We start from the raw sequence: 249637 nt of genomic DNA on the forward strand, positions 1-249637 counted from the left end.
CACCATCACCCTGATACCAAAAGCAGACAAAGATACTTAAAAAAAGGAAATTACAGACCAATATCACTGATGAATATAGATTCAAAAATCCTCAACAAAATACTAGCAAACAGAATCCAACAACACAATAAAAGGCTCATACACCATGGTCAAGTGGGATTTATCCCAAGGATGCAAGGATTCTTCAATACATGCAAATCAATTAATGTGATACACCATATTAACAAATTGAAGAATAAAAACCATATTATCATCTAAATAGATGCAGAAAAAGCTTCTGACAAAATTCAACACCGATTTATGATAAAAACTCTCCAAAAAGTGGGCATAGAGGGAACCTACCTGAATATAATAAAAGCCATATACAACAAACCTACAACAAACATCACCCTCAATGGTGAAAAACTGAAAGCATTTCCTCTAAGATCAGGAACAAGACAAGGATGTCCACTCTCACTACTAATATTCAACATAGTTTTGGAAGTCCTAGCCACAGCAATCAGAGAAGAAAAAGAAATAAAAGGAATACAAATTGGAAAAGAAGAAGTAAAACTGTCACTGTTTGCAGATGACATGATACTATATATAGAGAATCCTAAAGATGCCACCAGAAAACTACTAGAGGTAATCAATGAATTTGATAATGTTGCAGGATACAAAATTATTGCACAGAAATCTCTTGCATACCTATACATTAATGATGAAAAATCTGAAAGAGAAATTAGGGAAACACTCCCATTTACCACTGCAACAAAAAGAATAAAATACCTAGGAATAAACCTACCTAGGAAGATAGAAGACCTGTATGTAGAAAACTATAAGACATTGATGAAAGATATTAAATATGATACAAACAGATGGAGAGATATACCATGTTCTTGGATTGGAAGAATCAATATTGTGAAAATGACTATAATACCCAAAGCAATCTACAGATTCAATGCAATCCCTATAAAATTACCAACGACATTTTTTACAGAACTAGAACAAAGAATATTAAAATTTGTATAGAGACACAAAAGACCCCGAATAGCCAAAGCAGTCTTGAGAGAAAAAAAAAACAGATCTGGAGGAATCAGACTCCCTGACTTCAGACTACGCTACAAAGCTACAGTAATCAACACAATATGGTACTGGCACAAAAATAGAAATATAGATGAATGGAAGAGGATAGAAAACCCAGAGATAAACTCACACACCTATGGTCAAATAATCTATGGCAAATGAGGCAAGGATAAACAATGGAGAAAAGACAGTCTCTTCAATAAGTGGTGCTGGGAAAACTGGACAGCTACATGTAAAAGAATGAAATTATTACACTCCCTAACACCATATACAAAAATAAACTCAAAATGGATTAGACACCTAAATGTAAAACTGGACAGTATAAAACTCTTAGAGGAAAACATAGGAAGAACACTCTTTGACATAAATCACAGTAAGAACTTTTTTGACCCACCTCCTAGAATAATGGAAATAAAAACAAAAATAAACAAATGGGACCTAATGAAACTTAAAAGCTTTTGCACAGCAAATGAAACCATAAACAAGACAAAAAGACAACCGTCAGAATGGGAGAAAATATTTGCAAATGAATCAACGGACAAAGGATTAATCTCCAAAATATATAAACAGCTCATGCAGCTCAATATTAAAAAAACAAACAACCCAATTAAAAAATGGGCAGAAGAGCTAAAGAGACATTTCTCTGAAGAAGACATACAGATGGTCAAGAAGCACATGAACACCTGCTCAACATCACTAGTTATTAGAGAAATGCAAATCAAAACTACAATGAGGTATCACCTCACACCAGTTAGAATGGGCGTCATCAGAAAATCTACAAACAACAAATGCTGGAGAGGGTGTGGAGAAAAGGGAACCCTCTTGCACTGTTTTTGGGAATGTAAATTGTTACAGCCACTATGGAGAACAGTATGGAGGTTCCTTAAAAAACTAATAATAGAATTATCATATGACCCAGCAATCCCACTACAGGGCATATACCCTGAGAAAACCATAATTCAAAAAGAGTCATGTACCACAGTGTTCATTGCAGCACTATTTACAATAGCCAGGTCATGGAAGCAACCTAAGTGCCCATCTACAGACCAATGGTTAAAGAAGATGTGGTACAGGAGGAGCTTCAAGATGGCGGAAGAGTAAGACACAGAGATCACATTCCTCCCCACAAATACATCAGAAATACATCTACATGTGGAACAACTCCTACAGAACACCTACTGAACACTGGCAGAAGACCTCCGACCTCCCAAAAGGCAAGAAACTCCCCACGTACCTGGGTAGAGCAAAAGAAAAAAGAAACAATAGAGACAAAGAATAGGGACGGGGCCTGCACGAGTGGGAGGGAGGTGTGAAGGAGGAAAGGTTTCCACACACTAGGAAGCCCCTTCGTGGGCCAAGACTCGGGGGGTGGAGGGGGGAAGCTTCAGAGCCATGGAGGAGAGCACAGCAACAGTGGTGCTGAGGGCAAAGCAGAGAGATTTCCACACAGAGGAGTGGTGCCGACCAGCACTCACCAGCCTGAGATGCTTGTCTGCTCACCTGCCGGGGCAGGCAGGGGCTGGGAGCTGAGGCTCGGGCTTTGGTGGGATCCCAGGGAGAGGACTGGGGTTGGCGGCGTGAACACAGCCTGAAGGGGTTAGTGCACCACAGCTAGCTGGGAGGGAGTCCGGGAAAAAACCTGGAGCTGCCAAAGAGGCAAGAGACTTTTTCTTCCCTGTTTGTTTCCTGGTGTGCAAGGAGAGGGGATTCAGAGCGCCGTTTAAACGAGCTCCAGAGACAGGCGTGAGCCGCGGCTATCTGCGCGGACCCTAGACATGGGCATGAGACTCTTAAGGCTGCTGCTGCTGCCACCAAGAATCCTGTGTGCAAGCACAGGTCACTTTCCACATCTGCCCTCCTGGGAGCCTGTGCAGCCTGCCACTGCCAGGGTCCCGTGATCCAGAGACAACTTCCCTGAGAGAACACATGGTGCGCCTCAGGCTGGTGCAACGTCATGCTGGCCTCAGCCGTCGCAGGCTCGCCCCGCATCCATACCGCTCCCTCCCCCTGGCCTGAGTGATCCAGAGCCCCCGAATCAGCTGCTCCTTTAACTCCGTCCTTTCTGAGTGAAGAACAGATGCCCTCAGGCGACCTACATGCAGAGCCGGGGCCAAATCCAAAGCTGAAACCCAGGAGCTGTGCAAACAAAGAAGAGAAAAGAAAGTCTCTCCCGGCAGCCTCAGGAGCAGCGGATTAAATCTCCACAATCAACTTGATGTACCCTGCATCAGTAGAATACCTGAATAGACAACGAATCATCCCAAATTGAGGAGGTGAACTTTGGGAGCAATGATATATATATATTTTTTCTCTTTTTCTCATTTTGTGAGTGTGTTTGTGTATGCTTCTGTGTGATTTTGTCTGTATAGCTTTGCTTTTACCATTTGTCCTAGAGTTCTGTCTTTTTTTTATTACTTAAAAAATTTTTTTTCCTTAATAATGATTTTTTATTTTTTATTTTAATAACTTTATTTTATTTTATTTTATCTTCTTCTTTCTTTCTTTCTTTCTTTCTTTTCTCCCTTTTATTCTGAGCCGTGTGGAGGACAGGCTCTTGGAGCTCCAGCCAGGCGTCAGGGCTGGGCCACTGAGGTGGGAGAGCCAAGTTCAGGACACTGGTCCACAAAAGACCTCCCAGCTCCACGTAATATCAAATGGTGAAAATCTCCCAGAGATCTCCATCTCAACGCCAAGACCCAGCTCCACTCAATGACCAGCAAGCTACAGTGCTGGACACCCCATGCCAAACAACTAGCAAGACAGGAACACAGCCCCATCCATTAGCAGAGAGGCTGCCTAAAATCATACTAAGGCCACAGACACCCCAAAAACACACCAAAAGATGTGGATCTGCCAACCAGAAAGACAAGATCCAGCCTCAGCCACCAGAACACAGGCACTAGTCCCCTCCACCAGGAAGCTTACACAACCCACTAAACCAAACTTAGCCACTGGGGACAGACACCAAAAACAATGGAACTATGAACCTGAAGCCTGCAAAAAGGAGACCCCATACACAGTAAATTAAACAAAATGAGAAGACAGAGAAACACACAGCAGATGAAGGAACAAGGGAAAAACCAACCAGACATAACAAATGAAGAGGAAATAGTCAGTCTACCTGAAAAAGAATTCAGAATAATGATAGTAAAGATATCCAAAATCTTGGAAATAGAATGGAGAAAATACAAGAAATGTTTAACAAGGACCTAGAAGAACTAAAGAGCAAACAAACAGAGATGAACAATGCAATAAATGAAATTTAAAATTCTCTAGAAGGGAATAATAGCAGAATAACTGAGGCAGAGGAATGGATAAGTGACCTGGAAGGTAAAAGAGTGGAAATAACTACTGCAGAGCAGAATAAAGAAAAAGAATGAAAAGAATTGTGGACAGTCTCAGAGACATCTGGGACAACATTAAACACACCATCACTCGAATTATAGGGGTCCAATAAGAAGAAGAGAAAAAGAAAGAGACTGAGAAAATATTTGAAGAGATTATAATTGAAAATTTCCCTAATATGGGAAAGGAAATAGTGAATCAAGTCCAGGAAGCACAGAGAGTCCCATACAGGATAAATCCAAGGAGAAACACGCCAAGACACATATTAATCAAACTATCAAAAATTTAATACAAAGAACAAATATTAAAAGCAGCAAGGGAAAAACAACAAGTAACACATAAGGGAATCCCCATAAACTTAACAGCTGATCTTCCAGCAGAAACTCTGCAAACCAGAAGGTGGTGGCAAGACATATTTAAAGTGATGAAAGAGAAAAACCTACAAACAAGATTACTCTACCCAGCAAGGATCTCATTCAGTTTTGACAGAGAATGTAAAAGCTTTACAGACAAGCAAAGGCTAAGAGAATTCAGCACCACCAAAACAGCTTTATAACAAATGCTAAAGGAACTTCTCTAGGCAGGAAACACTAGAGAAGGAAATGACCTACAATAATAAACCCAAAACAATTAAGAAAATGGTAATAGGAACATACATATCGATAATTACCTTAAATGTAAATGGATTAAATGCCCCAACCTAAAGACATAGACTGGCTGAATGGATACAAAAACAAGACCATATATATGCTGTCTACAAGACACCCACTTCAGACCTAGGGACATATACAGACTGAACGTGAGGGGATGGAAAAAGATATTCCATGCAAATGGAAATCAAAAGAAAGCTGGAGTAGCAATTCTCGTATCAGACAAAACAAACTTTAAACAAAGACTATTATAAGAGACAAAGAAGAACACTACATAATGATCAAGGGATCAATCCAAGAAGATATAACAATTGTAAATATTTATGCACCCAACATAGGAGCACCTCAATACATAAAGCAAATATTAACAGCCATAAAAGGGGAAAACGACAGTAACACAATCATAGTAGGGGACTTTAACACCCCAGTTTCACCAATGGACAGATCATCCAAAATGAAAATAAATAAGAAAACACAAGCTCTAAATGATACATTAAACAAGACGGACTTAATTGATATTTATAGAACATTCCATCCAAAAACAACAGAATACACATTCTTCTCAAGTGCTCATGGAACATTTTCCAGGATAGATCATATCTTGGGTCACAATTCAAGCCTTGGTAAATTTAAGAAAATTGAAATTGTATCGAGTATCTTTTCCGACCACAACGCTATGAGACTAAATATCAATTAAGGAAAAAATCCGTAAGAAATACAAACACATGGGGGCTAAACAACACACTACTTAATAACCAAGAGAATACTGAAGAAATCAATGAGGAAATCAAAAAATACCTAGAAACAAATGACAATGAAAACACAGTGACCCAAAACCTATGGGATGCAGGAAAAGCAGTTCTAAGAGGGAAGTTTAGAGCTATACAAGCCTACTTTAAGAAACAAGAAACATGTCAAATAAGCGACCTAACCTTACACCTAAAGCAATTAGAGAAACAAGAACAAAAAAACCCCAAAGCTAGCAGAAGGAAAGAAATCATAAAAATCAGATAAGAAATAAATAAAAGAGAAATGAAGGAAACGATAGCAAAGATCAATAAAACTAAAAGCTGGTTCTTTGAGAAGATAAACAAAATTGATAAACCATTAGCCAGACTTATCAAGAAAAAAAGGGAGAAGACTCAAATCAATAGAATTAGAAATGAAAAAGGAGAAGTAACAACTGACACTTCAGAAATACAAAGGATCATGAGAGATTACTACAAGCAACTATATGCCAATAAAATGGACAACCTGGAAGAAATGGACCGATTCTTAGAAATGCACAAACTGCTGAGACTGAACCAGGAAGAAATAGAAAATATGAACAGATCAATCACAAGAACTGAAATTGAAACTGTGATTAAAGATCTTCCAACAAACAAAAGCCCAGGACCAGATGGCTTCACAGGGGAATTGTATCAAACAATTAGAGAAGAGCTAACACCTATCCTTCTCGAACTCTTCCAAAATATAGCAGAGGGAGGAACACTCCCAAACTCATTCCACGAGGCCACCATCACTCTGATACCAAAACTAGGCAAAGATGTCACAAAGAAAGAAAACTACAGGCCAATATCACTGATGAATATAGATGCAAAAGTCCTCAACAAAATACTAGCAAACAGAATCCAACAACACATTAAAAGGATCGTACACTATGATCAAGTGGGGTTTATCCCAGGAATCCAAGGATTCTTCAATATATGCAAATCAATCAACATGATACACCATATTAACAAATTGAAGGAGAAAAACCATATGATCATCTCAATAGATGCAGAGAAAGCTTTCGACAAAATTTAACATCCATTTATGATAAAAACCCTCCAGAAAGTAGGCATAGGAGCAACTTTCCTCAGCATAACAAAGGCCATATATGACAAACCCACTGCCAACATCGTCCTTAATGGTGGAAAATTGAAACCATTTCCACTAAGATCAAGAACAAGACAAGGTTGCCCACTCTCACCACTATTATTCAACATAGTTTTGGAAGTTTTAGCCACAGCAATCAGAGAAGAAAAAGAAATAAAAGGAATCCAAGTTAGAAAAGAAGAAGTAAAGCTGCCACTGTTTGCAGATGACATGATACTATACATAGAGAATCCTAAAGATGCTACCAGAAAACTACTAGAGCTAATCAATGAATTTGGTAAAATAGCAGGATACAAAATTAATGCACAGAAATCTCTTGCATTCCTATACACTAATGACAAAAAATGTGAAAGAGAAATTAAGGAAACGCTCCCATTAACCATTGCAACAAAAAGAATAAAATATCTAGGAATAAACCTACCTAAGGAGACAAAAGACCTGTATGCAGAAAATTATAAGACACTGATGAAAGAAATTAAAGATGATACAAATAGATGGAGAGATATACCATGTTCTTGGATTGGAAGAATCAACATTTTGAAAATGAGTCTACTACCCAAAGCACTCTACAGATTCAATGCAATCCCTATCAAACTACCACTGGCATTTTTCACAGAACTAGAACAAAAAATTTCACAATTTGTATGGAAACACAAAAGACCCCGAATAGCCAAAGCAATCTTGAGAAAGAAAAATGGAGCTGGAGGAATCAGGCTCCCTGACTTCAGACTATACTTCAAAGCTACAGTAATCAAGACAATATGGTACTGGCACAAAAACAGAAATATAGATCAATAGAACAGGATAGAAAACTCAGAGATAAACCCATACACATATGGTCACCTTATCTTTGACAAGGGAGGCAAGAATATACAATGGAGAAAAGACAGCCTCTTCAGTAAGTGATGCTAGGAAAACTGGATATCTACACGTAAAAGAATGAAATTAGAACACTTCCGAATACCATACAAAAGAAATAAACTCAAAATGGATTAAAGACCTAAATGTAAGACCAGACACTATAAAACTCTTAGAGGAAAACATAGGCAGAACACTCTATGACATAAAATCAAACAAGATCCTTTTTGACCCACCTCCTAGAGAAATGGAACTAAAAACTAAAGTAAACAAATGGGACCTAATTAAACTTAAAAGCTTTTACACAGCAAAGGAAACCATAAACAAGACCAAAAGACAACTCTCAGAATGGAAGAAAGATTTGCAAATGAAACAACTGACAAAGGATTAATCTCCAAGATATACAAGCAGCTCATGCAGCTCAATATAAAAAAAACAAACAACACAATCCAATAATGGATGGAAAACCTCAATAGACATTTCTCCAAAGAAGATATACAGATTGCCAACAAACACATGAAAGGATGCTCAATAACACTAATCATTAGAGAAATGCAAATCAAAACCACAATGAGTGATCACCTCACACCAGTCAGAATGGCCATCATCAAAAAGTCTACAAAAAATAAATGCTGGAGAGGGTGTGGAGAAAAGGGAACCCTCTTGCACTGTTGGTGGGAATGTAAATTGATACAGCCACTATGGAGAACAGTGTGGAGGTTCCTTAAAAAACTAAAAATAGAACTACCATACGACCCAGCAATGGCACTACTGGACATATACCCTGAGAAAACCATAATTCAAAAAGAGTCATGTACCACAATTTTCATTGCAGCACTATTTATAACAGCCAGGACATGGAAGCAACCTAAGTGTCCATCAACAGGTGAATGGATAAAGAAGAAGTGGCACATATATACAATGGAATATTACTCAGCCATAAAAAGGAATGAAACTGAGTTATTTGTACTTAAGTGGATGGACCTAGAGACTGTCATACAGAGTGAAGTAAGTCAGAAAGAGAAAAATAAATACCATATGCTAACACATATATATGGAATCTAAAAGAAAAGAAAAAAAAATGATCAGAAGAACCTAGGGGCAAGATGGGAATAAAAACACAGACCTACTAGAGAATGGACTTGAGGATATGGGGAGGGGGAAGGGTAAGCTGGGCAAAGTGAGAGAGTGGCATGGACATGTATACACTACCAAACCTAAAATAGATAGCTAGTGGGAAGCAGCTGCATAGCACAGGGAGATCAGCTCGGTGCTTTGTGACCACCTAGAGGGGTGGGATAGGGAGGGTGGGAGGGAAGGAGATGCAAGAGGAGTTGATATGGGGATACAGGTATATGTATAGTTGATTCACTTTGTTATACAGCAGAAACTAACACACTATTGTAAAGCAATTCTACTCCAATAAAGATGTTTAAAAAAAAAAAGAAGTGTTACATATATACAATGGAATATTAATCAGCCATGAAAAGGAATGAAATTTGGTTATTTGTAGAGACGTGGATGGATCTAGAGACTGTCATACAGAGTGAAGTAAGTCAGAAAGAGAAAATCAAATATCATATATTAATTCATATATGTGGAACCTAGAAAAATGGTACAGATGAACCAGTTTGCAGGGCAGAAATAGAGACACAGATGTAGAGAACAAACGTATGGACACGAAGGGGTGAAAGTGGTGGGGTGGTGGGGGTGGTGGGGTGATGAATTGGGAGATTGGGATTGACATGTATACACTAATATGTATAAAATGGATAACTAATAAGAATCTGCTTCATAAAAAATAAAAAAATTAATTCTCATCAAAAACAACTCAGAATTAGCTATTTTATGTTCATTTTACCAAAAATATATAAAAGAAAGAAAAGGCAAAACAAGAGCTAGAGACTAAAGGCATTTGTCTTGGAAGCAAAGCAATGGTCAACCAGTAAACATCAAGTCAGGGTGCAGGCCCATGTCTGAGCCCTGAGACTTCACTTCGAGTTTTTCCAGAATGGGAGGCTTTGGAGGAAAATTCCCTGGTAAGTAAGTTTATGAAATGACACATAATCCATCCTTTCTGATCCTTTCTCCAAGAGTTAAACTGTTCATCTGCCTGCAGGAAAGAAACCTCTCTACGCATTTGCAGCACAGGGTCCCCACACTTGGTTTCAATCATGAGATTTTATCTTTGCCTCCGACATAATTCACCTCTATAGGATGCTGTCAGCAAACAAACATCAGTGACAAAAAGTGTCTGTCGTTAACCTCGTGTGATGCTGTTCCAGGCCCCGTGCTAGGTTCTTAGATGCACAGAATTTCTCTGCCCACAATTTGCTCATCTCTAAAATGGAGACACCAAGATAAATGTTTTCTTTGTTTCCTTCTGTTCTGACATTCTGAAGAGACTGTACCATCTCCCCTGACATCCCTCTTTTCCTGACACCAAGGATTTTCTGGACAAAGTGTTTGTCTTGCTTGTTGAACAACTTGAAAGTCTAGAGAGAAGATTCCAAGGCACCAGGGGAGGAATCTTTCTCTTTCCCAAACAAGGGGCTCCGGGTTCTCTCCGTGTGTCAGACATGTTCCCATTCAGGGTTCTGGACGGATTCACACGCAGCCCTCGTGGTCCACCTTCAGGAAACCACCAGGGGACTCATGCAGAATCACTTTGGCTTCTGAAGGGACTTGTGTGGTGGTCACGAGTGGAGGAGGTGCAGTGCTGGAGTGGCCACCCCCTTAGGGGTGGCATCCATCCCGGTCTCCTGTGAAGATGCCCCCCAGATTCTGGGCCGGCTGCCCTGAGCAGCTCTCAGAAGGATCCCTTTCAAGGCTCTCAGGTTTCCCCCACAGCCCACACTCTGTTTGCCTTAATTGGAGCAAATGATCTGTGCCTCCCTGGCCTCGGAGACTGATCCACCTGGAAGGCAGGGGGCCCAGGAGGACCAGGAGAAAGAGAGGGATGTCCTTGTCTGCTCAGAACACAGGAAGAACATGCTTCAGATGCTTTTCAGGTGAGACATCAGCGATGATTTCAGTTGCAATGTTTAAATATGTCCTTCGGATTCAAGGTTTGTGGTCAGTTCTGCTCACCTCAAACACAATAAGCCCTAGGAATCCTAAATGGACCTCACAGAGGAACGTAAGAATGGAGGGCCCTATAGGCAGATGTGGGTCAGGGAGTCTGCAGTGCCAGGATCTGTGCCCAGCGCTTCCCTTCACAACAGTCTGGGGAAGACAAAGAAACTTCCCAAAGTCTGCTTTAGCACATGGCAGACACACATTAGGTACTTAATAAATATTTGAAAACGAAAGCATGAGTAAATCAATCAATTACTCAGCTCACTCACTCAATCAATAGAAGCACACTTGAACCTCAGTGCGGAGACGGATGATGAAAGGCGAGAGTGGAAGGTGAGGGGCGACAGCTCTTCCCCCAGGTTTCGACTCACCCAGGTGTTTGGCTGGGAGTCGCGGGACAGCATCACACCTCAGGGGACCTGGATCTGAGAGTCAGCAGTTTGGAGCTGGACCAAACTAGTTAAAACTGATGCCTGGACATGAGAGTGGAGAGATATTGCAAACAGAGCTGACTGTGAAGGCCTGTTTAGGGCTCTGCCCTGAACTGGGGACAGCCTTGCTCAAGGGCTGTCACATGGCCCCCCAGGCAGGCAGCCCATGTGGCGCCTCACTGCGGAAAGGGCAGGGCGTGCCCTGCGATTGGGGAAGGGAGAGAGCAGGATTGCATTGATTATCTTCCATGTGCTTGGTGCTAACATAAAACAAATTATGGTGAAAGGCAGTCCTTGCCTTGTGTAGTCCTGACATACACAAATTCATTCACTGTAATTTAAAAAATACTTGTCCCTTCAGTAACACAATTTTCATTTCAGCTCTATTCACAGTAGATTAAGGATCACAGTATATTAAGTACGAGTAATTGCATGAAGTCCAAACGTGGCTATAGCTCAACAGTCCACAAATCACCACGTAAATACGAGACACACAGCATGATCCATGGCCTCCACATAACTTCCTGGACAGTCTGCCAGTGACCGGCCCCTGTGACTCTGCATCTGGTCCATGAAGGTCAGGAGCTCAGTCTCCCGCAGAGACAGCTGAGCTGCCCGATGTCAGGGCAGCCACACAAAGCAACAAGCCCAGACAGAACTGGTAAACAAGCCTGCAGTCACAGCCATGGTGTAAGAAGAGACCAAACCCACAAAAGGCTGACTTCTGCTGTTCCACTTTCCCACGAGGAGGGTCAGGTAGGTCAGCACAGACACAGGTCATCTCACTGTTGAGAAAACCCCAAACAAGAGGCTCCTACAGTTCTATGGACCCAGGGGCTGAGGGAGAAAGGGGGAAGGTCTAGAAGTGAAAGGGTAGCGAATACTCTGTCAGAAAGTGTCTTCAGGGTTCCCCCTGCTCGTCATCCCCATGAAGAAACCTCAGCAGAGGCTCTGAAGAGGACCTCTACCCAAGGCCTCAGACAAAGGGACCTAGGAGTGAAGATACCTGGGCTAGGAATGCAAATGTGCACAAGAGCATGGCTGCCAGGGAGCTGGAGTCCTTGACTGCAACTCTGCTTAGAGACTGCAGTGCTGGCTGAACCCCAAGTCTGGCACGGGGAGGGCAGCTTCCCCTGTGAGACCTGCCACGTAGAGCTTTTGCAACTGTCTGTGACTGGGCCCGAAAATCATTGGGAAGTTTGGTGGAGCCAAAGTCCTCAATGCACAGACAGAAGTGCATGTAGCTGTGTGGCCTCGTTGTCTTCCATGATAAACTTGCATGCCATTTTACCAAAATTGGTAATCAAGAGATAGAATTGGCCAGTAAAGATGAAAGAGCAGCAAAGAAATGAGAAGTGATAATGCTGGAAGTGAAATTTGAATCAAATGTAAATTAAGTTATGGAAGGTATAGCTCATGGAGAGAACAAGGACACTGTCATTTGAACACCCCAGGTGTGCACCCAGAGGAACTCAGAGAAGGTGACTTGCAGATGTGAATGAAGAACGTGGTTGTGATGGAAAGGATCTCGGTGTCTTGGAGCAAGTGAGGCTGGCAAAGAGGTCCCTTTCCAGGAACTCTCAGAGATATTTCACAACATGGAAACACAAAGGACAGAATGTTGGAAGCTGATCCAGACTTAGAAGGGGGCATGGCCATGTGCTAAGGACAGAAGTGATGCTGTTCCATTTCCTCAGTTATACAATGAGAAGAAGAGGCAAACTCTGTCCCACCTTGTCCTGATGACTTTTTTTCTTCCAGTTTTATTGAGACATAATTGACATACAGCACTGTATAAGTTTGAGTACAATATAATGATTTGATATATATACATTATGAAATGATTATCACAATAAGTTTTGTGAACTAAACTTATGAATGAAACATCATCTCATATAGATACAAAATTAAACAAAGAGAAAACAAATTTTCCTTGTGATGACACGTCTTAGGATTTACTGTCTTCAACGTTCATATATAACATATAGCAGTATTAATTATATTTATCATGTTGTATATTACATCCCTAGTACTTATTTATCTTATAATTGGAAGTTCGTACTTTTGACTATTTTCACCCAATTCTCCCTCTCCCTGCACTCTTGCCTCTGCTAACCACAAATCTAATCTCTTTTTCTAGGAGTTTGTTTGTTTTTTGAAGTATAATTGATCTACAACAGTATGTTAGTTCCTCTTATACAACACAGTGATTCGATACTTCCATATTTCAAACCAATCTCCAGGATAGGTTTAGTTATGATAAGTCACGATACAAAGTTATTACACGATTATTGACTGTATTCCCCACAGCTGGACATTTCATCCCTGTGACTCATTTACTTTGCAACTGGAAGTTTGCACCTCTTACTCTCCCTCACCTATTTCTCTCCTCTCTCCATCTCCCTTCCCTCTGGTATCCACCTGTTTGTTCCCTGTATCTGTAACTTGGTTTTTGTTTTGTTACGTTTGTTTATGTTTTGTTATGTCGGTTTATGTTTGTTATGTTTGCTCATCTGTTTTTCTTAGATTGCACATATAAGGGAAACCATACGGTGTTTGTCTTTCTCTGACTTATTTCACTTAGCTTAACACACTCTAAGTCCATCTATATTGTTGCAAATGGCGAAATTTCATTTTTATTGCTAATAGTCCATGTGCATATATATATGGGTATACATATATATGGTCTTCCTACTCTGCCAAGTTGAGCACCTCCCTTCTTAATAAGTTTTTAACAAAGAAATAGAACCCTTTTCTTCTCAATGCTTCTAATGCTTTAAATTACAGTGTACTAAATAATATCAATTTTACTATTTTTTAATTGTCCTGTACATTTAGAACCAACGACAGAGTTTTTAGTGTTTTAACAAAAATTTTCAGATGCCATGAACAATGGTGATTTTTCCCACACATTATTAATTGCTGTGCTTGGTTCCAGGCTGCCCCATCATTTTTACTTTCCTGTTCTCACCGTGCTCAGGGAGCACTGCCTCGACTATCTAATCTAATCTTCACAGTAAGTCTTAAAGAAGATTGGCTTATTTCTGGTACAAAGATGGAAACTAAAGCTCGGGGTAGTGAAGTAACCTGTCAGAGGTCACAGGGCAACCAAGTGGTAGAGCTTGGGTTTGAACACAAGTCTTGATAACTCCAACATCAGGCTCTCAACAGCATCCCAGGATGGCAGCAGGTGAAACCTTGGCCATGGGCTTCCCTGGGGCTTGACCTTCTCCTGTGCCTGTAAATACACTGTAGAAACTCTAAGAATGACTTAGAGTTTATAGTAATTCTAACATTAACATAGACACACCACTATATATAATATAGATAAACAACAAAGACCTACTATATATGTATAGCACAGGGAACTATATTCAATATCCTGTGATAAACCATAATGGAAAAGAATATGAAAAAGAATGTATATGTATATATAAGTGAGTCACTTTGCTGTACACCAGAAACTAACAACATTGTACATAAACTATACTTAAATAAAAAAATTAAAAATGTTTAAAAAGAATTTCTAACATTTATTCAGCACTTCCTGTGTCTAATGCAGGTGCTGTGTAAGTGCTTTGCAAGTGGTAACTCTTGCAATGTTCATGGTAATCCAAAGAGGGAATTTCTATGGTGTTGTGTTACTTTATTTAAAATATATAAATTATATTGTCTGTCATATATCATATTATACATATATACTATTTTATGTTATATATCTTCTAGGAAGGGAAATGGTGGGACACAGAGTTTAATTTATTCACTGCAGGCCACACAGTGTAACTAGTAGAACAGGGGTTAGACCTCAGGTCCTGGACTCGAAGGCAGTGCGTCCAGCTCCCAGCGAGTTCTATGTCCCCTGCTCACACCCTCTCACACCCAGTCCGGCCCCCTCCTCCCCTCCTTTGCACGAATGGACCTTCAACCTTCCCTTGTTTCTCATGAGTTCACGTGAAACATGACCACTACTCCTGCCCTAGGCTCCCCTCTTGACCATTGCCTAGACTCCACTGCTGGGTCCTGTGCTGCCCCCTGCAGACCTGCCCCCTTCAGTCCCATGACAGGAGTCCTGTCCCCAAGCTCATGCCATTCTACTTGAAGCCAGACATCCCTGCTTGTCCCCAGCCCCCTATGGCTGTGCTTGGTCTGCCGGTTGGAACTCTGTTACCCTCAAGACACTCTCCAGAAACAACATCCCACTTACAAACCAGACACTTGCAACCATGCTGGACCCAGACAACCATGCTGTTTTCCACTTTCAGCCCAATATTTAATAAACTACATGAGATATTCAACACTTTCTTATAAAATAAGCTTGTGTTAGACGATTTTGCCCAACTGTAGGCTAATGTAAGTATTCTAAGCACGTTTAAGGTAGATTAGGCTGAGCTAGGATGTTTGGTAGGTTAGCTATATTAAAGGCATTTTCAACTTACAGTATTTTCAATTTACAATGGGTTTGTCAGACATAACCCCATCGTAAGTCGAGGAAGATCTGTGTATATATATCTACATATATACACCCATATATATGTATACACAAACAATATTAATCTATATTATTTAAATTTTATATACCTGGTATCAAGTCATATATAATCTGGGGGATTTTTCAGTTACTATGATGTTGCAGGATTCACCCTTAGTTTCACATGCTGCTGTCATTTGCTTGTTTGAATGGCAGCAAATATTCCATTGTGGGAATACACAGAGCTGACCAGTCCATTTTCCAGTCAAGGTGCCCTGGATTGTTCCCAAGTTTGCCATCCTGAGCAGGGATGCAATGAACATTCTTGGCTTTCTTCAGTAAATGTTTCTCTCAAGTATGTTCCAACAAGTGAAACTGCAATAGTTACAAAGTGTGTAAATATTTTACTTTAGGAAATAAGGCCCAGCAGTTTCCCAGAGACATTGCACCAAGATTCCATCCAGCAGCAGTGGATGAGAGCCTTGTGGTTCTGCATCTTCTCCAGAGTTGGCATCTGCGGCTTTTCTGTGCCTAGAGAATGGGGGTGCAAAACGGCCTCACCGGGTCCTTATTTTCATCTCCCTCTTCAGTCATGCTGTTAAACATCTCTGTGTGGGTTTACTGCATCACGTTTTCATTTTTTAAGATGTCTGTTCAGGTCTGTGTCTCCTTTCTATCGATCGTCTGCACTGGTAATGAGCCTGTCACAGAGACATTGCCTCTGCGTCTCCCCCTGAAAGAATAGGGCCACTTCCAGGCTCCTAACCCTGTGTGATTGCCCACACTGCCCTGATCTGTGAGGAGCTTTACTCTTTTACGACTTTAGAGCAAGTCATTTTCACATTAAAGGCAACTTCAGGCAGCTGAAGAGAAGGGGAAATTAGAGTCTGACCGAAGAGGTGCCCTGGAATGAGGATATATTTTAGATGTCTGATCAGGGTCTAATGATGACCTCAGAAATCCCCAGGGGGCGTAGAACCTCCAGGTCTGAACCAGTCCAGCTGTCATTCAGGCGAAAGTAGATACAGTAGAGGGGATCCAAGCATCAGAACATAACAAAGAGTCTTGTGGGAATATGTTCCTCTCCTGGATATCTGTCCACTGAACCAGGATAAAGTTAGGAAAGCTCCCCTGGAGGAGGGCCCTCTGTGAGTAGGAGCTTGCGGGCCCAGTGGATGGACATGAGGAATAACAGAAATGTCTGTACAATTGAAAACCATTGAGTCGACACAAAGAAAGGGGGTGGGGATGGGTGTAAGTCCACCTAGGATTTAGAGAGGCACTGGGCTCCCATTTCTATGCCATTGGCAGCAACAGGGTGTACCTAGAGGTGATCATACTGAGTGAAGTAAGCCAGACAGAGAAAGACAAATATCATATGATATCACTTTTATGTGGAATCTAAAATATGACACAAATAAACTTATCTACAAAACAGAAACAGACTTACAGACATAGAGAACAGACTTATGGTTGCCAAGGGGGAGGGACAGAGGGAGAGGGACAAATTAGGAGGCTGGGATTGACATATACACACTGCTATACATAAAATAGATAAACAACAAAGACCTACTGTATAGCACAGGGAACTCTACTTAATACTCTGTAATAACCTATATGGGAAAGAATCTGAAAAAGAATATATATATGTATATGTATAACTGAATCACTTAGCTGTACACCTGAAACTAACACAACATTATTAATTAACTATAATATAAAATAAAAAATTAAAGAAAAACAAAAACAAAAAGTAAAAAAAATAAATAAAGTGAAAGAATCACTTTATAAAACAAAAGGACCCTGGTTTGCTTGACAGTGAAAGGAATTCTGAAATCCATGTGGGGTTCCAGGAGTCATAGGCTACCTATTCCAGGTGGGGCTGGTAGCCTCATTAAAAGGGCAATTGTTGAAATATAGAGCCATTCATCATATTTTCTGATTCATTCAGGACTGACTTAAGAACCACTAAACCTTTGTGCAAGAAGCCTAGTTTTGCAAAACTACAGAAGAGAAAAGGAATTTATTTTAATGAACATTTTTACACTATGTATATTTCAAGCACATGACTTTCTTCAGGGACAGAGTTGCCTAAGACTTAGCAGTAGCTTTCACATTGCCTAATAATATTAACATTAACATGGATTTAGTTTGTAACCATGTAACTCACTGTACTAAACATTTTATATTGATTATCTCATTTAATCTTATTTTAAAAAGTATATAAAGTGGGAACCAGGATTAGCCCCATTTTCCAAAGAAGACACTGAGGTTTAAAAAGTTTAAGAAATTTTCCCAAGGTCACCTGTACAGCAGGTGGAGAAGGAGGATTTTGTGCTGTGTCTCCAAAACTTCTTTTATGGGGGAGGGGAAGGGCTCAGACAGCCTCCTCACAACTCATTTTGTTGTAATATTAACCATCTAAAGACAGTAAGGCCAAGTATAAATTCCTTTAGCTCTCATGAAAATATGGAAAACACCTACAAATAACATACAAACCACAAAACCAATATAATTTAAATAGAATAATAAGTGAACGAGGTAGAGGGCGCGGTTTCACAGCAGTGAATTGCATCCCTGAGTCTGCGGGCCCCACGTCTGTAATGACTCATGTCTCCCACCATTTGCCTCTATATTTGAGCGACTGTGAAACTTCATTAGCACGTGTGCCACGGTGCCATCTGGCCTCCTCTAGATGAAAGCACATCTCTCGTGAGTTAATTCACCCTAGTACTTTCCCATTAGCCAGTGACAGTGAAAGAAACATTCCTTGGCACCAACGCAATTATGAGCACAAACCCATATGTTGGCACTAAAATCTCCCGGCTGTGATCAGGTGTAAGTTAGCAATCTCCCGGAGAAATCTGGACCCAATTTGAAAACTGTTTTATTATGCTCGCCCTCCTCCCACCAAACCCAGTCCTAACCAAAAAGGCAATAATTCCCGCTGTGTGATAAATGCCAAGGCAGAGAAAAATGCAGGGGCTGGGATTTGTACAGGGCACAGACCATCTGCCCTATGAGTATAGAAAAGTTTCCCTAAAGTGTGACTCCTGGGTTAATTCTTGAAGTTGGTATGTAGAGGAAGAGAAGAGTTTTCCAGATGGAAGAAACAACATAAGAAAAGGCCAGGGGATGTGAAGCAGCATACATGTATGCACAAAACAGAATATATATATATATATATATATATATATATATATATATATATATATATATATATATATATATAAAATGCATGAGGGATAAGAGGAGGAACAGTAGGCTGGAGAAAGGGGTACAAGATAGGTTCTGAGTTATCTATCTTTATACGCATCTACAGTACATCTGTATTTGTATCCACATCTTCATCTACATCAACATACACATCCACACCTACACCTACATCTTCACCTCCATCTCATCTCCATTGACATCCCCACTGCCATTTGAATCCCCATCCCCATCCACGTCCCCATCTCCATCCCCATCTCATCTCCATCCACATCCCCATCCCCATCTCATCTCCATCCCCATCCCCATCTCCATCTCATCCCCATCTCATCTCCATCCCCATCTCCATCTCATCCCCATCTCCATCTCCATCTCCATCCCAACCCCTTCCCCATCCTCATCTCATCTCCATCTCCATCCCCATCCCCATCTCATCCCCATCTCCATCTCCATCCCCATCCCCACCCCTTCCCCATCTACATTTCTACAACAGCATCTCCTTGTACATCTATATCTATGTCTACATCCATATTTATATCCCCAACATACCCATGGCCTATGTGATAAAAGAGAGGATAGCAAGACCATGTCCCTAAAGAGCTTCCATTTTCCATTATCTTCTGCACCACCTGTAGAGAGAACACCTGCTGTGTTCGAAATGGAAACATCATGACCTTCGATGAGGCAATCTTCCTCATTAACCTGGACATCCACCTTTGTCATCAGCTTCCTACCTCCTGCCAGGCCAGGGCTGCAGCAAGCAGGGCTCTTTGGGTGACAGGAGCAGCACTTGGAACTCTTATTTCCCAGCACTGGCATTTGCTTGTATTATGCAGCCACAGTTTGCTGGGTCCTTTAAATTACATCCCCACTTCCCCGTGCTCTGATCATTGCAGCTCTCATGGCCACTTTCCTTAAAGAAATAACTCTCATTTTACAATACTGTTTCTTTAATATGGGCATGTTGGCTAATATTCATGTATGCTTACTTGCATAGGGCTTTTTATTTTCATCCAAGAGCCTGTGCCAACACTAAATCGGTGAATTTAGTAAAAGCAGAGAAGGATAAAGAAGAAAATAAACATGACCCATGGACCTCCTGCTCAGATTAGTTCCTTTGCATATTGGAAACATCAAATTCTGAGTTTTACCATTAACATTAAAATATAAACATGTCTATACAACTTTGAATATACTGGAAAATAATTTAATGTCTGTGTGCTATTTCTTCATAACCCTTCATATCATTGTCGGCTATTGCTAGCACACTTCGATCCTTCTTTGATTTATTTATTCATTTATCAAATATCTGTTGAGCACATAGCACCAATCATGGCAAATCACTAAGATGAGCAAGACAAGCACGGCCCCTGTCCTCAAAGAGCTTACAATCAAAGAAGCAGAAGCAGATAATGAACAAGTGAACAAAAGCAGTAAGATCCCCAATTTATACATATTCTACTCAAATTATGTGCAGAGAAAAATATCTCAGTCTTTAAATTTAATTTATAATCCATTGTCCACATAATTTCCTATCTACAAAAGTGTAAGTAAAATATAGAGTACAATAAATTTAACTACCTACCAAGAAACCTAGGCTAATTTACAAAATGGAAACACTTTTCTTAGCTAAATCTTCAATTTTTTAGTTAAAATATCAAAATATCCCATCGCTTAGATTCCTGGTCCTTCAACAGAGCAGTGTTCATTCTTGGAGGGCCTGCCTGAAGTATCCATCCTCAAACTCTCTCCCTGTAGGGTCATCTGAATTCTAACTCCAAGGTTGGCTGGTCCACTGTATTCTCATCATTTCTAGTTGAGCACCTGGGACTTTCCAGGTGCTTTGCCAGACACAGAAATCCAAGGGTATCTGAAGTGATGCCACAGAATCCTTTGTCACCTGCTGCCACAACTACTAATGGACCTTGACTCACAGGGGCAGCAGTTGCCCCCAGAGCAATGGTTCTCAAAGTATGGTCGCCAGACCACCAGCACCAGTGCCACCTGAGATATTGTCAGAAGAGTAAGTTCCTGTGCCCAACCCAGACCCATCAAGTCAGAAACTCTATTTGGGGCATAGCGATCTGTGTTTTAAAGACTTTGGAGCCTGTTCAGGGAGATTCTGATGTACATGAAAGTTTGAGAACCACTGCCCTAAATGTGCAAAGTGCACTCGAACCAAAGTTGGCTAAACTCCTAATAAGACAGTGGAGGAAACAAGGCTTTCAGAAGTGACTTCCATCTTCTTTCCCTCCACCGTCTTGCAAGGCTTGAAGGGGTTGGCTTGGAGGGTCTCCTTGTCTGTACTGCATCCTCCTCTTCCTCCTCTAAGGCAACAAGGCTCATTCCTGCAAGCATGGGTGCAAAGCATCCATTCTTCATTTCTGGAAAGGGCACTGCAACCCACATCCTCCAGCTTTGATTTTTTTTGTTTTGTTTGTTTTGTTTTTATATATTTTTTAAATTTTTATTTTATATTGGAGTATAGTTAACAATGTCAATTGTTAGTTATAGTTAATATAGTTAATTAACAATGTTTAGTATAGTTAATTAAGTATACTTAATTAACAATGTTTCAGGTGTACAGCAAAGCGATTCAGTTATACACATACATGTATCTATTCTTTTTCAAACTCTTCTCCCATTTAGGTTATTACAGAGTATTGAGTGGATTCTTGGTATGATAAAAAGCCCCAAGAAATTCTCCCTCTTTCTCCCTCCTCCTTTTAACATAGCTCTTTGTGGGTATGTCCCCACAAAGCCTGACTTACAAACCTTATTATCTTGATATGGGCTCAAATAAACAAAAAACTCTGACAGTCCAACTGGAGAAACGAGTGTATTGATTGAACAGGTGTGTCTTCTATCTCTCTGAAACATTGTTTTAATGGGTGTGACATCCCCAGGGCCAAAAAAAAAAAAAAAAGGCAGAAGATGAAAATCCATCTGAAAATACTTCTGAAAATAATAGCCCTGTTGAACCAGTACAAAAATCATTATGAATCCTTTCTTTCAAAAAGAATGTATTGAGGACCTTCTCTGTTCAGAAGTTCTAGGCTTGGGGCATTAACAGTGTCACTAGATGTTTTGTAAAAATTGTTATATCATTCAATCTTCAAAACAGTCATTAAAGATAAATCATTACTCTCTTTCCCAGGAGATGAGAAACTACAGGAGCAAAGAGTCTAAGTTGCTTCCCCAAAGGTCTCACCCAGAAAGGGCTGGTTGCCAAGCTGTGCTCCATGAGTTGATGTGAGGGTGAAGGACCTGCTCCACTCCAGTACTGGGCATGGATGTCTCCTCTTCCACTACACTGTCTCTGTGTCTCCCATTTATTTCCTCCATCACAGCATTTTCCCTGCTACTGTCAATGGTCACATTCCTCAATGTGCAACTATGCATGTGTACAGATACACATACACAGACATGCACGCATGTCACTTATTTGTTTCTCTGTCTATCTGGCTACATTCAGTCCAGTACTTGGGAGGCAGAATCATGCCCCACAAAGATGACCACTTCCTAATGTCCAGAACCTGTGAATATATGATGTTACCTGGCAAAGGATGAAGTAAGGTCAGAGATGGAATTAATGTTGCCTATCAGCTGACTTTAGGATGAGGAGATGATCCTGTATTATCCTGGCAGTGCCAATGTAATCTCAAGGATCCTTGAAGTGGGAAGGGGATAGACAGAAGGGTCAGTGTCAGAGTGATGCAGAGTGAGAAGGACTCACCCCGCCATCGCTGGCTTGAAGATAGAGTCAGCCTCTCGAAGCTGGAGAAGTAAGGCTACAAATGCTTCCCTAGAACCCCCAGAAGGAAAGCAGCCCTGTAACGCCTTGATTTTAACCAGGTCAGAGCTATTTCAGACTCCTAACCTCCACAAATACAAGAAAAGACATTTGTGTGTTTTAAGCCACCACATACATGGTAATTTGTGTATACACCTCAGCCTCCAGCCTAGTGCCTGCTGAGGGCTGAGCACACAGGAATGACCAAGTAAGAGCCTCAAACTGTCTTTGCAGAGAGATGCCTTTTCCCTGCTCCCATCCCACAGTGAGCCCTAACTAAAGCTGTCTTCATGCCTCATCTCTAACGTTTCTGTAGCCTCTAGACACGGGCTCTCTGCTTCCAGGTGAGACTTTCCAAAGTTGAGATCTAACATCTTAGCTTCCTGATCAAAGCCCATTAACAGTCACTCACACCCCTCTGCACAGCCTTCTGAGTGACCACAGTGTGGCCCCAACATACGCTACCTTCTCCTCTATAACTTCCCCTTGTGTGCACCCACACCAAACACTAGCCATCGGCCATCGATGTCCTTGAATTCCCACTGGAGCCCTCTGCCTGGACTCTCCTGCCCTCTTCTCCCCATGTTCCAACCCATGTTTGCACTCCTGAAGGGCATCTGAGTCCCCCCAGTCCTCGTTCATGGCCCATTACCACCCCCAGATCAGTAGCTATGAGGTGGAGACACGCATCTTTAATATCTAAAAGTTCCACCCATGAAAGCCAAGTGGGAAACTACTGGTCCAATTATTACCTCTCCATGGACTGTTCTATAAAGACTTCCCAAGCTGGAAAAGACTGTTCTGTAAAAACTTCCCAAGCTGGAAAAAATCTCTCCATTTTAGCAGAACAGGGCCAAGTAGATGTTTGTTCATCTGGCAAATGGTTGAAATGAAACAACTGGTGTGCAGATGGGTCCAAGCATCATAAAGAATCCCTCTCAATGCCCACCCCACCCCCAATAATACTCCATGTTCAGATCCACAGCCCAAGCTGGAATGCTGGGAAGACCGACGATGAGATTTTTATGGTTACAAGGACCATTGCTGAATAGTAAACTCTCTGTGGAAATTATACCGCCACAAATCTGGAAGTAAAATAAATGAAATCAATAGCAAGGCAAGAAGTGAGTAATAGAGCCAGCTCAGAGCTAGAAGCTGGTTTAGCTGTGTCCTCGGAGCATCCTGCCCTGATCTCTGCTGCCTACTTAAAATGCAATAGATACAAAGTGGGCAGCTTACTCAGCATTACTTCTCTCTTCCCTGGGAATCGGGTACGGCCATCTAGTCATTAGCATTGGGATGCAAGCTTCTAGGTTAAAGCTGCAGCTCCGGGAGGGCTGCAGGGAAACCCCCGCTATAATCAGCAGCTTGAATCTTGTTTGTGTTTGTTTGTTCCTGGCTGATGTTCATCCTTTTGCAAATAATCCATTCATTCCTTCATTCAGAAAACATTTACTGAGCATGTCCTCTGTCCTCGTGCCTTGCTCCTTACAAACATTCAAGATGAAGGAGACAGAGCCCCCTGTCATGGAAAACCTATAGAGTAACTGAGGATGACCAGAAGTCCGGGTTTGCCCAGGAATGATGGGTTTTCTAGGTCCTATCAGTGCTGGAACTGAGAAAGTCCTGGACAAACCGGGACACCTGGTCAGGCCCACCTCCCTGTTCCAGTTCTTCAGCAGGTCATGTTGTGGTTTAGGGCACCTGGCAGCCCATTCCCAAAGCCTGAAATCACTTTGGGATGATGTCTGGTAATGTCTGTCCTCACGATCCAGGTCTATATCCTATATTGCCACAGCCACCGGCACTCAGGGACAACGTCTGACTCAGAAAGGCCAATCCATAGAGAGAGCTAAGCCGGCCAGACTGCTGCATCAGGTCAGATGAGCTGAAATCTCCTAGACGTTAAGTCCGGGCAGGTCAACCTGACCACGTGCAAATAGAGGAAAGTGGGCAGGAGGAGGGTTACTGAGGGGCAGATGTGACAGACACCACACAGCCCCTGAACGTTACAAAAGAGGGGGCTTCAGATTCTCAGTTTCCAGTTTTCTGGGAATAGGGAAAAGCAGAGATGAGAAATATCATCATGAAGATCCTGAAAGATAGAAAAAAGGGCCTCAGACCTCAATTTTCCAGTGTCCTGGCTGAACTGAATTTCTTCAATGAGCCAATACACATAAAGGCTTTACAAGAGCACCTGGCAAATCAGTGCACAGTAAATGGCCCCATTATTTGGGGCATCCATGAGATTGTTGTAACGTTGGAAAATAAACACTTTGAGGCCACCCAAGCAAAGACTATGGAAAATTACACAGTACATTGTGTTTCCTCACTGCCTGAAACTTACAGAATTGTGAATGGTAAGCATCTTACTATTTAAACTAGTCACATACTTGTAAAGGTTGTTTTCAGGATCCACTGGTCTCCAACCACATGCCAGTTTCGGTGTTTCACTCCCTTCAATTGTCAATCATATTACTCTGCATAATTAGGTTTGGGGCCAGATCAGAAAAAGTTTCATACTTCACAAGGATGGCTTATTTTTAAGACTGCTCATCTCTTGCTAATAGACGCTCACCCAATGCAGCAGCCTCAGGTCATGAGTTGTAAATTAAGCTTGAGCAACAACAGAAAAGAGTTTAATTCTGACACCCAGACCATAAACCTGACAAGATCCGTTAATCAGTTGGCTAGCCTGACATAGAGCAGAGTTCGATTCAGTACAAAGTACCTCCTGGAAGTCATACTCCAGGAGGGCTCTGGACTCAACATCTTGCACTTGTTAGTGTTTCTTTGAGATGTCAATGTGGACTCGGATATTCCACCATCAAAAATAGGGGATGCGTTATGTTGAAATTATCTTGAAGGACTGGTTTCTCCTAATCCTGGCAGGAAGACTTATACAGAAGCTGGGTGGACAAAGGTCACCAAGGCTCAGCAGACCCACGCCTGGGAGGGACAGTCAGAAATAAGTTCAGACGAGGACCAGAGGGCTGGTGAGAGGAAGGCCCATTCCTCATCTGTCACAGTCTGAAGCAAGGTTGACCTGTAGTTGCTGTGATTGTGATCTGAACAAAGAGGGTCACCCAGTGGGGCAGACTGGGGCTGAATGCCAGCCCACCTTCCCTTACTAAGCTATGCACTCTGGCACCAGCCTGCTTGCTGGATAAGAAGGGGAGACTTTTCTATTTCACTGTATATGTGCAAACTCACTCAAGCAGTCAATCAAAGTTAAAATGGGTTCAAAATTATGACCCACTCTTTGAAAGAAAGCATTTGGGAAGGAAAAGGGAAACAAACCATGACTCTGTATTATAAACTGTAGCATATGTTTATTTTATAAACCTGTGAAAGATTATTTGGAATTTCAGAATTACAGAAAGATATTTCAGAAATTTCTCATTAAACAGTTGCAGAACAAGCAGACACAGGCTCAAGCTCTACCAATTCGATGTGACAGTACTTCCTTCATTGTCTGAGGACACACAGAACAGATGCTTGTAAGGAATCTCAGCCTGAGAAGCACCTATTCCTGTCTCCAGTGCCCAGAAGCCAGCCCATGCCAACGCATGGATGGTCCTCAGCCCAGTGAGAACAAAGGCTATTTTATCAATATCATGAAATTATTTTTCAGTTAGAATGAATGTTCTTTGCTCAAATCATAATGTGAAGATGAGAAGGAGGATGAATTACAAGGATTCATGGACCATAGGAGTGGATTCCCGCCCCAACGAAACTGTGTTTGCATGAATTTTTAAATTCAACGTAACTAGCTATCTTGAAGATTTTCTTCCCTATTTTTGACAATTGGAGACCTTAGGATGCACAGTGGAATTATGTTTTGCATTTTTGGGTAAAATGAGCAGAGCAAGGGCCTGGAGATACACACTGGAACAATTTCCTTGGCAAAATACAGCAGGTGTTGATGGAAAATATTTAAGGGAGAAGGTAGGAGGGCTGCTTGAAATAGTAAATTAGTAAGTTACTTCTGAATTTAAAGAAAACAAAATTGGAGTTAAAGAATAAATAGGCTTCCAATTGGCTATTGCCACTGAAAAAATTAACATTTTTTAAAGCAAACAAACGAACAAAAATCAATCAATAAACAAATAAATACTTGTCAGATATAGAATCATCTCCAAGAAGAATATGAAACAAAGGGTTCAGAGTGATGACTCTTAGGTAGAAAGAAAACATATGAGGAAGAAGAGATAAACCCTTCCTATTTGGGGATGCTAAAATGATTTCTATGAAATAAAAGTGACAGCATATATTGATTTATTATAATTAATTATATTTTGGTAAAATTTAAAAGTTATCAGCCTTATGATTGTGTTTCTACTTTATTTGTTTTGACATTAGTCTTTGAATCCCAAGCCTTGAAACCACTTTATAGATTTATAGGTTGATGCCTTCATCAATTTGACACCAAATATGGTTGGAAAAAAAATAGAATATGAATTAGATAGTGCTCAACTCTTCAAATAGCTTGAGAGAAGGGAACCTAGGACTTAATAAACTGCTTAACAGTCCTGGAACTAAATCTGGTAGCTACATCCTCACTGGTAAAATTCTTATAAGCATTCAGTTGATGTATTCATTCCTTCTGTTAGTGTTTCCAATGTTCCATACATGGGTCCAGATGCTAGACTTATAGGAGGACACAGTCAATTAGAGAAGACAAAAATCCTTACAGAAATAACTACCATATGAAACAGAAACCAGGTCATAAGACAAACCCAGAGAAGGGCCTGCAGAAGGAAGGGAAGGATTTCTCTCTTACTGTCATGTAATCACGTTATTGATATTTTAAGCATTATATGGTATATCCCTCTACCGTAAGGAGCATGCATTATGGACTCACTAGAAAAAGGTGTCCGTTGCTTTCTTTGAAATATCTCTGGAGAAATAAATATTTTACCATGTAGACAAATAGATTCTAATTATCTGCTCTCCCAAGAAACAGTCTCCATTACTTCCAGCAACTCCCTGTTCTCAAAGCTGCTTTGACTAGTAAACCCTGTTTACCCTCAGACACACCCATGAGTGCTTCCTCCTCGGGTAGTCAAGGGAAATCTGAAGACAAGAAAGAATTCCCACCAGCCTGTGTTAAGGTCAGAGTGTTAAAGAACCTTACAATCAATCAGTGGTATGAATCCATACTGATTTAATATTGAATAAAGTTAAAAATTCACATCATCTGCTGTGAACACAAAATTTGTAAAATATTTTCTGGAAAACCGTTTCAAATTATGTTTCAAGACATTAAAATTAAGACACCCTGTGGAGCAATAGTTTCATCTGCTTCTAGCAAAAATGTTCAGCAAATTATCAGAAGTACAGGCAGAGATTTATATAGTCACCACACTTCTGTAAATAAGAGCAAAAAGGGGGAATCTCCAATATAAAATAATGGTTAAATACAGTATAGTAGACCCATAAATTACAGTCACAAAATGTAATTAACTTTATTTTTAAAAGCAAGTAATGATGTAGAGTAATTCATATGATAGAATGTTAAGTGAAAAGCAAGCAGGATGGAGAATTAATATGCTAAATGATTTCAATCTTATAAAAATAAATCGTAACTTTTTATCTCTAAGAAAGGGGAATTTGGTTGGCATTTTTTTCTTTGTAACTTCTACAGTTTCAAAATTGTATACAAGAACCACATAATTCATCCAATGTTAGAGGAATTCTCTCTTTTTGAGTTTTTAGTTTTTGCTTATCCAACCCACACACTTATATACCCAATTTTGTTAGGAGAGAAAGTTTCCTTTTGCCTCTTCAAGGTCAAAGCATGGTCACAGTTACAAGAGGCAAGTGACACTCAATTACCCCAAAATGCTCTTTGTCCAAAGTGTCAGTTTGATGTAAATCTCTGCCCTTTGTGCCCTCCAAGACAATGTGCTTGCTTTAAAATCCATGTTAGGATAAAATTGCTTCTTCTTTTTTTTTTTCTTACAGAAATGGCTTCCAAGCACAGTACAAGTGCTAATAACTTGCCTTGTCTCCAAACAACTGCCAAATTGGCAAGCCCCGAGTTTGCAGCTGTTACAATTCCTATTTGCTTTAGTAATATGTACATTTTATTATGGAAAAGACCATCACCCATAAAGTTAACTCTGGTTTCTATTTACAAATGTGTGCTATTGGAATTACCTGCTCGATGTTTACATTCTCTTGTTATTGGTAGAGTGTGGTTACATCATAATGTGCTCCAGAGAATAGTTTCCATGTATCCAAAGTTTTCAAGCAGTTATACTCATGTAGTGAAGTGCCCGGGTATTGTCTTTCTAATTAGGGAAGAAAACGGTGTCATTGTTGTTTAGGTAAAATTATATCACTGCAGTTATGTTGATGTAAGAGTCAGATGCCCTTGCTTCTAGTCCATAGACCACTCTCTGGTGTGCAAATGAGGAAATTGATCCCAAAAGAACCTACATGATTTCCCCAAGATTATACCTTGCTAGGGTAGCAGAGGGAGGTCTAGTACTTAAATCCTCCTGACCTCTCCAGTTCTTTCATTGTGCTACGTCTCTTTTGAGAAGTTCAGAAGGAGAAAAAAATCAAACCAGAAATGATTTTTTTTTTTTTTTTTAGTAAGGATGTTTTGATAATAGGCAATAGTATTAGCACAGGCCATCGATTGAGGGCATTAGTATTAGAAATGGTAAAATGTATTCACATATAAAAATTGAAAAATAAAGAAATTCTCTGGTCATAAATATGGTGTCTTCATGTAAATAAAATTATAAATATTTCTTTATGTCTGGCTTCTTTCCCTCAATGATACTTGGAGAACAATTCATACTTTATTTACCACTTAATGATTTTCCATTCCATGGACATATCACAGTTCCTTTATCCATTTTACTGTTTAAACGTCATGCTTCTTAATTATATATAATTTTTTGCATTTGTTGCAAAAATTGATCCATTCTCTTATTAGGTAATTCTAGAGGTTTGTTTATTTCTTTACTTACGGATAAATAAAATTTTTTTTCTAGTTTAACTTTCATAAAATATTTTCGTTTGTTTTCTCTGTTTTCATCAGGAGTTCCTTTCTTTCTTAGATGAAGTTACATTAAACTATTTTCTATTTCATTATATTTTCTAAAATTGTTTTGATCCACTATGTTTCCTGATTTTATCTTAATTATCACTGATTAACTTTTCTTCAAGCTAAATTCTACTCTTTAATTGCTTCCAAATCCAATTTATTTAGTTAATTAAGGCCTTCCTTTCAATACATTCTCTTTGTTTCTACCTATTTGTTTGACACATAAAATACCCTCTAGTCAAATTAAGAATAGATAAAAATCACTCTATCACCTTATTTTATCTTCTGAAATATTTTCAAATGAAAGATTTTCATCAAACCCTAAATATTATTCAATTGGTGATTTCAGATGACTGACTAGGCATTAATTATTAAATTTGATGTAAAATGCCACTTCCACATGATATTTTTCACTGAACTGCTCTTAACTCAGCCACTGACTGGCTCACAGAAATTATTTCATGTATGAAATAAGTAGATTGTAAGCTTTAAAAGTGGAATCCGTTGTGTTAACAACAGTAGCTGAATAAGGCTAGTGTTACAACAATGGTAACAGCAGATAAATCTGTTATTTAACATGACAATATCATTTTCACTCAGTTAAGCCAGTATTAATGTCTCTGTTTGCATGACAACACTGCCAGGTGGTCAGCACTTTAGTCCCACTTAACCACAGGAGTGCTCAGAAGTGGAGCCCAGCTCTGCACTCAGGGGAAATGAGATGGTGAGGAACCCCTGGGGGTCTCTGCTCTAGTCTTCCCTTCTTGTGCCCAAACATCCATTTCATTCTTTCTCTCAAACAAAGGGACACTTGCTCTTACCCCAAAGAAAGTGTTGGGTTGGCCGAAAATTTCCTTTGGAGAAACCCAAACGAACTTTTGGCCAACCCAATACTTCAGTTCCTACCTAAATACCAAAACCAGCTGAAATTTCAAAGCATCTGCGTGATACATGGTGTTCACCTTCAGGTGCAGATGGTCTCTTCGTGGGCTGGTGACCTGTCAACAAAGATGGTCATGTGATCGTCACACACACATGCTGTACCAGGAGGGCAGGGAAGGGACAGCCTCTGTCCACCCTCCCTCAGAACCTGGACAAAGAACTCTCACAAGTCCAGAATTTTCCCAGGTCCTGATGGGTTAAGAGGATTTCCCTGATTAGCTCTGATTTTGTTCTGGGGAAGGATCTCCATGGTCCATTATTTTTCACGTCCCATGGCTCCACCAATTTAGAGGTTCCCCCTTTCTTTTACCCTCTAAGGCCACATCTGACTGGTCATTCTAGACTTTGCTTTCTTTCCTGGCTGCCCAGTTTCCATGGTTGACTCATAGTTTGTGAGAATGTAAGTGCCTCATGCTTTTACATTTCTAACAGTTGAAGGCAGATTTGCACAAGCCAGTGAACTCATATTTTACAAAGGACTGACACTTCATGTTACAAAAATCATGCATGGGTAAAAGATACATTCAGAGTCCAAGCTAGATAAATGCAACAGTGTATGTAAAGTTCTTTGCAACTAACTTTAAGAATTCTTGGGAATTCCCTGGTCGCCTAGTGGTTAGGATTCTGAGCTTTCAATGCCGTGGCCCGGGTTCAATCCCTGGTTGGGGAAATGAGACCCAGCAAGCTGCATGGTGTGGCCCTCCCCAAAAAGAAATTACTTCTCACCTGGTTTTTGTAGAGAATCAAAGAAGAAAGTCTGTAATTATAACTGCAGTTAATATCTACAATAAGAATACTCAAAATGCTAGTCCATTTTCCAACTACATACAGGTCTGTGTGAGGTCATATTTCTTTCTTATATACTTCAATCAAAACAATATATTAAAAAAAAAACAAAATATATTGCAACAGATTGAATTTAAAAACAGGTGTGTGAATCCAGCATCGTCCTGTTAGACCTCAAAGAGATTTGCAAACACACAATATAATTTTTCTTTTTTTTTTTTTCTGGATTTTTAGATTTTATTTCTTTTTTTATTGAAGTATAGTTGATTTACAATGTTGTGTTAATTTCTGCTGTACAGCAAAGTGACTCAATTATACATATATATACATTCTTTTCTATATTATTTCCATTATGCTTTATCACAGGATATTGAATATAGTTCCCTGTGCTATACAGTAGAAACACTGTATATCCATTCTATATATAATAGTTTGCATCTACTAACCCCAAATGCCCAATCCCTCCCCCTTTCTCCCCCATCCCCCATTCCCCTTGGCGACCACAGGTCTGTACTCTATGTCCATGAGTCTATTTCTCTTTTGTAGATACATACAAAATACCATTTTTCTAACTATTTTTTGTAATAGAAAATATAGTTATTTTTCATGAGAAATATTATTTATATTAATATGTGGTAGATTTATTATTCTTTTTTACATAAATTAACAAAGATTTTTAAATTTCTCAGTTTAATTTCTTATACAGTAAATATAAATACAAAGAATACACACCAATAAAAGCATTTTTAGGGTCACCAACAAGTTTTCAACGTGTAAAGTGACCCTGAGACCAAAAGTTATAGAACTACTGGTCTAGAAGTCAGCCCAGGAAGAAACAGAGGGGGATTTGGTGAATACATCATGTCCCTGCTACAAACACTACAGAGTCCATCTCTCCATGTAGAATTCTCTGTCATAAAGATCCCAAATACCTGAGGAAAGATAACAGCAATCATCTGTGACATGAGAATAAATCAACCAAAAGTAGCTGATCTGGGCTATTTCATACAGAAAAGACTCATGGGTGGGGATAAAACAATGGAATATGTGAAGCTATGGTGCTTCTCATTATTTTACCTAACAGGGAAACGAACAGTCCATGAAGATACCCATCCAGCAAGGATGGGAGCTTGCTTACATTCATGTTTTCAGATGCTCCTAAATTTAGGTGGTGTGATTTCCATTTTATACCATATTTCCAGACTCAATATTTTCAGTTTGGTCTTTAAATGATTTACAATTTGATAAGATTCAGTCATACGTAGCTACTTATTTTAGAAATATCTTTGAAATGCTAGATTCTTTGTTGTCACAGTGTATACAAAACAAGCCTCAGTAAATTTGAAAGTACAGAAATCATACAAAGTATGTTCTCCAACCACAATGGAACTCAGAAATCAATAACAGGAAATTTGGGAAATTCTCAAACGTTCATACTAAATAACACATCTTAAATAACCAACCAATCAAAAAAAAAAAAAAAAAAGAACAAACGGCAATTAGAAAATGCTTCCTAGACTGAAGTGATAATTCCACACAGGTTGATGAAATGGTGATTGGTTGGCCACACCTGTGTCTCCCCTGGATCAGAAGTTGACCAGCTGTGTGACTGTGTGTCTGCCATTTCCTATCTCATTACTCCAAGTCCTGCTACAAAACCTCAGCTCAGCCATAAGAAGACTCTCTATTAGGTTAGGCGTTGCTCCAAATAATGTCAACCCGGCAGTGGACTCAAAAAATAAATTTGTCTCTAAAATTTCATATGTCTGTAGTCAACCCACGACTATGTTGACCACATATTCTATTCCACTTATAAACGGTATAAATAATATGCAGTTACAACACATTTCTTATCATATCACTTAAAAGAGCAATTTCCACTGCCATTAGAATATTGATATCAAGGTCTCAAACATAATTAGTTAATAAGTTAATGTATGAAGGAAAGGATGCATATCCCAGGAATAATGGACACTTCAGGCAAAAACTGTCAAAATGCGTGTGGGAAAAAGTAATAATATCCTTTACATATATATTTAGAATGAAGCAACTGGAAATTTCCATAGCAAAAAAAAGAAAAAATAAAAGAGTCAAAAGATCTAGAATATATTTCAAAGGTGTAAATGATTCTTACTTTGGTTCATTCAGAATTATTCCCCCCATACACATACAAGGAAGTATTATAGCTTTTATATTCACAGTAGTTACTGAAGTTTTGAAAAGATAATACATTCATGTGATTCAAAATAAAAAGTGAAAGAATAGAGTGAGAAATCTCCCTGGCACTTCTGTTCCCCATCTGCCCAATTACCATCCATCTCACCTCCAACCAGTTAACTACTTTTGTTACTTTTTTGTGTCTCCTTCAGACATACTTTATGACCACATAGGCAAAAATTATAATATTGTCTCATTTTCCAACTTTCTAACACAAGTGGTAGCATGTGACCCAAAGTGGGCTGCGTCTTGGTTTATTCAACTAACTGTATACACCAGAGATATTTCTATTATACTACATACTGGATTCCCTTATTTTTAAAAATTGTTTCATAGTAGTAGTTTATAGACAAAAAAGGGACCGGAATTCACCAACCCATATTAGTGAAAATTTAGAAACTTTTTGCTGTCAAAAATAACATTGCAATGAATTATACAGTACATATGCTATTTTAAAATATGTGAATATATTCATAGGACACACCCTTAAAAGTAGAATTGATAGGCCAAAGGGTATGCATTGATAATTTTGATCAATATTCATAAATTGCTCTCCTGTAGTTTATATTTCCACATTTCCAGTATATGTGATTCCCTGATCCCCTCAGCCTTACTAATAGAGAATATTAACAAATTTTCAATTTGCCCATCTGATAGAGTTGAGGAAACTCAATCACATAATCTGAGGTATCCCTTTATTTAGTAAGAAATCAGTCCCTTATGTGATACAAATTGGAACATTTCTTCAATCATTTGAATTGTGACTATGTTCATTTTATGTTTGTTTGTTTTGACCAAGTATATGTTTTGTGGTTTTGATGACTGTCCCTAAAGTAGTCAACTTGTCAGACTGTTTTTCTATGGGTTTTGGATTTTAAGTTATGGTTAGAAACTTCTTTTCCACTGTTAGGTTATAAATAAATTCCAATTTTCATTAATTACATTTAAATCTTTGACCTACATAGAGTTTTTCCAGCTGTTCACTGGGAGGTGGAGATCCAAATTTTTTCTTTCCAGATGGCTAGCCTCATTTTCTCAATAATATTTATTGCATAGTCCATATTTTCCTCCACTTATTTGAGATACCAACTTTAGTTTATACTAAATATCTGTAAGTATAGGTCTTTTTAACTATATTTCCATTAGTCTACATGATGCTAGTAAAAGAACAGTACCATGCTATTTTAATTAGAAAGGTTCTATAAAAGTGTTTCAAATCTTTTAGGACCAATCTACCTCCATTGATCTATTCCTTCTACTGTTTTTGTTACTGTTCCTTTTTTGACATAACCTTATACATTTTATGTAAGATCAGATACCATAAAACTCCTAGAGGAAAACATAGGCAGAACACTCTTTGACATAAATCGTAGCAATATTTTTTTGGATCTGTCTCCTAAAGTAAAGGAAATAAAAGCAAAAATAAACAAATGGGACCTAATTAAACTTAAAAGCTTTTGCACAACAAAGGAAACCATCAACAAAACGAAAAAACAACCTATTGAATGGGAGAAAATACTTGCAAATGATATGACCTGATGATAACAGGTTAAGAGCCAACATATATAAACAGCTCATATACCTCAACATCAAAAAACAAATTACCCAATTTTAAAATGGGCAGAAGAACTGAATAGACATTTTTTCAAGGAGGAAATGCAAATGGCCAACAGGCACATGAAAAGTTGCTCAACATCACTAATCATCAGGGAAATGCAAATCAAAACCGCAATAAGATATCACCTCACACCTGTCAGAATGGCCATAACAAAATAATCTACAAATAATAGATGCTGGAGAGGGTGTGGAGAAAAGGGAACCCTCCTACACTCTTGGTGGGAATGCAAACTGGTGCAGACACTATGGAGAACAGTATGGAGGTTTCTCAAAAAAATAAAAATAGAGTTACCTTATGACACAGCAATTCCACTCCTGGGTATATATCCAAAAAAAACAAAAACAAAAACACTAATTCGAAGAGATACATGCACCTCAATGTTCATAGCAGCACAATTTACAATTGCCAAGAAAAGGAAGCAACCTAAGTTTCCATCAACAGATGAATGGATAAAGGAGATATATATATATATATATATATATATATATATATATATATATATATATATATATATATATATATACACATGTATACACATGTATATATGTATATACACACACACACACACACATATACAAAATGGAGTACTATTCAGCCACATAGATGGACTTGGAGGGCATTATGCTAAGTGAAATACGTCAGACAGAGAAAGACAAATACAGTATGATATCACTTCTATGTGGAATCTAAAATATACAACAAACTAGTGAATATAACAAAAAAGAAACAAACTCACAGATATAGAGAACAAACTAGTGGTTACCAGTGTGACGAGGGAAGGCAGAAGGGAAGTAGGGGAGTAAGAGGTACAAATTATTAGGTATAAAATAAGCTACAAATATATATTGCACAACATGGGGAATATAGCCAATATTTTATAATAACTATAAATGGAGTATAACCTTTAAAAATTGTGAATCACTATATTGTATACTTGTAACTTATATAATATTGTACAGCAACTATACATCAATTAAAAAATACTAAATAAATAAAATTTACAACAGTAAATGGGTATATAAAAATATAAATAAGCACTCTAATCATTTTTTGTAAGCTTATAGCATTTATAGTTCTGAAGTTAATAAAGCTTAAAAATGCTCTAAGGAAAAAAAAACTTTACTGCTAAAAAATGGTAAGCATCATAGGAGCCTTCAGCAAGTTGTAGTAATAACATCAGAGATCACTGACCACAGATCAACATAACAAATACAATAATAATGAAAAAGTTTAAAATATTGCAAGAATTACCAAAATGTAACACAAAGACATGAAGTGAGCAAATGCTGTTGGAAAAATTATGCCCATAGATTTACTGGACACAGGGATGCAACAAACCTTCAAGTTGTAAAAAATGCAATATCTGTGAAGCACAATAAAGCAAAACACTATAAAAGGAAGTGTGCCTGCATTTATGTGTGAGTTCCAATAACTTCACCATTCTATGCCTCAGTGTTAACCATTTTAGGAAAGGTCTTGCTTGGCATATGGTATAATCTTTCTAGATATAAACTAGAATCTTAATTTTACTTCTTCAAGTTTATCTTTAAATTTTTTTTTCCATCTTACTGTTTTGATTGGCAGATGCCAATTATGCATATGTTGAATCGCCTTTCCTTGTGTTTTATGGTTTTTATTTTCTCTCTCTTTTTCACTTTTAACACATTTTAATTTTTCTTTTATTTTGTTTACTTTTTTCATTTCTTTCCTCTATGTCCCCTACTATGTTTTCCATGGTGTCCATCCTGCCCTTTACTTGTTTTTATTTCTATAATGGTTTTATTATATTTCTCTCAGCTCATGCCTAATTTCCTCCTGTGTCATGCTGTCTCTTCCTTGATTTTTTTGAATTTTTTCTTGTTTTGTGGTCTTCCTCATAGAGGCAACTATTCACTAAGTTTTGGAGTTTATTTTTAATTTAAGCCAGAGTTTTTAATCACAATTTTTATCTTCTCCAGGGCAATATTTCTCCAATGAATGTTCTTTATCTACTAGTAATCTCTGCTACTCTTTTCTTCATTTTTTTCTTACATTCTCCTTACACCAATATTATATTCTATCTATGTCTTCTGTACCTCATCATGTTATATCTCAAATTTCCTGGAATTAGGTTCATATTAGCTGAGGAGGACAGAGAGCTTTTCCAGGCTCTAGTTTTCACAGTACCCAGGGCTCTTCCTGCTACCATCTCTGCTCCTTTGACTGAAGCTGGGCCAGTCTGTTTCTGCTGCTAGATTTTTACACTCAGGTGTGTGATCTTCTCTTTCAACAATGGTGTTTTTAATACCTATTTCTTAGACCTGATGCCACTGATCCCTTCCTTTCTTCATTCCACCCTATTTTTTCTTTTCTCCACTTCTGGTTAGTCTCTTGGAGGTTTTTGGAATCTAGCAATTATATCTATTTTCTGGTTTACTAAAACTTGAGGGTTTTTGCTTCTTTTTTTTTTTTTACTTTTAAATAATTTCTAGGAGAAGAAGAAAAATGCAGACTTTTGTTGCCGTGTTCAAAATAGAACTCCTCTTGAGTAACGTCTTATTAGCTTTTTTTTAAAACAATAAAAATATACACAAATTCTCCACAATTAAATATTTATCAGAAAATAAATTTTAGTTATGAGCTTGAAACTAAGCTATGTACCATAAAATATATTTCATTTGGATGCAAAGCATATACAAAAGGGCAGAGATCTTATATAAGGCCTAGTCTCTTCTAGTCTCTCTGACCTTAGAGATTTGTGTAAACCAAATTTTGCATACCAGGTAAAGAATAGTTAGAACATTTTTTGATATTTACTATTTCAAACTTAATTTGTAGCATGTAAGTCAACTGGAATAGTGTACCCCACAGATACATTTCACTAACACTGGAGTTATACTTTCCTAAAATGTAACAGTAGCCTCAAGACTCATAAAAGAACCTGCCAAACTACCTTTTCTATCTCTTATGCGCATCTATTTTCTGTTTCAGTCTCTTGAGATGGTTGATGACAAAGGAAATTTTCTCCTTTTCTCAGGTCCTTTCAACCCCATGAGACCCTGAGTCAGTGTGGGTGGGAGAGGTCTTCTTTAACAGTACCATCCTCCAGATAGATAGATAGATAGACAGATAGCCACACTGTATCTATATAATATTTTCATGATGAAAAATATCTACTTGGTGAAGTATCTCTGGTGTCACAAAGATGTTGGTCTTTTTTTCCATTGTTACATCTTGTTTCTTCTTTTTTCTCAATAATTTTTACCTTCCTACCCAAAGGTTCACGCTTTGTCTTCTCTTACCATCTTTCTTATACTACTCTTTTATTACAAGTAAATATTGTTCAAAGCTAGACCCTATGAAAAATTCTATGCAGAACTTACCTACAGTGTTGGCCTGGCCTCTGTCCTCTTCTGTGTGCACAACCTGTCACCTATGGTTCTGCTCACATCTCAGGTTAGAGAATCAACGCCCGTGGCTACAAATGACCCACACACCCCACCCTCCAGACGGGCTGGGCCAGGGTGCCAATGACCGCGACAGGAATGGACCCTGCTTGCAAGCTGGGAAAGTCATTTCTTCCTTCTGCAGTTTGGAATCAGGACATGAAACCTAAAGTTAGTCCATTAACCATTTAAATGGAGGCCTTAAATCTAAGTCTGGGGCATCCAGGTTTATGAAGACAAGAAAAAGTGAGAGAGAGATAAAGGGTAAGAGAGAAAGCAGGGAGAAGGGAGAGAGGGATCGGGCTGAAGGATGAAGGCCAGGAGAGAAAGCGCAGGCTCCCAGGGTAATGGAGTGAGAGCAGCATGGTCTGAGCTGTCAGACCTCCACGAGCCCAAGCCTGCTTTTTTGATGCTGGGATCATCGAGTTTGCCAATTATCACTTTAGATTTCCTTTTTTGCTTAACCTGGTTTCACTAAACCTGTTCTTTATGAAACAGTGATTCCATAATTAGATATACATATGCTTTAACACAAGGCAGCATGAAGACATTTGGTGAAAAAGCAGTGATAAAAAGCAACAAAAATATTTGAATTAATAAAATAACAGCAGAGATTCAAATTAAGGGCTAGGAGGAGGAGCGATGCTGGACCCTTTGCAGCCCTGACCTACAGGAAATGACTTGTTTGTGCTGGCTCATTAGGCTTTGAGGAATCCTCTGTGGAGCATATTATGTGGAATAAAATTAGAATAAAATATCACAACCTCCTAAATTTTCAACCCAGCTATGAATATCAGAAAGCTATGCTTCCAAACCTGCTTACACACCAAAAATGTTAATCAGATCCTCGAGATCACTTCAGATGAATTAACCCAGATTCACAGACATGGTATGAAAATGATCCTTTTTCAACCAACTGGGGACCATCTATGAGGGATAAAACCATTATTGTTTAGAGACAATTTTTAAAAAACAGACAGGGTCCAGCACAGACAGTGGGCATAGCAGGAAGGTGAAGTCGGTGATTCCACCTGGAATAGTAGCTCTGCTGGAGGTCAGATCCCAGATACAGGGTGGGTCTCCCAGCCTCAGGCTTTGGTGAAACATGGCATGAGATATTAAATTAGATGAGCTATTAAATCCCAGTCATGGAAGAGAATGAACTGGATTTATGAGGCTTGTCCACCAAGGGCTTATGATCCAACTTTCACGACGGATATCTCCTGTTGTCAAACCAGGGAACCCGGGTGTGTGTATGCACACAGGTGAGCCAGGCACACGCAGGTGCATGCTTCTTCAGATGTGATTTCTGTCCCCTTTACCCATGTTCTCATTCACAAGCTCGGCGCTATTAAACCCATCAGCATTGCTAAGAAGTTTCCAGTCCTGTTTTCTCGCCTAAGTGCAGACTACCTATGAGTTTAGAAAAGTTGATGCAGTACAAGAAGAAATTCGATCATCTTACTCTTTATTCAAACAGAGCTGCAATCATCTGTCTCTGATTGAATATATAAACACATTCAGTTAATTCGCATGTCTTCCTATGGGAGCGGAGGGCTGGGCGTGTGCGTCTGATTTTGTCCACACCCAGGAATGAAAAGGCTTATGTTAATGTTTTTTTCTTTTATTTTGGTGCCTAAATGTTTAGCGTACTAAACAACAGTTGAATGTGGATTCAATATGAGTCATAAAAAAACGTTGATGGAGAGCAGGAAGCATACTTGGCCAGAAAAAACTACATCCAAATTCTCTCTCTGTAACTTGTTTTGCCCTTGGAGCCCTGCAACCAGGATGGGCTCACCCAGCCCACTTCTCCATCTAGAGCAACAGCCCTGGGAGTTAATAGCCCCTGTGCATGTCCCTGTGATTTAATAGATGGTGACAAGTAAAGGATTTGTTTAGAATCTTTGGGCTCACTCTTTGAAATGATAACAATGTACAATACATTTACCATTAAGATAGAGTCTCCTTAACAGCTTCTTTTCAAGTACCAAACATTTTTTCCCTAAAAAAAGAAAAATCTGATTCAAAACCCCAGAATATTGAATAGTGCAAAATGCAAACCAGAGCTGCTGTGGTTAAAGAGGGGAGGGCTCACTGTAAACACTACTTCCCAGTAAACCCAAGATCTCCCTAGAACACTGGCACATGACAAGGAAAATTGAATAAAAGAGCCTTTCCTCCTGGGGATGCAGAGTTAAAGCTCTCGTGCTCTTGGACTGGAAGAATTAACGTCATTAAATCAGCCATATTACCCAAAGCAATCTACAGATGTAATGCAATTTCTACCCAAAATTATTGATACCCTTTAGGTTATGTGGTTTTTAAAATAGCTTCAGTTATTGCCAGACCTGAATTCTTTTTGAATTTTCCTTTTCTTATTCCATCCCTTTCTGTGTCCACAACGATATAACCGTATGCCAGTTCAAACCACACTTACATCACAACGCTGATCTTCAGCTCTACTTATTGACACATTCATACTCTATCTGGTTCTTTCCTGATCAAAAGCCTTGTGAGGGAGGCTTCCCTCTGCCAATAAGCAACTTAATTATCTGCTACGAAATACATCCAATGCCGAGAAGTTGTTCTCTTCCCTTTTCTTCAGTACCTGAGTCACATTTTATAACATAAGCATTTGATACTATTTAGTAAATGTCACGATCAGCAGTTATTCTTCTGGAACAGCTCCCCTGACAGGTGTTTTACTCTCATTGCCGACCATTTGGTTTCTGACTCAAGTTCCCACTGAGGACGGCCTTTCCCAGAGGGCTGAATGACACGTCTGGTGACCTATTCAGTGTTGAACTTGACCATCACCACCAGCCCCAGAGCAGGTCATTTCCTTTCTGTGTATCTATCTACTGCCTTGTGCCTTTGTGAGGTCCAGATGATTTTATCTAATTAAGTAGAATTTCAGTACATCAAATAGAATTGGTATCATTTTGAGGGTCCTGTTGGACTTTTTAACCTTGGCTTCATATTAGAATCACCTGGGGAGAATTTTGAAAATGCTAAAATATCATCCATCTCAGGTAAATTCAATCGGACTGTCTGGAGGCAGGGCCCAGGTGTCAGTTGTTTCCAGCTCTGTTCAGGTGATTCCAACAGCGGCCAAGCCCTGAGAGCTGCCAGGTGCAAGATGGGGCTCCTTGTATCTTCTAGGAGACAAGCGCTCTGAATGTGTCCTGCCGGTTTTTCTACTCCTTCCTCTGAGCGGCACTACCTTGCTTTTCTCTCTAAGCAACACTGTGCTAAACTCACATCTGAGTGCCCTCCGTCTACCATTTTAATCGCGTTCTCCTGTGACAGGGCACCTGGCCTGGAGCCCGGCTCTGCATTTGGAAGCCCCCTGCGGGCAGGAGCTGCCCTTCCCCTCACTCCCCTGTCTCTGCAGTGAACAAGGAGGGAGAGCACTGATTCTGTGGAGGTTGCCCGCCAGGGCTCTGGCTGTCATTTCAAGGGACTCAGAGGAAAGCCCGTTTGCACCTCCAAACCTTGCCATTTTCAACAACACAGCTGGACTAGTCACTCTGATATTTTAATCTCCATCTTCATCCTGAGTGCTTTCTCAGATGGTTCAGGATCTATGCGGCTGGGAGAACGAGCGAGTATAAATCCGCACGGCTTGCTCCATGGCTGAGCTCCCCGGAGCTCCATCTCCGCAGAGGTGCGGAGATGCTGCCTCTGAGGGGAAGCAGTGTGCCTGCCCCAGGCATCCGCAGGCGCCATGCCAAACACCACGTGGAGGACGAAGGATGCTCCGTTTCCGCCCGGAGCCCAGCGCAACTCCTCAGTGGTGATGATAGGAGGGGACAAAGCATCCCTCGCGCAGCCCACGACACCCGCCGCTCCGAGGTCACCAGGAGGCCACCTCAGCTCCCACGGAGAGTGTGAGGCAGGTGCAGAGGCGTGGGTCTGCCCTTGACTCTTGGTATAGCCTCCAGTTAGGTGTAGGATTCAAGAATAAGTAGGTTGATATTCAGATTAACACTAAGAATCATTTTCATTATTTTATTTCTGAGTTCTACCTATTAGTGATGTTTATTTTAGAATTTCCCTTAGCTGAATTTTCTAAACTCTAGTCTGAAGACCTACTGCTTATTGAAAAAGAACAGGAATTAAAATGCATTACTCAAATAAAATGATTGTTTTGTAGTTAGCTTTTGACATTCGTGCACGTTTATTTCATGGGAACGATCTCCAACTTTTCGTTTTAGTTTAATGTCTTGCTTAATTAACCCACATCACAGCTCAGATATTATAACATTCAATATTTTTGAAAACATACTATGGAGCAGGAATGTACTAGGTCTTTACGTTAAATTTCTTAAAAAGCAGGTAAATGGTTCCTACTTTACAAATGAAAAATTAAAACATTCAAATATTGGGGCTTCCCTCGTGGCGCAGTGGTTGAGAATCTGCCTGCTAATGCAGGGGACACGGGTTCGAGCCCTGGTCTGGGAAGATCCCACATGCCGTGGAGCAACTAGGCCCATGAGCCACAACTACTGAGCCTGCGCGTCTGGAGCCTGTGCTCCACAACAAGAGAGGCCACGATAGTGAGAGGCCCGCGCACCGTGATGAAGAGTGGCCCCCGCTTGCCGCAACTAGAGAAAGCCCTCGCACAGAAAACGAAGACCAACACAGCCAAAAATAAATAAATAAATAAATTTAAAAATGATACATTACTAAAAAAAAAAAAAAAAAAACACGCAAATATTTGTACTCACATGCCCAAATTCCCACCTTCATTCTGAATGTTTTGTCTTTTTTTATCTAGTCTAAATCAGGAATCAATTTTTAAAGAGTTATGCATTTAATATCATAAATATTTTAATATTAATATAAACTCTGCTTTCCCAAACTATATTGCATTAATACATCAGTCTCTTCTATTGTATTTTTTTAAATTTCTATTTGTTAATTGAAGAGTACAAGTTTTGGGATCTCATGAACTAGATTTATGTCCTAGGTCTGCCTGACGTAAGAGGAATGAGCAGTGGCTTTGTATTCAGAGATCGGAATTTCAGTCCAGGGCAGCCGCTCCTTAGCTGTATGGTTGGTCTTCCCAGAAGCTCATTTTCCTCATCTGAAAAATGGCAGTTATATTGTCTTCTTCATGAGATTACTGTGAGGACAAAATGATGTAATGCCTATAAATCCTATTGCACTGTGACTGGCACATCATAAATGCTAAATTGGTCATGGTTCCCTTTCTCGCCTCTTAATCATCCATACAAATATTTCAAGTTTATGTAGCTGACCCCCCTGCTATTCAGAGAGTCACCATCCATATGTCTTTGTGTCCCCCTGACTCTCATGTAACTGATCATTTAAGGAGAGGTTGAAGTTTACAGCAGCAAAAACATTTCAATTCTCCCCAATGAGTCAATCCAAATCGATGATTATATGACAAGAACAACAGTACAACAGAAAGGTGTGATGAGGGTTTTTTTCTCCCAGAAAAACGCATTTGAGTTTTAGCCCCTAGAGTGAAGGCTGAGACAGGTAGAAGTTGGCAGAGTGAGTACAGTTTTCCTCCTAAGAATTCCCTTGTTTCCTCTCTCACCAAGAATTTTACAGAACACTTGCTACCAGAATCCTCGGGATGCAGATGACAAGATATCATTTATTTCCAGAATTAAGCCCACATTCAAAATCTTCTATCCCACTGATGTCAGTGTGACAGACAGAGCTCACCCTAGAGTTTCCAGTGCGTTTAATGAAAGGAGAATATAAAATCATGAGTTTTCTACCCATAAAGTATTTGCCAACTTTGCTTTGCATTAGATGTAACACTTGTCCACTGTGTTCATCCTTAGGAGGCCGCTTATATTATCATAACTCAAAAGACAAGCCTGGGTCCATGCAAATGGACACACCAGCTCCCATGTTTACACACGTGTACAAAGTCCAGATCGTCTAGTGGAATCAGACCTCTGAACAGGTCAAGTTCAACATTTGTTTGTTTCTGGTTACAAATTTCCCAGTGTTGTCAATGGAAGAGACAGTCTTGAAAGAATATTTCATCGTAAACCCACCCATTGCTGAGGCATCTTCTACACCTTCCCTTATAGCCAGACATGTAGGCTTCCTGTGAAAGATGACGAAGTGAAAATATAGTAGAAAAAGCAAAAAAGCAGGGAATCAGCCAGATCCAAGCTCAATTCCTGGCTTCATTACTTAATCTTAATGGTCTAAATCAGATTTGAAAATTAATTTTTTTGAGCTTCAGTTTCTTACAAGGGCTAGCAAGACCAGCCCCATGGAATGTTCTTACCTCTTCTGTTTTCCTATCTTGCATGGATCCTGTCTGCTTTAGTGTGACTTATACTCTTGGCCTTTTTCTTGGTTACCTCTCCTCACCATTATTTACCTTAAAATAACCTCTCCTTTTCCTCATCCCAGCCTAACCCAGCATTCCTGTTTCATTAGGATCTTTTCAGTGAGAAGGAACAAAAAGCCCCCTCACATATCCTAGGTCAGGAAGGAGTTTTATCAGCTCAGTGATTGGAAAGTTTGGAGGTTTCTAGGTTTCATGCTCAGTCTTCTTGATACTATTGGTGCAACAGCTATTTCTCTGTGATTTCTTGAGCTCTAGGCTCCTGAATGTGCTGCCTTTGCCCCCTGAAAGATGGCTGTCACTATTACTGGGGCTTCGTTCTTCACATCTGGGGAGACTCTGTGTCTCTTCCCATAGCGATTATAAAATGTCTTCAGCTTCACTACTTGGGGAGCATCTCAAGCTATGAGCCCACCTCCAACCAATCACTGTGTTACCCTGATTGGCCCTACTGAGTCGGAGATGGAGTCTACCAACCTAAGAGCACATGATTGCCACACAAGGAGAGGGGTGGCGTGGATTTGGAGAAGGCAAATAAAACTTCCCCATTCCCTCACCACCACCAAGTCTCCACTTTCTGCAAAGCTTCCCAGCCCTGACCCCTTTGTGCTTATGTTACAACATTCTAACCGAACCTGATCCAAGAAGCTGACTCTAGAAACTTCCATGGGAGAGGCTGCAGCCAGAGAGCAGTACCGTGATGTATCTGCAGGAGAAGGTCATCTACTCGACTGCCAGTAATATGGAAAGCATTTACTAAGATTGTAAAGATCCTTTACAAACCACACACGGGTAGGAAAGTCTTCTGGCTGGTTCCAAAGTAAAGTTCATCTACAACAATAGACTTGCACACTGGTGAGAAGATATTGATTTATGGGAGAGAAAATTAGAGCGGAAAGTCCAATAGCAGAGGAATCGTTAATTAATTGAAGGTTTATTACTCAGTTACTGTAACAAAGAAAAGGTATTCAAAATTCATAGTGTCATGAAACTTACTAATTCTTTATATCAAATTGGTATGTTTTGAAGTAAAAGTCTGTTTATAATATGATTACATTTACATGAAACAAATAAACAAAACCAGTGCATATAGGGGTGGTGAAGACAAAGGAAAACATGAAAATATTAGAAGTGCCCATCTGTGGCACAATAGATATATTTTAATAGAGGAAAGGAGAATCCATATTAGTTTTTAAATTACAGGATATACTATCAACAGATTCCAGAGAGTTTGTCATATGTACAGCCTCTCAAAGTGATGGCTTTATATGAGTAATACATGTTATATTTAGTGAAAAAGAAAAAAACAACCTAACATTAATACTTAAAATATTCAAGATGACACCCATAATATTGGTTCTGTCATGACTTGTTAATACAATATTATTTATCATCTCTCACACTTTTAGACTGTGCTACTCAGTTCTATTAAGCCTCCATCATGTAAATAGTACTGAAGAAAAATTAACAAACAAGATCCATGTATATACATCATAATAAATTTAAACCTTTACAGATAAATACAAATATGTCTCCTTCTTTAAGAAATTTCATTCTTATCAGCCAATAGAACCCTACCTAACAGAAACACCTATTACAGGACACCCTATAATCTTATTTTTTTCTCTGGAAAACCTGGAACCACCAGAATCTCTCTGCCTGAATTCCCAGATGCCTGGTGCTTTAGTTTTATTACAAAGCTTGCCCATTTTAATCTGATTCTTTCTTCATGATACATGGGCCTCTCCTTGCAGGGTGAGTGTGGTTCTTCCATTTTAACTTAATCAGCTGTTTTCAGCATCATCCAGATTGATGTGTTGATTGTGTACTCTTCTTAATAAAAAAAAATTAATCTGCAAAGCAAATATCAAAGGAGCTGGTCTGTTGTCCATGGTGACAGAGGAAGTGGTCTGATGTTCTTACCGAGAGTAACATTTGCGTCCTTATAGTTCTTCCTGGGTAGCCGTGGTTTTACTTCGGTGTGCTTGCTCTCTGGACTTTATGATTTTATCCTCATTCCTAAGACACCCAACATATTCACTCCAGGTGTCATCGAGACAGAGCAGCTGCTACCGTCAATGCTGAAAAGCGACCCCTAAATTTCCCTTTTAGGCCAATGTCCCCACATCCCTTTTTGGGACAACAGATGTAATGTCCACAACAAAAGCAAATATTGCAAAGGGATGCTCAGGTCTATAAGACACACCTCCATCCTGCCTGGTCAGTACAATCCCTTCCTAACAGCTCTGCATCTTCTGATCCCCTCAACCCCCTTCCCCAACCCCCTTCCCATTCCACAGGGCAATGCGGGAAATGCCGGGTAGAACAAGGGAGCACATCCACAGAAGCTTAAAAAAGTAGATCCCATTCTAATTCTGTTCAGGACTCTACTTACCAAGAGGTCCACCCTGTGCTGCATGGAAGAACAGCTGTTACTCTCAGGTTAAGGGAAGATGCAGAAAAAGACAAGTCCTTCTATAAACTAAGCTCAAAGGAATAAACAAAGGAGATGATAGGGTCGTGGTAGAAGCATCAACAGAGCCCTGAGATGAAGCCTCGTCTCTGTATCATTCCTTCCATCAACCCTCCTGCCCTTCATCCAGTGCATGGCAAGTACCAGCCACATGCCATCCATGGAAAGGTGGCCACAACAGGACCTCACAGCCCTACCCCCAGGGGACTTGGAGGACACGATAACACAGACTTATAGAGACCTCATTAGATGCCTGGCATTGCTCTAGATGTTTCCTATATACAGTAAGTCCCCTACATATGAACGAGTTCCATTCTGAGAGTGCGTTAGTAAGTCCAACAAAGTTAGCTTAGACACCAAAATAACACAATCAGCTATATAGTACTGTACTGTCATAGGTTTATAATACTTTTCTCATAAATAATACATAAAAACAAACACAAAAAATAAAGAAAACATTTTTAGTCTTACAGTACAGTACCTTGAAAAGTACAGTAGTACAGTACAACAGCTGGCACACAGGGGCTGGCATCGAGTGAACAGGCAAGAAAAGTTATTGACTGGAGGAGGGAGAGGAGGTGGGAGATGGTAGAGCTGAAGGATCATCAGCAATAGGAGACGGCGGGCAAGCTGCAACTTCACTCACGCCTGATGTTGATGGCACAGGTTCTGGACATGCAAATGCACGTTCACATCTTTGAAAGTTTGCAACTTGAAAGTTCGTATGTAGGGGACTTATTGTATTGATTCTTTTAACACACAACAATACTGTATGGAAGTTACTACCACTGTCCCTATCTTTACAGATGAAGTAACATAGAAACAGAAAGTCAAAATAACTAGGCCCCAAACACAGGGCCAGCAAGTTGCAGAGAAGGATATGTGCACAGGTGGGAATGGCCGGAATCTGTGTCCTGACGCCCCAGCTGCATCCACGGTCCCTGCCATGCTCACCACTCATCCTCTCAATAAAAGACAAGATTACAGCATCTTTAGGGCTGCAAGTCAAGGTAGAGGTCATCTTATCAAAACTCTAGTTGTTTGGGGTGAGGAGACTGGCACCCAGGCAGGGCTACTAAAAAGACCAGGCACTGGGACATGTCCTCATTCGCCACGATGCTTTCCCCACCTTAAAGCCAGTTGAATCGTGGAGGTGCATCACGCTAACTGGACGGCTGCAGCCCACTTTCCCCAGCCTGCATCTGACATGAGACGCACAGTGGGACACTTCTGTATATAGTTTAACTTCAGTTTCTCTCTCAGTTCCCCAACTCCCTATCCGTCTATGTACTTGTGAGCTTACATCTCATTCCAAGTCTTGTGTCTTGACAACAGGCACCTCACCCCAGCAAGGACTTCACAGCATCCAGATCGCCCACAGATAGAGTGATTTTTTTCCCTAGATGTGTCCATCATGGGGGAGTAAGTAGCTGACCTTCTGGAGCATCTAAGAAGACCAGAACAAAACCAAAATAAATAGGTTCATTTGTGCCATATTTTAGATTCCACATATAATGATATCATATGGTATTTGAGACCATATACTCTTAATCATCATTTTATAATGAGGACATGCAGGCAGAGAGGAGAACAAAGCTCCTATTTAAAAGAGCAGAGATAAACGTGTGTCTCTGGCTGGGTCACCACTCACGTCTTCTGATGCACTTCACTTTTCCTTTCTACTGCTCTGTACTTTTGGAGCTGCCCAGCTATACTCAGCGGGTCATTAGTATTGAATATATATACTAGTTTGCATCCACCAACCCCAAATTCCCAATCCATCCCTCTCCCTCCCCTTCTCCCCCTTGGCAACCACAAGCCCAATCTCTGTCTGTGAGTCTGTTTCTGTTTTGTATCAATAGGATGGATTAACAACAAGTTCCTACTGTACAGCACAGGGAACTATATCTAATCTCCTGGAATAAACCATAATGGAAAAGAATGTGAAAATATATATATATACATATATATGTGTAAAGCTGAGTCACATTGTTTTTCAGCAGAGATTGGCACGACATTGTAAATCAACTACACTTCAATAAAAAAAAAAAAAAAAAAAAAGGATATGGTCTCCAGAACAGTGACTATCTCGTACAAGTGCCCAAAAATGGTCACGCTAATTGTTGATGAGTGATTTTTATCCAGTGTTGGACACTTAAGTGTTTTCACTTTGTGAAAATGTATCACTTTTTTAAGCTTTTTTTTAATAACGATTTTTTATTGAAGTATAGTTAATTTACAATGTTTTTAGTTTCAGCTGTACAGCAAAGTGATTCAGTTATATATGTGTGTGTGTGTGTGTATATATACACATATAAATATTCTTTTTCAGATTATTTTCTGAAAATGTATCACTTTTGGTTTGAACACTTTTCTGTGTTCATGGTATACTCATTAAAAATATATGAGATTTGAAATCACACACACCCGAGTCTAAATCGCCAGACGTTCACTCCTACCTTTGGGCAAGTTTCTTAATCTAGCCTGGCTTCCATTTAGAAATACAAATAATCACACCTCCCAGAGTTTTCCTGGGAAAGTAAAAGAGTTCCACACACATAAAGGCATCTGGAACACAACAGCCCCCTTGATCATTCTCATAAGGAAAGAGTCTGTGTCTTTTTTTTTACCTTTTTTGCCAAGTGCCCATCATGGAGCAGCTTAGCCAGTGTTTTGTTTAAAGTACCTATTAAGTGATTAACTAACTCTTCTCAAAGTACCTATTAAGTGATTAACTAACTTTTCTCAAAGCGCCTTTCATTTATGAATGGCAGTTCCCACAATCCTGAATTTGAGGACTTAGAGGTTCTTTCCACAACCCAGTGGCAGAGGAGATTCAGTGGATGGGAGTTTCTTTTCCCACTGAGATTGAGCACAGGCCTGCTGAGCTGGTTAATATAGTCCTTCAAGACCTGGCTCTCCCTGGGCTGTCCCCAGCCAGCAGACATGGCGTGGGGGGAAGCATTTGTAGGATGTAATGGCCTGATTTGCATGGCTAATCACCCTCCCTGACCTGTGCCAGCAGCCTGATGCAAGGCTGAGAGCCAGCAATGCCCGGTGCAGACTCTCTCTCTGCACTGCATTTGCTGAAGTGCTCAGCCAAATCACTTAGAGCCTCCACATCTCAACCCCGCTCTCTCGAGAACAGTGGCCACAGTTTATATTTGTTTACCAATTAGCTGACTTAGTTAATACATTTAAATTGCTTTGTAGATAGGTGATATGGAGTGCAGGGAAGTGTTAATTATTGTGATTTGTGGACACTTCTCAAATCCCTAGTCTTGTATGCAAAAGAGGCAGTAACTACCTCATTTGGTAAAAAGAGAAAGAAATGCTAAGTAGAAATTGTGTCAGCAAGTGCAAATGTTTATATGAAAGAAGAAAGGAAGAATGACAGGACTCTTTGGTGGCAAATTGTCCTTGGGCCGCCAAATTAATCTGTTGCTTGAGGAGTCTAAAATCTAAAAGGGACGAAGTGACTGGCGGGGCTAGTGAGAGACTGGGACAGCCTCAAATCCTCGGAGAGGGCGGGTGGAAATCTCAACAGCTGGCCCTGGGAGGAGGCAAGGTGCCCAGCAGTTATGAAGGCTGCCCTTGGCAGTAATTAATTATCAGATTCAATATACTTGAACTGAATGTGGATTACGAACCACACTCTCTGCGGGTGATTGGTAGGAAGAATGTGACCACGAGAAAGACAAGTACTAATGAGTTACTTTCAACCTTTGAAACATTCAGGATCTAAGAGCAGATCACCTACACATGCAGGTGAATAAAGAGCTACAATAGATATGTGGATAATAGCAATCAGGAGAAGCTTCAGAGAGAAGGTGACATTTGAACAGGGTTCTGGATAGTTAAGTAGGAATTTACCAGGAAGAAATGACAAAGGGGTCCTAGGGGCAATGGGATACACAGGCCATTCTGGCCACTATATCGAGAGTGGACAGACAGGCCCAGGGACGACCAAAGCAGGTAGGAGGTGATCAGGATAATAGGTGACAGGATAGGTGACAATGTAGCCCAGGGGAGCATCTGAGGCCATCTCCCTAGTTCATCATCACCTAGAAAACCAGATTCCGTGCCAAGGACAGATTTCAGGTCTACAAAAGGATCTCTTCCCTCAGTCGCTAAAATTTCCCTTTACAATGAACCCCAAGAATGTACGCCATGACAGTCAGAAGGTGTATAAAATGCCAAGTTTATGCTATTAAGTGTACAAACCTACAGAAGCCAATGGTCTTTATGTAAGGGATATTTCTTTCTGCCATAATCCCTACGGGATCACAATCCCTTCACTCATGTCCTCACCTGCCCACCTGTCACACTCCCAACCCCCCTAACCCTAGGAGTCTGTGCTGGATATTGGTCCACGTGGGCCTCCTGGGAACTGAACCCCCTTCCTATATGGGGGCACTTTTGTTGCTCGCTCTTGGAGGAGGCAGGATCCTCTCTCTGTAGAGGCCACCCCAGGGCCCGTAACCCCTCTCCCACCTGGAGGCAGCCGGGAGGGGGAGGGGAAGAGGGTCACCCTCTGGGCTCTGACAATGTGGTCCTGTGGGGTTGTGGGGACTGGGTGCAGAGCCCAGCATAACCAGAGAGCACGTGCATAGTCACGATCATGGCAGTGGTGGGGCCCCAGCCAGATCCTGCCTGACCTCTCTGTGTTCCAGCCTCAGCCAGGACCACCATGCTTCTCCCAATATGTGTCGTATGGGTTTGCATTTATTTCCTGTTTGAACTTACAAGCAAAATGTTGACTGCACTGAACAAGTCCCACCTCATACGGGAGGAGCATGGGGACACCTGCCCCGTCCAGCACTGCCTGAGGCTCTGCCCGGTGCCCGCTCTGTAGGCACACAAGATTGGGTAGAGTAGGAGGGGGCTGGAAGCTGCCCAGTAATGAATATGTTTCGTCTCTATCCACACCCCACGACCCAAGTAACAGAGGGTAAGAGCAACCGTGTATTTATATCCACTCCCTGTTTGTCTTGTGCTTTACGCAGACCATCTCAGCTAATCTGATTATCTATGTAGGACAGTATTATCCATTTTGACAGAAATAGAAACTGAAACTCAGAAAAGGGAGGTGATTTGAAAACAACAGAGAAACAATACATGTTTTCTTCACTCCCAATCCACATTCTTTCTATCTCACCAAACTACAGTCCACCTGAGAGAGGTAGGTCTGATTATCTGTGCTAAATGTCATTTCACATCTTGTGCAAAGGGGGGACAGCAGAGCAGAGCAGAATTCAGGAAATGGGTGCTTATTTTTATGTTTTACTATGTTAGTAAATGACCCCTATTATCCTGCAGAAATGGAAGCTGTCTTGCTTTTACCCCTCTGGTATCATTCATGAATAAATACACACATACATAATAAATACATACATAAATAAGTACATAAATAAATAGGAGAAAATCTTTACAAATCATAATCTGATAAAGGACATGTGTCCAGAATACATAAATAATTCTTATAATTCGATAATAAAGATTAATAACCCAATTTTAAGATGGACAAAGATTTGAATAGAAATTTCTCCAGTGAAGATATACACATGGGCAATAAGCACCTGAAAAGAGGCTCATTCAAAAAGAGTCATGTACCACAATGTTCATTGCAGCTCTATTTACAATAGCCAGGACATGGAAGCAACCTAAGTGACTATTGATAGATGAATGGATAAAGAAGATGTGGCACATATATACAATGGCATATTACTCAGCCATAAAATGAAATGAAATTGAGTTATTTGTAGTGAGGTGGATGGACCTAGAGACTGTCATACAGAGTGAAGTAAGTCAGAAAGAGAAAAACAAATACTGTATGTTAACACATATATATGGAATGTAAAAAAAAAAAAAATGGTTCTGAAGAACCTAGGGCAGGACAGGAATAAAGATGAAGACATAGAGAATGGACTTGACACAGGGAAGGGGAAGGGTAAGCTGGGATGAAGTAAGAGAGTGGCATGGACATATATACACTACCAAATGTAAAACAGATAGCTAGTGGGAAGCAGCTGCATAGCACAGGGAGATCAGCTCGGTGCTTTGTGACCACCTAGAGGGGTGGGATAGGGGGGATGGGAGGGAGATGTAAGAGGGAGGAGATATGGAGATATATGTAAATGTATAGCTGATTCACTTTGTTATAAAGCAGAAACTAACACGCAATTGTAAAGCAATTATACTCCAATAAAGATTTAAAATAATAAATTTTAAAAAATGATGCTCAACACCATAAGTCATTAGGGAAATTCAACTCAAAAGCACAATAAAATATCTCCCCACATCCACTAGAATGGCTGAAATATAAAAGACAAGAGAATAATAAATGTTGGCAAAGATGCAGAGGAATTAGAACTTTGATACTTTAGTGATGGAAATGTAAGATACATGTGGTAGCATGGATGCTTCTCAAAAACATTATGCCAGAGAACATGAGACAGAGAAAGATAAATATCACATGATATCACTTATATGTTGAATCTAAAAAAATGATACAAATGAACTTATTTACAAAACAGAAACAGACTCACAGACATAGAAGACAAACTTATGGTAACCAAAGGGCATAAGGGGATATAAATTAGGAGTTTAGGATTAACATATAAACACTACTATACATAAAACAGATAAACAACAAAGACCTACTGTATAGCACAGGGAACTATATGCAATATCTTGTAATAACCTGTAAAAGAAAAGAAGCTGAAAAAGAATGTATACAGACGTACAACTGAATCACTGTGCTGTACACCTGAAACTAATATAACTTTGTAAATCAACTATACTTCAACTAGAAGAAAAAGAAAACCATTATGCCAGGTGAAAGAAGCCAGTCTCCAAAAAAACACATATTTATGATTCCATCATATGAAACATCCATAATGGGTGAATCTAAGAGTAGATTAGTGTTTCCTAAGGCTGTGGGTGAAGGAGCTGGGGGCAGTCAGGGGTAGAAATGGGGGTTGACTGATAATAGGTCAAAGGGTTTTTTCATTCCATCTTTTATTTCATTTTAATAATATACAATATAACATGAGGTTCCCAGTTTCAATTGCCATTGGAGTGCCTTTAACAGCAACCTAGACGTACACAAAACCAAAGCTGCAGTTTTTACATTTAAAAAACTTATATCCAACCCATATTTTCAGTGTTCAGAGTTTTTAATCTGAAATTAACATTGCAACTATTATATTGGAATAAATGTGTGCCAGAAATGGAATATTCTCACTAAAAATTATGTGTATTTTCTATTTTATTCACATTTGCAGGTTAATTTTAAATTTATTATTATATTATAATGGGACTCTGGGAAGGCTTACACATTAAAATTTTTTTTAATTTTTTTATAATTTTTTATTTTATATAATTTTAAAGGTTATTTTTCATTTACAGTTATTACAAAATATTGGCTATATTCCCTGTGTTGTACAATACATCCTTGAGCCTGTCTTACACTCAATAGTTTGTACCTCCTCGTCCCCCACCCCTATACTGCCCCTCCCCCCTCTCCACTGGTAGGTCAAAGTTTCTTTGGGGGTTAATGACAATGTTCTAAAATTAGATTGTGGCTGATTTCTGAATAAGTGTACTAAGAAGCATTATACACTTTAAGTGGTGAGCTCTGTGATATGTAAATTATATCTCCGTGAACCTTCGGAAAGAAAGAAAGAAGCAAAGAGAAAGAAAGAAAGAAAGAAAGAAAGAAAGAAAGAAAGAAAGAAAGAAAGAAAGAAAGAAAGAAAGAAAGAAAGAAAGAAAGAAAGAAAGAAAGAAAGAAAGAAAGAAAGAAAGAAAGAAAGAAAGAAAAAGAAAGAGAGAGAGAGAGAGAGAGAGAGAGAAAGAAAGAAAGAAAGAAAGAAAGGAAGGAAGGAAGGAAGGAAGGAAGGAAGGAAGGAAGGAAGGAAGGAAGGAAGGAAGGAAGAAAGAGAAGGAAAGAAAGAAAGAAAGAAGGAAAGAAAGAAAGAGAGAAAGAAAGAAAGAGAAAGAGAGAGAGAAAGAAAGAGAAAGAAAGAAAGAAAGAAAGAAAGAAAGAAAGAAAGAAAGAAAGAAAGAAAGAAAGAAAGAAAGAAAGAAAGAAAGAAAGAAAGAAAGGAAGAAAGAAAGAAAGAAAAAGAAAGAAAGAAAGAAAGAAAAAGAAAGGGAAATGCCGTTTTCAATTGATAATCATACCCTCTGACATATTTTCCTACTCAAATAAACTTACAGAATTGGTTTAACGATTGCCCCTCTCTGTGGCTGAGGAGGCTGAGGCTTCAGCATAGAGGGCAGGTGACCTTCTGAGGGTAACACAGCGAATGAGGGAAGGATCCAAGCTGAAGTGGATAACCCCAGCAGCATCTTACAATGACAGAGAAACAAGTTCTATCACGTGTTTAACCAAACAAATATTCAAATGAAAGGACCCAATATATTTTGGATGCTGTATATTTAACCCCACAATAAATTTGTGCTGTCTCTATTATTTCCATTTTATGGTTAAGAAAACTGAGATGCAGAAAGGATATTTTTAAATTTTACACAGTGAATAAGTATGTTGTCCAAATTCACATTTCTCTGACTTCAAAATGGCAACTCTTTTCTACTATATGCATTATGTTTTGTTCTTTAGTAGTTCAAATCCTTAACACTTCATTTTTTGTTTCAAAGTTATCAAAAACTTATGGAAAGCAAAGTTGTGATGTCCTCATAACTTGTACAAAGAAATAGGCACCAAAGGATTGCAAAAATTGTCAGAATTAAACACAATGTGTAGGAATGATTATGTTTTTGTCTTCTGAATCTAATATTCCTGAAAATGTTTGAATGGTGCAGTATACTTAGAACCAACATTTAATTTGGTTTTTGTTAATTGTTGCAAAATATATTTAATTTTTTTTCTTCTTTAGAAAAGCAATATAATTAATGCACTGATGGTTAAAGAAGAAAAAAAAAAAGACCTTTCCATTCTAGAACAGGTGTTAAATTAACCACAAGAGGACTCTCGTGTTATTTCCCAAATGTAATACAATAAAATTACAAGGAATGCATCACTAAAAAGAGAAAAGCTTTTTAAAATCCTCTTCTCTGGTCTAAATTAATAGCTTCTAGGTTAATTGGTTCCCAGAAGAAAACAAGCTGAATTTGTTTACTCCTACATATGAATAATCATGCCCATCATGTTCCAGGGGAAGGAAACACGCAAGAATGATCAATGTCCCTTGTTCTAAGAAGTAAACAGAAAGCACAGTCAGAACAAGGAGGGAAGGGTTTGAAATGGAACACAGATAATGGAGTTTGCCCCAGGAAGTCTGGGTTTGTAGGCGGAACATTAAGAGGCAATAATCCAGGAGGAGGGTTAAGTTCATTACAAGAAAAACGTGACCCTACTACGTACCAACCAACATTGGATGAAAACTATCTCCCCCCTGCCCCCAGCAGAGAGGTTAAGGTTTCCTTAATTCCAATTCAGTACAGTGAGTTTCATTTGGGGGAAACAGGGAGACAGAAAATGGGGGGATGGGAATAGACAATTCCCAAAATAAAAATGACCTTTATATAGATTTTACACTTCAAAAATAGCAAATTAGCTAATTACATTCAGTAATCACAAATACCATCAGCCAATCTCATTGAGCAGGTTAAACTTACATAACAAATGATTTATGCACGTGTACTATTCATAAAAACCTTATGAGATATTGTGGTCCACATTTTTCAGATGGGAATACCGAGATCAGAGCAGGTATGTGCACTCAAGCTTAAGTGACCTGGTCTGTGCCTACCTTGCAGGGCCATTTGACTCCCAAAGCCATTCTGTTAATCCCTGTGCTTATCACCTTCTCTTGGAGGAGTAGGCAGACAAAAGTCTGAAGAAAATCACTCCAAGCACACAGACGAGCAGGAAAACAAAGTGAACTAACAAGGTGTGCTCAAGGAGATACCAGCCTACAAAAGTCATTGGGGAAAAATCTCCAGGGAACAAGGTGGGAGGTGAAGCAAAAGAATTAGGAGGGACCAGGCCCTGTAAAGTGCAGTAAAGTCTGTAATGGTCAACTCTCGCTGCGTAACAAACAAGCTCAGACTCTCAATGGCATACACATGTAAGCGTTTATTTCTTGCTCACATGTTAGTGGATCAGCTGGGGTAATTCTTGTCCACGTATCTTTCATCCTCCATGCAGGACCAGCAGGCTACCAGACTATGTTCTTTCTGGGGCACCAGCAGATGCTCTGAGAGCCCTCCCAGCTGTGCAGACACAACACAAGTCCCTGCCTGATTCTGGTCAGCTGAGACCCCAGGGGCCCAAACTAGTCACAAGGCACAGCCCAAAGCCGAAGGGGAGGGAAGTGGACTTTGTCTTTATGGGAGGGATACCAGAGTGAAAACGCACAGCGTGTGGATACACTGAGGTGTGAGGAACTGGGGCCAATAAATCAATCGATCGCAGCATTTAAAGGAATTTGACGTCACAAGAAGCTTCTGAGGAACTATGCCAGCATTTACTTGCTAGTTTGAAACAGATTTGTTTTACAGAGAAAAAAAAAACTTTGGAAGAAGAAATCAGTTTGGGGGATGCTTGGTTAAGGGAATAACTTTTTCCCTTTCCTGAAAAATGTGTGGATCTGGAGAGAGAGAGTCTACTCTGTGTGAGAAGGATGGATGGAATACACATGCCTAATTCACTTAGATGGCTTCTGTGATCTGGTACTGAGGGTTTGTCCCATTGGACTCCTGTAAACACATGAGTGTATGCATTTTCCTGTAGTTTTCATAGACACTTGTTCAAAGACAAAGAAGCCCAAAAAGAACTGGGATCAGATTTCAAACCCACTCAAAATTAAGCAACATACTTATATCTTTATAAATGTATTTTTATACCTTTGTTGAATAGACAACTATTTAAGTTACCACGTAATTTTTATTCAGTATGTACATTTCCATTCAATAAGTGTGTGTAGTCCTGTCATTGTGTCTTTAAATTGACATGAATATTTTTACAGCCCTTTCCCAGCTTTACCCACCATTTGAGCACCCTCCTTTTTGTTTGGGCTGTGACAGGTGGCATGCAGGATATTAGTTCCCCGACCAGGGATGGAACCCATGCCCCCTGCAGTGGAAGCATGGAGTCTTAACCACTGGACCGTCAGGGAAGTCCCTGAGCATCCTCCTTTTACCAAAATATGCGTGAACATGCCTGTTTGAAACAGACATTATCTTCGTGTTTTTGGATTTTGAAGTCACATATCTGAGCATTTAACTTTTCTGAGCCTCAGTTTCCTTGTTTTCAAAAGAAAAATACTAATACCTACATTATAAGGAAATTGAGGGTTAACAAAAATGTGTAGCCAGCATCAAGCCTAGCACAAGGCCTTCAGTAAATGGGGAACATGATGATGCTTAGATGGTACCACTCATTTAAAAGTGGACACATGGTTACAACCCATCAAAGGCTTCTCCAGATGAGGATGAGCCATGGCCAGTCCTTTTGAAAATACAAAAATCAGGAGGAAAATTCTTCTGTTGCTTAAGAATCCGTGAGTCAAGGGATAGGTTTGAAAAAACAAGCTACAGCATTTTCCTTTTCTTGCTCAGTTTGAATCCAGGTCTGCACTTTGAAGACTACAAGTTATTATGGCCCGATGGCCTGCAGTAAAGATGGGAGTCTCCATCAAGGGCTGCAAAGACACGTGTCTGGTCCAGTAAAATGAATGTCTTTAATTTCGGGCACTCCTCAGAAATACTGAGATGGATGAAGGATCCACTGAGCATATTGATGTGTGGTCCACGGCATCTCCAACAGGAGGAGCAAGGAGAGCCTGACACGTGGACTTCTCTGTTTCACTCCCTTCTTTTAACAGAGCAAACTAAGAATCTCCCTCCGTAACACCAGCAGTTTAGGTAAACTCTGGGCAGTGGGTTCATATGGTGCTAAAAGTGAGTCCATGGTAGTAATGTGGCCCACATTTGACAAAGTTTCCATCACATGCATTTGCAGGTCGTGTCTACTTTTCCATTCCTTCCAAAAAACAAAAGCATAAAACACCTAATCGCCATGAAACATAAAGAAAAAAGAAACAATGTATTTCAATATTTGGATTTAATCTCTTAAACACAAGAGTCTTAAATTTCTCTCAAGATTTCCATTAAGTGTCTGAGCAAATCTTCTGGTTGTGTCTGGCTGTGTCCTACCCTATGGGAAGGAAATATCTAGGTTTTTTAGTACTTACTTTGGAGAATAAGACTCTATATTTTCTCCAGATTTGTCCTACAAATGTATCGTGGATATAGTTGAATATTTGGGCAGTGCATTCATCATTTTTTGGAGTGGACAAAAGCCAGGATAATTAGAACATTTATTGGATGCCAGCATTTCAAATGAACTTAATAGGCTGTGGCAAAGCCAACGTGATCAAAATTAACAAGGATGAAATTCCCTGCACTAGTTTGGGTAAGGGAGAAGGAACTGTTTTGTTTTGGTTTTTTCCTTGCACCTAGTTGAAAAAACTATAATGTTTCTTGCATCTATCCCTGAATATAGAAACCAAGAAGAGGAATGGGGACGGACATTGCCAGGCAAGGTCCACTGAGGCTGCCCATGAGATGAATCTCTCAGGCTTTAGGAGGTCAAGCCACAGAGGTCTAGTCTCCAGAGAGTCCGTCCAAGAAATGCTCAACCACAAGTCAAGATGCACACCTGGAGTATTTGGCAAAGCAAGGTCAACTTCAAGAGCATCAGTAAACTGTGATGCCAAAGCTAGAGACAGGGACAAAAGTAACGAGAGGAGAGGAATCTCCAATCCAGAGCTTGGGGCAGGTGGCAGGGAACCACGGTTGGTTGAGGGCCAAGCTTGTGAACTCAGCATCCCATGTTTGAGAAGCTCCTACAACGTTGAGCAGAGATGGTAAAGATCATTCTGTGCTGTTGAATGAGTATGAACATTCATTTGAGTACTCTAGAGTCTTTTTGAAAGACACACATTGCAATCTTGCCAAATGTAATCATGAATGTGGCATCACCACGCATATCCTTTTGGAGAAAAGTAAGTCACAGACCCTCCCCACACTCAAGGGTGAAGAGTACCAATGGGCATGAGACCCAGGAGGTGGGCTCATTGGGAGCTATCCCAGAGTCTGTCGGCCACCTGGTCTCCTTACATGGGGGATGAGAAAAGGAAATGCTACCACAGACAGTCAAGCAAAATCCAAAATCGCATGCCACCCTGCCCAATTCTACTCTGTCTCTTCAACTCATTCTAAGAGAGATCTCTCTACTATTAGGACTTAGAATACATTCCATGGGGACTTCCCTGGTGGTGCAGTGGTTAAGAATCCTCCTGCCAATGCAGGGGACACGAGTTCAATCCCTGGTCCAGGAAGATCCCACATGCTGTGGAACAACTAAGCCCATGTGCCACAACTACTGAGCCTGTGCTCTAGAGCCCACACGCCACAACTACTGAAGCCTGCGTGCCTAGAGCCCATGCTCCACAACCACAAGAGAAGCAACTGCAATGAGAAGCCCGTATACTGCAATGAAGAGTAGCCCCCGCTCACCGCAACAAGAGAAAGTCCGCGTGTAGCAACTAAGACCCAACGCAGCCAAATATAAATAAATCGATTAATTAATTAAACAAAAAATACACTCCATGGAGGGTAGTGAGTTACCACCAGAGTTTCCAAGCAGAGACAGGACAGTTAATTGATTTGGATACCTGCTACCTGCTTATACTATGTGAATGTTTGATATCCAGTTTCTAGCACAGAAACTTGGAAAGGACATTAACATGCGTTGTACACCTACTACTTGCCAGACACTATTATGGACGCTTTACATAGGCTTCTTTTTAAATTAAATATTGACACAACTCCATAGTGACTCTATTTTATAGAAAAGAGAAATGCAATTCAGAGAGAAAACAGATCTTTTGCAAGATTCTGTATCTAGAGAATGTCAGGGCTAAGATTTAACAAGAGCAATCACGCTTTTATTTTGCTTCACCTCCCAAAACTACTTGATAACCATTGTACATGAGTAATGATTGTGCGCAATCAGAAGGTGAATTTGATTCAGTTTGGCTTTTTTCTTTGGTGACTAAGCACATTACCCTATGAGTCAGAAAAGAAAACAAATAAGGCAGCAGTTTCTATGGAATTATCTCCTCCCGGTAGCTTGACTGGAGGGGAATGAGAAAAGCAAAAGCTGTAAAAAAACAGCTTTGGAGATAGCCATAAAATATTACACCCCCTAAGTAAAATGGGTGCCTCTTCCTGGCTCCCGACTATTCGGAAGTCAAGAAAATGGTAACTTGGCAGGAGCTGGGAGGTGAAATACGAAAAACAAAAGCTTTCCTCTGTAGCAGGGATGGGAACACAGAAGAATTACCAAACTTCTAGGTTCCTGCAGAACCAACAAAGAATCTCTACTCAACGCTCCAAATCCCAGGCTCCGCTGAAGATAGACGTCAAAACGTCTTGAGAAGTATGGGATGGCTCTGCTGGCTGGAAAGGCTTTGGACATTCCCTAAATCCTCTCTGTGGAGTCCTCAATTTCTGGAAGAGTTGTCAAGAAGAGAAAAACAAAGAAGAAAAAATCTAAAGGAAGACAAGAGTCTCCCTTTAGCCATGTTCATAAAAACCAAAATCGCCAACCATTTGAAAAGGCGAGAGTTTTAAGAAGAGGATGCTCATCGTGACTAAGGAAGCAGAGAGTGCGTGGAAGATGAGATGGGCAGAGGCCAACCTTCAGGAGAGCAGAGTGACAGTGTGTTCCCCCTGAAACCTCCTAAACTCTGGTCTGGAATTATCCACAGCCCTTTGTCTACCCCTTCAGTTGATATGGGTTAGGAGATCTTAGATGTTGGACACTATTCTAGATGCTGATTTCAGACACAGAGCATCATTTTTTCCAGAGACCCAGGACTGGTGGAGAGGGCAGGTCAGCTAGCCAATGATCAAACCTCATGTCCTAAGTACTGTAATAGTGGGGTATTTTCTAGAACAATATGGACGCAGAGGGGGGAGTGTCTGAGTTCCCCACGTATTGGGTCAGGGATTAAAAGAAAGAGTTGTTGTTAGACAAGCAATTAATGCAATAGTATCAGCCTTCTTAGGTTAATTCAATATAAATAAGCACATTAGAGGGGTCAGAATTATGTTTCACATTGAGTATGGAAGTTAGGGGACTTCTCTGAGGCAGATTGCCTAGGCGAGAATCTCAGCTCCAACATTTACTATCTATGTAACCTTTGACAAATTATTTATACTCTCTAAGCCCCAGGTTTTTTTTTTTTAATTTATTTTATTGACATATAGCTGATTTACAATGTTGTTGTTAATTTCTGCTGTACAGGAAAGTGACTCAGTTTTATATATATATATATATATATATATATATATATATATATATATATATATATATATATATATATATATATTCTTTTTCATATTCTTTTACTTTATGGTTTATCACAGGATATTGAGTATAGTTCCCTGTGCTATACAGTAGGACCTTGTTTGCATCTGCTAACCCCAAACTCCCAGTCCATCCCTCCCCACCCCACCTCCTCTTTGGTAACCACAAGTCTGTTCTCTATGTTCTAAGCCCCAGTTTTCTCAACAGTGAAATGAGCATACTGATCTTCCTACCTTATTGTGTTTGTATGAGGATAACTAGAGATATCTGTGGTTAGTATAGTACTTGAAACATAGTATGCCTCATATAAATGTTGGCAATTATTTTCATTATAAATTAGACACAAAGACTAATTTGGATTTGTTTCCCCCATTGAGAATTAATAAGCCTTATAATCTTCTGGAGAGAAACCTCCTTCAAAAGCCAATGGATGAAGATGACACGGACCATCTCTTGAGATGGTAGCAGTGCTGGCCTTTTAACTGCTATCCATGGATCAGTTGCAAAAGATTGAATTATTTTATTTGAATATTCTTGGCATAGGTACATTCTTTCAGGGTATCTATGACAACTGGGCTACAAAATGAAGAAATTGTCCAGTTACTGAGATGAGCCAATAACAGCATTACTATACAGGAAAGGAAACCAGGTCTTTCAAACTATAGTGTTTCTAGTAAGGAAAACAGTCCAACACAAAACATGAGAATCTGGATGGTCCATTTAAGGCATTTAGGCACCACCAACCCTGGGGCTCCAATACCCTGCACTCTTTGTGGTCTAGGAGCAAACCACCGACTTCTCAACAAGGAATGGCCAATTTTCCCAGCTTCTGACTTTGTACTGGGCTCTCTCGTTTGTAATCTGAGCTCACCTCCTCGGTCTTGACGCTGTCCAGCACCTCCCATCACCAGACGGCTCCTCTCCTTTGTGATGCTCCAGACTACCCTTCTTTCTACACGTCTGAGAGAACATCCCATCCCACGTTCAGAACCCCTGGCAGGCAACCTTGTCAAGGGCAAAGCCTTCTCTACATTGCACAGCAAGCAATTCTGTGCGTTTCCATGTGCGTCTGGTCACATAGTCTATGCGACCCGGTGCCAAGTGAAATGGTAGGGTCTCTTACTCACTAGGATGAGAGTGGAGCCCTAAACCAAGCATGGGGACCTTCCAAGAGGGGGTCCTGTGCAACTGCATAGGACACTCACTATTTAGGGTCCAGTACCCAATTCCACTGTTTGGGGGAGCAGGAAGCGTGTCCCCCCCCCCACACGCACAAAACAGCAAGAAATGTTCAACATACAAGCTGGGGGTCCCACAATTCAACTCAGTTCTGACACCATCTGCCTAGAGACAGTATCAGATGCCACAGATAAAGTGCTCAGTCCCACAAAACTGCCCAAAACTTCAGGCAGATGCCCATCACAAGACCAGGTTGTTACCTGTACTTCTGACTAATTGGCTATAAATCAGAGCTTCCCAGGACCCCCTCCTGGAGTTCGATTAATTTTCCAGAGAAGCTCACAGTACTCAGGAGGCTGATTTACTTACTAGATTACCCATGTATTGCAAAGGGTGCTAAAGGATACAACCAGGTGAAGAGATACAAAGGATGACGTCCCAAACAAAGGCGCCTCTGTCCTCGTGGAGTTTGGGGCCCTGCACAGTGGCATGTGGATGTGTTCTTGTTCATCAACCCAGAAGCTCTCTGAACCCTGTCCTTTTTGGGTTTTTATGGAGGCTTCATTATATACATACAATAGATTAAATTATTGTCCATTGGTGATTGAGTCAACCTCCAGTCAGTAAACTCAGCTCAGTCAGTTCTGAACTCTGAAAACAACCTCCTGATGGCACAAGCTTTCCCAAGCTGCCCTCTGTCTCCAGGGTGAAGGGAGCGACAACACATTCCAAGGAAAATGCAATCCCGTGGGTATTTCAGATGAATAACCTGAATATCCGCTGTATACAAAAGTTTTCTTCAAGAATTTAGTGAACACTAGTCAACATCCCTCAAGCTCGGTCAGTTTTAAGATTCTGACAATATTGAGTGGCCAGTGGGCAGGGCTTAAAGGCCAATCCCTGGGCTCAGTGAAGACTCCAAGTGTTATATCATCTCTTGTACACAATATGCCATTTCAGCCAGCCTTCCTTGCTGGGGGTCAGCCACACCACCTTCCTTAAAAAGTCAATAGTCCTACTGAACATTTCTCTTACAAAAAGCTTAAAATGATAAAGTAGAAAGCATCAAAGGTCACCCGATTCCACCTCTTCTTGGGGAAGGAGACTCCCCTCATGGAATTACCTGGTTTTTGCCAGGGGTTACGCTCCTACATCTTTTCCTTCTGAGGCTGAGTGGACCACTCAATCATCTCCTGACCTGGATCTCAGAACGGGACCCTTGGTCAGTACGCACTGCAGAAGAAGTGAGTGCAGACACAGCTCTAGATGGAGCAGCCGAAAGAGACCCTTGAGTTCCTCCTTAAAGAGGGCAATGCCCATAAGGGTGTGGTCAGAAAATGACCTAAATGAGTAGAGACTGATGTGACAAAAACACGACTTAAACTCAAGGCTAGAGGACATATGTTCTAGTCCCACCTATTGCAGGAACAGCAAACATCTGGGAATCATGTTCCCTGACTCCAGCTAAATGATGCCTACACTCTGCACATGAGCCAAGATGCTAGTCTCTGAACGTGATGTCTGTGTTCAGATTGATGAAGGCTATGAAGGCTGACTTCAAATGATGGATGCAGCCACCACATCCCTTCTTGCAAAAAAAAAAAAAAAAATCACATAAAGGTGATTAATGGGCTAGGAGTGTCGGTGAGTGAATTGTAGGAAATAAAATACGTATTCAGCAGTGTTTCTATTCTCCTGCCCAAGGGAGATCTGTGGTCAAGTTGGGTGTGGTTTGGATGCTTAAAACGTCTACTTGTTCTTGGAAAGAAAGTATCCCTGATATCTAAAAGGCTGTGTGGAAGGACCACCCACCACAAAGGGCCTAGAGGCTTGGCATCACAGCTGGACAGAGACCTTAACTTGGGCAGGTGTATCTGTGACATTGCCTGATGGGGTGATATTGGACTTCTCTGAACATTTTCTATTTTCCTCTGCACTTTCTTCTGATAATATTGACAGAGTTCAAAATATTTGCTCAGTTCCATTTTATCTGTTGGGAAATAACTATAGTGTAATATCTTATAGAACCATGGGGACATGAACAAAATTCTAATTGAATTGTGTATTGGTGCGAGAAACTTCTTTTAAAAGATGAACCCTCAAGAACTGATACACACGAGTGAAAATGAAGGCTAGAACAATAACCTCTGTCCCTGGGCAAATGAGAGAGAGAGGGCAGGCAAGACATTCCAATATCAAGTCGGAGAAAGAGTAGTGACCTCATCAGACACTAACCAGTGGGTCAATATCCAAAATATTCAACTGGAAGGAGATTATTCAAGTGTGATGTAGGAAAAACTGAATAATGAGGACACCTGGCCACAACAGACCCAAGAAGGTCTATTCATACGAAGTGAGAGCTACTCAAACAAAATATACGTTTGCATAACTTGAAGAACAAAGGTCAGAATTCCCAGGTGTTAAGGACTGAGCTAGCATCACACAGAAAACCTGGAGATCTGCTACAGAGATGCACATAGGGCAGCCTGTTAGGCAGGAAGGTGCACCAAGAGGAGGCCTTAGAGGGAGGCTACGGTGCACAGCCCATCCATGTAAGACATGAATGTTCACATCAGCAGACCTGGTAGTTCCTGACTTTCATGACATTAACATTCAAAGATTTGATTTACTACTAGCAACCCAGAAAATCCATAATACACCATAACATAGCATAATACTTACTAGAGTCCTTAGAAGGATTAAAAGGAATAATGGATAGAAAGTACTTGAAATGTACCTGAATGACACAGGTGAATGAGCCCAGCAGACCACACAATGTTAGTGTTTTGGTTTGTGGTTTTATTGTTTTATTTTTTTCCTTTCTTATTTTCTTTTTTCTTTTTTTTTACATGAAGGACAGTTAATGCCTATTGCATTCCTCATGAATGGGGAAATCAATTTTCTTTCCCCGCTGCCAGTGAGCAGGGAGGGCCGAGTGTCCACTAGGCTTGTCTTCCACTGGACTGGTACGTGGACAAGGTTTAGCCCATAGCACCGAGACCTCATTACAGACTGAGAGGGGCAGCCAAAGACACACACATGGGGTTGACTGAGATCCACTGAGCTCCAAAAAGAGTGAGGAAGTGTTTCTATAGAACTGAAGAGGTTCAAAGAGTGCATCAGGACTCAGGACAGTCAGTGCAGAGGCTGCCACCCTGGAGGTGGTAACCAGGGGGAGGTACTGGGTCAGCCTCCGCCTCTGAAACAGCAAGAGCACCTACGGGCCTTCCAGGAACAACATTGGACAGGAAGTGGTCAAAGGGGCGTCCTCAGGTGATGATGGCTCCAAGCAGAGCCCCACTGGTGTCCATGCTCTCAGAAATCTCCTAGACATAGCTGACGGACCAGCATGAGATCTGAGCTCATGGAAAGTAGACAGTGAGGGGTTCTATGGAGAAGAAGTCCTGCTCTGGGTAAGGAAGGGATCACAAGGAGCAGAGCTGGCTGAGAACTGCTCAGATGCAGCCATCAGAATGTGGTAGAGTTAGACCATGGAATCTGCTTGGCCACCAAAAAGGGTGAAATGATGCCATTTACAGCAACATAGATGGGCCTAGAGATTCTCATGTTAAGTGAAGTAAGTCAGACAGAGAAAGACAAACATCATATGATATCACTTATATGTGGAACCTAAAAACTGATGGAAAGGAACTTATTTACAAAACAGAACCAGACTCACAGACTTAGAAAATAAACTTAGGGTTACCAAAGGGAATAGTTGGGGGTGGGGGTGAGTAAATTAGGAGTTTGGGATTAACAGATATACACACTACTAAATGTAAAAGAGACAAACAACAAGGACCTACTGAATAGCACGGGGAACTATATTCAAAGGTTTGTAATAACCTATAAAGGAAAAGAATCTGAAAACTAATATATACATAAAAACTGAATCACTTTTCTGCTTTTCTGTACACCTGAAACTAACACAGCATTGTAAATCAACTCTACCACAATTAAAAGAAGGAAAAAAAATAACAAAGATCAATAAAACTAAAAGCTGTTTCTTTGAGGACATAAACAAAATTGATAAACCATTAGCCAGAATCATCAAGAAAAAAAGGGACAAGACTCAAATCAACAGAATTAGAAATGAGAAAGGAGAAGTAACAAGAGATACTGCACAAATACAAATCAGGAGAGATTACTACAAGCACCTCTATGACAATAAAATGGACAACCTGGAGGAAATGGACAAATTCTTAGAAAAGCACAACCTTCAGAAACTGGAAGAAATAGAAAATATAAAGAGACCAATCACAAGCACTGAAATTGAGACTGTGATTAAAAATCTTCCAACAAACAAAGGTCCAGGACCAGATAGCTTCACAGGCGAATTCTATCAAACATTTAGAGAACAGCTAACACCTATCCTTCTCAAACGCCTCCAAAATATAGCAGAGGGGGGAACACTCCCAAACTCATTCTACGAGGCCACCATCACCCTGATACCAGATCCAGATAAAGATGTCACAAAGAAAGAAAACTACAGGCCAATACCACAGATGAACATAGATGCAAAAATCCTCAACAAAATACTAGCAAACAGAATCCAACAGCACATTAAAAGGATCATACACCATGATCAAGTGGGGTTTATTCCAGGAATGCAAGAATTCTTCAATATACGCAAATCAATCAATGTGATACACCATATTAACAAATTGAAGGGGAAAAACCATATGATCATCTCAATAGATGCAGAGAAAACTTTCGACAAAATTCAACACCATTTATGATAAAAACCCTGCAGAAAGTAGGCATAGAGAGAACTTTCCTCAACATAATAAAGGTCATATATGACAAACCCACAGCCAACATCATCCTCAATGGTGAAAAACTGAAACCATTTCCATAAAGATCAGGAAAAAGGCAAGGTTGCCCACTCTCACCACTATTATTCAACATAGTTTTGGAAGTTTTAGCCACAGCAATCAGAGAAGAAAAAGAAATAAAAGGAATCCAAATCAGAAAAGAAGAAGTAAAGCTCTCACTGTTTGCAGATGACATGACACTATACATAGAGAGTCCTAAAGATGCTACCAGAAAACTACTAGAGCTAATCCATGAATTTGGTAAAGTAGCAGGATACAAAATTAATGCACAGAAATCTCTTGCATTCCTATACACTAATGATGAAAAATCTGAATGTGAAATTAAGAAAACATGCCCATTTACCATTACAACAAAAAGAATAAAATACCTAGGAATAAACCTACCTAAGGAGACAAAAGACCTGTATGCAGAAAATTATAAGACACTGATGAAAGAAATTAAAGATGATACAAATAGATGGAGAGATATACCATGTTCCTGGATTGGAAGAATCAACATTGTGAAAATGACTCTACTACCCAAAGCAATCTACAGATTCAATGCAATCCGTATCAAACTACCACTGGCATTTTTCACAGAACTAGAACAAAAAGTTTCACAATTTGTATGGAAACACAAAAGACCCTGAATAGCAGCCAAAGCAATCTTGAGAAGGAAAAATGGAGTTGGAGGAATCAGGCTCCCTGACTTCAGACTATACTACAAAGCTACAGTAATCGGCATGGTACCGGCACAAAACAGAAATATAGATCAATGGAACAGGATAGAAAACCCAGAGATAAACCCTTGACGTATGGTCACCTTATCTTTGATAAAGGAGGCAAGAATATACAATGGAGAAAAGACAGCCTCTTCAATTAGTTGTGCTGGGAAAACTGGACAGCTACATGTAAAAGAATGAAATTAGTACACTCCCTAACACCATACACAAAAATAAACTCAAAATGGATTAAAGACCTAAATGTAAGGCCAGACACTATCAAACTCTTAGAGGAAAACATAGGCAGAACACTCTATGACATAAATCACAGCAAGATCCTTTTTCACCCATCTCCTAGATAAATGGAAATAAAAACAAAAATAAACAAATGGGACCTAATGAAACTTAAAAGCTTTTGCACAGCAAAGGAAACCATAAACAAAACGAAAAGACAAGCCTCAGAATGGGAGAATATATTTGCAAATGAAGCAACTGACAAAGCATTAATCTCCAAAATTTACAAGCAACTCATGCAGTTCAATATCAAAAAAACAAAAACCCAATCCAAAAATGGGCCGAAGACCTAAATAGACATTTCTCCAAAGAAGATATACAGATTGCCAACAAACAAGTGAAAGGATGCGCAACATCATTAATCAGTAGAGAAATGCAAGTCAAAACTACAATGTGATATCATCTTACACCAGTCAGAATGGCCATCAACAAAAAATCTGCAAACAATAAATGCTGGAGAGGGTGTGGAGTAAAAGGAACCCTCATACACTGTTGGTGGCAATGTAAATTGGTACAGTGACTATGGAGAACAGTATGGAGGTTCCTCAAAAAACTAAAACTAGAACTATCGTATGACCCAGCAATCCCACTACTGGGCATATACCCTGAGACAACCATAATTCAAAAAGAGTCATGTACCACAATGCTCATTGCAGCACTATTTACAATAGCCAGGACATGGAAGCAACCTAAGTGTCCATCGACAGATGAATGGATAAAGAAGATGTGGCACACATATACAATGGAATATTACTCAGACATAAAAAGGAAGGAAATTGAGTTATTTGTAGTGAGGTGAATAGACCTAGAGTCTGTCACACAGAGTGAAGTAAGTTAGAAAGAGAAAAACAAATGCCGTATGCTAACACATATATATGGAACCTAAAAAAAAAAAAAAGGTCATGAAGAACCTAAGGGCAAGACAGGAATAAAGATGCAGACCTACTGGAAAATGGACTTGAGCACACAGGGAGGGGGAAGGGTAAGCTGGGAAAAAGTGATAGAGTGGTAGTGTATATATGGACATATATACACTACCAAATGTAAAATAGATAGCTAGTGGGAAGCAGCTGCATAGCACAGGGAGATCAGCTCTGTGCTTTGTAACCAGCTAGAAGGGTGGGATAGGGAGGGTGGGAGGGAGGGAGACGCAAGAGGGAAGAGATATGGGATTATATGTATACATATAACTGATTCACTTCATTATAAAGCAGAAACTAACACACCATTGTAAAGCAATTATAGTCTAATAAAAACGTTAAAAATGTATATATATATATATATATATATATATATATATAAAACCCACAATGAGGTATCACCTCACACTGATCAGAATGGCCATCAACTAAAAATCTACAAGCAATAAATGCTGGAGAGTGTGTGGAGAAAAGGGAAACCTCTTGCACTGTTGCTGGGAATATAAATTGTTACAGCCACTATGGAGTGCAGTATGGAGGTTCCTTAAAAAACTAAAAATAGAACTACCATATGACCCAGCAATCCCACTACTGGGCATATACCCTGAGAAAACTTAATTCCAAGAGAATCATGTACCACAATGTTCATTGCAGCTCTATTTACAATAGCCAGGACATGCAAGCAACCTAAGTGTCCATCAAGAGATGAATGGATAAAGAAGATGTGGCACATATATACAATGGAATATTACTCAGTCATAAAAAGAAACGAAATTGAGTTATTTGTAACGAGGTGGATGGACCTAGAGTCTGTCATACAGAGTGAAGTAAGTCAGAAAATGAAAAACAAATACAGTATGCTAACACATATATATGGAATCTAAGAAAAAAAAAAAAAGTTTCTGAAGAACCTAGAGGCAGTACAGGAGTAAAGACACAGATGTAGAGAATGGACTTGAGGACACAGGGTGGGGGAATGGTAAGCTGAGACAAAGTGAGAGAGTGGCATGGACATATATACACTACCAAATGTAAAATAGATAGCTAGTGGGAAGCAGCTGCATAGCACAGGGACATCAGCTCAGTGCTTTGTGACCACCTAGAGGGGTGGGATAGTGAGGGAGGGAGGGAGACGCAAGAGGGAGGAGATATGGGGATATATGTATATGTATAGCTGATTCACTTTGTTATAAAGCAGAAACTAACACACCATTGTAAAGCAATTATACTCCAATAAAGATGTTTTTTAAAAAAATACCACTATAAACAAAAGAAGAAAGAACAAGCAAAATCAAAACAAACAAACAAACAAAAACTATACTTCAATAAAAAGGAAATAATTTTTTTAAAAAAGTATCACTTGGAAGAGACTAACAGCAGGATGATAGCCTAGAATTGCAATCAGCAAACTTTTGCCTGTAAAGGTCTAGATAATAAATACTTTAGGCTTTGTGGGCCATATAGTCTCTGTTGCAGCTATTCACCTTTGCAGTTGTTGAATACAAAGCGTCAAACAACACATAAACAAATGGGTGCAGCTGTGTTTCAATCAAATTTCACTTTTAAATTCAGGTTGCCAGCTCGATTTGCCTGTAGTTGGCCAATGTGTGTCTTAGCAAAGAGCCTTTACCTTTTTAAACAACATTTTATTTCTTTGTCTTGACAACAATAAAAATGTGTTTATTGTTCAAAATTTAGGCAAAATAGGGAATTCCCTGGATGTCCAGTGGCTAGGACTCGGCGCTTACACTGCGGGGGCCCCGGGTTCAATCCTTGATCGGGAACTAAGATCCCACATGCTGAGTGCGTCTGCCAAAAAAAAAAAAAAAAAAATGTAGGCAAAAGAGAAAATTCATTTAATGTATTCCATCCAGTATTTTTGCCAAACTTTTATACAAAACTTAACTTCAAATGTAGGAAAGATCTTGACTATTGCTTTTTCACTGAAAATTACATCATGTATATAATCTCATAAAAATTCCTCATAAATCTTTGGACCATGATATAATATTCTACCATATGGATATATCAACTTTTATTTAATCATATAAACTGGATAAAAAGTTGCTTTTAATATGTCGCTGTTATAAACAGTTTTGTGATACACAAATTTATTTTTACACATGAATTTATTTACCCACAAACCTTTGACACAAACGTTTCTCTATGTGTCTTATCATTTTCCCATAATCTACTACTTCAAGTAGAAGCTGAGTACAGAACCCAGTCTGTGCTTTGGAGTACGGAAAGGAACCAAAGGAAGTGCTGATTTTCAATACTATCTGGAGCTTGGATTTTAGGACAGAGCAGAGAATAATGAAAGAATTTTTCTCCAGTTAAAAATAGTTATTATTGCTAAATGTGATAATTCTACTACCATGAAAATTTAAACCAAAAAAATTTTTATGACTATGTATGGTGATAGATGTTAACTAGATTTATTGTGGTCATTTCACAATACATACAAATATTGAATCCTTATGTTGTACACCCAGAAACTAATATAATGTTAAATGTCATTTATACCTCAATTAAAAAATAACTATTATTATTATACATGATCATTTTACTACCATAAAAATTTGAACCAAAAAATTGTGGGTGTGGCCATTGCTCAGAAACTATAACAAGGTTAAAGCATTCAATTTCAATAGTTGAGATTTAAACTTGAATATTAAGAAAGAACGCCTGCAGATAGAGCTCAAGAACCAAAAAGCATTCAAAAGAATAGTTATAATGATAATCTACATTTGTATCATGATTTATTCGTTTTAAAATCATTTTCACATACATTATATTATTTGCCTGTAGAATTAGCACTTTCTCCATATGGATATTTTAAGACAATAGATGCATGATCTCAGTTAAGCAAATCAGCTCCCAGACTAGATACTCAAGTGCCAAAGCAAATCCATATGCTATTTGCAGGATCACAAACTGAACTCTAAAATCTCTTTCTAGGAGAGGAATTTGTGGATAGGCATCATCCACTATTTTTTGTTTCCTGCACCTGCTATGCTCATAGAGGGTCTGATTGCTTGTATTTTCTTTTTGATGGCAGGCATTTGGTACTTCTAAAGCAATTAAAAGCAGGCTTGGTAAAAAGGCCAAATTAGTATCTTAATTAAATAAAATTGAACATTTATGTAACACTTTACTATTTGCAAAGATCTAAATAAATGTTAGAACATGAACTATTTAACACTAGATTACTTTTTCATTCTTTAAAAGTAGTTGTTTCCTAATTATTCTTTACCATAAGAATCACTGTCCATTTTACATACTCACGTTCAAAAAATGTTTTTGAAGTACGATTATGCTGAATTGTGTAAAGAAGACCACCTTGTTCAAATTCACAGAAAACCAAAAGATAACTTGTATGATTCAACTCCATTTCAATCAATCCAACAATTACTGCTTGGGTTTTCCATGTGTTGATTATTATCATAAACTGCGATAGCCATTAGATAAATGAAAATAAGGGTCTAAAGAAAAACAATTGTCTTCCAAAATATTGCAGTTGGTTTCAATAGATCAATAGAGGAGAAGAGGGCAGAAATTGTATAGCCTAGAAAAGACTATAAAATTTGCAATAGATTTTTGACTGGGACACAAATTCAAATAAAAGAGAGAAATTAAAATCTACATTGAGAAATGATTTGTTTTTGGTAAAAATCTGATGAGGTCCCCATATCTTGAAAAAAAAAATAGTTTTATAGTATGTAATACACAGCCTATAGCAATGAAAACTTCACAATGTATTCGACAATTTCTCTGAGATCTTATACTATTAGAGTTATCTCTGGCTCTGAACTACTGTTTCCACTGAAATGATTAACCAATCAATTGCCTAGAAATTCTACAAATGTCCTCTCCAACTGTCTTATACTGATAAAAAGAATCTCGGGTTACACGTGGGCACAAAACAAATTTAAGTAGCTGCAAAACCAACTTTACTGAAAACTTCTTAGGAAGGGCAGAAGGGTTTATATCTTATCAACATGAAGAAATTCATGGTCTTATTCTTAAAAGAACTCCTGTAAGGAACAGGTATTGAAAGCTTGGGCAGACCCAGCGTCAGGAGTCTGAATGGTGACTTATGTTTACTGATGGGATATGAATATCACACCCTCAGGTTAAGTGTGGGTAAAAAAAACAATCTGAAAAGCAGAAGGAAGAAACAGGAAACATAGTTGTTTATGGCTAAAGTGTGGATGAAGACTTTTTTTTAAATCTCCCTCACCAAACCTAACCAGAGCTTGTAGACAGAATCTGTGCTACCAGAGTTGCCTGAAAAACCTCAGATGAAGAATTTAATTTAATATAGTCTTGGGTTGGTGGTATTAGAGGCAACTGACAGAAGCAAGTCTCTGAAGGAATATCATTTCAACTCACAGATAAATTTCCAAAAGCATTTTCTAAATAAGAAGAAAGAGAAAAGAAAATCATAGAACATGAAAGGAAATGAGGCACTTTGAACAAAGGCAAACAAACAAAGAAAAATACACAATGAAGATATTAGAATGAGTAGAGACAGACTATAAATTAATATTTGTCCCAAAATGAAAGTGGTACTTTGAAATATAAGCAATGAGCAAGGGATCAGGAAGATTTGGGAAATAAATAAATAAACTTCTCAAAACTGAGAAAAAATTATTAAAATTGGGGATTCATTAGATAGATTAAAGAGAAGATTAGATACAGATAAAAATAAAATTAGTAAACACGAATATAGATTATGAAAAATTATTCAGAATACTGCACAGAGAAAAGAAAAACAAAGTTTTTAAAATATAAAGAAGCGGTTAACATACATAGAAGATTATTAATAAGAATTCAAGGAAGAGATTATAGAAGGATTAAGCAAGAGGCAATATTTGTTAGGAATACAGTTGAGAATTTTTCAGACTGGTTAAAAAACTAATCCTCTGAACCAGAATCACAGTGAATCCTAAAATCAACTACAGAAATAATGATATTTTACTGAAAAAGAAGTGAAAGATTTTTTTCGACCAACAAATACTTTCCACCAACAAATTCTACAGACTATATTTTCAGTAGAGATTAATAATCTAAACTGAAAAGTCAGAGAAACAAGCAAATAGGTTAACTAACTTAATAATTAGTTAGTAACATAATCTACTCTTTAGACCATTAACATTACTGTTAACAAAACAGGATGAAACCAAGATACTGAACAAAAGTAGTATAAAAGTTGGAAAGAAAATAATATAAGTTAAAACACTCAGAGGTCCTGTCTTGTTCATGAAGATCATAAAAAGACTGATTAGGGCTTCCCTGGTGGCGCAGTGGTTAAGAATCCTCCTGCCAATGCAGGGGACACGGGTTCGAGCCCTGGTCCGAGAAGATCCCACATGCCTCAGAGCAACTAGGCCCATGCGCCACAACTACTCAGCCTGCACTCTAGAGCCCATAAGCCACAACTACTGAGCCCACGTGCCACAACTACTGAAGCCCACATGCCTAGAGCCCAACAAGAGAAGCCACCACAATGAGAAGCCCGCGCACTGCAATGAAGAGTCGCCCCTTCTCACTGCAACTAGAGACAGCCCATGTGCAGCAACGAAGACCCAATGCATCCAAAAATAAAAAAATCAATTAATTAATTAATAATTACTTTTAAAAAAATAAATAAAAGGACTGATTAGTATTACATAATCAATCCAAAAAAAAAAAAAGACAAAGATCCAGTCCAAAGGACAAATAGTAGGCACAAAATAAAATGAAGAGAAACAAATTCAAATATATCAAAATTAAAATAAACATAAAAGAATTAGAGTTTATTGATAAATGACAGATTTTCATGCAAGATTAAAAAACCCAGAAAGATTGAAATTCTAATGTGGAGAATGATTGCTAGATATAATAACCAAAGGAAAAGTGATGCTATTATATTAGTAAATGGGAAAATGGTCTTTTGGCAAAGAACATTTCTAGAGACAGAGATTACTACATTCCAACTTAACAGTACAATTCATCAAGAATAATAAAATACTCAATTGTAAATATTTTAGCCTAATATTATAGCCTCAAGTTATATAAAATCAAAAGTAGGCTTAAACAATAAGAGAAAAAGATTGAAAACATAAACTTCACCAAAATTTAAAAATTCTGCTCATCAAAAAATATAATTAAAAAAAGAATAGACAGAGTCAGAGCCTAAGAGAAAATATTAGCTGGAGAAAATATTAGCAAAATATATATTTGTCAAGGACTAGTGAATTTGCTTTATAAAGTAATCTTAAAACTCAATAATAAAAATGAAATTTCCAATAAGAAATGGGCAAAAGCTTTGAGCAGTCATTTCACAAAGAAAAATACATGAATGTCCAATATGCACGTGAAACATTGCTCACCATCACTGGTCATCAAGGAAACAATATTTAAAACTAAAATTATTCATCACTATACCCCTACCACAATTGCTAAAATTTTAATAACTGAAAAGCATCTAATGTTGGCAAGGGTGTAGAACACTAGAATTCTCTTCTATTGCTGACTGGAAGGCAAAATGGTGCAACTCCTCTGAAAACAAGACTGACCCCTGTTTTTATAAAATATACTAAATATTTTATAAAACTAAATATACATCTACCATATGATCCAACAATTCTACTCCTAGGTATGTCCACAAGAATGGATTACACTAGTATGAACTTAATAGCTTTCATTCATAATAACCCCAAAACTAGAAACAGCCCAGGCGTCCATCAATAGAAAAATGAATAAAAAAATGGTGGTACAACTATAGATATACTGGACTCCTGTTCAGAAATAAAAAGGAGGAAACAACAACATGGATAAATCTCAAAATCACTATACTGTGTGAAAAAAAAGTCTTTAAAGAAGATGCTGTAGAGAAATGTCTATTTAGGTCTTCTGGCTATTTTTTGATTGGGTTGTTTGTTTTGATACTATTAAGCCGCATGAGCTGTTCGTAAATTTTGGAGACTAATCTCTTGTCAGTCACATCATTTGCAAATTTTTCTCCCATTCTGTGGGTTGTCTTTTCATTTTATTTATGGTTTCCTTTGCTGTGCAAAACCTTTTGAGTGGGAGGAGGGGTAAGATGGCGGAAGAGTAAAACGCGGAGATCACCTTCCTTCCCACAGATACAGTAGAAATACATCTACACGTGGAACTCCTCCTACAGAACACCCACTGAATGCTGGCAGAAGACGTTAGACCTCCCAAAAGGCAAGAAAATCCCCACGTACTTGTGTAGGGCAAAAGAAAAAATGAATAACAGAGACAAAAGAATAGGGACGGGACCTGCACCAGTGGGAGGGCGCTGTGAAGGAGGAAAGGTTTCCACACACTAGGAAGCCCCTTCGCGGGCGGAGATTGCAGGTGGCGGAGGGGGAAGCTTCGGAGCCACGGAGGAGAGCACAGCCACAGGGGTGCAGAGGGCAAAGTGGAGAGATTCCCGCACGGAGGATCGGTGCCAAGTAGCACTCACCAGCCTGAGAGGCTTGTCTGCTCAGCCGCCGGGGCGGGCGGGGGCTGGGAGCTGAGGCTCGGGTTTTGGTGCTAGTCAGGAGGGAGTCCGGGAAAAAGTCTGCAGCTGCCGAAGAGGCAAGAGACTTTTTCTTGCCTCTTTGTTTCGCGGCGCACAAGGAGAGGGGATTCAGATCGCCGCCTAAATGAACTCCGGAGACGGGCACGAGCTGCGGCTATCAGCGCGGACCCCAGAGGCGGGTGCGAGCTCCGGCTATCAGCGCGGACCCCAGAGACAGGTGCGAGCTGTGGTTATCAGCGCGGACCCCAGAGACGGGCAGGAGACGCTAAGGCTGCTGCTGCCGCCACCAAGAAGCTTGTGTGCGAGCACAGGTCACTCTCCACACCGCCCCTCCCGGGAGCCGGTGCAGCCCGCCACTGCCAGGCTCCTGTGATCTGGGGACAACTTCCCCGGGAGAACGCACGGCGCGCCTCAGGCTGCTGCAAAGTCACGCTGGCCACTGCCGCCGCAGGCTCGCCTGGCACTCCGTACCCCTCCCTCCCACCATCCTGAGTGAGCCAGAGCCCACGAAGCAGCTGCTCCTTTAACCCCATTCTGTCTGGGCGTGGAACAGATGCCCTCAGGAGACCTACATGCAGAGACGGGTCCAAATCCAAAGCTGAACCCTGGGAGCTGTATGAACAAAGAAGAGAAAGGGAAATCTCTCCCAGCAGCCTCAGAAGCAGCGGATTAAAACTCCACAAACAACTTGATGTGCCTGCATCTCTTGAATACCTGAATAGACAACAAATCATCCCAAATTCAGGAGGTGGACTTTGGGAGCAGGATATATTAATTTTTCCCCTTTTCCTTTTTTTGTGAGTGTATATGTGTATGCTTCTGGGTGAGATTTTGTCTGCATAGCTTTGCTTTCACCATTAGTCCTAGCGTTAGGTCCGTCTGTTTCTTTTTTTTCTTTTTTTTTTTTTTTTAACTTAAAAATTTTTTTTTCCTAATAAATGTTTTCTTAATAATTGTTTCCTTATTTTCTATTTATAGAAATTAAAAAAAAATTTTAATAAGTTTTTTCATATTTTTTATTTTAAAAAAATTAAAAAATTTTTTCTTAATAAATTTTTTCTTATTTTTTTTCTAATTTTTTATTATAAAAAATTAATAAATCTATTTTTAAAAATTAAAATATTTTTTTCTTAATAAATTTATTCTTAATAATTTTTTTCTTATTTTTTATTATAATAGCTTTATTTTATTTTATTTTATCCTCTTTCTTTCTTTCTATTTTTTTCTCCCTTTTATTCTGAGCCGTGTGGATGAAAGGCTCTTGGTGCTCCAGCCAGGCATCAGGGCTGTGCCTCTGAGGTGGGAGAGCCAACTTCAGGACACTGGTCCACAAGAGACCTCCCAGCTCCACGTAATACCAAACGGCAAAAATCTCTCAGAGATCTCCATCTCAACATCAAGACCCGGCTTCACTCAACGACCAGCAAGCTACAGTGCTGGACACGCTATGCCAAACAACTAGCAAGACAGGAACACAGCCCCATCCATTAGCAGAGAGGCTGCCTAAAATCATAAGGCCACAGACACCCCAAAACACACCACCAGACGTGGACGTGCCCACCAGAAAGACAAGATCCAGCCTCATCCACCAGAACACAGGTAATAGTCCCCTCCACCAGGAAGCCTACACAACCCACTGAACCAAACTTATCCACTGGGGACAGATACCAAAAACAACAGGAACTACGAACCTGCAGCCTGTGAAAAGGAGACCCCAAACACAGTAAAATAAGCAAAATGAGATGACAGAAAAACACACAGCAGATGAAGGAACAGGGTCAAAACACACCAGACCTAACAAATGAAGAGGAAATAGGCAGTCTACTTGAAAAAGAATTCAGAATAATGATAGTAAAGATGCTCCAAAATCTTGGAAATAGAATAGACAAAATGCAAGAAACGTTTAACAAGGACGTAGAAGAACTAAAGAGGAACCAAGCAACGATGAAAAACACAATAAATGAAATTAAAAATACTCTAGACGGGATCAATAGCAGAATAACTGACGCAGAAGAACGGATAAGTGACCTGGAAGATAAAATAGTGGAAATAACTACTGCAGAGCAGAATAAAGAAAAAAGGATGAAAAGAACTGAGGACAGTCTCAGAGACCTCTGGGACAACATTAAATGCACCAACGGTCGAATTATAGGGGTCCCAGAAGAAGAAGAGAAAAAGAAAGGGACTGAGAAAATATTTGAAGAGATTATAGTTGAAAACTTCCCTAATATGGGAAAGGAAATAGTCAGTCAAGTCCAGGAAGCACAGAGTCGCGTAAAGGATACATCCAAGGAGAAACACACCAAAACACATATTAATCAAACTATCAAAAGTTAAATACAAAAGAAAAAATATTGAAAGCATCAAGGGAGAAGCAACAAATAACATACATGGGAATTCCCATAAGGTTAACAGCTGACCTTTCAGCAGGAACTCTGCAAGACAGAAGGGAGTGGCAGGATATATTTAAAGTGATGAAAGGGAAAAAGCTACAACCAAGATTACTCTTCTCAGCAAGGATCTCATTCAGATTTGATGGAGAAATTAAAACCTTTACATACAAGCAAAAGCTGAGAGAGTTTAGCACCACCAAACCAGCTTTACAACAAATGCTAAAGGAACCTCTCTAGGCAAGAAACACAAGAGGAGGAAAACACCTACAATAACAAACCCAAAATATTTAACAAAATGGGAATAGGAACATACATATCGATAATTACCTTAAATGTAAATGGATTAAATGCTCCCACCAAAAGACACAGACTGGCTCAATGGATACAAAAACAAGACCCATATATATGCTGTCTACAAGAGACCCACTTCAGACCTAGAGACACATACAGACTGAAAGTGAGGGGATGGAAAAAGATATTCCATGCAAATGGAAATCAAAAGAAAGCTGGAGTAGCAATTCTCATATCAGACAAAATAGACTTTAAAATAAAGACTATTACAAGAGACAAAGAAGGACACTATATAATGAATAAGGGATCAACCCAAGAGGAAGATATAACAATTGTAAATATTTATGCACCCAACATAGGAGCACCTCAATACATAAGGCAAATACTAACAGCCATAAAAGGGGAAATCGACAGTAACACAATCATAGTAGGGGACTTTAACACCCCACTTTCACCAATGGACAGATCATCCAAAATGAAAATAAATAAGGAAACACAAGCTTTAAATGATACATTAAACAAGATGGACTTAATTGATGTTTATAGGACATTCCACCCAAAAACAACAGAATACACATTTTTCTCAAGTGCCCATGGAATATTCTCCAGGATAGATCATATCCTGGGTCACAAATCAAGCCTTGGTAAATTTAAGAAAATTGAAATCGTATCAAGTATCTTTTCCGACCACAATTCTATGAGACTAGATATCAATTACAGGAAAAGATCTGTAAAAAATACAAACACATGGAGGCTACACAATACACTACTTAATAACGAAGTGATCACTGAAGAAATCAAAGGAGAAATCAAAAAATACCTAGAAACAAAGGACAATGGAGACACAACGACCCAAACCCTATGGGATGCAGCAAAAGCAGTTCTAAGAGGGAAGTTTATAGCAATACAAGCCTACATCAAGAAACAAGAAACATCTCGAATAAACAACCTAACCTTGCACGTAAAGCAATTAGAGAAAGAAGAGCAAAAAACTCCAAAGCTAGCAGAAGGAAAGAAATCATAAAGATCAAATCAGAAATAAATGAAAAAGAAATGAAGGAAACAATAGCAAAAATCAATGAAACTAAAAGCTGGTTCTTCGAGAAGATAAACAAAATTGATAAACCATTAGCCAGACTCATCAAGAGAAAAAGGGAGAAGACTCAAATCAATAGAATTAGAAATGAAAAAGGAGAAGTAACCACTGACACTGCAGAAATACAAACGATCATGAGAGATTACTACAAGCAACTCTATGCCAATAAAATGGACAACCTGGAAGAAATGGACAGATTATTAGAAATCCACAACCTGCCGAGACTGAACCAGGAAGAAATAGAAAATATGAACAGACCAATCACAAGCACTGAAATTGAAACTGTGATTAAAAATCTTCCAACAAACAAAAGCCCAGGACCAGATGGCTTCACAGGCGAATTCTATCAAACATTTAGAGAAGAGCTAACACCTATCCTTCTCAAACTCTTCCAAAATATAGCAGAGGGAGGAACACTCCCCAACTCATTCTACGAGGCCACCATCACCCTGATACCAAAACAAGGCAAAGATGTCACAAAGAAAGAAAACTACAGGCCAATATCACTGATGAACGTAGATGCAAAAATCCTCAACAAAATACTAGCAAACAGAATCCAACATCACATTAAAAGGATTATACACCATGATCAAGTGGGGTTTATCCCAGGAATGCAAGGATTCTTCAATATACACAAATCAACCAACGTGATACATCATATTAACAAATTGAAGGAGAAAAACCATATGATCATCTCAATAGATGCAGAGAAACCTTTTGACAAAATTCAACACCCATTTATGATAAAAGCCCTGCAGAAAGTAGGCACAGAGGGAACTTTCCTCAACATAATAAAGGCCATATATGACAAACCCACAGCCAACATTGTCCTCAATGGTGAAAAACTGAAACCATTTCCACTGAGATCAGGAACAAGACAAGGTTGCCCACTCTCACCACTATTATTCAACATAGTTTTGGAAGTGTTAGCCACAGCAATCAGAGAAGACAAAGAAATAAAAGGAATCCAAATCAGAAAAGAAGAAATAAAGCTGTCACTATTTGCAGATGACATGATACTATACATAGAGAATCCTAAAGATGCTACCAGAAAACTACTAGAACTAATCAATGAATTTGGTAAAGTGGCAGGATACAAAATTAATGCACAGAAATCTCTTGCATTCCTATACACTAATGATGAAAATTCTGAAAGTGAAATTAAGAAAACACTCCCATTTACCATTGCAACAAATAGAATAAAATATCTAGGAATAAACCTACCTAAGGAGACAAGAGACCTGTATGCAGAAAATTATAGGACACTGATGAAAGAAATTAAAGATGATACAAATAGATGGAGAGATATACCATGTTCTTGGATTGGAAGAATCAACATTGTGAAAATGACTCTACTACCCAAAGCAATCTACAGATTCAATGCAATCCCTATCAAACTACCACTGGCATTTTTCACAGAACTAGAACAAAAAATTTCACAATTTGTATGGAGACACAAAAGACCCCGAATAGCCAAAGCAATCTTGAGAACGAAAAATGGAGCTGGAGGAATCAGGCTCCCTGACTTCAGACTATATTACAAAGCTTCAGTAATCAAGACAGTTTGGTACTGGCAAAAAAACAGAAATATAGATCAATGGAACAGGATAGAAAGCCCAGAGATAAACCCATGCACATATGGTCACCTTATCTTTGATAAAGGAGGCAAGCATATACAGTGGAGAAAAGACAGCCTCTTCAATAAGTGGTGCTGGGAAAATTGGACAGCTACATGTAAAAGTATGAAATTAGAACACTCCCTGACACCATACACAAAAATAAACTCAAAATGGATTAAAGACCTAAGTGTAAGGTCAGACACTATCAAACTCTTAGAGGAAAACATAGGCAGAACACTCTATGACATAAATAACAGCAAGATCCTTTTTTACCCAGCCCCTAGAGAAATGGAAATAAAAACACAAATAAACAAATGGGACCTAATGAAACTTAAAAGCTTTTGCACAGCAAAGGAAACCATAAACAAGACCAAAAGACAACCCTCAGAATGGGAGGAAATATTTGCAAATGAAGCAACTGACAAAGGATTAATCTCCAAGATTTACAAGCAGCTCATGCAGCTCAATAACAAAAAAACAAACAACCCAATCCGAAAACGGGCAGAAGACCTAAATAGACATTTCTCCAAAGAAGATATACAGATTGCCAACAGACACATGAAAGAATGCTCAACATCCTTAATCATTAGAGAAATGCAAATCAAAACTAAAATGAGGTATCACCTCACACTGGTCAGAATGGCCATCATCAAAAAATCTACAAACAATAAATGCTGGAGAGGGTGTGGAGAAAAGGGAACCCTCTTGCACTGTTGGTGGGAATGTAAATTGATACAGCCACTATGGAGAACAGTATGGAGGTTCCTGAAAAAACTACAAATAGAACTACCATATGACCCAGAAATCCCACTACTGGGCATATACCCTGAGAAAACCATAATTCAGAAAGAGTCATGTGGGGCTTCCCTTGTGGCACAGTGGTTGGGAATCTGCCTGCCAACGCAGGGGACACGGGTTTGAGCCCTGGTGTGGGAAGATCCCACATGCCGCGGAGCAACTGGGCCCGTAAGCCACAACTACTGAACCTGTGCGTCTGGAGCCTGTGCTCTGCAACAAGAGAGGCCGCGATAATGAGAGGCCCGCGCATCGCAATGAAGAGTGGCCCCCACTTGCCGCAACTGGAGAAAGCCCTCGCACAGAAACGAAGACCCAACACAGCCAAAAATAAACAAATAAAATAAAGAATTATAAAGTAGCATAATTATAAAAAAAAAAAAAAAAAGTCATGTACTGAAATGTTCATTAGAGCTCTATTTACAATAGCCAGGACATGGAAGCAACCTAAGTGTCATCATTGGATGAATGGATAAAGAAGATGTGGCACATATATACAATGGAATATTACTCAGCTATAAAAAGAAATGAAATGGAGGTATTTGTAATGAGGTGGATGGAGTTAGAGTCTGTCATACAGATAGAAGTAAGTCAGAAAGAGAAAAACAAATACAGTATGCTAACACATATATATGGAATCTAAGGGAAAAAAAAAAAGGTCATGAAGAACCTAGTGGCAAGACGGGAATAAAGACACAGATCTACTGGAGAATGGACTTGAGGATATGGGGAGGGGGAGGGGTGAGATGTGACAGGGTGATAGAGTGTCATGGACATAGATACACTACCAAATGTAAAATAGATAGCTATTGGGAAGCAGCCTCATAGCACAGGGAGATCAGCTCGGTGCTTTGTGACCACCTAGAGGCGGGGGATAGGGAGGGTGGGAGGGAGGGAGATGCAAGAGGGAAGAGGTATGGGAACATATGTATATGTATAACTGATTCACTTTGTTATAAAGCAGAAACTACCACCATTGTAAAGCAATTATACTCCAATAAAGATGTTTAAAAAAAAAAAACCTTTTGAGTTTAATTAGATCCCATTTGTTTATTTTTGTTTTTATTTTCATTACTCTGGGAGACAGATTGAAAAAGATATTGCTGCGATTTATGTCATAGAGTGTTCTGCCTATGTTTTCCTCTAAGAGTTTTATAGTGTCTGGTCTCACATTTAGGTCTTTAACCTATTTTGAGTTTATTTTTGTTTATGGTGTTAAAGAATATTGTAATTTCATTTTTTTATATGTAGCTATCCAGTTTTCCCAGCACCATTTTTTGAAGAGACTATCTTCTCTCTATTGTATATTCTTGCCTCCTTTATCATAGATTAGGTGACCATAGGTGCGTGGGTTTATTTCTGGGCTTTCTATCCTGTTCCCTTCATCTGTATATCTGTTTTGTGTCGGTACCATACTGTTTTGATGACTATACCTTTGTAGTATAGTCTGAAGTCAGGGAACATGGTTTCTACAGCTCCCTTTTTCTTTCTCAAGATTGTTTGGCTATTCGGGGTCTTTTGTGTCTCCATACAAATTTTAAGAATTTTTTGTTCTAGTGCTGTGAAAAATGTCATTGGTTATTTAATAGGGATTGCACTGAATCTGTAGATTGCCTTGGGTAGTATAGTCATTTTGACAATATTGATTCTTTCACTCCAAGAACATGGTGCATCTTTCCATCTGTTTGTGTCATCTTTGATTTCTTTCAACAGTGTCTTATAGCTTTCGGAATACAGGTTTTTTTCTCCTTAGGTAGGTTTATTCCTAGGTATTTTATTCTTTTTTGGTGTGACGGTGAATGGGATTGTTTCTTGAATTTCTCTTACTGAACTTTTGTTGTTAGTGTATAGAAATGCAACAGATTTCTGTGTATTAATTTTGTATCCTGTAATTTTACCAAATTTATTGATGAGCTCTAGTAGTTTTCTGGCAGCGTCTTTAGGATTTTCTACGTATAGTATCATGTCATCTGCAAACAGTGACAGTTTTACTCTTCTTTTCCAGTTTGGATTCCTTTTATTTCTTTTTCTTCTCTTATTGCTGTAGCTAGGGCTTCCAAAACTATGTTGAATAAAAGTGGTGAGAGTCGACATCCTTGTCTTGTTCCTGATCTTAGAGGAAACACTTTCAATTTTTCACCATTGAGAATGATGTTTACTGTGGGTTTGCCATATACGGCCTTTATTATGTTGATGTATGTTCCCTCTATGCCTACTTTCTGGAGAGTTTTTATCATACAGGGGTGTTGAATTTTGTCAAAAGCTTTTTCTGCATCTATTGAGATGATCACATGGTTTTTATTCTTCAATTTGTTGATGTGGTATATCACACTGATTTATTTGCAGCTATTGAAAAATCCTTGCATCCCTGGGATAAATCCCAGAAGACATACACATTGCCAAGAGGCACATGAAAAGATGTTCAACATTGCTAATTATTAGAGAAATGCAAATCAAAACTACAATGAGATATCACCTCACACCAGTCAGAATGTCTATCATCAAAAAATCCACAAACAATAAGTGCTGGAGAGGGTGTAGAGAGAAGGGAACCCTCCTACACTATTGGTGGGAATGTAAATTGGTACAGCCACTCTGGAGAACAGTATGGAGGTCCATTTAAAAAAACTAAAAATAGAACTACCATATGATCCTGCAATCCCACTCCTGGGCATATATCTGGAGAAAAACATGGTCTGAAAGGATACATGCATCCCAATATTCATCGCAGCACTGTTTACAATAGCCAAGACATGGAAGCAACCTAAATGTCCATCAACAGAGGAATGGATAAAGAAGTTGTGGTACATATATACAGTGGAATATTACTCAGTCATAAAAAAGAATGAAATAATTCCATTTGCAGCAACATGGATGGACCTAGAGATTATCATACTAAGTGAAGTAAGTCAGAAAGAGACAAATATCATACCACTTATATGTGGAATCTAAAATATGATACAAATGAAATTATTTATGAGACAGAAATAGACTCACAGACATAGAAAACAAATTTATAGTTACCAAAAGGGAAAGGGGGTGGAGAAAGGATAAATTAGGAGTTGGGATTAGCAGATACAAACTACTATATATAAAATAGATAAACAACAAGGTCCTACTGTATAGCACAGGGAACTCTACTCAATATCCTGTAATAAACCATAATGGAAAAGAATATGAAAAAGAATATATATAACTGAATCCCTTTCCTGTACACCAGAAACTAACCCAACATTGTAATCAACTATACTGCAATAAAGAATAAAAAAAAAAAAAAGGATGCTGTATAATTGCATTTATATAAAGTTCAAAAACAGGAAAAACTAACCTATGGTAGGAAAAAAATCAGAGGAATAGTCGCCTGGGTTAAGCAAGGATTTACTAGGAAGAGATATTAGGGCAAAAGTCATGTCCTACATATCGACAGAGATTTTGGTTGAACAGGTTTGTACAGCCATTGGCACTTACCAAAGATACACTTAAACAAGTAAATTTTATCTCAATTTTTTTTTTAAGGTGTAAACAAATATTGAACTCTTCTCAATGTTATGCATGCTGAAATATTAGAAAGGTAGGAAAGTATACTAAAGTTTACTTTGAAATGCAACAAAAGAAAATGTTGGATTGACAAATGGAGAAAGAAATGGGCAGATATGTGAAAAGCCAAGCACAGTGTAATGTTAATTGTAGTATTTAGGTGGCGGTTTTATAAGACTCCACTGTAAAATGTTTTCTATCTTTCTGTACATTTGAAAATATTTCTACTAAAACTATAGGGTAAGAAGTAGGCTGAACTTCAATAAGAAAAAACAATAAGGATGATCTTCATAAAATATTTTAGTGTACCTACCCTCTCTGTAATTGATAGATCAAGTGCACAAAAATAAACAACATATATGAAACACATAAGACTATAGAAGATTTGAGTAATAAAGATCACCTTGACCTAATGAACAAATCAAACCATAGAAGAATGCTCATTATTTTTCAGTCACCTGAACACATTACAAAGCTTTGAATCAGAGACAGTTTTTTTTCTCAAGAAGATACAATTATGCAGAAATCAATAACAAACAAATAAAAAGTCCATACATTTGAAAATTTTAAAAACTGTATTAAACACTCAGGGTCAAAGAAGAAATACAATTTGAAAATATTTATATTTGCATAATAATGAACATTAATACATACCCAAGGAGCTTTAAAGGAAAATCCACAGTCATAAATGCTTGCATTATAAGTGAAGAAAAAAATGCAAGGACACTAATCACGAATTTTATACTGTTAACGAGTATTGTTACTCAGTGCAGTAAGACAAGAAAAGAGATGAAAAACTATCAAGATTAGAAACAATAAAAACAAAATAGCCTTTATGTACAGATAATATGTTTACTTACAAAAAAATTTGTAAAAGAGTATAGCAAGAATGCTAGATATACAATCAACATACAAGTGTTAACTAACCATAACCACACAGCACCAACATGTTAGAAAAATGTTTTAAAACAGATAAAACTCTTCTACAATTGACTATACATATATCATATCATGCAGAAATTCCATGCTGAGGTATGTATCCAAGCAGAAATATGTACATATATACCCTAAATAATGATTTCAAAAACAATCATTGCAACATTGTTTTTCCTTTGCTCATGCTTCAGCTGCATGACTTGCAGTTTTGTCGTGTTGTCTCTAAAAAACAACTCAATACCTTGTTAGAAACAGAATAGGGCCAGTTTGGGCTGGTTCTGCAGTTACATTGTCAAGGGTAGGGTTAGTGTCAGGGGAGTTGGCTGTTTGGCGACTCAAACAAGGTAGCAGGAGGACTATCCATGTGGTTATGAATCAGTTCTGTTTCTTGACCGTGGTGTTACATAAATCTACTCGTGGGATAGAACGCAGACAACCACACACACTGCACCTGTGTTCGTTCCTGGTTTTGATATTTGACTACAGTTAAGTAAAATGCAACCATTGGAAAAACTGTGTGAAAGGTACATGGAACCTACCTGCACTATATTTACAGCTTCCTATGAATCTAAAATGATTTCAAATAAAAAGTTAGAAAAAGGTTTGTTCCTATACTGACCACATTAAAATTAAGAGCTTCTGTTAAACAAACAGCCATAAAGAATGAAAACTGAAATTTGGTAAAGATATTGCCATGCATGTAATCAACAAAGGACAATGTAAAAAGCATACCAAGAATGTTTACAATTCAGTAACAATTTGAAAGCCAATCTAAGAGAAAATAAGTAAGCTACTTAAACAGCTATTTCTGGGAAGCGAAAACATGAATGACAAATATATAAACGTATACTCATCTTCATTTGAAGTAAATATCATTTAAACCATGATTGAATCATTTATAACCTGTAATGTTTGGGGTGGGGGGCAACAGAACAAAGAGAGCTGATACCCACCGCTGGTATCTGGTACAATCAATTCCGAAAACAATTTGATGTACTTGAGTAAAGTTGAAGATTTGTATATCAAATGATCCAGCATGTTCCTTCCAAATCACATACCTTAGAGAACCTCTGTCACGTGTGCAGCAGAAGCTAAGACGTTGTTCACAGATGATGATACTAAGAAAAAAAAAGTGGAAACAAAATGTCTAAAAACAGGAGAATGAGGATGAGGAATGTTCGTATTTTTATATAACAGAATTGTGTGGAAGACTAAAACTAGAAAACTATGGTTACATTTTGCCACAGTGTATAATCCTCGTGAGAAAAATACTGAATGAAAAAAAAAAAAACTGAATAGTACATGTATGGAAAGTTTCCAACATACTAGAGTAAGTGAAATTTAGATGATTGAGATGAAACCGTAAAGAAAAATGATGAGATACAGTGTCCAGGATGGTGGTTTTCTCACTGGGGTTGGAGGGAAGGTAGAAGATGAAAGTAAGAAGGAAACACAGAGGTTCCCAGGGAGCTGGTTCTCTTCCTGTTGTTGAGGCAGGTGATGAAAATTTGGGTGTTTGGATTACTGTATACTTTACAGCCTTTGGATTTCCTGTGAACCTACTGGATATTGGTAAACAAGAATTTAAGTGAAACAAAGTTAACTTAAGTGGTCATTTGGCCATCTCCCCACTCAAGGGGATGGACGCTTCATCCCATATGTACTTGAAGCTCAGGCCATGTCACTGGCTCCCCACCTCTTTCCCCTTCTGTCTCCCCACTTTAGCTTCTTTTTACCTTATTATGCAAAGTAGTTAACAGCTTTCCCCAGTTCTCAATGGCAAACTCATGTCAAAGCCCACCTGTAGATATTCAAATTCCTCACAGTGTAAACAGGGGCAAATTCAAAACATTCAACGCTGCTGTAGAACAGACACTGATCAATTAGAACGGACTTGGAGATCAATCAGAATGTTAAATGATGGTTATAAAGCAATGTTATAGCCTCTTATACTGAACTAGCTGCATCTCAGCCTTAGTGCAAAGCAGGTCTACTCAACAACGTAGAATATTGACATCCACATACACTCTGTATGTGTGTCATGCAAACACGTAGTTTTGCTGAGTTATGATCATGAATGGTTTGCCCAATTGAGGCTAATTGGAAGCAAATCACTTAGCTCGCAAATGAGTCCAGCCTGACAGCAGACCTGCCGGCCACTGTGTTTTCACCTGTTGCAGTTGAGTGACTTCATGGAGTAAACCCTAACCCTAACCCGCTCTCACCCCCACTCCATCTGTCTGAGACCATACATCTTCCACCATGAAAATCATAACATTATTCAGCATTTACTGCCTTAGTGACCATTTTTGTCACCTCAGCCCACCTCGGTATGTAAACCACCCCAGGACAGTTGTTTTCTCTTTATTCCTACTACCAATCATAGTGACTAGAATAAATGTGAATTACTAATAAACTTTGGATTCTCACTGTTAGAAATGAGAATAAAGTATTTAGTCCCCACAAGCACTTAAAGTATTTAAAGATGATCTGTGTTTGATGTTTTCCTTTTATCTTTTTCTTAACAGGAAAACAATTAAGAGAGAAGGGACATTTTATAGCACTGCTAAAGTGGCAATTGTGTAGACATTGCTCATCTTAGCTTTGGAAGGAAAACAATTTACAGGTCATGTCAGTCCACCTATAAAACGGTGCTTGTCAGATAATATTCTGTGGAAAAATCAGGACATTCATAAAGGAAAAAAAAGTGCGAATTACTTAATAAGAAACTTAAGGTTTCAAACCATAAAACCCTAGTTTTCATTCATTTTGTGATTTAAAAGTTCAGGCAATTAAAGTCTCTAAGTTATCAAAATTGTTGAGACAATTTTTATTATTATATAGTTCATGCCAAGTAGAATATTTTGAAATTATAGAAACGTATAAAAATAATAAATCATGTATAATGAGAATATCTGGGAGTACAGAAGATGTAAAATGTTTATGTACAATTATATATTTTTCCTGATTTCACCTATAGATTTTTATTCTGAAAAAACTTTTTCTCATCACAACATCAGCTAATTGTTCATTTACTTGTTCTAATATATAATTATTTATTTTAAAAATATAACTATTTCCATGTTCATGGATGGGAAGACTCTGTATTATCAAGATGTTAGTTCTTCCCAGCTTGATCTATAGATTCAATGCAGTCCCAATCAAAATCCTAACAAGTTATTTTGTGGATCTTGAAAAAAATGATTCTAACATTTCTATGGAGAGGCAAAAGACACAGAAGAGTGTACACAATATTGAAGGAGAAGAACATTGAAGGAGAAGAACAAAGTTGGAGAACTGACCCTACCTGACTTCCAGACTTACTATAAAGTTACAGTAATCAAGACCGTGTGGTTTTGGCAGAAGAGCAGACAAATAGATCAATGGTAGAGAATAGGAGTCCAGAAATAGACCCACAGAAATATAGTCAGCTAATCTTTGATGAATCAGCAAAGGCAGCACAATGGAGAAAGACAGTCTTTACAACAAATTGTGCTGGAATAACTGATATCCACATGCAAAAACATTAATCTAGACACAGACTTTACCCTCTTCACCAAAAGTAACTCAAAATGGATCACAGACCTAAATATAAAACAAACAAACAAAAGCTATAAAATACTAGAAGATAACACAGGAGAAAACTTACATGACGTGGGGTATGTTAATGACTCTTAGATACAACACCAAAAGCACAGTCTATGAAAGAAATGATTGACAAGCTGGACTTCATTAAAACTTAAGATTTTTGTTCTGTGAAAAACAATTCAAGAGAATGAGAAGACAAATCACAGAGTGGGAGAAAATATTTTCAAAAGACACATCTGATAAAAGACTGTTATCCAAAACATACAAAGAATGTGTAAAATGCAAAAATAAGAAAACAAATCAATTAAAAAATGAGTCAAAGACTTGACAGACACCCTACCAGAGATACGTAGGTGGTAAATAAGCATACGAAAAGATGCTCCACATCATGTCATCAGGGAAATACAAATGAAAAACACAATGAGATACCGCACTGCACACCTATTAGAATAACACCCCCCCAAAAAATCTGGAACACTGACAACACCAAATGCTGATAAGAATGTGGACCAACAGGAACTCTCGTTCACGGATGGTGGGGATGCAAAATGGAGCAGCCAATTTGGAAGACAGTTTGGTGGTTTCTTACAAAGCTAAACACACTCTTACTATGATCCAGCAGTCATACTACTTGGTATTTGCCCAAAGCAGTGGAAAACTTCACACAAAAACCTGCACACAGATGTTTATAGCAGCTTTATTCATAATTGCCAAAACTTGGAAGCAACCAACATGTCCTTCAGTATGTGAGTGGATAAACTATGGTCCATCCAGACAAAGGAATATTATTCAGTGATAAAGGAACAATCAAGCCATGAAGGAACCCTAAATGCATATTACTAAGTGAAAGAATTCAATCTGGGAAGGCTACACACTGTATGATTCCAACTCTATCACATTCTGGAAAAGGCAAAACTATGGAAACAGTAAAAAGATCAGTGATTGCCTAGGGTTGGGGGGAGGGAAGGATGAATAGGTGGAGCACAGAGGAGTTGTAGGGCAGTGAAAATACTGCTTGATACCATAATGATATATTCATGTGATTATTCATTTGTTCAAACCAATAGAATCTACAACATCTAGAGTTAACAGTCATGTAAACTATGGACTCTGGGTGATAATGACATGTCAGTGTAGGTTTATCCCTTTCAACAAATGTACCCTCTGGTGGTGGATGTTGACAGTGAGGGAGGCTGTGTCTGTGTACATGGGAAAGGCTATACGGGAACTCTCTGTCCCTTCCCCTCAATTTTGCTATATACCTAAAACTGCTCGAAAATATAAAGTCTTGATAAAAGGATTTTTAATATATATATAACTATTTCATTTATTAACATTTTATTTCCAACTTTTTATTCTCTCCTTCGTTGATTTATAATTATTCTTTGTTAATATATTAAGGTCTTACGTCTACTAAAACCTATTCTGAAGAACTTCTGTTTCATTGATCATCTAGGATTTCTTCATTGTTATACATGTATATGTTTTGTTGGGGTTTTTTTGTTTGTTTGTTTTATTTCTTTTGGGGGTCTTTCATATGGTCTATCACTAGATACAACAGGCAGGCTGCACAATGTATGTTGTAATAAAGAATAAGACAGGTCACCTCCCATTGTCTTCATTTTCAAAACACACTTTGCAAATCGTGGAGTTGAGGAGGAATTCAGGCAGAGTGCATTCAGCTTCTGGATTTAAATGGAAGATTAAACACAGACGTCCAAATTTGCTCCTTCCAGATACACTTTAAAAATAAATGTTCATTTGAAAAGAGGCATAAACCCACAGAAACGGTGAGAACAGGGAAGGAGATAAGAAGAGGAAATTTCCAAAGCTTCAAAACAGATGGACGGGGTGGGAGCTGACCTAGAAGACCTGAACAAAGTGAATCCCGAGCAGGGAAGCAGCTGGAAGCCGAATGATTGACAGGGCAAACTCCTGAGTGCACACATGACTGATGACTCCAGTCTCTGTATCCAGAGCTGCTGTTGGGATGGGGCTAAATACAGAGGAGTGAAGTGGGCCGTCCCTCCGTCCTCCGCAGAGCCCTGCCTCCCAACAGCTATATATGGGACTGTGTCTGTCACTCATGGCAGATCTCCAGTCCCAATGGAGAACCCCTCAATACCAAACAAGAGTGGGGTCCCTGTTGAGCCGACAGATGCACTGACCCCAGTAGCTCCCCCATCCCAAGGCCAGGTGGGGTCATGATCCCCAAAGGCTCAAGGATGACCAGCATATGACAGCATCAGGGACCTTCACTGCAAAGGACTAGTCACAGCGTGGAGCAGGGGTATGGTGTGTCCACCTGGGCCAGATAGCCTGACAGGCTTGTGGACTCCCTATGCTGGGCAGCAAGACCAGCTTGCTCAAGCCCTTCTTCAGCTGTGTCCCCGAACTTGCTCATCACTCCTGGGGATGAGAGGAGGACCTAGTACAGCCCAGGGTACCACAGCCCAGACCACGAACTGTAGAGTTCCAAGCATCACAGGCAGCATTGCAGCAAACAGGCACAGTACGTGTTGGAAATGTGCAAAGAATGAAGTACACTTACACATTGAAGAAACAGTTATGCTTTGTGAACAACAGGTACCTACATGGAGACCAACCCACCAATATAATAGAATGCAAGAGAGCAACTGTAACAAGCTTCAGCACACAGCGTTGGCTGAGGGCACCACACGATCCCCAGCAATGGACAGCATTCAGAAAGACCCCAGGGAGGTTGCCTGTCTGCCTTGATCCCTAGTTGCCTGGAGTCATCAAGTCGGACCAACGCTGCTGGCTATCTGCAGCACCTGTGCTTTGGCAACAACAGGGTGCAGATGGAGGTACAGGACCCAGTGCCTGGGATGCCCCGGGGGAGAAAGTACATTTCTGTTTGGCAGTCACATGCTCTCATGCTTCAGAAATTGGCAGATGCAATTCAGAGCTCTTTTTTAAAGGGATTTTTTTGAGACCAGATAGTCTTTTACTTCTAAGTATGTCTTTCAGTATTTCTCATGAAAAACTAGGATAAATATATTTCTTGGAGTGCTTTTAGCATTTTCATATCATACGTCCACTTCATTAGCTTACTTATAAAACATGAAGCAAAAATCAAGTTAACCTGCATTTTTAAAGTATTTACCAAAAGTCTATTAGATAATGTAATATGTATGAAACTTGTGAGCTCATGTGTTTTATGAGATTCTGGTCAAGACTGGTGCCAACATACAATTAAGGAGAGTTACAGAGGATTTATAATGGTTACTGACACTGAACATAGATGAATATTTTATTTTAGATTTTAAAGTATTTAGGCATTTATAGAAACACAGTGAGTCACTGGTTACTGGCTAGTGTTCTGTAACATACAAATTCTTTCTTTTCACATGTTAAGCCTTTTTTCTCCTTGCAATGTCATGTAGAACTTCAGTATTTTTCATCAATTTAATATTCAAAACAACATTCTATTTATGGACCTAAAGGTGGATACACTAAGCAAAGCACAGAAATAGTCACGTAATGTACAAATGAATTAACAAATGGAAGAATATATAGGAAAAGTAGCTTCGACAAACAACTCTAGGAACAAAATGACTTCCGGCAAAAATCCCTTCCTGTGAGGAAGCCTCCTGCATTGTTGGTGGGAATGTAACTTGGTGCAGTCACTATGGAGAACAGTATGGAGGTTCCTCAAAAAACTAAAAATAGAGCTATCATATGATCCATCAATCCCACTCCTGGGCATATATCCAGACAAAACTATAATCCAAAAAGATACATGCACCCCAATGTTCATAGCAGCTCTATTTACATTAGCCAAGACATGGAAGCAACCTAAATGTCCACCAACAGAGGAATGGATAAAGAAGATGTAGTACATATATACAATGGAATATTACTCAGCCATAAAAAAGAATAGAATAATTCCATTTGCAGCAACATGGATGGAACTAGAGGTTATCATACTAAGTGAAGTAAGTCAGACAGAGAAAGACAAATACCATATGATATCACTTATATGTGGAATCCAAAATATGACACAAATATATCTATGGAACAGAAACACACTTGCAGACCTAGAGAACAGACTTGCAGTCACCAAGGGGGAGGACGGTTAGGAGAGGGAAGGATTGGGAGTTTGGGATTAGCAGGTGCAAACTATTATATATATAGGAGGGATAAACAACAAGGCCTTACTGTGTAGCACAGGGAACTATGTTCAATATCCTGTGATAAACCATAAGGGAAAAGAATATAAAAAAGAATGTATATATGTGTATTACTAAGGCACTTTGCTGTACAGCAGAAATTAACACAACATTGTAAATCAACTATACTTGAAACAAAATAAATTTTTAAAAAAATCCGTTCCTGTGAGTCTCCGGCCTTGCGTGCAGCTTTGCTGTGTTTGTGTATTTGTTCATTGCACTCGGAAGGGGAAGCACAAGGCCTGCGTGTGTTCAGAGGCCGTGTGTGTTTCCTGCACGTGGTCACTGATCCACCCAGAGCCCCCTTGCCTTTCTTAATGAACCCAAGGAAAGATCTACATCTTCGAGAGTATCCTTAAAATTTATAAAAGATGTTTTATTTAGAATAAAAAGTAACCTTTGGACATTTTTTTAAAAAAAGAGTATTGAGTGACAGCAGGAAGAGAAACAATGCTGTCCTAAGATGCCTTCCACTCTACATGGCTAGGCAGCGGCCAGAAGCCTGGAAATGCCTTAGGGGATTCAAAGCTCACCTGAGAGTACAGGGTACATACTCACCATTAAAGGAGAGTTCAGGGACAGGGCAGGGTCCTGCTGGGGACAGAGCATCCACCCTCCACTCCCCACACCAAGCTCCCCAGTGATGATGGAAGGATGGCCCTCACCCCACGGTGGAAAGGCTCTTCTCTGGCTAATTCAGCGAGCCCAACAGGAAGGACCTAGAGATGAAATGTTAGTGGTTACCCCACAACAGCTCCCCTGAAGATGGGGTCAAAACTAACAAGCGTCACCCATTTCAGAGCCTCTGATCAGCTTTTCAGCCCTCAGACTCTTAATTATGAGACAGCAGCCATGTATTATCACGTATCTGAAGAAAGCTCCTATCAGGGAAAAGAGAGACTTCCTGAAACAATAGGAACAGACATAAAAACAACTTGGAGGCAATAAAGACCATGCAGGGAGGAGAAAACTAAAACACAACAAAAGTTAACATGCTCAGAGGAAAAAAAGAACTATCCCATAAAGGAAGTAAGTAATTATATATAATTAAGAGATATATGTGATAAATATATGGCATCTATCTTGTATACATAATATATATAATTAATCGTATAATCATAGCTAATTGTTAATAAATAAGAACTGTATGCACATCCAATATATGTATGTATTTGACATATATATGGCATACATTTCTGTTGTATGTATTACATTCAGCAAAGAGTAAAGTGTTCATAAAAATTGAAACATGATTGCATGAATATAAAACTGTACAGAATAATCTCCAGGTAGGGTCTGATCAAGACTGCAGAGCAGGAAGACCCTGAGCTCACCCTCTCCCAGGGACACACCAAAACTATAACTACATATATAGTAACTATCTCTGAGAATGACCTGAAGACCCAGGACAGGTTTTCTACAACTAAGGATATAAAGAAAAGGCCACATGGGGATGGGGAAGAGGAGCAGAGATACGGTCCAGTCAGAACCAGCACCCTCAGCACAGTGACTCACAAGTGGGGGGAATATCACCACCACAGAGGCCCCCCTGAGGAACAGGGGTCCAAACCCCACTTCAGGCTCGCTAGTTGGGGCACCTACACCAGGAGAATAAGCCCCGCCATAAGTCTGACTTTGGAAACCAGCCAGGCTTACATCCACACGAGCCTTAGGGCTACAGGAAGCTGACCTCACTCTTGAAGGGCTTCCACATGAACCCCCTCCTTCCGAGTTCCAGAGCAGATGCAGCAGCTTGAAAAGCACCTGGGTCTTAGGAGGAGGAGATACACTGACTAATTTTAAGGAGTGTGCCGGGGGACAGGGATGTCTTGGAACCTTTGGAACTTTCTTGGGGATGGAAGCAAGCACTGGCAAGAACCGCTGTTTTTCTCACTCTCCTTCCACCTTGCTGGCCTGTCTCTGTTGGGTATCATTTCTGTCGCTCTCCATCAAACTAGCTCACCCTATGCACCCTGCTTTGTTGTTCCCCTGAGGACTTGCCCTGCCCATCCCACCCACCCCAGCCTGCCCCTCCGCAACAGCTACTGCCCTCCCCCCACTGGAGCAGGTGCCCCACTAAAGTGCCTCCCACCAGGGGGCCCAGACTCGCCCCCCAGGATGCCCGCAGCAGGCACAGCCCAACCACGACAGGAGCCCACCCGGGGGATAACCCTGGGGCGCCCGGCTTTGGAGACAGGGGGACTGTGCCACTGGACCCAACAGGACACCTTCTACATAAGGCCACCCCTTCAAGACCAGGACATGTAGCTGAAATACCTAATACGAAGAAACAACACAGAAAGACTGGCAAAATGAGGACAAACAACGTTGATTTAAAAAGTGGGCAGGGGACCCAAATAGACATTTTTCCAAAGAAGACATACAGATGGCCAACAGACATATGAAAAGATGCTCAACATCGCTAATCATCAGGGAAATGCAAATCAAAACCACAATGAGATGTCACCTCACACCTGTCAAAATGACTATTATTGAAAAGAAAAGAAATAACAAGTGTTGGCAAGGATGTAGAGAAAAAGGACACTCATTCACTGCTGATGGAAATGTAGATTGCTTCAGCCACTGTGGAAAACAATATGGAGATTCCTCAAAAAATTAAAAATAGAACAACCATATGATCCAGCAGTTCTACTTCTGGGTATTTTTCCGAAGAAAACAAAAACACTAAATCAAAAAGATATACGCACCCCTATGTTCATTGCAGCACTACTTACAATAGTCAAGACGTGGAAGCAAATAGGTATCCACTTAGACAGATAGATGAATGGATAAAGAAATTGTGAGATATATATAGATGATGAAATATTAAATTAGATTTTAATTTAAAAAATAAAATCTCGCTATTTGCAACAACATGGATGGGCCTAGAGGGTATTGTGCTTAAAAAATGATAATCCGAATTGTCCTATCTCTATTACAGAAATTAAATTGACAGTTAATAATCTTCCAGCACAGAAAATGTCAGGAGATGATGTCTTCACTGTTCAATTTTAACACTTAAGAAAGAAATAATACCGAAACTACACAAACTCATCCGGAATACAAAAAGGAGAATACATTTTGTGATGCAAGCCTTACTCTGATACCAAAACCAGGCAAAGATGGTACAAATAAAGAAAACCACAGAATAATATCACTTACGAACATGAATGCATACATCTTTAATAAACCCTCACAAATAAAATCCCACAATATGTAAATATTGTCATATATCATGGCCAAGTGTGTTTTATCCCTAGAATGCAACCTGGTTCAACATTTGAAAGTCAGTCAGTGTCGTTCATCATATATCTTATGTTAAATATTTTTACCACCATAAAATGAAATAATATTTTTCTTTAAATAATGTGACTCTTCAAGAGTAATAGGTCATTTGGAAATTTAGGTCATTTGGGGAAATTTGGGGGGAGACCTACTGCCAGGGTTGCTGGGGTGTGGGGATGAAAGGTCAGGTGAGGTGAAAAGCCTCCACTGGCATCTCCCTGATGGATAAAGGGTCAAGTGATGGGGTACCACACTGCCACCTCCTGCTCTAATTTCCTCATCTGTGAGCCAGGCGTTAGAACAGAGTGGCACTGCTACACGAATGTTCCCCATCATCAGGCTGAAGAAGAATTATAGGAATAAAAAGGATGACAGGAGAAACATGAGCATTTATCTTCTAATTCAGAACTTAAAAGGGCGTAGCAAACAGTGAGGCATTTTACACATTTCAAGGCTGGAAGATGTTTGTACACTCACCCTCTTCTAGTGAAATCAACGAATGGGAACACTGGCCTCCCCAAACGGTCCTTCTGCTGAGGATTCCAAAGCGCCTACTTAACATTTGGAGAAGCACGAACTAAGAGAGTCCTGAATACAGTTCTTAATTAAAACCAAGTATTTATATGTGGCTGCTAAACTGTGATTTCCCACGACTCTAAATAACAGGGGAGAAAAACTGTGTGAAAGTGTCTCTGGTGTCTGACCTGTGGAGCACAAATGGCAAAGGTAGTTCCATCCGCCAAGTCCCCGTAGAAGGAGAAAGGGAAAGTCAGAGACAGCAGTAGAATGAAAGAGAATTCCTGAAAGTAGCTTTCAGGTGAACAACGTTCGGCAGTTACCTGGATATTTTCTGCTTGGAAAATGTAACCCTACTTTATGTCTTCCGCCACCTTTTTTCTATATTGAAAACACATTGGCTCATAAATTGCCAACTTCTCTAGATTTTCAAAGGTCAGAGTTTTCCTTGCTTGCAATGTTAAATATGCTCTGATTGGTATTGGTATTTTTCTTTATATATTGGTGCAGCATGTAAGCAGACTTTACCCTTCCTTTCGGAGCTTTCTTTCAAGTGAGAAAAGTCTGACAGGATTTCTGTTAGGGAAGTCCAGCCACTTCCGTATCTGCGGCTCACCGAGCACCACGTGACAGCAGCTCCTTACACCTTGAAAAACAGGTAATTCCCCCAAATTATGGCATTCCTTTTTTTTTTTTTTTTTTTTACTTTAGCTGTGGCATTTCATTGTTTTCATATTTTTCAATAAATTAAAGTAATATAGTCATTGTAAGAGAATAAGAAATGCAGGTAAACAGACATGGAAAAAAAAGTAACATAGAATTCCATTTTCTAGAAAGAACCAACATTCATGTATTGGTTTATATTCTTCCAGGTGTATATGCTTATACGTGTATAATAATTCTCTGCCTTTACTAATCTACTTTCTCTCTTCGAATGCAAGGCTTTCCATGTAATAAATAAAATAGCTTTATCATTTTAAATAACTACTGCTTTGAGGATCCCATAATTTATTTTTAAATGGCTAGCTTGAGGCTAGAGAAGAAGTTTTATCAATAAAGATGGACTTTTAAGGACATAAAATGGCAAAAGATCTTGGGAGACTGTGTGGGCGAGGACTTTATATTTTAATAAATGAATCAATTTACTAAAAACCATTTGCAGTGAGTCTTCTGAATACATGGCTATCTTCTGTAAAAGAAATAAAGACGAAACAGACCAGGATTCTGATCTCACAGGGCTTACTATGTAATGGGGAAAGAGACAAGTTCCTCCAAGAAACTTTTATTTGACAAGCCACATAACAGGTGAGGAGACCTTTATGGGTGAGTGAGATGGGTGTAGAAATGTGTCATGATTATACAGAGACGTTAGCTATGTCCCATTGGGGGACTGGAAGGAGGTTTTCTGGAAAAGATGGCATTTGATTGAGTGCTTGAAAATGATGACTCTCAGGTCCAAGTCGACTAGAAAAGTTCTCAGTGACGAAAGAACAGCCTATACGGAATGCAGGGCAGGAGAGACAGACCAGAGCCTGGGGGTCCGGGGGCCACACCAGCTCCAGGCTGAGTGGGGAGGAGGGGGTCCAGGGTGGACATGTAGGGCAGACAGTCACCAGATAAGAGCTGGCAGTGAATTCATCAGACGTTCCACAAACAAAACTCCCAACTGCTTAAGACAGATTCACTGGGCAGAATGGAAGAGGAGGAGGAACTTAAGCCCTTTGTGAATGACTTCCTCGTGTCGGGAAAAGATGTGCCTTAAATCACAAAGCTGTACACCCCCTGTTTGAGGGACTATCACTGACTCAGTTTTGTAAACTGAAAAGCATCAAACTTGTCCTCCAATCTATAGATAATAAGTGATGGAAGCCCAAGGAAATTCATGTTCATTAGCTTTCAGAGACTATTTGAGTCCCATCATTACCACCCTGAAAGTGATTTAAATGCAGGCAGTCACCTGAAATGAGCTTTTCAATGAAAGGGAGGCCCGAGTTGATGGAGGAGTCCAGAGGGGACCTAAAGCAAAAGATGAAAAGAGGAAGAAAAGGAAGCAGGAAGACTCAGTCTGGCCGACAGGCTTGCACCACTAATTGATGCTTCTTCTCAACTACACTGTCTGGAAAAGAGGCCTCTTATAAGCCACAAAATACCAGCAGAACCTTTTTCCCCAGTATGTTGACCACACTTCTGAGGGAGACCCAGAGTCTTCAGGGTGCATGGAAGCCTGGGTACCCAGGAAAGAAGGTAACCCTGCTCACATCCATAACTTACATAAGTGCAGACCGATCCGAGGAAGCTGGACTTGGGGAAAATCTGCAGCCGAACCCCAAGCACTTGAGCAGGGAGCATACAGGCCTGTACTGACCATTCCTGGCCTGACCTCGCTGCCTTCCATGGGATCTTTTTGTTCTAGGAAGGAAAAGGCAAAGCTGAAATCCCTGTGTCACCCACAGCCCCAAGAGCTCTGCTGTGAGCCCCCTTCTCTGAAAGAGCTGGGTGTGCAGGGAAGAGTCACTTCAGAAGGCTGGGAGAGATTTGTAGTAGGAGAGGAGAGTGGCTCAGTTCCAGACACTTGGCAGGTGGAGAAATATTTATTCAGTTAATTTGGGACCAAGTGTGGAAATGACTTTGCTCAGTTCCCTGAAGCAGGTGGATTTATGAGACTTGGAAGCTTCCTTGAAATTATATTTGAAGAAAAAATTAGGGGAATATCAAACAGGATTCCCTGGTAATCAAGACTCCTGAAATTTAAGCTCTATTTTCAGTCCGTAGAAGCACCAATTTTTGAAAGCAGGGGCTTCCTTTCACTTCTGTGCCATGGTTCCCCAATGTTCATGATCTGTGGAGAGACTAGTTTTTTTTCAGGTTGGGATTTTCCAAAGCAAAGAATATCCAGGGCCACCTGTCAAATAAAGATATTTATTGATTTTAAGCACCCTATTACAATTGAAATGCTCCATGCATGGGCCAGGGATAAAGCCACAGATACTAACTATGCAGACTATCATATGCCCCCCCACCCAGTTCCTATTTGTCACTGCAGTAAAATTTTTGTGGACAACATTCATCCTCCAATAAAGGGACATCAAAGGCTGTTTCTGAACTATTGAGATGGCCTAGTCCTACCTCTAAGAATTCCAACATCTTCCTCCTCTGGGTCAGTTGTATGGTTTCTTCAGTGATGGATGGCTTCCACTCTAGATTACTCTTGCCCACTTTAGCACAGGATGGACACAGCTCTTCCAACCGAGAGCAAGTTCAGGGGGATGGGAAAGCCAACTGCTGGCCGGACTCAAAACTGCAAAACAGCAAGCAATTAGCTGCTGTGACTGGAACAGGTGGGTATCTGCAAGGGGAAATCAGAGAGATGCTAACCGGGAGGTCTGAGGTTGTCTGTATCATTTGGAGAAGCAAGCAAGAGGTCTAGAGTAACAGAGAAAGACAAATATCATATGATATCACGTATATGTGGAATCTAAAAAAATGATACAAATGATCTTATTTGCAAAACAGAAACAGACTCACAGACATAGAAAGCAAGCTTATGGTTACCAAAAGGCTGGGGGAGGGATAAATTAGGAGGTTGGGATTAGCAGATACACACTACTGTATATAAAATGGATAACCAACAAGGACCTACTGTAGAGCACAGGGGACTATATTCAATATTTTGTAATGACCTATATGGGAAAAGAATTTGAAATTTTATATATATATATATAAAACTGAATTACTTTGCTGTACCCCTGAAACTAACACAACATTGTAAATCAACTCTACTTCAATAAAAAATAGATATAAAAAATACACAAAAACTAACCACCTCCAAATTTAAAAACAAATGAAAATTAAAAAAACAGTTACTAAGACACGAAAGGCAGAGTCATCTTAGGCCTTCAGAATTGCACGTGTGTGTAAACAGGTATGCAGTCAGCGTGTAAAAGTTATCTTGCAGGCTAACAGAAAGCTGTTTCTGTAAACACACGTATAGCTATGGTCACAGGCTGACTGCTAGAGTATGAGACATAGAAATTCTAAAAATATGACACATACACACCCTTCTTCTGTCTATAAAGAGTGAAAGGAATGGGTCAAAGCATGAAGAAGCTTTTCTTGAGTGGTCACATTATTGTTTATTACTTTCCTAGGCATTGTTATAATTCCCCAGATGTCCTTAAATGAGCACGTATTATTTTTTATTAAATGCCCTTCTAATATCAGTAAGAAGAGTGTGTCCTTGCCTGCAAGGAGGTTACAGTATAATAAAAGAAATTTTAGTTCTACAAAACATTTGCTTGGATCCTTTCCCCAGAAGTCAGGATCATAAAGTGACTTCACTAAATGTCAAAAATCTCTACCTACAAAGCTCTGGTCATAGAGAGGAGTAGAATGTTAAAATAGGCATTTATTTTTACCTTTTGACTTGGAAAAAAAGGAGAAGCTGTCATTATCATGTCTTCTTATAGAAACTCTTAACACAAAAAGTCAGCATTATGCAATCAATGGAAATAGGGTTGTCCGCTTCAGCAAATAAAAATGCAGGATTCTCAGTTAAATTTGAGTTTCTGATAAACAGCATACAATATTTTTGATACAAGTATGTCTCATACGGTATTTTATGCATTTATCTACAATCCCAAGTGGAAAGAATCCAGGCTAAGAAGCCTTATTTTTTAGCTCAGACTCTTGCCCTGGCTCTGAGGATCTTGCTCTCAGTTTTCTGGGTTAAATAAGAGGGCTCACCACTGACTGTTCCAATATTCTATATAAAGCTTGCAGGACAAGGAAAAGTTCCTTATGAACTTAGCCTCCCAGAGAGCTGTGATTGACTAAAATAATTTTTTTTCTAAAGTGAGACCTGAGGATCCTGAAAACTTTTGCACATAGCCTTTGAGGTTTTTGTATTTGTTTCAATGATTTTCAGTTAAGTTTCACTCATCAACTAATTTTTAAAATCATATGAGCAAATTTCACTTCAGTTAATATTTAGAAGGATGTGAAAAGATCACTCCTATTATACCAATAAAAAGTCATAGGAAAGTGTTTTAATGAAGCATTGGGGAGTTGTGGATGCAAAGAAATCTAAAAGGACGAGACTCCAGAAGCTCTAGGCCGTCCTAGCAATCAAGGGCTGGGGCATCCTTTCCCAGCAGGAGAAAAGAAGAGGAGAGAAAGAGGAAAGAAATTTGTTTTTTAATGTTGGCCAAATTTTTTTTTCAAACTTGATCAAAAACAGCAATCCAGAGATACAGAAAGCTCTGCAATCTTTAAATAAGGTAAGTATAAATGAAATGACACCAAGGAACAGCATAGTTAAATGGCTTAAAGCCACATATAGAAAATCTTTAGAGAGGCTAAAGACTTCCAAAACTATGTTGAATAAAAGTGGTGAGAGTGGACATCCTTGTCTTTTTCCTGGTCTTAGAGGAAACGCTTTCAGCTTTTCACCGTTGAGTATGATGTTAGCTGTAGGTTTGTCATATATGGACTTTACTATGTTGAGATGTGTTCCCTCTCTGCCTACTTTCTGGAGAGTTTTTTATCATAAATGGGTTTTGAATTTTGTCAAGCTTTTTCTGCATCTACTGAGATGATCATATGGTTTTTATTCTTCAATTTGTTGATGTGGTGTATCACATTGATTGATTTGCGGATATTGAAAAATCCTTGCATCCCTGGGATAAAGCCCACTGGATCATGGTGTATGATCCTTTTAATGTATTGTTGGACTTGGATTGTTAGTATCTGGTTGAGAATGTTTGTGTCTATGTTCATCAGTGATATTGGCCTGTAATTTTCCTTTTTTGTGGTGTCTTTGTCTGGTTTTGGTATCAGAGTGATGGTGGCCTCATAGAATGAGTGTGGGAATTTTCTTCCCTCTGCAATTTTTTGGAACAGTTTCAGAAAGATAGATGTTAGCTCTTCTCTTAGCCATTAAAAAGAATGAAATAATGCTATTTGCAGCAACGTGGATGGACCTAGAGATTGTCATACTGAGTGAAGTAAGTCAGGCAGAGAAAGAGAAATATTGTATGATATTGCTTATATGCAGAATCTAAAAAAAAATGATACAAATGAACTTATTTACAAAACAGAAACAGACTCACAGACCTAGAGAATGAACTTGTGGTTACTAGGGGGGAAGGGTGGGGGTGAGGGATAGTTAGGGAGTTTGGGATTGACATGCACACACTGCTATATTTAAAATGGATAACTAACAAGGACCTACTGTACAGCACAGGGAACACTGCTCAATATTCTGTAATAACCTAATTGGGAAAAGAATTTGAAAAAGAATAGATACATGTATATGTATAACTGAATCACTTTGTTGTACACCTGAAACTAACACAACATTGTTAATCAGCTATGCTCCAATATAAAATAAAAAGGTTAAAAAAAGGAAGAAGCTAAAGAAAAATGCCAGATTAGATACATGGAAACAATGTTCAAAAAATACTAGACTTTGTATTCCAAGCAATGGAAGACCAAAAACAATGAAACAACATCTTTAAAGTTCCAGGGAAAATAAAAATCTATCAGCCTAGAATTCAATATCCAGTGATAAGAAATTTCTAAAATGAAGATGAAATGTTCAGATAAATGAAAGCTGAGAGATTTTATTGCCAGCAGACCTGTACTACAAGACAAGCTAAAGGAAGTTTTTCAAGTTAGAAAGAAACTAAAAAAGGATACCAGATGGAAACTTCTATCTTTAGAAAGAAATGAAGAGCACTAGAAAGAATAAGCATGTGAGCAAATAGAAATATTATTTTGCTTTTTTTCTCATTGAAAAAAAATTTGTGACTGTTCAAAGCAATATATATACATGTTTTTATATATTAATTAATTATATTGGGGTTTATAACATATGGAGAAGTAAAATGTCTAGCAATGGTAGCATGAAGAATAGGATAGGCTGTAAATGGAATTATATTGTTGTAAAGTTCTTATCTTACACATAAAGTACTGTAACATTAATCAAGGTGGACTGGCAAGTTAAGGATACCCATTGTAACCCTTATAGCAATGATGACAAAAGTAACACAAAAATATGTAGCTAATAGCCAATAAAAGAGATATAATGAAATAATGAAAAGCACCTAATGAGCCCACAAGAAGACAACAAAGGAGGAACAAAGGAGTCACAAACATAAGGGATAAATAGAAAACAAATAGATGGTAGACATAAACCTGATTGCGTGAATAACTGCAATAAATGAAAATGCACTAAACTCTTTACATAAAAGGCAGAGATTTTCATTTAAAAGCCCATAAAGAAGGGACACAGATGCTCATGTCTTGGGATGCTCACCTTTATTCTGGTTCCAAGAGATGAATGTTAAATATGAACGTCTGTAGAAAGATTGAAAGAACAGGAAAAGACACACTATACGAATGGTAAGAGCTTAAAAATTGATGTGACTATGTTAATATCAAACAAAAAAGAATTTTAGACAGGAGCATAGCCAGATAGGAGGAGGATCATTTCTTAATTTAGCAATCCTAAATGTGTATGAAAATACATAATAATTTTAACATATAGCAAGCAAAAATGGACAGAACTAAAGGTATTAAAAGCAAATCCACAGTCATAAAGATCTTTTTTTTTTTAGGGTATATTTTTCCTTTAATGTTAAGTTCATAATGACAGAAAAAATAAGTTTATAATAACTGAATAGAAACAAGCATATATAGAGGTGTGTGTGTGTGTGTGTGCATCTTTTTCTTTTTTTTTAAATTTAATATATTTATTTATTATTTCATTTATTTATTTATTTATTTTTTATACAGCAGTTTCTTATTAGTCATCCGTTTTATACACATCAGTGTATACATGTCAATGCCAATCTCCCAATTCATCACATCACCATAAAGAGCTTAATACCTCTCTCTCAGTAAATGATAGAAAATGTAAACAAAAAATCACTAAGAATATAGAAGATATGAATAATATTATCAACCAACTTGACATAAGTGACATTTGTAGAACACTATACTTAATAACTTCAGAATACACAATGTCTTCCATAGCTCTAGGAATATTGACCAAGATAGATCACATATTGGGTCATGAAAAAGGCCCAGTACATTTCAAAAGACTGAAATCCTAAGTATTATGTTTTCTCTGCTATTTAAATTATATTAAATTTCAATTTCAGTAATAATAAAATATCTAGAAATTTTCCAAATATTTGGCAAATTTGTGGCAGATTTTAAACAAGAAATAGATCAAAGGAAAAATAATCTCCAAAAAAATAAGAAAATATTTTGAAATAATGGTAAAACAACAACATATCAACATATATAGGATGTAGATATAGTATTCCTTAAAGTAAAATTAGTAGCTTTAAATGGTTATATTTTAATAGAATAATATAAAATTAATTATCTAAGCTTCCAACATAAAACAGTAGGAAAAGTAATGGAACAAGAAATACCCAATGAAACAGAAAATAAACTACAGAACACATCAATGGAGGCCAACATTTTTTTTAAAAAAAGATTAATGAAATTTCAAGAAAAATAGAAAGAAAACACAAGCTGTAAGGATGAGATTGGAAAGACAGCTACAGATTGAATTGTTCAGGCATTAATAGGATAACAAAGTCATAATATGAACAACATTATGCCAAAATCTGACAACTTAAATAAAATGACCAAATTTCTTGAAAATATCTTACCAAAGTGGCACAAACTAGAAAATCTGAATTGTGATATATTTATTTTAAAAATTGAATTTTTAATTGAAATTCTACTCACAAATGTTGGGTTTGCAACCTCAGGAGCTTCCCAGGTAAGATCTGAAACTGGTCCCCATACTCAGGGTGCAGGGAGAGAATGAAGAAAAAGGCAGAGTCTCCAGATGGGCAGGTGGGAGGTTTAACAAGCAGGGAACTTACATGAGGTTTGTCTTGGGCACCTCAAGATGAGTAGATCTCGGCATCTGCCTGCCAGAATCTTAAAGTTTAAGATTTCAAACCCAGGAGGCCTTACCTGGGTTCAGTCACATGTACCATCCAAGCGGTCTCAACAACACTCTACTCCTCAGGCAGCTTCTATCCTGGGGAAGGCAAGCAGGTCACACCTTCCAAGGACGGTGAGGGGTGAGGAGCCTCCAGTTGCCTGGGTCCAGCTCAAGGGTCAACCAGCAGTCACGTCCTCTCGATGACCACCTCCAAAAACAAGGAAGCCCCCAAGTACAGATGGCTTCACTGGTGAGTTCTAGCAAACATTTAATGAAGAAATAATATGAATCTTAAACTCTTTCAGAAAAGAGAGGATGAGAAAATGCTTCCCAATTTCTTCTGTGAAGCCAGCATTAACTAACAACAAAATGTGATAGAGCTCTTACAAGAAAAATATATATCGACCAATATTTCTGTTGAACATGAACATAAAAGTCATCATTAAATATTAGAAAATTGAATCCAGCATTGTGACCTAGTCGGGTTTCTCCCAGAAATGCAGTATTTGTCCAACATTCAAAAATCAAGCAGTATAATTCACACATTAAGAGAAGATCATGCAATCAGGTTAACAGATGCAGAAAATAGACAAAATTCAACACTTGTTCACCATAAAAACAATCAGCAAAGAAAAAAATAAGAAGAAATTTCTTCAATCTAATAAAGGTAATACACAAATAAACCTACAGCCAACATGATATTTAATCATGTAATTTGAATGCTTTCCATGTGGGATAGGAGACAAGGCTCTGAATCTTTTTTTCCACATTTTGTTGGTGGTCCCTAAAGAATACAGTGGAGCATTAAAAAAAAAACATAATAAAGATTGAAAAATAATTAAAGCTGTCTTTGTTTGAAGCCCATATAAATTTTTGCTTAGAAAATCCTGAGGAATATACAAAATAATTATTAGAATTAATAAGTGAATTTACCCAGGTCAGTATGTAGAAACCAATTGCATTACTATATACTAGCAATAAACAACTGGAAAATAAAATTTTAAAGTATCATTTACAATAACATCTAAAAACAGAAAATATTCCTTCTAGTAAATTTAAGAAAGTATGCGTAGGATTTTTACATTAAAAATTCCACAGAGAAAATAGAGCTAAACATATACAGAGATATACTATGTTCATGGATTAGAAGACTGACTCAATGTTACTAAGTTGTCAGTTTTCCCCAAATGAATCTAAAGACTCAATGCCATCCCAGCAAGCATTTCTGTAGAAATTGACATACTGGTTCAGCTACTCACATGGAAACCCAAAAGACTTACTAAAGCTAGTAAAATTTTTAAAAGGTTGGAAGGACTTACATTAATTGATTTCAAGGCTTACTATAAAGCTATTTAAATAGGGCAGGATAGCTGTTGCCATAATGATGTTTGTATAAATCCATGTAACACAAGAGATCCAAAAAATACACATGGTGGTTGACAGAATTTTGACAATTCTGAAAGAAAAGTTGTCTTAAGAGTGGTGCTGGAAAAACTAGATATCTATGTGAAAAGTAAAGAAATAAATCTTGACCTCTAACCTTGGATAAACCACAAAATTATCTTGACCTGAACATAAAAGCTAAAGCTATAAAGTATCCAGAAGAAAACAAGGAAGAAACTGTGCTCAGCCTCGGAGTAGGCAAAGATATCTTACAAAGCACATACACACACAAAAAAAGAGCACTAATGAATGAAACACAACTTTGATAGGCTATTTATGAAAATTAAAAATTACTGCTCTTCAGGAGACAATTCAAGAAATGAGACTATGAACTTTTAAAACTTTATTTTCATTTCATTGTTAAAAATTGAAAATACAACCTTTTAAAGACTTTTAAAACAATGAAAATGGGAGAAAACATTCAAAATACTTATAGGAATTCTATTGAAAACGTATAAACTCCAGAAATTCAATAAGAGATAGACAACCAATTTTAAAAAGGCCAATTTCAGACAGAGTCTTCAAAACGTAAGATACGCCAAAGCCCATAAAAGCACATGAAAAAGTATCCAACTTAGTTAATAGTTAATAGTCAACGTTGCAAATGCAAGTGAAAACCACACTGAGATTCCACCTCACCCACTAGAGTGGCTAAAATTTTAAAACTTTGATCAAATTTGTTGGTGAGTATGTGGGACAGTGGTAGCACTCATATTGCTGGTAGAAATGTACAATATTTACAACTATTTGGGAAAGTAATTTGGTAATTTCTTTCTCTTTTTCTTTTTTATTCTTTTGTTTTTTGGCCGCACTGTGTGGCATGCAGGATCTTAGTTCCCCGACCAGGGATCGAAGCTGTGCAGCCTGCAATGGAAGTGCGGAGTCTTAACCACTGGACTGCAAGGGAAGTCCCTGGTAATTACTTATAAAGTTATGTACACACTTATCACAGACACAGCAATTCTACTTGGAAAAAAATGGAAACGTGTATCCACAAAAAGACTTGTATAAGAATGCTCATGTCAGCTTTTATTCTAAAAGCCAGCAACAGTCTAAATGTCCGTCTGCAGGCAAGCGAAAAAACAAGCTATGGCAGAGCCATACAAAGGAACATGAGTCAGCAATGAGAATGAGCATCTTCCTGGTCCCCATAACATATATAGGAATCGCAGACACACTGAAAGAAGCCAAGCACAGAAGTCTCTAAGGTGCTGCATGATTCCAGGGAGAGGAAGTCCTTAACCAGCAAAATGAAAGAAGTTTTTGGGGACTGGGGAGTGAGGGGTGGAGTTGGTAGTCAGATAAGGGATTGACTGAAGGTGTTAATAGGGCACTTTCTGAGGTGTAACCATGTGCATCTTGATTGGTGTGTGGTGACTCAGGTATACACATTGGTCAAAGTGTAGCGCAGTATACAAAGTCTATGCAAGTTACTGTTTGTAAGTTGTTCCTCAATAAAGTTGGTGAGAAATGTAATAATCCTGATCTAGACACTCAGGTGACCGCCTCACGGAAGACGGTGACATGATTTAATTCCCACAACTCAGTTACAATCATGAGTACGCTGATACCACACTTGGTACAATTTTAATACTCACAGACTCAGTAAGAAATAGCCGTGAACTTATTATCAAAACAGAAATAGACTCACAGACATAGAAAAAAAAAACTTATGGTTACCAGAGGTGAAAGGGGGGAGGAAGGGATAAATTAGGAGATTGGGATTAACGTACACATTCTACTATGTATAAAATAGGTAAGCACAAGGACCAACTGAATAGCACAGGGAACTATACTCAATATTCTGTGTACATACATATATATATGAAACTGAATCACTTTGCTGTACACCTGAAGCTAACACAACATTGTAAATTAACTATACTTTAATTTAAAAAATGGTTATTAAAAAAAGAATCAGCAGTGCAACTTCATAAATAAATGCTGTAGTTGTGATCAGTAGAGGCCAGTGACCTTAGAGGAAGCCACGCTCATTGAAGCAATTTGAATACAGGAAAATGCTGGAGGATCCAGACCCCATCAGGCAGGAACCCACTCACCATGCTGAGCTCAGAACCTACGTAAATGAGGACACAGCCGCCGACACTGCCCACAGATCTTCAGGGGTGGTCCTCCTCTGTCTCCTCAGACTAATATGGTTCATTGCAGTTCTATTGGGCTCGTAGTTTATTTTTTATCTGATCTGTAAATTTACTTTTATAGGTGCTTAAAAGCTAAAGGCCTAACAGTTTGTAGTGTTTAATATTCGCATACGTTGAAGTAAAATTACAATAAAAAGAATTGAAGTAAACATTGGGGGTCTGGGAGAATATTTCTCCTTTTAAAGGGATCAATACATTATTCAAGGCTGGGAGCTGCTGAGTATTTCTAAATGGTGTTATAATTGGAAGAGACCCAGAAATCTTGATTGAATGCTGGGGCTGCCAGAAAAAAAAATGTAGCAGTGTTGGCAATGGTAACTCTTTGCACAATTCAGAAACAGCTCTGCCTCTGAGCACACAGAGGCGGATTTGCTGGGATGGCATGAAAGGAATTCTTGTGTAGAAAAAGCAGTGGCTTCGTTTCTAAGTGAGAGGGCACTTTTGCGAATGCTGACAAAAGGACTAAAACCATTGACAGTCTAACCATTATGGTGGGATTTTGGTGTCTGCAGATTTATTGGGCACCGCTATTTGAATTATGATATCATTCAATTCCATCAATGAACCATTATATTTGCCAGGGCTTTTGAGTTTGCAAGGGATAGAAAACTCCAATTCAAATAGACTTGGGCAAAAATGATATGCCTTGGCTTTGACCACTGAAGACACCAGTCTCCTTTGAGGCTGTGAGGATCTCACATATATTTTCAGGACTAAATTTGTCATCTCTTTTTGCTTCGACTTTCTTCGGTACTGTCTCCATTTCAGGTAGAGTCTACAACCAGTGATGCCCCTGGTAGGTCCAGCCTTAAGTTTTACAAGACTCCAGTCAATGAGAAAGAGAAAAAAACTTCAATTCTCAGATGATTCAAGCAAAAGTGATAGACCTTACTCTCACAGCCTCAGCAGGACCACGCGACCATCCCTGATGCAACCGTGGCCGAGGGACGGTGACCCCGGCCAGACCTGGTCCCTTGCCCCATCTGACAGCCCTGCCTGAGAAGCAGGTGGTTGAGGATGGTGTAGGGCTTGGTTCTCTAGAGGAAAACGGTCAATGTTTGTTATCAGAAGAAAGAGAACGGATATTGGATGGCAAACATCCAGTAAAATCAGTGTGAGCATAAATAAGTAAACCTCTAATGAATGAAATAATAACAGTATCTTTGGGGCACAAGGGAGAAATATGTTTTGAATGCAGCATAGAAGGTGGGTTTGGAATTGTTTGAAAAAATTTATTCCAAGAATACTTATTAGTGAATTGGTTTCCACCTGGAAGCAAAACAACAGTGGTACCCTGAGAAGACCCACCCTTGGCCACAGAAACATGAAGCTGTGCTCATCACATCTCTGGACGAAATAAACTTTGGCTGGTGAGTTAATTTATGGGAAGATAGAATGAAGATCACAAGAATAATGGACCAAATTGAATAACTTGATGTAAAGAATAAAATGAAGATTGATGATTGTGTACAGAGGACCAACTTACAAGTATATGATGGAGAACCCTTGCCAGTGGAGACCCAAGTAACTCTTCACTGACCAGTGGTGGTGACCAGGTTTTGAATCCCTCAACCCTCAATCAATTCCTCAAAGGATTTCTTTCTTGAATCTTGCAAGAAAGTGAGGGATAACAGGATGAAGAGGGCATGGACAGAGCAGTGGACAAGACTTCTTGGCTCAAGACTACAGAGAAGCTTCATGCTTCCTTATGCCTGGTGCTGGAAGAAAGAAGTTTCTCTCGAGAGCTAGAGATAAAACCTAACTTGCATATTTTTGAGTGAGGAGAAGAAGAGTAAGAGTGAAGAGAGCCTTGCGGAGGGCAGAAGGAAGTCGAGAGACCCCCCAAGTGCACCTGCAGGACTTCAGTGCGTGACCAAGCACAGTGTGGAGGTCAGGGAGGAGCTGGAGATGCAGGCAAGGTGAGATCCTCAAAGATCACGCTGTCTGCATTCTTCCCTAATTCATCTGATAAACGTTTGTCATGGCCCAGCTACATACTGCACAGGCCACAGGAGCTAGGGATACAGGAGTGACTTACGGTAAGGAGGTTGGGGCATGGAAGGTGAGAGGACTCATTAAGCAAGTATATGTAACACTGTCTTACAGATGCTCAGTAGTGTGGATTTGAAAATAAAAGGCTGTTGGCTGTGTGGGCAGTTTGATGGTGTCAGCCTTGTCCTGGTTTTCAGGTCCACATCACCACCCCCACCCAGGGAGGACCATAGACATGGACTCCATGGAAGGCTCTGTGTGCAGCAGGAACGGGAGGAATGGTTAACATGAGATACGTGATGAATGACATTGACTGACATCCTGTCCATCACACGCTTCCCACACTCTCCCTTGGTCCTTGATTCCTCCTGGTTTATGCACAAACCACTGACCATTTCCTTCAAGCTGTATCTCAGATTTATGACTCAGACACCGTCCCCCTAAGTTCTGGATGTCTGGATGGTCCCACGTTTGGGGTCTATGCAGAAGTAGTTTGCGGCAAGGAAGCACTTTTTATGATCATTGTGAGGCACATGGTCATGTCGGAAGCCCAGGGCCTGAGCCCAAGCAGTGTCCCGGGCCAGGTTCTCCTTCCTCTGGTGCTGGCGTTGCTCCAGGAGCTGGTGACATCTGGAGAGCCTGGAGATCCCCCAGAGAACTTCAAAGTGTCCTCGGCATACCAGGGAAGGGTCAAGAGGCCAGTCAGTTTGGGGCCTGGGGGAGAAGCCATCCCAGGAAGATACACTGCCTTACTCTCCAGCAGACATGTGTGCCACCCACGTGTGCTGTGGGTCCTCCTGGAAATACGCTCTGCCCCGTACTCTGCCTTCTGCTGTGCAGTGCCATGGCCCACTTTGGGGGACCTGGGAGCAGAGTACAAACAAAGCTAGGTCTCTGGTTGTGCCACTGCCCAGTCTGGTCCATGACTCCTGGGAAGACCAGGAGCCAGAGATGCAGTCCTTAGAAAACACATCCCATCTCAGAAGTGCTCCAGAGTGGACCCCAGGCTCCCTTTATCAACCAAGGAAAACCCTGCCCGGGGTCAGCATGGCGCCCAGCACCTGCCAGGCTGCCTCCTTTGGAGCTGTCCAAAAGGAGGAGGAAAACGACCTAAATGGTGTCACCCAAGGCTTTTCTCCCTCGCTCGATGCACACAGACCGTCTCCTCCGAGGGCACGGCATGTGCCAGCAGAAGCCCAAAGCCTTGTGCTATCCTTCTTAGGCCAAGCCATGCTGAGGGGCCCGGGTTCCATTAGGACTGTTTTGGAAACTTCTGTATTGGTCCACGTGTATGTGGTCTGGGGGTCTGGGATGTTAATACAGTGAAGGCCTTTATAGTATACTCGAAATGGATCCCTGGACACTTCCTTTCAAGAAACATGCTTTTGCCACTGATTTTAGAAGAATTATCTGTGAGTCATCCATTCGATTATCTGAACAGATGCTGCTGACTCTGGGCAGAACAGCAGGAGGGATGAGTCCCCGAGGTGTGGTGTAATCAGGCAGCCTGTGCAGAGGGCCAGCACGGGAGCGGTAACTCTCCACCCCAGCCGTGGGTCAAAGGCTGATCGGGATGGAGCTGTTGCCTCTGCTGACCAGTAGCCCAATCCAGAGCCGAGCTTTAGTAGCCAGCTTGCTCTGTGCACACCATAAAAAGCCACCTGAGCGCCTCAGGTGGCTTCTCTCACTCATTACGTTGAGTTAGTGGTCCGCCTTCTGCCTGACCACAAAAATCCTGCTGACCCTGATTTCAGGTGCGAGTGGCTTTTATTCCCTCTAACCCGGAAAGATGAAGACTTTACAGATTTTCGTTTTCTCTGGCCCAAGTCCAGAATTCAAGGTAAATGCGGCTTTGCAAAGGTGTGAACTAAATAAAAGCAACCCTTAGGCATTGGGCCCAGACAATCAGGGAACAGCAGGATTTCGTGAGAGGCTCGAGGCTTTGCATTTTCTGCCCCGTCTTTACCTAGAACAGGAGTTTCCACAAGGCTCTCCTTCCCACAGAAGCCGCTCTGCATCCCCTCCCTGTAAGGCTGGCAGCGCTGGTAGCGCCCTCCCCATCCATGGCCAGCCCTGGAGAAGTTCTTCCTGCAGCCACAAGCAGCTCTTCACTCGTGGAGAAAATGCACAGGGCGCTTGGCCCCTAGCATGTGCTTTCCAGTCTCCACCAGGCCCTCTGTTTCGCAGCTGGTTTTTTTTTTCATCCTCCCAACCTCATGCCATATTTTATCCCACAGTCTCTTTTCTACTCTCAAGCCACAAACACCACCTCTGCCCCTTCGATTCCCACAGACAACCCTGTCTCATCCCCCGGGGGCAGGGGGCAGACCCAAGTTTCCTGACATCTCCTCCCACTTTATCCTCTGATGTGCCTCCCTTCCCAGGGCACCTGGTCTGACTTTTTCCTCCAAGGAGTTACCTTCCCTCAGTATTGCAGGTGTCACGCCGTCCCCGGCGGACAGAGACTGAGCCCCAGGGTAGGTTGGTCTGGTCTAAACATGTGACCACAAGGACGTCCCCGGAACTGACAGCTCCGGTCATTCCCATCCCCTCTGCCTCTCTGTGCTCTCAGGAGAGTAGGGCCCAGAATGTGAAGTCACGTGGGATCAGCTGGATTGGGAAGCTGGGGAGAACCTCGTGTCACGTACAGTAAGTCAGGGACAGAGTGCCACCGAGGCAGGGAGCTGTGGTACTGGACCAGAAGCCCTGGAGTTAGAGTCTGAGGTTCCAGGGTCACCTGGCTCCTGCCCTGTGAGCTGGGACCTCAGCCAACTCACAACTTCCTTGAGGTGTGGTTCCCCACTGGCAGAATGGCAAACAATAATGGTGTCCCCAAGACCAGGTGTACTGTGTGAAATAAGTGAGATGCTATGAATGGGCCCAGGACTCTGTGAGGCACAAGCACTGTTCTCCCAGTTTTCCCTCCTTCCCTCTGTCCGATCCTCCCTTCCTTCTCTTCTTCCTTCCTCCCTCCCTCCCTCCCTCTCGGGTCCCATCCTCCCTTCCTTCCTTTTATCTTCTCTCCCTCCCTCCTCATTTGCCTCCTGGGCTGTAAGCACAGGAAGATGAATCAAGCACAGCTCCAGCCCCTTGTCTAATAAGCCACTGTTTTCAGAGGTGGGTGCAGACTCCATGGAGCTAAGACACAGTCCGAGGCTACAAGACCTGAAACAGAGACAGAAACAAGCCTTGGTGAAGAAGAAGGTAAATGAGTTATGCCTCAGGGCACCGAAAAGGTGAGGAAGAGGCAACTCTGAACTTGGCCTGGAACCCACCTGCCCTGCCTGCTGCTCAGGATGGGCCTGGGGCTGAGCACAGACTCGCAGACTCAGGGCTTCTGCTGGTTGGTTTAAGACTAATAAAGCAGATTAAAACAGGGCTGGGGGCAGAAACATGCCATAGTCCCAGAGCACTTTGGGGTTCCTATCCACTTGGAGATTTTTTTCTTCTTCCTTTTAAAGATGAGAAAATGGGGACCCTGAAACAGCAGTTGACTTGTCCGAGGTCACAAAACTGTCCCCTAGTGGAGCCCAGTGAGACCCATGTCACCTTACTCCATGACCAGAGATCTTTCTGCTGCCACCTCTTACTCTGCAGCCTGAGAAGAATGTAGATAAAAGAAAGAAAGGAAGGAAGGAAGAAAGGAAGGAAGGAAGGAAAGAAGAAAGAGAAAGAAAGAGAGAGAGAGAGGGAGCGAGGGATTGTGGGGGGTGGGGAGTGGATCAGATTCCCTAGATACCTGCAAAGTCCCTGCTGCTTCCTTGAATCTCTCAACTAATCAAGGTGGCTTGGGCATTGTTCGCCACTAAGGACAGAAATCCTTCTAAAATTACTTCTCCCCTCATCTCGTCTGACCTACCACACTGTCTCTGAGAGTCACTGCCCAAATGAAGAGGTTGGGACACTGGGGCCCCTCATTCCGTCAGGCGCCTTCCCGGGGGGCCCTACGGTCTCATCCTCAGGGCTCTCCACTGCGCCCACGCGCGCTGGCACAGAGGTTTTCTGATTCAAGGGCCCCGTGATTGAGGTGGGATCGGAAGAGACTTCATGATTCTCTCCTTCGGACCCCCAACCAACTTGTCAGCCAGAAGTAGAATCTTCTGCACATACTATTAGCGTTTTATTCTGATCCATCACATCTACTTGGGGCTATGTCAGTGTAACCTTCTGAGAGGCCTTCTTGTCAAAACAAAAACAAACATGATATGTAATGACTGGAGGGCCAGGTTGCTCTGTCCCACAGGCAAGTGCGACCCGTCGCTTGCCTCGAAGTGACAGGAAGAAAAGGGGGGTAGGGACTGCAAAGGCAGAAGGGCTTAAATCTTTCTGGACATTGAAACCCTCCACCCAGCCCTTTTTTTCATTTTCTTGTTTTTTTGTTTTTGTTTTGGTAGATAAGGAGAAGCTTCTTCTCGCCCAGTCTTTCTGTGGCTGGGAGAGGGCCTTTCTGCAGTTCATTTAAATCTGGTTTGTCCCCTATCAAGAGGTGGGAGAGAACAGGAATTGGTCTCAAAGCACCCACCCCAGCCCAGGGCCTGACCTTGTAGGGGAAAGGTTGTGTGTTTATACATCTGAGCATTTTCAGTGATTCTAAGATGACAGGGTAGGAACCATTGCCTTGGGAATGGACATCCCTAGAATAAAAATCCCATTTTAGGGGTTAATGTGAAGTTTCCTTTTCTCCTTTATCCAAGAAAAGTAGCATGTCCATTGATCAAGATCAAAGAGTAAAAACAAGTCTGAATCACACAGGCCTCTGCTTGACAGTTTAGCGTTCCACCGAAGTTAACCCGAAATGTTTCTATTCGGTGACAGGAGAGTGTGGGCAGGAAAGGGGGGACATAGGGATCGACCGGGGAGAGATGGGTAGAGAGTCAGAAAGCACGCTGAACGGGTTTTTATGAGTTTCTGACTCTTACACGCCTATACCTCCGGGTTTCTGAATGTAAAGAGGAAAAAAAAAAAAAAAAAACCCTCCCACAGGCTGCTAAGCTAACACGGCCTTCGAATTCCATATTGAACACACTTTGGTTCTGGTTTTTCAACAGTCTCAAGACCAAGCCGTCCACGGGGAGGAAAGCCAGAGGGGGCCAATTAGGAAGGAAGAAATTAAAGGGAGGAATAAAGGAAAGGAAAAAGCCCAGATGAAAGGTCCAGCGGAGAGTGAGTGACAAGGCCGGAGGATGGCAGCCGGGGGCGGAGGTGGGGAGGCGGCTGCGCTGCAAACTGACAGGTGGGTCTCGGGCCTGGAAGGGGGCGGGTGGGCGGGAGGCCCTCCAACCCCTGGGCAGCGCCGGCCGCCGCGGCGACGCCTCCCGCACCCGGGCCGCAGAGGAGGGGCGGGGAGCGCGCGGGGCGGGAGGCGGGAGGCGAGAGGCGGGCGCGCGGGCTCCCACTCCGGCCTCGGCGCCACTCGCCCGCCGCGCTCCGGGCGTCTCTTCTGCCTCCGACGCGCCGCGGATACCCCAGCCTCCGGCTGCCTGGTCCGGGGAGCTCCCCGCGCCTGCCGGAGGAGAGGAGCGAGGCCGAGCCGGGGAGGCCCCGGGGCACGATTCGTCGCGGAGACGAGGGGACCAGACCTGAGGATGAGCGGCGGAGGGCGGCCCGGGCGCTGACGCGAGTTGGGGCCACGGCTCCCGGCCGCCGGCGGTGCGATGAGCCTGCCAGCGGAGACGCCCTAGCCGGTGCACGCGCCGGGCGAAGCGCGCAGGTGGGGCTGCGCTCTCCGCGGTGCGCCCCGCGCCGGGCCCCCGCCGGCCGGAGGATGGGCGCCGGCGCCCCGGGGCCGCGCCCGCCGCTGCTGCCCCAGCGCCCGCTGCTAGCCCCGCGTCCGGCCGGCGCCCTGTGCTCATGTACGTAGGCGGGGCGCCCGCCCCCGGGGGGTGAGGGTCCATGTTGGGTGTCCGCGCCCGGGGCGCGCTTCCGCCTCCCTGCTGCTCGGGAGGAGCCCCCCCTAACCCAAGCCCAAGTTTATACATATGGGTGATCGCCCGGGCTGAATTCCGCCGGGCCGGGGATGGGGGTGGGCAGAGGGCACAGACGACCCGAGCCTGCTTGAGGGGGCTGAGGATGAGGGGGAGGAAGCCACCTGGAGGAGCGCTGAATTGGAGGGCGAGGGGAGTTGGAGGGCTTGGTGGAGAGAGGCTGGGGGGCCAGCATCCTGCGGCGTCTAGGGTTCCATCGGCCCCTTTGGGCGGCATAAAGTTTGGGAACCAGAGAGGCTTTCGGAGACAGGCAAAGTGAGGGGGGCTCGCCCCGCCCGGCGCCCGCCATCCCCGGCCTCCTCCACCGCACACCCTAGTGCTGCCGGGCCCCCCTGCTCCACCGCCAAGACCCCTCCTGGGTGAAAGAAATTAGGCGACTGCGGGTTGCGGCCCACGCAGGGGTCTCTGGTCTGCGCCCCGAGTCGCTGAGCGGCTGCCGGGTGGCTGGTGGAGGAGCCAAAGCCTCCGAAAGCCCCGACCCGCAACCGGGAACGGGGGTTGGGCTGGGGGACAGTCACGGACCTTCTGGGCAACCGGGCCTCGGGCGGAAGGGGCGTCTGCGCCCCGCACTGGTGGCGTTTGCAAAGTTGTTAGGATGAGTCACCGGGTCCTGGGAGCTTTCTTACCCCCCTCGCGCCCTTCTTCCCCAGACACCCTCGGGCAAGCGAGGAAGGGTTACCCTCTTATTTTCCTGCACGGCCGTCAGCGACCGCTCCACTGCGGAATTCTCCACTGAGTAGCCTTTAGGGAAGTGTGGCCGGGACCCGGAGAGGGCGCCGGGCTCCGGAGTTCTGTGGCTCCATCCGAGCCTTGCAGGGGGCGCGGGCCCTGCTAGCCGCATCGCCGCTGCTCCGCCACCCGCTAATCACGAAGACACGGGGAACACTGCGGGCCGGTGCTTCTCTGGGACTCGCTTCCGTGTCCGTGTCCACAGTCTGGGATGTGTAGGACCCCGGGCCGCGCCCCGGCGCCGGGCATGCCGCCCCTGCCCTCGGGGTCCGGCGCGTCCATTTCGGGAGCCGCCGGGCCGGGGGCGCGCGGGCCTCGAGACTCAGCTGTGCTGCTTTCTCTCCGCAGGGACGGCGGCTCCAGACTGGCGGCGGCGCGCCCCCGGGCTGTGAATGCGACTCGCCCCTCGACCTCGCTCCCCGCCCGCCCGGCCGCCGGGACGCGGTAGGGGTTGCCGAGCTCCACTGCGATGGCAGTTGGCGCGCTGTCCGGTTCCCTCCTGCTCACCTGCTGCCTGATGGTGGCTCTGTGCAGCCCGAGCATCCCGCTGGAGAAGCTGGCCCGGGCGCCCGAGCGGCCGGGCCAGGAGAAGCGCGAGCACGCGTCTCGGGACGGCCCGGGCCGGGTGAGCGAGCTCGGGCGCCCGGCGAGGGACGAGGGCGGCGGCGGCCGGGACTGGAAGGGCAAGGGCGGCCGCGGGCTGGCCGGCCGGGAGGCGTGGAGCAGGCAGAAACAGGCCTGGGCCGCCCAGGGCGGGGGCGCCGGGGCCGGGGACCTGCAGGGGCGGCCCCGCGGGGACACCCCGCACGAAGAGCCCCCGGCCGCCGCCGCCGCCGCCGCCCAGGACGCGGCGGACCCAGACCCAGAGCCCACGCCCGAGCTGCCGGAGGAGTACGCGTACCCGGACTACCGGGGGAAGGGCTGCGTGGACGAGAGCGGCTTCGTGTACGCGATCGGGGAGAAGTTCGCGCCGGGCCCCTCGGCCTGCCCATGCCTGTGCACCGAGGAGGGGCCGCTGTGCGCGCAGCCCGAGTGCCCGCGGCTGCACCCACGCTGCATCCACGTCGACACGAGCCAGTGCTGCCCGCAGTGCAAGGAGAGGAAGAACTACTGCGAGTTCCGGGGCAAGACCTACCAGACCCTGGAGGAGTTCGTGGTAAGAGGCGAGCGCCCGGGCGACTTTGCCCGTCCCAGGAGAGGGTGTTCCGGCTCTGAGTCCCCACTTTGGAGAAGAGGCGCTCTGTGGTTCTCAGAGGGGGGCGGCGCTGTGGCCGCGTCCCCTCAGCACGACCCCTCTTTTTCAGGGCAGAGGTAATTTTTGCAAGCCGTGTGCTCAGTCCACGTGCATTCGCTCGGTCTTCACGATAAAAGGGTTTCCTTAGAGTGAAGCCCGTGGCCCTAAGGCGAACAGCCCGAGCAAAATCACTGGCTGTACTTTTAACCTTAATTGGCTGCTCCTGAGTTAAAAGTGTTGCTGCTGAAATGCTCGCCCTGTTTTCAAACACAGGGTAATTTACCCTGCTGTTTGGGATGTGTTCTTGAGCTAATAGCTCATTAAGGGAGGCTATTCACATAAATAAGCCGTTTCCCTAGATTATGTGCTGGGTATCAGGCAGATGTTCTAGAAATTAAAAGAAAAAAATGCTTGCTCAATGGATGCCAAAACATTATCGACAGCAAAAACCAGAAGTCCAGGTTATGGTTAAAAATGGTTTTATTTTAGGTGAGTACTGGTAGTAATATTAGTAGCGCTATTTCCTGAATGCCTACTGTATGTTAGGCTCTAGGCTGCATTTTTCACCTGTATTAACTTAGCTAAACCTCAAACCACGCAGTAAAGCAGATTATTATCTACTATCTCCAGATGATAAAGAAGAGGAAACTGAGACACAGAATATTTTTAAAAGGTGTCGAAGGCAACACAGCTGTTGAGAAGCAGATTCATGTGTCAAGCCTGCTTTTACCCCCTACACTCTTATTTGAACCAAAAGCCCAGCCCCACAGGGGCACTGGCGTGGATGGAGATGCCATCCAGCGCTTGTGCTGGCCGGGGTTGAACTCCGCCCAAAAGCCCTGCTTCTTCACTACCGAGCCTGGGAGACAACTGCACAGCTGCTCAGTCATTCCAGTCCCCCATGGTCGGCTCAGTCCAACTGGACTTGGCCAGTTGACTTGGCATGCCAGAGGTTTCCCGGGCAGCAGAGGGCATCCTGGCACCTCCAGCCCCCAAAGCTGAACAAGGAGGCAGGTGCGAAGGAATCCTTCAGGGTGCCCAGACCATACCCTCTGAGATCTGCAAGTTGAGAATGTGCCCAGGATGTGACAGCGTGTAATGAGTTTTAGGAATGAATTCCTGAATGTTGTAGAAATATTAATATAAAAGCCGAGAAGGACAGATCTATAGGTAATGTAGAAAGTGTGGAGATGCTGGGTTTTGGTCAGAAAAGATGAGTTTCCATTCTGGTTTTGCCACTAATCGGCTGCATGATGGGAACAAAGCACATCTCCCCTCTGGCTTTCTTTTTCCTCATCTGTAAGGTAAGGGCCCTACATTCCTTGAGGGTCCTTGGAGTTCTAACAACCTGACACCCAGGGTTTATCTCCAGGCAAACCTGTTTAAGACAGTTCTTGGCTTCAGCCCTTTGGAGAGACAGACAGCTTTGATGAGAACCTACTAGGAACCAGGCCCTGGCCATACTACAGAAGTAAGTCTGGAACCCTTCCCTCAAAATGCTCCTGGAGGACTGGGGAGCTGGGCAGATGCCTCCCCAGATGTTCTGGGGTGCAGCCTGGAAGTGCATAAGTAAAGCTGGCCATGGGAGCTGGTGGAGCCCAGAGGAGGGGCCTTCCATGTTGGCCTGGGACGGGGCTGTAGCCAAACGATTCTCTGGAGTTTTAGATTCATAGGAAAATCTAAGTGTTACAAGATCAAAGACAAGGAATTAGTTTTTAATTAATACTATTTATTGTTTGCACTGTGTGTAGTTCCATAGTCATTTCTTTTTTCTTTTTTTTTTTTTTAGTCATTTCTTGTAAGTGTCCCATGAGGTAGGCTGAGGAATTACTAGCATTTTGATCTCAAAAGCCCAAACGCATCCCAGAGCAGCCATCACAGGTAGAAGGAAGAATTCAAACTTCTGTTCTGGTTATTCATTGCTAAGTGCTGGATGCCATGAAGCTGCCTGTGTGTATGGGGGTGGGGGATCGTTTTTTTAATTTTTTTTATTTTTTAACATCTTTATTGGAGTATAATTGCTTTACAATGGTGTGTTAGTTTCTGCTTTATGACAAAGTGAATCAGCTATACATATACATATATCCCTATATCTCTTCCCTCTTGTGTCTCCCTCCCTCCCACATTCCCTATCCCACCCCTCTAGGGGGTCACAAAGCACCGAGCTGATCTCCCTGTGCTATGCGGGTGCTTCCCACTAGCTATCGGTTTTACATTTGGTAGTGTATATACGTACATGCCTTGTATTGGATTCCTGTTTTCAAAAATTGGTGCATAAGTAGAATGTGTTTCCCACTCTGAGATGGGAGATGATAGCAACTAAAGGGAGATTGGAAAGATTATAATCTCAGTAAGAATTAAAATACCAATAAAGCTATTTTTAGAGTATTAAGCGCATCTTTTATCTTCAAGTGATCCTTTGTTCTTAACTTTCATCCAATCTTTACCAGCTGCTAGGATGACACTGTGCCCAGCTGCTATAAAATTTTCATTATATTCCTGCTCCTGTGATAGGTACAACTGCATAACGATTGCGCTGTATATATCATGCTTGTTCATTCTGTTAGTATCAGGAACACTCGTAGGCATTTCCCTAACTTAGTGTGGCTTTGTGCAAGTTTCATTCCATGAACAAAAGAGGGTGCGGTGCTTTCTGGGAGTGTTGGGAGGATAAGTGTGGAGGGGTATAGGGTCAGCTGTGAGTCCAGGGGTTTGTGGGGCACAACTGCACCTGTAGCTGCTCTGGGTCCTCCAGGCTTCCAGGAGACCCATCAAGACCTGCAGTTTGCACAGCACACAGTACATGGAAGACAGGAAAGGAAAGCATTTTACATCTGAAGCGCTTTGCGCTTCTCTGAAAAAAATGTAATTCAGTGGAGGTTGTGGTGCCATAGGGTCATGTCTGGAACGCTCCTGATCATGGCCAGGTCAGGAGAGGTGAAAGGCAGGCCGGTTCTGGTCCTCTTTCTTTGGGAGGCACGCAGGCGCTTTCTGTTCTCTGCTTTCCGAGAGAGAGTAGGTTACTGAGGGAGGCTGGGAGCTCGTGGTGGGTGCCTGAGAAGGTGGAACCCCGGATCCTTGTGCCTGTGATGCCATTGCACACGTGTTCTGGACGGAGTGTGTCTCTTCCCTGCCCTCTCGTGCTTCTCTGTCCTGGGTATATGTCTGCAGTCCCTGTGCGCGGTGCACAGTGAGGCCAAACAAACCGAAACGTCAGAGTTCAGAGCCGAGAAAGGTTTATTTATCACAGGGCCGTGTCAGGAGAATGGCTGGCTCATGCTCCAAAGACCCCGTGGGTTTCAGGGAAGAAGGTTTTATAGGCAAAACCTGGGGGGCGGGATTCAGGGTGTGTAACCCTCCTTTGATTGGTTGGTGGTGAGGTCACAGGGCGGTGCTCCGGGGATCTGTGCTCAGCCTGAAATCACCATCCTCCACCGGGATGGGGGCCTTAGTTCCTGCAGAAGAGCTCAGGGATATGTATCAGATATCTGTGCCCATCCCTCAGGAGGAACTGGGACCCTCCCACATCCTGCCCTACTGTTTCTTTCTGCATTTCCTCACTCCCCTAATTAGTGACTGTTTGAATCTGCCCTTTGGAACTCAGGGAAGGTCTTGGAGGCAGAAACCTTTTTCCTACAAACAAGAAATAGAAAGCACAGAAAGGCTTGTGTACTTGGGAGGGCCCCACAGGGTCCTGCTGGGTTTCACTCTCTGCCCAGTTCTCTCTGTGCTTCAGTCCTGTCTTTCCCCTTCTCACCAAGGCTCTTTACCCCATTCAAACTCCCATTCCTTACAGCCTGGTTGATCTCAGGCGGATGTCAGCAGAAGACCTTCAGTGAAATACCGTTAAGCTGCTAATAACAATTAGAGTAATACCCTCCTCCCTCCAGGGATGTTTGCAGTTTAATTTGTATATTCAAATAAAAACATAGTTTCTAGTAGAATGTCCTCCACTGCCTCTGAAATTATACCAAGTGTCCTGTTCTTACACCAGCAGGCCTCCAACTTTGAGTAAGGAAGCTGGTCTATTCGTTTATATTTTTTATACATGAATGCTATTTCATGTGCTCTCTTGCTTCCTGGGGCATGCCATTTGTATAACAAAGTACCACAGACCCGGTGGCTTAAACAATAGAAATTTATAGCTTCACAGCCCTGGAGGCTGGAAGTCTGAGATCAAGGTGTGGGCAGGGCTGGTTCCTCCTGAGGCCTCTCTCCTTGGCGTGTAGAGGACCGCCTTCTCCCTGTGTCCTCACATGGTCGTCCCTCTGTGCATGTCTGTGTCCTGATCTCCTCTTCCTATAAGGACACCACTCATATTGGATTAGGGCCAACTCATATGACCTTATTTTACCTTAATTACCTCTGTAAAGACCTTGTCTCTAAATACAGTCACGTTCTGAGGTATTGGGTTTAGGACTGCAACACCTGAGTTTGAGAGGGGACACAATGCAACCTGTAACATAGGGTCAGTGACCAGAGTTGACCTCATAGGCCTGGGTCCAAGGAGGTGTAGGGAATACAGTGGGGCAAGGAAGCATCAGCAAGTATGACTGGAGGAAAGAATTTGTAGAGAAGGCACAGAGTGATGGGTAATACATGGAATGCCTGATAAACATAATTAAGCCGCCCACCCAGATCATGGTGATTTAGTGTCTATTCCATTCTGAGCTCCACTTCAGGAATTACTGTGCTGCTTACTTATGTCAGTGGATCCTTGTGTCATACGTATGAGGGCCTCACTTTTAAATTTTCCCCTGAGAGCTACCATACAGGCCAGCAGCAAGTCAAATTTGAAATTCATTAACTAAAACACAATTCCATTTTGAGCAACAAAAGAACTTGTTCCCCTCCTGGGAATCCTGATTTCTGGGGAACTGTGAAGACAGAAACAGGGTCTGCAAGCTTGTTTCCGTGTTTTGTAGAACCTAACAGAATGCATGCGACTCCCTGAGATACAAGAGAACTGAAATTTCACTTTGCTTTCGGTTGGGATGATATCAGTTCTGTGTGTCCACGTTGGTTACCGTAGCCGATCAGGAGGTCTGATTGGCAATTGTATTAAGTCTTAGAAGAAAAAGAGAAAATGAATTATTGATACGTGCTGCTTGCTGGGCTGTCTTGCAAAGCATGGGGACTGTTGGACAGAAGATTAGTGAACGAGGTAGTCACAGGTGAGATGACCTGGGACCACTGAGTCACAAGCCTCTCCTGGGGCCTCAGCAGCCGACTTGTTGCAAAATCTCCTTTCTCGGAGTTTATTCATGAAAAACAACTTACATGAAATTTGGAATCAAAAGCTCCATCTCAATAGATCTCTACTGCAATTATGAGCAAGTGCCAATAAAGAGAAAGACACAATTCTCCATATTTTTCAGTCTAATATTATTTATATTCTTTTGGCTGATGTTACTTAAACCAAAACAATACCATTATTATTTTCCTTTGCCGAGGAAAATGAACTAAGTTGTGTAAAGTCGATGTTCTTTCCTGTAAGTCAGTTTCATGTGTGTGCTATTGCTACGACTGAGTTTGTTTTGGCTTCTAGGAAGATTTGGCAAATTCTGGACTTCTTTGTTTCTGCCTTTCTGTTTAATGCCATTTAAATGTTAACTTTTTTTTTAAAGAAAGGAGGGTACATATGGTTTCCCTAGACCTTTCAGGTGTGTCCCTGACTCAGGTAGGGGAAACCTAACGTGAATGACTGCTGTTTTACATGTTCCATGCAGTACTTTATTTGCATGTATGAGACAAATGCTATAAAAGTTCCCACAGGACATTTGGTCCTACCCAAAACTTCCATAAAACCTCTGGTCCATAAGATATTCCATCTCTGCCAAAAGGTCCTTGATATTTGCAAGACCATTTTGTCCGGTCCAAAACTTACATAAGATATTTGGTCCATAGCAGAAGGTCTTTGTAGCAACATGGATGGATCTAGAGATGATCATACTAAGTGAGGTAAGCCAGGCAGAGAAAGACAAATATCGTATTATATTGCTTATATGTGGAATCCAAGAAAAAGATACAAATGAACTTTTTACAAAAGAGAAATAGACTCACAGACATAGAAAACAAATTCGTGCTTACCAAAGGGGAAAGCAGGGGGAGAGATAAATTAAGAGTTTGGGATTAACACATACACACCACTATATATAAAATAGATCATCAACAACGACCTACCGTATAGCACAGGGAACTGTATTCAGTATCTTGTAAAAACCTGCAGTGGAAAAGAATCTGAAAAAGTATATATACTAATATAAAATAATACTGAATCACTTTGCTGTACACCAGAAACTAACAGCATTGTAAGTCAACTATATGTAATAAAAAAAGAAGAGAGGTCCTTGATATTTGGTCTTGTCCAAAGCCATTTGGCATGGACTCTTTGGATAGGACCGAATTTCAAGGACCTCTGGGTGTGGACCAAATGTCTTATGGAAGTTTTAGACAAGACCAATATCTGCTAACCTAAACGTTTAGTCTTTTATGTTGGGAAGAAGGAAACCAACATTCATCCATTGCTTATATGTTTTATATGTTTGGGGGGCGGGGTTTACACAGTAGACTGATGAGCTGGTGGTATTTTTTTTTTTAAAGGAGAGAAAACTCAGGTTCAAAACAGTTAAGTAACTTGACTAAAGTCATCAAGCTAGTGATGGGGAAGCCAGGATTTGAATCCTCGTCTGTTGGACACTTCCTTCCAACTCTGCCTCTTTACCTTCCTGATCCCGTGGGGATGGAGGGGCATTTTGCGTGTGGCTGGGAGAATTTCTGGTACCTGGAAAAGGGAAGGCTTATACAGGCCTGGAGTGCCTGGCCCACTTTGTGTCTGGTAAACGCTGAATCAATTTGGGTAAGTGTTTGTTTATGTGGACTTATGTTGTGTTTTGCTCAAGCCATTGAGGACAAAATGAGTATCTGTGGCCTTCAAAGTATAAAATCTTGAGGTGTAAGGAGAAGAAGAGCACTGATCCCAGGAGCTCCCTGAGGGCAAGGAGGGAGGTTCCAGCACGCAGTGGACCGGGTACCAGATCTCGACCGTGGGTAGGACCTCAGAGGTCATCAGGCCCACACGGGGGCAGACTGATGGCCCAACAGCCAGCTCCGGCCCAGGAAGGTGCTCTGCTTGGCTCAAGGCACATCAGATGTTTGTGTGATAGAGCAGACATTTAACAAGTGAGAGGTTCTTACAAATACTCCAATTGCTGGTTTGTTGTGAGAACGGGGTGAGCCCCAGGCAGCAGCCGTCTGCCAGGGCCGAGCTGCTCCTTGAGAAGGGCACTGGCTCCCCAGCTGACCACCTCCTCCCTTGGCGTGACTTACCCGGGGTCCTGCAGCCATGTGGCTTTGTCATGCTCTCTGTTTGCAAGTGGATAAATTTCACCCTAGAAAATGGCTACCTTCTTCAAGATCAGACAAGCTGGAGGCATCAGAGGAGGGAGGGACCCTGGCCATGCTCTCCAGTCCTGTCCTTCAGTTGGGGTGGACAATCAGTTTCTAGAACTTTGAGCACAGAGTCCTTACCTTCTGAAGACGTGAGCTTGTGTTCTGGTTCATCCCTGTGCCCGTGGGCAATACTCAGAGCCTCCTTATTAGCGGGCGGGAAAACGCGGAGAGGGTGCTGCTGTCTCTCTCGTTATGAGAAGGAAATGAGAGAGATGAGAACCTGCAGAGCTCCACACAAACAGCAGAACAAAAGCCTGCTGCTCTTGTGGCCTGGGGAGTTGTGCATCTCAGCGGCAGTCCTGCCCCAGCACGGCGCTTGGTCTCCAGCAAGATGGCCTGTGAATTTCCTCACCGTTAGAGAGTGACTCTAGGGGGCTGTGTGTTTCCAGAAGTATTTCCTTCTCAGATCTGATAAGTCCCAACAGAAAGCTCATGCTTGCATTTATTTATTCAAAAATACTTTTTTGAATAAATATTTGCAGGCATTGGGCTACATCCTGGATATACAGTGACAAACCATCAGGTCCCTCCAATCAAGGGGCAGTGACCCTATAGAGAGTGATGTGCCCAGAGGTTGGTCAGGTGGGGTCGTGGTCTGCAGGGTAGGCAGGTGGAGGCCCCTCACCTAGATCCCAGTGCTATTAATGCTTTGTGTTTAAATGACAGAGGAAGAAGAATCCTGGGGCAGCTTTCTAGGGAAAAGACCAGAGCCTGTTTCAGATAGCGCAGTTGTGAGATTGAGTAAAGGATATGGTTTTCCGCTCAAGTCTGCATCCCCTGTAGCCATCCTTCAAGGCAAGGTTCTGATTATGTAGCCGGAAATCCTTCTTGCTGCTTATCTGTTCCAAGGCTGAGATCCTGCCAGCTGGATCTCACTTCTCCTTCTATTTCTGTCGGGCACTGGGGTGCGTCCAGGACAGAGGGTGCCTTTCGAATGGATGCAGAAAAGGATGATGTCAGACATCTGCCCGTGGCCCTGCGAGCTCTCTGGGAAGCCCTAGGCCCGTGGAAATGCATAGCAATGGAAAATTAAGATTCCGTGTGGCTCTGCGCATTTCCCCTCATGGCAGAAATGATTTTACCTGGGAATATGGAAGACTCATAGGCTGAAAACCCACTGTTTAGAAAACTCATGAAATCCTGGATCGCATCCAATAAAACACATCTTCTCAAAAGCACAGCAGGAATGGCAACAAAATAAGAGAAATTAGTCCATAGAGGTGGATGTATGAAACCAGAGAGGAAAGTCAGTCTTTCAGGGGAGGCTGTCTTAGGGTGTCCACTGATGCCCGGGGCCTGGACCCTTGGTACTCGAGGCCAGGCTGGGCCACGTCACAAGTCCAGGGCCCCATGTAGGGAGAGTCAGATCAGGGTACCTCTCATAAAAGCAGATTCCCCGGAAGAGCCTGTCCTGCGAGAGGGCAGTGTAGACACACCCCCTGGACGGCCTCAGCACTGGGCGGAGCTGGAGGCTTCCCTCTCAGCAGTTGCACCTGCCCTGCTGTGGATGTGGAGCCCCTAGTCATGCTTCCCTAAGTGCTCTGGGTAATCCATGTGGAATATTTTTATTTAAAGTGGTCCCAGGCTGGCAGGGCCCACAGGTATCTGACAAAGAACACTCTCCAGCCACAGAGAATCCCCACAAATAAGGTTCCAAGGAATGAGATGTCAAAATAACAATTACACACAAGAAGAAAGAGCATCAGAAACAAGAGTCAGCCGAGACAAATGCAGTCAGATCAGACCCAGATGTTGGGATACAAATGAGAATATTTTTTTATGCACAGAGAAATAAATGCGGGAATCAAGTGGATGGGTAAACCACATCAGTATATACCAAGTACTTGCCAGCTTTGGAAAGGAATCACGTAGAGCCTGTATAAAGGAATGCTACAGTAATTGGAACTAATCTTCAAGGGGAGGATTTGACAGGATGATAGGTGCAGGTTGTGAGATAATTTAGTGAATCTGGGGGTAGATTTGAAGAAGTTGCCCAGAATGAAACACAGGTGCACGGATGGAACATAGGAAGGAAATGTTTTGGTACATGGAGGATAGAGAAAGAAGGTCTAACATACATCCAATTAGAATTTTGAAAGAAGTAGCAGAGAATGTGGAGAAGATGAAGAGATAGTGCCGGAGACTTTCTAGTTGAAAGACCCCTATTTCCTGATTCAGGAATCCCAGTGAATCTAAAGAAAGATATATGTATGTGTGTGTGTATATATATCACACACACACATATATTAAGTCTATATAAAATATTTATGTATATATACACATATATATGTATATATATATATATATATATATATATATATATATATATGTATGTATATGTATAAAACCACACCTAGTGAGACTGCAGAACACCAGAGAGAAAGGAAACATTTTAAGAGGGACCACAGAGCAAAGACTTTACCTGCAAATAACAGTAACTAGGCTGACCCATGACATCTCGTCAAGAACAGAAAATTTCCGCCAGGATTTTCCTGGCGGTCCAGTGGTTAAGAGTCCGTGCTCCCACTGCAGGGGCCATGGGTTCAATCCCTGGTCAGGGAATTAAGATCCTGCAAACCACATGGCGTGGCCAAGAAAAAAGGAATAAAAAACCCAAAGCTGTAGAAGAACATCTTTAAAGAACAAAGAGAAAATAAGCATTAATTCAATTTATGTACCTGGCAAAACTATCTTTCAGTAATGAGCCTGAAAAAAATATTTTTCAACAAAAATAGAGTGCATACTACCAAAAAACCTTTACTAAAAGAAGTTCCAGATGCAATCTAAAGGTTGAAATCCAGGAAGCAAAACAGGATCCCAGAAGCAGAGGCACAGAGTTAAGAAAGAAGGGATCAAAACCCAGCCTTCACTAACTTGCAGATCAGTAGTTCTCACCTGGGGTCCACATTGTCCCTACGGGGGAGCTTTGGCCACATGTGGAGGCGTTTGTGGTTGTCATAACTGGGGTGGGCAGATGTTACCGACATCTGGTGGGCGGAGGCCAGACAGGCTGCTGGAATCCTACAGGGTACAGAGCAGCCCAACAACCAATATCAAGGGTGCTGGGGCTGAGATCCCCGACTGCTGATTACAAAAGTGGGGGTCTCCAGGGTGGTGACAGCCGAGCTGGTGGTGGAGCTCATGTTCCCGTGCCTTGCAGGGGTTGGTGTGTCCTGCACTGAATTTTGAGCTGTGAAATTTGTCCTTAGACAGGAGATGCCATTAAATACAACTTTTAAATGTTCTTGGAAAAAAATGATCGCTGGGGAGCTGGTGCAGCTTTAGGCCAAATTCTGAAATAGGTGAACATTTTCAAAGGCTCCTTCTGTCGTCCAGGGCTACAGGTCACAGGTGGCACCAAGCTCCAGTAGGCCATGGCCAACTGTTCTGCCCTTCCTGGAAGAAAATTCAGACCACTTCTAAGTGATATGCCCCCTGCTCCTGAAGCAGCTCAGAAATAAATACTAACATACACCGTACCAGACAGGTTGGCCCTTCTGTATCATGTCCTTGCTTTTGTCAAAGGTTGACATGCTACACTCATTTATATCTACCTCCCTGGTCCAACTTTACAAACAATTTCTTACTTACATTTTACTTTTAAAGTTCATACATTTTTTGAAAAAGTATCTCAATATTTTTGTTTCAGAAGGCTTGAAACAAAATATGAAATTAGTTTCAAGCAAGCCATGACTCATATTTATTCATTCCTGTTAAGGTGTCAGGAGCCGTAGCTCTGTCCCCGGTCACGCTCTCTCATTGTTGACAGTTATGTTCTGGGGACACAGGGCCCTTGGCCAATGGACGGCTGTCACCGTGGCAGCTTTCTCCCCTGGGGCCGCAGTGCAGGGAGTCCCCAGCTGGCCAGGATGCTGGCGGTCCCTTCCCACGTGGAGCAGGGCCCCCCTGAGCACCTTCGCCTCAATAGGCTGGTAGTTCAGCCATGTCACACTTGGCAGAAATGTCAGAGAGTGTGGGGTAGGAAAAGAAAGAATTCTGACAAGGCTGCTGCCTTTCCCTGGGCCTGTGAGGAACAGGGGACGCGGGTGGCCTGAGGGATAAACTGTGCTGTGATGTCAACCCCTCAGCTCAGGTCACCTCCTGCAGCAGAGTCCCCTGTGGCCTCCTGTGCCCTCCAGGGAGTCAAAGAGATAAGCTCATCTTGCTCCAGGGTGACAGCACGCAGCGGCCGACACAATTGAGTGGTCAGCTCTCAGGGGTGCATCTGAGCTCAGAGATGGATCCCTTTCTTGTGAGTGAGCCCCGCAGTCTCTTAAACCCCATTAACTGTGGAAAGGGACCTCATTAACTGGAGAAACCGCTGGGCTGGCCTGTTGTAATGTCAGGATGCTTTGGAAGAGGCTCAGCTTCAAGGGGAAGTGCAGGGGCCAAAGGTGTGAGCCGAGGATGCCTGTGCCCCGGTCTCCCGCCCTGGTCCAGCACTTGCTGGGTGATTGGCAGCCGAGGCAGGCTGATGGGAGCCAGGCTCCGACCTCAGATGTGTCCAGGTGGCCACGTCCTAGTTGGTAATGGTGAGCCTTGTTCCTGGAGCTGGTTCAGCTCTCCTCTTGTTAGCACGATTTTGTGTGCCTGACACACAGTGAGACCAAACAAACTGAAACGTCGGAGTTTGGAGCAGAGAAAGGTTTACTGCAGGTCCATGCAAGGAGACTGGTGGCTCATGCCGTAAAAAGCCCCGAGCTCCCCGAAGGGTTTAAGCAAACATTTTTAAAAGCCAAGTGAGGGAGTGGGGTGGGTTGTAGGGTATGTGATCAGCTCGTGCACAATTCTCGGATTAGCTGCTGGTGAGGGAACAGGGCAGGGTCACAGGGGTTCACATGATCAGTCCTTAGGCTCCAGGAGGCCTGGGGCTCTGGGCTTATGGTCATCAAGCAGTTAACATCTTCCATTTGGTGAGGGTTTTAGCATCTGCAAAACAACTCAGGAAATGTGCATCAGATACTGTTATCTGGGTACTTCAGAGAGGCGCCAGAGGCAGAGACATGGGGAGTGGTCTGTCCTGGGGAGTCCCCACTGGGTCCTGCTCAGTTACACTCTGGTCACCTTCACTGCTCCCTGCTTAGCGTTTAAACGTTATTACTGCCATCTCAAATGAAGAATGACAAAAGGGAGCAGCATGGTTTTGTTTTCTTCGTGTGCGAATGTGTGTGTGTGTCTATATTAGGAAGAGATATGCACATGGGTTTCAATGCATTGAGTGTTTTCCCCGTTTGCTGCAGTCCCCACCACTCCCTATTATGCACCTAGTTCGCTGCCTCGTGTTCTTACATGACTGAATCCCTGAAAGAATCTGAATCTGTGATCCCTGAGAGAACCAATCCCCACGTCACACCTCACACCCATCTTTTAAAAGCCTACTCTTGGAAGACAGTTACTTTTAGTCATTTATATGTTAAAGGAAAACCATTTCCTTTTCATTGCTTCTTTCTGCTAAGGATGACTTATCCTTAATCTTTTATACTGATTCTAAAACAAAGGGTTTAGAGCTTCCCATGTTTTAAGAGGAGTTTGGCTTTAACAAAACTGCCCCCAGGGCCTCCCCACCCCCACTTCAGCCCCAGTGTGTAGGTGGTCACGCCCAGTTGGCATCACATCCATCCTATTAAGGTCTTAATTTAGAAATCTGTGAATAGGCAAAGTATCTATTAGGGCTACTCCATCAAAATCTCACCATTGGACTTCCCTGGTGGCACAGTGGTTGAGAGTCCGCCTGCCAATGCAGGGGACGTGGGTTCGAGCCCTGGTCCGGGAAGATCCCACATGCCACAGAGCAACTGAGCCCGAGTGCCACAAGTGCTGAGCCTGCGCTCTAGAGCCCGCAAGCCACAACTACTGAGCCCTCGTGCCTCAGCTACTGAAGATCACCCGCCTGGAGCCCGTGCTCTGCAACGGGAGAAGCCACCACAATGAGAAGCCTGCGCACCGCAACGAAGAGTGGCCCCCGCTCGCCGCAACTAGAGAAAGCCCGCGCGCAGCAACGAAGACCCAACACAGCCAAAAATCAATCAATAAATTAATTAATTAAAAAAAAAAATCTCACCATCACCCATACTCCCAAGTGGGAGGAGAGACTGGGCCCAGGGTCCAGGGTAGCACTCCAAGCCTATCTGTCTGTGGCCCTGGAGTTACTCCGAGCCTTGCTGGCCCTTCCTCCTCCTCTCTGCACGGCTCTGTTTGCAGCAGGCCAGGGCTGGGCGCCAGGGGCGGGTCCACCGTGGGCACACACTTGCCTCCACCACAGAAATGGTGGTGCAGGTGCTGTCTTAGCTCAGGCTGCCAGAGCAAAATGTACGAGACTGGGTGCCTGAAACAACACAAATTTACTTCTCGTTCTGGAGGCTTGAAGTCCAAGATCAAGGTGTCTGCAGGGTCTGGTTCTGCTGAGGACCCGCCTCCTGGCTTGTACACGGCCGCCTTCTCACCATGTCCTCACTTGGTGGGGAGAGGGCCCTCCTCCTCTCCTTACAAGGACACTAATCCCACCCGCCGAAGGCCTCACCCTTGTGACCTTGGCCTCATCTAACCCATATGACCTCCCAAAGGCTCCACCTCCAGAGCCCATTGCATTGGGGGTGAGGGCTTCACCATATGAATTTAGGGGGGGCATTCAGTTTGTAACAGGAGGCCAGCAGGTTTTTGCTGCATGTGATCGGACTGTGTGATCTGTTAGGTCAGCACCCTTCCAGGACATTCCCCAGGTCTTCAGCCCAGAAGAAGCACCCTTCTTCATTTTCATCTGTTTGCCACCAAGTGAAATACACCATGTAAACACTGCCTGCACCTTTCCCCTCATAAGTGAGTTCCTGCATGACCCATATTTATCTGAGGGAATTTTATTCACAAGAGGATCTGAAAGACATTAGTGGGTCCTGCCTCAAGCTAAACTATAAAAGTCAGTCTTTGGTGCCTGAGAAGAAAGCAGTGCCTTGTCGGGTTGTCAGACTGTTGTTCTGTTCATCTGCTGTGTGTGTGTGTGTGTGTGTGTGTGTGTGTGTGTGTGTGGTGGAGTCGTGTTCTTCCTGAGACTGGAAGCTGACAGCTCCTGGGACAGTTCTTAATTAAGTCCCTTTGTGTGCAAATCCGTTCTCTGACAGCCAGTGGAAAGACAAAAAGAACAAAACAAAACCAGAATCTTCTCTGAAGGCGCAGAAAGCAGCAGCTTGCTGTAGCTCCGTGGCCATTGGCTTGTGCTGGAGGCTGGAAGGTGGCCGTGGATCGGGTTCATGTCACTTCGGGGCTGCTATTCCCATGGGAGGGAAGATGGGGGGTGGGGACGGAGGGGCTGGAGCCCTCCCTGCTGGCCCTGATGGACAACGGGAGCTCAGACAGCGGGCGGAGCCTGGGAGACATGGGCTGCTGGGTGGGCGCCTCTGTGTCTGGGCAGGGCCCTGCTGCTTCCCAGGGTGGAGACAGAGCCTTGCTCTAGTTTAAGATATTTCAGGTTGAGGAGACTTGAGTAGGGTTGGGAAAGGATTTAGTCTGAGGTGACTGTTGAAAAGAAAGCTGGGACCTGCATAGCACCTGCCAGGCTTCTTGCAGGGAGTCAGGGGAGGGTGGTCAGAGCAGGCAGGGTGGCCCAGGACATACTCATGAAGATGGTACGTGAGCAGAGCCCAGTGGCCTGACCAGACCCTGCGTTCCGGCCGCTGCCTTGCCTTGCTGTGTGGGTTTCTTGACAATTCACCCGACCCCTGGGTGTGTGTGCACCCCATAAAAAAGCAGAGTTGAAAAGCATTGCTCCTGCGTTTTCTTCCAGCTCCAAAATATCACAGCTCTGGGTTATCAGACGCTAATGAGACCTGTGGGCTAAGTAGAAGGGGATTCCCCTTAAGTGCAACGCACGCACCAGTGTGACTCTGGGCACTTTTGGGAAGACACTAAGCAGCTGGAAGGACACTTTCGCCATCTGGTGACAAAAATGTGACAGTGGCTTTGGGAGGATGCTTGTCATCAGGGCCGAGCCAAGGGCTGCTTTCAGCAAAGGGCGATTTTAGCTCCTGCCTCTTGTTTCTTCTTTTTCTTTTTTTTTTCCTTTCTTTGTTTTTATTAGTTTCAGATATTTGATTTCATCACATTAAATTTTTGTTAAAATAAAATGAACATTATCCTGTTAAAATGTAACGTCAGAAAAATAAAGAGAGGTTATTAAAGAAGTTACCATCCTTTTTGGGGAGAGAAGATATGCTTAAACAGAGTAATTCTCTTTTTTTTGGTTTAAGAAGATTATCTGATGGCAAAACTTTAACTTAGATTGTTGTTTTGGAGGTAAAGAAAAAAATGAAATGATAAAACGATATAGTATCCAAACTCTAAAACACTTACTTTAGATTTTTATTTTGAGAACTATTGAAAAATTACTCCTGGAAAAAAATGTTAAAATTCGTATTTATCTCTGTACATGGCAACTTGTTTCTTAATTGGAAGTTTTCAGAATAATTATACAAGAGGGTCATAATGTGTAAAAAAAACTCAAATGCACAAACACTGAGATCTTGTTCTTTAGTTGTAGAACAATTCTTTTAGTTCTGCTGATGGTGGGAAACGTTATGCTTTCCAGTTTAGATTTCTAAGCCTCTTTGGGGTAGGTTCTCAGCCCCAGGAGGGAACCGTGGAGCCGGCGAGGCCCCTCCTTGTCTCAATGGTGCCCCTCTCCACCTGCTCTATCCTCCCCAGCTGACTTATCCACATTCCAGTCTGATCCCTTTCCTCTCCCTCCCACTCAAAGAGACAGCTTTGCCTTTCAAAGCCGTAATATGCACACAGCTCAGCTGCCATCTGCCATTGCCTGCTTTTCTGTTAGTTTCTCTTTTTATGTGTCAGCTCCCCAGCCAGGCTGGGCACAGAGGTGAGCGACTTGGGTGTGTCTTTGTATCTCTCTTCGAGAATACAGGATTCTGTTCGGTTGTGAGCCTATGGGATTGGTCAGTGGAGGGTGGAGGGCTTGGTGGTGGGGCTGAGAAGCCTGCTCTTCTATCGCTGCCCTGGAACCACGTGTGCCTAATCCCCAGCCTGCAGGGTGGGTGTGTCCACATCGTATATCTTCCACTTTTGGATTTGAAGTTTGTCCACTGGGTAAGTAAGAGAGTATGAGCCCTCAGCTACTCCTTATAAATGTTAGCGATATATAGGAAGCACTGACACACAGAGCAGAATAGTTAGGAAAGATGTAATAGGCAGAGGGTGGTGCGACACCTGCTCCCCACGTGCAGGACTGGATTGCTCCAGAATCTCGAGGTTTTGCTTCCTGATCTCAGGCTGTGCCCTTAGGGACCCTGTTTCTAGCCATGCCCTTTATGCACTTGTCGGATCCCTTCTGTAAAGCCTCTGCTTTCGTGTTTATATCATCCTAGCATCTGTGTCTTCTCTTACATTTGTGGATTAAATGTGTAATCCACATCCTGATCCCTCATAATGGAAAGATTTCTCTTTCTTCCTTTGCCTCGTGTGTGGGTATCTAATCCTCCAGCAGCTCCTTACCGGTGGTGAGCAGCCCTTCCTGAAGCAAAGCTGTAGATTTCATTTTTTATGTTTCTCCTCATGTGCTGTGCAAGTTAATTTCAGCTCTTGTGTCTTTCAGTGGTTTCTTCCTTGACTCAGTCAATATTTATTGAGCCTGTGCAGCGTTTTGCACCAGCTCAGTTGCTATAATCATCCTGAATGTGACAGAGACATGACACGCCCTGGCCCTTGAGTTGCACTGAATCTAGTTGGCAGCTGACTGCAGGCTGGGAGCCGGGCTCTCAGTGACAGGACACAGTGCTCTTGGCCAACACGCCCGGAGGAATTCAAGGGGTCCAGGGTTTATGCAGATTCGAAGGAAGGGGGGAGGATCGAGGAACTGGGAAAGAGGAGGGAGAGGGAAGCCCGGATTTCAGGGTTTCTCTTTGTTTTCATGTTAATCTTAGTTTGTGTCCTTGTAGAATCCAACATTATGGGGGTTAGAAACATAAACGGAACCTCTCTGGTGATGGACAAAATAGAGAAATGGAGAGAAGACTTTATTTTAGGTGGAATGGGTTTAACTGGGAAAGGTCTGGGCTGACACCTCTTAGCTCATAAATTAATCGCATCTATGAAAACATTACAATTCCTTGGGAAGCTGTGCTGGGATTTTCATGCCTCTCATTTGTCTGTTCCTGAGGAGGCATCTGCATTCAGACTGGAATTAGTGGGGTTTCATGGCACCCACGCCAGCAGCCACAGGATGAAGTTCCAGATTGGAAATATAACGGTGGTTGCTCGTCAGAGAGCAGGATTCAGGTGACACGAGGCATCTTTGAGTTCTCACCCAGGCCACTGGCCTTTTCTGGCAGCACAGGACAGAAAGATGTGTTGAAGCTGGATTTAAGAAAAGTATGTTGGCCTTCCCAAGTAGGTGGGCATTCTGCTGGGTGGTGGAAGGTGCAGCTGTGTAGGCAGGATAGAGCAGGAGGAAGTGTCTGGAAATTAGTTTATTTTTTTGTGCATGAATTTTCATAGCAGCTTTATGGGTAACAGCCCCAAACTAGAAACAACCCAAATGTCCATAAACAAGTAAATGGATAAACAAACTGTAACGTGTCTATACAATGGAATATTGTCAAAAAGGAATGACAGGATACAGCACAGACACAACTCAAAATAACTATGCTGAGTGAAAGAAATCAGACAAGAAAGAGTACATGTATGAAATAAGTTTCTGCCTTCCAGAGTGGAAAGACATTTGGGACACAGACAAGAGTGGGATTCAAATTCAACCTGCCTTCTGCTGTATTTCAGAGCCTGGTCCTTCTCATGGTTATGAAATGACACAAGGCAAAGCTCCTTATAGATAGATATCTAACTGCACCCGAGTCCATAAATGTGAAATATATGAGATAAAATACAACTGTTAACAAACAACTCGTATAGAAGCTCCTCCCAAACCACCGCTTACTTCATGTAGATCCTTTACGTATGAGGCCCTGAATGTAAGCAGGATCCATTAGGAAGGCCTCATTCTACACCTGAGAACTGTTTCCCATGTACATTATATTGCTTGTTCCTACTTAGTTGTTTAGAAGCAGGCTCAGTATGTGTTTTACAGTCCTTACTGCCCATGTACATGTGATACAGACATGTATATCATTACTGAGCATTCTGAGGGTCTAACTAGTTATGCAAATACTTTAGCTACCATCAAGTTAAGATCTTTCTTTCACCTCTGCTGTGCACTTTGTATTCACGGCTGCTCCGTGGAAAACATGCTCAGACGTGTCTGTTCTTCATGGTTTTGCTTCAGGTTAGATCCACTTTGCAGCACTGTCGTTCATAAGCCACAGTCACTGGGGTGAGTCCGAAAGCAGAGGGGGCCAGTGAGAGCCCTCAGCATCCGTACCTGGATCCGAGGCTGGTCCAGGCGCTGGCCCTTCGCCAGTCTTCCTAACCCCTCCCCCTCCGTCCCCCAGCCATCACCCATGTTCCCACCTTCCTGGAACTAGCACAAGTGGGTCTCATCAGTCTGGGCTCAGGACTGGGATGAATGAATGAATAGCACAGAGCTCCTCTTTACTCTCCCTCCCAATTCTGCAAGACTGTGCTCTTTTTCTCCAGCACAACGGTTGACTACTCCAGCCCATAGTGGGTACCTTGAGAATGGCTCCTCTTCTTCAAATGCCTGGTGTTCCACTAGGTGCTTCATCTAAGCTCTGTACAAAACTTGATTTGTAACTGGAAGATTGCAGAGGATGGCATTTCTGTCATTAGGCGTGTTATACAAGGTGTAGGTGGCTATTGCTAGCAGGCGGGATTGCAGAAACACACCTTAGAAGCTCATGTTCCTGCTCGCAGATCCAGCAATGCACTGGGCATTCTTACCTTCGGTTTGCACAGAAGGACAAAGAACATGGGTTGACAGGAGGCCTTCTGGTGCTTGAGCTGGTATCTGAGGGCTGTTCGGCTTGGGTGGCGCTCAGACCTGGTGCCTGGAAGCAGAGCAGCATGTGGAATCCAATCAGGGCCTGGGCAGGCCGACCTCCCACCAGGGCCCCAGACGCCGGCGCCGGCTGCCCCATCTGCTACCATGGGGTGTGGGGTGGATCCCAGCCACACGAGTGGGCTGGGGCAGGCAGAGCAGGGCCGGGAGCTGAGGCCGGGGAGGGACACACACACACTCGTGACCCCGACTCTAAGCCTCAGCTCTGATTTTTGAGAAGTAAACAAATCCCCACATAGTTGAAGCAGGATTTCCCAATGTGTAGTGATAGTAAAACCCACAGTTCAATTTTTGATCACGTTGCAGACCTTTCAGAAATTAGCAGTCCCGGCTGCTTGTGTGGTTTGAGCATGGCTCTGTGGTGGGAGAGGGCCATGTTTCAGGCCCAGAGCAGGAAGGAGGGTTTAGTTGGCAGGCCTGCCCAGGAAGCGGGCAGGAGGGGCTCCTCGGGGCCTGTGATGATGCCTTTCTGATTTGAAGTTGCACCTTTGTTGTGCTCCTGAAGCCCTGTCCTGGGGACAGGACAGAAGGGCCCTTCTTGCCTTTCAAATTCCAAACCGAAGTGGGGCTTTTTCCTGCTTCCTGCAGAGCAGGGAGGGGGTGGGAAGGGCCTTGGACTCGAGCCGGAGCCCTGTCTCTGATGAAGGGTCTGCCCACAGCCTTCCAGAACAGGAAGGGCCGTGCCCCTTTCTTGCGGACTGACCTCAGTCATCCCCGGCCCTCTTGCTCCTTCCTGACTATCCAGCCCTCCAGATGCGACTGTCCTCACCTCACCCGGGGCAGGGGCTGCCTCCCCACCGTCTGACCCAGCGGGCGAGTGCCCTCCAGACTGTGTGTCCCGCCCTGGAGGGGGTAGTGAGGAGTCTTACAGTGTTCCAGAAGCAGGGCGTGGTCAGCTCGTGGACATTCTTCTGATTGGCTGCTGGTGAGGTCATCGGGAGTCGGCATCATCAACCTCCTGGTTCCAGTTGGTCTGGGGTCTCCGTGCTGGTGGGCAGCTTGCAGCTAACTTCTCCCACCCGGTGGGGATGTCAGTATCTGCAAAACAGCTCAAAGGACACGGCTCAGAATATTGTCTATAAGCCTTGAGGAGGAACTAAAATAAAGGTCCTTGACTTTGTTTAACGGCTAAAGTATTATTTTGTCTTGCTTGACTGTTTTCCTTTCTTGCTGCATTTTCTCACTTCTCTGATTAAATTTACTCTTTGGCTAAAGTTTTTCTACAGACAAAAGACAGGCTGAGGACATGGGTGAGGGTCTATTCTGGGAAGGACCCATAGGGTCCTGCTCGGTTACATCCTGTGCAACTGTGGGTCTCTGCTTTTAAAATTCCGAATCCTTTTCTTATCCTGCTTGCTGAGTAAACCCACCCTGGACACAAGGATGCTACAGGCTGAAAAGAGAACTGGTAGGAGACAAGGACAGGAGGAGAGCGGGGGCAGAGAGACGCTTGTTAGGGTAGCGAGAGAACCTTCTCGTGCCAGCACTGCCTCTCAAAAACGTGCCTTTACATTGTTGTAAGATTGATTTTAACTTCTAAGGCTACAATGCAGACCAGGTCAAGATTTTGTCCCGGGCCACTCTAAAGTTTTTTTTTTTCAGTGTTTTCTTTCTTTTGTTACTTTCTAAGCGTGAACACACACACACACACACACACACACACACACACCCCTAAGTCGTGACTCCCAGCCAGACAGTGGTCTAGTGCCTTTAAGTACAAATTGAGCGTTTGCTTCATGCAGTAACCAGGCCGCTTGGTGGAGATTGTGGTTGGGGTTTTTGCACGGTATAGACCAAGGGGGCATCGAGAGTGCTGTTTGTGTAGTGATGGTCATGCCACTCGTGTTGTACGCAAAAGTCGAGTGGGGCCTCCCTGCCCAGAAAACTGTTTGGCACCCCCCGTCCCATCCTCACTGTCCTTTAAAGCACGTATTTCCACATCACAGCTTCTGATTGCTGGGTCCACATGTGCTGTTTCTGCTTTGTCATGGGTCAACCCAGATGAAAAACCACTCTGTGGGTGGTTTCCAGGAAGAAAGAAATCATCGCCATCACGACCTGCCTGAGTTACTACAGGAGGATTTGTTGGCAGTGTCTAGCATTGCCAGGAATGGCCATTATGCTTGATTGGAGCCATCCAGAAAGGTAGAATTGGGGCCAGTGGCTGGAAAGTGCATCGAGGCCAGTTGGAGCCTGGAGATGAAGGCCATGGTGACACTGGGTGATGACCCCTGAGAGGCCTTGGACTCGAGCTGGAGCCCTGTCTCTGATGAAAGGTCTGCTCACAGCCGGTGGCCTGATGCCTCTGGGTCTCAGTTTCCACGCCAGAAACTAGGGCGATCATCTTAGTAGGGGTGTTTAGTATTGCCATGAGACTGACATGAGATCACGTTGGGAGGGCTCCCCGCCGGGTCCCCGGCCCTGAGAAGCCCCCCGTTTCTCCTTCCCTTACCCCGCCCTTCCTGCCCTGTTCTGCTGTCTTGTCACAGCAGAGATGCTGGGCGTGGGCCAGGCTGGCTGGGTGGGTGGCCCTGGGCAGAGCTGTGGGAAAGGGGTTCACCTGCAGGATGCCTGGGTGGGCAAGAATTCAGTATGACGCGTTATTTAATTTTTTAAGAAACAAAACCCTTTCTTCAACAGAAAGCTTATAAAGAAGCTCACTGTGTGGGTTGATAAAAATACAGAAAAAAAAACAAACAAAAAAAATACAGAGGCTCAGGTGTGGAGCTGGGAGGGAGTGAGCGTCCCAGGCCCCATCGGTGTGCCCCCCTTCCCCCCGGGGGAGCCTGCTCTACCCCAGCCTCGTCCTCACGCTCTGGGACCCTGGGGCTGTTTAGTGTGTGACTTTCAGGGCCGAGGATGGAGACACCGCCCTGACCGTGGCCTGTGTTGCAGGTGTCGCCGTGCGAGCGGTGCCGCTGCGAGGCCAGCGGGGAAGTGCTGTGCGCGGTGTCCGCGTGTCCACAGACCGAGTGCGTGGACCCCGTGTACGAGCCCGACCAGTGCTGCCCAATCTGCAAAAACGGTAGGTGTACGCGCGTCCGGCCCGCGATCACGCAGGGGTCCCTGCGCGCTTCCCGCCGATGAAGCACGGGATGCAGTGCCGAAGGCACTGCAGGATGCATGTGAGTTTCAGTATTTGCATCCACGCCCTTGCACGCGGGTTCCTGCCCTCTGGGCCCCGGGGACCCGCCGGAGCTGGGCTCCAGGAAGCCCTGCTCTCTCTTATCGGTGTCAGCACAGTGTTTTACACACGTTTAGTTCTTTGGGGGAAAATTCAATTTCCACTCTTGAAGAGAGTCGCTTATTTTAATTTAACTTTGTTTGTTCTTGCAAAGCAGTTTCTCTCTTTCCGAGACAAATCAAACATGACTGTTGGACTCATTTACTTTTCATTACTAAGTGGTTTAAATGTGAAACATCATTGAATATTTTTCATAAGCAACTTCGGCAGGAAGAGAACCCCCTTTTACTCCCAGTGAGAGCCTGGGGGCGATCAAAAGCCTTGTCTGCTTTATGAAAGAAAATGGCAGGATGGCCTTGGTTAGCAAGGGAGGGTGTTTCCTCATCCTAAAGGATCAGTACTTTGTACCTGGGATGCTGCGTGCATCTGGGTATCACTTTAAGAGAGTGTTGAGAAGAGTGGGTTCCCAGGGAGGATGGGATGAAGACCTGCGGCTCAGGATGGTGGTTGGATGAAGCAGTTAAGCGCAGCTTGGAAGAGAGCAGACTCTGGACATGAGAGCACATCTTCAAGTACATGAGGGTCCTGCCTTGGGAGAGGGTTGGGCCGTCTCTGTGTGGCCCCAAGGCCACGGTGCTAGGGCGAAGCCAGGGCAGAGTGTCTCAAAAAGATGAAGGCAACTCCATGGCCTGAGCGTTTCAGAGACAGGAGGGGCTCACCTGTGAGGTTACCAGCTCATCTTCTGTGGGGTTGCTGGACATCAGGCCGTGTGGTGTGGGCTTTGTCAGTGGCTGATGGTTACACCGGGCCACTATTAGTGTCTGCGGCAATTCTGAGATTCTGCAGTCATGCCCACTGTGTGGGCTGTGAGGTTCCACGGATGCCTTTCACCAAGTGCACGCAGATACCCAGATTTCACCACGAGAAATTTTAAAGGTCTTGAAAGGAATCAGTAGAAGAGGACGTGAAGCTTCTGTGGAAACAGGACAGTGGCAGCATCTCCACCGGCGGTGTGGAGTGAAGTAAGCGTGGGGAGGGGGCGCTGGTGCCTGGGGTCGGTGAGGAGGCCACAACTACTGAGGTCCAGGCTGCAGCACGCGGCACGCGGCGGCATGACTGACCACAACGACTGAGGTCCAGGCTGCAGCACGCGGCACGCGGCACGCTGCACGTGGCGGCATGACTGAGCCTTCCCGAGTCAATGATAACTTAGTGAATGGCTTGAATGTAAGTGGCTCAAATAGTTGGCATCTTAAGTATGCAAGATATTGTGTCACTCTTGTCAGTTAGGACAAAAAAACAACAACAACAAAGTTTTGGCCTTAGACAGTCAGGGAATCCTCATTTCTATGTTTACAGAAGATGGAAAGACATGATTTCCATCCTTGAGGATTTTTTCAATCCCCGAAACTTTAGAAAAGTTTCAAACCTACAGAAAAGTTGATAAATAGCACAAAGAACAGAGGTATACCCTTCGCTGTATTTACCTAGTATTCACATTTTGCCGTTTTATTTGCTTTATCTCTTTTGAGCTCTGTCTCTGTCCCCATCTCTCCCTATCTCTGTATATAACCTAACACTGTCAATACATTTGCTTATTTATTCTTTTTCATGATACACACAGGATACCTTCTATTTATACCGCAACCAGCATGAAACCTACAGGTTAAAGTTCAAGATTTTTTTGCAGTTCTTTTTGCCCTTAAGATATATCCCACTTAGGGTATAGAGTTAGAGAACTTAGAAATTATTTGAATTAATTTTTTATCATGTGTGGATATGTTAAAATTTTATAAAGATTTAAAGTCACTTATTTCTGTTTGATTCAGTTTTTAACATTAAGATATAATTTTATTGTTTGAATAATCAAACAATGTTCAAAAGTAAAACCTGTATAAATACGGTATAGTCAGAGATTCACAGAATGTTTTAATGTTGCACTGATGGTTTGGGGAGAGAGATGGTTGTTGCCCTGATAGCAAACTTCTAAATGCTCTGCCATTGCCTTTACACTTTGAGAGACAGCATAGAATGAAATAAGGCAGGATTGGGGGTATTGTATTAAAGATTCTTAGAAGGAGGATAAATATGGTTTTTTAAAACTAGATTAAGAAAGATTACAGGATACAAAAGGATTTGTATTCAAAGGTTTGATCCAATTATATCGAAACAGCAACAACTTTTTATTTTCAGGAATACACCCAGAAATAAATTTAAATGTCTAATCATGTAAGTACTCAAGTTTTGTTATAACGTATTCACTAGATATAATCTGTCTTTCATCTGTCTCTAGCTGTAGGGTATTCTGACCTTGACAGGGCAAATGGTGTTCGGAATTCTTACTGAAAAATTTGCTTGAAAAATGAGAACAGTTTCTCTCAGAAATGAACGTCCTGTAATAATTGGTTGAGATTAGTGAATAATTGACATTAGTGCATCATCCTACTGCTGTGCACAAAAATCAATGTTTTCAATAAGAAAAAGTTATGCATCTGATAGATCACAGATTACAGGACATCAAAAGTGACGCCTTGTAAAATTAAATGCTTGGATAGACTTAGCTTGGATGGAAAGGAAAATCACGATTCAGTTGCAAGCTGCCAAAGTCACTTGCATCAAAGGAACAAAAGTTTGAAATCAAGAATGCCTGGAATATAAATAAATGATCACAAATCACATACAACTTAAAATAGTCACTTTGTTGATTTGTATAGATCAATCTCCCAAGGATTTTCTTTTCTTCAGGACTGGTTTTCGGATTTTTCCTACTGATACAAACAGTGAGTGTTCTATTGACTTTCAGGATTTCAGGTTTTCTCTGGTGCTGGTGTACCTCAGATGAACCTCACGTTCACAGCACACATTCCCTTCAAGCCGGAGATCAGAAGACTTCCATCCTGCATGTGTGCACCTTACCTTACTTTAAACATTCAAAGGAAGGAAACTGACAAATGTAAGACATTGATGTTGAAATACGAGGGCCTTGTTGGGATTAGCGCTGATTCTCCAACGTGGAATACTATACCCGAGGGCGAATATGAACACCAAAAGCACAAAAGCACTGAGTATAGAGATTGTATATCTCCCTGAAGTATTCAGTACTACTTGATGGTAGTTATTTAGAACTTTATTTCCACCAGAAAATGAATATGGCTATTTTTGGGGGAAAATGAAAAATTTTATGAAATTTTTAAGATAAATATGGAGACTTCAAATTATTAGAAGCACTTTCATGGAAAACATGTGAGAAGCACTAAGAATTAGACATGGTTGTTTTTGTTTTTCTCTTGTATATTTGAGACAGTAGGATAAGATCATAATTAAACCACATGTAGTGAGTTGGACAGCACTTAATGATGTGTGTGTGTGTGTGTGTGTGTGTGTGTGTGTGTGTGTGTGATTCATATCAAGATCCTTCTCACAAGGAAAAGCCTACTCCCGTTGTATGGCTTCAACATTACATTTTTACAAAATTTTTACCAAAGAAATAATACCAATCTTGTGGAAACACTTGATCATTATTTAAGATGACATGATCTTGTCCATAAAAAAAATAAAGGAAACTACAAATATCAGAATTAATACTTGATTATACCAAGTTTGTTTTACAAAATCAATTTGTAAAAATCAGCTGTATGTCTAGATACCAGCAACAAACAAATATAAATGAATTAAAAACTACTCTTTCAAATAACATCATACATACCAAATAATTAGAAGTAAATCTAACAAAACTGGACGATTGCCACCCTTAAAAATCTTAAAGCTTTATTGAGAGAAATTAAAGAAATCCTCAGTAAATGGAAGGATAGACAATATTCATGATTGGAAAACTCACTAATGTAAAGATGTCAGCAGCCTCAAATTATTCTATTAAATAAATAAAATCTATGTATTCAGCATAATTCCAGTAAAAAAAAAAATACAATGACTTTTTTTGTGCAAATTACCAAATTGATTTTAAAATCCACATGGAAAGACAAGTTAAAAACTGGCCAGTGAAATACAGAAGAAGAACAACAAAGCTGTAAAATGTATACTGTAAAAGTGATTAACACACTGTGGTACTGTCTCAAAGATCAAAAGACTTGATAAGAAGATGAACAACCCAGTAAAAAATGGAGAGAGGATTTGAACAGACAATTCAGCGAAGAAGGTAAACAAATGGTAAATAAGCACATAAAAATATGCTCAACCTCCTTGGTCCTTAGGGAAATAAAAATTAAAGGCACAGTGAGATACCAGTACACCCCCTCTAGAATGGTTCTAATCAAAAAGATAGACAACATCAGGTGTTGGCACAGATGTGGAGAAACTGGAACCCTCAAGCATTGCTGGTGGGAATGGTCCATGTGCTTTGGAAAACAGTTTGGCATTTTCTTAAAAAGTGAAACAAAAAATTTTATCTGTCCTAGCAATTCCATCCTGGAATTCAATCCCAGGAAACTGAACACATGTCTATGCAAAGGTGTGTAGGTAAATATTCATAGCAGTATTATCCTTCATAGCCAAAAAAAAATAGAAATAACCCAAATGTCCATCAGCTGGTGAATGGATAAACAACGTGATTATATCCACGCAATAGAGATCCACCAATAAAAAGAGATCAGCAAATGATAAATATATGCTACAAAATGCATGAACCTCAAAAACATCCTAAATGAAAGAAGCTAGTTGCAAAGACCACATATTGTATGATTCTACTTATTTGGAATGTCTAGAGAAGGCAAATTTACACAAGGAGAAAGCCCCTCAGTAGTGGCCTAGAGCTAGGATCAGAGAGGGGAATTAATCACAGATGGGAAGGAGGGAATTTACTGAGGTGAGAGAATGTTTATTAACTGGGTTGACTACTAAGATCATTCAATTGTACACTTAGAAGGGGTGAGTTTTATGGTGTTTAAAATATACCTCGATAAAGCTGCTAAAAATATGGGTAGTCTCTTTAAAAGATAGACAAGTGAAATTTTTGTAATTTCCTTTGATTGACTTCTAAGGCCAGCCTTGATTACACATCTTTTCATCTTCCCTGAGAGAGTGCCTTTTCAAACCCTGTACTGGTGCCTTTGATAACTCTGAAATCTTTTCATTAAGCCTGTAGAAGCTGAGGTCCTTCTAAGTATATACCATTATGCACCTTGAAGAGCTAGGATGCCATAGAGGGTTGCAGACACACAAACCCATAGAGGCCCATGGGGTTTTCTAGACTTCCTGTGCTCTGGAGCCCCGTGCATGACACAGACATGCAGCCCACACAAACCCCTCTTCTGTATTCTTCCCTCACGGTGTGGACACGTCTCTGTCCCCTTCAGTGCTGCACTCCCCCGTGTCATTCTAGACTCTCCCTCATGATGACCCAACTTCCCAGGACACGGGGCTGCAGATGCAGGGAGAACGGAGGTCGCTGGGTACATCCAGATCTCATGCAGGTATCGTGCTCTTCTGGGATCCCAGAGCCCAGGAGGCAGGGTTCACCCAGCTCAACTCTGGTAAGCATCACCTCCAGGACTTGTTATAACACAGATTCACTGATGTGCCCCCTCCCCTGAGTTCCTGATCCAGTTGGTCTGGCCTGGAGCCTGAGAATTTGCATTTTTAATATGTGTCTCCCTTGGTATTTCTGGTGCTGCTGGTCTTGGGACCACCCTTGGAGAACCACTGCTTTGAGGTGCTCATTTTCTCACTTTTTTTTGATTTTTCTTCCCAGTCAAGTTTAATAAGAGAAGCACACAGTGAAGCTGTGCAGCTTTAGGCATGAATGAGATCTTTTTGAGATTTTGATGCATTTTTGTTGTTTTTCTAGAGATTTTAGAGTTTATAGAAATATGTAGTATGTAATATTTTAAAAATTGAAATCTCAAGGCAGAGAGAAAATGACTGTTGAATGGCAAGTGAGAAAATGTTAGTACAGATACATGCTCCCATCACCCTGTGTTTCATAACAGCTCATTAAAGACAGTCTGCAGAGTTGACAATAAGTTTTCTAGCAGCCAAAGCAGAAAAGAGAAACTTAATAAATATTACCTACACAGAGAAACGCCCCAGAGGAAATGACTTCCTAATAAGCAGTTTTCCTAAAAAATAATACCTAAATAAAGTTTTTTTCTCATTCCAATTTACAGTCTCTGGAGGTGTAGAATTGTTTATTATTGGCCTTATTTTTTATGTTAAAAAAAAACTAAAATGAAGAGAATTTAAATCTAATCACAGTGATTTTGTAACTTGCTGATATAAGCCATATGGTATACTTTTTCTTGGTTCAGTGTGCTTTTTTTTTTTTTCAATTTTATTGAAGTACAGTTGATTTACGATGTTGTGTTAATTTCTTCTGTACACCAAAGTAACTCAGTTTTATATATATATTCTTTTTTATATTCTTTTCCATTATTGTTTGTTACAGGATATTGAATATAGTTCCCTGTGCTGTACAGTAGGACCTTGTTGTTTATCCATCCTGTATATACTAGATTACATCTGCTAATCCAAAGCTCTCACTCCTTCCCTCTCCCTCCCCCCTCCCCCTTGGCAACCACATGTCTGTTCTTTATGTCTCTGAGTCTGTTTTTGTTTCATAGATATGTTGATTTGTATCGTATTTTAGATTCCACATGTAAGTGATATCATATGCTATGTCTTTCTCTTTCTGACTTACTTCACTTAGTATAATAATTTCTAGGTCCACCCATGTTGCTGCAAATGGCACTCTATATAGATTTTTTTAATGTAAAAGCTTTATTCACCTTCTTGTTAGTGTTTCCCAATGTAGACCAAGAACTTAACTCCAAAGTGCTAGTGGATTTCTTATCCGTGTGTTTACTTACATTTTGGTTTAGTGGGAGTAATGATTCAGATCGTATTCCATGAATTCTCCCAGAGCCCAGTAAGCGTCAATACTTATGCTTTAGAGAAGCACTTGCATGCCCCATGGTGTTCTTCCTCCTTCGTGAACTAAGATCAGCTCTGGGTTTGCTGAGGTCCACGCCAGGCTTAGATGCTGGGTGTCCTGAGTGCAGACAGCTCTCAGCTCTGCTCACTTCTGACAAGTTAGACACGGAGAAGGGTTGGGTCGGGGCTGATCTCTTGATTTCAGGAACTTAATTTGTTTTCATCTCCTCTGGAGATTTTTGAATTAGCAGCTCCTCTTTGCAAATTTGTGTATAGCTTAAAATGACACTTTTGTTTGCAAACATTGTGGCAAAACCTTAATTTTTAAGATAAATAAATCAAGTTAGACACAGACTGCCCTGAACTCGTTGCTACCCAATTATCACAATGAAGTGCTTTCGTGAGTTAGGTGCTCACATGAACCTAGGCAGAAAGTGTATGACCGTGGCTTTATTTGCATGTTTCCTAGAGTCTGGTTGCATTTGGCCGTGGATTTTAGACCAATCTGGGGCTCAGGTCACAGACCAGCCTCCACGAGGCTTGGCCACTTCCAGTTTACATCGTGCCCTTTGAACTTGCTGAGGACCCGCCTGGAGTCCCTTCCCAGTCTCCCCCTTTTTATAAAGACTGGCACTCAAATGTCCTCACCTGGAAAACCTTCTCTGTCCTGTTTCCTACAGGAGGTTAGTTCCCCTGTGGGTCCTTCTCACAACCCAGAACCTGAATCACATGTCTTCTGATGTAATTAAGCATGTTCTTTTGTTAAACTTTTGGCTCTTTTGTTGAACGCTGGGTTCTTTTTTTAGATTTTTATAGAGGAGTCTGTGTGTATGTATGTGTGTGGGTGTGTGCTTATATATTGCTTTTATAAAAGTTAGAGGCACTTATTATATATTTTACATCAAATACAAAGATGAGTCAGGTTCTGGTTCCTGCCCTTATGAGCTCACCATCTAGAGGGGAGGTGGTCTGTAAATAACCTGTCTGCTGCTTTCGTTGGATGATGAGGAAAGTGGTGAGGGAAGCAGAGGAAAAAAACTGAGTAATACTGCAGTAAAACATCACCATGTGTGTGGCCTCTATTTGCTTTTGAATTATTTCATTAGGATAACGTCACGGGAGTGAGATGATTAGGTCAAAGGCTTGGAACATTTTTATCATCCTGATACATATTGCCATGTTGTTTTACAGGAGGTCATGCACAGTGTAAAATCTCTGGTTCTATGATAAAATTGCTAACCTTTCATTAATTTAATTTATAGAAAATTGTGCCCATTGTTTGAATATTAAGCCTGAAAACTCTACAGTATTTCGATGCTATTTTTCCTACAATGTGTTCTACTTCTCTACCTTCTTAACAAAATAACTTTAAAGAGAACTTTCATGGTTCTTGATTACTGAAAATCACTGATGTGAAAACCGGTTATTGGACTGCCCCATTGTACAATGAGGGCTTCAGAGTAAGAATTTGATCAAGTAACCTGATTTCTCCATATCCTTTCTGGAAAATGGACATATTAAATGTAGCTACATCTGTGGATGTTTTGTGACAATTAAGTAACATGCTGGATTTAGAAGAGTTTCATTCATTCAATCAGCAGATATTGATTGATCCTTTGCTGTATGCCAGGAGATAAGATGGCAATGGGAAAGAGCATGGGAGGGGAAGGGGTGATTTCCCCAGAGGGGAGAAGGCTGTGAAGGGGCCAGGGAGGATTGTGGCCCCAGGGGTGGCTGGGCGGTGGAGGGGTGAAGGTCCCCCTGTTTGTGGGCTGGGATAGCCCTGCAGGCCTGGAGGTGGAAGCAGAGCTGGGGCCTGCCAGGCAGGGGCACAAGGATGGAACAGACTAGCTCTTGAATGATCATTATGCCTTGTTAGGGGGTCAGATTTAATCTCGAGGCACCAGAGAAGGGTCTTTAGGATGGAAGAGGCACACTTGTATTTGAACGGAAGAAGTTCTTCTGGTGGTGGGACCCAGAGCCAGCAGATGGGCAGATTGTAGACTCTCTTGGAGGAAAGACCGCAGCTCACAGATGCTCTTTGTCCAGGCTGTGGAGCTGTCAAGTTAGACTAAATTCCTTGAAGAAGCAGCTTGGAAAACCCCGGCTTTGGAGCTAGACAGACGTGACCCTCCAGCTGAACCCGTGTGCCCTGGATGGACTTGCTTATCCCCTTCAGTTTCTTCAACTGCAAATGGACTGATGGTCCCTGGGCGCCTGGCAGGCTTATTGTGAGGATTAAATGCAAGGCGCCTGCTGCCCAGTCACTTCTCAGGACCTTCTTCTCTCTCCCCACTTGGCCTCCTAGGGGCCCCACTTAAAGGTGTGCTTCTTATAAAATAGATAACGAACAAGGACCTACTGTATAGCACAGGGAACTATACTCAATATTTCATAATAACCTATAAGGGAAAAGAATGAAAAAAGTAGATGTGTATGTATGTATAACTGAGTCACTTTGCTGTACACCGGAAACTAACACAACATTGTAAATCAACTATACTTCCATTTAAAAAATGTTTTTTAAATATTTACCAACAAAAAAGTTGTGCTTCTTAAAAATACCCTGAGCATTCCCTGGCGGTCCAGTGGTTAAGACTCTGTGTTCTCATTGCCAAGAGCCTGGGTTCAGTGCCTGATCGGGAAACTAAGATCCCACAAGCCGTGTGGTGTGGCAAAAAAAAAAAAGAAAAAGAAAAAAGAAAAAAATACTACTCATCACCAGATTTTCTTTCATGGAAGCCCTAAATCTGTACCACAAATGCTGTGGCAGCTGGCCCAGTCTCAGCCAGAGGGAGGATCGTGGCTGCAGAAGAGGTCACATTTCCAGCTGTATTTCACAAGCAAGGCCCTTTGTCCTCTAGAAGATCATCCATTCATACTCCTTTGGCATCATTCATCTGTTAAAAGCCACTTGGTCATTAATCCAGTGGTCTCAGACACCTTCAGCCTGTGTCCTCAGCAAAAGGGAAATCAATTTTCACAAGATACAATAAAGCCATTCATCCAAGGCAGGCAGATACCTGCACCCCATCCACAGCTTGATCAATGGTGCCATTACCAGAGGTAACTTGAATTGCATCCAGAACCCTTCCACGGGATGCATTCTGGTAGAAATGAGCTGTCAGTGGCTGACAGCATGAGACAAATGGCCCCGTGGACAGCTCGCCCAATCTCCAGGAGAACAAGGCGATGAATATTCTCGGCCAGGACTTCCAGTGGGTGCGTCCACGGGATGTAAAATACCCTCTTTGTTGATCAGAAGACGCATTCTGCTCTTACACTAACAGCAAAACCCAAACCTCTTATTTGTCTTTCAGGAAGATAAGCTCCAGGTATAAAAGAGCCCATTACCCCAGGAGGTCCCCTTAAACCACCAGTTCTGAAAATTGCATCTCATCTTTTCTCAAACAAATGCCTTCGCTTAAGAGTAGTTACAATTTGGTAATCCTGACAGCTGTGAACTGAATTTATCTTTAATCACACATTCCCTGAGTGCCTATGGAAAGCACGTCAGCCATCACTGAGTAAAGCATTATTATAGGAGAGAAAAACATCACCACTCTTTACTTAGGAGCGCTCACATTAGATAATAAGAATGATAGGCCTCTGAATAGAGTGTCTGTATTTTAACCTGTGTTATAACCTGACTCTCATAACCCTGGATAAAAATGCAGTTGTTTGGGCAACCTTTGGTCACCTGAGGCGGTGAGGTCACAGTGGGTACCAAGGTACACTTTAAACTTCACCTCCTGAGAGCACCAGATGCTGGTACATCTGAATCCAGGTCACCTCTGAAGAGACAGGCTAAAAATGGGTGGACTTTGAAGTAAGGCAGACTTTTCTGACCATTAGAACTCTTCCTCAGCAGTGTTCAGAGGCTGGGGAGCCCAATTCAGAGATAAGTACTTTCCAACTTGGACCAGATGACTTAAAGAACACTTCAGTGCTAAAATCGATTATTCTTTGACACTAATGCATACATTAGTCAGGATGTCCCAGGCATCCTGACTCAGCAATCCACTTTGGGGGCACAGAAAGAACAAGGTTCCTTTCTTTGGTTAATTCAGACGTTTTCTTGTTTTTTCTCATCTTCGTTATGTCACTAAGTCATTCTGTAAATTAACAAGATAAACAGTTAAGACAAGATAAACACTTATTCTTTGAAGAACAATAGAGAGAAGACCGCGTATCACCTTCCTCTAAAGCGCGTGGAGAGAAACATAAAAACCGGGCAGGGAGATCTGAGCCTCCCCAAGGGACCTGGAGCTGGCGGCAGGGTTGCCAGCTCTGGTTCCACCCACCCTCTGCTGCTACCACATCTGGACCTCACTTTCCTTATCTGTAAAAGGGAATAGATAAAATAGGGGAGAATATATAGGAACTTGCCTTTGCAAATTAAAACCTATTATATATCTATCATTTAAAGGAGGGATATGCCTTAGCAAACAAAATACATGTGATTAATATTTATGAAAAGCCTCAAACATTTCCCCCTAAAAACCCCAAATTCATTTATCTCCTATTAATTAGATTTTTGAAGCCCCCTTGCTGCCCCTTGGACAGGCCCAACGCACACACGGCTGCCCAGGTTGCCCACAGGGTCCCCACCTCCCCGCCATGAGCCTTCCTGGGCTGAACCTGCCCAGAGCTGTGACCACACCTCACCTGCTTCTCTGCAGTCGCTCCCTCCACCTGGAAGGCATCAGAAGCCTCTGGAACCAACAACTCTACCTGTTTCCAAGGGCCAGTGCCGATGTCTGTGTCCCGCATTACACGTGCTCCTCACCTTCCTATCACAGGAAGCACTGCGGCCCCCGGACCTTTGTGTTCGCCACCCCCAGGAGTGATTCCGTGTCGGCCAGCTTTTTCCTGTGCAGCCGTGGACGGCCCCAAGGCCAGGGCACAGGACTTGCTCGTTTCATCCTCCATTTTTGGCTGTTTAGAATAAACTGTCAGCTATATTGTTTCTTTATATGTTTCCAAGGTCTTAATCCCTTCTAGATAAGACCAAGTTTCCTGCCTTTACTTTGAGAGACTGACCATACCAAGCTCCCCCAAACCCTGGAAGCAAATTTTGTCATTTCAGCTCTTGTAAATACCTTCCTGACCCTTGACCCCACTGCCTCTTCGGGCTCTGACCCAGTTTTGAGTACCAGGAACATCTCACATCAACCACTTCAAACCCCAGACTACAGGAAACAATGCTCACCGAGGCAGCCTGCTGTTCATTATGTAAAATACAGCATCGGAATAATGAAGATGTGAGACTCTTCCCTCTGGCCCCCTGAGTAATGAAAAGCCTCCAGGAAGGGCTCATTCATTAAGATTTTATAAGCAGGGGTGGGGGGGGAAATAAAAGGATATTTGTTTTAAAGAAAGCTATTTTCATCCAGTCTGGTCTTACTTTAGAGGAAATTTGGAGAGAATGTAAATTTATTTTTAAAAAACAGTAAAAATGAAAGCCAGTGCCTGCAAAAAGTCTTTCACCTGCCAGTAAGATGCTTCACTAGTAACATTTTGTTCACAAATTCTAATCAAATAGACAAGAATGTGATTTTTGTTCTGTGTTCTGATGGCATGTTAATATGTTTAAGTGCCTATACTGGGAATGCAGAGGAAAGCTGAAACTGGCTGTTCTTCCCTGTCATTAAACTTACAGGGGTTTACAGAACCTCACTCAACGGGCAAAAATCCAAAATGTCAAAATCCTTTTTGAAATTACCAAAAAGCGGTGAAAATGGACAATCCTTCCCCAAGGAAGCAGCGCTCTGGCGGGACAGGAGTCCCTGAAAAGGTGATTGGAGAGGGATACACAGCTGAGCTGTGTGCCCCCCGTTCCCCCACCCCGCATAGAAGTCTGAATAATGCTTTACTGTTTAGCAAATAATGATTTCCTTAGCAACGAGCTCAAAAAAAATTTTTTTAAAAAGGAATGAAATTAGGAAGAAAGTGAACATTTAACAGACATTTAGTATTGATTTTCTGTTTCTCAGAGCTATTGAAGATGAGCCCGTAATTTGCACAACTTTGTCTAGTCATTTCTGAGAGCTGTAGTGAATTCACTAAACAGATAGGAATAAACTAGGAAACATCCATCTGTTCAAGAAGTATCAGCTTGTAGTTCATAAGTTGGTGGTCATTTTAAGAAGACTGTCTAAAGACAATGATTTAGGGACTTCCCTGGTGGCACAGTGGTTAAATGGTTAAGAATCCGCCTGCCAATGCAGGGGACACAGGTTTGAGCCCTGGTTCTGGAAGATCCCACATGCCACGGAGCAACTAAGCCCATGCGCCACAACTACTGAGCCTGCGAGAGCCCATGAGTCACAACTACTGAAGCCCATGTGCCTAGAGCCCGTGCTCCACAACAAGAGAAGCCACCGCAATGAGAAGCCTGCGCACTGCAATGAAGAGTAGCCCCCGCTCGCCACAACTAGAGAAAGCCTGTGCGCAGCAACGAAGATCCAATGCAGCCATAAATAAATAAATTTAATTAAAAAAAATAAAGACAATGATTTAACAGGCATGACAGCAGAAAACATGACTTACCTGTCACCATCTGAGCCACGGAGTCTCACTGAGAGCCGCTTACTCTAGATTAACTTTGCTCCTTTTCAATTGCAGGGTTTTGTGTATTTGTACGGAAAGTAAAACATAGCTGTTAGTGTGTTGGCTCCAATAGCAGTAGAAAAACATAGTAAAAACTTAATGTCAGTGTTACATCAGTTTTTCGTGTGCTTTAGATAGAAAATCAATTCAGCTACTTTCGAAAACAAAGTCAGTTGTCTTTTTTTTAAATTCAGTTTCTGGAATGAAAGCAAAGCTTTCGGAAATTGAAATCAATTAAAATCAAAGGCAAAACAACTAATGCTATTGCTAATTTTGTTTTAGGTGCATTTTCAAAATTCGATGTTGAAAGTAAAATTATTTTTGACTGCTACTATGAATACATTTTTAGCAGAGCAAAGCATCATTATAAAAACATGACCTACCTAACTTAAGGAACCAGTAGGGTAGAAATGCATTTGAAATTGACTGGGGTACACATATTATTCATAATTGTGTCCAAACAGACTGATATCCTAGAAATAACTGTAGAAGCTATAATTGTCAAAAGTATTAAATAGTTTTCTAAGCATGTCTTTTTGTGAGTAAAAAAAAAAAAATCTCAGCTTGGCTAGTGCCTCTTTTGCCAGTTGGATTTTTTCTTTAGAAATGGTTGAACCTTGGAAGAACTACAGTGAAGTCAGTCTAAGTGCTTAGCCACATTTTTTGACTTATTTTTGTAGATGAATTCTCTGTATTTTGGCTGCATGTTTCTTTCAAAATCAACTGGAGATCCTTAATCAGTATTAAACAAATAGAAAAAAAAATCTGCTTTTGAAGTTTGAGAAGGTTACCATTGTTGCAACAAAACCTGTGAACCGGATAGTGCGGAGGTGTCTCCAGAACACCTGAGGGAATGACACAGTGGGACCTCCATGTGTGTTTAAAGTTTAATTTTCAAATTTTCTTACTGTGTTTTGGGATCTATCAGTTTGTGGGTAGAATGTTTTGATTGAGCTTATATGTTTAATTGGATCTCTAGATATTTTGTACTGAGAAGGCCCATGATTTTTCCAACATTTGAATTCAGTGACCACTCAAAAAAATCATAGAGATGAATTATTTGGTGCTTTTGTCTTCAAACCTATTTATTAAGGAAAGTTCTTATACAGTGCTATAAAGATAGTACTTGTGAAAATATTTGGCATATCCATGAAAGTAAGTGATTAAAAAGGAGGATGTTTTCCATTTAGCAGATTTTCTCGAAGTTTCCCCAGCATCTCAGCATCTGTAGAGAGAGGCGTTTTCTCCATTAAAAATACACTCTTCAGAGGAGTCAGTTTAATGCACCAATAATTCCAGATGTATAAAACCATAAAATGTGACCTGAAAAAAATGCAGATGATTTAATGAAACATTTAAAATAACAAGACTATTGGGGGAAAAAAAAACTCTCAAAAATGAGATTATATAGTTAAGAAATGGAATGGATTTTATGAAATATACCAAAAGGAAAAAGTTTTCTTGACCCTTTTAGGGTCTGTGGATGGGTCTGAAAAGAAAACCGACAAAGACAGATTATCAGGAGAAAAGCATACAGACTTTATTAAAATTTTACATGTACGTGGGAGCCTTCACGAGAGAATGAAGATCCGAAGAAGCCATCAGAGCAGAAGTCTTTTCTACCTTTAGGCAAATAAACCATAAATTTGTGAAGAGTTGACAAGGAGTTTGGGACTAAGGGTAGGTAAATGATGGCGTAACTAGGAAGATAAGGGCGAGTTTAACAAGTTCGTTTGTACAGATTTTTCTTCATGGTTCAATCAGTTTTGTTTTATCATGTATAAATTATGTAGTGTTTTTACTTTAGTTTTAGTGTTTTTAGCATTTTTAAGTTACATATAACAAAAAGTCCCCTTTTGGCTGTGTGGTTCAATTCTCAGTTATCCCTCCCCAAATCCCCAACCCATACACTCTGTTCCCAAGCAACTGCTGACATGTTTTCTGTCATGATAGTGTTTGTAACTTGCCTTTTATGGAATTTCATACACCTGGAATCAGAGAGATGGGCCTGCGTCTGGCTTCTTTCATCTGCTGTGTTTTTAAGATTCATCGACAATGTTGTCGCATGTAACAGTCACATCCTTTTCTTGTTGGGTAGCATTCCATTGTGTGGACACACCACATTCTATTATATTCCATTGTACGGATATGCCACATCTTACTATATTCCATTGGAGGGGTTCACCACATCTTATTATATTCCTTTGTAGGGATACACCACATCTTATTATATTCCATTGTATGGATAAACCACATTTTTATTGCATTCCATTTATGAGTATACCACAAGTAATCCATTTACTGCCTGATGGACATTTGAGTCGTTTTCAGTTTCTGACAAATATCAGTAGCGCTGCTCTGAGCATTCACATGTAAGCCCTAGTGCAGAAATGAGATATCTTGGGTAGACTCCTAGGAATGGAAACTGCTAAATATGAGTGTGTGTGTATGTTTAACTTTGCCAGAAACTGCCCAGCAGTTTCCCAAAGTGGCTGTTCCATTTTACATTCCCTTTAGGAAGGGTGCTGCAGTTTGTCTCATAATTAAATGATACTGGGTTCTTTGAATAGAAGGCATTTGGATGATGAAAGGCAGAACTCTGTTACTTACAGCTCCAAAGGGGACGCCTCCAGGCTCAGGATGACAGCAACCTGGAACCCTCCAGGGCACCTTGTACGTGGGGCTGGCCTGCAGTTGGCAGGTGGGGCTACTTGAGCTTTCTGGAGATTTTGGGTATTTTGAATAATTCCATGGTCTCTAGTAAAAGGGGGCCATTCCTGGGTGGGAGGTGTCGGGACCTCTGTAGGTGGGGTGTGTGTTTTCTAACTCAGGAGTGTCAGAGCCTGAGAAAGGAAGAAGTTGGGATGGGAGCTTAGTCACTGCCCATGGAGGGCACTTGAGAGATTTCAGCCCTGATTTCAAAACGGGATCAGCACAACACTCGGTGACACATCATAATACACAGTTACTCCACATCCTTGAAAACACTGGGTTTGACAGTGTTTACTTTCAGAAATTCTGCTACTTCTAGTAGACGTAAATTTGCTTTTACCTTATGACTGCTGAACATCTTTTCATGTGGCCGATGACCATTTGCACAGCTTATTTTGTGAAGTGCCTTTTCAAATCTTTGGCTCAATTTTTGTTGAGTTATTTGATCCTTATTATTGACTTGAAGAGGTTAATACAAATTTTTTGATATACAGTGAATATTTTCTCTCAGTCTGTGGGTTACATTTTCACATGTAATATGTGGCATCTTTCAAACAATAGAAGTATTTCATTTTGGTGGCAGCTACTGTATCAATTTTCTTTTTGTGGGTTATATTTTTTTGTATCCTATCGATGGCACATTTGACTAACTCAGGTTACCAAAGTTTCTCTTGTATTGCTTTTAAGAAGTTTTGTGATTTCAGGTCTCAGACTCATTGCCTGTAGTACATACGTTGTGTAGATGGTGAGAGGTGAGGGGTAATGTCTGTTTTTCCCCCAAATTGATATCAAGTTGTCCTGGCACCATTTGTTGAAAAGATTATCTTTTCTCCATTGAATTATTGTGACATTTTTTGTCAAAAATCAGTTCACCATATAAGTTTGGCCTATTTCTGGACCATCTGTTTTGTTCCATTGATCTTCACATTTATCCTTATGCCAGTGTCGGACTCTGGATTACTGTAGAATTATTTAAATCTTGTTTTATAGATTGCTTTGGACTTTGCATTGTCATAAAAATTTTAAATCAGCTTTCAGTTTCTACAAAAAGCCTGTTTGGATTTTGATTGGGATTGCATTGAATTTATAGATCAATATTGGAGAATAGACATCTTAACTAGATTAAGTCTTCCAGTCCATGAACATAGCATCTCTCTCCATGTATTTAGGTCTTCTTTAATTTCTCTCAGTGACGTTTTATAGTTTTGATTGTATAGGTCTTGTACTACTTTTGTTAATTCAATTCTTCATATTATTTTTCCTAATATTAAATAGAAATATTATTACAGTTTAATTTCCAGTTGCTTGCTGCTTCCATATATAAATACATTTTATTTTTGTTTATTAATCATTGTCTTACCACCTTGCTAAATTCACCAACTTTGTGAGATTTTTCAACCTTTATTTCTTCAGTTATTTTTTGTGCTTCTTTTTCTCTCTTCTATCCTTCTTGGACTCCAAGTACACAAGTGAAAACTTCTTAAATTGTCCCACAGGCTTTGAGGGTCTGTTCATTTTTCCTTCACCTTTTTCCTTTCTGTTTTTCACTTACATAATTTCTATTGATATACCTTCAGGTTCACCGACTCTTTCTTCTGCCTTCTCCAATCTGATGTTGAGTTCATCTAGCGAGTTTTTTTTTTTCATTTCAGTTATTGTGCTTTCAGCTCCAGAAATGTTACAGAAGTATTTTTACAGTTCTCACTTCTCAGTTTTGACTTTATATGTTTACCCATTGACTCATTAAGACCACATTTAAAAAAATTATTTCTGCATGTTTTAATACATGTTTTGATGTCTTTGTCTACAAATCTGACATCTAGACCCTATCAGAGCCAGTTTCTACAGCCTTTTTCCTTCAACTTGGGGTAGACGTATTTGTGGTTGTTTCTTTTTATGGCTTCTCATTTTTGTTTAAAAACTATATATAGAGAGAATGGATAAACAACAAGGTCCCACTGTAGAGCAAGGAGAACTACATTCAATATCATGTGATAAACCATAATGGAAAAGAATATGAAAAAGAATGTATATATATATATATATATATATATATATATATATATATATATATATATATATATATGTATAACTGAGTCACTTTGCTGTACAGCAGAAATTAACACATTGTAAATCAAGTATACTTCAATTAAAAAAAAAAACAACTGTACAGTGTAGATAGGATGCTGCAGCTCCTCTGGATCTGTTGTTTGTCTGAGGATCACTGGCGTCCTGCCCCAGTGGGCACTGGCTTTCCCGGACTCACACTGTACTTGTGCATCTCTCCTGCCGGGGCAGGGGCTCTGCCCCAGGCCTTTGTGCCTTGGCTGCTCCTTCCCAAGCCCGATGTCCTGGGGTCTCCCTGTGCTATCAGGAGGCCCCGGACTTGTGCTGTCCCTGCTGGTGCTCAGGCCCAGCCTGTCTGTTCCCTGCTTCAGGTTTCTCTCCCCACTCCCCACTTCTCTGCCCATCACACCTGTGTCCTTGGACACCTCCAGCCAGGAAGGCTTCAGCCTACTTCTGCACGAGCCGCACACGTGTTGGGAGATGCATGCAGCGTATTCACAGACATTATGCGGGGCTCTGTCCTTTGGGATGCACTCCCCTCTCACACACCTCCTTCCGGCCAGCCTGTCGGACTCTCCGCCACAGATGCTTGCTTACTGGTTGGCCAGGAGACAAGTAGACTTTGTGCTCAGCTTTTGCATCTCACCTTTGTGAGGCTCTTTCACTGCAAGGACTTCCCCCCTCAATTTCCAGCTTTCCCTGACTCTGTCCTGGAGGCAGTAACACTGATTTTTCTGTGACTGGAGTAGCAAGTGGGTGTTGGGATCACCATCAGCAAAAAGACACAAACTCGTGATTCTTACCCTTCGTTCTCAGTGTCTGTTCAGAGCAAAGTCTCTCAGGCTTTTGTCTGCTTTTGGTGACTTTCCAGTGCCTTCTAATTGTTATTCTTTTCATCTAGTTTTCATCATTTTCATCTGTAGAGGATTTTTCAACTGTACCACTACCATTACCAAAATCTTCTGCTTTTAGTTTTCAGGATGAAGGTATGAGGATTCTTTAACAAGCTGTACTCTGTACTCTCACAAAATCTTATAGTCAAAAATGAAAATAAATTGCTAAACATCTTAGAACATTTAAACAATTGATCATATACTAGGCCCCAAGTGAATTATTGATGGACTTAAAAAGGTAAAATTTATAGTCAGTGATTTTCAGTTGAGGACTAAACCAGGTGTGATTCTAAGGGTAGGATATGCAGATCAACAAGCCACAGTCTCTGTCTGGGAGTACATGCATGTATGGCCTAGGAAATTCCAATGAAACAAAGAAAAATCCTCCTCTCAGTTATTTTTAGCTTAAAGAAGAAATCATACTGAAATTATACACTGTTTAGAGATGAATGGAAATAAATATTACATGTCAAAACCAGTGATATTTTTTATTATTAATGTTTTTATATACTACGAGACTGGTAGGAAATTTTCAGTAGTTACATTTAAAAGGTCTTTAGTAGATTTCTTAGGCATCTGGATCGACAGACTGAAGTATTTAATTGAGAGTTTGAAAAACATTATCACAAAAGCTGGCTTAAGTTCTTTAATGGAGTCTGGCACTTAATAGGTGTATTATATAAACACACATGTGTGTTTTTTTCAGCAAGTACTATATATTATTGGCCTTATGGTAAATCTATTATTACGTGAATTCAGTATATTTTCTTAGGTAAAATTTTCGTCTTCAGCCACTCAGAAAAAACTAGTTTATCCACAATTATTTTGTGTTTGTCTTGTATTTACTTACATATCAGTGGTATCTTGTCCTTTAACCTTCAAAGGTTTTCATATGTTTATTAAATTTTCAGATATTTTTATTATTTTTTGCTTAGCCTGGTGTTTTCATACTGTGATAACACAATTAGATATCTCAGCTTGCAACTGTATTTTTGAGTAGGGCTTGCATTTTTGTTTGTTTAGATTTTATGTAGCTTTTAATATTCTTGGGTTTTGGTAGTCAATTCTGAAGCTTTTATACTTTTTTATACTTATGCAAATAGAATGAAGCTTTGCCCATTCTAGAACTTTAGAATATGTATTTTGATTTTGTTTTTTTTTATACTCAGCAAAGTTGTTTTGACCAGCTTTAATTTGTTTTGTTCACGTTAAATGCAGCAGTATCTTCTTTTTTGTGGAATAGTCCAGCCCATTTGAGTGTTTTATTAATACTGAACCCATTTTCCCATATGTTCAACATTGTTGCTGGCCTTTGTAGTCTCTTTTTGTTTCTGTATTTATTACTCATTGGAACAGTACCCTCTTTTCTTTGTATGAGACAAGAGGTAATTGTATGTGACTACATGTATTTGCTAGGATTTATGATGTTCAAAGAAGTTGCATTCATTATTTTCTGCCATTCTTACCATCACATCCTATTTTTAAGACTAACCACATTTAGGAGGTCCGTTTTGTACAAGGAACTATCCGTGGTCTCTGCACGTAATGGCCCAGGTACCCCACTGTCCTCTCAGGAGACTTCTGTGGTGGGGACAGGCCCTCTGGACAGCTCCTCACATCTTAGTCCTTCAGTTTTCCATCATGAAATGCAACACTTTCCCCCAAGCTGTTCTGTGAATATGTGTCCAGAATGAACTTTGTTTGCTTCTATGTTCTTTTAGTGAGGCATAATTTAGGTACAATGCAATGCACAGATCTTAATCATCCAGTCTAAGTTTTGATAATTATGTCCATCCACCTAACCATCAGCCTGGAAAATTCCTTCATGTATATTACCTTTTACTTCCCCCACCTCCACTCACCAGAGAAACATATTTTCTGGTTTCTATCTCTATAGATGATTTCTTTGTGTTTCTAGACTTCACATAAGTGAAGAGAAATTTTGTGTCTGGTTTCTTCCACTCAACATAATATTTTTAGATTCCTTCATGGTACTGTGCTTATTTGTATTTCGGCTCCCTTTTCTTGTATCTATTGTGTCTATTGTACAAATATCCTACAATCTGATGGACATCTGGGTTCCTCCCATTTGGGCCGTACTGAGCACATTGCCATGGACATTTCCGTGCCAGTCTTGTCATGGACATGCACCTCCAACATGACTCTTAGGTAAATAACAAGTGGGCCGTGGGTTAGGTTTGTGTTTAAAGTTACAAGAAGAGTTTGCGCCATTTTTCACTTCTCTCAACAGTTTAAGAGAGCCTTGGGGGCTAACCCCTACACCAGCACTTGATCTTGTGACTTTCTAAATGTAGCCCTTCTGGTGGGCAGGTGGTGGTCCCCCCTAGTGTGTCCTGGCCCTGCTGTCACCCAGGTGGGTTCATTCCCCACTGGCTTCTGAAGTTATCAGAGTGGTATATGGACTTTCCCTCTAGCAGGGCTTGGGATTTGAACACAGTTTGAGTTGATATTTTTTTGTTGAGTCTTAAACTTCAGTGGCCAGCTTTCTGAAATGTTGAGTCGCTCTGTGGGTTGCTCCCAGCTGTGGTCCTGGCTCCCTGGCTTTGGGAGTTTCTCTGCTCTGCTGGCCTCTAAGGCCGGTGTTCTCCTGGGGTCTAAGCATCAGCTGGTCCACTCACGATCATTCAAGTTGGTGACCATGTTGACTGCCTTCTCCTCGCCAGTCATTCTGCTGCCATAAAGGCATCTCTTGTCTCGAAGCAGGTTCACCCCTTTCTGGATTTAGTTCATTTGGGTCCTTCTGGGTCCTCAGCTCTCTAAGGATTAGCGTGTTAGACAAACGACAACCACAGCAAACTAGGTTTCATAGTTTCCCTGGTTGCTTCTCCCTAGGGTGGGGATGTTCGAGTCTTGAGACTTTGTATACCCAAACTGAAAGCAGAGCAGCATAGTGATTCCTGTGAATCTCACCCACTGTCCATTGGGTTAGTGTTATTCTCTCTAGTTAAGCTGCTCTCAGACCTCTATTGCTGCTTGTAATGATGTTTTTACAACCTCAGGAGTGTGTTTACAGATTATTCTCGTGTCCTCCAGCGACTGAGACATTTTTCTCCTGCCTTCAAAGGAACAGTCAGCATCATGTGATGCATATTTTCAGAGGGGCCCCCTTTTCTTCTGACTGTGCTCAGCACATTCCTGAAGCTTTCCCCTTTTTCAAAGTCTCCAGGAAGAAACCTGAGGCTTTCTCCTTCTTTTTGTCCTGGCATGTTGTAGGATCTTCAATTTTTCTTTAAAGTTTTAAAAAATATCTTTGCAAGTAGGAGTCCTGGAACAGAAGAGAAGCAGTTTCCTTCAGAGTCCCTCCTCCACGGGGTGCTGGGAGCTCTGTGCTGTGAGGATGCTCTGATTTCTCTGGTCTCTTGATTTCATCCCAGGTGGGGTTTCCTGGATGCGATTTCAAAAGTGTGAGTTCACCTCGTTATTACTGTGATTCATGTCTATTTGGCTGTTGATGGTTTTCCTGGGCTGGTGTTTATCTGACATCACTCTTTCATTATTTCTCCCTCTTCAGTATTTTTCACCTCATGGAAAGTTTGTTAATCCCTGAGTCCCCTGGAATTCGCTGCTTTAGCATGTCCGGTGCAATAGCATATGCTTGTCTGCTTTTTCCAGGGACTAACCATTCTTTTGCTTCGAGAAGCTGCTCCTGGCTCCTGAGTGGAGGGTCCCTGTCCCCTGCTGCCCTCTCTTCTTCTGTTGTCCCATCAAACTTGTTTGTCATGGGTGGTTTTGATTTTTTTAATTTCTTATCGGTCTTTGGGGTCATTCTAATTTATTTTGACGTGGGCGTTCTTTTTGTGAAATCATATCCTGTGCTTTAGGTTGTTGATAGCTTAATTTTTAATGTTTTTTTCAGTGGCCGTCATAAAGAAGATCATTCCATGCTGTAGACAGCAGGATTTAGGGACAATATGACAAACGTTGTATGTCTTTAGTGTAATTATTTAACCTGGAGAAAAGAAGATGTTGAGGTTTCATGGGAGAAATGTAATAACTGAGTACTTATTTCCTGGGAAAGGGACCGGATTTATTTCGCTTAGCTTCCGAGGGCCTGCGTGTGTAGAATAAACAGGTGGCAGATTTTGTCTCAGTGTAAAGAGAAGCTTCTAATAACGGGGGCTGCTCCCCACTGAGGTGGACGCTGCGGAGGCTGTGACCTCCCGCACTGGAGGGGGGTGGGTGATAGCTGGGTGGCCATGCCTTTGTGACAGTGAGGAAGTCCTGAGTAGGGCAAGGACAAATACCATCCTGTTCTTCAACAGGCAACAGACTATCAAAAAATTCCCAACTTAGTAAGGAGACACATTTACTCAGAAGGATTATTGCAAGTGGGGAAAGGAACCATTGCCACAGGCAAGAACACTGTGCCCGTAACACCTGCATGTATGTGTCTTCAGCCTGGCCAAGTAGGTTTGCTGTGATAGAGAGGAGTGATCAAGGTGGAGAGAACTGGGTGTGTGTGTGTGTGTGGTCGGGGGGGGAGATGAAAGGGGGATGATGGATAGAAGGTGAGAGAACATTCTACCTGAGGCCAGCCTCTCCTAGGGGCAGCAGGGTGGGCTGTCTGCTGCTCAGACTGAAAGGTAAAGAATTATCAATCATTGATGCTGAGCTCTTCCATCAGGAATTGAGAGATGGTTTGGGAGTAAGAAAACATTTTCAAGAGATTTCATGTAAAGGCTTCTTTTTGGATTTTATTATCCTTCATTTGTATGAATGTGTGTGTTTTAATAATTTGACCAAAGACCACATAACCATGATTTTTAATTGATCATGGTGTCCTCACAATAAAATATAAATGGTTAGTTCAGCTTATGCACCTAGATTCTTTGTGGCTCTATTCTTAGAATTTTTAGTTAATATGAAAATTATCATTTTATATATTATTTATTTCTGGGTCATTTTCTCACCACCTGAAAATCAAATTAGAAGATGTAATATGATGTTAGGGGCTGGGAGAGAGGTTAACATGAATTTTGTTCTGCTTGATCCCTGGGGATAAAACAGTTCAGCTAATCGTTTATGAGGCATGAATGGGAGGGTCTGGGTCTGACCTTTTCCTGGGTAAACAAGCAGGCATCTGTGTGTTTCATCTCACAGATGAAACGCATGGGGAAGTCACATGGGGAAGAGATGCTTTGCAGCCTGCTGTTTACTAGAACACAAGAGGGTGGGGAGATTTCTTGACCTTCAGATGAAACTCAGCATTGTCGAGTTCCATTGCTTCTTGACAACGAGATGTTCCCAGGGGTCATTTCACTTCTCTCCGTGATTTGCAACGTTCCTGCCAGGCACTCCACCAGGCCCCAGGGTTAAAATTGCAGACACCAAGGAGATCATACTCTACAAGTGTCCTAGGGAGAAAAACTTTTCCAGAATTGCAACTATAGACCATGTATATCTTGAGTTGGAAATGTGCAAAATCCAGGAAACCAGGATGGGCAGAGAGAGGGCTGGAAATCAAAGAAGATAAGACCAGTAATATTTGCTGATGGGTTGAACTGGGGCATTCAAGACAGAGAGGGGTCAACAGAGAGGTGAACTGCAGGTAGTTCGCCCTGAGCAACGAGATGGATGGGATTGATATTTGCTGATTCTAAGAGAGATGTGGGCACAGCAAGGTGGTGGGTGGGGTTGGTTTGGAGTTCAGTTTGGGATGAGTTAAGTTTGATAAGCCTATTAGAAATCCAAGTGGTTTTATCAAGTAGGGAGTTAGATTCTGGAACTCAGAGGAGGGCTTCAGGCCAGAGAGGTGGCTGCGGACATGGCCTTTGGATCATCACATCCAGGGTTCTAGGAGGTTGGCCTGTATGGGGGGCTGGTGTATTGGTGGGGTGAGACCAGCAGTGGTCCCAGGTTGATGGGTAGGATTTGGGAGTGAGGTCGGCTTGCATTTTCCCAATCTTCTCTCCTCCTTGAGCAGGGCTGTTCTGATCCGCTGAATAACATTTTATGGGTTATGTAGGCCTTGGGGCAAACTTCAGGGTTGACTTGATGTAGTTCATTTGTCTGTTCTTCTGTCCTCTATTCATTATCCCCAGAGGCGAATTCATTTCCATGAGGGACTCTGTGGGAATCAAATAGTTCAATTATATGGAGGATGAATCTGGGCACAGAGCTTTCTTCACACATTAAGAAGCCCAGGCTGGAAACGAGATTCAAAGCTCATCAGAGTCAGATTCCAATTACATAAATACATACGCCTGTAACAAGTTAATGAGTAAGTTGATTATTCAACAGATTTGTTAGTCCTACTAAGTGTCTGTAAAATATCCTGAAGAATCGATAGAAAATACAAAGGTTTCTGACAACATGGCAGATGGAACTGAGGTTCATGAAACCCCTCCTACTGGAAATACAAAATGCTGGGTAAATATATATATATATTTATTTATTTTTGTTGTTGTTGTTTTTGAAAAATATAGCTTTGTTTGAAAGAAGAGAAAGTAAGTAAAATCGTCAGGTGCTAGAAATGAAGAGAGATGTAAAAAACCAGAAGCATATCACAGTCAGTGCCACAGTGACTCTGGGAGTTTGGGACTGGCTGGCAGCCCTAAGGATTGACTTGTGATCCCAACAGGAAATTTGGCTGTAGACACTGTGAGTCAGAAGGCCAAGAACATACCCTTTGATTAAAGTTTTCTAACTAGACTGTGTGTGATGGTGAGTGAGGGCAGAGATATTTAAACAGATGACACATGTAAGGAAGGAAAAATAATTTTTCCTCTACCTTTTGTAGTTCTTGCCTGAGACCCCCTATAACAACAGATAGATTAGCAAGAGAAACACAAACAGAAGTTTATTAACTAAAAAGACCAATGATGTTGGAGGGGGTGACCGGTTATGAGGTGAAAGGAAAAGCACAGTAAACAGGGGTAAGGCTGTCATGCAGGTTTAAGTTGGGAGGCTTCTCCTTGGAGGAGAGTTTCTTGTGATTAGCCATCCTTCTTCTCTTCCTGATATGGAGGGGGAGACACCCTCACAAATGGAGATTTCCCTTATAAATGTAAATTTCCTTCACAAAAGGGCAACTTCTGTTTTCTGAGATTCTCCAGTGTTGGCAGCCACTCAAAATAATCAGCCCCCAATAATCCTATTCCCAAGAGGCCTATTCTGCTCCCCTTCACACACGTGGGCCAGGGGTGCAAATGTTCCTGTATGCAAGGGGCGTGGAGCGGATAAAACAGGGTTGGAGACTGTCCTGGAGCAGAATACTAGGCACTGATTAAAAGCAGCAAGACTAATCCTTTTCGGACCACAGCAGTGGGGGAGAGACCAGTGTAGACAAACTCAGCTCCCACTGACACGAGGTGAGGGACCAGAAGAGAGAGCAGAAAGGGGGATGGGGGTTCTGGAGAAATGGAATTTGACAGAAAAGGGGTGAGGGAGAGTTACTTACTGCCTGTGGCTCGGCTCTGGAGCTGGACAGGGCCATTTAGCAGCTTTGCATTTTCTTGAGCAAAAGAATCAGCAAAGACTAAGGGCCTGTGGTGGCCTTAGGGACAGAGGTGCAGGTGGCAGCCAGGCTACCAAGGGTCAGGTCTCAGCACTGCAGTGGGTGGTCCTGTGTGCTGCCTGGGGGGTTCCCAGATCACAGACGAACACTTAGATGTGTGGAATTCTGGCAGAAGGTAGCTCAGACCACGCGACGGCATTTTCACAAGTCAGAATAAAGGAATCCCAGAAACTATAAAACTGCACTGAAGGTGGGATAGCGATTTAAAATAATAATAAACTTACAAGATTGAGCATAAAACAGAGAAAAGACAAGCGATATTTAGAAGGAGAAAAGATCTGAGACCTGGTTACAACTATAATTGAAGTTATAAAAATTTAGAAAAAGAATACAGTAAATAATTTATGCAAAAATATTGAAAACTTAAGTAAAATAAGCATTTTTTGAGAAATATGTATTTCCAAAATTGACCCAAGAAAAAAATAGTAAAAGCCCTAAATAGCAATGTAAACATTAAAGAAATAGAATTGGTGATTTAGTTTTAAAAAATCTGTTCACAAAAAAACAGGTCCCATTTGTTTTACAGGTAGGTTTCATCAAACTTTCCACAAAGAGGTGGACCTTGCGTTTCTTTGAATAAAGATAGGAAATTCTCCCAATTCTTTATGAGGCCAAAAAACCTTGAAAAAAGACAGTATCTGTAACTCAATCTCACTTAAAATCATAAATAAAACAAATACTACATAAAACACCATCCAACCAAATCCATCAATATGAAACAATAACCACATTATGATCAGGTAGATTTTATTCCCTGGTTTAGAAATGTTCAAAATAAGAAAATCAATGAGATATCAATCACATTAACACATTAAATGAGAAAATGTGTGATTGTTTCTAAAGATTCAATAGAAAAATATGACAAAATTCTGCCCCCACTCATGACTAAAAAATAAAAATCATCTTAAATAAGAACAAAAGCAAAGTTTAAATACCTGAATGTAGTATGAAAAAACCCTGTAATTAATGCTGAAACATAAGTATTCTCTTCAAGAAAAAGAAGAGAATAACCATTCTCACCATTTTTTAAAAATTCAACACCTTACTGAGGATTCTAATAAATATAATGAGACAAGTAGTAATCATAAAGGGAATAAGAATTTCAAGGGTAAGGAAGAAGGTTTTATTCACAGAACACAGAATGTAGAAAATCCAAAGAATCTATCAATAAGCCATTACAGATAATAAAGGAGCTCACTAAATTGTTGATACAAAAAAATCATTAGTATTCCTATACACCTGGAACAACTAATCAGAAAATGTAATAAAATAGGCTATTGATTTGTTGATTATCACTGAAAGATATTAGTTAATGGTATTGGCTATCTGTCTTAGAAAGTTATTAATACTTTTTGTTTCTTTATTAACATATTTCTTCCAGTTTGTTATAATGACCATTTTTTGAATCAGAAGAAATTGTTAACCTGAAATAAATAGACTTGGGTTTATTTGGGATCAGTAGAGAATTGCAAGTCAGGGTCTGCAACCCTGGTGAGCCAAGTGCAAGTTCCCACATGGGGAGAAGGATGCTTTTATAGAAGAAAAGGAAGGTGGGTGGGCTTAGTAAACAGAGTCCCGGCCTCTCATTGGCTGAGTTCCTGCCTGGAAAGAGGATGGGTCTGTCTTCTTCCTGTCGGGCTGGGCTGTGGTCTCTGGGTATAAGAGCTCCTCCTGCTGGCCTCCCAGCTCTACTTAATTGGAGTTTCTGTTTATTAATTTTTTACAAAAAAACAAAGCCTCTAAAATAACATCATGACTAAGTTCTTTATACAAGACAATAGAAGGTAAATTAAATTGCTTTGGGAGAAAATGCAACTCTTTGGTTATCCATTCCCGGACATTCAAGGATAACTTGAATATAATCATGAACAGAAGCCAGAGGAAGGGACTTGGTAGGCATTTTGTTTTCATTCTGGGTTTAACCAAAGTCTGGGATGCTGTTTCCAGATTAATCCAGTATGGCATTAAGTCATCAAATTTAATTTAGATAGAATATTTTAGCCAGGTAACTCAAGGAGTATATTTATATCTGAAAAACGAACTGGTAAAAATTTTTGAATTAAAATAAATTAAGAGATAAACGTGTAGGTTGATGGCATTCATGAAAATTTTTACACTTAAAGTAATGTCTTGTCTATGGCTTTACTTCCAACCATATTTAAAATCTATACTTAGGCATGCACAGAATTTATGATATTTTTTCTTGGGGTCAGGAAAAATGTTTCAGAATTTCGATATGCCAAGAAAATAAAAATTATATACAAATGTATATATATATATATTCTGAAAAAGAAACCAAACCATTGTTTAGTTACAGATATACCTATACTGTATACCCTTCTCAGAGAGAAGCCAGGTCAGAAGTTCACACTACCTTTGTTCTGCCTGCGAACAAAATTTCAAAAGACGTAAGAATGAGTGGGCAATTAATTGCTAAAGAATATAGTCACTAATGACTTGAAACTTTAGTCTTTGAAGTTTCAGTTATTTGGTTTGTGACATTAAAAATTGGCTTTACAGATGAAAATATGTGGCAGCTATTGAAGTGAGTTGAGAACCTTAACAAAAATGACCCAGTTCTTTTCAAATATTTTTTTAAACGTATTCCATAGAGATGTGAGGACTTTAAATTAAGAACTGCAACTGTGATATTCAGTGAGGGAATATTTAACCAGAACTCTGTGAAACTCAATGGACCATGCAAATGTTTCTCATTACTGCCTTGTGTAATCAGACTTAATTAAATATCGACATTCTTAGAATAATTGCTGAAAATTGTCTCTATCAAAAAGATAGCTACAAAAAAACTGGTATTAAATGCAAGGACACCAGTAACGACAACTAACCTCAGATATGAGCTTGCCATGCCAGGCGGGAGCATGGGTGTCCCCAGGACACAGGAAGGACCTTTAGGGTCTCCTCTTACTGGCTAAAAATGAAGAGTGATCCTTCACTTGAAGTGTTGCCTTGGAATCCTGAAGGCTGAGTGTGGGAGTGGAGAGAGTTCTGGGTGTGGATCCAGGCCACCCTCAGAATAGGCTACCTGGCCTGGTCCAACCTTGGGGGAATCATTGGCTTTGTGTGTGTTCTTTGGTCAAAGTTGGGAAGCTTACGTGAAAAAGGAGTTTTATCTGCTACACTGCACTTCATTTGAAAAGGTACTTGACAAGGCTCATGCAAGATACAGAATATGAAGAGATTTAAAATTTATAAACTGATGCAATTTTTTTTCCTACATCACTTGGTCTTATTCCCCTTGTTGTGCAGTCCCTGAAAAGGCCCTCACAGTGCACTTGTGTCATGTTGACTGGAGCTGTGAAACACTATAAGAGCAGCTCTTAAGATGGATACTGACACTCTTCCTTTCATTTAACCTTGACATTGTAAGTTGTTACCTATACACAAATGTATGGGGAATGTTTGATATTATTCATTGTCACCGAATGGTATCAGCAGCCCCAATAATTACACAGGAATAGCAATACAAGAAGAAAAAAAAAATCCTGGGGTGATTATCATTATTCAGATGATTCTGTCAGGGTGAGAAAAAGGACAATAAAGACACGCTCAGGAATGAATTTTGCCCTTTGTTTTCCGTCTTGATCATCTAAACTGATGCAATTTGAAAAGGAAGAAAAAACGTAACTCTAATAGCAAAATCAGCACCCCAAATGCTTTCTGAAGGTCATATACAGTTACTGGAGACGGAATACACATTTTGCTTTGCATTTTCTAGTAGCCAAGGGGGAGAAATCTAACCCCTTCCATGATCCATGGTGTTAATAATACAAATAAAACATATTGCTGGAAGAGGAGCATATTTATTTCTTTTTTTGAGGCCCGAGAGCAATTTTCCCATGAGTTTTTATGATATATCATAATAAAAAACATCTTTGAAATCCTTACAGGAAATTCAACCAAAAGGTTTGAATATTTGCTTATCACCTTCTGCGTCCCTGATGGGATGATGCCAGGCACAGCTCAGTGAAAGCAGTTCCAAGAGAAGCTGGCTCCCCAGGGTGGATAAGCAAATCTCAGATGGTTGGGTTAATCCAAGCATTACTTTACAGCATCTGTGGGATGAGCCTGGATGTCCCAAAGGTGCTCTTCCACGCGGGACTCCTGAAGGATCTTGTGTCAAAGACTTATAATCAGATTTACCTATAATCTCTTCTTTAAATAATGTCTTTCTGGCAGATGAGTCCTTGGTTTCACTTCCTAGGAACTGGTTGGACTTTTCAGGGGGTCTGGCCCTTGGCAGAGGTGGGTGAGCCAGGGCAGGATTTGAGCAGACTTCTGTCTCTCCAGGTCTTGTCCGTGGGGAAGCAGATGTTCACAGCTGGCATCCTTCCAGGGGCTGGGGGAGGAGGGACCCTCACCATTGGAGTGGGGAGCATGGGTTCCAGGCCTTCCTCCTGGAAATTGCTCCTCTTGGAGCAGGGGGCAGCAGGGTGTGTGTGAGCAGATTCCTGGGGGAGGGATTAGCCAACATAATCAACATCCTCGTAACGTTAGGATGGTCATGATATTAACTATCATGTATTTTTCAAGATCCAAAAGTTTCCAGGATTTTCTGTGAGCTTTTAACCTATATTATAGCCTTTAAACCTTTTAGTGACTCTATGAAATAAATATAATGTACATTTCACAAATCAAAAAACAAGGCTTAGAGGTGGTGTATAAGGTGCCCAGTGTCACACAACTAGTACGGGTTGCTATGGACTGAATTACTTCCCTTTGAAATGCTTATGTTGAAGCCCTAACCCTTGGTATAACTGCGTTTGGAGATAAGGCTTAAATAGGTCGTATGGGGACCCTAATCCAATAGGGGTCCTTATCAGAAAAGGAAGAGACACCAGCACCCTCTTTGTACCACGTGTGGGCACGGGGAGGAGGTGGCATCTGCAGCCCAGGGCTCCCCCGGTAATGGAATCACCAGCACCTTGACTTCCTATCTCTCAGAACTCTGAGGAATAAATTTCTGTTGTTTAAACCACCCAGTCTGTGATGTATTGTTATGGCAGCTCGAGCTGAGTGAGACAAGATGCAAAGGCCGAATGTGGATTCGGTCTGTGTGTCCCCTGAGGTCTTTCATTCCTGCCAGGATCCCTCTGGGTGATGGTGCTAACTTACCACTGGCAGCGTCCTGTCACCTGCAGGGCTCTGTCCCACATGCTCTCATGCCCTTGGCACTGAGGGGCATGCAGGCTTTTCTTGTTCTGAAATGTCTGGAGTCCCACCCAAATTCTTGTTTGCACTGAGTTGTGTTTCACAGTCTTGTGACTGGGGTGGAGAGAAGCGTGGGACTTACCCCGGAGGAGACCTGGGAAGGATGGCTGCCTTCAGTAAGGGCAGGGCTGGGAGGTGGAAACTCGGCCTGGTTTCCATTCCTGAGGCCAAAGTCCCAGTGCGGCGCCCGGGCCTGGAAGGTCCAGGACTCTGTACGTTGCACCCTGGGAGTCCAACAGTGCAGCTGGGAGCTCCTGTAGTAGCCGGAAACATCCTGAGATGGAAACCACACAGTCCAGACTGGGACCTGAACCCACCATCTTTTAACTGAGATCACACACACCTGGTCTCAGGACTTAATGAAGCTCAGGTTCTTGATGTCTCATTGCAAAAAGAATTTAGTGAGAGGCAAAGTGATAGGTAAGAAGTAGATTTATTTAGAGAGAAACACACTTCACAGACAGAGTGTAGGCCATCTCAGAAGGTGAGAGGCCCCGAAATATGGAGTGATTAGTTTTTATTGGCTAGGTAATTTCATAGGCCAATGAGTGGGAGGATTATTCCAACTATTTTCGAGAAGGGGCAGAGATTTCCAGGAATTGGGCCACTGCCCCCTTTTTAACCTTTTATGGTTGGCCTTGGAACAGTCATGGCACCTGTGGGTGTGCCATTTAGATGCTGATGTATTATAGTGAGCATATAATGAGGCTTAAAGTCTAGTGGAAGTCGAATCTTCTGCGACCTTGGACCTAGTTGGTTCTAACCAGTTTATGTTGTGTCCTCAATGGCTATGTCATTCTCTTAAAGGTTGTGCCCTGCCCCCTTCCCTCCTGTTTCAGACACATATGAACACAACTGAGAATGCAATGTGGCCTTGTTGTGAAAACTAGCATTTGCTGAAATAGCCTAAGATGTTTACACATCATTTTTTTTTTTTTTTTTTTTTTATTGGCCGTGCCGCATGGCTTGCAGGACCTTAGTTCCACAACCAGGGATCAAACCCTGGCCCCCAGCAGTGAAAGCACTGAGTAGTAACCACTGAACCTCCAGGGAATTCCCTACATCATTTTTTTTTTTTTTTTAAGTAAGAGAATCAGCCAAAAGTAATAAGCATAACTGTGAGTTCAAAGTACTGTAGGAGAGCAAAAGTAAAAGATTTCAGAGTAGGGAGAAGAAATTAAACATGTTGGTGAATTTCAGGAAGGATTCTCTGTGTAAATGTGGATGTAAAGTCCTCACTTGAACACAGCTGCAGGGTGTCTTTTCCTTGGAAGCTCACACCCAAGCTCTAGTGTGGCAGTGTGATTGCAGATCTTAGAACGGGTCACAAACTTCCAGAAATGGTTTGGATGTGGAGCTTTTTCCCTCAGACCTTCTAGTAGGAGAGATGGGTTGTGGGACGCAGCTGGGGCCGTGGTGGAGACCGTTTGAGAAAGGCTTGCTTTTCTTCTAATCCTTCATCCTATTTGATGTCCTTGCCCACAAGTCTGAAAATGTGTCAGTTTATGGAGACATATTTCATATAGCCTGTTTTTGTGAGAAATCAGTGTTCACCTCTCAAAGGTTCTGAGTGTGGAGAGCCTGTCTGTGAGGGCTCTTTTCTCAACATTCCTCAGTGATGACCAAACAAATTAAACATTCTGCTTGTTGACAAAAAAAAATAATCAGTCAACCTAAGACATGGAAAATTGTATTCAAGCCAAGTTTTAGGATCACAACCTGGGAACAGCATCTCAGAAAGCTCCAAGAACTGTTCTGCCCATTAGAAGTCAAGGCACAGTTATATAAGTTTTCTTAAGACAGAAGGCTATTGGTTAAATGACGTATTATTGTCAGTTTACACAATCCAGATCTAAAGGTCATGTGACCCCTTATCAGGAAGGAATGTTATCTTATCAAGAAGGATTTTTCTCACTGATGCTGGGAAAATGTTGCTCTTTATGGTTGAGCAGGTATTTCTGCCGATGGGGGAGATTTGGTCCATGCATAATGCAGATACACAATGCACGGTGGGGGGAGGGAGGAGGTCAAAGGGCAGAAAAAATTTTTGTGTTTAAATTTTTCTTGTCTTGCAATAAGACATGACTTTTATTTCACATGCTTCATAGAAAGTGTGCAACTCTCATGAGGAGAACCTTTAAACTCTTTTAAGTGATGCCGTTAGCATTATATTCATGCTCAGTAAATATATGCTAAATTTTAGTGTACAGGCATGAGCAAAAAAAAAAATGGCTGTTGCAACATCATAGTTTATATGAGAATAGATCATTCAGAAAATAAAAAGAAATCTAAAAATATATGACCTGTCCACTTTAACTCACTTAGAATAAAAAATAAAGCAAATTTGCTATAACTGTATTTTTAAGTGCATGCCTGCTAGGTGCGACCATTTAAACTATCTATAAACACTATAGGGGAAACCCCAAGAACTCTAAAAACTTAGAGATCATGTGAGAACAAAATAAGGATTAGGATATTAATGCTGGGGAGGGCCACCCAGTGATCCTGTCACCCAGTGACTGTGAATCTCATTTGTAGGATCCCTCCTGAAATAGATCACCCTATAATCACGTGGTACTGATACCTAAAACTCGGCCTCTGCACACTGGTGCCGAATCAAATCCCAGAGACGGTTTTGGGTGAAGCAGAAAAGAATACCTTGATCGCTTTGCCAGGCAAAAGGGGACACAGTGGTCTAATGGCTCAAAAACTGTGTGACCCAACCCCAGGGGACTTGGTGAGGAGTTTTATAGCAATGGTTTGAGGGCAGGGCTGCTGATAAGGATCAGAGTGTGTGCAGGGCCTGCACTCCTTTAGTCTGGACTCAGGAGATATCCTGTTGAGCTTCTCGGGGGTTATCAAACTGTGATCTTCTCTGGAATGAAGAATGCTAACATCTTCCATTTATGGGGGTTTTAGTTCTGCAGAAGAGCTTAAAGATATTGGTATGTGTGTCCCTTGAGGCAGAAGCAGGACCCCGCCCCAAGGCTGCACTACTGTTTCCTGACTACTCCTCCCTGGTCTCTGCATCCCCTCCCTTCCCTGATTAGCAACTGTTTGAACCTGCCCATTGGAACTCAGGGAAGGTCATGGAGGCTGCGGTCTATTCCCTACAAATGAAAAACAGGGGACACAGAAAGGCTTCCATGCCCAGGAACCCCACAGGGTCCTGCTTGGTTTCAATAGTGGGTGTAAGAAGGTTCTTGTCAGGAAGAGTCTGTACACTTGTATCTAATTGTCATTAATGTTATGGGGGATAAATATGGGGCATGATATAATAAGTTGTGCAAATCCACTGTCAGTGATTCCCATAGAGATGTTGAAATAAAGGAAAATGTTGGAGTGTGAATTTGTCCATGTAGCCTTAAGGCTGTTTCCCTAGAGCTTGGCTAACGTGAAGGCCAGTGTGACCCCACGGAAAAGAGTCATGTTTCCCCTTCTTCCACAGCTTACTAATAGATATCCCATAAGGCTATCCACTGCCTCTTCCTTTAAATTTTCTTACTATAACCATAAGAAGTGGCAAATATGGGAATTCCAATAACATGCCTAGTCATATAAATCCAGATTCAAATTATGGCTTAAACTTCTTTCTCTTATGGATGAGCTGTGTTTCTTAGGGCCTCATAACTCCGGGCACAGGAAGCCATCAGGCTGCAGATCAGAAACATCAGACCCCAGGCTCCACTGAGTGAAGGAGAGACACAGGTCTTGCAATTATTAAGCACACATTTGTGGAGATTCCATTCCTGAGCCAGTTCTTATTCAGGAGATAAAGGGGCCTGTGATGAAGGAGCTTAGTCAGCAGTGGCCCAGCACAAACCCCTAAACCAGAAGAGTTTTCCTCTTTTACTAAAAAAAAAAAAAACACCAACAACCAAAAACCCGAAAATCTAAGGATCAGTCTTCAATGAATTATTTCAACAAATGCAGGAAAGGTTTTTATCCATGATGCCTGCACTTCAGCTACTTTGGTTGCCATCATTTTTTCCACAACCCCCAGAGAAGCAGCAGTGGGTCCTGAGCCTGAGTGGTGGGAGAGGCTCGTGCAATGCTCAGAGGAGGAAAGGTCTTGGAAACATGGCAGGTGTGTCCCCGGGACAGTCTCCTGGTGAGCTCTGGGGCTCACCTAGATCCTCAGGATGGGTATCGCTAAGGAGCAACATGATGTTGGCAAACAAAGGAGTGCTTCTTTTGGAAGCCACCTCAAGTATTTTGGGGAAGAGCCATGACAGGTAAACTCCCAGGGGTGCATCCCTCTTTCAGGACTGTGTCAAGGATGCCTGTAGATCCAAATACACCCTGGGCTGGTTTCAGGGACTCATGAGTGAAATATCTTCATTGATCCATGCCCAAGAGAAATCGTGCACATGTGTACACACACACACACACACACACACACACACACACACACACTATCTCCCTCTCCTTCCTGACTGGATGCTGCCCTGTACCTCTCCTAGTGACAAGGTTCTGCATCTGTGGCCCCAAAAATTCTTCCATAGACAAGGAGGAAGTGGACCCTGTCATTCTGATGTCACTTTTGTACTGGGAGGTGCTCTTGGGTTTCGTTTTGTTTAAATGTCAAGACCTTTTATCAGGAATTGTAATTTGGCTCTAAAGTATCTTGGAAGGTTGGTGTCTTGAGGTTCGGAATTTCTGTTTTTGAAGACTGACTTGTGTTTCGTGGGAATTCCTCTTGGCCCCAAAGATCCTGTGTTGCGTTAGCATCTGACCAGTTTCACACAGATGCAGTGGCCACCTCTCTCTCAGATGTATTCACTCACCATTCTACACCTCATTCTTTTGTAGGTAGACCATTACATGTCAGGGGTTTGTTATCCTACTAGTGTATTGATGGTTATAATCACAAGTCGTATTATGGAAGTTATTGGTGGTATATGGAGATGTAAGTCTACATAGAAATTACAGACTCTAAAAGCTGGGTAGAGGGCTAGAATTCACGTTCTTCATCACCAATGTTTGTAAAGGAGGAAACCAAGGTGCAGACATGGGAGAGGATGGACTTGCCAGGTGAGGTGGCCTCTGGACGCCAGGTTCCTTGACCCCAAACTGGCAAGGCCAGACTTCTCTCCCCTCTTCCACCCTCTCTCTCCATTCAAGGACTTGTATTTGCTGCTATTTCATGGCCTATTAACAAGTATAGATTTATATTCATTAATGGGCGTACAACTGATTGAGTAATGTGGAAGAGAAGTGTCCCAGGGAACAAATTACAGGAAGGTTTTAGAAGCACACCTGGAGTGAGCTGACTCCACTGGAGCAAAGCCCACCATGTCCATGGGCTTCTTACCTGGAGTGGTGAGAACGGGGCCCTAGTGATTTAGCAAGACTTCCCAGATGTAACACTGTAGGGTTCTAAATTGCTTGAAAGGTGGAGAGGTTAGAATGACCGCCCTCAGAGGGCCCTTACTTCATCATCCACAGTGATGTAGAGACGCCTTGCCCTCCCAGCCTGAGTGCCAGGATGCCCTGCACCCTCCACTCTGAGCGCCAGGAGGTGTCTCTTCTTCTGGCCCAAACCCAGAAATCTTCATGGACTTTTCCCCTCGTCCAGTTAGCCCCACGCCTTGCCTTTTCTGTCTCCTCTATGTCTCTGCTCTCTCCTTTCTTCTCCACCTGTCAGGCCCTTATTACTTTGGCCTCCGTCTACTTTTCCCATTCACCAGCCACAGGACTGCTGAGCTATCACCTAAGATGAGACATGACTGCATCCCTGCCCAGTGCCCTGATGCCGGGAAATCTCGGATGGACAGTCTCACGTGGGGGCTTCTCGCTAAAGTCCTTCTGTGCTCTGGCCTCCACCTTGTTGTTCCCCAGGGGGCATTCTGATGCCTGCAGAGCAGCTGGGTTCTCCCTCACCTCTGTCTTTGCACCTGCCCTTCCCTGGGCTTGGAGTGCCTCTCCCTGCCTTCCTCATGTGGCCGTGGCCCTGCAGAACGCCGAACAAGCACTGTCTCCTAGAAAGCCTGGGAGTCGGGACAGACGACTCGATCCTTGGATCCTAATCACGCTGTGTTACTATTACGGACTTAACTTCCTGCACTGAGCTGTGAGCTCCAGACAGACCTTTGTCTTGTATCCAAGGTGCCCAGAGGTGCTGACACAGAAGTCCCCCCAACTGCGTATCTGTCGAATGAACTCATAATTTCACAACATAGGAAGGCGCACATTTCCCCGTCTCGTGTATGGATGCATATGTAAATTTCCCGAGCAGCATTTGACAGGCAGAAAAGTAGGTTTCTTAATCACGCTGACACCTTGGCAGTTTTGCCTGGATGAGGTAAAAATATTATGAAACAAATATCTGATTGTTTTTCTCTGAAGGAATAATTAGCAGTTTGACAGATTGCGTATGTGAATTATTCAGCGTGAGGCTGTGAATTTCCTACACGCAGAATTTAACCCTCTAGCTTGCAGGGAGCAGAAGGTCTGTGTTACAAATCTTGGATGTCTTTGAAAATGTTGGCTTATTATTTGCAAAGTGTTTCAAAAGAACAACAAGCCTTAGAAATGGCTTTGCTATAAGAATAGATGAATTTTAGAAGGGTCACTGCCAGGGGATAAGAGTCTTCTGTGGGACACAATATTAAGAAACTAAAAGAGCATTCTCTAACATAATGACTGATGAGGCTGTAAGTTCCATTTCTGATCGGTTATCAGCTACGTGAGCTCTGACAGGTTATGTTATCTGTCTGCCTCGGTTTTTCCTACTGAACTCGGCATCATGATGTTACCTGTGTTGTAGAATCGTCGTGAGGCTCACGCAGTGAGTGCACGTCTGAGCGCAGACCCGGGCGGTGGTCCGTGAACCCCTGCCCTGGGCTGTCCCTGGTACCTGCGTGAAGAGCACGTGCTTCACAATGCCGGTTTCACGATGATTAGTAATGATGAGACCAACAGATCAGCAGGCGACTGCCGTTCACAAGAGAGCTTGAAGCATCCCATTCCCAGGAGGAGGGGCACTCACGCCGCGGGCGGAGGCACCAGGGTCCGTCAGGGGGCCGAGGGACGAGGAGCTGTGGGCCACAGGCTTGATTCCGGCTCCCCGGGGAGGAACAGGCATGGGACGGGCACTTTGAATCATTTCAGGGCTGGGGGCACAGGGCTGCCCCTAGTTGTCTGGAACCTGGCGCCGGGGGGATTAGGACAGGGGGACAGTGGCCCCACAGGGGAGATGGGGGTAGCGGGGTGGCCTCTGGATGGGTTAGTTTATATATGGAGCGCACTCTCAGGGGAGTTGTTTACTATGTTTAGGAATTAGCCAAGCCTGGGGGGGGGGGGTTGTCCCTCCAGGGTCAAACCTCAGAACACAGGAGATAAAGACAGGCGGGTGGAGCCGGTCCCTCCTACGGGCCTCTTCTGGGACCCGGGTGCCAGCCTGGACCAGCCCCTGGGGAGAAATCCCACAGGCGTCCGTTTGGTGCGCTGGATGCCCTGCCTCACACGTGGGGGCTGGAGGGGCTGGAAAGCGGGACCGGGCCTGCAGTTGTGCATCTTACGTACTCATCAGACCTGCGGCGCGAGCGTCGTGGGGAAGCGGCTGGCACGGCCTGGCCTCCCATCCACGACCGGGACTCGCCCTGGAGAGTCACCGGAGGCCTCGCGCCCCACCTCGGGCCCTCCCCACTCCCCGCAGGCTCCCCTCTCCCGACACCGCCCCTGCATCCCTGGTCCAGGGCATCCCGCACCTGGGTGTGCTCTGTAGGACCCGGGGCGGGTTGGCCATCGCAGGTCGCCCGCCCTGCGGACCTCCTGTCCCCAGTGGCTGTGGGTCACGTGCTGCTGATGGACTTGAAGGGCTTGGCTCTGCCCAGCATGTCAGGGAGATGATTTCATTCCATGTTAAACCAAACCTTTGTTTTTGTTTTAAACTTAGGGGCGGAAGGGCTCAAGCCCAACCCCACGGAGAACCGTATTTAGTGGTTGTTCCTGATTCCGCGGCTTTTTGCTTTTCATCTAATTTTGGAGATGATGGGGGTGTTTGAGGGCGAAGAGCCTGGTCACCTGAAGTCACTGCGGGTTTGGGCCTCGTTCCTCTAGACCTATGTCTAGGGCGGGGCGGTGTGTCTGTCTTAATTAACTTCCTTCAGAGCCTGGGCCGGCACAGGCCTTGGGGACCTGGGCTTGTACCCCACTTGCCCTAAAGAACCCTCCTTTGTCCGGCAAACCCCCAAATTGGGGTCGACCTGGACGGCGGCGCCATCTGGTGGCGGCATCGTTGAACTACAAGCGTAGACAACAGCCTGCAGAGGGTGACCCGCCGGTGACTCCCATGACAGTGATGAAGAAGGTGGGCGCGGGGGCGTCATTCGGCTTCCATAAAATCCTGTGTTACTGCACATCTCTTCTGATCCAACGCCCGTCCCACTTCCTCCCCACACTGAAAACAACAGCAGTAACAAAGGACAGAAGCAAAAGCCACAGGAACTCAGCGTGGGCCAAACGGCGCTGCAGCCTCCACGGGGTCACAAGGCGGAGGAGCAGGCATCACGTCTCTGAGTGGGGACAGTCACCGGGATGGCCATGCTTGTGCCCTGGATCCCTGCAGAATCAGGGAGCAAGCCCAGGGAGGCGGGACCCTCTGCTGGGGGGCGAGGCGTGTTGGGGGGCGCAGGCGCGGCGGAGCGCACCTCCCGCCAGAAGGTGACAGCTGGGTGGGCGGCTGGTCGCCCGCACCCGCGTGGGGACGCCCACCTCGTCCTCCCCAGGGCCCGTGGGGATGCGCTTGAACCGACCTTGGCCTGGGTGGATTCCCGGGGCTGGTCTGCGCTCTGCCTGTTGGGAGAACATTGCGGCCCCAGAACTCAGTCAGCCCTCCGGTGTCCGCGGTTGCAAGGATGCAGTGCGTAAACCGGTGCTAACATTTCCTGATCACGGTAGCACCTGAACCCCATGATGAGGCTAAATGAGAGAATTTATATACAGGGTTTTGGGGGGTGGTTTTCTTGTGGGGGGGGTGGTTTGCCGCGTGTGCAGCATGCAGGATCTTACTTCCCTGACCAGGGATCGAACCCGCGCCCCCTGCAGTGGAAGTGCGGAGTCTTAACCACTGAACTGCCGGGGAAGTCCCTATACAGGGATTTTTTTTTTTTATGTACATTTTTTTTTTCTACTTACCACTTATACTTCTAGCGTGCGACAATCATTGTGCTAAATGCTCTAAGTAGGTCACATTTGTCACAGCGCTGAGTGAGAGAGCTGTTGTCCACACTTACGTGCAGATGAGAAAGCTGAAGCTCAGAAAGGTTAAGTTATTTGTCCAGCGAGTGGCACTAGTGACTGCCCGGCCCAGGGTCGAGGGAGGAAGTATTAGTTATTGTGCTAAGAGATGCGAGGCCAGGTACTGTGTCGTGTCGTGTCTGGGAGAGAGGAGGAATTCTCAGCTTCTGCATTTTAAAATAGAAATGTCTATATACCTCAGTAAAGCTGTGAAAATAGAAATCAGTGAGATCGTGTTGTGAAGAGCTTGCTCACATCAAGTTCTTACTAGAGCAATGAGCATATCTCATGGTTCCTAAAAGACACTGCTTTCTTTTTTGCATGTTACTGTCTTTGAAATTGGGATGTTTCACAGTCAGTGGTTGAAGAAGACCTTGGGTCACAGTTTACTGACAGTCCAGTTTCTTTCTTAGTGATATTTCAGGATCCTTCTCATCATCCCTGACAGCTTAGATTAATTAGATGCTGCATTGCTAGTGGTTGGGTACATTGACTTGACAGGGACCCGGCCAGTGTTTCTGAACGGGAGTTCACCTTTCCCAGGATGGGTTCTGAGGGAGGATGTCCGCTTGACTGGTCCAGGAGTGAAAAAGGATGGGAGTCAAGGGGGGGAGGTGAGGACGGAAGGCCAGTCAGGACGGTGTGAGAGGAGAGAAGGGGGCCTGTGGGCTTTAGGGAGATCCTGTTCGTTTACGTCAGGACAAGATTCATGCTCGGAGCTGGAGGAGAACAGGGCAGTTCTCCCAAACCATTTCTGGGGGCCTTGTGGTAGCAGATGGTGAGCAGCGAATCAGCCAAAACTAGTCCCCTGGGGCCAGCTCAGTCCTTGGCCTCCCACAAGGGGCGGCCTCCCCACTCCGGGCAGGCTGGCTCCCGGCTGGTGCCCAGGGATCTGGTGAGAGTGCCAGAGCTGCGGCAAGAGGAGGCTGATGGTTTTCTCAAGTCAGTGGAGGAACTAAGCCCTGCGGTTTAACCTGGCCTCCGACGTGTGCAGATGTATAGGGCTGACTTTTGTGGCTGGTGCCCCTTCTGTGCCCACAAACGCCCCTTCTCAGAACCTTCTAGATCTTCCTCCCGAGGCCGCTGGGGTGGGGGGGAGCACCGCTGTCATCTCAGGTCAGTCCCCGCCTGGCACGGCTGCTGTCCATGGTCTTGATTTCTTTGGTGAGAGACAAACTGATTATGAACAGACAACTCCCACCACCCACCAGCCCACCCCGGCCCACCAGTAACGCTATCTGGCCTGAATACTGTGACTTGCAGTTTTTTTGACTTGCAGTTTTTTTTTTTTTGTTGTTGTTGTTCTTTTTAGGAACAAAAGGAGAGTTTATTCATTCATTCATACAGTTCATCCAACAAATATTTATTGCAAGCCTCCCACTCTAGACACAGGGGATAGATGGATAAATGATGCAGATGAGTTCCCTGCTCTCCTGGATCTTATATTCAGAGAAGGGTGTTTGCCAGGATGGGAAAGGCAGAAAGGAGATGGGAGATTAATAAACAAGTAAATTGGTGGGAGGGAGGGAGATGCAAGAGGGAAGAGATACGGGGACATATGTATATGTATAACTGACTCACTTTGTTATAAAGCAGAAACTAACACACCATTGTAAAGCAATTATACTCCAATAAAGATGTTAAAAAATAAATAAACAAGTAAATAAGTAACAATGAAGTTATTCAAGTCCTTTACCCATTTTTAAAAATTAAGTTTTTTTGTCTTTTATAGTTGAATTATAGGAGTAATATAGATTTTGGATATTAAGCCATTATCAGATATACAATGTGCAAATATTTTCTCCCATTCTGTGAGTTGTCTTTTCACTGTCTTGATAAAATGTTCTTTGATGCACAAAAGTTTTTAATTTTGACGAAATTCAGCTTATCTAGTTTTTGCTTTTTTTGCTCATGTTTTTGTGTTATATCTAAGAATCCACTGCCAAATTTTGGGTCATGAAGATGTACACCTTTGCTTTCTTCTAAGAATTTTATGGGTTTTGCTGTTATATTTAAGCCAAAGGTCCATTTAGAATTAATTTTTGTATACTGTGTGAGGTAAGGGTCCAACTTCATTCTTTTGCATGTGGTTATCTACTTGTCCCAATGCCGTTTGTTGAAGAGACTATTCTTTGCTATTGAATGGATTTGGCATCCTTGTCAAAAATCAATTAGCCATAGATGTCTGGGTTTATTTTTGTTTTTGTTTTTTTTGGCTGCATTGGGTCTTCATTGCTGCACCCAGGCTTTCTCTAGTTGCGGTGAGTGGGTGCTACTCTTTGTTGTGGTGTGCTGGCTTCTCTTTGCGGTGGCTTCTCTTGTTGTGGAGCACAGGCTCTAGGTGCACGGGCTTCAGTAGTTGTGGCACACGGGCTCAGCAGTTGTGGCTTGCGGGCTCTAGAGCACAGGCTCAGTAGTTGTGGTGCATGGTCTTAGTTGCTCCACAGCATGTGGGATCTTCCTGGACCAGGGCTCAAACCCATGTCCCCTGCATTGGCAGGTGGATTCTTAACCACTGCGCCACCGGGGAAGTCCGTGGGTTTATTTTTGGACTCTCAATTCTGTTCCATTGTTTTTTGTAGTCCACACTGTTTTGACTACTACAGCTTTGTATTAAGTTCTGAAATGGGGAAGTGTGCGTTTCTGACTTTTTTTTTTTTTTTTGAAGATTATTTAGGCTAGCTGGGGCCCCTTGCAATTCCATAGGAATTTAAGGTTTGTCTCTCAACTTCTATTAAAAAAAAAAAAGCTGTTGGAATTTTCATAGGGATTGTGTTGAATCTGTAGGTTCTTTTGGAGAATGTTGCCATCTTAGCAATATTAAGTCTTCTAAGCCATGATCATGGGATTTTTCTCTATTGATTTGTATCCTCTTGAATTTCTTTCAGCAATGTTTTATAGTTTTCAGTGAACAAGTTTTTCATACCTTTGGTTAAATTTATTCCTAGATATTTTATCCTTTTAGATAAATGGAATTGCTAACTTACATTTTTTTCTTGTTCGGATTGTTTGCTGGTGTTTAGAAATACAACTGATTTTTGTGTGTTGATCTTGTGACTTGCAACTTTGCTGAGTTCAATTATTAGCTCTAGTAGCGTTCTTGTGGATTCTTCAGGATTTCCTATGTTATCTGAGAACAGAGATAGGAAAAAAGAAACCCCAGTCTCTGCAGACTGGCTCAGTCTGTGCTGGGGCCCTACTTCAGTCGATAGCTGGGCTTCTGCTGAGCTTAGGGATCAGCCTGCAATGAAAGCTTAGGGTCCTTTCAGGAATTTTCTGAGCATGTATCTTGCCCTGGGCATATGTGTGGTTTTCTAGAACCCCCTTGAGCATGCGCACTTTTGATTGCCTTAACATGCCATGTAAACTCTTCCCAGGCTCCTACTCCCTTGATCTAGGTGGCCTGTTGCCTGTCATGTTTTGATCCAGCAAAGGGGTCATCTGTTGACCCCGGTGGCTGCAGGTTGATTGTCCTTTACAGTGTCTGCTGCTTTTCTGCCCTCGTGGGTTCTGAGCTAGCAGAAGCAGAGACCTTGTGTGTCTCCTTCAGGTAGGCCCAGGCAGCTTCAAACAGACACACACAGTAACGTGCAAATACAATCAGCTCTGCTGCTCCGGGAACCAGGGGCTGAGTTCCCACCCAGGGAAGGTGAGCTGCATTCTTCCACACTGCGGCTGAGGTGGGGAGGGCAAGTTAAGACACCACAGGGCTTTTCTTCCATTTGTACATTGCCTCTTTCTGGCTTCAGTATTCATTGGTTGCTGTAAACCTTTGAAAGTTGTCCACAGTTCCAGCAAAACTGGTTTTGACGGTTCCTGCTTGTTTTCCAATGTTTCTGTGGGGGAATGGACTGTGGAGCTGCCCGCTCTGCCATCTTGCTGACACCACTCTCTATTTATTCTTAAAGGTCTTATTTTTTGTTTTAAACTATTGTAAGTGGGACATGTTTTACGTGGTGTTTTCTACCTGGATTTTTTTTGTGTGTAGAAATGTAATTGATTTTGTAAGACTATGAAGTTCAGGAAGAGGGGACCATGGGTGGTGACTCATGAGTTGGACTCTGAAATCAGATTACCTTGGATCAAATCATGGATTCTCTCCCATCCATTTTGTAATCTTCGATAAGTTACTTAAAAATTTCAACCCACAGTTTTCTCAGCTGAAAAATGGGAATGACATGAGTACTGAGCAATTGGCTTTTGCTGCGTAACCGACCACCACAAAGTTCAGTGGCTCAGGTAAGACTTCTTTTCTGTAGCTCATGACTCTGTGGGTGGCGATGGCAGTGGGGCTTCTCTCCGTGTGTTCTTAAAGGTCTCTCCTTACCTCATGGTCCACAGTAAAAATAGTCCCCTCTTCCTGAACTTCATATTCTTACAAAATCAATGTACAACATCAATTATACTTCTACACACACAAAAGTTTCAGTTAGAAAACATGACCAAAAGCATGTACCTTTTACAATTGTTTACAACAAAAAATAGGACCTCTAAGAATGGTGGTCTCTCGGGAATTCCCTGGTGGTCCAGTGGCTAGGACTCTGCGCTTCCACTGCTGAGGGCCCGGGTTCAATCCCTGGTCTCAGAACTAAGATTCCACATTGCGCAAGCCCCATGGTGTGGCCAAAACAAAAGAATGGGGGCCCTTCCCCATCAGGGAGGCAGGTAGCCCAGGCTTCTTCACATGAGGGGATCCAGGCTCTGCAAAGCAGCAGGAGAAGACAGCCCTCAACCTGCCTGTGCGTCGCTTCCTACTGTCTCATTGTCCAAAGCAAGGCACAGGGTGAGCTGAGAAGCAGATTGGTGGAGACCCTGCAGGGATGCGGTCCGGAGAGGCGTCGGCAGAGCAGGCAGTCCCGGCAGTGGTCCAGCCCCGTCCAGCCACAGCACCAGTGACTTACCCTCCTCCAACACTCAAGCAACAAGCTCCTCCCAGCTCCTCCCAATTCTCATCCAGGACCACACTGGTCTCAGCGCCCAGGAATCCCCTACTGTGGGCAGCATCTCATTGTGTGCTGGGGCACAACGTCCTTGTGACCCTCAGTGCCTTCTGTCCAGCGGAGACCCCACGGGGCACCGCCTGAAGTCCTTCTCATGTCTTCATAAAAGACCTTACAGTCATGCCTTGATTTTATGTTTTTTTCCAAGGCCATTTCTTCCTTTGAGACTCTTCTGCCAGTTGGGGGTATTAGACACGTGAAACTTTTATTTTTCAAGTCCAGAAGGTTCTGGCTTTCCCATTTTTGCTCTAAATTCTGCTTGTAAGCCAAATAGTTCCTTCTTTGGCTCACCTCTTTCCTGTCGGGGGGACCAAGGAGGCAGAGGTACATTTTTTCTCCGAGTCATTGCCAATGTCAGGGGTGCTAGTATTTCCTCATTCGTTAGAAGGAGGGGATAAAATACGAGTCACTACTTCACAAGATGGTCGTAAACACCACCTTGGCAGCTGGGGCTCTGTGCAAAGTGCAGCTCTGCTTTAGGACCTGCTGGCCCCTCTGTTGCTGGATTGGATCTGCATTTGCTTCCTTTCAACTTGGACATCCTGAGGCAGGAACAAGCCTGGGGTGGTTCCAGTGGGCAGGGGCCAGGGAGGCATAGCCCCTTCCCTCTGAGGACAGAGAAATCCAGAAGTCTGTCTGTATCCTCCTCTTGCTAAGAGACCCCAAGTGAGCCTTTAGCCCAGAGCAAGGATCATCCAGAACCGAGACATCATTATTCTTATAACACAGGGGAGACAGATGGCTCATGAAATTTAAATGGCAATACCCAGTGGTCCCGCAAATATCCTGGAGCCATCTCTCTAGGGTCCAATGGATACAGAAGAGCGTGGGAAGAAAGCTTTTTCATTTTAGCAACTTCCTGTGAAGAGATTGAGCCTTTATTTGTCCCACATCCTTTAACAATTCCACAGGGAAATGATATTGACCAAGATATCACTGAAATACATATTTAAAGAATTTTCACTCCTGGAGATCGCTGGGAGGGAAGAATTAGGAGAAAATGAAACAGGCTGAGTTCTCATTAACTTTTTTTTGTGTCAAAATTTGCTGCTCGGCACAGACAGGAGGGGTTGGGGGAGCACAGCCCAGTTTAAGAAAAGTGTCAGGAAAAGATGCACCACACTAAATAAAACACGCCCCATGTACTGACACTTACTACTCATTTGTTAAAAATAAATGAATGTAAAGCACGGGGAACTCCATTCAATATTCTGTGGTAAACCATCATGGAAAAGAATATGAAAAAGAACATACATATATGTATAACCGAATCACTTTGCTGTACAGTAGAAAGTAACACAACATTGAAAATCAACTATACTTCAATAAAATAAATTTCAAAAAATATAAATGAATAGATGGACAGCTAAAGTCTCACAGAGGCCTGGACTGTACCCGAGGGACAGATAGCCCGAGGCACTCGCTTCTCTGAGCTCTGGCTCTTCTGAGCTCTGGGCTGAGGACACAGGAGACTGGTCCTAAGGTACACCTATCAATCAACCATGAACTTGAGGCCATGGGGATCCTCCCAAGCCCCGTGTACAGAAGCAGGAAGATCAGAAGACCTGCCCAAGTGGATTCTGGTGCCTAGTGCCTACACCAGCATGGATTTTATTTGGGGAAAATTCCATCAAAGGGGAGAAGGACTCAGGTAATAATCCATTTCCCTTACAATAACTGTGCTCTTATCTTTTGAGGTGACGTTCATGGATTCTATAGAGCTTAGGGAATGATTAGGTTTAATTAGTAGGAGACTTGTATTCTCTGTTTTAAAGCAGGCACCAGGTTTGATCCTCTTTTGCCAAATTAATTTTGTACACATTTCAAAATATCCATTGGTGGCTTATTTCCTTGATCACACATCAGCTGATGACAATACTTTATTAGTGTTTGTGAGATGACGTGCCTCTAATTCAGGGCCACTATGTCTACTTGTGTCTATAAGTGGATTATGTTTATATTTTATAAAACATCAGAATCACCTAGTAGAGAAAATGCCTACAAATATTGCTGTACGTGGGTGATCATACACCTATGACCAATTTTTCTAAGCATTCACATGCATCATTTAAATAATCTCATGTAGGGAGGTAGAGAAAGGCGTTATATGGAAGGAAGTTTTCTTGTCTTGAATTTATGTAGGGTTTTCAGGAACATAATTTCCAGAAGAATAAGCTACAACTTAGGAAAATGGTAGTTGTTTATCTTTCTGAATGACAAGGAATTTTTGAAAACCCTACAAGTGAGGGATCATTTACTCGTTCGTTCATATTTTTTCTGTGAATATTCATGGAATGCTAGGTGCTTAAATGCTGCAGTAAGTTGTGGGTGTAATCTGGAAGTTTAAGAGGAGAGGCGACATTGACCATAATTCCACGTTATAATTGCTGTAAATTAAACATTTGTGAATAACACAGTGGATGGAGGACTCATGCCACCAAGGGCCTCAGGGAGGCATGGTCGAGGGGTCTGAGAGGCTATGTTCACCTGTCCAGGTGGAGAAGATGGGAGAAAGTATTCCAGATAGATGAAAGATTTTGAAAATTAAGACCTACACTAGGGTAGGAAAATTCCAGATAGGAAAAAAGAATGGTCTCAGATACTATAAAATAGGTGCTACAGGGCTTCCCTGGTGGCGCAGTGGTTGAGAGTCTGCCTGCCAATGCAGGGGACACGGGTTCGAGCCCTGGTCTGGGAAGATCCCACATGCCGCGGAGCAACTGGGCCCGTGAGCCACAATTACTGAGCCTGCGCGTCTGGAGCCTGTGCTCTGCAACGAGAGGCCACGATAGTGAGAGGCCTGCGCACCGCGATGAAGAGTGGCCCCCGCTTGCCGCAACTAGAGAAAGCCCTCGCACAGAAACCAAGACCCAACACAGCCATAAATAAATAAATAAATAAATAAAATTAAAAAAAAAAAAAATAGGTGCTACAATCTCTGTGTCGTGGTTATTTCTAAGTTTTAAATAGCTTAGATTTTTATATCGATCCTTTTGCAAAATTTTAAATCCTTATTTTGATATCTTTTGGTCAAAGGAGTTAAAATAAAAGATAGTCTTTAAAAAGGATACGTTCTTCCCCACAATGGTTAAAATTAAGAAGCCTGCTGATAGAAAGTGATAACAAGGATGTAAAGCAGCTGGAGTGCTCTCTCTCTCTTTTTAAATTCTTTTTAAAATTTAAATATAGTTGATTTACATTGTTATGTTAATTTCTACTGTATAGCAAAGTGATTCAGTTATACATATGTATATCTATTCTTTTTCATATTCTTTTCCATAATAGTTTATCACAGGATATTGAATATAGTTCCCTGTGCTATACAGTAGGACCTTGTTTTTATCCATTCTCTATATAATAGTTTGCATCTGCTAATCCCAAACTCCCAATCCTTCCCTTCCTCCTGTCCCCTCCCCTTTGGCAACCGTGAGTTTGATCTCTGTGTCTGTGAGTCTGCTTCTGGTTCATTTGTGTCATATTTTAGATTCCACATATGAATGATATCATATGATATTTGCCTTTCTGTCTGACTTACTTCACTTAGCAAGATAATCTCTAGGTCCATCTATGTTGCTGCAAATGGCATTATTTTATTCTTTTTAAGGGCTGAGTAATATTCCATTGTATATATATATATATATATATATATATATATATATATATATATATATATATATATACCACTTCTTCTTTATCCATTCATCTGTCAATGGACATTTAGGTTGCTTCCATGTCTCGGCTATTGTAAATAGTACTGCAGTGAATATTGGGGTGCATGTATCTTTTTGGATTAGAGTTTTGTCTGGATATATGCCCAGAAGTGGGATTGCTTGATCATATGGCAGCTTTATTTTTAGCTTTTTGAGGAACCTCCATACTGTTTTCTGTAGTCACTGCACCAATTTACATTCCCACAACGAGTGTAGGAGGGTTGCCTTTTCTGCACACCCTCTCCAGCATTTATTTGTAGACTCTTTGATGATGGCCAGTCTGACTGGTGTGATGTGGTACTTCATTGTAGTTTTGGGTTGCATTTCTCTAGTAATTAGTGATTTGAGCATCTTTTCATGTGCATGTTGGCCATCTGTATGTCTTCTTTGGAGAAGTGTCTATTTAGGTCTTCTGCACATTTTTTGATTGGGTTGTTTTTTGTTGCTGTTGTTAAGCTATATGAGCTGTTTGTATTTATTGGAGATTAAGTCCTTGTCAGTTGTATTATTTGCAAATATTTTCTCCCAGTCCCCGTAGGTTGTGTTTTCGTTTTGTTTATGGTTTCCTTTGCTGTGCAAAAGCTTGTAAGTTTGACTAGGTCCCATTTGTTTATTTTTGCTTTTATTTCTACTGCCTTCAGAGACTGATTAAGAAAACATTGGTATGATTTATGTCAGAGAATGTTTGGCCTATGTTCTTTTCTAGGAGTTTTATGGTGTCATGTCTCCTGTTTAAGTTTTTAATCCATTTTGAGTTTATTTTTGTGTATGGTGTGAGGAAATGTTCTAATTTCATTGATTTACATGTAGGTGTCCAACTTTCCCAACACCACTTGCTGAAGAGACTGTCTTTTCTCTACTGTATATTCTTGCCTCCTTTGTCAAAGATTAGTTGACTGTAGGTGTGTGGGTTTATATCTGGGCTCTCTGTTCTGTTCCACTGATCCATGTGTCTGTTTTTGTGCCAATACCGTACTGTTTTGATTACTGTAGAAAAGCAGCTGGCGCTCTCCTAACCTGATGTGGCAAACTTAACCCCATGCCTCCCCACACACACAGTTCTCCTCCTAGATACACACCCAAGAGAAACAGTGCACATGTCTGCTTTAGTCAGAATAGCCCCAAACTGGAAATAGCCTCGGCACCCATCAAGAGGAGAATGGATTATAAACTATGGCACATTCATACAGCAGAGAACCACTCAGCTATCAAAAGGAATCAACTGCTTCTTATATGCAAGACAGGGGTTGAGTCTCAAAAATAGTATGCTGAATAAAAGAAACCTTAAAAATAGAGTATGTAATCTATGATTCTATTTATTTGAAGTTCAAGAACAAGTTAACTAATGGATGGTGAGAGAATAGAGAATAGTGCCACAGCAGTGAGGAGCATTAGGGAACTTTTTGGGGACATAGAAAACCTTGTATATTATGACCAGGGTGGTAGCTTCACAAGTATGTACATGTGTAAATATTCATGAACCTGTAACATTTGTATATTCTACTGTATAGAAAACTAAAAATTTTAAAAGATGAGTAAATGATAGTGGTGACGGTTACTTAAGTAATAAAGGATAGGACATGTCTTAAGGGTTGAGATTTTCACACCTGCACAGGTGAGCTGAGGCTGCAGCTTCCCTGTGCATCTAGAAGGTCAGAGTAGCTTCCCCTTTCAAAACAAGAGTTGGGAAACCATGACAGTACTATGAGTAAATAACAGAAAATTTCCCCCCATCAATGTAGACTGGTGAAAATGCCTTATGCATAGTAAGTCATGATTGGGTAAGAGTCACCCTCAAGGCAGGAAGTTAGAACCACTTCTTTTCATAATGATCTTTATGGGGGAAACTTAATTCAAGAACCTATCAAAAAACTGATTAATAACAGGTGAACTCCCTAGTGCGAGGGTAAAGTGACCATGAAACTGCTCCAGGATATAAGTTGGGCTTTTTTAGAAGAAAACTCCTCTGGAATATGAGTTTTTATCAAAAATGATAAAACATACTAAAAAAATACAAAGCTGTGAAAAATAAACTACAGAACCAACAAATTGGAGATTTGCCCCTAAGGATGTCAAGAGAATGGAACATTCCAAAATGGACATGAAAAATGTATTTTTAAAATAAAGTGATCAAGAAATACAATATCAATTTATAGCAAGATTTGAGTAGTAGGGACTTCTCTGGTGGCGCAGTGGGTAAGACTCTGCACTCCCAATGCAGGGGGCCCAGGTTCGATTCCTGGTCAGGGAACTAGATCCCGCATGCCTGTCGCAACCAAGAGTTCATATGCCACAACTAAGGAGCCCGCCTGCTGAAACTAAGACCTGGCACAACCAAATAAATAAATAAAAGAGTAGTAAAAATAAAAGTGAGTGGTGGTATCTATTGTTGATATCTTAATGAGACTTCTTACTGCCTTCCGGGTAAATAGGAGAGTGTGGTTGCCTAGAACTGAAATTTCGTACCTTTCAACCCAACAATTCAACCCCTGGGACCACCATGCAGTGAAAACCCCAGCATGTGGAGGTCTGTGCCATGGGTTTATTATTATTATTATTATTATTATTATTATTATTATTATTATGGCATTGCTTGTAATCAGAGAAAATAAGAAATTATGGTGAATGCTCACCTGTAATGGAAAGACTGAAAGAAATATGGTGCATACATTCATGAGCTAATATAGAGTGATTAAAAGAGATGACTTAGTGATAGATGAGTTACTTGGTGGAGTTTCCATGATGTGTTTTTAGGTAGAAAAATAAATGAAAGAAAAGTTGTTTTTCCTGGGCTTCCCTGGTGGCGCGGTGGTTGAGAATCTGCCTGCCAATGCAGGAGACACGGGTTCGAGCCCTGGTCTGGGAAGACCCCACATGCCGCGGAGCGACTGGGCCCGTGAGCCACAACTACTGAGCCTGCGCGTCTGGAGCCTGTGCTCCGCAACAAGAGAGGCCGCGATAGTGAGAGGCCCACACACCGCGATGAAGAGTGGCCCCCACTTGCCGCAGCTAGAGAAAGCCCTCGCACAGAAACGAAGATCCAACACAGCCATAAATAAATTAAAAAAAAAAAAAAGTTGTTTTTCCTAAGAGAGGCATTGCACAAAACAAAACAGAAACCTCTAGGGACTTCCCTGGTGTTCCAGTGGTTAGTGCTTCCACTGCAGGGGGCACGGGTTTGATCCCTGTTCGGAGAAATAAGATCCTGCATGCCGCGCGGCATGGCCAAAAACAAAACAAAAAAACCTCTATATGTTTTTATTCATTTTGTTCCTATATGATGTGAGAATGGACTGTTATGGAAGGAAACACATTAGGATGATACCTTGGTTTATGCAAATACGAGGCAGGGGATTTAGATTAGGTAAGGGGGAAAAAATTGAAACAAATCAATGGTTTCTTCAAAAAAAGTAGAGACCACAGAAAGTAGAATGCATTTTATAATCAGGCTTAAGGGAAATTACACCCCCAAACACACATATATGTGCATATATACATAGACAGAGACAGAGAGAGAGGGGGAAAAGGAGGGAGGAAGGAAGGAGACAAGAAAGAATAAGACAATGTGTAGGAGAAATTAATAAAACTAAACAAAACTAAAACTAATGAAAGAATAACACATGTCTAAAGAACAGCAGACTATGAAACAGAAAAGGTAGTTAAGATATAGAAAGAAGTAAAAAAAAAAAAAGGCTACAGGTGAAATATATGGTCATTGAAAGTAAAACTCCAATTGCCTAGTGACAAGTGCCTCCCTTAGTGAAGGGGGGGGGTGGGTAGAGGCAGGGGGCAACTGATGAAGGAGTTTTGAGAAGAGCTTACAGATGCGAGGTCTTCACTTCACAGGGTCCACCAAGTGTCCGGTTAGGACACCCAGCTGCATCCCAGTGATGCTGCAGCAGGAGAAATTCCTGAAAAGCCCCAGAGAGAAAGTGCAGGTCCCTATAAAACACCAACAATCGAAAGTGACATCATCTTGCCCTCAACAATAATGGACGTGAACAGGCAACACACATTTTAAATTTTTGAAAGTGCGGTGAGGAGAGAATTGTAAACTAAAATTCGTTAGTGATTAAAACTCTCTTTTGAGAATAAGGCTGAAGTGAAGGCATTTTTACATTTATAAGAACCAAGACCGTGTGATCCCCTCAGATTACAGCTGAAAAATGTAGAGAAGATGTACCTCAGCCAGAAAAGCATCTGAAGGAAGAAAAGATTCACAGGAACATCCCAAAAGAAAAAGATTTACAAAATGATGATTTGTAAGAGCCAGGAGTGGGGATATTGCAGTATAGAGACTTCCTGGCTCAGCCCATCCCAACCCGGGGTCCCCGCTGGAACCCAGAGAGCAAAAGGCCCATAAGGGCAGCTGCCAGCGATCTGATCCCTGGTGCTCAGAGAGTCTCATCCTGTATGAAAACACCAATCCCAGGTGGTTTAGGACTCCACATGTGCAAAATAGTCATTCAGTCTATGAGAATCTGTAGCATAAGGGGTGGTGAAATTTTTCTCAATCAAGATAAAAAATATATGTAATATTTTTCTGTAATAAAATACAAAAATTCCATGAAAATAAGGATTTGGTACCCAAAATGAATTAAACCCTAAACTAGTAAGAAGAAATATTTGGGAGAAGGGCAGGAGCAGAAAGGAGATATTGATGACCAGAATTATACGGAACAGTGTTCAACCTGAGTAGTTTTTTGGGAACTGCAAAACAATACAGAAGAAAGCTAATTCTCGTCCATTATTTTGAAGAATGAGACAACTTGGCTTGGGGTGGGGGAACGATGCTGCAGACAGCTGGGGCGAGCGTGCAGCGGAAGAGCTGCTTTGGGAAAACGTTTGGCAGAATATTTTAAAATTGTAAATGTGTATAGCAAGGCAATGTGCAGTGATCGTGCGTTTCTGATTCTGGGTACATAGAGAGAGGCCCTCGTGGATTTTGTACAAGGAGACATGAACAAGTATATTTGTTAAATCATTGTTTTTAACAACACAGAAAATGGAAACAGTCTACGTAGTGGCCATCAGTAGAAGAATGGATAAGTTCATTATGGTCCATTCTTTCATATAATGTACCACTTTACAGAACTTGAATTTATGTCAACGTGGAGAAATGTCAAACATATAACCAAGTAAAACTTTAAAAAGCAAGTTCTGATAGTAATATATATTACAATATGCTTGTTTAAATGTAAAAATCCAACAGATTAAAATCAATGCACTATTGTGATTGGAGTGTGTGTGTGTGTGTGTGTGTGTGTGTATGTAGTTTTGTTGATGGAGCCAGAGCACACACAGAATAGATTGATACAGGTTTTCTCTGGGGAAGGGCAAAGAATGGGATTGGAGTTCGTGGGCAGAAGAGACCCTCACCCTGGGTGTTGTAGCCGAAGTTTGGAAAGAGCAAACTCAAATAACTGCACACACCCACACATACACGTAAAACAATTAGAAGCTGATAGAGTTGCTAGGTCTGGGTGGGAGGATTTAGGGCATTTATGGTATTCTGTTCTCTTTTCTGGGATTTATAAATTCACTGTACACATGGAGCGACCCCACTGGCAGCCCTGGGCCAGGCCACCTTCCTTCTAAGCGACGTGGGATGATGAGAGTGGGCCGTCCTTTTCCAGCCTGACCTCTGCTGAAGATTCCTGCCCTCCACCCACCCCTCTTTGTAGGAGGGAGCCAGATTCCTGGAATTCCCATTTCCTATGGAAATGAGCTTTAAATTGTGCAAAGATGTGGTTGAAATAATTTTATCATTCTAAGGTCGTTTCAGATGGGTAAAATAAGTTTTGGAGACAAGGCTAGAAACTATTTATGATATTGTTTCTATGAAAAGAAAAGTTTTTGATGAACTTAAATAACAGGGAAAGGTATAAGCATTTGGATCCAACCCACTCACCATGTGGGGCCCCTGCGCTGAGCTAGCAACAGTCTAGGAAAGCCGTGTCCCTGGGGAGTGCCCTGGGGTGGGACATCTGTCTGAACGATTATTCCATTAATGGAAGGAGACTCTGAGTGCAGGGAACACGCCCCTTTCCTTCTTAGCTCTGGGGCCCAGGGTCACCACGTTACCCCTGTACTCACCTCCTCTTCTGCACAGTGAGGGAGTCATGGGCATCTGACGGGACAGGATGAGGGTGGCATCACTTATATGTATTTAGTGCCTGGACCCCTGCCCGGCCCAGGTCAGAACACCCGACAGTAGCTCTTGCTGTCTTCGGTGTCCATAGTATGTGTCACCCTAACCCTAACCCACCAGGACAGGACCCACGCCCGGAGTTTTCAGCTTGGCATTTTCTACAACAGCTAACAAATAGCTGCAAGAAGGGGCAGAGGCACCAGCGTTGTTTGTGCTCAGGCGTCATCCTCTGCACCAAGAATGTGAACTCATACACCACTTGACAATGTATGTAAAGTATTAGAAACGTTTAGAAGGTGTGATCTGGATTCTACTTCTAGAAGTTCATTCTAAGGAAATAATCCACGATTTATACGGAAGCTCTCTCGGGTGTGAGTAATCGGTGAGGACCTGGACTCCAGGGTCAGTGGTTGACTAAGTCATGTCTATGTGGAAGGACACTAAGATGTACTGTCCAAGAAAATTAGAAAATACGGGGGAAGAGGCACTTTTCCACATGGGGGGCAGTTATGGTTGATGCAATGTAAAATACATATGATTTTCACTTAAAAGTCCAGATTTTGATTTTTCTCCTTGCCACCTGTGGTTGACACCTCTGACGAGTCACTTAATAGCCATGAGCCTCAGTTTCCACATCTGTAAAGTGGGACCATGGCACCTGCCTCACAGAGTTCTAAAAATAATCAAACGTGTGTAAAAGCTCTTCTAAGACCACAAACTCATATCTAAATATAAGGTAATTCTCAAGGTGTATTCAGGGATATGCTTTTTACCTAATTCATATTTAATTTAGAACTTCAGCTAAATACCTATTTGGAGAAAGTATATGAGCATTAACAAAGAGCAGCTTCAGGGCGGGGTCAGGGGAAGAATTTCCTTTTCAGAAGCCTTGACATTTTATCCCATTTTCAGATCCCCCTTCTTCCTTCCTTTCTCCTGACAGCCTGTTTCTATATTCAATCATTACCTGTCAACACGGCTTCATTTGGTATGCATAAATATGGCTTAATCAGCTTGAAAACGATTCTCTTAATTACAGTGGTAGAGTTCCGTTATTTGCTCAGCCTTCATATCTAAGGAATATGACACAACCTGCCAAGTCAACTTAAAACACAAAGTCTAAATTTATCAGTGCGATGCTTTTGATGTGCCCATTTCACGATGGTTTTGCCCAATTCCTTCTGACAGGCTTGGCGGGTTCAAATGCATTTAACCACGTTTATTCCTTAGGACACCCTGGAGTTGCAGAACTTCCTATTTGAATGTCAGACTCTGCCAGAATGAGAGATGATGCCAGAAGGAAGCGGGAGGAAAGATGTTGCTGCCAGCATCCATCACTGGGGTGTGAATAACCAATGAGAAAATACATTGGGAAGAAGGACGTGGCGCTTTCCTGGCACACAGGTGGTGCTCAGAGATATTCCCCGAGTCACGTGTTCGTCCACTCATCCTTTGCCTTCCTCTGTTAGGCCTTACCATGAACAAAATCCAGACTCATGGATGGACAATTCTGGTCTGTAGTTGCTGTGATTTATCCATCAGGGAGGGAGAACAGAGAGAACCTCATATCTGGTCCTAACTTATACCCTGGAGAGTCACCGTCACTTTCAGGCATCGGCTGCTTTTATGGAAGCCTTTATTAGTATTATTTTGAAACAGGCGCTCGTGTCCAAAGGCGCCTCCAACATTTCCCGCCACCACTGGTGGGCACTTGTGCCTGCCCCATCTGCTTCCCCTCCCCTGGAATGTGCTCTGAGTTTTGTGAGTGTGGTTAAAGAATGTGTATTCCTGTGTCACAGGGGTCAGCATCCTGTATCCTATATCATTCGGAGTAGATTTTCTTCTCCTTTCCTGATTTCTTTTGGCTGTCTGGGGGTCTTTTATTGTCTTCCCCTTCCATTAGCTCAAGTTATCCATCACCTTACATGGCCACCTTGTTGTTTTTTTTGTGTGTGTGTGAGAACACTTAAGATACATCACAAATATGCAATGCTTTATTATTAACTATAGTCACCATGCTCTACATTAGATCTCCAGAACTTATCTATCTTATAACTGGGAGTTTATACCCTTTGACCAACACTTCCCCATTTCCTATCCCCTCCAGCAGAACCAAAGTTCTGCTCTTTGCTTCGATGAGTTCTACTTTTTGAAATTTCACATATGAGATCGTGCTGTATTTGTCTATGTCTGGTTTATTTGACTTAGCATAATATCATCTAGTTATACCCATGCTGTTGTAAATGGAAGGATTTCCTTTTATTTTAAGGCTAAGTAGTATTCCATTGTATATATATATATCATATTTTCTTTATCCATTCATCCATCTATAACCACTTAGGTTGATTCTTATGTTGGATGTTGTGAATAATGATACAGTGAACATGAGAGTGCAGGTATTTCTTGAGATAGTGATTTTATTTCCTTTGGATATGTACCCAGAAGTGGGATTACTGGATTATAGGACAGTACTATTTTAAAATTTTTGAGGAACCTCTATACTGTTCTCCCTAGCAGTTGTATCAATTTACATTCCCACCAACAGTGCACAAGGGTTCCCTTTCTTTTTCCACACCTTTGCCAACACTTAACTTTTTTTTTTTTTAAGAATAGCTATCCTATCAGATGTGACATGATATCTCATCATGGATTTGATGATGATTAGTGATGTTGAGCAACTTTTCATGTACTTCTTGGCCATTTGTATTCCTTCTTTAAAAAAGTGTCTGTTCAGGTCCTCTGCCAGTTTTTAAAATTGGGTCATCTGTTTGTCTTTGCTGCAGAGCTGTATAAGTTCCTTACACATTTTGGATATTAAGCCCCTATTGGAAATATGGTTTGCAAGCATTTTCTCTCACCCTGTAGGTTGTGTTTTCATTTTGTTGTTTCCTTTATTGTGTAGAAGTTTTTCAATTTGATATACTCTCAATGTTTATTCTTGCTTTTTTTCCCCTGGTGCTTTTGGTGTTACATCTAACAAATCATTGCCAAGACCACTGTCAAGGAACTTTTTACCTAAGTTTTCTTATAGGAGTTTTATGGTTTCAGGTTTTACCTTTAAGTCAGGTTTTACCTTAAGTTAGTGGTCAAATTTTATCCATTTGCATGTGTAATTCCAGTTTTTCCAACATCGTTTATTGGAGAGATTATCCTTTCTTCATTGTGTATTCTCATGCCTTTGTGGAAGATAAGCTGAGCATATATGTGTGGGTTTATTTCTGGTCTTTTCAATCTGTTCCATTGGTCCATATGTCACTCTTTATGCCAATACCAGTATGTTTTGATTACTATAACTTTGTAATATACTTTGAAATCAGGAAACGTGATGCCTCCAACTTTGTTGCATGTACAGCAATACATTAATATTGTCATTTTCTTCAGACAACGATCATTTATATGAACTCACATATTTATGATTCTGCTGTTCTTTTGAGTGTCTGCCAATCTGAGCTCCTTCTGGGAAATTAATTTTTCTGCTTGAAGATTGCCTGTAAGTAAGGGCCTGGTGGTAATGAATTTCTGCAGTACTTGTTCATTTGAAATGGTCTTTCACAAATATTGCATGATCTCATGTATATGTGAAACCTCAAAAAGTCTTCTTGAATTCATGTAAAGAATTTTTAAATCATGTTTCCTCAGTGTATCCTCTATTTTAACTGTCATTTTTTTTCAAAACTCTGAAGATTTTTTTTTCATTGTTTTTGATTGCCAGTGTTCAACTTCACACTCAGGCGGCTTTTTGCTCTATTTTTCTCTGGTTGATATTAAGATTTTGTATTTGATTTTTTCATTTGTTTGTTTGTTTACTTCTCGGCAGTTTTATAATGATATTCCAAGCTGTTTACTAATTTTTTTAACATCTTTATTGGAGTATAATTGATTTACATTGTTGTGTTAGTTTCTGCTGTATAACAAAGTGAATCAGCTATACATATACATATATCCCCATATCCCCTCCCTCTTGTGTCTCCCTTCCACCCTCCCTATCCCACCCCTCTAGGTGGTCAGAGAGCACCAAGCTGACCTCCCTGTGCTATGCGGCTGCTTCCCATTAGCTATCTATTTTACATTTGGTAGTGTATATATGTCAATGCCACTCTCTCACTTCATCCCAGCTTACCCTTCCCCCTCCCCGTGTCCTCAAGTCCATTATCTACGTCTGCATCTTTATTCCTGTCCTACCCCTAAGTTCTTCAGAACCTTTTTTTTTTTTTTTTTAGATTCCATGTATATGTGTTAGCATATGGTATTTGTTTTTCTCTTTCTGACTTACTTCACTCTTTATGACAGACTCCAAGTCCATCCACCTCACTACAAAAAACTCGATTTCATTTCTTTTATTGGCTAAGTAATATTCCATTGTATATATGTTCCACATCTTCTTTATCCATTCCTCTGTTGATGGACAGTTAGGTTGCTTCCATGTCCTGGCTATTGTAAATAGTGCTGCAATGAACATTGTGGTACATGTATCTTTTTCAATTATGCTGTTTTCAGGGTATATGCCCAGTAGTGGGATTGCTGTGTTGGATGGTAGTTCTATTTTAAGTTTTTTAAGGAACCTCCATACTGTTCTGCATAGTCACTGTACCAATTTACATTCCCACCAACAGTGCAAGAGGGTTCCCTTTTCTCCACACCCTCTCCAGCATTTATTGTTTGCAGATTTTTTGATGATGGCCATTCTGACTGCTGTGAGATGATACCTCATTGTAGTTTTGATTTGCATTTCTCTAATGATTAGTGATGTTGAGCATCCTTTCATGAATTTGTTGGCAATCTGTATGTCTTCTTTGGAGAAATGTCTATTTAGGTCTTCTGCCCATTTTTGGATTGGGTTGTTTGTTTTTTTGATATTGAGCTGCATGAGCTGCTTGTATATTTTGGAGGTTAATCCTTTGTCAGTTGATTCATTTGCAAATATTTTCTCCCATTCTGTGTGTTGTCTTTTCGTCTTGTTATGGTTTCCTTTGCTGTGCAAAAGCTTTTAAATTTTATTAGGTCCCATTTGTTTATTTTTGTTTTTATTTTCATTTCTCTAGGAGGTGGTCAAAAAGGATCTTGCTGTGATTAACATCATAGAGTGCTCTGCCTATGTTTTCCTCTAAGAGTTTTATAGTGTCTGGCCTTACATTTAAGTCTTTTATCCATTTTGAGTTTATTTTTGTGTATGATGTTAGGGAGTGTTCTAATTTCATTCTTTTACATGTAGCTGTCCAGTTTTTCCAGCACCACTTATTGAAGAGGCTGTCTTTTCTCCACTGTGTATTCTTGTCTTCTTTATCAAAGATAAGGTGACCATATGTGCATGGGTTTATCTCTGGGCTTTCTATCCTGTTCCATTAATCTGTATTTCTGTTTTTGTGCCAGTACGATACTGTCTTGATTACTGTAGCTTTGTAGTATAGTCTGAAGTCAGGGAGCCTGATTCCTCCAGCTCCGTTTTTCTTTCTCAAGATAGTTTTGGCTATTTGGGGTCTTTTGTGTTTCCATACAAATTGTGAATCTTTTTGGTATAGTTCTGTGAAAAATCCCATTGGTAGTTTGATAGGGATTGCATTGAATCTGTAGATTGCTTTGGATATTATAGTCATTTTCATTCTTCCAGTCCAAGAACATGGTGTATCTCTCCATCTGTTTGTATCATCTTTAATTTCTTTCATCAGTGTCTTATAGTTTTCTGCATACAGGTCTTTTTTCTCCTTAGGTAGTTTTATTCCTAGGTATTTTATTCTTTTTGTTGCAGTGGTAATTGGGAGTGTTTCCTTAATTTCTCTTTCAGATTTTTCATCATTAGTGTATAGGAATGCAAGAGATTTCTGTGCATTAATTTTGTATCCTGCTACTTTACCAAATTCCTTGATTAGCTCTAGTAGTTTTCTGGTAGTACCTTTAGGATGCTCTATGTATAGTATCATGCCATCTGCAAACAGTGACAGTTTTACTTCTTCTTTTCCAATTTATTGTCCTTTTATTTCTTTTTCTTCTCTGATTGCTGTGGCTAAAACTTCCAAAACTATGTTGAATAATAGTGGTGAGAGTGGGCAACTTTATCTTGTTCCTGGTCTTAGTGGAAATGTTTTCAGTTTTTCACCATTGAGAATGATATTGGCTGTGGGTTTGTCCTATGTAGCCTTTATTATGTTGAGGTAAGTTCCCTCTATGCCTACTTTCTGGAGAGTTTCTTTCCTCTTTTGTTTTTAAAGGGCTTCTTTTATCTGTGGCATGATGCCTTTCATAAGTTTTGAAAGTTCTCTGCCATAACCTTTTTAAAAACTGCTCATGAATTATTTTCTCCTCGACTGCTGGCATTTTAATTTCTCATAGGTTAGACCAGGACTCAACAATGTGGCTGACTGACCAAATTCGACCCTCTGCCTGTTTTTGTAAATAAAGTTGTATTGGAAGACAGCCACACTTATTCATGTGCTGTGCGTGGCTGCTTTCATGCTACAGTGACAGAGGTGAGTTTGCTAGAGATGGTCTAGTTCAGAAAGCCCAGAACTTTCACTCTTTGGCCCTTCGCAGAAAAAGTCTGCAGACCCCTGGTTTAATCTTCTTGTGAGCTCCTTTGTGTCTGTCACATACTCTCCATAGTTTTTAATGATTGTCTCTTTGTGATTCGTTCTGTATATTTTCTTCTGAACTGTCTTCCAGCTCATTCACTCTATCTTCAGATGTGTCTACTCTGTGTTACTTCTTCCTATTGCCTTCTTTTTTTCCCCCATTGACACCTTAATATTGAATATTACTCTGTCCAGTTTTAGGACTTCCACTTGATTCTTTCTTTATAGTTTCTAGTTCTCTGCCAAAATTCTCTATTTTTGTCTTTTACCTTCTTTAATATAGTGAGAAAATTTCATTTAAATTCTATGACACTTTTATGATGCATAAACAATTGAATAGTTTATCATTAAGGAAAAAAGTCTTCATGGTGAGCATGGACTTAGAACAAGGGGAATTATCTATAAAATTCAAATTACTGTGACACCCTTGGATATTTATCTTTGTGACTGTTTTGTTTCTATGCTGATATGGCTGATCATTCCCCTTTATGACTGACATTTTTTTTTCTTGGGCTATACTAATGCATTGAGTTTACATTCATTTCTTTCTGGTCTTGGAGAATTTCTATCTCAGGACATGGAGAGATGGAAGTACAGTTACCTAACTATAGCCGATTATGTTCCATAAACACCCTAACACAGTCTAGGACTAGAGATAGAGAAGTAGAGGGGAAATTGCTGTCTCCATATAGACCCAGACTGCAGTCTTGTATAAAACCCAGTGGTAATAACCTTATGTTTACTTGATATCATCTTGTAACAGAGTATTAAAAAAGCTCAAAAAAAATTTCATGTCAGATAATTTCAATATCTGGAGCAACTATATTTCTAATCTATAGATTTTATTCCTGTTGACTGGTCTCCTAATGTGTTTATTCATTTTTATTATTTGCTGGATACTGTCTTGGCAAACTTTGTAGGAATGATTTGAGACTAAAGATGATGTTATCTTACCCACAGAGGGTTTCTCTTTGCACATTCCAGCTTGTATATACTGCAATGGAGCTGACCAAGGACAGCTTCTGTCCCATGAGGGCCTGTCTGCTCCTATTTCACTCTGACTTCCAGGGGTAGCAATTCAGGGTCCTGACCCAAAGCTGGTGGCCTTCACAAACAGCTCTGCCCCATTCCAATGGGAAGGCCTTGAGACACAGTATTTGTGATGCATATTGTCCCCTTCCTGGTGTACAGTACATCCTTCTTGTGTCATTTCTTTCCATAGTTATTTTTTTAAGTTAGCCCTTTGTTAACTTTGTTAATTTTATTCTTAGAACTTTTAGGTGTGCTCACTATTGAAAATGGAATTCTTATCTCATTTCCTTTTCGGAAAGGAAAGTTATTTGGTTTTCTGTGTGTCTCCTCTTAACCAGCAGCAGGATGGATAGACTCCTCAGTAGTTTCCCAGTGTTTGCTGAGTGATTTCATTCTTTGTCCCTTTTCATTTTCTACAGTGTTCAAGTGTAAATAAAACAATGATGAGAGGGGGCTTCCTTTTCTAGTCCTTGACTTTTTTTTTATCACATCTTTATTGGAGTATAAATGCTTTACAATGTTGTGTTAGTTTCTGCTGTACAACAAAGTGAATCAACTATATATGTACATATATCCCCATATTTCCTCCCTCTTGAGCCTCCCTTCCACACTCCCTATCCCATCCCTCTAGGTCGTCGCAAAGCATGGAGCTGATCTCCCTGTGCTATGCAGTAGTTTCCCACTAGACGTCCATTTTACATTTGGTAATGTATATACGTCAGTGCTACTCGCTCACTTCATCCCAGCTTCCCATTTCCCCCTCTGCCCTCAAGTCCATTCTCTACGTCTGTGTCTTTATTCCTGCCCTGCCACTAGGTTCATCAGTACTGCTTTTTAAAATTCCATATATATGCGTTAGCATACGGTATTTGTTTTTCTCTTTCTGACTTACTTCACTCGGTATGAAAGATTCTAAATCCATCCACCTCACTACAAATAGTAGTGAAATCACCTCAATTTTGTTCCTTTTTATGGCTGAGTAATATTCCATTGTATATATGTGCCACATCTTGTTTATCCAATCATCTGTTGATGGACACTTAGGTTGCTTCCATGTCCTGGCTATTGTAAATAGTGCTGCAATGAACATTGTGGTACATGTATCTTTTTGAATTATGGTTTTCTTGGGGTATATGCCAAGTAGTGGGATTGCTGGGTCATATGGTAGTTTTATTTTTAGCTTTTTAAGGAACCTCCATACTGTTCTCCATAGTGGTTGTATCAATTTACATTCTCACCAATAGTGCAAGAGGGTTCCCTTATCTCCACACCCTCTCCAGCATTTATTGTTTATAGATGTTTTCATAATGGCCATTCTGACTGCTGTGAGGTGATACCTCACTGTGGTTTTGATTTGCATTTCTCTAATGATTAGTTATGTTTTGCAACTTTTTATGCATTTGTTGGCCATCTGTATGTCTTCTTTGGAGAAATGTCTATTTAGGTCTTCTGCCCATTTTTGGATTGGGTTGTTTGGTTTTTTGATATTGAGCTGCATGAGCTGCTTGTAAATTTTGGAGGTTAATCCTTTGTCAGTTGATTCATTTGCAAATATTTTGTCCCGTTCTGAGGGTTGTTTTTTTCGTCTTGTTTATGGATTCCTTTGCTGTGCAAACTTAAGTTTCGTTAGGTCGCATTTGTTTATTTTTGTTTTTATTTCCATTTATCTAAGAGGTGGGTCAAAAAGGATCTTGCTGTGATTTATGTCATACAGTGTTCTGTCTGTGTTTTCCTCTCAGAGTTTTATAGTGTCTGGCCTTACATTTAGGTCTTTAATCCATTTTGAGTTTATTTTTGTGTATAGTGTTAGGGTGTGTTCTAATTTCATTCTTTTACATGTAGCTGTCCATTTTTCCCAGCATCACTTATTGAAGAGGCTGTCTTTTCTCCATTGTATATTCTTGCCTCCTTTATCAAAGATAAGGTGACCATATGTGCATGGATTTATCTCTGGGTTTTCTATCCTGTTCCATTGATCTGTATTTCTGTTTTTGTGCCAGTACCATACTGTCTTGATTACTGTGGCTTTGTAGTATAGTCTGAAGTCAGGGAGCCTGATTCCTCCAGCTCCGTTTTTCTTTCTCAAGATTGCTTTGGCTATTTGGGGTCCTTTCTGTTTCCACACAAATTGTAAAATTTCTTTTTCTAGTTCTGTGAAAAATGCCACTGGAAATTTGATAGGGATTGCATTGAACCTGTAGATTGCTTTGGGTAGTATAGTTATTTTCACAATATTGATTCTTCCAATCCAGGAGCATGGTATATTTCTCCATCTGTTTTTGTTATCTTTTTGATTGCTTACATCAGTGTTTTATAGTTTTCTGAGTACAGGTCTTTTGCCTCCTTAGGTAGGTGTATTCCTAGGTATTTTATTCTTTTTGTTGCAATGGTAAATGTGATTGTTTCCTTAATTTCTCTTTCTGATCTTCTGTTGTTAGTGTATAGGAATGCACGGGATTTCTGTGCATTAATTTTGTATCCTGCACCCTTACCAAATTCATTGATTAGTTCTAGTAGTTTTCTGGTGGCATCTTTAGGATTTTCTATGTATAGTATCATGTCATTGGCAAACAGTGAGAGTTTCACTTCTTTTCTAATTTGTATTGCTTTTATTTCTTTTTCTTCTCTGATTGCTGTGTCTAGGACTTCCAATACTATGTTGAATAATAGTGGCAAGAGTGCACATCCTTGTCTTGTTCCTGCTCTGAGAGGAAACACTTTCAGTTCTTCACCATTGAGAATGATGTTTGCTGTGGGTTTGTCATACACAGCTTTTATTATGTTGAGGTAGGTTCCCTCTGTGCACACTTTCTGGAGAGTTTTTATCATAAATGGGTGTTGAATTTTGCCAAAAGCTTTTTCTGCATCTATTGAGATGATCATTTGGTTTTTATTTTTTAATTTGTTAATATGGTGTATCCCATCGGTTGTCTTGTGTATATTGAAGAATCCTTGCATTCCTGGGATAAATCCCACTTGATCCTTTTAATGTGTTGTTGGATGCTCTTTGCTAGTATTTTGTTAAGGCTTTTTGTATCTATGTTCATCAGTGATATTGGTGTATAGTTTTCTTTTTTTGTGATATCTTTGTCTGGTTTTGGTATCAGGGTGGTGGTGGCCTTGTAGAACGAGTTTGGGGGTGTTCCTCCCTCCACAATTTTTTGGAAGGGTTTGAGAAGGGTAGGTGTTAACTCTTCTCTAAATGTTTGATAGAATTTGCCTGTGAATCCATCTGGTCCTGGACTTTTGTTTGGTGGAAGATTTTTAATTACATTTTCAATTTCATTACCTGTATTTGGTCTGTTTATATTTTCTAATTCTTCCTGGTTCAATCTTGGAAGGTTGTACTTTTCCAAGAATTTGTCCTTTTCTTCCAGGTTGTCCATTTTATTAGCATATCATTTCTTGTATGATCTCTTATGATCTTTTGTATTTCTGCAGTGTCAGTTGTAATCTCTCCTTTTTCATTTCTAGTATAATTGATTTGAGTCCTCTCCCTTTTTTTCTTGATGAGTCTGGATAAAAGTTTATCAATTTTGTTTATCTTCTCAAAGGACCAGCTTTTAGCTTTATTGATCTTTGCTATTGTTTTCTTTGTTTCTATTTCATTCATTTCTGCTCTGGTCTTTATGATTTCTTTCCTTCTACTAATTTTGGGTTTTCTTTGTTCTTCTTTTTCTAGTTGCTTTACATGTAAGATTAGATTGTTTATTTGAGATTTTTCTTGTTTCTTGAGGTGAGCTTGAATTGCTATGAACTTCCCTCTTAGAACTGCCTTTGCTGTGTCCCATAGGTTTTGGATCATCATGTTTTCATTGTCATTTGTTTCTAGGTAATTTTTGATTTCCTCTTTGATTTCTTCAGTGATCTGTTGGTTATTTAGCACTGCACTGTTTAACCTCCATGTATTTTTACTTTTTACAGGTTCTCTCCTGTATAGTGATTTCTAATCTCAAAGCGTTGTGAGTGGCAAAGATGCTTGATATGATTTCAGTTTTCTTAAATCTTCCAAGGTTTGATTTGTGACCCAAAATGTGATCTACTCTGGAAAACGTTCCATGTGCACTTGAGAAGAAAGTATATTCTTCTGCTTTTGTGTGGAATGTCCTAAAAGTATCAATTAACTCTATCTGGTCTATTGTGTCATTTAAAGCTTGCATTTCCTTATTTTTTTTCTGTCGTCTGAATGATCTGTCTATTGGTGTAAGTGGCGTGTTAAAGTCACCCACTATTATTGTTTTACTGTCAATTTCTCCTTTTATGGCTGTTAGCATTTGCCTTATGTATTGAGGTGCTCCTATATTGGATGCATAAATATTTATAATTGTTATGTTTTCTTCTTGTATTGATCCCTTGATCATTATGTTCTGTCCTTTCCTGTTTCTTGTAACAGTCTTTATTTTAAAGTCTATTTTATCTGATATGAGTATTGCTACTCCAGCTTTCTTGTGATTTCCATTTGCATGGAATATCTTTTTCCATCCCCTCACTTTCAGTCTGTATGTGTCCCTAGGTCTGAAGTGGGTTTCTTGTAGACAGCATATATAAGGGTCTTGTTTTTGTATCCATTCAGCCAGTCTCTGTCTTTTTGTTGGAGCACTTAATCCATTTACTTACATTCAAGGTGATTATCGATATGTATGTTCCTATTACCATTTTCTAATTGATTTGGGTTTGTTTTTGTGGGTCTTTTTCTTCTCCTCTTGTGTTTCTCGCTTAGAGAAGTTCCTTTAGCTTTTGTTGTAAAGCTGGTTTGATGGTGCTGAATTCCCGTAGCTTTTGTCTGTAAAGCTTTTGATTTTTCCATCAAATCTGAATGAGATCCTTGCTGGGTAGAGTACTCTTCGTTATAGGTTTTTTCCTTTCATCACTTTAAATATGTCCTGCCACTCCCTTCTGGCTCACAGAGTTTCTGCTGAAAGATCAGCTGTTCACCTTATGGGGATTCCCTTGTATGTTATTTGTTGCTTCTCCCTTGATGCTTTAAATATTTTTTCTTTGTATTTAATGTTTGATAGTTTGATTAATGTCTCGGCATGTGTCTTGGCATGTTTCTCTTTGGGTTTATCCTGTATGGGACTCTCTGGCTTCGTGGACTTGATTGACTATTTCCTTTCCCATGTTAGGGAAGTTTTCGATTATAATCTCTTCAAATACTTTCTCAGTCCCTTTCTTTTGCTCTTCTTCTTCTGGGACCCCTATAATTCAAATGTTGGTGCGTTTAATGTTGTCCCGGAGGTCTCTGAGACTGTCCTCAATTGTTTTCATTCTTTTTTCTTTATTCTGCTCTCCAGCAGTTACTTCCACCATTCTATCTTCCAGGTCACTTATCCATTCTTCTGCCTCAGTCATTCTGCTATTGATTCCTTCCAGAGTGTTTTTAATTTCAGTTATTGCATTGTTCATCACTGTTTGTTTGCTCTTTAGTTCTTCTAGTTCCTTGTTAAATGTTTCTTGTATTTTCTCCATTCTGTTTCCGAGATTTTGGATCATCTTATTATCATTACTCTGAATTCTTTTTCAGATAGGTTGCCTATTGTGTCTTTGTTTATTTGGTCTTGTAGGTTTTTACCTTGCTCCTTTATCTGTAATGTATTTTTTTGTCGTTTCATTTTTGTTTTTTTGATGGGTGGGGCTCTATTCCCCTCTTACTGTTTGTTTGGCCTGAGGTGTCCAGGACTGGAGTTTGCAGGCAGTTGGATAGAGCCGGGTCTTGGTGCTGAGATGAGGACCTCCGGGAGGCCTCACTCTAATTAATATTCCCTGGGGTCTGAAGTTCTCTGTTAGTCTAGCTGTTTGGACTCAGAGCTCCCACCATACGAGCTGGGGCTGGACCTCTGGCCTGGGAACCAAGATTCCACAAGCTGCATGGTGTGGCAAAAAAAAGAAAAAAAGAGAAAGAAAAATAAAAAAAGGAGTGGTACAATAACAAAGAATAAAACGAAATAAAATTAGAAAGATAAAAAATATATTAGAAAAAATAAAAATACAATTGAAACAACTGCAACATGGTAAAATAAAACCACAACAGAGGGAAAAAAATGGGGGGTGGGGGCGGGGAACAAGACAAAAGGAGAGAACAATAACAAAGTGTAAAGAATAAAATAAAATTAGAAAAGTAAAAGATTTATTAGAAAAAATAAAAATATAAATGAATCAACAACAATGAATCCACTAGGTGAAACAGAACCCCAATCTAAAAGATGAAAAAAGAAAAAATAATAAAGCCTTGGCTATGGGGGCAGAGTTTAGGCAGGGATGGAACTTAGGCAGAGGTGGGGTTTTGGGTGGGGCAGGACCTAGGCGGGTGGTGGTGTGACATTTGAGCATGGGGCGGGGCCTAGGCTCAGGACCCAGGCAGCCGGAAAAGGGCCTGGGGGCGGGGCCTAGGCAGGGCATCCTTCAAGCGTGGGGCGGGGCCTCTGCTTAGGACCTGTGCAGAAGGGGAGTGGCAGCATGTGAAAGGAGGGCCTCTGGAGTGTGGAGTTCTGGAGTTTGGAGGTAGGGCCCTGAGTGAGGGTGTGTGGGTGGGGTTTAGGCCCTTTGTCTGAGGGGGTCTCTGAGTATAGAGGTGGGGCCCTTGGTGGGGTGTAGTGGTGGGACTTGGGCTCTGCGTGACAGGAGGGAGGCTCTGAGGGCACAGGATTAGGACGGGGAGCCCAACATGTTCCCCGGTGCCTTAGTGGACAGGGAAAGCACTGGCCCCGTTCCCTTCTGTTCCTTTGCACCCCTCCCCCACCATCTCCCCCAGGGTCTCCCCCCTCACCGCTGGACCCCTAAATGTGGGTGGGTCCCACTGGGTGTAGGAACTCATCCCCTCCCCCAGCCACCCCTCAGGGGTGCTGGTCCCAGAGGCCTGGCTTTTAATTTTGCTCCCCATTCCCTCCCTCCCTCTCCTTTAGGACCCATGTGGCTGGAGGGGCCCTCAGTGGGCAGAGGATCAGGTCTGGGATCTCAGCAGGTTCCTGGGGGTCCACCTGGGCAGGAGAAACCTGGCCACGCTCCCTTTTGATCCTCTGCCGTCCCAATGGTCCCCCAATTTCCCCCTCCGGGTGTGGGATCCCTTCCCCTCCCCCAGCTGCTCCTCAGGGGTGCCAGTCTTGTCCCACCTCCACTTCTCCTTCCCCTTCATTCCCCCCATGCCCCACATCCTACCTGGTTGCTTGGGGTTCCTTCCATCCCCTTAGGTGTCCATGGTCCCCCACGGGTGCCTGGTAGGTGCCCTAGTTGTGTGGAGACGCGAATTCCGCATCCTCCTTGTACACAATCTTGACTCCGCCCCCCCAGTCCTTGATTTTAACTGAAATGATTTTAGTGCATCATTATTCAAGAGGACAACTCTCATTAGATTTTGTTAAACAGCTCTCCTTTTATTTCAGAGCTTTTCTGTCTTTGCAGTGTTTTACTAAGAGTATCTGCTAAATGTTATTAAATGACTTCATATGATAAAGGATTTGCTGTTATAGGTATTAGTATAAAACATGTTGATAAGTTTTCTAATGTTGAACCATACTTGCATTTCTCAGTACATCATTACCATCTTTATTAGACTTTGGAATTAAAGTTTTCCTGGCTTCATGATATTACTGGGGGGGCTCTTTATTTTATCCTATGACAGAATAGTTTAAATAGCTCTAGGGTTAAAGGTTACATTAAAATCAACCATCAGGTTACCTGGCATTGGCATCTTTTTTGAATAGTAGACTTTTTATCCAGCTTTCCTATGGTAATTGATCCATTCAAATGTTTCACCCTTTCTTGGCTCCTTTTCCATTCCTTGGGGGCTGAGGCCTTGCTCGGAAGTACCCATTCCTGGTCCTGGGACCCAGTTTTGTGTTTCACATGCTTGCAGTTGTCCTGGGGCCTTAGGAGCAAGTGGCCCAGGAGGTGAAGGTACATGAGCTTGAGGAGAGGAGAGTCCAGTTTGGCCCCAGCTCTCCAAGTCTGTTTCTCTTTTGGTTTTACTAGTTCACATCTTTGGAGTGTTGCCCGCCTACATAGCAACTCCATCCCATCTGACAATACAGCTTGTCCTACTTGAGACATTCACACGACCAGGGCAGAAATTATATTTGGGGTAACAGGAAATCTGGAATAACGGTGAATTATTAGAATGTTTAAAAAATAAAGTGCTCATTAGTCCACACCCCTATCGTACCTCTATATCCCTTTGTTTTCTGTTATGGCTTTAGTTGTGTGGGTTATCCTGGGAAATAATTAGAAAACTACTTAGTTATGTAATTATAAGATATGTGTGATGAGACCCACAAAATGTGTCCCATAGTTTTATTGGGGAGGAAGAAAATGTCCTCTAAGTTCTTCTGGCTGGTCTAAGAGTAAAATGGTCATGAGACAGACTAACAGGAGAAAATAAACAAAATTTAATAATATGTATACATGGGAGAGACCCAGGAAAACTGAGTAACTTGCTAAAATGGTCAAGGCCCTCATCTTAAATACCGTCTTCAGTTAAAGACGAAAGAGGATGTTGGGAGTAGTGGCTTGGAAATTCAAAGGGGGTGAAGGCAATTCACGTGGAGATGGAAAAGCAAATGTTGGTAAACAAATATTTGCTGGGACAGTGGGACACAGAGTGGACTCTGGCCTCTGGGCTCTGCCAGTTTCCCCCCACCCCCACCCCTCACCCCAATATTTTGCAGAAATCCCTCCCTGCTGATAATTCTGTTCCAAGGACAGTCCCTTCATCTCAAATCTTTAGGCAGCTAAGGGGGAGGTAAAAAGAAAGACCTTCTGGGCTTCCCTGGTGGTGTAGTGGTTAAGAATCTGCCTGCCAATGCAGGGGACACAGGTTCGAGCCCTGGTCCAGGAAGATCCCACATGCCACAGAGCAACTAAGCCTGTGCGCCACAACTACTGAGCCTGTGCTCTACAGCCCGCGAGCCACAACTACTGAGCTCACGAGCCACAACCACTGAAGCCTACGTGCCACAACTACTGAAGCCCACGTGCCACAACTACTGAAGCCCACGTGCCTAGAGCCCATGCTCCACAACAAGAGAAGGCAGGACAGTGAGAAGCCCACGCACCGCAATGAAGAGTAGCCCCCGCTCGCTGCAACTAGAGAAAGCCCATGCGCAGCAACAAAGACCAACGCAGCCAAAGTTAAATTAATTAATTAATTAAAAAAAAAATGTAAGACATTCTGTGTCTTCAAAATAATCAGCCTAAATTAATCCTCATGCCAAAGAGACATATTGGGGGGGGGGGATGCAAACTGCTCTCCTCTACAGTTTCTTTGAGACATTCTTATTGTCTGCATCTATCATGCTTTGCCTGTGTCCTTGAAACATGCCACCATGATATTGTTCTAGGACATATCAATTTTCCCTAAATGTCTTTGGTTAGATTTCTATTAGCATAACCATAAATAAGCTTTTGAAGGGAAATTTCTCTTTTTTTAATAATGATTGAAATTGTTTTTATATAATAATAATGTTAACTGAAATAAGTAGTAATTTATTTTTGTATTATTAAAGAGATATATATCTGGAGTTGAATTTACAGATATATTAGAAAGGATGAACAAATACTAAAATAAAAGTTTTTATTATTTGGTATAATCTGCAACTGATTAAGTTTTTCTATTCTTTGTTGAAACTTGTCTTAAAAATAAATTGTATTTTCGCATCATTTCATGTGCCTGAGAGGAAAGGAAAACAGCCCCTAGGTAAGCATCCAAGCACCACATGCCTGCTTAACTGCTACTCACAGATTATTTTTCTGTTTTAGAAATTATTTAACATGGAGAATGAGTGTATACAAATATTTAAGAGTGGATTTACATATGCCATAAAACTGGAGAACAAACTGGTGATACAATCAATATTTGTTCTATTCTTTTATTGATTGAACAGAAAACAAAACTAAGGGAAGTGACCCATCCTTACAGGGAGGTTGTCCAAAGTTGGCAAATAGAAGTAGGATAGATTTCTGGAATGTTCTGTTTGTTCTGTAGAGCCTGGCTTCATCCCCCACCCCCATCCCCCTGCCACCCTGCCTTAAAACATTTACACGTATATTATGGCAATAAAAAATAAATTAGAAAACAGGAGAACAACATGCTACTATTTCCTAGCAATAAAACATCCACTGTTTTCATTTTTGTGTTCTCTTCTTGTCTCTTTCCCCATACATCCTGTAATTTAGAGTGTCATTATAATAGTTTGGATACAGCTCTGCAAGCTGTGTGGGGAAAGGAGTGGAGAGGGACAGGGGAGGGAGGGAGGGAGAGATGAGACAGGTGTTGGAACACAGCGTTGTGTCGATTCCTGGCAAGCTTGTAGCTTCCACACTCCCAGACTGCAGATGAAGAGATTAATGTGGGACCCTAAAGCCATGAGATCAGAATTGTCTCATTCCAGAAGCACAGGCAAAAAATTATTAAAAGGAATCTGATTCTCTACTTTAATTCCTAAAAGGGAATTAAGGCAATTTATAAGTTTCATCTGCATCTCTTTCCTGTCTGAATTTTCCTCCCCCTTACCTGCTCAGAAGCAGCAAGCCACCCCAAGGCTCAGTCCTCTCAACACGCCTTCAAGTGTTTTATGTCACCCCCTCCCTGCCCCCACCCCCGACCTTGTAACCTGGACTTTGTCTTCCTCATTGTGCTAGTCTGGGCCCTCTGAGTCAGAGATAACAAGACAGGATTAGACAGGCAAGAAATTTTCAAAAAGAAACATCTTTGAGGAAATGAAGAGGGAGGCCAAGGAGGTGTCTGACCTTGAGGAGAGAGGGAAGAATGGTAAGTCAGGTGATCCGTACCCTCAAGCAGAAACCTGGTCCAGAGAGACTCCTCCCAGATCAGAGGCCGGACATCAAAGCAAGGCCCTGCCATGGAGAAGCAGCTCAGGGTGATGGATGCGTGACCAGGTGCCCTAGGGATCCAAAAAGAGAAACTCATGTGCAAAAATAAATGTACTGAAAGAAATGTACTAAAAGAAAGAGGAAACAAATTTGGAATAAAAGGTAATTTAGGTTCTCAAAATAAACGTTGAAAAGAATGATCTATCTATGAAATTAGATTTAAAGTAATTCAGGGAGATTAGGAAAGCTAATGAGAAAACTAAAATTTTATTTTCCAGTGTTTAAATATTGCAGTGGAGAAGTGAAGTGAGTTAGCTTAGAGGTGTGGACATGGCAAACGGTGTAAAGATGGAAAGGAAAACGTTGACAGAGAAGTCAGGAAGAGCATGAAATCTCACTTCCTAAACGAGACATCAGAACAGTGAACAGATTGAACACAAATTAACAAAAAAAAAAAAATGTTCTTAGTTAAAGAGACTTTTGAGTCTGTTAATGGAAATGCCTCACCAAGCATCAGTGAAAAGAGTCCAGTATGCAGACATAAAGTAGTTCATGTTTGAATTTCTGGAGTAAAGAAAGAAAGAGTCCAACAAAGAAGAGAAAGTCTTACTGGCCTTGGATCTGTCCTGTGCAGAGGAGAGAGCAGTGGCCAGCAATCCCCCAGAGCCTAATGGTGAGAAAAGCACTTTGATGCTGTAAGGGTTAGGACAGCCAGGTCTCAGGAGAGAGGAGAACTGCAGACAGAATTGTTAAGCAAAGGGGAATCAGAACTTGGAGGTTTGGAACATTCTCAGCCTATCCATGTTTCAGAACATTAGAAAGCTGGTTCTAAAGAGAATACTAGGGGTGCGGCTGAAAAACTATTTGATGAAGTGATCCTGGTGAGCTGCGGACTTAATCAGCCGTCTCAGCAGAAGCCGGGAATGGAGAGGGGATTATACCAGCAGGAACATGGCCAGTTCGAACTAGAGGGACACCGAGAGCAGAATGAAGGAAGGGATTCTACACAACAAACCACCGAGCTAGTCAGCTGTGAATGTGTACTATCCTTCAAGGAAATCATTGTCTTAAATATTTCCATTTCTAAACAAGGATAAAAATAAATCAAGCAAAGATTCCAAAGGAGAGAAAAACAAAAAGTCCAAAAATAACACAGAAGTTAGTAGCTAGTAAAACAAATAGAAAAATAATGAGTTAGAAAATTTTAAAAAATAGAATTGATAAAACCAAAAACTATCTTCGACCAAATCAATAAAATTATGACTGCTAACAAGTCAAATAAAGAAAAAGATGAAAAGCATTGATTTTATAAAACTAGGGAAAATAAAGAGAAGATACTAGCTGTGGAGTTGAATTTAAAGGTATAGGAGAATACTTTGTGCAATTGGAACTTTTATTAATAAAAGAGGAAACTCTCAATGAAGCAGACTATTTCTGGGTCTACTGAAAATGTCTCATAATTTTCTGTCCTGTGTGCCGTAGGTTTTGTCTTCCCATAGAATCGAATTAGATAAAATCATCGAACAACCTTCCTGCTAAGGGCAAGTTTTTCTTACTTGAGCAGCCTGGGTTTCATGCCCAGGAGGTCACTTCTGTTCCCAAGTCTGCGACTTCTTCCAAAGTCACGTGTTAGCAGCTCCGGGGTGGACTTGATGAAAGTATAACTGGCAGTTCTGCTTCCTGGGTCTTCTTTCCTTTTCCTTTTTCTATCTGAGAGCCAGTTGTTAAATGCCTTCCAGACCATCACTAGATCTCCTTTCTTCTCTTTCCTCCTTAGGTTGAATCCTGGCTCATGTGACATAACAGGCAATGCTTGGTTTACTTCTCCTTATTTGTTCACAATAACTTAGTGTTGATCCATGTTGTCAGCTCTGCAGCTGTGGTTTAGACACTCACTGATTTCCCAAATCCAGTTCTTGTTCAGATATCAATTTATGTGTTGAAGAAGGCTAGGAAAACTGTGGTTTCAATACATTTTATTCTATTATGAGTATAGATTCTGTTCTAATTCATAACATTATTACTGATTGCAAAGCTTACCGTTCAATATTGATGAGACCCTCTCGGCCTTTGTACAAGCCCGATATGAGGGGGGTCCGACCAATCCAGGAACCACCTCGGGGGTGACTCAGAAGTTCATCCTAGTGCCTGGATGGCTGGGATGTGCGGACAGGCCAGCTATGTCGCTGTCCACACACGGAACTGCAAGGGAGACCAGATGTCCATGGCCCGTGTACCTTTTGTTGCTGCCGGTGCATCATGGTGGGCTGTTCCCTCATTTCTGATCTCACAACGTTCACTTCATATTCACTGCTGATCTTGTGTATGTTTCAGGTGACTTTTTAGATACGTCAACTGAAAAAAATGCACAACCTGAAAGTTGGAATTATGCTTTATTTGGCAGACTTTCCCAGGACTTCAAGCCTGAAAGGTAGTAGCATCTCAGATAGCTCTGAAGGATGGCTCTGAAGAGGTAAGGGGGGGAGCCAAAAATAGGGGTCTTTGCAGCAAAGACCAGGCAGCTGGAACATCAAAAGATTACTATTTAAAGAAAACCAGCTATCTCAGGTTAAGGAATTTAGTGTTCTTCTATGTATTATGGGAAGATGCAAGAGTCTGGGCTCACTAAAATCATTCCTTTGATACACACCTTGACTACCTAGGGCCAGTATCCTGGTTTTCTCCATCCTGAATTCCCCTCAGGGCCCACTGTGGTCTGGGGTGGCCACAGTGGCTGATGGCTTGGTGGCCCCAACATTCATTGTTTACTGGAAGGGCAGGTGACAATTTTAGGTCCACAGATATATTAATGGCATTTGGAAAAAGGCTATTTCCTGGAGCTGCCATTTCTTCCATTTTTTCAGGATGCTCCTTAGGTTTCTATTTTGAAGGTTAAACTTGATGACGTGCTGTAGTATTGAATAAAGCTAGGTCTAACTACCAGAGTAAGGTGATGAATCATTTAAACAGTCTGGCAACAGCACCAGTGTTTCACCACATAGGTGAATGTTTCCGCCTTGTGTGCGGGGATCAGAGGGAAACACAGACTGCAGAAGAAGGCGGAAGATGCTGGCAGAATCAGGGAGCTCGGGCATTAGACTGGCCCTTGAAGGAGGAGGTCCCAGGAGCTGAGACCTAGGGCCATCAAAGGGGAGGAAACCAGGAGGCAGCTGCAGGGTGGTAGCCTGGATGGAATCTGGGGACCACACGGGCATCCATGTGGACACTGCTTGCACCCTGAGAGTGAGCAGTGTGTCCCAGGAGCTCCAACGCTCCCACCCCGGCTTTCCACGGCGACCACTAAAACTGTATTGGGAGAAATGGTCTAAATTGGAAATAAATGAAAAACGTGATTTACATGTTTTAAAAATATTCCATTTGAATTCAAAAAGCCTTAGTAGGCCTTTGGCAACAGCAAATGGGTGCCCTGTGGTCGTTATTCACACTTGCAATTTTGAAACAGGCAGGCCAGCTGGCATGTTAGATTGTACCAGAAACGCTTGAGAGAGAAATCCATGCTTTGCAAAAGAAAGTCTAATGTACAATCTCAGTTCTAGTCTCTTGATGTTTCTAGGTTTCAGCTTTCCCATCTCTGGGTTGAGGGAGTCTGAATAAAAGACCTCTCAGGTCTAATATCTGTGGTACAAACATTCTCCACCTCAATTTGCCCACCCCGCATCTCCTGTAGGAACAAAGGGAGGGTAAGCAAAGCAAAGCAAGAGTTCCTAGCAATAAAGAACCACATACATTTATGCTGCACATATAATTTTCCTAATAATTGTTGGTCACATGTACTTGCTATAACCTGTGAAACTGAATCCTGATATAAATTATATCTTTACATAAATGGATAGACAACACATGCAAAATTGTGTTTAATTTGCTAAGGATAGAACCAGCAGGAAGACAAAAGAGCCTGTTCAAATACAGGGATGCACAGAATCATCCGGGAAAAGAGTGCATATAGAAGATTGCTAAATTCCATAACCTGCTGTCTGACTTTTATAGATCAATAAATCCATAGCATCTTTGAGTCACCATCCCCACTCGCCTAAACAGTGAAAACGTCTGACCGATTTTTACAGGTTAACATCCTATCTTACAGGGCTACTTATCATCTTCTCCTTTCTCACTTGGGAATTGTTAGTGTCAACTGAAAAAAAAAATGCACAACCTAAAAATTGAGAATTCTGCTTTACTTGGCAGACAAAACTGAGGACTTAAGCCCAGACAGGCTCTCAGGTAGCTCTGAGGGACTGCTCTGAAGAGGTAAGGGGGGGAGCCAGGATATACAGGAGTTTTTGCAACAAAGACAAGGTAGTGGGAACATCAAAAGATTACTGTTAATTAAAGAAAACCAGACATCTCAGGTTAAGGAATTTAGTGCTTTTCTATGCACCTATGGGAAGATGCAAGAGTCTGGGCTCCCTGAAATCATCCCTCTGTTCTGCACCTCAGCTACCTGGGACCAGTGTCCTGTGCTTTCTCATCCCCAGGCTCCTCCGGGTGCACCATTAGGGGGTGGGCTGCAGTGGCTGATGGCTGGATTGCGGGCACCCTGTTTCCATCCTGAGTTCCCTCAGGGCTCACCGTCAGGGCAGCTGTAATGTGATGGTTTGATGGTATGATGATGCTTTGTTTACTGATGTGGCAGTGACATTTTTCATTCACACCATGACGGAGTGTGTGGAAAAACTCTCCCATTGAGATCAACTCTAAGGTTTGGATAAAATATACATGCATTTTTTTTTAAAAAAATGGTTTGAAGATATCAGAGTGCAAAGGACTTGGAGGTCTAGCTGTCAGAGAAAAGGCAGGCTCACTGAGCTAAGCTCCATACCCACCTCTCCAGTGTTTGCTCAGGGCATTTGCAGGATCTAGAGCAGGGACAGATGTCCTGCGGAAAGCTGTAGCCCAGGGTGGCAGCTTCTGGCTGAGCTGGGAGGTGGAAGTTGGTGTTGGGGCTGCCAGGGCGGCTGGGAACTGAGAGGGAGGCTGCATTTGAGAAGAGGAGGGAACCACAAAGAAGTGAGGCCAAAATTCCTCATGTAATTTTCCTTCAAGGCATTTGCACACTGCAAAGCTGCAGCGTGCCAGGTAAGAGAAGCAGAACCCGAGCAGAAAGCAGCAGCTGGGTGGCTGGAGCTTGCAGAGACCTGCCAGGACTACAGTGCTGAGGAGAGCGTGTGGGGGGGCCCCAGCAAACAGCAGGAGCTTTCAACCAAGACTTCAAGAAAGGCTGTGCTCTAGGAGTGAGGGGGGGACTGGAAAAGACCAGCCCGAAAAAAGCCTCAAGTCCATTCACAGCCAGATCACTGTAGCCCTCCTGTACTCTGTCAGCCAAAAGGCTCTATCCAGGGCCCGTACAATGTCGCTTTCACAGTATCTGTTATTTAATTCAAAATTGCCAGGCAAGCCAAGAAATACCAAATGACCCCAAACCAAGAGAAAAGCAAAATAGGAAATGAGAGACTCACAGGTTATCAAGATATGGTGACTATTTCAGAAGGTTTTTAAAGTAACAGGTTAACATGCACAAGAAGACAGAAGAAAAGTTGGAGAATCTCACTGAGAATTGGGCTATACTGAAAAAGTTGAAACTGAAAAATGCAATAACAAATTAAGAATTCAGTAGACGTTTTGCTAAAAAGATGAGGCAGAGCAGAAGGGGGTATCACTGATCTAGAAGATGAATGCTGGGCTCCTGGCTGCCTGGGTCTCCCTCGCTGCCCTGCCGTCCTGCTGTGCTGGGCTCTTCCTCAGTGCTTAGTCCCTGATGGGGGAGGAGGAGGTGCCCCCAGGCACCCACTTAGGCCTTTCTTCATTGACGCCCTGTCTTCTTGTGACTCACCATTCCGTGTAAAAATCTAAAGCATGTTGGCAACTTACCCTTCTGTGTAGCCATGGCAGTTTTATTTTCATTGTGTCAATTCATTATTTAATTCTAAAACTGTAACTCAGTTGTACATGCCCTGAGTTCCAGCTCTGTGCTGCGTGCAGTGCGCTATGACCCTCCCTCCTCCCTGGCAGGGAGACCCTGGGGGCCCCTGAGGGTGGCACTGTGACAGGCAGCTCTGCCGGAGACACAGGAGCACCCAGGAGGGACGCTTAATTACAGATGGCCCCGCAGGTTCGGGCTTGGTTTGGAATTTGTGAGCCTCAGCCCAGTTTATTGTCAGGTCAGTGGACACATGATATCATGGGCTGGATTGTGCTGGTGTCAACTGAAAAAAAATGCACAACCTAAAAGTTGAGAGTTATGTTTTATTTGGAGGACAACACTGAGAACTTAAGCCTGGGATGCAGCCTGAGGGACTGCTCCAAAGAGGTAAGGAGGGAGCCAGGGTACATAGGGGTTTTTGCAAAAAAGACCAGGTAGTCGGAACATCAAAGGATTACTGTTAATTAAAGAAAACCAGGCATCTCAAGTTAAGGAATTTAGCGCTTTTCTATGTATGGGAAGGTGCAAGAGTCTGGGCTCACTGAAATCATCCCTTTGATCTGCACCTCAGCCATCTGAGGCCAGTATCCTGTGCTTTCTCATCCTGAGTCCCCTCAGGGTGCACCATTGGTGGGGTGGGCTGCAGTGGCTGACTGCTAGATGGCAGGCATCCTGTTTCCATCCTGAGTTCCCTCAGGGCTCACCGTCCAGGAGGCTGTAATGTGCAGCTTGATGGCTGCAACATCCTTTGTGTACTGATATGGCAGCGACATTTTTTCACTCACACTGGTAACTAGGCAAAACTGGGGGCTTGACACAGACTCTGCATTTTGGGAGACTGGATGTGGGGCTCCTAAGGGGATGAGAGACCTCCTTGGTGTTGAGTCCCCCGCCAGCACCTCGGGTCCTGGGCTGGGCCTGATACAAGCTATTCTGACACTGTGAGTCAGTCACTGTGCAGGTGATGTGAACGACAGGTGTGGACTCCTTGCCCTGAAGTCAGAGCAGCACAGAAAAGTTCAGGGTAGCAAACGCCCATCAACTGCCTGCTTGAACAACTGTTCCTCAGGCAAAAAAGGCATTATATGCTGTGTTCATTTTGAAATTAGCCATTTTTAGCCTGAGTGTCCTTGAGTAACAGCCAGACCAGCAATAGAATTTAATGTATCAATAACTAGTTATGAGCCATGTGACTTAGACTAATGTTTATTCCCTCTAAATCTCATTTCCATTTATAAAATTCTTCTGCATGCATCATATTTTTTCAAGTACCATATAAATATCAGAAATTATAATTAGATTAATTAAGATTAAAAACTGTTTCTCTCTATTCCCCTACTTACTAATGAAGTTTTATATATATATATATATATATATATATATGGATTTATTTGCCACTGAATAATTATAGTGACCAGAGTCTGCTTTTGTACATCAGGATTCTCTTCAGTAATTTATATTTTAGCTCATCAAGTTATCATATGTGGTTTTTTTTTCCAAGTTTCTTAGTGGGTCTTGGGCTTCAAGTCTATAAATTTAAAGTAAGTGTTTCATGAAAATGAAAATGCAACTACCACACATCAAAACTTATGAGACCACAGCTAAAGTAGAACTGAAAGGGAAATTTATGGAACTAAATGTTTACATTAGAAAAGAGGAAAATTCTCGAATCAATAATGTAAATCACCAACTCAAGAAACTAGCAAAAGAAAATCAGGGACTTCCCTGGCGGCGCAGTGGTTGAGAATCTGCCTACCAGTGCAGGGGACAGGGGTTTGATCCCTGGTCTGGGAAGATCCCACATGCTGCGGAGCAACTAAGCCGGTGAGCCACAGCTACTGAACCTGCACTCTAGAGCAGGCATGCCACAACTACTGAGCCCACATGCTTCAGCTACTGAAACCCACACACCTACAGCCCGTGCTCCACAACAAGAGAAGCCACCACAATGAGAAGCACGTGAACTGCAACCAAGAGTAGCCCCCGCTCGCTGCAACTAGAGAAAGCCCGTGCACAGCAACAAAGACCAAGGCAGCCAAAAATAAATAAATAAATAAATAAATAAATAAATAAATAAATAAATAAATAAATAAATAAATTTATAAAAAATAGAGAAAGGAAAGCAAACAAACTGAAAGTAATAGGAAGAATAAAATAGTAATGATAAAAACAAAACAAGTCAATAAAACTGCAAACAGAAATTCAGTTGTGAAAATTAATGAAATAAAAAGCTCATTTTTTTAAAGATCAACAAAACTGATCAACCCTTAACATGACACAGGAAAAAAAATAGAGAAGATGTAAATTACTAATATTAAGAATAAAACAGGAGATGTCATTACAGATCCCACAGAAATTAAAAGGATAATAAAGGAATACTAACAGTTCTACACACATAAATTTAACAATTTAGAGGATATGAACCAACTCCTTGAAAAATATGAGCTGCCTCAACTTACCCAATATGAGACAGATAATCTGTATGAAAGCTACTAAGGAAATTGAATTCATAATTTTAAAAGTCCCCTCAAAACTCCAGGTCCTGATGTTTTCATTGGAGAAAAATACCAGACATTTAAAGAACTAATATCACTTCTAAAAAATCTTCCAACAAGAGGAGGAAATACTTCCCAACCCATTCTATGAAGTCAGTGTCATCCTGATACCAAAACTAAACAAAGACAATATTTTAAAAAGTACAAACCAATATCTTTAATAAATAAACAGCATTTCTTAACATTTCTTATTAGCAAATCAAATACATCAATATATAAAAAGAATTTTATGTTATGACCACAAGGGATTTTTTTTTTTCCAGGAATGCAAAGTTGGCTCAAAAATCAATCAGTAGGGTTTCCAGTCACCTCTCCATCCTAAAAACAAGTAAAAAGCTCAACAAATGGAAAAATCGGTAACACTTCTTAGATCCATCAGAGAAGTAAGGTCACAAAGCAAACTGAATCTCCCTAAAATTTGGAGAGACGTAGAGACAGATGTAGAGAATCAAACTCACTAGAGCAGAGACCTCCATGCGAATCAGCGCGGGGGCAGGAAAACCTAACCTGTACGCGACGAATTGCTGAGAGTCAAAACCCCGGGGGCCCCAGACATGGAGGGTCCGCACAGTTACGTGAACTCTGACATCTTTTGACAGAAGAAGGGGGTACATATCCTTTTTGAAATATTTCAGAACCTTCTGTTCTTTTAAAAAAGTTCTGATCTCAGGAGAAACTTGACCAGAGCCTAACCTGCTGAGGTTTCATCAAAGCGCAGTTGAAGTGGGGGAAGGGAAATACCCATCTCCAGCCCCCGGAGCCATCCGTACAACCAAGGGGGAAGGTGGGGGGTTAAGAAACACTTGTGAAGCTCACAATCCAGAAGCAAATACGAAAAGGTTAAGACCTAATAATGGGACTGAGAACCCTCCCGCCACCTGGCTGTCAGGGTTACTAAAGTTCTATTTAGAGTAGTTCCTCTTCCCCAGTGCATCATGGGTAACCATTCAAAACGAAATTAACGAGGTACACTAAAAGGCAAAAAAAAACAAACAAACAGTTTGAAGAGACCAGAACCAGAGTCAGATAGGACATGTTGGAATTATCAAACCAGAATTTTAAAATAATTATGATTGAGAATGCAAATAAACTGACTGCTGATTGGAATGTAAATTTCATAGTTACTCTGGTAAACACTTTGGTAGTTTCTCATAAAACTGAACCTACAACTGCTGTAGGCTCCAGTAATTGCACTCCTGGGCTCTCATCTCAGAGAAATGAAGATTATGTTCACACAAAACACGTACGTGAATTTTTACAGCAGCTTTATCCTTGATAGCCAGAAAACTGGGAAAAAATCCAAAATGTTCATCAGTAGGTGCATGGATAAAGTGGGGTCCATCCATAGCATGGAAACATCTTCTCTGTAAAAGGAATGAGCCATTGGTACTTTTGACAACTTGGCAGGGTCTCAAGGGTATTATGCTGAGTTTAAAAAGCCAACCTCAGAAGTTCACTTACTGTTCCATGCCACATATATAACATTCTTTTAATGACAAAACTATAGATATGAAAAGGATAGTGATTTCCAGGGTTAGGGTTGGGGGGTGGGAAGGGTGATAATAGTGACTCTGAAAGGAGGCATGAGGGTGATCTTGGTGGTGATGGAACGGTTCTGGATCTTGGTCTGGTGATGGTCACACAAAACTACGCATATGATAAAATGACACAGGTGTGCACACACCCACTGTACCTGTCAGCTCCTCCCACTGGTTTTGTGCTATAACTATGTAAGATGTAACTTGGGAAAACTGAGTGAAAGGCACATGGGTTCTCCCTGTAGTACCAAATTCCTGGTTTGACTGGAATCTATAACTTCAAAATAAAAAATTTTTAAAGTAATATGGTTCATAGGAAAATAATTGTGTGTGTGTGTGTGTGTACACACACATATTCAGAGGGAGTTGGGTACAAGAGTCTCATAATTTGGTTAATTTATAGGAACATTGCTTTTAAGATGGAAGATTTAGAAATTTTCAGTAATTGGAATTTGTTATAGAAATATCAATAGGTTGTAGAAATTATATTTTAGTGAAATGTTCATAATTTACCAAACACTTTTATGTGGTTTTGATTCAAAAAGAATTTACAAAGTACAGGAGCAGTAACTTTGTGGAACTATATCATAAGTAAATATTTGAAGCAGGAAAAAATAGCAACAGTGCATATAATTCTAAAAGTCATGTGAATAACCCTCTACTCAGACTAAAATCATTTTAGATGAAGAAAGCTTACTTTTCTTCTTTTTTTTTTAATTGCAGTAGAGTTGATTTACAGTGTTGTGTTAGTTTCAGGTGTACAGCACAGTGACTCAGTTATATATCTATGAAGAAAGCTTATTTTATAAATTCTTCAAGGGTCGACACTTGTACAGCCTAACTCTGTGTCACTGATACGACCACACAGAGAAAAGAGTTAAGTGACTTTTGAACAAAATGCACGAATTTGGAACACAGTTCCCTCTCCCCTCCTTTCAGTCTTGCCACATCAGACGAAAGTGTCCCCACGTGGTGCCCAAGCCTACACAGACAGTTCTACGAGGGGTTAGGAAAGGGGTTATAACATAATCCAGATGCAACAACGGTCAAAATTTTACAAATTATGTCATAGTAAAATCTCTTACCAGGAATAATTATTCTTTTTTAATCACAGGCCTGGGAGACAAATACCTGACAGTCCAGATGCTTGTAGCCCCTTCGACCTAAGTTTAATCCGAAGTTGAGACTCAGTGAAGACCCAGAATCTGGGTTTCTTCTCACTATTCATTAAGCAGTAATAAGGAGATGACTTTATATATAAGTGTTTTGGAAGCTTACGAAACAAACTCTTTCTTATATGAGACAAAGTGTAAATTGTTGCTTTCTCCCTCTAAGATTAGGTGTTTAAATTACCTTTTTGAACACTTGGTGTTTTTGTTGGATTTTGCTTTTCTTCGTGAATACAGATTTTATACACTACCAGCACTTTCTTGTGAGCCTCACTTTACAATATCTCTTCCTTGCCTGAAGCAAATGATAATAAATGCTCTCAGCATTTAAGCATTTCCTATACACGCCGGGGGGTTTGGGAGGCCAGTTTCCAAATGCCCACTGACCTTGCTTGTGACAGGGACACAGGGGCGCTGCCTCACAAGAGCCCTGTGTACGGATGTGAAATGACCCTCTGGGACATATTTTTAAGTGAAAAAAGCTGAGTACGTAGAGTTAGGAGTATGCTACCTTTTATGAAAGACGAATAAATAATAATTTGCTTATTCTTTTAAAGAAAGTTACACTAGGGGATACATAAGAGCTAGTGAAGCTGGTCATCACAGCGGCTGGGGTGGGAGAGCACAGTGAGACAAACAAGCCTCACGCTATACACCACGGTTCATACGGCCACGCGGAGAGAAGAGCTGGGTGACTTTTGAACAAAGGACACCGACTGTAAGAACTAAGAAAATCTTACTGTTAGGTAGGACTAGCACTTACGGTGTCATTTTAAAACTCTTTTACGTAACTGTGAGAGAGAGGAAATAGGTGAATATGCTGGTGATTTTAATAAACAAGAGTCTCAGTGGAAGAGGAGGTACATAATTTAAAATCTAAGTAAAGTTAAGCAGAGAGTTAATAGGATCAATTACTTAAATAAATATGTTCAACTTGAAGTGTTTCATTGTAAGAGAAAAGATGTACACATATAAAATCTAAGAAGAAAGAATTATGAATCCTAATAATGTCAACTCACAATTTAAAACCTGTGTGTGTGTGTGTGTCCCCACCTGTGCCCACTGAGAGGGGCTGGATGCAGTGACACCCCAGTAATAATGAGCACTTGCAATAATCTGGCCTTGGATCCTCAATATTCCTCTCCACCAAAGGAATCTGGGCCCCTCGGAGAAAAGGCTGATTCCAGATGTGGGCAAAGTGAGCTGAAAATCCGTTGTTGGCACAGATGTGGAGGAGGCTGGTAGCAGCTGAGGGAGTGTGTCTGAAGGACAGGGGAGCGGCCTAAAGCTGGGGCCACTCAAAAGCCAAATTGGGACAATTTGAATGTAAAAAAGAATAAAGACTGCAGTGGTTGCAAATTATTGAAAAAGAAAGATCTAAAGTCCTACAGTGATATAAAAAATAGACATTAGTTAATACTAATAAAAACTCATTAGAAGTGACTACTACGATGACATAGATTAATTCAGGCAAGAGGGATAGGAATTGTTGAATAACTTAAGGGCAGAAGTGTACTATCTATTCTAGTTTAATCCTCAGGCCCCCGGTGAGGTATGGCATTCCCATTCTGCAGATGAGGCCATTAAGGCTCAGAACAATGAAATCCCTTAGTCCAAGATCTCATAACTAGTAAGTAGTGGTACCAGATTATGAATCCAGATTTTTCTGAAGAGGAGACAGGTAAGTCTCCGTGAATATCTGTATCTAAAGGTACAGGTTTTCTGGGCAATTATGGAGTACACTCTACATGCAAAGCACACTGATAGATATTAGGGCAAATTAGAAGGCGATTGGACCCTCAAATTAAACTCCAAAAAAGAGACAAAAAGAAACAAAGAAAAAAGCACACCAAAGAGACCTGGTGTCAAATGTCAAAGTCAGGGCATCCCAGGAGCTGAGTGGGACCAGTGCTCACAGGGTGGGTCCCACCTGGAGCTGCTGCTGTGGTCCTTTGGCCTCTGACCTCACAGAGCTGAGGACACGGTCCAAGGCCGAGGAACAGGAGGTGGGCTGGGTGGGGGGTTTGGAGATCAGGGACCTCCTGTTGGCCTACAGGTGGGGAGGGTCTGGAGTTCAAGTATCCTGATTCACCAAAGCTGATGCAGGAGTGACTTTACCACCAACATAGCCATCACGTGGGACCAAAGAGGCAGTGGTTCCAGGCGTGTGAGCATGGAGTGTCAGCAACCTGCAGAGACCACTACCCTCTGGAAACCCAGGAGCAGCGCTCAAGAGAGAAAACCGGGTTGAATCTGTGTTTGGGGTCCTCCTCTGCTGGATGACTGTTAATGCTTCGAGGTCTTGGGGAGACAGGCGGGGGTCAGGGGGGGAATCTAGGGCGGGTCTGAGTGGAGGGGCCCGAGGAAAGTAGAGTTCCTGGTGGGAGAAGGGGCGGTACCCGGGGGTGAGGTCTCCAGAGCCACCTTCAGGAGCCCTGATCCTCGCCACTTGGCTGACACAGAAGACAAAGCCACTGAAGCATGACTTACTCTGCTTAGAATTATTCTGACTAGAATTACAAAAAAGCCAGTTTTTATCCTAGAGTTTTGGTGGATTCATTTATTTTTTTTAAATTTTGTAGCTGAACATTTTTCATCTCTTTGATGACTTGATAGTGTCGTTGGACGTGCTTTGGTGTGAGCACGTTATCAAAGGCTGTAGAAGCAAAGGAGGGAGGATGAGCGTGAGAGCCCTGTGTTCCAGGCTGCGGTAAGGACCAACGTCTCCGTTTCAGAGAAAGGTCTGGAGGCTGAGCGGTTGTTCCCATATGACTGAGGGTATGAACTGTAACACAGAAACCATTTGTTTCAACCGAAAAAACTCACCCTGGAAATCTCCCCGATACCCATTTCTACGTGTCCTGGATTTTACACGGAATAAGATGCACATGTGGCACCTTTGTTGGTGGAGAAGCTGGTAGGTGATGTTGATCAAGAATCGAGGGGTCTTCAGTTCTCAAGGAAGACTGTTGACGATGTGCCCCTGGCTCATGCTGAGACAGTGCCTCTCAAAGTGTTGCCCCAGGCCAGCATCACCATCACCTGGGCAATTGTTATCCAAGCAGATTCCCTGGTCACAGCCCAAACCTGAGTCAGAAGTGCTAGGGGGTGGGGCCACTAACCAGTGTTTCTAGAGCCGTCCAGGTGGTTGTTCCGTAAGCTGACCTTTGAAACCTGCTCTAAGAGGTGTGGTGGTAACACTGGATTTATGTCACGTCAAGCAATTCGCTTGTTTCTGCTCTCTCTCCTAATAAGCCTGGTTCTCTGAAAGTCCCCATTAATCAAGTTTTTCTATGATTACTTGGAATTAATTGAATCAAACGATTGCAGATCCGGCCCGTGTAGAAGGCCCCCGAATTGAAAATCACAGTCGGTGAAAAACACAGGATTGTCATTCATAAAAATTTTATTTTTAAAATTTCTTTAAACTTTTTATTTTATATTTGAGTATAGCCAGTTAACAATGTTGTGATTTAAAAAAAAAAAAAGCAATGTTGTGATAGTTTCAGGTGCACAGCAAAGTGACTCAGCCATACATATACATGTATCCATTCTCCAAACTCCCCTCCCATCCAGGCTGCCACATAATGCTGAGCAGAGTTCCCTGTGCTATACAGTAGGTCCTTGTTGCTTATCCATTTTAAATATAGCAGTGTGTACATGTCCTTTGATTCCAAACCCCCTGAATATCCCTTCCCCCTCTGGTAACCTAAGTTCATTCTCTAAGTCTGTGAGTCTGTTTCTGTCTTGTAAATAAGTTCATTTGTGTCATTTTAAATAACATGGCTTTCATTTCAGGAAAAAAGTGGGAACACTTCATAGTCCTGAAATGGTAACTTTTTCACTGTCCTTCCTGAAAGGGAGTGGATAAAACATTCAGGGTAAAGCTAACTCCCTAATTAAGTGCAACCTGTTTCTTCTTTCCAGGCCCAAATTGCTTTGCCGAGACCGCTGTCATCCCCGCTGGGAGGGAAGTGAAGACGGACGAGTGCACCGTCTGTCACTGCACCTACGAGGAGGGCACCTGGAGGATTGAGAGGCAGGCCATGTGCACCAGGCACGAGTGCCGGCAGATGTAGGACTGGCCGCACGGACCACAGATGTTTTCTAGGACCCTTTCCCGATCTATCTGAACGTTCTGGATGCCTCTGGGAAATATCGACCGAAAGGAGCAGACTTTTGATGAGGAATCGTGGAAAACTGTTGGTACTTTTTCTTTTCTTGGTCACAACAACTGCAGGAGAAGGAAATGGACATATTTCAAAACATCGACAAGAACTTTGGGCAAAAACGTCCACTTCTAAATAAATGTGCTATTTTCACAGTAAGTACACTAAAGTACACTATTATATATGAAATGTATTTCTATAATCCCTCTATTAGAGAGCTTCTATAAATGTTTTCTATAGATACAGATTAAAAATGCTGTGTTGTCAACTGTCCTCGCTGCGTACCTGCATTTCTTCTGCATTTCTGATTCCATCACATGATATTATTTGTGGTCGCTGATTCTCCTTCGAATCTTGGAATAGTGCACCCATTAATGGATCATAAGATAAGGGAACTGATTTTCCCTGAGATCCTCTCCAAATTCTCTTTCATTACAGAGAGATACATAGTGTCGATCCTTAGAAGATCCAGTCGAGTTCACACAAATATAATATTTCCTTCTTGTAACTTACTGCTTTTAGTATCTCCATTCTCAGTCATTTGGGGGATGCAAGTACAAAGATAACTAATACACGCTTTTTCTGTTCATTCAAAGCTCCCACGTCGTGGGCCACTGATGGATGCACGCAGATATTTCATTTTCACTTACTTGACTTTCTCTTCTAAACATGACTTTACATCATGCCCCAAACTGAGGAACAGGATAGACTGGATTATTTGCATCATTGGGACCTCATGCGGAAGCACACATTCAAATAGGGGAACCCCTGTTTCTCTGGAGGAGAGGTAAGGGAAACTGAACCCCTGAACAAGTCTATACCTGCAATCTATGTGTGGCACGGACATCCCACCTCCCTAGTCCATGGACTTGTGGTTCTCCTGGGGATGATCCTCTCTCCTACACGGCAGGCACAGCCCAATCCTGAACAAGAGCCCTGCATTAGTCACTGTGCCAGAGCCCAGTGAGAAAGCAGTTCTGTTGAATATATTAAAACAACAGTGCCGAAGGTCACGGGCAACGTTCCTGGAGTTACAGGTCACTCCAAACCAACTCCACTTCTCTTCATTTGGATGAAAGAAGCCACTGCTAATCCCGCTAATCTGATCAGTGCATGTTATAGAATATTTCTGCCTTTATCAATCACATCAACACCTGACACATTGATGAAAAAGTAGTCAGAGTTTTAATAGGTTTAGGGAGAAAAGGCAGAACTATGGTCACTATATAATGCCTTTAAAAGCTTTTCCCCCATACATTTATTGATTCCAAAATTTTGAATTATGCATCTAAGTACAAATTATTGTGACCACAAAAAGAGGAATAAATCATGGTTTCCTGCCTTCATGGACTTTTGGCCTCTGGTGCAACACAAATAAGAAATCACTGTGCATCGTGGTGGGAGCTGAACTAGAGGTCAGCAAAGGGTGGTCAGAGAAGCTTCATTCCATACAGAAGACATCATTTAGTCATTAACGTTTGAATAATACCCAAGAAAAATGGATACTTTTGTCATCAATAAAATGTTGACCCATTGTGGACCTTAGTAACTGCAAAGCCACCACTAACTGAATCCTCAAGAAATTTACATATGCTTATATTTTTCATCTTGTTTATCAAGAACACCTTGGGCCAAATGGGCTCTGCACACAGCTTTCCATGCAAATCCTCAGGGGAATGCCATCTAGACACTCTCAGGTGTGATCAGCTTTCCAGAACTTACTTTTTGGTATTAAAGGCTACTAGAAATCAGCCATCTCTCCATCATCCAAGGGAAGATTTTTATGAGCCAAGGTTATATCAAGGTATGATTTTGTCAACAAATGGCCCCAGCATCCTGGGGAGGTGGGTCAGCAGGGATGTCTCAGCACACAAGCAGCCTCTTCTCACCCCAGCAGACATGCTGCAACTAGAGAGACCCCATCAAGGGGGCCCAGAGTCTCCCTGCTACCCTTGGTGATGTCACCACTCCCAGGTGGGCAGTGAGCTTGGAAATCACGGTGATGCCTCCTCAAACATGGTGAGAATTCCAGGAAACCTGGTATTTTGTTGCACAGAGAGCGTGAACCTGACACCATCCTGTGAAATTGTCTAAACTCGTGTGACCTACCCTTGTCCCAGGCATGCTCCAGGCTGGAGCCCCAGGGCCGTTATTACAGTAAAGTAACCCCCGCCCCTCCTCTTTCCACATAAGGACAATACATAACCAAACACAGGGCAGAACCTGGATTATGATACTATGATACTATTTGATTGTTGTCCAAGAGAAACATGTGATTCTCAGTTTCTTTATTTCATGCTGTCGATATTAGACTTTCACATCCATAAAGTACATCGGGGGAAATTTTGGTTTCCTCCTCTCTTTCCATAGAACATTTTGCTGAGATTCCTAATGATGAAACTGCTCTAACAGAGAAAAGTATGGGTCCAAGATATTGATTTCAAAATACGGTTTTGACATAGTACTGAAAAAGGAGCCTCAAAATTCTAGTGCAGAAGTGATTGGAAAGCCATAATTCTTAAAATTCAAATAGGCTGGCTCCATTAGTACTTAATAAATGTTGTTGAATGGTTTATTCAAGTGAAAAAAAAGGAAACCATGCTTACCAATGTATTACATGAATTTATTTCAAATTATTCAACCTATATCAATATCTGAAAACCTGAAGCTACTTGTACAAGCAATAGAGTGATTCTGGAATTTTCTAGTCTGATGTTTTAGATTTTCAAATTAGATTCATTCTTTCAGTCACAGGCTCTTTCCTTGGTGGATGGATCCATCAGTACTTGTACATTTCACAGAAGCTCGTATTTCACTACTGCACACAACAAACGTTAGCTGCACCCTTAGCCACATGCCAGAGTTTGCAGTACAGGTGGAGGTGTGAGCGTATGCTTGACCTCAAGGAATTTATATGCCTTGAAACTCACATTTGATTAGTTTCTTTTCAATCTTTTCATACCTTCAATGTTTTCATCTCCTGTGTGCAATAAAACATAAAGAGACAAATTCTTATACATTTTAAAATTTGTGGCATCATGAATAAGTTTAATAAGCTCTTCTCTTCACTCCCCCAATGTAAGTGTTGTATGTGTACAATGTTAAAAAATGTCCAAAAAATTTCAGAGAATTCAGATGTTTTCAATTTTTTTGTTTTGATTTTAAGCATTGAAATGGACTTTTTAATGTGTCCATTAGTTGAAACATGAAAAATACAGTTTCCAACAAGCATTATTGAAAACTGCATTGATTATTTTGAATATAGATTACTGAAACATAGAGAAAACAAAAGTATAGACACAAGCCAAATTAGCAAATATTAACAACTCACTCTATTTGCTTTAATAGGCAAGAGAGCAAGTCTGCTTTTTATTAATTTTAAAAAGTCAGATGTTATTGTGTTGCACTGGAGGACACATCTGACCTTTTAGAATTAATAAAAAATTAACAAAGGTGACCTAGATGTCATCCCATTGGCACAAGGGGACAGTTCCAGGTGTCCCAATTAGTGGGTACCATTGGTGACAGCATATGGCTTCTCTGGCCAATATAATTTGCAACATAATGTTCTTACTAGACCTGCCCACTTACTAGCACTCCGATGGCTGATGCAGTCATTTTTCCTGAATAATCTGGTTTAGAGCGAGCAACTCACTTATTCTAGATTAAATGCATTTTTACGGTTCGTACTTTTCACATTCCAGCTGCCACTCCTTATGGTTCCACACTAGAACTGTTCCATGCTCCTCACTCCAAAGCAACCTCCCCAGTCTACGATTTTAGTTTCCTAAACATAGATTTCCATTTTGACTGAATGCTCCCAATCGCACACAGAACAGCCAGACTCCTCGGCATGGCAGGCTGGCATCTTTACATGTGGGTCCTGGTCCACACCCTGACCCGGCCCTGCTGGCTCTCAGCACCTTAGGTTCAGGGTGTCTCAGACTGGGCTCTGAACCTGCCTCTACCTCCCACCCCTGCCTTTTCAGCACAGGGAGAGATGACCACTTTTCAGTATCAAACTCAAAGGCCATTACTTGTGAAGCTTCTTTAGTCCTAATTGGACGGTCATTTTATACCCCGCCATACTATTCATTTGGTATCTTATTTTAGCATGATTTATTTTTTCTATTTTTTGAAGTATAGTTGATTTACAATGTTGTGTTAATTTCTGCTGCACAGCAAAGTGATTCAGTCATATATATATATATATGTTCTTTTTCTAATATATTCTTTTCCATTATGGTTTATCACAGGATACTGAATACAGTTCCTGTGCTATACAGTAGGACCTTGTTGTTTATCTGTCCTATATATAATAGTTTGTATCTGCTAATCCCAAACTCCAATCCATCCCTCCCCCACCCCTCCTCCCCCTTGGCAAGCAAGCACAAATCTCTTCTCTAGGTCCATGAGTCTGATTCTGTTTCATAGATAAGTTCATTTGTGTCATACTCTAGACTCCACATATAAGCAATATCATATGATATTTGTCTGTCTGACCTACTTCACTTAGTATGATAATCTCTATGTCCATTCATGTTGCTGCAAATGGCACAATTTCATTCCTTTTTATGGCTGAGTAGTATTGCATTGTATATATGTACCACATCTTCTTCATCCATTCCTCTGTCAATGGACAGTTAGATGGCTTCCATGTCTTGGCTGTTGTGAATAGTGTATTTTAGCATGATTTTGAAATCATATCGTACTTTGCATTATAGTTCATTTTATTTTTGCTCTATTCTTTACTCTAAAATCTCTTTAATTAAGGCTACGGACCATTCCGTCTCCAGAATATCACCCAGTACCTTTATGTTAAAGGTTTATTGAGTTGTTGTCAATATATAAATTCAGTTATTTGCTGCCCTTGTTTAAGGCCAACATGTTTCTTGAAGAGCAACTCAAAGCTCCCATTACTGTTTGCCTGCCCAGTGGTCTCTTGGTGTCTCAGTTGACTTGAAGACCTCAAAGGTCCAGGGCCAGGAATCTGCGGCCTACCCAGTCCCCAGTGTTGCAGAGTTTAGGGTGAGTAGCCATGAGACAGTCGTTGGCCATTTATGATGCAAGTCAGGAAACAAATGGCTTTTGGTGTAAAATTTCTGATGCTGAATGTAATTTTTTATACTGAGGAGACACTTGTACTTACTGATGATAAAACAAGTCAAGTTCACAGTTTTGGTATTTCTTTACTGATTATTTCTAACTTTTGGAATATAAATCTCTTATCTTTGACTTTCTTTCACAGTTTTGAGTATTTCTGAATATTTTAATTTTTTTACATAACATAATTAAACACCTTAATAGGTATCTGATGAATTAATTAATCAATGAACTGAGTTATCAGTGCAGAAATACAAGTTTCCATAGCCTGTTGGAAAAGTGTTAAAAAGTGATGGTTGTCTATATTTCACCAGTGTCAAACTGTGAAGAACCTGCTGCTCTAACCTAACACAGAAATGTGGAAATTAAGTACAAATGCCTAATTTTAAAAGTAATAAATTTCATTGAACATTAAGTGACACTGGACAGTCATGCTGGCCGAGAGTGCTCAACCAGAGTTTCAATAACATTCAGAAAATGTAAGTGAAAATCTGCTCTAACTGCTTGGCACATGGGCGTTTTATGGTCTAAGAACTATATTCTGTTTAACTCCTACCCGTTAAGTTCAGAGAAGTATATAAAGCCAGTGGCTGCAACATTATTGAGACACAGAATTATCAAAAATAATCAAAGGAGGGACTTCCCTGGTGGTGCAGTGGTTAAGAATCTGCCTGCCAATGCAGGGGACACAGGTTCGAGCCCTGGTCCAGGAGGATCCCACATGCCAGGGAGCAACTAAGCCCCAACCAACCACAACTACTGAGCCTGCACTCTAGAGCCTGTGAGCAACAACTACTGAGCCCATGTGCCACAACTACTGAAGCCTATGTGCCTAGAGCTCATGCTCCACAACAAGAGAAGCCACTGCAATGAGAAGGCTGTGCACTGCACTGAAGAGTAGCCCCTGCTCGCCGCAACTAGCGAAAGCACACATGCAGCAACGAAGACCCAACGCAGCCAATAAATTAATTAATTAATTTAAAAAAAATCAAAGGATATACCTGCAGTAATTTTAGTACATTACTGATGCAGTCTGATGAATAAAAACAATTGTAAATATTGACACCTAAGTTTTAAATTCAAGTTTCAAGAAATACAAACATTTCTCAACTTTATTTAATATTCAATAACATTTAATGATTAATTTCCTATTTTTAAAAATTCCTAGAATTAATTTCAGGCCTATTGCCTTTCAGTATACTTTATGGGAATATTTGTTTTCCCATTTTCTTTATTTATTATACTTACATTATCAAATGAATACAATTCTATGTTTATTTCTACTTGATTTCAGGGATTATTTCCTTTGGAAGCATGTATTTCCTACAATTAATATGAAAACGAGTGAAAAGTATCCAATAAGTAATGTCTTTCTATGAAATTATTAGCATCCTATATATAACAGAGTTACTTATTTTGTAGTTTGAAATAATCCACTATTAGGAAATCAATAAATGCATATTTTAAGCCAAGAATTATGCAGTTTCCCCAGGCAGTAGTTAACATTATCTCCTTTTTTGCAGAAAAGTAAATGTAGGCTCAGAAAGTTCAGACACCAGCTCAAGTTTCATTCCACTGAATGACGGGCTTGAGTTAAGAACCAGGCTGTGATGATAATCTCAATAGATGCAGAAAAAGCTTTCAACAAAAGTCAACACCCATTTATGATAAAAACTTCCAGAAAGTAGGCATAGAGGGAACTTACCTCAAAATAATAAAGGCCATATATGACAAACCCACAGCCAACATCATTCTCAGTGGTGAAAAACTGAAACCATTTACACTAAGATCAGGAACAAGACAAGGTTGCTCACTCTCAACACTATTATTGAACATAGTTTTGGAAGTTTTAGCCACAGCAATCAGAGAAGAAAAAGAAATAAAAGGAATCCAAATCGGAAAAGAAGAAGTAAAGCTGTCACTGTTTGCAGATGACATGTTACTATACATAGAGAATCCTAAAGACACTACCAGAAAACTACTAGAGTTAATCAATGAATTTGGTAAAGTAGCAGTATACAAGATTAATGCACAGAAATTTCTTGCATTTCTATACACTAATGATGAAAAATCTGAAAGAGAAATTAAGGAAACACTCCCATTTACCATTGCAAAAAAAGAATAAACTACCTAGGAATAAACCCACCTAAGGAGACAAAAGACCTCTATGCAGAAAACTACAAGACAGTGATGAAAGAAATTAAAGATAATACAAACATATGGAGAGATATACCATGTTCTTGGATTGGAAGAATCAACATTGTGAAAATGACTATAATACCCAAAGCAATCTATAGATTCAATGCAATCCCTATCAAACTACCAATAGCATTTTTCACAGAACTAGAACAAAAAATTTCACAATTTGTATGGAAACACAAAAGACCCCGAATAGCCAAAGCAATCTTGAGAAAGAAAAACGGAGCTGGAGGAATCAGGCTCCCTGACTTCAGACTATACTACAAAGCTACAGTAATCAAGACAGTAAGGTACTGGCACAAAAACAGAAATACAGATTAATGGAACAGGATAGAAAGTCCAGAGGTAAACCCATGCACATATAGTCACCTTATCCTTGATAAAGGAGGCAAGAATATAGAAAGGAGAAAAGACAGCTTCTTCAAAAAGTGGTGCTGGGAAAACTGGACAGCTACATGTAAAAGAATGAAATTAGAACACTCCCTAACACCATACACAAAAATAAACTCAAAATGGATTAAAGACCTAAATGTAAGGTCAGACACTATAAAACTCTGAGAGGAAAACATAGGCAGAACACTGTATGACATAAATCACAGCAAGATTCTTTTTGACCCACCTCCTAGAGAAATGGAAATAAAACAAAAATAAACAAATGGGACCTAATGAAACTTATAAGCTTTTGCACAGCAAACGAAACCATAAACAAGACGAAAAGACAATCCTCAGAATGGGAGAAAATATTTGCAAATGAAGCAATTGACAAAGGATTAATCTCCAAAATATACAAGCAGCTCATGCAGCTCAATATCAAAAAAACAAAAACCCAATCCAAAAATGGGCAGAAGACCTAAATAGACATTTCTTCAAAGAAGACCTACAGATTGCCAACAAACACATGAAAGGATGCTCAACATCACTAATCGTTAGAGAAATGCAAATCAAAACTACAATGAGGGGGACTTCCCTGGTGGCTCAGTGGTTAAGAATCCGCCTTCCAATGCAGGGGACAAGGGTTCGAGCCCTGGTCCAGGAAGATCCCACATGCCGCGGAGCAACTAAGCCCATGCACCACAACTACTAAGCCTGTGCTCTAGAGCCTGCGAGCCACAATTACTGAGCCTGTGTGCTGCAACTACTGAAACCTGCACTCCTAGAGCCCAGGCTCTGCAACAAGAGAAGTTACTACAATGAGAAGCCCACGCACTGCAACAAAGAGTAGCCCCCGCTCACCACAACTAGAGAAAGCCCACGTGCAGCAATGAAGAACCGACACAGCCAGTAAGTAAATTAATTAATTAATTTAAAAAAATACTACAATGATGTATCACCTCACACTGGTCAGAATGGCCATCATCAAAAAATCTACAAACAATAAATGTTGGAGAGGGTGTGGAGAAACGGGAACCCTCTTGCACTGTTGGTGGGAATGTAAATTGATACAGCCACTATGGAGAACACTATGGAGGTTTCTTAAAAATCTAAAAATAGAACTACCATACGACCCAGCAATCCCACTACTAGGCATATACCCTGAAAAAACCATAACTCAAAAAGAGTCATGTACCACAACGTTCATTGCAGCACTATTTACAATAGCCAGGACATGGAAGCAACCTAAGTATCTATCAACAGATGAATGGATAAAGAAGAAGGATGTGGCACATATATACAATGGAATATTACTCAGCCACAAAAAGAAACGAAATTGAGTTATTTGTAGTGAGGTGAATGGACCTAGAGTCTGTCATGCAGAGTGAAGTAAGTCAGAAAGAGAAAAACAAATACTGTATGCTAACACATATATGGAATCTAAAAAAAAAAAAAAAGGTTCTGAAGAACCTAGGGGCAGGACAGGACTTGAGGACACAGGGAGGGGGAAGGGTAATCTGGGACGAAGTGAGAGAGTGGTATTGACATATATACACTACCAAATGTAAAATACATAGCTAGTGGGAAGCAGCCACATAGCACAGGGAGATCAGCTCAGTGCTCTGTGACCACCTAGAGGGGTGTGATAGGGAGGGTGGGAGGGAGATGCAAGAGGGAGGGGATATGGGGATATATATATAGGTATAGCTGATTCACTTTGTTATACAGCAGAAACTAACAACACAACATTGTAAAGCAATTATATTCCAATAGAGATGTTAAAAAAAAACCAAACCAGACTGTGCTTTATACCAGAGCCTGGGACTTGGAAGTCTTATCATTTGCCTTTAAAGCAAAGCCTTTAGAAATTATACAGGTATTTCCAAAATGCTCTTCCTCTCTAATCCACACAAATATAGGGAACAAACAGCCACAGATTCCCCTAATTCTACTAAGGCAATCTCAACAGTTGTGAGACTGAAAGGTAATTCCTCACAAAATATGACTCCCTAGTCTAAATGTTTGTCATATACTTTTACTCCTAACCAAACTATATCTAGATCACTTGTTAAAAGAGTATTCAATTATCAGTAGTGGTTTTTATGTCTTTATTTAGGTATGGTCCTTGCACTGAAATTTATAAAATATGACCAAATATTAGGACCCACCTTCCTGAAACTAAATGAAGTAAACTGCCATTTATTGTGTGCCAATTATATGACATGTACTACAATAGATATTTCAGATTCTCTCATCTGATTTCTTCCTTTTGTCAACTTTGCTGTCTCAATGTGGAAATTAAGACGTGGTAGATGACGTGTCTGAGTTTCAGTGATAGAACCAAGGCCACGTGTGTCTGGTCCCATTTCCCTGCATGGGGCACAGTCAGGGCTGGAATGGGTGGTACAACCTGCAACGAGTATTCTTCTGGAGGAGCATCAGCTGACCTCCTTCAACCAGTGATATCATGTTACAGATATTTCTTGAGTGTATCCTATAGGTCAAGTATGGTTTAGGCCTTGATGACCAAGAAATGTATGGCCTTTGGGCCAATGGAACTCTTGATCTAGGACACCTACAGAGTCCTTAAGTCAGTAAAAACAGGGATGGCATTAAATTCCACTTTGAACTTTTGCTTAAAGTTATTAACTTGTATCAGTATTGTCATTTATAATTTAAAATAAAAAATCTTGCTACCTCCTGATATACAGTAGAGATTGAATTATGAGGTTAAGATTGTATGGAACCAATGACTTTAAAAAAGTATTAAGTGCCTTCTTGGGTTAGTTATACTCTGCACACGTTTTTTCATTTAATTCTCGTAAACTTCAGTTTAATTTAACTCACATAAATTAATTATAAATGTAATCTTCACACATTATATTGGGTTGGCCAAAAGGTTCGTTCTTTTTTTTTCATAAGATGGCTCTACTAGCGCTTAGTTGTCTTTAACTTCATTTGAAACAATTTTGTTAGACTGTATGTGACAGCTGTCATATCAGCGTGCATTTTAAAAAAGACAGCAAAATTGGTGAATTTTTGTGTAGCCATTTTAATATTGAAGATGGAAGAAAAAAGGCAACATTTTCAGCATATTAGGCTTTATTATTTCAAGAAAGGTAAAAATGCAACTGAAACGCAAAGAAAGATTTGTGCAGTGTATGGAGAAGGTGCTGTGACTGATCGAATGTGTCAAAAGTGGTTTGCAAGGTTTCGTGCCAGAGATCTCTTGCTGGATGATGTTCCACGGTGGGGCAGACCAGTTGAAGTTGACAGCGATCAAATCGAGACATGGAGAACTATCAACGTTATACTACGTGGGAGATAGCTGACATACTCAGAATATCCAAATCAAGCATTGAAAATCATTTGCACCAGCTTGGTTATGTTAATCACTTTGATGTTTGGGTTCCACATAAGTTAAGCGAAAAAAACCATCTTGACCGTATTTTGGCTTATAATTCTCTACTTAAATGTAATGAAAATGTTCCGTTTTTAAAACAAATTGTGACGGGTGATGAAAAGTGGATACTCTACAATAATGTGGAACGGAAGAGATTGTGGGGCAATCGAAATGAACCACCACCAACCACACCAAAGGCTGTGTCTTCATCCAAAGAAGGTGATGTTGTGTATATGGTGGGACTGGAAAGGAGTCCTCTATTATGAGCTCCTTCTGGAAAACCAAACGATTAATTCCAACAAGTACTGCTCCCAATTAGACCAACTGAAAGTGGCACTCGACGAAAAGTGTCCGGAATTAGTCAACAGAAAACGCATACTCTTCCATCAGGATAACGCAAGACCGCATGTTTCTTTGATGATCAGGCAAAAACTGTTACAGCTTGGCTGGGAAGTTCTGATTCGTCCACCGAATTCACCAGACTTCGCACCTTCGGATTTCCATTGATTTTGGTCTTTATAAAATTCTCTTAATGGAAAAAATTTCAATTCCCTGGAAGACTGTAAAAGGCACCTGGAACAGTTCTTTGCTCAAAAAGATAAAAAGTTTTGGGAAGATGGAATTATGAAGTTGCCTGAAAAATGGCAGAAGGTAGCAGAACAAAAAGGTAAATATGCTGTTCAATAAAGTTCTTGGTGAAAATGAAAAATGTGTCTTTTATTTTTACCTAAAAACTGAAGGCACTTTTTGGCCAACCCAATATGATATTAAATTTGTGATTTCAAAGCACATGCTATTTCTCAAAACAAAACCAAAGACTGTCCCCAGTGCAAACAATTCCAGTGGCGGTGGGAGTGGTTGAGAGGTTGAGAAGGTCCCTCTGGGCAGCAGTTGGCAGACCCTGGCCAGGTCAGTCCAGCAGCTCCCACCCTCCCTCAATTTTTTCTCTAGAAGAAAGCATTCCTACTTAAAAATAGGCATCAGTGCAATAAAGGAGATTCATATAAAATATGATTTCCTATCGATCTTTTTGTAGGTTTGGATTAATTATGGTAAATCAATACCACAAAAAATGCAGATCTTACAAATAGTGACACCGAAGTAAGAATAAAAATTTGTCCTCTATTTATGTAAAAACTAAATGTCTTTATATAGAGAACAGACTGGTGGTGGCCAAGGGGGAGGGGGTTAGGGGAGGCACGGAGTGGGAGGCTGGGGTCAGCAGATGTAAGCTTTTATATATAGGATGGATAAACAACAAGGTCCTACTGTATAGCACAGGGAACTCTATTCAATATCATCTTATAAACCATAATGGAAAATAATATTAAAAAAGAATGTATATATAGGTATAACTGAATCACTTTGCTGTACAGCGGTGATTAACACAACATTGTAAATCAACTATACTTCAATTAACAAAAAGTGTCTTTAAGAGAAACATAATGGGCTTTTTTAGTACAATAAACAACATACCTACTTTTGAAAGGACAGATAATGTTATATACTAATAAGGGGGGAATGTAAAGGGAATGATTAATTTGGATCTGGAACCAAAATGGAAAGGTTGAAATTTAGACTAATATAGATTTTAAAAAGTGTGTTAGAAACCTTTAAAATATTGAGGAATATGATTTAAAAGCTCAAAAATTACAGTATATAATGAATCCCTTTCTTAAAAAAAAAAAAAGAAAGTACATTTTAAAATGTAGTCTTTGGGCGAGATAATTTCCCTCAATATATCCCTCAGAACTATCTGTATTTTCCAGCTGGAAGCTTCTTCCCATACATGCGTGCATCTAAACACATGGTTAAACATTTACCCTCTGAATTCACTGAGATCTGAAGTATAAATGTAAATATAAGTAGGATCAGATTAAAACAAAACAAGCAAAAGACAAAAGAAGAAATGCGTCACTGGGTAGGCATTTCTTTTGGATTAATTATGGTGAATCAGTACCATAAAAAATACAGATCTTACAAATAGTGACACTGAAGTAAGAATCAAAATTCGATGTCTGACATCAAAGAAAGACAGATGGAAGTAGTGAAAGGTGTGTGGAGCAGACTGAGAGAGATGCTACTCAGGACTCTGTCATTCTAATTTGTCTCTGTAAATTCATAAAGTCTATTACTGTTTGCTCATTGCTATAAGTATAAGCATGCGTATATACACATATGTATTTAATTGTGTTATTTACTACTTATTATTTGATTAATTTTAAAAAATAATTTTAGATACTGATTACACGGACCCAGTATTTGAAAATGAAAAAACAAAACAAAAACAAAACCAAATTATTTTAAATGGCATCATTTACAAATATGTGTGATGACTTACAAGGTACCAGATGAATATAAAACCATAGGTTTCTGTTCTCATTTTTAACAGACTGTTGCAGGGATTGTATTTACTACATTTATGAATTACACACAGTTTTCCTATAGACTGAGAGTGATGATGTATTTTGAAAGTCCTTTAGTGAAAGCGAGTCTGCCTGTAAGTGTTCATGTCCTGTGCAAGTTTATCAGACAATGTCGATTTTATCTACCAAGTGTAATAATGAAGAATTTTCCAACCACCATTTTCCTGCTTATCTGACAGATAGATAATATCATGCTCAGTGTTGAAGATACTTGGGGAATTCCTGTTGGGGAAAAAGAGATGAGGAAATTGATCTAAAGGGAATGCCCATGATGCTTTTAGGAACAAGGGCTAGAACATGTTAGTTGGAGGGATGGATCTGGGACCAGCAGAGGATGGTAGGAGTGAAAAGGCATAGGCAAGTGGGTCCCATCCCTGGCCTAGGCCTTATTCCACATCCACAG

General features: G+C 41.4%; 1 protein-coding gene across 3 annotated transcripts; it reads left to right on the forward strand.

The window, feature by feature from the left end:
* The first annotated feature begins 112539 nt into the window (after positions 1-112539).
* Positions 112540-241780, forward strand: VWC2 (von Willebrand factor C domain containing 2). 3 transcript variants are annotated; one of them, XM_082471442.1, is made up of 5 exons: positions 112540-120574; positions 122403-123210; positions 145610-145739; positions 148702-148851; positions 235490-241780. In XM_082471442.1, the coding sequence occupies exons 2-5, from the start codon at positions 122524-122526 to the stop codon at positions 235639-235641; spliced, it is 1119 nt and encodes a 372-aa protein (XP_082327568.1). In that variant the 5' UTR covers positions 112540-120574; positions 122403-122523; the 3' UTR covers positions 235642-241780. The 3 variants fall into 3 exon arrangements, with proteins under 3 accessions (XP_082327568.1, XP_082327567.1, XP_082327569.1); XM_082471441.1 differs by lacking the exon at positions 112540-120574 and adding an exon at positions 121130-121193; XM_082471443.1 differs by lacking the exons at positions 112540-120574; positions 148702-148851 and adding an exon at positions 121130-121193.
* The last annotated feature ends 7857 nt before the right edge of the window (positions 241781-249637 follow it).

This window comes from Balaenoptera physalus, assembly GCF_965194825.1.
Source record: "Balaenoptera physalus genome assembly, chromosome: 8".
NCBI classification, from domain to species: domain Eukaryota; kingdom Metazoa; phylum Chordata; class Mammalia; order Artiodactyla; family Balaenopteridae; genus Balaenoptera; species Balaenoptera physalus.

Excerpts from the sequence above, each read along its gene's own strand:
- VWC2 (XM_082471442.1), top strand. The coding sequence starts at position 122,524 with ATGGCAGTTGGCGCGCTGTCCGGTTCCCTCCTGCTCACCTGCTGCCTG. Across the intron at positions 145,740-148,701 it reads CTGCCCAATCTGCAAAAACG|GATTTCAGGTTTTCTCTGGT; the intron begins GTAGGTGTACGC and ends ATTGACTTTCAG. Across the intron at positions 148,852-235,489 it reads AAGGAAGGAAACTGACAAAT|GCCCAAATTGCTTTGCCGAG; the intron begins GTAAGACATTGA and ends TCTTCTTTCCAG.